A 247,759-nucleotide genomic window follows, 5' to 3' on the forward strand; every position below is an offset into this window, starting at 1 on the left:
CTCGTAGAATAACTCAGCTTTTCATAGAATTCCTCGCGTTTTGCAGTTCAGCCAGCAAATATTTTCGTCTGCAACTCACGCTTTGAGCGAATGGCGAATCGTCGTTAGTTAGACACATATCCCAATAACATCCTGATTAATCTACGAATAATCTAACAGCGCGCGAGTAATCTAATTTCACGCCTTCTGTTCAGCAAATGTTTGCAAACTATAGCCTCAGCGCCAAACTATCACGAGTTCAGCGGGCCTCAAAAAAGTCGCCTGGGAACTTCGTTTGTTATACAACCGAAGACGCTGTACCTGTAAATTAATACGTTTGCATGTTTGTGAGGTGTATAACATGGCATCCAAGAAGTTAACAGTCGCATTATTAGGTGAGATTTGCATTGCGAAATTGATCATTATTAAGATACTTCTGTTATATTCCTACCCTCGCTAGAGTCTCCTGATGACCTGCTACGGTCCCTAGGATATCTATCACCGTGTGCGTTATCCATTGTTATGTTATGTCCTTTGCCTGTCCCTACATTTCATCTTAATCCTATTAACCTCATTTGAGTCCTCAAAACTACTGCTATTAGTACCATTAGACTCTATGGCTGCAGTACTCTTACTCAAAGCCTTACCCTTAACTCCTCATATAACCTCTGAATCTCGAGCAAGTTGCCTAGCTCTAAGAGTAATTGACAACCTTGTCCAATCTAAGTCCCTTTTCTGCACCGATTGCCTACGTAGCTTCGATTCTCTGAGTCCATTAACAGCTATCGCAATTGCAACATCTTTCCTGTTATCATCTCCACCAAAATTCTGTTGGTTCATAGATAAAATTACATCAAAAGCTAACAGGCTAATAGGAATGTTACATAGAGTTCTTAAAACAGCTGACACTAAGACAAGATTAGTGGCATACAAGACTCTGATACGATCAGGCCTTGAATATGCTTGCCAGGTGAGGAACCCACATTTAAAAAAAGATATCAAGAAGATTGAAAAAATCCAAAATAAATGTCTGAAATTTGTTTACTGCACAAGACCACCAGTAAGCTCTTCACAATAAAGGGAAAACACTAACATAAAATCATCATCAAAAACGTAGAAAAGATGCCCGAATAAAACTATATTGCAAAGTGTTGAGTTCTGGTGTTATTCAAAACACTTTTACTCTTCCCAATAACCCGCACGATACAAGACAAAATAGAGAATTGTACATGCCATCTATAAAATCAGGGCAATATTTTCACCCCTTTTGGCCAAAACAACTAGGGATCTTCGAGGGGATGTCGATTGTGCAGATGTTTAGTTTCTTTGATTTAACCGGAGAGATTTTTACATGTATATATGTCAATAAATAAATATATAATAAAGAATAAGAAAAATAAATAAATTAAAGTAAAAAATAAACAAAAAAGGTTCTTGAAACTGAGTTTTTACGTCTTTTTGCCTTTAGAGGCTCTCAGTAAGAACGATCTGATCTGAAAGTTCAAGGTCCTGCTGAGTTTCTCAAGTCTTAACATATAATCACTTTCATTTTCACCACATGCTTGAGAGCAAGTAACGAATTTCATAGTCCTAACATAAACTGTTTCCGCCCCACCATATATTCTATTTAGGTGCTCCATAGCCTGAGCATAAGTAGAATCCTGTGACTCTAAGCTAAACCCTACAGACTGTAAAGCCTCATGGCCAACTTTACCTATAGCCTGTAACAGCGCAAGCAGTTTAATGCGACCGCTAAAGTTAACCTGACTTCCTTCAGTCTTGCCCATTTGCATAGCGGCGCACTCTACACATAGGTTGAACTCTGACAGCCAAGACTTATAAGATATGACTGCATCCTTTGAATCGATATCCAACCTGGGAAAATCCTTTAAGTTTAACCTGTAAGTGGCTATCATTCAAGAATAACGTATGGCGCTTCCACTATTACTGTAGAAAAGTAATCAAACACTTACCCTTGCTCTTTGCAGAGGGGAATACACAAGCACAAACATTTAAAACCTCTCTTGAGCGTCCACTTGACAGTTCGAGCGCTAATCCCTGTTATCACTATCAAACACCACCACCAAAATCGTCGTCCACCGCAAACCAAGTTTGCCTACGACGTCATGTTATATTCCTACCCTCGCTAGAGTCTCCTGATGACCTGCTACGGTCCCTAGGATATGTATCAATAATAATCAAGGCGAATAGCAGACAATGCTGTTTGCACATTGATCAAAAATACAAACCATTTTGCAATGACATGCACATATGACTCAAAGTATTGCACGGTAGTGACGTTGTGGTGTAGCCTAGTGGCAAATTCTTTTTGGAAAAAAGGCGTGACAGTGTTTCTGTAACACTCGTACTCCTCTAATGAGATAGCTGTTAGAACTATGACCTGTGTGAGCTATTTAATGTGGTAAATGCATGTGCATCATACAATGAATCACTCCGAGATCATACCTAGACCCATGGCTTTTGTTTTGTAAAGTTGATGTTCAAATTGATTGTGTTTTCCACATCGGTTGGTAATTTAGGATGTACCTTGCAAGTCTGATGTAGTGACAAGTACACAAGCTCTGTATATCAATATGCATCAGCAAGGCTTGCATATCAATATATAGCCGCTAAAAAGTAAATTGTTTGCATCAGTATAGTAGTTTAAGCAAATAGTAATGTTTAATATTGTTTACGAAGAGCGTGTGCGTAAGTTTATGCCGAATAGCAAGGCCCACTCGAGAATACTACGAACAAAAAATATAAACAGGAACTAGTACATATGAATGGAGTACCATGGGTATAAAGAGAACACGAGTGTACAAATATGTATATGGCTGTCATCAGCAACTAGGTCTTGCAGGTCAAGGACGTAAAGGCATGACATGAAGCAACATTGTCATCAAATAATAATAAAAGTAGTTCTTCGACCATTGCAACTACAGAAAATCTTGAACATTTCAAAATTGTCTAAAGATTAGTCTGTCTATGGAGTAAATATCTATCATGTCAAATATTTTATCAAATATCATCTGTCACCTTCACATAAATGATGCTGATATCATATAGCACCTGTTCAAACAGGAACCCCCAATGGAGCGGACTGAACAACAGCCACAGTTTTAAAACAAGTGGCTGTCACAACAGTGACCAAATGATAGCGATTGTAATAAAAAGGTCATTTTCATTATTGTCATGGACATTACCATATTACTAAGCTTTTTCTTGTTTGACCGCTCACCCAATATTTCAGCCAAAAATCTTTTACCAAATCTCTCTAACAGCTAGCCACAGCTTAAAACACTCACAAAAATCTGTAGTGACTTCCCATTGAAAAAAATTCAAGCAAAAAAAATTAAAAATTACATTTGTTTCTGCACAACAATTACATTTCAGTCAGGTTGTCAATCTTGGTCAAATTCTTTTGTGCCAATTTAGACAACCTAAAGCTCAGTAAAAAGCTTCTAGTCAATAAGTTTAAAAACGATATTTAATCTGGATCAGCTACCTAGCTTGTACGTGATTTAAAAAGTTATAAAACATGATATAGAAGTCGCCTCGTAAGAGTCCTTGTTATAATGTGATTTCTATTCAGACAACAGTCGCTTTGAGATCATCTTTGTGTGGTCACTCCATTGAGAGTCGTCGTGTGAACAGTCGCTATCCAGCCCAATACGGCCAAAAAACATAGCAAGAGTCAGATAAAGTTAATGCATAACTCTTTAATGTTTTTTCGACTAGCTAAACCGTAATGTTTAGCATATTTCAGCTTTTATTTTGCTGTTTTCTAGTTATTGCTCACGAGGAAATTGAAAAGGCTCATTGATAATGCAATTTAATACATGGTGCACCATTATTTAATTCACCAACTTAGAGCTATCATTTATTGTAAATTTTGTAATGACCTCCGCATTAGGTTATAGTGGAAGAAGCATATACCATACTAGGTTAAGCGTTCCACATGCTGTACTTGTCGGGTTGTCATGCTGTGAAGTGATTAAGTCAAAATCTGAAATCAGTCATTGAGAGATTATTCCAGTGTCTTTTAAATGTTGACAAGGTTTTGTAAACTCTGCATTTGCAAAACCTTGATGAACACGTTCTCCTTTTCTAAGCTTCAATACTGGCACCCGCAGTGCTAACAGCATTAATGACATACATGTGCTTTTGAATGCATAAGGAGCAATTTTACTTATTTGTCTGTATGTAGGTGCAACAGGTGAAACCGGCCTGCGTACCTTGGAGCAGCTACTTCACAGAGGGCATTGTGTGCGGGCGCTCGTCCGCTCTCCACACAAAATAAATACAAAGCATGATAACCTCTCGGTATGAATGAATATGTTCAGTAGAATCTAGAAAGTGAATTACTACATCAAATTGAAAAGTTGAACTTGAGGAATATTTTGTGGGTACCAGTTTTTTTAATTATTTTATAAAAGTGAAATAATCTATCAAAGATTATTTTACTATCGAATATCGTTTTTTTGCTCATGATGCTGGACATTTGATATTAGCTCTTACGATTACAGTTTATATCAACTCTTATGATTATAGTTGATATTAACTCTTATGATTATAGTTGATATTAACTCTTATGGTTATAGTTGATATTAACTCTTATGGTTATAGTTAATATTAAGTTTTGTGATAATAGTTGATATTGGCTTTCTTATTATATTTAGTGTTAAATCTTATAGAATGTAAGATAGTTTCTCTAAATATTTAGTTTATAGAAATTTATGTGAACAGTCTAGTACTTTGCTTGTTATCATTTATCAAAGTTACAGTAATACAAATATAACTCGTAACAAATAAATAGATTGTTGAGGTGACCTAATGCCTACGCTAGCCACAGAGTTTTAATAGTGAACAATTTGTTGAAGCTTATTATCAGTCAAGGTAATACCTTTATATTAAACATTGGCTCTTTTTTAGGTATTAAAAACTGATATGTATAGCGATGAGTCAGTGAAGGCCGAACTAGAAGGTATGTCATTGACAATACTCATAATTGGCTGATGAAGAAAGCAAGACATTATTTGTTTCAACTCCTTTTCTTTAATAAATCATCTAAGGCCCAATTTATTTTTGTCTGGTCTGGTTGTTGGGAAATATTATCTAAAGTTGGTATTTTTTCTATTAGTGTCATTTTCTAGTTCTCTTAGCTAGAATACATGTTACTAACAAAACTAATGAAGATTCTGCGTTTAAAAGATCTATGACATTTGTTATGTTCGCAAGCATTGCTATGTGAGTAATAAAAGTTGTTTTTTCTGGTAGATTGTTAATCAGTAGCAATTTACTATCAGGCTTAAGTTCATAGCGGGTTTTTTATCACAGCGAGTAGACAAGTTCTTATTGCGTCCATTTGAATTTAATGGTTCTAATTTACACATTAATTCTATCATTTGCTATAGAGTAATGGTGTATGTTGTGGTATATCATGCACATTAGTTGTAGTGCAAAACTTTAATATACCATAATAGTATATTTCGCTTTGTAGTGCTATGTAATTACATAGTACTGTAATTACATAGCATGTAATTACAGTGCTATTTAACAATCTACTGTTACATAGCACTGTATATACATGTTTGTTGATCTATGAGGATTTAGTGAGGGCTGATTGTGTGTAATTTTATATAGCTCAATATATAATGCATATTAATTTTGGTATGTCATACAAATTATTTGCTCATAAAAAGGTTACACCGTCAAATCTTGACTGTTAGTCGATCACCTCAACATGCAAGTTTTTTAAAACATGATGTATTGCTTTAAAAACTCTTTTGAACTCTTTGCTTAAAGAGTAGCATCTTTAAGCAAATATGCTACTCTACACCTAATGTACTTTCTAACATATTATTTCTAAAGTTTGTTCACAGCTTGCAGTTTTATTAAATCAATACAACGTACTTGATGCTCATTCAGTTAGTTCGGTTCTATGCTGAAGAAATAATATTCAGCAGTGTATCATATCTTCCTCATTTAGTTGTAATTGTGGATTCTTGAAAGACTAGTGCTAGTGATAGTACTGGTTAAAGAAGGAATTAGTTCCTTAAATTTCAGCGAGTGGTTACAAATGAAAATCTAAGCAAACATATCTGGGTTAGTTATTGACATAGTCTATGAAGCTGTTCTGGCATCATTATAATCAAGAGAGTGAAATTTCGAAAAAAAAATGCTTAAAAATATTTCATCTATTTTTAACGCAAAGGTGGTATGATCATATGAAACACTTCTTGTCAATTTACATTTTATTACCTGGTAATTTAGTTTCTTTTACATAATTTTCGATGCTATTTTTATCGTCAAGTTTGTGGGCTCCAAAACAAACTACGTTAGTGAAATACTGTGTGTTCGTATGGAGATATTTACTTTATCCTTCAACTGTTTGAACATACAAAGAAAATATGTCAAGGTTTGACTGCAATGTTGGGTATGTCGCAAGTACATCATGTATGTTAGCTGTAGGTATAAATGTAATATAGGGTAATGGTGTACATGTATTTTAGTATATTATCCAAATTAGTTGCCGGTAAGTTTAATTTACTGTAAAGAGGCATTCCAAAAGTGGTTCTTATATAATATATCTATAAATCTCAGTGTCTAGCTATAGCAATTAATATCTAAATAATAAAAATTAAATGCCGCACGGCACTGGATTGGATCTCGGGACCTCCAGATCCAGAGGTGGCGAGCTTAACCATTAAGCTACACGAAATGCAATGCATTCTTGGCGCAAATAGTCATTATATTGGTTAAGATACTCGCGCTTCAAATGCTTGCTTGGGGCTAATCACTAGCACTGTTGACCGTTACATGTAATGATTGTTAAGCTTGGCCAAAACGCGGGTATTGTTTTGATAAAGATCTAGCTTTCCAGGCAAGTTGCTCAAATTCATTAGGTTATTATTCTATTACCCTTGCAACGCCAGGCATTCACCTAGTACATTATAAGAACCACCTTTGGATAAATGTGTATATAACATATATACATTTTCGCATATTAAAAATAGTATTATTATTTTTAATATGAAAAAATATGTATTTAATAGAATGAATCTGGTTGTGACAAGAACCTGGCCACTTGTATTAGCTGTAATGTAAGCTCTGTGCACCTCTTATCTTGTACTGTACATTACGTTCTCCACCTCCAAACACAAAGAGTTATCATATCATACGTACCAGTATAATTTTTTTGATACTCCAAATGTTACTAGCCATTTAAAACCTTTTTCACTCTATAGGATGTAATGCAGTCATTTCCTGTTTGGGAACAAGGGCGAACAATAAAGAGCCACCCCTGTACCTCAACACAATGCAAGTGATTGTAAAGGCAATGAGAGAGAAGGAGATTAAGAGGATTGTAACGATGACTTCCTGGGGCACTTACAGTGCGTCACTTTCAGTTCAGTTTTACTAATGGTTGTCTTAAAACAGCTTTCGGCTTATATTACAGTACTGTATTCTACTAGAATGACCACCGTTTACTAGACAAAAAATATTTTGGTAGAAAAAAATGTTGATCTACAGACTCTAACTGCAGGATATAAACACCATGCGCTGCTTAAACAAGTGGCCATTTTCAACTTCTGTAATTAAAATAATGCAAAATGTTTTTATAAATTGTAGAAGTTTTGTGGCTGCTTTGTTTTAGTTGACAGGGCTTGGGCATCTTTGACCATCTATGTTCTGTAGTTGTGATTCTACTTTTGTATCATCCCGAATCATTGAATCATTAAACGCTGTTATCAAAAGCACTCGTTTACTTTAGCCAGTTCTATCTTGGTTGGCTTTATACGGCTGCATTTTTACTTACAATTATTTATATCTACTACTGATGGCGGCTGCATGTAGCAAGAAGATACATTCTTTAAATATACTAACACGAGGCCACAAATGCTCTCAAACTAATAATAAGTCGATTGGCGTTTGGTAACCATCCATACCATAATTACATGCATATGTGTTTCCATTCATCGGAACATCCGCCTATGGTAATTCTCGTGCTTGGTTCGCATGTTAAAACTGGATCCAAAATTGCAATAAGAATACATTGTAATTCATTCAAGTTCTGCGGCGGAAAAGCCTACAATAACTATTTAATGAATACCGCAGATACACATAGCTCTAAGACGACTTCACCGTAAAAGGCAAATATAAAAAATCAAACAAATGTAGAACAAAATGAAAAAGTAATCAAAAAGGCTTTACCGATGTTTTTTTAAAGGTTTTATATCATGCTTTAGAGAATTTGTGTGCTGAGGTAATCGAAAGTCAAGGCTCCACTCCATTCTGTTTTGCAGGTGATCCGAGGTCGCCATTTTTTGTTGAGTATTTTATGAGGAAGATAATTGCTTCGATATTATCGAGCATGAGGGAGATGGAACTTTTCCTTGCCGGAGAGTGCAAAGATCTTGACTTCACTGTTGTCAGGCCACCAGGTCTCACTCAAGGCTCACTCACTGGTGAATAACAATAACTTTAAGACCTTTTAGCCTTTCTGTTTGACAAGTACCTACAAGTACCTAACACCGCTTCCTGCTATTCATTATCTGCTATCATGTGTGAGGGCAATAGCTTATGCTGCTAATTGTCTAATAATTTCATTTGGAACCTGTAATTATTGTTTAATTATTGCTTGTGTTCATGACATCATTTGTAGCTTTGTTAACCGGTGTGCATAGTTGTACAGAAAAAAGGTACACCTTTTTTCTTTATTTCACATTTATTTTGTTTATTTCACATTTATTTTTATTTCTTTCACATTGTTTTATTTCACTTTTTTTTCACGTTTATTTTTAGTTCTTCCACATTTTTTTTATTTCAGATTTATTTTGTGTTATACAACCTTCACATTGCGAAAGATAAAGCCTTTCGCGATTTATTGCCAACTTATCGTCAGACGTTAAGCAGTTTTAAATAGGAGGTTGTGCTTTGTCTTAAGAAAAGTTCACTAACATTTAGTCTGTTTCTCCTTTTGGATGATATTTTAGCCGTTTAGAACTTAACGATTAAGAATGCAAATAGCGCTCTCCAAAAGCACCTATTTTGTGTTCTATAGTAATAATGCCAGTCGGAGAACTCTGGTGGTTTTAGCAACTTTAGGGGTTTATGTGACTCCCTTACTGCGCTATTATCACACAACGTTAGACATGCAATATTCAACTGGCTGATAGATAACGCTAAAGTTCGCAGTAAAAAAGGGCAGATGTTGAGAATAGCTTTCTGAGCTGGTCACTATTACAGTCGCAACTTAACATACGAGCTCAATGCGTTCCAGGATTGAGCACGTATGTCAATTATCTTGTGTCTCAAATCAAAATGTTCTATATAAAATAATTAAATGCTAATTGATCCGTTCCTATCCTCTGAAAAACCCCTGAAAACCAAAAGTTACAATGGATAAAACTTGTTAATTGTTTAATTCTAATCTACTTATGTTCATAAAGTAAGAAATACCTATGTAGTGTTTATGATCTACAATAAAATGTGACATTAATATATACAGTCAAACATGGATAACTCGAACTTCAAGGGACCGAGCAAAAGTGTTCGAATTATCAGAGCGTTCAAGTTATCAGAGCACTGTCACAAGTCCATATATTTACTTATTTATTAGTAGATACATGTACATATACAAACTATAATATAAATCAAAAGCACAAATGGCTTGTTTCAAATTAAATGCTTCTAATGTAAAGTTTAAAACGTTTTCATGAAAAAGTATAGAGATTTTTCTATCACTTGAGATTGGTTTGTTGTTTGAGGTGATGTTATTGCCAGGACGTTTTTCAGATTGACATTGGCAAAACTTGATCGTTGTTGAAATGCTCAAAAGAAAAGACATTTTTTTCTTTTGGGGTTTTACCCACGATCAATTTTGCCGTTTTTTCTTGAAGTTTATGCAGATTACCTTACTTTACCTGGGATTCGTTAAGAGCAACACTCCGAGGCAGTTCAATTAGAAGTTTTACGAGGTTTTACGGTACATTCTATATCACTCACGCTTTTTTAATAGATACTTATTGAATGTACACACGTATTCTGTGTTTAGGTCAAACGATGAATAGTTTTTTGTAGCTCAGACAACGTATACGTTTAATCACAACAATTTTTAAGACGTTTTAAACATTCAACATTCCGACGTTGATTCAACACGGAATCAACGTCGGAAAACTATTCATCACGGGCTAGCTGGGTCACGCACTCAAGGATTTTCGCCACGCACATACAAAACAAAAACAACATGCGATTTTTGTTTTGTATGTGCGTGGCGAAAATCCTTGCGCGCGTGACCCGGCTAGCCCGTGCTATTCATCGTATCGCAGTATAAACCAAATTTCACCAAACTTTTAGAAAAGTCGTTGACAAAAATATTTTGCCGATGGTGGTAATAACGACGCTTATGAATTACGAAAAGATGAAGTTTACCTCTATGGCTTTGAATAAAGTGATTTTCTAAAGCGATAACAACCGTTTCGGTAGCCGTTGGGCAAAAAAACAGTTCGAATTAACAGTGTTGAGTTCGAGTTATCTATAGCAATTTATCATTACGTGGGAACGGACCAAAGGAATTGTTCGAATTAACCATGTGTTCGAGCTATCCGTGGACGAGTTATCCATGTTTGACTGTACATATACAGTACTGTATGGAGTTTTTCCCTTTGAGAAAGACGGTACCATCTAATGGCAGGGTGATAGAGACTTGATGGCAACTCGTTTCGTACGCTATACTTTTGTGACGCTTCGTAACATGAACTATAAATTTAACTTAACGAATTCAGCCTACTATACACACACTTGATGGTATGTTTTAATCTTACACTAAACTTAATTCTAATTCTGTCTTCATGTTATCTCATTATGTTCTTCTAGTGTCTCTTTTTGTCTCGCATTTAGAGACACTTTCACCTTCTTTGTTTTCTTTCACCTTCTCTTTAAATCCTTTTTAATTCGATGAGAAAGACTGAGTGATGCTGTTCTCGTAAGCAGTTTCTCGTAAGCAGTTTCTCGTAAGCAGTTTCTCGCATGCATTCATGTCTTGCATACTTATATCTCAAATTTGTTTCGTATCTCAAGGCGAAAATTTGCTCGGAATTTTCCTCATATCTTCAGCTTTCTTCGGTATGGCTGTACTTGGTAATTGCATTTTCATGAAGCGCAAACAGATGTTCATATAAAATTATCTTTTAAAAAAAGTCTGTCCACGATTTTACGTGTTAAATTCAACAAAAAAGTGTAATATTTTACGGAGTCTAAATACGGCAAACCCTTTTAACATATTACCTTAAGCTATTTTTGAGATGGATTCCAAACTACGGTGTTTTTGTGATGGCTGCGATTAATTGTTCATTTTTGAGCTTTTAAGAGCTTGTAATCACATTTCAACATATTTCGCACATACAACACAGCAGAGTAAGACATGGTGAACCTTGCGATACCAAATAACTGTAATGTGAATTTTGTTGCAAGTAAACCTTTAATGAAAAGGAGCTCAAAACTTCATAAAATTTAAATAATTTTTTTAATAATCTGGAAAGCTAGTATAGTTTTCCAGATTAAGCAGTAATTTCTGTACCGTAAGTATTCTGTACCGTAAGTATTCTGTACCGTAAGTGTTCTGTACCATAAGTATTCTGCACCGTAAGTATTCTGTACCATAAGTATTCTGTACCGTAAGTGGTCTGTACCTACCGTAAGTGTTCTGTACCTACCATTAGTATTCTGCACCATAAGTATTCCATACCGTAAGTATTCTTACAGTAAGTATTCCGTAACGTAAGTGTTCCGTACCGTAAGTATTCCATACCGTAAGTATTTTGTGTCAGGGTGGCTTAGTGATATCATCTTTGACTGTCAACCATGGGGTTGGTGGTTCGAGCCCTGCTTAATGCCAATCTGACAAAAAGCTCTCAGCAAGCTTTCAACCCTAAATTGCTGGGTCTTTCGGATCGAGACCTTAACTTGGAGGCCCCGTGTACCACACTGACAACGTGGGCACGTTAAAGCTCCACCTCTGTCCTTCGCACATTGGACAAGTGAAATGGCTACCTGGCTCTGTCAGACTGGACGTGTTGCAAAATGTATCCCTTCAGGTTAATCTGACAGTTCCAGAAGAAGCCCTTGATAGGTGTTAGGACCACCCAAGGTAGCTTATAAAAACCTAGTCCTGGTGGTGAGTTTCTCTACTAGAGAACACTACCAAGCATTGTCACTACATGACAGAAGCATGCCATTATTATAAGTATTTTGTACCGTAAGTATTTTGTACCGTAAGTATTCCGTGCCGTAAGTATTCCGTGCCGTAAGTATTCTGTTCCGTAAGTATTCTGTACCGTAAGTATTCAGTACCGTAAGTATTCCGTACCGTAAGTATTCTGTACCGCAAGTATTTTGTATCGTAAGTATTCTGTACCGTAAGTATTCTGTACCGTAAGTATTCCGTACCGTAAGTATTCCGTGCCGTAAGTATTCTGTATCGTAAGTATTCTGTACCGTAAGTATTCTGTATCGTAAGTATTCCATACCGTAAGCAAAGCAAGAAGGTATAGTTAAATTTCTAGCATATCATGTAACAGCCATTACTTCAAACCTTTCAAGTGCTGATAACTTCTAATAACAGACTAATCTCTGGATATGTGGGGGTTTACTAAATTCCTTTTCGATGCGCGTTTTATAAAGTATTCTTCTTCATTTGGTTTTGCAAAAAAATATCATAATCACTAGAAATTCCCCTGTCATGCAGCCCACGACCAAAGTGATATTGGAAAAAAGAAAGGGTACTGATGGTTGAGAAATGCAATATTAGCAGTCAAATGGCACTGCAGTGCAATAGGATAACTGCAATGGTAGCTGTAATGTACTGGGTGTGGGTGTTATTATGTACAGCAAACCACAATAATGAAAGGAAAAGATTATATGTTTATATCTCTTCCCCTGCAATAGGAGAAATGCAATATTAGAAGTAAAATGCACTGATATTATTAGGATAACCAATATTATTAATATAGTAATACAGTAATAATAGAAAACCAATGCACAATTTTGTTTACATTTCAAAACGTCATAGCAACCAATATCAAGAAGTTGTGATATTTATATAGATTTTTAGAAAATCCATTTAACAAAACTATTTAGAAAAAATAATAACAGTAACACATTGCCCATCATCGATGTTGTTAGTGTGACTATAACACTTCAATAGTCATCCAAACTTGTAATTAAATATTGTAATAATCTCATAAGAATCGTTAGAAAAAATATCATCGTCATTTCCTTTACTTTCACTGCTTTGGACATCAGTTAGAATACCAAAGTACTCAAAAGTGTCCAAAATGTCAGTTACTTTGAAATCGGCAAAAAAAAGCGTTTATATTTCAGTACTTCTACGTTAATTACAGAAACCTTTGGCAATTCGACAATGCTATAGACTGCTGAAATGTGCACGTTTTTTGTCATGAAATGCGCACGACTTAATGGTTCTATCTTCTGTCGCTCGGCGTTTCGTTTTCCGGTCTTAATTTTGATAAAAAATAAGGCTTGGCAAGTTTTAATAACGATTTTCGGCCAAATGAATCTGTCTATTTGTGTATAATCCGATCAGATGGGCAAGTTTTAAGATATTGTCGACAATTTAAAAAGACTTGGTAACATATTTAAATTGGTTTTTATATGTTTTGTATCGTTATTATACTTAAATGACTCCATTGAAAAATGGTTAAATTTGTTGATGAGATTTCGGTACAAGGGTTTGCGACGGTGTTGATGAATAATTTTCGTGAGTTGTGTGCACATGCATTTATCATAAATCTCTCAAACAATCGCACTGCTCGTGTTTGGTCGTGGGATAAAAACTTCATCTTTTTAGCTCGAAGTTTGTCCGAGCCTTAATCCCAATGTTTGTATTCCCATCACATGGGTGAAGGCTATTAGCTTGGCTCTACCACAGTTCTCCAGAACTTCAAATCAAATACATTTACTACCAAAATGATTCAATAATTACATTCGTTTCATAAGCGAAGCTTTCTGTATTATTTGAAACTATGTTCTTTAGGTATAGCTGTATCCGCCAGATTAACCTGTATTCCTCAGGTAAAACTGTATTCCTCAGGTAAAACTGTATACCTCAGGTAAAACTGTATTCCTCAGGTAAAACTGTATTCCTCAGGTAAAACTGTATACCTCAGGTAAAACTGTATTCCTCAGGTAAAACTGCGCGCGTGGAAGAAGAGGCTGCATGCGTTCCACAGGGCTGGTGTGCCACTTCCATGAGTATGCCGAGAGCGGATGTTGCCAAGTTCATGATAGAATGCGCTGAAGATAGTTGCTACCTAAAGAAGGCAGTAGCTATACTCTAGATGTGGAGACTGGTTAACTCTATGACTATATCTCTGCGACTATATCACTTTTTGACGGGTATTAATGGCTGAACACTCAACTCAATGATATTACGCAAGGCACCGAAATAGCCAGATGTTGGTATTGGAAAAATATTTAATAGATAACATGCACTCATTCTATGTTACAATTGTATGTTTGTTTTTTTCAGTTTGAAAGAAAACTACATTTATTCATGTTGATAAATAGCTGCTGTAAGGAACTAAGGAAGCATTACTCCAAATTATAACGTGTGTTTATGTAGGATTTCTGTTACCAACATTTTCAACGATTAAAGCTGAATGCATAAATCTTTGTCCATTATTTGCATAGATAAATTAACATTTATACGACATTCAAGTTGCCATTTCGTAACAAATTTAAATTTAGTAACTATATACCCATCTCAAAAGCTCACGACATCCATGCGATTAAAAGATTATTTGTTTTTGCTATTTTGCATAAAGTGAGTTCTATAATATGTATTAAATACATGTATTTTATGTTTGTGTGTCACGAATGTTTATTCAGTCTGCTTGTTTCATCAGGTCAGTGATTTTTGCCACAACTATAATTATTTTTCCAACAATTAGATGTTTTATGATTTCATGCTATGCTGCTTTGTGGAATCCAGATTGGCTTAGCCAAGTTAGTATAAGATCAAGTTTGCCAGTAATTGATGCTCTTTAGTGAACAAATATTTAATGCATTTTTGTGCAAATTTTTGCAGATTAGAACTACGTGTTTGTTTTGTCTGTTGGGTGCTGCATCATTAAAAAGCATAAGATTTTTAGTATTCAATAATATAATATAGTGTTATTTTTATATGCAGGCAAAATGACATAAATATGGCTCAAAAATACTAGTGATGGAAGTTCATATTTGGAATTAGTCACGTATTGCACAATCATCCTCATCAATGGCACATGGTTGTGTCACAATATCAATCAAAAATAAGTAACATATCATGAGCTGATATTTCCAATAGAACAATAAATTGTAGTAAATAGTCCAACAGGCTACGTGTGTCAAATAAATATGCTTGGCTCATAAATAGCCAATATCTCATCTCAAATAGCCGATGTATAGCGAGTGAGCGTAGCATTTGGTTACTATTGGCCAACCCATGGTAAAAAGCGACGACACTAGGAGGGCTACCATCCTTATAATGCTAAACATTTGAGCAGTTCCCATTCAACATTGTTTCTTTCATATTTAGGTTACAACACATCAGATCCTTGGAAAGCCAACAACCCTACCCTGGCGTCCTGCAGGGTCTAGAATACAAGACGCCAGGAGAGCTGAGGCTATGTTATAGGATTTGACCTTGAATAGTTGACCTTAGCATCAATAAAATACTGTCCTTTTACATTTACATTATGAAGAAATCACCATTTTAGAGAAATTTACGCTAAGCCTTGAACAGTTGGCCATGATAGCAATAAAATGTCAACATGTAACATTTAGCTTATGGTTCATCGCATCCTTAGAAAGCCAACAACTCTCCCCAGCGCCCTGCAGGGTCTAGAATACAAGACGCTAGGAGAGCCGAGACTATCTCATTAGGATACCACATTAAACCATAGATCTTTGACCATAATATCAATTCAGTAATCACCTTTCACATTTAGCTTATGGTCCATCAGATCCTTAAAAAGCCAACGACTCACCCCAGCGCCATGCAGGGTCTAGAATACAAGACGCTAGGAGAGCCGAGGCTATCTTATAAGTTACTGAATTAAACCATAGATCTTTGACCAGAATATCAATTTAGTAATGACCTTTCACATTTAGCTTATGGTCCATCAGATCCTTAGAAGGCCAACAACTCCCCAGTGCCCTGCAGGGTCTAGAATGCTACAAGACGCTAGGAGAGCTGAGGCTATCTTATAGGACACCATATTTGACCTTGAATGGTTGACCATAGTATCATTGCAATATTGACCCTACACAACTAGCTCGGCATTATCTTATCCTTCAATTGCCAACAACTGACCCAACGTCCTGCAGGGTCTAGAATGCAAGACGCTAGGAGAGCGAAGGCTATCTCATTAGGATACTAGGTGAAGCTTTTTACATGGGGTATAGTAATTCAGTGACTAGCTTACTTATTTCACATTGGCCATGATGTAAACGCATCCTTAGAGGGTGAAGAATGCTACGCACATTGTTTGTTCAGTTAAGGACTCGTACGATTTGCCATCATCTGTCGAATCTCTGCACTTGAGCAAGTTTTGAATCATGCTTATGAAAGCACAAGGAATAATATCAGGTCGCAATTACAGTCAGGTGAAACAGTGCGACCAAATATACAGTACTTACGTTGTAAACTCGCTAAATATACGCACAACGTATACGACTTGAGCCGATAGCCTAAAAAAATAATTTTGAGATAGCCATCTGCTACGAGGCAGACTAGCATAGGTTCCTAATAATTTGAGTAACAGAGTGGGATATTTGGTAATAGCAACAGTAAGTTTGCAAGATTCTCAATGCCACCGGATTCATGATTGAAAGCGGCAATGCTAAGAATTGACTGACACTAATTGTCGGCTTTGATAACCTCTGTAACGGTGGTCGGAATGTTGAGGGGCGGAGACGATGGATCACATTTGATCTCTTCAACCACTTCTTTAGCAGCTGGTTCAGGTGTCTGAACAATCGGAAAAATTGGGCTACTGTTTGGCGTGACCTCTGGTGATAGTGATTGCCGGCTTTTCAATTTGTTGATGAGGCCTTCTAATCGGCCAGTTGATAGTCGCCTAACGGGTTCTTTATGTTCAACCGGCATTAAATCTAAGAGCCTTGGCAGTTTTGGTGAAATTGGCTCCTCTTCATCACTCTCTCGAATAATTACTTCTACATCATTGTGAATCCGCTTGTTGATGCTGTCTGCTCTTTCGTTAAGGCCATCCGTCATAACCTTGAGTTCTTGCTTTCTCGCTCGGGCACGTGGTCTACCGCTGACGTCATCGGCAGATCTACTCAATGAGGCAGAGTTGGAATTGTCTAGAGAAACCTTTGTGTCATCTGGAGACTCATTCTGTTTTCTTGTGCGCCCGCTTTTTCGTCTTCCAGCACTGGTTGTGGAATCCTCCTCAGTTGCTGAAATATACAAAACATTCTAAAGATAGATGTTGGTTTGTTTTGTTTGCTGCCTTCTGTGAAGCTAAAACACAAAAATGCAAGTTTGAGTTCCACTAAAAGAGCTGCCGCGATGTCTAATTAAACAAACCAAAATGTTTACTCCTTTGTTGCAAGCTATAATTAATGCTAAAATATAACACTGAGTAAAAGAACTAAAAATATACTTATTACGTTGCAAAGTTGAGATCTGATTAATATGGTGACACAAGAGAGAACCACCACTTCGCAATGAAACAAGGAAAGATTAGTCTGCAAAGAAATAGCCATGCTACTAAACATTTCATACCAAAGCCTAGGCTAAAGACGATTTGCTCAGAGAGTTAACCGAGAAACAATTGCCTTAATCCTAAAGCTAATATCAAAATGTGGGAGTGATTTATTTGAACTTACCATAGCAACCAGGATAAATCGTTTCCAAAATTTTATGTTCATCTAAATACAATGTCAGCAAAAAAATACTCGGCAATATACATGCATCGTCACCAATCTTACCTTGACCATCTGCAGCCACAGGCTCTTTAGAGCGATTTCGCGCTTTACCATTCGGCGGAGTAACTCTACCATTTTCAGAAGTAGTGGGTACGGTGAGATTCAGCTTGCCGCCTCCTTCTTCGCAGCTCTCATCAAGCAGGGCTCCCAAGTCGATGATATATGGACTCAGACCTCCATCCAGAAGGGTAGCCACTTCACTGCTATGGCATTTTCTCAAGTGGCTCTTGCACTCCGACTTGTTGTATGAGGTAAACTTGCAGAGTTTGCATTTGAATCGCCTCCAACCAAGATGCCTGACCGCGTGTCTTCTCAGGTTGGAACTACTGCCGTACTGTCGCTTGCATTTTAAGCAGACTAGTTTACTAATGTCAATCATTCCCGCGATTTTTGCTTCATCATCTTCGTCTAACAAGGGCACGGATTCGCCTTGTATTAATATGCGAATGCCTTTTGAGTCCTTTGCTTTTACAATATCGTCCTCGGAATTCGTCCCCTGCACCGGTGGAGTAGCTTGCGCAGACTTGTCATCAGGTTGAATAAGTGTCTCTGGTTGTAGGATGTTTGCAAGTGGTGGTTGGGCTGCAGCTGGAGCCGTTACTTCAACATCTTGTCGCAACTTATATACTTGAGAACCATCGGCCTGTTGAATGCGCACCACTTCCGGAACCTTCCTCCTGACACTGATAGTCCCATCCGAAAATTGTTTTGGTTTTAAATTACGCTTGGGCCTTCCAAGAGCTAAAGAGGTTGGTGTCACGGGTGGCGTTTGGTTGCGCTCTTCCTCTTTAGCCTCGTCAGATGGAGAAAGCTGCCCCAACATGTCATCCTGAATCAGATTTGAAGGTGCAGCACTTTTTGCATTAGTCCGATCCGAGGTTTCTCCGCTTGCCGTGCTATCATTGGTTGACTGGATGCTGTTATCTGGACTTCCAGTCACCGTCACCGTCGTCGCCTCAGGTTGAGCAGAAGGATCCTGAGAGGAAGTTGAAGCGATGGCTGGAGCACTAGGTCCAGCGGTGGCATCAGGAGTGGAGCTGTTTCCGGCTTCAGCAGGTGAATCCTCTTTGCGCCGCTTTCCACATGCAACGGCATGCATCACCATGTTCTGACGCATGCTAAAAGCCCTGTTACAGGTCTTGCAGACAAAAAGCAGAGGCTTTGAAGCCTTCTCTTCTATTTCCTGCTTCTTGAATGGAGGAGGCTCAAGACCCGATTTCTTGTAGCAAGCTACCATATGCAGGTATAGATACTGTCTCTTTCCAAATGTCTTGGTGCACAGATTACAATGCCTGTAAAGCAAGAACGATTGCAGAGTTGAGAAAACGCTGCCAAAGATAAAAAAGTATAAAAATATTTTCATATATATAGTTCCATCCACAAAATAAAAAAGCTTTTGTCCTTAAATTACAGCTTTTTAACAACGCATCCCCACTTTGATTTTACAAAAACCGTTACAGTAATATTTTAAACGTCACAGTTTTCCAACAAGGTATCTCTTCGACGTGATTAGTCTGACAAGTGTTTCCAAGCGTTCTCTTGAGAGCATGTAAAACGACCATGAAACAAACCAGTTAACTTTTTGATCAACAACCTAGAATACTCAGCAGTAAGCTCAACTGTTACGATTAGTGTGCAGGCGAACTACCGCGGTGTTGCTAGCAAATAACTGCTATAAATTTATACATACAGGCGAACCTCGACATATGAAATTAAATTGTTCCCAAATTTTCTTTCTGTGGCAAAATCATCATGCATTAGAGAAGATATTGCTATTCATAAACCCCCGAATTATTCGTTTAGTTTGATTCATACTAAAAAACTTAATGATAAATACTTCAGATAATTAATTATACATAGCATTAAAATAAATGTGTCACATAAAGCTATATAAAAAGAAATAAAAATGTGAATTATATAAAAGAAACTAAACTAATAAAGTAATAATGGTCCTGTATGTTAAACATTGACGAATATGGGTGTAGCCTTGGCAATACGGGAGACGAAGAGGACATAGGTGAAGGTCATGGTACAAAAACAGAGCGAGTCCAATTTAGATGGCATAAGCATTAAATTAACATAACTTATTTTTATTTTTGCTCTTTATATTTAATATTTTTTATATGTTATCTCAATATTTTACAGCCAGCCTCTTTGTTTTTACACACAGTTCTGTATTTTATGTATCGCTTTCACTTCATTTCCCACCGTAATTACTAAAGAATTCACTCAAGTTATAAAGAATTGCTGTAAAAATTTTGCTCAAAATTTTTGGAATTTATTGCTTATTGCTTTAATAATGTAAAATAATTGGCTTCTTTGACTTCCGTGATTTTAAAACTTAAAAAAGGAGCGTATCAAATGCAGCTTAATATTATTCAAGATCTAAAATCAAACTATGCAAAGGAGAACTGCGTAAATACGCACTGTTTTAAAAAACTTTGACATAACATGTTGGAAATTACTTGAAACACTCTATCAAATGTTTGCCAAAATTTTATATTACTAAAATGATCGTGAGAACGTGAGCCGAGGTTTAGCTGTATTAGTTTTGCAAGCAACGCATACAGAGCAGTACATGAGCTAGTAGAAATCACTGATGCTTTGTAACTATCTAAGCGCATGTAACAATCCTATCAACATTCTCAAGGATAAGCCGGTAGCATCACACATAAAAGAAAAAGATAAATTGGATTGGCTTACAAGCTAGATTTGCTTGCTCGATCCTCAGCGGCTGGTGATGCTTTCTTTTTCGCAGGCGTATTGTTGGGCGAGGCAGCCTTAGATGTCTCTCCCTTGCTCGAGTTCACCGACTCGGAGTAGACCCTTGCCCTGATCGCCTCTCTAGCTTTATCGATAGTGTCTCCGGTGAGACCATGAGCCGTCTTGAGATGTCTTGTTACACCCCAGAACTGTAAACACAATGCAAAAATCCTTCACCACAAGTTCACAACTTACAAATATTCACCTAGAAAACCTACTAAAGGCATTATTGTAAACAAGAAAAATAAATTTTCTGTTTTTCTGTCATCAATAGAATTTAAAACCAGATTCTCAGAGGCAAATTGTAATACATTTTAGAGAGCAAAACACCTGTCCAAGTTTTCTTTGTATGCTAGAATGCATTTATACATGAATGACAGCAGCAGACAGCTAGAGCAACTGGTCTTTTAATCACACTAGTACAGTTGGCAGCCTCGTGCACCATGAGATATCGACATAAGTAATCGGTATGATTATCCCGTCAAGTGGTATGGTGATCAAGTGGTAAAGTGGTAATGCGTTCGCCTTTAACCCTGATGCCTTGGGTTCAACTCCCATGAAAAGCAATTTTTTTCTAATGTTCTTCGCGCTGCTTCGGACAGACGGATAGACAGATGAACGGATGGACACAGCTCTTATTATAGTAAAGATTAGAAACAACTTGTAGTCAAACTGAATGACTTTTGTCAAGTATATCTACATGTAGGCAGCAGGTAAATGATATGAGCTAGTAAGCAGCAGCTCATAGAAAGTTAGAAACATACACGAGGTTTGAACTGGGTGTGCTTAAAAATATGCACATGCTCAAACAAGAGGGCGATGACATCTGTAATGCTAGTGAAATTTGTTACCGAGGGCATGATCTCTAGGCCAAGCCACGTGACTATCAGATTTAGTGCAATGGTGCAATGGTAACAAGATGACCAAAAATATTAGCGGGTAAATAGTTGTACAAAAAATTTGACAGCTAACAACTGCACCAGCAAGCAGAGAATAATATCATAAAAGTCAACAAAACGCATCTGCAATTTGAAACGTTAAGAAATGTTTTCATAAGTTCTATTCCAAAGTTTAACTAATGATTCGAAAAAACTTTGGTCTAGTCTTGATGCCAATTACTCGTTGATCACATGATCAGCTATGGCAAAACTACCCTTTATCACCATGAATTTGTAGCAGATGACTGCCATTATTGGCTCATAAGTATAAAAAAGCTTAGTGAAACTGAACACAATAACATAGCTGGTTTGTAAGTTTAATTGGATTTCAGAAAGTTTTCTTCTAGACATGATTGACAAGCTGATTTCCAACAATCAAATCGATTTGACCAATCAAAATGGTACAAGTATGAGAGAAAGATTATGATTGGCCCAATCCACTTCATTGTTGCATCACCATCCCTAGGCAGGCGTTTCCATTAGCCATAAGCCCATGATGAAAAACCAGCTATCAAGCTGAGCACTATTAGGTAAGAGAGCAGAAGAAGTTGACTCTCAGAAAGGAGGTTGTACTTACCTGGGTAAAGACGTTCTTGCAGAAGATGCAAGGGTAGAGGTTCCTCTTCTTGCCATGTTTGCTGATCATGTGGAAATTGAGTGCCTTGGCTGTACCGAAGCTCGTGTTGCAGGGTAGACACTTCATCTTCGTAAAGTCACAGTCGGTTCTCTTGGAGAGCACTTCAGCCAGGGCCACTGAAAGGTACATGCACGCACTCCATACAAACGTTAATACTGCTATAACGGTATAAAAAACATGGAGACATGGGAGAAAGAAGAGCATACAAAACAGAAAATCTAAGATATGAAGTGTGAGATAGGAGAGATGAGAGATGCAGACGGATCTCGTGTGGCATATGAATATGGAGATGAAAGAAGAGAGGGATGGCTGGTAATGCGCAAGACATGGACTATCAAATCTGAGATTACCTTTGGAAGTGAGATTCTTGGACTTGCCATTTCCCTTCGGCGTATCGAGGGCCTCGATGTCTTCCCATTCTGACTCAAACGTTGCAGCAGGCTTGCTTGGCCTTTGTCGCAGGTTCATGTTAGGATACCCATCTGGGTATGAGAGATTATATAATTAACTAATTAATACAATTAATTAAAATATAATTATAGGTAAACACTAACAAGCAAAATGTTATATTTATAGTTAGTTATTAACAAGCAAAACGTTATACATGTATATAACTATAGTTAGTTATTAACAAGCAAAACTTTATATATAATTATAGTTAGTTATTAACAAGCAAAATGTTATATATAACTATAGTTAGGTATTAACAAACAAAACTTTATATATAATTATAGTTAGTTTTTAATAAGCAAAATGTTATATATAACTATAATTAGGTATTAACAAGCAAAACTTTATATATAATTATAGATAGTTATTAACAAGCAAAATGTTATATATAACTATAGTTAGTTATTAACAAGCAAAACTTTATATATAATTATAGTTAGTTATTAACAAGCAAAATGTTATATATAACTATAGTTATTAACAAGCAAAAATGTTATATATAACTATAGTTAGTTATTAACAAGCAAAACTTTATATATAATTATAGTTAGTTATTAACAAGCAAAATGTTATATATAACTATAGTTATTAACAAGCAAAAATGTTATATATAACTATAGTTAGTTATTAACAAGCAAAAATGTTATATATAACTATAGTTAGTTATTAACAAGCAAAACTTTATATATAACTATAGTTAGTTATTAACAAGCAAAAATGTTATATATAACTATAGTTAATTATTAACAAGCAAAAATGTTATATATAACTATAGTTAGTTATTAACAAGCAAAACTTTATATATAATTATAGTTAGTAATTAATAAGCAAAACTTTATATATAATTATAGTTAGTAACATGTTTTAACAAGTAAACAAGCATCGAAAGCAAGCTGGGTTTAAAAACACTCACCTTTGGGTTGCACAGCGGTAATCATCACCGTTTTATTTTCATCATTCGTATTGGTGAGAGATTGTGCCTCCGTCTCGGCTCCCACCACTGTCTGAGCCACAGCACAAGTCACTCCTAAATTAAGCAACCTTGTCAACCAGAAGCCAACTATATCACGATGAGAGCACATAGTTTGTCGTAAATGATAAACTGTGAACGAGTAGTAAGCGCATGAAGAAACTTCACAAGCCAGTGCGCGCGACTAGTCTATCAATACCATTGTTGAGCGTTGATGCAATGGCAACAATGCTATTCGGCAATGCTGACCTTGCATTTGCACTATTAATCTAAGAGTACACCTGACATATCATAGCTTAGCACGCTAAACCAGAATGTTCTAGAAGGATTACCTTCTAGAATTATATATCGAGAGACATTCACTTTGTCAACCCTTAAAGAAGTGGTTAATTTATGTTGCAAAAACCGATAACATCTCTACACTTTTTGCTTAATAAATACTGTATATGAGCAGTGCAGTTGGTATATGCTAAATATTATTGGCCAAACCAAGCAACAAGAAAAACCTACAAGATATAAATCTATGTTTCTGTAATTAGCGATTTGAACATATGTCCATACCAGCAACTAAAAACCTTGCTGCAGTTCTAGGGGGCAAGTGTGTTAGACGATCAGAACATAATTACAAAAATAATGAGGTGTTAAAATAAAACTGTTAGCCCTCACCTTCCATTGGTTTTATAATTATATCAACAGCCGGCTTTTCTTTTATTTTAGACAAATCAGCAGGGGCAGTTTTTCTGATAGGGCGAGCCTTCCGTTTACCAGTTGTCGTGCGTCTCCTACTAGGACGTGCAACCAGCTTGTCTGTGTCTGGATCAGTTGGCAGTATAGTTGTCACTGCCGGATTAGGATAGAAGCTAGGCGTAGTTCGCTCATCTTTGTGCGAATTCTGAATGTCAAACAATACTAATAAGTCATTTATAACAATTTGGTAATGTTTAAAAATGAGTTATATGTTCAAACATTTTATATTTTTGAACATATAAAATGTTTTATATGTTCAAAAATCTTTTATATGTCAAGTACACATATCATCAAAAATAAAAAAAATATACCTTGCCATAATATATGCATACATACCATACAGTATACTCGTTTATGAGCAATAAAGTTAGCCAAAGATCTGAATAGGCCGCGACAGTAACGGCATTCTAATACAGCGTCGCACTCCTGCTCGAGGTAGTCTAGGACTTCCTTAGTGGCTGTTTTCCTGGCATCCAAAATCTACAGCGAAAAGGAATGCAGAATATTTTATAAGTATTTTTTTAAATTAGATTATGACTAGAAAATAAACACAGCCACACACGACAACAAAACTAACCTGAATGATGGTTGGTAATCCAAGCTCAATAGGTTGAGTAATTTTAGAAGTGTCTAAAGACATCTTGAGCAATCAAGGTGTGAGATAATATCTAAAGTTGAAAATACACACATGATTTACAGCTTGAAAAGCAAAACAAAAAATCCAACCTCATCATACGATATTGACACGAGTGAGCACATGCAGATAAAACGCAACAAGGTAAGCGAAAATATTTTTTGTAGTAAAATAGTGGAGACCCAACAAATATGTACAGCATATGTTAACTAAGATGACCTTACTTGAAATCACGATCGTCATGTCTACATGTGCCTTAAAAACGGCCTAGAGCTATTAGTCAAACTTTGTAATTACAAATAGCTAACAAAAAACCAGTGACCAGTTTAAGTTTGCATAAAAGAGAAGATAACTCACTTGTACGCACTCATAAGTACTGTAAAAATTCATATGTATAATATAATATACTCACACCATATTATTTGATTTTTCAAACACTTCCATACTAGAAAAAATTACTACAAACCATTGATAGTGAATACAAACGAATAACTTTTTTTAGTTCCTCGTATGTTCGCCGATCGCACTTCTAAAATGGTAATTCCGAGGGTTTAGTTTTCGTTTAGTTCAAGTTAAAGACTTTGAAAACAAACACCAAAATAATAAAAAACGTACCTCAACCTGATTACTGAAGCACAGAATTAGTCGTAGACAGCTTCGAGTTGTTTGTAGAAAGAAATCAGCAAGATATCAGCTAACAACAGGTTTGTTAGTAGTTGCTCTCAGAAGCAATCATACTCGTTCCATTCTCTTTGAGGCCACACATTTACAATGCATTATGGTAATGGATCCTGTGTTGTGCGCGACGAAAGTTATGCGACTTGTTAGGAGTTGTCTATTCGCGTTGAAATTTTCACGAAGCCACAACTTACAAGTTGGTGTCCGTAAGTTGGCAATGATTAGACTAATTATTGTCTAATTAATTGCAGAGTAGATTAATCTTACATTATTCTAATAACAATTTCAAAATGACCTGCAGCCTCATGCGATATGCCAATTAAATAAATTTTAATAGCTTTCACACTAGTTAAGAACATCTACAACGACATAGGCAACATACACGATTGTAAGTTGAATGCTATTCTAAACAGATTTACCTTAAATATATTGCTAATGTAATATAGTATTGCAAGTGCACTATATTACATTTATATCAGTTGTTCCTCTTCTCACCATATGTTGTATGCTCCATCTTCTAAAACTTCAGTGCATCATTTATTCATAGGATTATGTGATCCATAACAATTAGAGCTCATTAAACAGTGCAGTAACACATTTTTATCATCACTAGCATCAGTATGCTGTCCTAACACATAAATTTACAAAATTGTTTAATATGTTATTCAAAGGGTTGCGATACAGTAAAACTGCATTAGATCTTTGCCGTGCAGTACACCGTAATTTTAAAATACATGACAAATTTCTTATTCGCAGTAGACATTTACTGCAAGAGGACTCCTACTGCAAATTTCCCATTGTGGTCTGCTACGTATTTACTTCTATGACACATTACTTGAAAGCGAGCAATTTATGAATGGGACCTACTATGAATGCGTATTCTTCAAAACTTGAGAAAGCAGTGTATTACAACTATGCATTAGTACAAAATTGACACTGCTGACTTTCCAAGCGTCTCTGCCGCGTTGTAGCAAATTGGCAGATGCTGTTTAGCAAGCTCATGAACTTGCGCTCTCAACTACATTATCATTTTAGTATAAGGAGTCAGGCATTATCACCATTCAGTAGAAATTGGAGTCTTTATATTGTAGTCCTACTATTATCATATCTTAAAGCATAGTATATTCTCATTTTATGTTGATTGTTATTAATTTGTTTGCTCACTCACTCTAGTTCAATTGGAATTAAACTTTTGCAATTGTATTGTGGTTACATCATAGTCAGCTCAATATTTAATTTGGTCGTGTTTTTAAGAAAAATACAATACTATTTACTGCGCATTAGAAAATGGTTATGCTGTGTATATACCAACGCACCCAACGCAATTATGTAGTATACACACAGTACAATCATTTTCTAATGCACAGTGAATTACATTGGTGCAGTGATGGTATTATCTACTACACAGCGTGCAATGCCAGATGCAGTAGGAGAGTCTCTAGTGCAGGTTCTACAACACTAGATGGAGTATGAACTTTTGTATTACATTCGACATTTACGCACAGCGGTTATTCATAATAAACTGCATAATTTACTGCGACTGTAATGCATCTTACAACTGGACATCAATGAGTACCTAATCAATGCACAAATATGATTTTTCTGAATTAGTCACAAACCTGATTATTTAATTTAAATCTAAACAATGTTACAAATGAACACAAACTTGTCAAAAATGGCTGCACTTTTCTATTTACAAAGTAAACTTGCATATATTCATCAGTATATTTGGAGAAATGTAAAATATATACGGAAAAAGAAAGATTTATTAGTGTTCAGTTTATTGAGACACACGCTAAGCAAAGCAGAACAACTAATAATAAATAATATACACAAATATAAGGTTTATATACAACCATCACAAATGTCGATAGACTCAAAGGTGCTTCACAGAATAATTGCGGCCAGAGTTCCAGGAGCAGACGAATTCAAATGGTGAAAGAGGCTTGCTCTAATTGGCTGATCTCCACAACTTCCATACCCTGCGGATCATCTATCTTTTCAACATCTCCAGAAGATGTCTTTACCTAAAAGAAGGCAGCATGTGTTAAACACTCTCACGCATGAGGTTTACTACCGCTTAAAATATGCGCATTTTAAAAACCTAAAACACAAAAGGACTTGGCTATTGTGAAACCTATTGCTAACCTAAAGATAATGTGGAAACTCTGCAGATGGTTAACAGCTGCAAAAAGCCTAAATATCAGAACTCGTAAAAGACAAGCTTACTTGTCGTGCTACTTACTACATATATGATGTTTCCACCACCAGCCTTAAGCTGTTCTAGCTGCTCGAGAGTTATGGAGAGTGTGTGGAGCGAGTCACCATCGCCACCGCCCATCGATATCATATCAGCTGTTATCGGAACTTCGACAGGCATTTCGCCAGTAGCCCCTACAGCCATCTCTCCGACCACACCTACATCTTCACCCATTCCCACATCTTGGCCAACAGCAACATTCAAGCCATGAGCAGTACTCGACGCTGCAGCGACTGCTGCTTCTGTTGGCAGCTCAACAGAGACAACATCCCCTGCGGCGCTTACAGCGACCTCTGATGCCAAAGCCTTAGGACTTTCAGCTTTCTGCGCTTCTGTTGTAGAAATCATGGCCAGAGTCTCAAGGCCACTCGCATCATGCGTCAGAGGAGTCTCTATGAACTGGAACAGTAACAGGAAGTGCTAGAATTAATGCAATGGCAATCAATTGATATGAGACTTGATCAGCTACCGATACAGAGCATGCATTAATACAAGCGCTGATTTGTACAGTTGCTGTAAACTATGGTCTAAAAGGTGATCGGTACTAAATATCCTCCACTCACTTGACAAGATTCAAGCTCATACACAACAGTTCTTTATGTTTTGCTCTTATATATTCCTCCCTGACTATTACTATGGAAACTTCCTTGAACTCCATAAAAAGTGATAACTTCAAAGCCTTTAGAACAAACACCCGCAAACTAATAAACCTTACATAGGACTAAAAGTTGGTCTACATTATATCGCCGTATGCGGGAGTTGTCCACTCAGTGTTTTTTCATGGACTATGCGAGCAGTAACCCGATGGCAACACGTCAGGGAAGATTTCGGCAGTCAAACTTTCGCGATAGTTCATCGAACATCCACAACAGCCTGTGCATCACTTCAGTGATAGGCCATTGCGGATGGCTTAAACCATAACTTTCACGTACAACTTTTATCGTAATTTCTAGGTAAATCAGACACGCTGATTCTGATTTGGTACTCAAAATAAAGATTGGTTCACTAACTTTCAAAGTCATTAAGGCTTTCTTAAAGTGTTTCAATATCCGTCTCGAAAACAACACAATCGGCATTACAAGCTCCGCTCATAAATATGTGACGAATCCTAGCTTTTTCAGGAATGGAAGTTAGGGATGTTTAGTCCGATTTAGAATAATAAAGATGGGTGTCTTAAAATTCATTAATATCTAAATCCAGCCTGTAAAATAATCTCAGTCTTTTATGGAAGGTATATAAACTATTTAAAATTGCTCGTAGCTTGTTACCTGATGTTTAAATAGGCTCAACGCCGAGAAAAATGAGCTCAAAAAGCGCGGTTTTATCACAAGCTAGCGTTGTTATTGCTCGTTTTTGAGCTCATTTTTAAATATGCGATGTTAAATAGCTTATCGACCTTTCAGAACAGACTGAGATTATTTTGAAGGCTGAATTTAGATAATAATGGATTTTAAAACACCCATCTCTATTATTCTAAATCGGTCTAAACATCCCTACTTAACTTCCGTTCCTAAAAAGCTAGGTTACGTCACGTATTTATGGGCGGAGCTTGTTGTGCCGATCGTGTTGTTTTCGAGACGGATATTGAAACGCTTTGAAAAAGCCTTCATTACTCTGAAAGTTAGTGGACCAATCTTTATTTCGAGTACAAAATCGGAATCAGCGTGTCTGATTTACCTAGTAAATACAATAAAAGTTGTACGTGACAGTTATGGTTTAACTATATTATCCTTCATGACCGTGGCTACGAGACTAGTAGTTCATCATTTCATCGACCTTATTGTATAATGAGAGAGCGCTAAGCCTCAGACTATACGATGACGTAAATGCAGATGGGTTTGAGATAGAGTGAACATTGTTATCTGACAGATCACCAAAGTATTGTGTAACTACCGATATAATGTGTGACATACCGATATAATGTGAACCAGCCTTTAGCGCTCCTAATGATCAGTGTATTTATAAGCTCAAGCCTTGTCAATTGAACAACTGGACAGCTGATCTAATACTGAATTATTAATTTGTTACAGAGTCAAAAAAAGCCTTGACAGTACTTGACCAGTGTACACAATTAGATTATAGAGCGTTTGGCTTCAATTAAAATCGCTGGAAGACTCTTCTAGAAATGGCAAGTGAAAGACAATAACCTTGATGGCTGCTCCTGACTGGTCAACAACCAAAGTGTGCTGGTTGCCATCTGCTGTGACAGAGTCCATGAGCTTCGTCACTGACAGTTCTGGCTGGGCGAGGAGCTGTCCACTATTTGTTTCCTGTGTTGATGTGGTTGGGCCAGAAATTGTCTCGGTTAGCTCGAGGTCCTTTATAGGAGAGCAGGCGTGTCTCATGAGAGAAGCTGTTCCGTTAAACACCTTGGAACAAGTTTGGCACTGCACCAGCTGTAGAACCTGTTGGTGAATGTCAAGTACCAAATACAAAATAGATACATTTGAGTATAAGTATCAGTACTGAACTTGTTCGAGTTGCAAAAGGCATCAGCGAGCTTGTCAGCCAAATCATTTTCTGCTAACTCAATTCCTGCCTTCAATGATCTAATGAGGTGAGTGGCCGTAACATCTGGCTTCGACTAACCACTAGCTAGGTATCAAGCATTATGATGAAAAACTGTAGTTGTTTGAAGTGCATGAAGAACTAGGAATTTGACCAATAAATGACACTCCATTACTCGTTCGTTTACTGAAAATAAAATCTAAGATTTTCCACAACCTCATAAAGAACACTACAAGCCCACATAATGAACACTACATGCCCTCATAATGAACAGTACATGCCCTCATTATGAACACTACATGCCCTCATAATGAACAGTACATGGCCTTACAATGAATAACATATTTGTTTTGAGTAAAGTATGCATGATACTACAATTATAATTCTAGTTTAATCCTACAATCACCTTCCTCTAAGTGCAGCAAGGAACCAGATATTTACTACTATAGTTATAGACGCCCATGTAATGCAAAAGACAAGTGATAATCACAGTGTCTATAACCTAAACCCACGAGGTATCTCTACACAACAACTTACAGGTTCACGGACAACCTTAGGTTGGGGAGGCGGCGTAATCTTCTGAGTTCTAGGTGCGGCTGGAGAAACAACTGGAACATTGAGAATCTTGCTGGCGACGACGCTATGCGAATTCAGGACATTTTTTTTACTAGATGGAGGCTCAGACCTGATGATTGTTGGAGGGCGCCTAAAAAGTCATAAGAAGGACTCTCTCAAACTATGAATGCAGAAGCAAAAACAACTACATATGTGATAGCCTTCAAACCTAGCATCAATTCTGCTAGACTTAATCTTACACGTGGGCTACAAGCCTGGCTTTTGATGATCTCATCGACACCGGTGAGACCATGTAAAAAACATAGGCTAACCCATGCAAGGTGTTACTCAGATAAATAGAAGCATGACTCCACACAAACAATAACAAAATTGTTTCCCATACCTATTTCCAGACCAAAATAACGTAAATGCTATAAAATATTAAGGATTATTTCCTAGCGTCTACACACTTCCATGTAAGCTGAATAGGGTAAAAGATTGAAAAAGGTAAAATATACGTAATCATGCAAATAATACATTGCTAAGTACATGTATGTGTATGAAACATTGATGACCCTAACACAGCTTCAAAGATCTCAGGACACATTACTAATAGCTATACTACTGTGACCTATTTCTAAACTGGACACAATCCCCACAAAAAAGTTCTCTTTAATACTATGACTGTGGAAACCATAAAATTCCCATAACAAAAATGAGAGCACACTAGAAAATTACTAATGACTAGCGCTAAACGTTTCGTTCCCCAATATGCAAGTTCATTTCTAAAATTCAGTCAAACCAGTACATAAGCTTAATGTACTGTTTGAAATATGTCCCAATCTCGCAATATGTAGCAACTGTGGTCTACATTTTTCACTCAGACAATCTGGTGCCAGTGAGCAGCGATTTGGACAAATATGACCAGGTATTATAGCTGTATGCGCGCCACGATGTCTCGCAGCCAAAGTAATGATAAAACGTCTACAATCATCCCTTGCATCACGACAGGATTACACCAGCGCCTGCTCTCCCCTCAACCTGGTGTAATTGCCAAACACAACCAACTGATTCTAATTGCAATTGTTGCCACTATAACACGTATAAATGAATGGTACAGCTTTGTGTGACTCACAGTTTTAATGCAATACTAAAGTTGTCTTTCCTTGTCAAACTGTAATATGTTTTAGCCATTAATAAACATTGCACACAATATCCTTTCAAATTGACTTGTTTATCTGATACATCTAGTGCAGTTGAGGAATGATGCAACCTCCTCATGTGAGTACGGTAGTTGTATCTGTATTTCAGATTACAAAAGGCCAGAAAACAGAGAGAGGGATACGTACGGGGTGATCTTGTTAACAGTTGGGCCATTTGAAACAGGAGGGGGCTTAACAAGGGCTTTCTCCCTCTCTTGTAACGTTACGTCGTTTATCTTCTCAACCATCCTATGCCTCAACCTGTGGATCTTCTTTTGGCTGTATTCATGTACCTCCTTGAAATGTCTGAGCATGTCGCGGTACTAACAACATGAGACAACATGGCTACCAATATTTGTAATATTCATCTCATGGTACTAACAACAGGAAGCAACATGGCTGCTAATATCTATGCTGTTCATCTCATCTCAATAGATCTACTCATACGTAATATGAGAAATAAGCTAGGTAAACGCTTACCGAGTTTATGGTTGTGTAGCAGACTGTACAAGTCAGAGAAACAATGGACGGTCTTGACTTGTTAGGTCTACCCGGTGGCCGACCAATCAGCTGCACTTTCCTGCCGTAGCGCGCAAGGAGGTCCTTATCTGACATGGCACAAAACTTTGTGGGCTTGGTCGGTGGTACGCGCCTTCGCAGGTTCTTTAAGAACGGATCATTTTCCTCTGTCAATCTTTCATTTTCAGTTCCTGATAGGCAAAACTAATACTTATTAAATTCTGTTCAGAATTTCTTGGCACATCCATAGAGGCGCTGGATTCATCACTAAATTAACCTTTCAGTTAACAAGTAATCGGAGTTGTGATGCCATGCATAGACTAGATGCTGTTTGTTGAAATATCTCTAACATTGAAAAGAAATGATCAAATATTTTGTAATATTTAATCTATACATGTGATATATACATGTATCATGTACATGTATCAACAGTGGAGAGACAAAGATAATAGAATGTGAGCAGGTGATGGATAGAATTTCTTATAAGAAAATGTTTCGATAGAGCCATATCCGCCAGTGTATTTACACAACGAGTACATATATTTGTACGTAACTCTATTAGAATGAAAACAACAATCTTAGGACATCTTTTACCATGTATTATCACGCTTCGTAGGCTAATATGTAATTATGAATATCTCAACTTGATGGCTTTTCATCATTGTTTTTAAAGACTTACATATCAAATGCGCAGTGGCCTGTACAGTTTCCAAAAACATTTGACAGATTCATTATGAAACTCATTTGTTTAACATTTTAATTCTTTTTTGGCTAGAACGCTAATATTTAATATGAAGTAATATAAAGAGTCAACCATGAAACAGGAGCTATTTTTATCAATAGCAGTTATCCGATTAAAAAAGAGCATTGATAGAATTGATCTTCAGTAGACCATCATTAAAATCTGTTCTTTTGATAGATCTGTTTTATATTCACTTTGCATTTTCTTACACACAAAAAAAATGCACATTAATACCTCGATATAGAAAAACAATAATAACTATATTATTTCCTATATCGGATGTTATTAGTTGATAGAACAGAATAATAATAACATACGAAAGGTGAACAAACAAAGGTTGATTGTCAACTTTGTACATGTAAATGTAGATTAGCTAAATGTTATCTACAAATAACACGAATGACTGATGCATGAGGAAAGGAGATTTCTGAGTACAATTTAGATAGAAGTGATGAAAAGGAGTGGGCAATAAAACTCTTAGCTCTAATCTATCTCCAGACAGGTTGAAGAAGCGATAGGTAGCAGTGATGGGGAGTTTATTGAATTTGATAGTAACTAGCGAGTGAGGTGAATAGTTACGTAAATATGAGACGAATGTACGAACTTGTAATGTAAATAGTTGTTGCATAACCTTAGTGCTCTCGTGACTCCTAGCATCTTTCTTATTCTAATACTAACACAGATTTCGGGCATTTTCGCATAAAAAACCAAATTTTGAAACTATGTCAACAAAAACCATCAGAGTATGCATATGAGCAGCATATGGATCCATTTCAAACAAAGATAATTCCAAAGGTTTCTGTGAACGAATGAAAAAACCTAATATCTAAACTTTAGCCCACGACCAAACACGAGTGAAGCGATTGGTTTGGGAGATTTATGATAAATGCACATGTGCACACAACTCCCGAAAAATTATCCGTTAACGGCCGTCACCAAACCCTTGTAACGAAATCCTATCAACAAATTTAACTATTTTTCAGTAAAGTCGTTTAAGTATAATAATGATACAAACGCATATAAACCTATTTAAATATGTTACCAAACCTTTGAAAGGTTACTGCAAATTCCTAAAACTAACCCATCTGATCGGATTATACATAAATAGACAGATTTATTTGGCCGAAAATCGTTATTAAAACTTGCTAAGCCTCACTTTTATCAAAGTTAAGACCAGAAATTAAAACGCCGAGCGACAGAGAATAGAACGATTAGGTCGTGCGCATTTCACGAAAAAAATAATGTGCACGTTTCACCAGTCTATAGCATTGTCGAATTCCCGAAGGTTTCTGTAATTAAGTTAGGAGTATTGAAATCGTTTCATTTTTGTCGATTTAAAAGTATTTTAGACATTTTAGACAATTGGAGTACTTTGGTATTCTAACTGATGTCCAACGCAGTGTAAGTAAAGAAAATGACGATGATATTTTTTCTAACGGTTCTTATGAGATTATTACAATAACTAATAAGTTTGGATGACTACAGAACAATGACTACGTAGTACAGAATTTCTAAAAATCTATATAAATATCACAACTTCGTGATATTGTTAGCTATAAGGTTTTGAAATGTAAACAAAATTGTGCATTGGTTTTATATTATTACTATGTTAGTAATATTGGTTATTCTAATAATATCAGTGCATTTTACTTCTAATATTGGCCAATATTGCATTTCTCCTATTGCAGAGGGAGAGATATAAACATATAATCTTTTCCTTTCAGTATTGCTATTTGTTGTATATAATAACACCCACACCTAGTACATTACAGCTCCCATTGCAGTTATCCTATTGCACTGCAGTGCCATTTGACTGCTAATATTGCATTTCTCAACCATCAGTACCCTTTCTTTTTTTCCAATATCACTTTGGTCGTGGGCTGTATGGCAGTGGAATTTCTAGTTTATAATATAAATATATTTTCCTTTCACATGCCAACCAAACTTGAAAAGAAAAGCTTGTTAATAATACTGAAGTATTCTTCTCAACATATTTAAAAATATTCATAAACAGGAAATAGCGAGAAAGTCAAACTATTTAGCTGCCTTTAGGTTTAACTTTCTATTGTAATCTATTACACGAGGGCACCTCACATCTTCAGATCCGTCTTGGAGCAATTGGAAACTCCCAAAAGAATGATATCTTGTTTATTTACTTTGACAGTAAATAATAAAAAAATAAATATACTTTCTCAACCATTTCTTTGCTTAACCCTTTGAATCCTGGCCGTTTTTGTCAATGCCTGTCTGTAACCCTAGGCAATTTGTCCAACGATCCCAAGTTTTTAAACTTTTATTAAATATATCTAAATGTGCTCATAATACAATGATATTTGATAATACAACTAGTAAAAAAGTTGGGCAACCCACAACAAATGTCATCAAACAAAAGAACAGTACTTCACCATTATTCAGGCTAAAACTAAAAAAGTTTGAAAATTTTTATATAACTCGTAAAAACATTTACAGTAGTATCATATCTATCGCACATGTTTATCATCATTTCATGACTTTAAATATACTAGAAAAATATAGTTAATATAATAAAATTCATTATTTGCATCATTTATTACCTACCAACGATTGAGCCGCATCGATTTTTTTCGCGATATCATCCTAATAAACATTTGTTATTATATCGAAGAAAGTCGATAAATATCTTTGAAAACAGTAAAAATGGATGTAAAAATTCCAGAGCTTTCATTTTATGCAAAGATTAAACGAATTGGCTTGCGTTGTTGCTTAGAAACAGCGATTGTAAACAGAGTCGTGCCAAGGCCGGTTTTCCGGCCTCTAGGGTTTCTGACGCACCCTGTGTAAGGCCGCAAAAGCGGCTGTTAGGGTTCAAAGGGTTAAGAATTCTCTTTTTCACTAGGATCTCTAAACAATGTCTCCAACTTCTGTGAAGAGGACTAGTGCAGCTGTATGAAGAGAATAATATGACATACCAAGCTTCTTGAGCTGCCTGATAAATGCCTGGTTTCGTATGAAGGGCCTGAGTCTATCTACAAAGTCCTTAGACTTGTAGTGAGTCTTCTGCAGATGACGGGAAAGGTTCTTTTGCTGTAGAAGTAAATAGTCACTCATCAAATAACATCAGTTTCATTAAAACTTACACATTTGTTAGTGAATGCAGCACATCAGCTCATCGAACAATAAAGCTAAGCTAGTAAACAGAAAAGGAGACCAGATGCAAGTACAGTAATCCTAGTAGTTAACCAGGACTGGTGCACCCTACGAAATGTGAAAATATGTGAAATAGAAACTACTAAACTCATATCTGATGAAGTAACTTTTTTATTAATCCTAAGCATTTTCCACTTTTACTTATGTTTATTAGATAATTTTGAGGGTCGAATGCGCATAAGAGGCCTGATGAAGGGTGTCACAAGTACTTTGCACATTTACACTTCACAAAGCATAACATGAAAACAAAGCATAGCACCAAAGCAGGGAATACTGATGACTGCTACCACAATGACACTATGATGCTCACGGAGGGATCTCCCTAGGCAAGGGTATGAGAGAGATTTATGTATCTTTGCTTCAACATTTTTTGTCACATGTTAATTTTTTTAACATGTCAAAAAATGTTAACATGTCAAAAAAATGTTAACAGGTAAACATTAATCTAAATGTTAATTTTTTTATCACCAAGATTAAAAAAATTAAAATGTAAAAAATCTTTACCAGCAATTTTTTTGCTGAAGCCCCGAAAGCTAAACAGCAAGTAGCGAAAGATTCCCATAGTCAAGAGTCTACATATGTAGTTAAAAGTAAATCCATTCTGAACTATGCTTTGTATGATGAAATCATTGTATATTGAAACAAATATTACCATAACGCTCGCTAAGTACCAATTGTGTAATCTATTTAACTTGTTCAAAAATTCAAAAACTTATAATAATTCATTGATAAATCTTACTGGTAATAATAAATCAACGCGCAAACAAGCAAGATCGTGACAAAAATCTGTCACTAGAACATATGCTCACACGGCCGAGCTGCCATCGGACAGTTTCAACAATCCTTGATGGCATTAAATTTGGACAAGAGGATATATAGGGTGGATCATTGGAGAGGAGAACTCAAACTTGGCAAAGTCACGATATTTCAGCTATAACAAGTTCCTCAATGGCTTGGCGCTCAGTCGGTTTCTGGTTGCTGAGTCTAAATAAGTGGCATCTGTGTGTCGGTCTCTTCGGAGAGTAGTATATACATGTAGTATATACCCGAATAAGGATAATAATGAGTAGAAACTTAATGAACACAAATTAAAGACGTCACACAGTACAATAGTGCCAAGAGAAAAACTATACTTGTATACGGAGAGGACGAAAACTGTAAAAGACTTTCTTACCACATTTATTTGTATTCATCGACGATTTGTCAGCCTGAGAGACGCTGGAATGCGCAATTATTTAATATTTATCTAGTCGCCGATTCGTAATTAATTAATACTCTGTTATTTGGAGACACTGAGAGAGACACACATTTGTTTATAACGTGGTTGGTTCTTAAAACTACATTTTTACATATCTGCTACTGCTACCATTAAATCTTGTAATTCTCGCTCTAAGCTGTATTCCTGTGTATATTATTATTACTAAAATAGAGCCGATATAATTATATCTATTAAAACTATGAATTCTCTCTAAACTGTGGACTGCAACTTACACACAAGAAATTACAAGTAACTACCACAGTTCTGCTTTGCTAGTTTCAAAACAAATACATTATACAAAAACTAAATGTAAAAATTAAACTGTATGATAAAAACTATTGAAACAATAATGCATAAGGAGAGGTTTTCAATATTACTGCAGTACCTTAAAGGAATGCAAAGGAAAGTGTAAGCTCAAAATGCTTAGGCTCGGATGGAGATACCCAGCAAAACCCAACAAGGTGATGTTCAAACTAACCTTAATTATTACAGTAGACACTCCTATAACATAAATAATCCGTTCTAGGACCGGTTACAGTATGGGGATTTTATGTTCTAGACTAAATTTTTTAATTTAATGACTGTACAGCAACTGGAGTATTATTGCTTTGTATCGACAATTTTTACCTTGCATATTAGGCTTGGTGATTACGGTATTTTATCATAAGGGGAGGGCATGACTTAAATGTCAATTTACAGTAATTTTTTTCATTGTTTTAAACAGCAAAGTCTATTCTGCAAAAATAATTTATATTTTACAATAAAGTAAAACAAAAATCTTTACTATAATAAGAGTGGCGTCTGTTCATCCACCTATCTGTTGCCATGGTGAGAGTTTAGGATCAACCAGAGCCATATAGCTTTACAAATTCCCGCGACAAAAACCGGAAACAAAAACACTTATTTCCAAACAAACCCAATCGAAATACTGACCTATAATGGAATATTCTTACCTCGCTCTCAATACCGCTCTTTTTTGCATTTTACGCTTTTACAAAAAAGTAATTAGTAGCTTTTTGTAGGGAATTTTGTTCTCTTTCAAATACAATCTTTCAAATCTTTCTGTATAATACAACAATCAATTTTAAAGTGACCGCCAATGGGAGTAACTTTTGTTGAATAATGTTGTGGCCTCTCCATTATAACTTATATGAAAATAGTGGGCGTGGCTTGTTTGTTTGGAAACGAGTGAGCTCCGATATATGCTTCCAATGGTCACGAGACTCTGTGAAGCTATGCAGCTCTGAGATCAATGATAGCCCTCGACAAGACTCTAACTCGTGACATTCAGCTTGATAGACCGTCACTCTAGCAACTGCCCTAATCGTTCGGATTTATGCGCTATTGAATGATTGTGCGACTACTTATTCTCTGCACTTTATAGGCACACCTGATGATCTCTTTAGGCAAACTAGACTGATGGGGTACTAGTAAACATATAATAGAGATAGCCCCATACATCATTTTTTCTCACAAGTGCGGTAAGAGAGAAAGTGATGTAAAAAGGATAACTACGAGATTCTTGTTATTCAAATCAAATTTGAGAACTTGCACTGACTTGAGTTAGATGGAATATTTTATGTAGTACGAAGCAAAAACTTTACAGATTTTATACATTAAATGGAATTTACATTATAGGAAGTTTACGTTATAGGAGCTATGTATCCATTGATGGCACAGAAAGAGAAGAACTGACAACTTCATATACTTTTTATGTATTGCACAGATAAGAAATGGTAAAACAAGTTTCCACTTAAACATACTTCGAGAGTTCCGAGTAAGAACTAGTGAAGGGGTTCTCAAGCCAGACATGGTTGCCAGCAAGAACAATCTGACCTATGCGCTGGATGCAGACATTTGGTCGAATAGTGTAGATTCAGTTGACCCTAGCCTGTCTTGACAAACTGTTGTTTTTGCAGAGTTGTCCCCCTTTGAACGGGGTGAGCCAAACAACAGCTTGTTACAATACGCACTGCACCTGATGCATCAGCTGCACTGAAAGGGAGTTGTTCTCTTCCGTCTATGCGGCTTGGCTGCGATGTTATGTCGGTCGCTCCATTGGTAATCATAACGGATTTAGCGCAAAAATTTATGTAGAAAAAATAAGATGAAAACATTTAACCAGAGACCAGTCTCTGCGGTAAACGTTAGTAGAACTTAGGCAACAACAGCAACTAAACATGTCGTTATTTGTGCGCTCAGTCAGTTTTATTTGTATTTTTGTATCATTCAGTTTTATTTGTTTTTATTGATTTTATTTTTAATTTATTTTATTCTCAAAATCTACTAAAGTTTACAGCAGAGACTGATCTCTGATTAAACGTGTTTATCTTATTTTTTTCTACATTAACTTTTGCACTAAATCCGTTATGATTACCAATGGAGCGACCGACATAACATCGCAGCCAAGTCGCATAGACGGAAGAAAACAACTCCCTTTCAGTGCAGCTGATGCAACAGGTGCAGTGCGTACTGTGAGAAGCTGTTGTTTTGCTCGCCGGAGGACAGCTCCGCAAAAACAACAGTTTGTCAAGACAGGCTAAGTTGACCCCTATAATGCCAAGGTAAACAAATACGGCGGCACCAAGTTTGTGGCCCGCCAAAAACTTTAAGTAGGAGTTTAACTGGTGCGAACAGCATTTTACCCGGTGCCTGAAATGGGTACCTGGTGGTACTCAACTGGAGAAGGATGATTTGCGCTAAGACCATCGAGTGCGAATGGTCTTTTAACAAACTACAAACAGAACAGAGGAGACCCACCTGGCTGTAGATGTTTCTACAGTAAATGCATGGGAAGAAGGCTTTCCTATCAGAGTGCTGGTAATTCATATGATTGATGAGAGTCTTAAGGCACGAATAGAGGGTGTTACAACGGAAGCATGTCCTCGTTAGCCAGTCACAATCTTTCCTATTTTTAATCTCGAGGTGAGAGAGTCGGTGTCTCTGCTTGGGTCCGAGCACGTAGTGCTCATCATCTCTCAAGTAAGCATACAGGTCAGGGTCGTGCTCGAATTCAGTGTTAGCATTCTCCTCTGAACCTGGTGAGTGGAGAACAACTTGTGATTCTATCAGTCCTAGCATCACTGCGTGATGCAAACTGGTCTTTAGAATGATAGTGATATCGCCGACATCGCACTAACCATTTTTTGATATTATATTAATATAATATCGGTATAATATCAAAATTAATATATTAATATAATAGATGATATTGATATAACCAGCATATCAGCATCTACCTCCCATACACAATAGATCACCCACACTATATAACTCATCTGTAACTTATCACATACCAAATACATGCACAAAAATACTATACATAAATTATCTGCAAATACAACTTGAAATAATATTATGATTTGAAAAAAAATCTGATGCTTAAATAAGTTTGAATAGCAATTTAATTAGCAATCTAAAACTTCTATGGACATCTTTGAGAAAGAATAGAAACTTGAGAAATGACAGAAATCAAAGCAACAAAAACATATAAACCGGCTGATGCCTCAAATTATCAACCTTGAATTTGACCCCAACAGACGCCTTCAATAAACCTGTGAAAGAACTCAGTTTAACAGTTTATCTATAAATATGGCTTATCCTATTTCTACTTAATTCAAAAGTGATGTATGATTGAAAATAATAAAATAAAATTCAATAGATTGTTTAGAACTTATCTAGGAATATGGGTATTTAGAATCTAGATGACTAGTTGATAAAAACAGTTGCTAGAGTTAGCAGAAAGTTTTAACTGAAACCAACTGAATCTATCTGTGTCTGATATCTCCTCAGTCTTTGACAAAGGTATAATCCAGCTGCTATACTCACCTATGCACGAGTCTGATATCTCCTCAGTCTTTGACAAAGGTATAATCCAGCTGCTATACTCACCTATGCACGAGTCTGATATCTCCTCAGTCTTTGACAAAGGTATAATCTAGCTGCTATACTCACCTATGCACGAGTCTGATATCTCCTCAGTCTTTGATAAAGGTATAATCTAGCTGCTATACTCACCTATGTACGAGTCTGATATCTCCTCACTCTTAGTATCGGTAGAATCAGCTGTGAGAGAATCCGGCTCAACATAACCATCTGATTGAGAAGAGCTGTTGTCTGCTGCTTGAGCATGCGAAATTTTCTCAACTTTCACAAGTGAATCGGTTTCATTCTTCAAGCCATCAATGATCTTCACTGAAGTAGCCACAAGTTTAGATGTTGGTGCATGTTTTATGATGCGTCTGAGACCAAGTTTAACACCCTGGTTATCCTTCGTTGTAGCCAACACGGTCTGTTCACCTTCCAGCAATGAGCCATCCACCATATTCTCATAAACAACAAAGTTGCCTGATCGTGATACTGGCAGAGGAGAAAGCAGGTTTAACACTTTAACCTTCTTGAGCTCTTCAAAGGTCATACTAAGACTAGGCTGCGAAGTGACTTTTGTATCATTATTTTGTACGGACACAACATGGTATGGGGTGAGGCCTGTCTTTGGTGGCAAGGGAGCAATAGGAATGACTCCAGACTTTTTAACAGTTTCTGATGGCGCGCTAGAAGCAGAAGTATCTGCAGCCTTAGCCTTGACATCTACCGGCATTTCTTCATCACTCTCTTCCGATTCCTGGTTGACATTTACCGTGACAAGTTTGCGCAAGTCCATTTCCTCCTCATCGCTTTCAGAATTGAATAAGACATCCGCTTTTTCTCGGCTAGTAGAAGGAGCTCCAGTAGATAAGACTTTCACCTAAAATATAAATAAATCATGCATCTCAAACCAATTCTTTGACAACTCTCACTGTGAAATTAATTCAACAGGTTTTCAACCTCACCAAAAAATCTAGCATTTATATGGCGATCTTGCTGGGTTGCACATGTAACAGTTACAATGTGGCCTCTTGGTTGCAGAACTACTGAACAGCACTTATGACAGCGCTAATAGATACAGCATCTCCTGCTAAGCAACCAAACTCTTTTCACTGTGAAATTGCAGAAAGTTGTTTAAGATTGGTAAATGATTGCAGTGTAAAAAAGGTTTTGAATAGCTGGCAATGCAGAAGGAAGCAACATCTCATTTGTTAAGAGGAATGGACTTTACTACATTTTATCAAATTAAAAAGCTTCTTGTCAAGTTTGCAGCAGGAAGTATTGAGCTGAGAGGCAAATTGAGGTCGATAGACGCCTGTATATGCGGAGGTGGAATAATGAAAAAAGGCGTTTCATTATTCACTATACGTTGAACAGCAAAACTTGCAACAGGTTTAGACAAAATATCTTTATGACGTTATTATCCTATTTGCTATCAATGAAGAGGGTATAATATGTAGTTCAAAATAGCAGTGATTAAAATAAGAGAATAATAACAGTGATTAAAATAAGAGAATAATAACAGTGATTGGAATAAGACAAGAATAACAGTGGTTGGAATAAGACAAGAATAACAGTGGTTGGAATAAGACAAGAATAACAGTGATTGGAATAAGACAAGAATAACAGTGGTTGGAATAAGACAAGAATAACAGTGATTGGAATAAGACAAGAATAACAGTGGTTGGAATAAGACAAGAATAACAGTGATTGGAATAAGACAAGAATAACAGTGGTTGGAATAAGACAAGAATAACAGTGATTGGAATAAGACAAGAATAACAGCGGTTGGAATAAGACAAGAATAACAGTGGTTGGAATAAGACAAGAATAACAGTGGTTGGAATAAGACAAGAATAACAGTGATTGGAATAAGATAAGAATAACAGTGGTTGGAATAGGACAAGAATAAGTGATTGGAATAAGACAAGAATAACAGTGATTGGAATAAGACAAGAATAACAGCGGCTGGAATAAGACAAGAATAACAGTGATTGGAATAAGACAAGAAAAACAGTGATTGGAATAAGATAAGAATAACAGTGGTTGGAATAAGACAAGAATAACAGTGATTGGAATAGGACAAGAATAAGTGATTGGAATAAGACAAGAATAACAGTGATTGGAATAAGACAAGAATAACAGTGATTGGAATAAGACAAGAATAACAGTGATTGGAATAAGACAAGAATAACAGTGATTGGAATAAGACAAGAATAACAGTGATTGGAATAAGACAAGAATAACAGTGGTTGGAATAAGAAAAGAATAACAGCGGTTGGAATAAGATGAGAATAACATTGGTTGGAATAAGACAAGAATAACCTGCAATATTCACTTTTCTGATAGCTATAGCCTGTGTATAATGACACCTCACCTCATCTGGAATGGTAGTTGCCTTCCTCCTTTCATTCATATCAATGCTTGAGGTAGATGACTCCGCTGCTGCTACCGCTGCCGGAGGAGAGTCAGAGGAGGCCTTGCTACGCTTAGTTCTTGAGTAGACTTTGGTCATCCGCTTTGTCAACTTTTCTGGTTCTTCTATTTCAAGAAATTCTTGTTCAGGTCGCTTCCTTTTCTCACCAACTTTGCTCTCGTCAGACTCGTCAACTAAAATTGAGCCATTGTAGAGATTGAGGGCCAATCAGAAATAAGGATTTTATAATAATAATGTTATAATATACATGATGTTGGCAGCAACCATGATGCAGTGGGTAACACTCTGGGCTACCAAGCAGCAGGTTAGCAGTCTAAAATCCACTATGGGATGTGAGGAAGGCCATTGGTCTTAAAATGCTCTCGTGTGTCAAGATGACGTGGAGTTGTAACCCACTAAGGAATTGTATTCCTGTAGGACAGGGTTCTTCCGCAGCCGTTGCACCTGGAATTCCCCTCAGATGTACTGGCTGTGCTTCTTCTCTGACTCAAAAGATTTATGGCAAGAGAAGCTAAGACCACCCAAGGCAGCTAAATCAATTCTGGCAAGTTTTTTTCAAATATGTGAAATGATCCAATCATTGTCAATTATGACATTAGTATCCCAAACATACATACTTGTTGGATCTATAGCTAGATAAATAGCCTGTAGGTCACTTTTTTAGAGAAACCATACATGATAGACAGGAAGTGCTAACTTCAATTTTTATTATTTTTTACATAAAGTGAAGTCTTATGAAATGATCATCTGATGTCTTTTTACCTGGTCACAGTTTGAGACTCCTATGTATGAAAAACTGTCATGGTTAATTTTCACCAACAAGGGCACAAGAGGACACAAGCTTATAAAAAAAGCGGTAAGCAGGTAAAAAGGAGGTAGGCAGGTTAAAAAAGACATACATTTTTAGGCTGCCTTCACAGGGTTGTTTTACATCAAAATTCGTTTTATTTCAAATGTTAACAAGGCGAAAAAACATGTTAAAAGTATATTGTGCTTGTGCAAGTAATTAGGGTATCCCTTAGGGCTTAGGCAAAGCAATAGATTTTAGAGCCATGAATTACATCCATTCATGACAAGATTGTAGAGTCGTAAGTTATCATAGATGGGTTTACCCTGGGTCAGTTATTGTTAGTGTGTTTCCAGGGACCTATTACTCGCATGTGTTACTGTGGATGCATAATTTTAGACACGATGAAGCGATATGTGGATATACTATAAATAATTGTCCATTGTTCCAATGATGCCCCACGGAAATCAGACAACTTTCGGCATTAGTAATTTTAGCCAATGTGGCACCAATGGGTCGATCTGAGCGATTAGGTTGCAATAGGCTGCAACATTGACAATGGTAACAGCTTTGATTTTAGTTGTACTGTACTAGTTAAAAATAAGTGAGATAGTAATGAGAAGGCAACTCTACTCAATCTATTCGGCATGGTAATGGACAGGAATGGCAATTATTAGAACTGTTGCTCATGAATGGTGAGAAGGCATTGATTAAAGGGAACTCTACACATTCACCAAATTTATGTGTAGTTCAGTGAACGGGTAGAGGAGATCTCACGAACTAATTCATTTTTAGGTATAAATATAGATTGTGCATTAGCATCGATTTCATTTCAACCAACAGACAACTATCAGACAACTTGTATCGCTGGATTAAAGCTGGATTTTAACGATTTTTGCTGAGCTTACGGGAACATTAGTGTAGCCATCAATAGGTTTGACATGTTGATAAACAAGAGACGAATTTCCCTAATGACCATGGTGCCTAGTAGGAGTTAGTGAAAGTCTTAGTAAATCCAATGAATAACTAGTCGTTGCATTTACTAAGATTAGTAAATACTGAGGTTAAGGAATCCATATCCCTTAAACAAATACACTAGCGTGTCATTACAGATACATCTGCTTCCAACACTACACCAGAATTATACCTGTGCTGCCACTACACTCAAGGGCTGTCTCTTAGATGAAAGCTTGTGGCATTATTTTTCAAGTTAACTTGTTGAGAAATGCCGAGTTTACTGAACTTGCTGTTTGGATAAATCTTATAATCTAAATTAACAAAATTAATTTTAAAATTTACCAAAATATTCCATAGCATCCCGCAATAATGTACATTGTCTGTAGTAACCTTGACGTACGTCATTTAATATTATTTTATTCTGCTGCTATTGTATTAAAATGAGCAAAGAATGGCACATTGAGGATAACTATTCTACTTTGACTGTGCTAACAAAACATTTTGGATTTCTTGCAACTGTGTCAACGATAACAAAATCTTGAGTAGGTGCAACACAAGGTCACCAAGTGCCTGTCAAACATTAGTCTCGAGACACCAAGATACTGCACAGATTAACAAGCATATGTATTACAGTCATCCTCAACATACGAGCTTAATGCGTTCCGAGACCGAACTCGTATGTCAATTCTCTCGCATCTCAAATAAAATTTTCCTATATAAAATAATTAAACACAAAATTTATCCGTCCACAACCACGGAAATAAACGCCTAAAACAGAACATTACAATGGATAAAAATATGTTCTCAAGTGTTCTAATTCACCACCTACGCTCACAAAGTAACAAATACCAACCTAGTGGATATGATCTGCGATAAAATGTAACATTATTATGTACAGTACTGTTTGGCCTTCTTATCTTCAAGACAGACGGTAGTGGCTAACAGCGGTGCACGAGAGACTCGACAACAACCGTTGGGCATACTACACTTTTGTAACGTAAACTTTAAGTCTAACTTAAATGAATTTATATTACTAAACACCAACATAAAAATAAGTTTTAATCTTACACTAAACTTAATTCTAATTTTGTCTTCATGTTTATTTTTATTATCTTCTTCCAGCTTGGCTTTTTGTCTCACATTCAGACTCCTTTCACTTTCACTTTTAGGCAGTCTTTTTAAATCCTATTTTATCCGATGAGAGAAACTGAGTGATGAACAAGAGAAACTCTTGTTGAAAGCGGGCCTCTCACATACTCAGCTACCTAGCAGCCACATCAAAAACCGTCTCGTCTACTCATATCTCAAATTTGTCTCGTATCTCATGGAGGAATTTGCTAGAAAGCTTCCTCATATTTCAAATCTCTTGTATGTCAGGACACTCGTATGTCGAGGAATCATTGCATATACAATTCCTATGTATGTATGACAATAATAACTCATTGCAAATAGGGTGACTGAAAAAAGGCCAACCTGGCATCTATCTGGAGACGTGAGAGGTTATGTTATGATGATATTAATCTCATTTGCGTCTAATTTGAAGCGCACATTAGTCTAGCCTGGGTTTCATGCAAAAAACCAATCTTACAGTCTAAAGACTCAAATATCCAGGGTGTAGATGCTTTCTGAGACTTTTTTGGAGCTGGTTCCACTTTTGCCTGCTCTGCCTGTTCAACATCTGAAGCCTTAGAATCCAACTGACGATTCTACAAAAAGTTCACACTAATTGGCAGCATTGACACGCAACAGCTAGACTGCGCTTTGTTGCTTACTTAAGACATACACAGATATCTGGTGGTGACACTTAGAGAAGTCGATTGCTACCTTTCCTTCAAGATATTATATTCAACATAGCGTATTCAATATGGCCATATATGGATCAACAGTAATGACTAATCTATATTGAAATATTCTAGTTGGGGGAAAAAAGAGATCACAGGAGAGCGAGCGGTGATGTAAGTACACTGTCCCTTGCAGCTCAACTGTGATCTACACTAGCACCATTTACATTTTATTGAAATGTAGATGGCAAGTGTAATAATAAGGTCTTTATTGCTGCTGATCTATTAAAAACGATAGAATTATGGTGCACAAATTGACCAAAGAATTGTAATAGATGTATGCATTTCTTTAAAGTAGCGGCAAGTTTTACTCAGGAAAAAGATAAAATAAGGGCAAACATATGTTACACATATGAGAAAACAAGATGAGTAGGATGCGCCTGATAGGAGTAAAATTGCCAACACACCTTGCAATCAGACTTCTTGTGGAGAATAAACTTCTCAAGAGATTTAAACTCTGTGTTACAAGACTTGCAGGTAACGAGCATGTCACACTCCTTCGACAAGTCATATTCGTCGTAGGTAAGATCGTCTCCCTTAAACCAGGCATGCTTATAGAGTAGGCAGCCCATAAACATTATTTACTACCATAACACAGGTGGAAATTAAAACATACAAACAAAAAAACTAACACACCATGTATTTGTTCAATTGAAAGCTTAAGACAATGCAAAACTGCTGTCTATGAAATTTAAGGGTTATCAAGCGATATTCCAATTTTTTTAGGAAAGGCTTGGCAGCGATAAAACAAAATAATTACAGAATTGATAATTCTGTTTATCTTGAAAAAATATACTCCTAAAATAGGTCTGTAATCACTCAGAGTCCGACACTTCCATAAAGTCTAATTAATTTATAAGAAATATGATGAAATACCAAAACTCATCAAAATGTGAAGCTTTATTTCATGAGAGCCTATTCCCAAGTATAACAATCTCAGAGCATTTTAAAAATCAGCAAAGTCATATAACTGAACTGGATCTTTAATGTTATGTGATTGATTCATTACACTATTAGATTTTATGCACTTTCAGTGCAACTGGCCACAAGCGATAAAAGTAGAACTTTTTTGGTTGACAAACAGGCTTGCAAGTACTGCATCAAGGGCAGGAGCAAATATAGTTTGAATGAAATATACCATCCGAGATAAATTTAGGTTTTTCTATAGAATAATCCAAATGATGAAGCTGTTGCCTCCCGATACTTTACAAAATAGGTGACTTACTAAAAGCATTGAAATTTTAACAGTGGACACGGCCTAAAGGTGCATACTATTTCTAAAGTACTATGCGACAATGCTGCCTGCACCGCGTTAGATACTCAGTACTGTTACCACTAAGTAGATTTGGTTGTTATAGTTGAGTAGATGTCAAACATAAGTATTCTGAAATAGAGCAATTTCTGCTGGAACTGCAATTACTGTAATCATTCTGTAGCCTCTATGAAGTCATTTTTGGGCATGCTGATCCTGTTCGGGGAGATTTTCTATTGAATTACTGCTCAATTGTTATCAATAAAGTTGATTTTGATAATAATGAAGAGAATCTTTTTAATATCAGGCGATCATATCATAGTTTAGCATATCTGCACACTGATGAGAACAGGACGTATTATAGTCATGTACTCTAAAGTCGATATTTTCATTTTCAGTGGAAGTTACATCTGCAAGGTTGATGAACTGCCGTTATTTGGGAAATTGTTTTTCTTTCTTTTGAAGTTAACTTGATTTGTTCAAGGCTGAGTAAAGAGCTAACCATTTTATCATTTTGATTAGCTCCTAATAACATTACAATTGCTACAAACTGTTTACAACAAAACTAATTTCTCTTGGAAGAAGCAGGGAATGCCCAGGCTAATTTTGGAGTTGTCACCCTACACCAACACTGCATTCCATTTTCCAGCAAACTAATAACAGCTATTTGGCTTCTTTCTTAGAATTTGAAAGATTCTCTACCTTCTCAGCAACATCGGCAGCTTTAGAGGCAGCACTCATGGTTGACAACACCAACCTAAAATTAAAAAATGAAAAATTTTACAAAGAACATACCATTTGAAACCTGTGGATAACATCAACAGTAAAAAGCAACTCAAGATTTTTACGATCCGATATAGAAGAAAATGAAATGCAACATACCATAAATTCCAGCGTATAAGTTAAGAATTTGACACCAAATTTCAAGCTTGAAAATCTATCAACTGATACGACAGTCACATTTTCCATGACATGAATTTTAGTGAAATTCAACTTCAAAAAGCCATCGCAAACCAAAATTACATGACATATAGGGATGTATTTATTAAATAGTAAAATACTAGTAATCCTACTCAACATAAGATGGATCAAACACAAAGTTCCATTCTTCACCATTTAAATCATCATCGCTACGATTCTTTTCTAAAATAAACTGGTTTTTTTAATTTAATGCTTTTTTTCGTAGCATCTGCCCACAAGCCCACTCTTCAGTAATCCATTGGACACATCCATTATCGTTCTTCCATCATTTTTCTTGCACACGAATCACAATTTCTGACAGAAATCTGTCTTGTGGGATAGCTTTTCGCTTAAATGCTTATTGGCCAGAGATGGCTTTTTGTTTCATTGGCGAGGCAGACCGATACGATGGCGAAGTATTGTTTTTCATGCCTTATGGTTTTTCCTAAAACTGTCATCTCTTGTTCTTGTGCTAATTGTTACATACCTATTGCCGAAACCATGAAAAAAACATGGACGTTTTGAATGCCATTTTTTCAGCTACGCATCGCCTGCCTCTGATGCCAGACTGAACTATTAGCGATCAGATGATTTGAGCATAAAAAGGATGTCGGCTTATACGATAGGCACATGTCAAATCCAGGATTTTTAAACCAAACTTTAGACCTCGAATTATACATCGGGTCAACTTGTACGCTGAAATTTAGGGTATGCATCAAAACTGTTAGTGAATAGAGAAAAAACTCATGAAAGACAATGGGAATTTGCCTAAAATATGTAGTGAAATTTGTTTGCTATTGCCGCAAAGATCTTTTTCAAAAATTCTGCAAGGCATTTAATATCAAGTTATCTGCGCAGTCACTTCTAAGTAAACAAACACTCAAGTCAGTTGTCCTGTTCACCAGTTTTGTGGCAAAGACCTTTGTTTAGTTAATAAGTAGGTAGCTTATATAACGCATTTGAATTTCGGCCACTCAACGGATTACAACGTTGCTTTGGCTGATTACAAGTAATCAACACAGGTTTTAAAAAAAGTGCTGAGTGTATACAGTAGTAATGTTTCGCACAACACAACAGCTGCACCAACGTAGAAGTATACCCAGCCTGCTGAAATATTGCGTGTTTTATGAACTAACTACATGTAGGATACATGGATTGGATGATACATGGATTGGATGTAAAAGGTTTTTTGTAACAGGCAAATAATTTTCAGCCATTATTAGCTCCGGATCTTGATAAAATCACCTGGCTTGCTATAATGGTGCCAGTACCTCCAATACATACATAGAATAACTGAATTAAAAATGCTTCCTGCACCGAAACTAACTCTGAATACTGGCCTACAAAGACACACTACCATTAGTTTTGAAATTCAACCACTACATAAATATAAAGGTAATTTGAACATATTATTGAGCATCCTACTTAGTGTTCAAACATAGCTAATGAGAATAATGCAAAAAAAAAACAAAGTCATCGGTAATCATGACACTGAATTGCTTCACTATTTTCACAGAATGCAACATACAACTGACATTGATGCTGATGCCCACGGACAAGCCAAATGGAAGTCTTGCTCCTTCGTGGTAGAAAAATCCCACTGAGCTCTTAAGTGCCTCATGTTTGTAATGCGAAAGAATAAATCCCAGATATGCAACTGGATTTGCAAGCAACCAACACCAAGTGTAATAGAAATTAGACTGTTTGTCCAGTCAATCTAACATCTTTCCTCCTTTTGTTGAAGCTATGTATCTTATGCTTAGTAATTATTGGTACAAATGTCAAATGGTACAAATCTGGCTACATATTTGTGAGGCACCGAATGGGTGAACTGTTGGCATAACAATTTTGTGGTTCATCATACTATTTCGCATCTCTGCATTGAGTTTGTTTATCGGCTCAAGTGAAATCAGATCAAGTTACTGGAAATAAGATTAGAGACAGAAAAAAACTGCATAAACCAATGAGTCATCGGAAAGAATTAGCTGAATGCAACTAGCTCAAAAAGTCAATCAATAGAGGTCAGTAGAATCTAAAAAATCATATCATGTCCAAACAACAAACTCATTCAATTAGAAAACAAAGCTTCCAACATTACTCACTAGCCTACTTTTTGGAAGCTTTATGGAAGATACAAATGAGTGCAGATGCCATTCAACATTGAGAGTAGATCTGAAGAGTTTCAGATCCTTTAAGAAGAGTTTAAAAAACCTCTAAAAAGACTTGAGAAATTGCCTATGATTGCAAAACCTGCTATAAAACGCTGCATGTAGTTCATTTGATATCTAGCATGTATTTGGCATCGTGTGGTCTCTAGCAAAACAAGTCAGTTTAAGCTGAACTTGCCCACAAACTGCTACAAAACAAATGTTTGTAGCGGTACAATCAGATATATTTGTTTGTTCAGCCCAAGAACTATTGAATCAAGCAGAAACCTCCAGTATCTCAATTTTTACTGCCTGTTGGTTGTGCAAACAGACGCCTTCACGGCCGTACCCCTAGAAACCAGTTACATAGTTAACTCAAATCACTCATTGAATGCAAAAAATTATGCATATATACAGTAATCCTCAATATCCATATGAGCTTGATGCATTCTGAGACTGAGCTTGTATGTCAATTTGCCCGTATCTCAATGCAAATTTTTTTTACAATATAACTAAATAATACACATTAATCCGTTCTCATACAAAGAAAAAACCTAAAAACAACAATCTACGACGGAAAAACACATCTTTAATTGCTGTAATTCACTACCTACTAATTCACATTGCCACTAATTCACTACCTACGCTCACAAAGTAGGAAATACTTAGCAATAAAATGTAACAGTAGTATGTACAGTACTGTATGGAGTGCTTACCATCGAGACAAACATAGTGGCTAACAGCGGTGTGAGAGAGACTTGAGAGCAACGTATTCGGCACACTAGACTTTTTTTAAGCTATGAAACATAACAAACTTTCAATTTAACTTGAATGAAATTAGCTTACTAAACAAACACATAAAGCAGTTTTAATCGTTTACTCAACCTAAGTGTAATTTTGTCTTCGTTTTTTATTATCTTCTTCTGGCTTGGCACTTCTTGCTGCGCTTTCACCATAACTTGAAGCTGACCTTTTTGACACTTTTTCTAACTGATTCGATGAACTGAACCACACGAAAGTTATCCTTGAAAGTGGCATCTCACATACTTAGTCACTTGGGGCTGCATCAAAAGCTGACTTGTATTTAAGTTTCCTCGTATCTCAAGGCATAAACCTGCTTAAAATTTTGCTCAAATCTAAGTTTTGTCGTATGTTGGGTATGGCTCGTATGTCGAGGTATGGCTGTACAGAATTAAATATCTTGGCTATAATGTATACCGTGTCAGAGTTGAATGTTTTTGGTTGCCATGAGTAACTCATTGACCATGACTACACATTCAGCAAACTGATTTTGTAAGCATCACTTAGACTCCAGTCAATGCAAGTTTGTCTGCCGGGATACTCAGAAGATAAACTAATCTAAAAAATTGTCAACGAGTAAGGCAATGTTGACCTTTCAGCTTGAGATCGTTAAAAAGAAACTTGTAACACAATAAAATTGTGAGACCATAACCGTACCACCAAAGTGCCGACCACAGACCTGCCATTATCACACATCATATTGTAGATGCTGGCTCAAATGATGCAGAACTGACTTGGGATCAGCAAGCTGTGCTACATGGTTGGCCATTAATAAATGGGATAGCCGCTTCCCTTAAAGGTTGACTTGCAACAAAATTCACATTACAGTTATTTGATATGAAAAGATTCACCATGTCTCACTCTGTTGTGTTGTAGGTGTAAAATATGTGGAAAGGTGATTACAAGCTCTTAAAAGCTCAAAAACGAACAGAAAATCGCAGCCACACGAGACCGTCGTAATTTGGATTCTCTTTCCAAAACGGCTCAAATGTGACGTAGTTGTGGGAGATGGTTTCTGTTTACACTTTCATGCAACCTTATTCGTCAAAATATTTTCACAAACATACTTCACGCATTCAATAAAACCCTGTCTATTGTTCTTACGTGTCTGTTTTATTGTCAAGTAAAACCCCAAGTGTTTGTCATAAACTAGCGCTACGATAAGTTTTATATTGAGCTTTTTATTGGCCTTTCAATTCACATGAGAACATTGACAAGACAACAGCCAAATTTCATGGCTACGTCATCAAAATAAAGAGATTCCAATCTACGGCGGCTTTTCGTTTTTGAGCTTTTAAGAGCTTGCAATCACATTTCCACATATGTGGCACCTACAACACAACAGAGTAAGACATGGTGAATCTTTTGATACCAAATAACTGTAATGTGAATTTTATTGCAAGTCCATCTTTAAAAAATATTGTTCCAGTCTGAATAAAAAATTACGTTGGCACTGATTAAGTGACTGTCCAGGTGTTAATAGATAACACATATATATGGTTTTTTTTTGTTCTTTTCAAATTGTATGTTAAATCTCATCACATCTCTGTTTTATTGTAACCAATGGGATGTTGCAGTGCAAATTCTTTCACATATTATTACAAACAACTATGTGTATGTCAGTGCTATAGACAAGGTTGTGACACATTAGAACTGCACTGTATCACTATAGTGCAGTATGTAATGATTTTGCAGTGCATTACAACATTCTAATGCGTAGTAGACATTTACTGCTATTGCACTCCTGCTGCTAATTGTTCACTGTGATCTACTGCCCATTTATCTTCATAACGCAGATCCTAAAACCCAGCACTTCATGCATACAGCAAATGCGCATTCTTCAAAACTTGAAACTGCATGTGTACTGTGTACTTCACCAGCACATTGGTATAAAGTTGTTACTGTGGATCAACTGCATTACTGACTTTCTAAGTGTCTCTATTGCAATTTCATTGTTACTGCACATTGCCCGAAGTTCCCAACACAATTGATTAATGTTTGAAAGTTAAAAACGGAACCAGATTATACATACATCTTCAGCTTTGATTGCCTTCAGTAATTACCAACAACTAATTGAACTTGCAGCCTAATTCCCACATCATTTCAGAATCAGCAGTCTGGCATTATCACCATTCTTATGAAATTTGGGTCATTGTATTGTATGCTTATTAACATTATACACTAAAACCATTATATATTCTCATTTCAAGCATATACAGCATGCTCATTGTGATCAAGTTATTTATCCACACATACTCAAGCTTACGCAGCATTAACATCTGGCAATTGTGTTGGGTCACGGTTACCTCAATAGGTAATTCTGCTGAGTTTCCATGAAAATGTGTTGTGCATGTAGATATAAAAAAATACAAAAGTTTCTACTGCAGCTAGCATTCCGAAATGCGCATTAGCAACACTGCCACTGCATCGAGCATTACATCTTGTGCCATAATCACTACTGCACCAATACTGCTTACTATGTTTTGGAAATTAGGTGTACTGTATGTATACTAGATTGTGTAATAGTAAAAGTATGCAATGTGATTATACTGCACATTGCATTTTTGCACTATGCAATATACTATAGGATTCTACATTTTAGTGTTGCATATTGCTCTACTATTGCAACTGCATTTATATCCAAGAACAAAATTACTGTAAATGTAATGCCCACTAAATCTGGGCATGAATGGGCAGTTATGTCTTTTCCATATTGGCCACAACCCTGGCTATAGACAATAGGCCCAAGCTCAATCAAGTTTCACATGATCATTTTTCTACTATTTAACGATTCTCTGATACATGGTGGGCTTTACTTGTGGGAACAATTTTAACAGATATCCGAGCCGATTCTACATGCGTAGGCTATACTTAGGCCAATGATCAAGCTACACGAGCTTGCGCAAAACTCAATTCAATACGCAACGTTTATCGGCACCTACAGTCTAAACATTATAGGAAAAGCAACTCACAATTACGCCATTTTTTGTTTTCCCAAATGGATTCCCAGTAAAAAACCACGACAAATGGTAATGCATTTTATAATACGACAATTTTTTATAGTTATAAAGGAAATTAATAACATGAAAACTAAAACCGCGATAACAGCTCACTTCTTGTAGCGTGAAGATGCCTGGCTAACGAATTTAGCAGTTAGCTGCTTCCATACTCGTGATTTGGAATCTTCTTGGAAAAGCTTTACGCAAAGAATTGTAGTCCGATATACTATGAAAAGTCAGCTTGTAAACAATTGTCAAGCTGTGAACAATTAATACATGCATACGGCTGTAAATTTCGGACTATGACGTTCGGTGTTACTATTGGTTCAACTTGTAGCGCTGTATTTCATACAAATAGAGGACAACTATTACCGTGACATTCTAACCCACTCGTGAAAGGATTATTATGCTATACAAAAGATAGTTGTCTTCTCCAGTTGAACTCACACATTAGACTCCGAAAATACATGTAATAGTTTGTAGTCCTTGCTTAGATACGATTTTTCACTAAGACTGCTATGAACGTTAACGAACGTGAGAACACAATTCCAACAATTTTTTAATTCTTCACTTTTTTTACTCTTTTAACGTAAACATTTTTCTAAGATCTCAGTTTTCTCATAATTCTCATTCAGAAGGATTGATAAAATTGACATGCATGAATAAAAAGGGTATATGTGCTTTTTTTCTGGCTAGTGTCAAGGGTTTGATTAATACATGTATCTGTAACATATGATGGTTCAAGTTGTTCAGCACACTGAGCACAACAGCATAAGCACAGCACAAATTTTCTTCTTTCTGATGGTAATTGAAAACCTGTGTTTTTTTATTTTTATAAAGCTAACATGACCCACCAATCTGAACATAAAACGCAAGGCCTGATTTTGAACTTTTTTTTAACTTTTAACTTTTTTAATTTGAATTTGTTTTTTAACACGCTTCTTTGATAGGAATCTCATAATTGAGAAGCAAAATCAATACAAAATTTAATAACAGACAAGTATGTTACTTTCCTTGTTTTGGTATCTAAAGTTTTTAAAACTCTGTGAAGCATAGCTAAATATTTGTTGGCTTTATGAACAACAGCATCAATATGAAAGTCCCATTATAAGAGAATTGAGGATCTGCTAAATGTTTACCTTCAACTTTAATAAAAAACACTAAGAGGCATTAAAGTTTTTTGCTATTTATCAACAAAAATCACTAAGCTTTTTAAAATATTGTTGCAACATATTACAATCAGTGTAGTAAACCAAAGCGTCATCTGTTAACAAACAACACATTGAAGAAACTCGTGATAGTAACTTATTTATGTATAAAAAGAACACAGTGGCTTAGGAACATATCTCTGAAGAAACCCTCAGGGATCATTTCTTGGCAAAAATAGAGGATACTGTTTTAGTATGTGTATATTTGTTGTATTTGATTACAGAGGCTGTACCTATAAAAACAACATTTTACAGGTAAAATCTTTACAGGATATATCTCGTTTAATATTAATCTTATTCATATATATAGATATACGTGTATATCTATATATATGAATAGGATTAATATTAAAAGGGATATATCCTGTAAAGATTTTACCTGTAGAAAATCCCGGTTTTACCCAATGATTGATTAGTTTTTAAATGTTGTTCTTATAGAATAAATAAAAATAAAGATTGCTCATATATATATAATATATATTTATAATATATATATGAGCAATATCATATACCTACATCTATGTAATCTATGTCTATATGAAAAATTCTACATCATATGCAGACCTGAAACCGCTACTTTGAACAAAAGGTGTGAGCTTGTGTCAACACGTAGACATGCTGGCAGATTCCTTACGAGTAATTTTAAAACTTAGCTTTTAACACATAAATTGTTAAGCTTTGTCCCATTACTTTGTACATCATCGCATCGCTTGCTAAATATAATCCTGCTTATTAGTAATGCTTTCAGGTATTTTAACAGCTATGCTTTTATTCCACCTATTAATAATATATACACCACAATTTTAGTGTTAGCACTTTTATCTAATGATTATTGCTTTGCAATATGAAATTATTAGTAATAAAATTGTTTTAAACTAAACTTAAACCTTCATCTTACCCAATTTTTTATAAATATATATATAAATATATATATATATATATATAAATATATATATTATAAACTAGCTGTGCCACCTGGCGTTGCCCGTGTAATAGAAGAGTCTTTGGACAGAAACACGATTTGTATTTAACATATAACAACATTTGCCATTCTAACTTTCAAACTACATATCATGAGAGAAGTGTGTCTTGTAGTTGAAATAAATTAAGAGAAAAATAAAAAGAACTGTAAAGGTTTTAAAACTAGCTAGTAGTCTGGCAAATTGCCAATGGAAAACTCCACTAAGCTAGTTAATAAGGTTAGGCTTCCAAGGATGGTAAGCCATGACTTACCATTCTGCATTGTTGTCTGCATTGTTGTCCAGCTCAGCTGTTCTAGTAATAGCTATAGCCGGAAAATCAACAGACAGATATACGACATACAGACGGACTTTGAGAAATATATATATAGAAGATATAAGATATATATATATGAGCGATCTTTATTGTGGTAATAAATAGACATACTTAACAACATGGTTTCCACAAGGTACCACAGCAACTAAACTAACTAAGAAGCAGTGTACAAAAAAAGGAACAAGACAAAAAAAATTATAGTTTAACTTAAACTAATGAATATTCTAACTAATATAATAATGTTGGAACTAAACGCGTAAAATATGTAAAAAGCAAGCTTGAAGATTGATATGAGTGTTTAAACTAAAAGTGGACAAATAAAAGCTCTGTGAAAACAGTTATGCATATCTATGACAACAAAGTTTTAGCTACGAAAACAACATATAATATACTGAAAATTCTCCTGTCATACAGCCCACGACCAAAGTGACATTGGAAAAAAGAAAGGGTACTGATGGTTGAGAAATGCAATATTAGCAGTCAAATGGCACTGCAGTGCAATAGGATAACTGCAATGGTAGCTGTAATGTACTGGGTGTGGGTGTTATTCTATACAACAAACAGCAATAATGAAAGGAAAAGATTATATATTTATATCTCTCCCTCTGCAATAAGAGAATTGCAATATTGGCCAATATTAGAAGTAAAATGCACTGATAATATTAGAATAATCAATATTATTAATATGTTAATAATAGAAAACCAATGCACAATTTTGTTTCCATTTCAAAACGTCATAGCTAACAATATCAAGAAGTTGTGATATTTACATAGATTTTTAGAAAATCTATTTAAAAAAGTGTTTGGTCATGACAAACAGCAATAATGAAAGGAAAAGATGTTTATATCTCTCCCCCTGCAATAGGAGAAATGCAATATTAGAAGTAAAATGCACTGATATTATTAGAATAACCAACATTAATAATATAGTAATACAGTAATAATAGAAAGCCAATGCAATGCAGGGGGAGAGATATAAACATATAATATTTTCCTTTCATTATTGCTGTTTGTTGTATATAATAACACCCACACCCAGTACATTACAGCTATCATTGCAGTTATCCTATTGCACTGCAGTGCCATTTGACTGCTAATATTGCATTTCTCAACCATCAGTACCCTTTCTTTTTTCCAATATCACTTTGGCTTGGCAGGTTTTAATTACGATTTTCGGGCAAATTAATCTGTCTATTTGTGTATAATCCGATCAGATGGGTAAGGTTTTGGAATATGTCGACAATTTTAAAAGACTTGGTAACATATTTAAATATGTTCTTATGTGTTTTGTATCGTTATTTTTTTTAAACGACTCTACACAAAAATGGTTAAATTTGTTGATGAGATTTTGGTAGAAGGGTTTGCGACGTTGTTGATTAATAATTTTCGTGAGTTGTGTGCACATGCATTTATCATAAAACTCTCAAACATTCGCTCTGCTCGTTTGGTCGTGGGAAAAGTGTTAAAATAGGTAAGGCTAGATGGTGCATGCTATTATTGGTCAAAGGATACTAGATGTAGTTTGAGTTTTGTTTTAAAAAATTGCAGAGGAAGAGTTCTTAAATGATTGCAGAGGCTATTAAATGAATTTAGCAGGTTACTGTTGAGTTTGTTGTGGTTTATGGCACTAGGTAATTTAAATCTGGTCCTGGTTTTGTGATCAAGATATGATATATATATATATACATGTATATATATATATATATATATATATATATATATATATATATATATATATATATATATGAGTTGCCTTGTTGGGAGCAAGTGCTCCCAACAAGGCAACTCCAAACGAAAATCTATCACACTAGAGATGATCCTAGATGCAGACTGTGCAAAGATGCACCTGAGACCATCCAACACATCATCAGTGGATGCAAGCAGCTAGCAGGGAACGCATACACTGAGCGGCATAATCATGTCACAGGTGTTGTGTATAGAAGTCTATGTGATGAGTATGGCCTTAATAAATCACAACACTGGTGGGAAGCTCCTGGTAAGGTCAATGAAAATGACCGGGCTAAGATCCTCTGGGACTTCTACATCCAAACTGACAAGCATGTCCTGGCAAACCAACCAGATATAGTGGTGGTAGACAAGGAGAACAAGAGGGCTACTATAATAGATATAGCAGTACCCAATGACTACAATATAGCCAGCAAAGAAAAAGAAAAGGAAGAGAAATATCTCCCTCTTGGAGAAGAAATTGAAAAATGCTGGAATGTAAGAACAACTGTAATCCCAGTAGTCAATGGGGCACTGGGCGCAATAACACCAGCGCATGAAATTTGGCTTGCCCAAATACCAACAGCAATCAACTCAGGTGAGTTGCAGAAAAGTGCGCTATTGGGAACAGCTAAGATCTTGAGGCGAGTGCTCAAACTCCCAGGTCTCTGGTAGGAGACCCGAGTTAGAGCAGAATTTACCACCCAAGCGGGGGTATCCGGGGTGAGGAAACAATTTTTTTTAAATTTATATATATATATATATATATACATACATGATATATGATGCTCAAAATTATCAAACAATTAGGACTCCAACATTTTGCAGATGATTGCATTCATGCTAATGTTGTGGGCAAGTGTTGAATCGCTGCAAAGAAAATGACAGCACAGTTGACCTGAATAAGATGGATGACCAGCGAAGACTGAAAGGATGAAAGCATGAAAGGAACTCATGCTAGTAAAACTATATTCTAACTTTTAACACCAACTGTAATACTGTCAGTATATATTTTTATGTTATATTCCAGCTATCTTCTATAATGAAATTCATTCAAGATACCAAATATTTCCAACAAATTTATATTGTTTAATGATTGTTACAGGTACTCAATAACATTTGAACCATATCTAGAGAATGTACAGATAATAGTACATGGTCCTTCAGTATACACCTATGCAGGAAGTCCAGCTTTTCAGGAAGGAAATAATAGCTTTAAATGTAGGAATGAATTTTACACAGATGCAACTGAAGGAGAATCAGAACTAGTTATCATAACTGATGGTTGTAATGAGGATGGTACAGAACATTTCCTCAAACCAGTTAGGTTTACAGCCTACAGAACTGGCGGTTAGATCTGCAACTAAACTAAATACTTTGTCACTTTATCTTTCGGCCGTCCAAGTGATAAAGTTGTGATATTCAAATGTATTTATACTCTTTATACAAAGTCACCTCCAAAGCTGTAAGCATCTCCTCAACATGTTTGAAGATATATAACTTACTTCATAAACAATTGCAACTGTAGTAGTTATTCAGAATACTTTTTAGAAATTTAGAATAGAATGTTATATAATACTATTTATTCTTATGGTAATTCCCTCTTCACCACAAAAATATTTCTTGTGCATTTATCTTTAGCACCAGTTTTAATAAAAGGCTAATAATACAATATTTTGCTACATTTATTACAATTTTTTAAATTGAGTTATTTATTTTATATTTCTATTAGAGTACTTAGGTATATCTTTGTCGCAAAAATGAAAGCTTTGCAACCTGAAATATTTCATCTGTAGCTGCTTATCAAAAGTCCTGTGTTAACTGTATGGCAGTGAAAGGAGACAAACATATTGAGTGTTCTTTTGAATGAAGCCTGAATGGATTTCTCTGCTTTGCTGAATGGCACAGACCAGCCATCAGATAGAGTAAATCTTCAAATCATTTTACGTTTGAATAAACGAAGAGCTTAACATTTTAGAATATAATAAACAATCCAGAGAATGTATCAAAACCATGACCACAGAGTAGTAGATGCTGTGAAGGCTCTTTTATTCAATTGTTTGCAAGACGACACAATTTAAAACGCAGTTAACATTATGATATGGCCCAGAAGCTCATTGTTGAATGCCAAAGGGAAAATAATCATACAATGGCTCAAATGCTCCTAGAAACACATTTCAACCCTCCTGTAGCTGCCTTTCATTCATTATACCTTTTCCTCGCCGCGCATTGATGAAGTGAAGTCCTTGCAAAGCCGCCACCTGTTCATAATACTCATTCAAACCCCTGCATATTATACACATTTGAAATTCAATTTGTACAATTATTACGATATTATTGAATACAATTCACTAATATCATTAACTGCATGCACCGTTGTACATCACCATATGCATATGTAATTAGGTTTATGCATTACTGTGATTTGTTTGTTTTTCTTATTTGTTGATATTTGGTTGATATTTTGCTGATGTTCATTTTTCTTTTTCTTCCTTTTGCTGCATAAATTACCTGTAAAGAATTACAACTCTATGCAATGATCAATTAGTTTTTAAATGTTGTTTTTTATAGGTGCAGCCTCTGTAACTAATTACAGCAAATCTACACATACTAAAACAGTATCCTCTATTTTCAGCGTCATCCGGCCCTTTGATATCATTTGGTTTAGCTGAATCAGCTCTTTTGTCTTATCTGAACCCATATTCAGTAATAATACATGTAACACCAGTCAACTCTTCAACCTGCTGCAACCTTGACCCTAATACTGGTTTGCCCACATATGAACTAATAGTATTCAGCTATTGTGAGTTGGCTGAAATGTAGACATTTTATCCTTTCTGTCTCAGAAATATAACGAAATTTGTGCTGTTCAAAGGCCAGACTCCTTGGTCAGGTTGAATGGTGTTGAGTGCTAATTTCAAAATTAGTTCTATCTGTTTTATCGTTTAGCATCCTCCGGCGAGTTTCATTGAAATCTCTGCTTTTTAAGCGATCAAGATAGGTGCAGGTCCAATAAATTATTACTACATAATTTGTGGAGTTGTTTTCCCATGCTGTAATTCTATTGTGACGTGTGGTAAGTTTGTCTTCTTTAGCATACAGTATTTTTCAGTTTGAAAGATGTCTGTACAGGAGTTTAGCATCTTAAGAATGTGTATGACCATTTGAAGTTCTTAGGTCAACAATATTTATTTTTGACTGGTTATACAAACATTTTGGCAATTTTTCTAGTGCATAGCATCTGTTCCATTTAGCATCTTTGACTTCCATTTCAGCTGGGAATTTCATGCAAATAACCAAAACTTTCTACCAAGCGAACCACTAATAAATTTCAATTCGTTGCTTCAATATAATGGCAAGGAAGGAATAGTAGCTTGTGTCTGTATGCATTGAGTTTAGTTTAAATTGCAATTATATTTGCTGTTATTTTTTGGCACCATGTTTAACCATAGAAAAACATTGTATTTCACAAAAACCCGTGAATCCTTCAACTGTTGTGTTTGTTAAAATTGGTCTATTGACACATTTTAACAGTCCTCCAGAACATTAGCTATAAAAGTAATATGAAAATCAATCTAGCATCTGGGCAAATAAATATTGAAAGGGCAGCCTTGGCAGACTCTCGTAAGATTTTGTCCCAACACTCAGCAACCCAGGCTTTGATAGACAATGCCACTTCACAAGAGCCCTACAAACCAAGCCTACATAGATTGAAGCAGGTAAACTCACTGTCAGGCGCTATGTTAAAAAATTAAGGCATTGAACACCTTTTGCAGATATATGGTTCAGTAGAACATGATGATCGTGATCAGGAGCAAAGATTTTAAGTACTTACAATGCAGGCTCCGAATTACATTGCAATTAGTTAATTTCATGTTAAATCATTTAATCTTGTGTAGGAGTTGTATGTCATATGATGTGTGACAGCATCCCCTCTCACAATACAAGACTATATAACAGAAAATTAAAACTATTAAGAATAATTGTGTAATATCTGTGATCATCAAATTCTGTCCGTGTGCCGGCACTATCGCAGCGTGATGACTGCAAGCGCACCGATTAACCTAGTTAAGGTCTCATCACTACCTACATTTTAGGTAGTGATGCAATAGTTTTAGAAAGGTAGACAATGATTTGGTTTCATTCAAGCCCTCTTGTAGAGGTTAGCATACTTTCCAAGCTGGTCTGACTATTTACATTTGTGACATTTTTCTCTGCCTAACATAGATAATAAAAGTTATTGTTTACACTCTCCTGGACAAATGACAGAGGTACATTTTAATCAACCATTAATATATTTTGTTTTTGCTAATCCTAGTTATAAACTAACATTGTTGCTATTTTGTTAGTATAAAACGATGTACTATTTTATTAATTAATTTTATTTCTGGCTCTGCATTACTGTACACTTGTCTTTTTAGGTATTGTAATTTCACGGTTTAGTTAACAGGAGGTTCACTACTCCAAACTATCAGTCAATAAATGAGAATATCATTCATTGCAACGTCTTAACATCAGTTGGAACCTTCATTGCATTATTATAGCCGGGAGAGACGTTGCAAATAGGCCAAGGAAAAATATTGTGAGGACTGGTAAATCCTAATGGAACCATTTACCGGTATATTACGATCTCCTAATCTCTAAAATCTTTAGGATGATGATCAGATATCGCTAATCACTATCAAGATTGATCAGCATTTGATCAAATATTTCTGTAAGAAAAAAATGGGGAGGTGAGAGAAAGTGGGTGGAAGCTAGGTGGGAGGACATGAAAAAGGAGAAAAGAAAAAATTAGGGAAGAAGAAGGCAGAAAAAGGAAGGAGCGAAAAAGAAACGCATTTATTTTATAAGCGGTTGTGGCAGTAAAGTATGACCTTTTCTCTATGTTCTCAACAAATGAACTAACTATAATGTTTTCTCATTTGTCTATTAGGTATACACAAAGACGTAGAGATAGTTGAAAAGAAATTATGTAAAGGAGTAGCTACATCAAAGCACTGCGGTGCGGTATAAAATGATATGTACAGAGCGATATTTGCAAAAAAATTAAGCAATGGAATCAGTACACAAATAAATGAAAATCGGTGAGCTAGAAAGACAGCCAATACTAGTAGCAGTTTCAAACATGGCTTCATACAACTAACCAATAGGAAGACATGCTTCGTACAACTAACCAATAGGAAGACATGGCTTCGGTACAACTATCCAATAGGAAGACATAGGTCCAGCAGTTTATACAGTGATATGAGCAGTTGTTAAAAATTATTTTAGGTTAAGCTAATAAAATCGCCAATATACCAACATTTGTTCATGATAGCTATTCTGGAGTTATAATGAAACACCCTAAGGAATGGAATAACAAGCCACACAGACACTCTGAACACATTAAAATCGGTGATAAGAATTATCTAGAATAAGTGTAAAGAAGTGTTGCAGGACAGCCTATAACTCATCGTCAGGTATGTTGTCCAAGTCTTCAAAATCATCAGAGCATCGCTCACACAAGGCCTCATTCCTGCCGTAGTCTATGCACTTGTCTCCTATACACTCACAACAGCCCTACAAATAAGATATCCATAAAAGTTAAATCAATGCCTTTATTTTACTGCATTTTTGTGTAGTATATTTTTATTGTTAATATATGTGCCAGTTCTCTCTAATAACATAGGGCATTTGCAACCAAATCTTTTACCAGAATCCATCCAAATTCAATGGCTAATCTTTACATTTTATGGATAGGTAATAAATCATGGAGGATAGTAATATATCATAGAGGATAGTAATATATCATAGAGGATAGGTAATATATCATAGAGGATAGATAATATATCATAGAGGATAGTAATATATCATAGAGACTAGGTAATATATGACAGAGAGCAGGTAATATATGATAGAGAATAGGCAATATATGACAGAGAGCAGGAAATATATGATAGAGAATAGGTAATATATCATAGAGAATAGGTAATATATCATAGAGCTCTAGCCGAGTAAGACTACCATTGATAGGAGTGAGCTAACAAAAGAAATGAAACTTACCCTGTTGTGAAACCAGCGAAAGCGGGCGGCACCCATCGAACGACAAGTTTCTTTGCACTTTGATAATTGGAGACAACTTTTGACAAAAGCAACTGTGCAGTTTTCCATCTTAACTGTGCTGAGTACCTCTTTGTCCCAAGAGAATCTCACCAGACTGTTTTCTAACAAAGACCAGGTAATAGTGAATTATAGGAGCTATCCATGATTTCGAGTAATACAAGAGCTATAAAGGCTATTAAGCCAGTCAAAACAGTTTTAAAAAACTGGTTATACTTTTAATATGCACGTAATAAGACTTGAAAGGTAGTGCTGCGGTAACTTCACAGATGTTGATCAACACATTCTGTCAATGATTCGAAACAATCTCATATATTTTCATTAGGTCTATGCCCGTTCGGGATATCTTGAGGCTGACCAGTTTTTTAATCACAAACTATAAAGAAAGTAATATTGTGAAATGCAACTCTCTGACAAGGTTTTGTTTACTTGTTATGTCTTATAGAAATTTTGAATGATGAATCTAAACCTCCAAAATAAATTTAAAAGTATTAATGAAATGTAATGGAAAGAAAATTTGAATAATGTTTAAACTCACCCTACGACGAGAGAAATGTTCACACTAAAGGTTATACAAAACGCAATGTTGCGTGGGAATTAGAAACACATTAGCAAATGCATTGAATGCGAATAGGATATAATATTCTGTGCAGAGACATTGGAATTGTTTCTAAACTAAGACAGAAACAAATTGTTAACCAACTCTGGCTTCGGCAAACCATAGATGCAAACATGGCTTCATTACAGCGTTTCCTGAGCAATCGCTAAATGAAGACATCGCTTAAACTGAATGAAAATTTCTGGTGGAAAGCAATTCGGTATCACTACGCGAGGACTACAGGAATGAAGAACGTATGAATGGGACTGTAGCGAATGACTGAAATAATAGAGCGTCGATCGGTTTGGAGTACTACAATTTTTGGAACATCTCCGAGACCCTTGCTCGCAGTTATCCTAGAGGAATGAATAAGGACAGAAAAGATAAATGATAGGACAGTTGGGTTCCCTGTATATATGGAGTAAGTGTATGCCATTGAATTCCTATGGTCTATGTTGAGCATTGAGACTGGGTATGGTAATGCCTCCATGACGCATCTTGGATAAATGTGGCCTGAGATCTTCATCAATATTAAAAATTTATTAATAGGCTATCGGTGTGTTTTCATTGTGAGGATGACGAAGATTGGGAGTTGTGCACACATTGAGTTACTGTGCATTATGTGTTTCCATAGACATTCATGCGTTGCGGTCAAATGCGTTCGGATTTGTTAAGTAAAATAAGGAAGTTTATGCCAAAGGTCATAGCAGCGCACTCCTGTATCACTCAAATCGAAATGACTGACATGTGAAAAATGTTTAAGATGGAATAGCTTACTTGAAATTTTCTGGCTATTATTCGCAATGGCGTTTCTATCTTGTGCGTTGCATAACCGACATGCTCGGTAAATGCTCTGCTCAATAGAGTCACTGTGCCAGTTTATCGAAAGTTCGTATAGAGGACAACCCCTAGTTTATATGTACACCAGCAAGCCTCAATGCATGCGCCTAGATCAAACCCACTCAATAACAGATAGACTTCCCACAGGGATACGCATAATCTGGATGCACCTTTAATGAGAGAAGAATAAAACTAGAAGTAGCTAGTAATAAACTTAAAGATCAAAGTTCATTCCATCCTCTTCCTTCATTCTGATCAGTTCTCAGCTGAATCTATTGATAGATTCAGCTGAGAACCTGAGACAAAACCTGAGAAGCCCTAAAAATATGCACTGCCGTAAACCTGCATCTCCTGCTACTCTGTGAAAATTTAATAAAAACAATTAGTACAAGTCTAAAAAAAGCTAATAAACATGAAGTCTCACAATCAGTACTGCTTCAACGCTAAGGCAAGGAGAGAAAACTCCACAAAAATGTGACACGAGACCTTTATAACAAATACTACCTCACTGCTAAGAATCAAATGAGAACTCTGAATATTCTGATATGAAAGCTGTGTAACGACCGAGAGTCAAGGGTAGTTAACTCCATTAATACTGCAATATGCAAGCTGTGTAAGCAGTATCGCTGTTGCTGAGAGTCAAGGAGAGAGAATGCCATAAATATTGTTGATGGGCATCCTTGCATTCAGTGAACTGTTGATACACTCATAGTTAATATATTACTAAAATACATTACTCATAGAGGGTCTAAGGAAAGAAACCATACTATTTTAGCCATAGTAGCTATGAATCCTCAATAATAGACCACTTTCATTCCATTAACTTTTATTCACCCCACCTAGGCATTCAAAAGAAGTTAGCAAAAGGACCTTAGGCTAGATAGTTAATGTAGAAAGACAACTCAAAGCACCAGTCATTCTGGGTAAGCTTATTACCAGCCAGCGCATTCCCCTACTCCCATGTAGATCTGAATACATGTAAATGTCTAGCAGGAAATGTGATCAATTGTGTCATTCTAGGCACTGACAAGCTGAAGGGAATACCAGGATGAACCAGACCGATAAATATTTTAGGAATGGAGGTAGGAGATTACTCGGGCTATTAAGCAGCAAATGGCACAGCTGAACTATACCCTAGATCCTCTTATGTTACAAGTATATAAAATTCACTGAAGATCCTCATCAGCAATGCTATGTGAGGTATGTGAGACTTTGCCTTAATTACAGATATATGGAAGGATTACGTAAGTGTGGCAGATGAATAGAGCAGCCGGTGTGTAGCAGAGTGGTGGCCAGCCATTTGCAACAATCAATCACAAACGCCTTGTGAATAACAGAGATGTTTGGTATTGCCAGTCTATACCACTTAGCTTGTTCTCTACGTCAATAATGCATAGTCATTAGTTTTTATATTCTTTCGCCTAGCAGAATCCAGTCTATTTTATGATGTTAGAATAAGTGGAATGCGATATGCACAAAACTGTTTGACAAGCGAAAGAGCGAGGGTGCACATCTCTCTTCGTTCCTCACTACTGGATGGCTTATTTGTGGTCCAGCCATTCTGGTGTGTGACCGATGGCCGCCACCAACCAAAAGACTTTCAGAAAAGGTTTTCTCACGGCAAACTTAGAAACACACGCTCATCTCATCTGGAGTAACCAAGTATTCTATCTAACGACGGTTAATTCTTGCGCTGTCACGCTTGAAGAATTGGTCATCTTAAGATCCTTTGATAAAGGAGCCATAAGAAGATATGAGGATGTCAATCAGAGAAAGAAGCTTGTGATCTTTAAATGATCAATTAAGGCATACCTTCGAAGTCTCACAGCTCTTTCCAGTACATTTGCACTTAGCAAGCGATGAGCTAGTATACAAAGTTATTTGACCCGTTTTAAACAATTTATTGCCTAAAAATATTTAAGTTTTGATTTGAAAACAAAATAAGAAGCAAAATTTAAGCAATGAATCAACAACTAAAAGAAATGAAACTTTAAAAGTGATAGTTATTTGCAGTTGGTGCTAAAAACTCCTTAGTGGTTGCAGAAAAACAGAATTCCGAGCGTTTAACCGCGATCAATTTCTGTCGATTTTAACCTTGAAACATCCTGGCAGTCAGATCACCTCAATCAAAAAACAATCGCAAATGATAGAATAATACTGATACTTTCTGATAAAATTTTGTGCCGAGTTCATCTGTAAATATCAAGTGGCCCGGTTCTGAGATTTTGATCATGATGTCAAGCTGTGTTATGTGAATATTTATGTAAGGGTACTGATTCAACCTACTGATTGTTCAACCTTTGCTGGCACTTCTTTATTCCAAGTATTCTAAGGTAGGAACATTTAAGAGATCCAATGTTGCGTCATCGATAGTGGCTAATTGGTGCTTCAACACAAATAAGAAAGGTCGATTGCGACATCAGCTACAGAACCAATAATAATTCGCCTCCATGAATCATAAACCCAATCAAAGCAATCCCGGGTTAATGGAGAATCAGCAGGCCCGTGTGCAGCAAATGTCAAATTCCCTTTGACTCTTTAGAAGATAACGCCTTCAAAGGAAGATTAGTAACTCGGACTAATTTGTGTTAATTATAGATGATGAGCTGTGAGCAATCGCTGCGCCAACCTAGATGATAGTTCGTAAGTGTTTTTTCATTTTCATTTTACTGACAGCACAAAAAGTGACGAAATAGCTGCCCTCTGGGAGCCACAAGTATCTCAGTTAGAAACTTCTTCATTTAACCAATCACTTGCAAGTGTATTTGGGCTCACGTGAAGGAATTTCTATAGCAAACTGGATTTTCATTTGCTCCAATTACTAAAAAACTAGGTTCTGAAGCTCTGAAGTTTACAGCAAAATATAAATGGTCAAGTTAGTTTGCACTATACTGGTACCCTGGCTGTCTGGTGTGCCATAAAACATCATCATGTGTAATAAGTATCAACACCATTATTACAAAATGCAGCAAGATGGTTGAGTGTGCCTGACTGCTAAGCCTGGTGTCCGAGTTTGAATGCTTTGCACGGCAATATTTTTTCCCAACATGCAACTGTGGCTTCGGAAAGACGAACACAGATCTTATTATAGTGAGGTTTTGTAAACTCGGGGTAATATTTTGCTGAAAGATGCAATTAGACTATACGATATATACCTATAACTACTATAGGAGGAGAGTAGAGGTATAAGTTACCTCTAAAAAGCCTCAACGATGAACAACCAGAAAAGATTAACAACTAGAATAGATTAACAATCAGAATAGATTAACAACCAGAGTAGATTAACAACTAGAACAGATTAACAACCAAAATAGATGAACAACCAGAATAGATTAACAACTAGAATAGATTAACAACCAGAAAAGATTAACAACCAGAATAAATTAACAACCAGAATAGATTAACAACCTGAATAGACTAACAACTAGAACAGATTAACAACTAGAATAGATTAACCACCAGAATAGACTAACAACCAGAATAGACTAACAACCAGAATAGACTAACAACCAGAATAGATTAACAACCAAAATAGATTAACAACCAGAATAGATTAACAACTAGAATAGATTAACAACCAGAAAAGATTAACAACCAGAATAAATTAACAACCAGAATAGATTAACAACCTGAATAGACTAACAACTAGAACAGATTAACAACTAGAGTAGATTAACCACCAGAATAGACTAACAACCAGAATAGACTAACAACCAGAATAGACTAACAACCAGAATAGATTAACAACCAAAATAGATTAACAACCAGAATAGATTAACAACCAGAATAGATTAACAACCAGAATAGACTAACAACCAGAATAGATTAACAACCAGAATAGATTAACAACTAGAACAGACTAACAACCAGAATAGATTAACAACCAGAATAGATTAACAACCAGAATAGATTAACAACCAGAATAGACTAACAACCAGAATAGATTAACAACCAGAATAGATTAACAACCAGAATAGATTAACAATCAGAATAGATTAACAACTGTGTAAAATAGACCCGGCAGATTATTAGCCTCTGAACCAACTTTAGTGTTGGAACGACGATCAACTAGAAATTATAAAATTGTCTATCCACATTTTTCTCTAACGGTAAAGAGAAAAGCCTACAATATTTCTCCACTAGATATTACTACTATTGATAGACTATTACTACTGAACAGATATAAATGGCCTCCCTCTGATCTCTCTCTCTCATCACTCCGAGCAGTTTAAGGCTACCTGTTGAATTGATTGCCTAATAAATTATTCCTTCAAGTTATTGACTGACAGATGTTAAAGACCAACACTAGACATCCCAAGCAGCTCACCGCTACCATAAGCTGGGGTTTGAACACAGGCAAGTGATTGAAACCGCAAGTCATTGCTAGACAATCTTTGGTCGACAGACCAATCTCAAATACGAACGAGACACAAGAACACAAAGACCTTGGACATTACAGATGAAATGAGCTCCATCGAAGGGGACTGCATTCTTCCTGGGGCTTGGCAAGGTTCTCTTTGTCACAAGAATGTGATTGGATAAAATTAATAATATATGCATCGAGTGGTAGCGATTGGTAAGGAAAACACATTCACCATATCGGCAAAGGCTACTGCAAACCACATTGCGATGATGAAAAACTTTTTGTCGATCATGCCTGCAATGCCCTAAAATGTCAATTAACAAGAATACCCTTACTTATAATAATGCTTTGCCTTCACATAGTTGGCAGGTGTATGGCAAAATGTATGAAATCATAAGGAGGCGAAAAGGTTTCAAACCGGTGCAATTACGATGTACCACTGCATCACTGTTTCCACGATGTGGTTAATCCGCAGGTTTCCATCATCTGCAAGTCCCGAAAGTCAGCAAGAACGAATACGACCAAAAAGAAAGATGCACAAAAACCTGGAAGTCAAATGAATTTTGTTACTCAAAAATTTTCAGCGAATGTTTCATGCTTGCAGAAGATGGAAATGACACTTACGAATGATGCGCAAGGAAATGCCGCGCAGGCTATTCCATGTTACAGACATTCTAGTTGTTCCTATTTCGAAAGTGTGTTACTAAGTACCTAAGCCACTTTGACCTCTGAAGTAGAACTCCTTATCTCTTTTAACAAAGCACTCGCGTTAATCGGCAGCATGCGAATATCCATTGAAACACTTATCACATGGTCACTCAACGAGCACGCAATTCCAAATCTACATCATCTGCACAACAGAAACATAGTGTATATTACACTACTATTAGACATGAGAATTTGTGGTAGCCCCAGTCTATAATTCGTTGCTAAGCACGGCCCTCACCTGTATCGACGGCCCTAACCTGTATCAACGGCCCTAACCTGTATCGACGTCCCTAACCTGTATCGACGGCCCTAACCTGTATCGATGGCCCTAACCTGTATCGACGGCCCTAACCTGTATCGACGGCCCTAACCTGTATCAACGGATACTCCAAAGTTCTTGTGGTGAAGCAGACTCTCATAGGCTGGATACTTTATCACACTCCACATATCATTTGTTGGCTCCTCTGATTCTGTCAGTGCAGAAAATAGTCCAGGAATAGGATCACGCAGGTCTTCGACAGAACTAGAGTTGAGTGCACCATGTATGACCTCTGGAGGTTCACACATTCCTAAAATAGTCATTTGTGGTTGATAAAAGACAACAAACATCCCATGAATACATGAATGCAAAGGTTGTCGGTGTGTAGGGAGAATGTAGAGCACGACCATTGCTCATGTCATAGATTTCTAATACAGTCAAACCATGGCTTACAATCATATCTACATACAAATTTTTGACACACTATCAAATTCAGGCTAATATTTGTCTCAGAATTCAAAGTAACTGTCAATATATGCCGTACGGAGTTTCTCAAAACAAAAGAGTTTGGTAAGTGCATATGCATGCGGTTCTCCTTCACAATCTTTGGTTCTCTGACGTTCAAATAAACAAGCTTCGAACCTTTCTTAAATTTAAAATTATGAATCACCAGACTAGTGCTAATAGTAGTGAAAAAAAGGAAAGGTTTTTTTAGAATTTAGCAAGAAATTATAAAAAACATGAGCAAAGATCTTTGATATAATTTTCTAAAAACTTTCTAAGCTATTAAGAAGTCAACATGATAAAAAAGGTGGTGCAGAGGAAAACTCGGAATGAGCGAGTACAAAGACTGATAACAATGAAAAAAAGTGAAAAAATATTATTTATAACCAAAATAACAAAATAACCTATAATAATGTTAGGCCAATGTAGTCTAAGATAGGCTAGCTCCGTATCGCGACTGTCGGTCTCTTGTATCATCAAATTTACCCTTTGCCTTTAGAGTAAAGACAATTTAAAAATAAAGCCTCCTATTGATTATTACTTTATATGTTACGTCTTTTAAACATAATTAAGTTTTTAGATTTTTATGTAATGTATTTAATTTAATACAAAAAATATATAGGCCTATATATACTCGGCAGGCTTTAATATTAAAGATACTGATGGCGAATATAACTTAGGGGATCATAAACATGATCATCATTATGTTAGACTAGCTTTACATTTTGTACAAAGTAAGATGAAGGAAGTCTAGAAACAAGACTAATCTATGAGTAGTCTTGCCTGCTCTAATTTTACAAGAAGTTTCCGAGAAATTGAGTGTGATAACTGAGCAAAATATGCTAAACAGGCCAGTACGAGCTGTTAGTAGATATCGCGAGTATGTACTTGCAGATGTTCTAGCGTCAATGTAGCGCTACGGTCTAAATACAACTAGACGATTGTGTGTTTAGTGAACTAAATCCCACCAGTATAAACTGCAATCATACACTATGTTTCCATGATGCGCAGTGCTTCGGAGTTGCGCTATCTCCGAATCATGGAAACGGCGTCTTCGCACTGAAATCACTGCGCACTGATCAGTGCGAAGCCAGTGCAAATTCGCAGCAAGGAAACAGCGACTGCGCAGTGGCTGCGCATAGCTCTCATGCCGTGGAGACGGATTCTTCGAGGGCCATAAACTAGTACAAAGGTTGTCCTGCTAATCTTGTTTTTTTACTATTCTTCCGATCTTCTTTCACCTAAATTTAATTATGATCTGCATTCACGAGGATGATGAGGTGATTACTTTCCTGGACTTTGTTATCGATGCCAACACTTTTCAAAAAATAGGTGGCAAGTCCTAAATTAACGTTTAAATAATATACTTAAAAATACTTATTAAAAATATATTACTATGTAAAAAGTGTGTTAAGGTTTGTAAAACCTTGTGAATGTTTATTGTAAATAAAAGTATGACGACAGAATCATAAAAAACCGTTTATGACGTTCGGTATCTGTGATCGATTCTATTTCTCCATCAGGCGATTCGATTTATACAATTTCTCTTCTCTGGCTAATTTGCGGTATTTGCTGAAAACCACTGCGCAGCATGGAAACGTACAATCCCCTCGACTTCAGAGGGGGCTGCTTCGCAGTACTGCGCACCATGGAAACATAGTGATACAACATTAACTGATAGTTGAGAAATGATATAATTTGACAATACATAGCAGGTGTCTACAGAGTAGTAAAAGCCACTTTATCATGACATCTGGCATGCTTTTGAAGCAGTGGGTGAACACCTGGCAGAGACAACACGCCGTCACTAAGGAAAGTTCAGTGAACAAAGACAGACTCCCCAATTGTTTTTCCACTTGAACTGCTCTAGGGTGCCCGAAACACAACATCTCAGGCGATCTCCAAAGTAGGGTTGGTAAAACTTTATACAAAAGTGTGTCTTGCGAATGACAGTTGTTCATACAATTAGTAATAAAAATATATACATGTATTGTGAATGCCTGGTTGGTACAATTGAGACTGAATTCTGCTAGTTAATACATGGTCAGGTAGCATTGCTGTTTCCAAACTGTGTTACAAGCCGAGTAACTAGTAACTCACTCAGCTGATTAAAACTGTTACCCTTTCATGTCAAGTTTGACAGAATTTGTCAATCCATATTCAAAAAGGGAATATTGAATTTATAGTTGCACAATCATTTTGCTATGTAATGCTTGTTTTTTTTATTGTTATATGTGCATTTCTTTACTCGCCTCTCAAACCGATATTATTAACCTTTTGTCTAGTATAACCTTGCTTAAAGGTTGACTTGCAACAAAATTCACATTACAGTTATTTGGTGTCAAAAGACCACCATGTCTTACTCTGCTGTGTTGAAGGCGCAAAATATGTGGAAATGTGATTACAAGCTCTTCAAAGCTCAAAAGCGAACAGTTAATTGTGGCCATCCCGAAACTCAAAGAAGAATACTCAAATGAAACAAAGATTTTTTTTTCATGTTACAAGATACAAGAGTAGGTTTGTGCTGAGTTACTTGATTTATGTTGCAACCTTATATAAGTAGAAATATGCAAATGCAATAGCCGTCCCGTAACCAAGTTCATAATCACTTTAAATGCATGTTAAAGTGATAGCAAATGTTAAATGTAAATGGCATTAAATGTATAGCATTGCCACTAACTTTCAATACATTGCTTATATAACTAAATAAAACACCATATTGGCAAGAGAAAATCATCCGCAGATGGATTGAAAGTTGGCATTCCAAGCAAAGTTTATTCTTAACGTTGCGCTCCAATCAGAGGTGATGCTGGGAAATTCATGTAGCACTGATGCGAGCTATGATACCAGAGTTTCACACCGTATATATGGCTAATGGTTTTTAAATTAACATGAAGTTTATTTGAAGTTATACAGACTATGTTTAATGCTATAATAGTATAGGAATCTGTGACCTAGTACAAGCGGAGCTTTATGATCTAATTACTTTTGTCACATTTAGATTATCAAAACTAGATTTTGATTTGCTTCTTAATTTTTGCTTCATTAAATTGTTACAGCGGCCAATAGCAAAACTCATGTAAATGTTACCGGTGAAAGATTAAAAAATTGGACTATCTTATTTTTACTGCCGCCAAAAATGGGAATTCCACATTTCTCATATATATATAACATAAAGTCAAGTTTGAGAAAACAAAATTAAAATGCATAATAATAGACTTGCTGAACTATTATAGCAATGACATCATATAGCTTACATTGGCGGGCAGCCATACCTAACAGACTAATACGTAAAGATGGACATGTGGAGTATTCACAATAATAGGCAGTATGATTTGTAACCTGGACTCCTTATTAACTTCAACACAGTGCGCCTTAAGATATAAAATAAAATAACCCAGCATGGCAGCAATAGTTCATCGCATAGTTTTTCTGTAAGTCAAATTGATAGTTGACACATTACAATAATAATTCATGCGTGTGAGCAAACAGGACACATGATTATAAATTATTCTCGTAAGAAATTACTCTGGGTTTGTTCCACAATCACGTTTGACAAATGAAGAAATATTGCATTGTCACACCAGGTTTAGGATTCTGCATACGCTAGCGACTTATGACTTGAAACGTTGACATTGGCTGTTAGCAATAGCAAATTCATGCTAGACATCATGACGTCACAGAAAACATTAATAGATCGATAGATATTAACTTTATTTACACAACTCAATGCCGTTTAAAGCAAATTAGACCAGGAGACAAAAACAAGCAAGAAAAGTAGTAAATTAAATTATGTGTATCGAAAGAAAAAGCTCTTTTTGTAAAACGATGTTCTATGATGTAAATTGGCCAAGTGTTGGTGCCTGGTATAAGGCATATTGCTTTATTTGGGATGTAGGAATGGAACAAATGATCAGGCAGATTGGAGATATGATTTGAGTATTTTAAACAGCAAATATCTAGAAACACATTTGGCTCCTCAGTATATACTATTAATTATAAAAGAGTGAGCAAACAGTAGAGCTGTAGAACAATCAAATGTGACGTGTATGGTGTGTGTAAAATCAAGCGTGATGGACTATCGGTAAATACTGGCTGCAACAAAAGTGGATTGCTTACTGGCGACTACTGCAGGTGCTCTTGATATGAATCACCGATAGTGTAAGATAGTGTAAATGAAACTTTTAGAGAATGCCAATGTCAAGCATAAAAAGTAGGCGTAGTTGAAGAACATACAAATATCAACCGAGGTTCCTCACAAAATTCTTTCAAGTGCATTGTTCTGTAAGTAGTGAACAGCAATAGGTAAGGCTTTTCAGAGACGATGTCAGAAGACCGACAGGTTAAAACTGGAAAGTTTAAGTTGAAATGTTGACAGCTCGGACAAGCGATGGGTTGCCATGTCTCTTTGTTGTGGTCATGCTATAGCAATGAAAGAAAGCTGATACTCAAATAATATGCTAATAGGCTCTTTAAAGGAATGTGAAGCAACGGAACCGAGATTCAAACACGAGGGTGTCAGGTGTCGCATTACAATAAGGCTGAATGCTCAACTCAAGTGATAGTCAACCCGCTTCAGCTCAGTGTGCAGGGAAATATGCTGTAAACTAGCATATAGATGAGACGAGAGGGTCTTATGTCAAACAGTCGAGTATCAGGTGGTTTAAAACAGCCTCGTGTGCTCAAAGGTATTTTTGAAGTTGATGTAGCCAATGATTTACCACAAGACAGGGAGATAGTTCATAGAGGAGCCTCAACAGCTTTGCGAATATCTCAGGGAGAGCTGGGAGACTGTCAAATCTAGACCCTCATTTTGTTATTGATATAGCAAAACATTGTAATAAGGCCTCTAAAGCCATACTAGCCTCAATCATGACAGACATGAAAAAAAGACATTTTCATTGAACAAAATGTTACTTAAATTCACATTGGGTAGACAATGAGAGGCCCCAAAACTTAAGGAATGTGATTTGATTATGGTAGTGTTGCAGTAAACGCAGTGGTACTATTAGGTACTGCTTGACCTATATCGTACATAGTGGCTGTTTGTATTGCTCTGGTAACAGCCGACAACAAGTGTCTACATATTAGCCTGTGTACATGAATGACATTAGGTTGTTCATCTGATTACTGCTAAGACGTACATTTGTGATATTTTACTATCGGCCTTCTTCAATAGCTCCATGATGTCCTATTCCAATCATAGACGAATGTCAAGGTAATATTTAGAGGCGGTGCTAGAGGTAGAGCTCAGTAATGCATGCAGATTGCAAGATTACTAAAATGCGCATTTCACTTTTTGTTTTATTTAGTTTATTATATATACAACTTTTGGTCATTTGAGATATCTAGTTGTTATAACTTTTTGCTCTGCCACAGTTTGCTACGGTACCTTTGATTTATTTTAAACTAATTTTTCAGGACCAACTGTCTACCATGAGCACTATTCTCTTAATAGAGTTGATCGTTAAGCTTGTTTTGCAACAAATGTATTGACCGTGGTAATGCGATTTTCGCCTGGCTTTTTTTGCGTGCAAGTATTACCCACATGCTGAAAATTTAAAAAGCAGTACACATGTATGCCATTTCTATCCCACTTAAGATCAAGCCTTTGGTTAGCTGTCCCATCAAAAACTGCACATCAGTTATTAACAAGCAATAATTTTTTAGGATATCCGCTTGACTACTAAAACAACTAGCCAATGAATAATTAGTTTATCATCTACCTGATAACTAGTTAATGAAGGCATGAGGTGAACATCTACGAATTTTATCCAGTAATTTCTTTGCATGGTTATCAACCTTTGAGAGAAAAGAGAAGTTTTCATGTATTAAAAGCCAATTAATATTGTTTTTTTTGTGTGAAAACCAAATGTGCAACAGCAAAGGCATGTTTAAAAGCTGATCGATTGTTAATAATTAATTGCATAATCATTTTGGCAATAATTACAAGTAAAAAATCACTTATGTGTAAAAATTGTCTCTATAACAAACCTGTGAGGGTAGAATGTTTTTCATCCAGATCGTCAGTGTGCTATTTGACTTTCATGAAGGTAATTTAGAATTCGGCAGGATTTGTAAACATGCTAAAAAGCCGCAACCTAAGTTTTAATTAGTTTAAAGATCCGTTCTTTTTATATTCGGTAAAATAAGCGGATGCTTGCAAAAGAACAGCGGAGCCAAAGGTGCGACTGATTATCTGGCAGGAGTACGAATCAATACTGCAGAGAAATTCACACAGCATTAAATATGCAGCACGTAAAAATGTGCAAATAACTACATAACAAAATCTAAATGATGTGTTAAAGACTAAATTACTAAAGTAATAATCAATATATTATTACTGAAAGAACCCAGGAATGAAAATGCAGGTTTAGTGATGAGAAGATTTAGAGCTGGTGATAGAAACATGTTCGGCTTCAATTAAATAAAGATTCAACTGCTTGTGCACTTTTTATTACTTTTTAAGTTTTATTTTCCATTTGCAACAGCCTTTTACATTTCCTTAAGAAGCTGTTTTGTGTTAGAGAACTGAATACTGTAGGCTGAATATTACTTCAGCAGTAGGGTAAATATTTGTTCAAATTTGAGATGTTACGCTTTAAAATTAGGTGAGATCTTTCTTATGGACTAACAATCAATAAAAAAGGATTTATCGTTATAGTACCTTACGGACACCTTATAGACACATAAAGTTGGTGACGAGTAGGCCCTGATGTAGAAGTGTTGAGAGAGATATACAACATAACTTTTCTTAACTTACACTAAGTAAAGTTAACACTATTTTAGATATTATACTTGACAATACTTGTTTTTTACATTTTCACCAGTAGCTTTAGTTCTACTAATAAAATTCTTCAAGACACTAGGAATGTCATAAGTTGGAAATTACTTCAGATGTCGACTTTAACGTTTGCTGAAACTTTACATCACACATGGAGAAGTTTGTATGCAGAGGCAATTGTAAAAAATAGGTTTTACTGTAAGCATGTTTGATGCTAAGTGACACAACAACAGTCAATTGGCACAAAGAGGGGAAAACCAATTTGATACATCCTGGAGTCTGATACCTTAATTAATGTTTTCAGCACAGCGTTTGGAATGACTGACCGCATTTTTGAGTTGATCGTGAAATCTAATCTTCAACTTACCTACACACGAGCAACAGCTGGGGTATTTGTCCTCCAAACAAGCAGCACATGTAGCGCAACAAGGACAATCTTCCTCTGTTGCTCCTTCAGGAACATCACAGTTGCAAGACTTGAGGAGCTGACATTTAGTAACGATTGGGCCACATACGATGTCATTGCACGATGACACATTTTTCACTATTAGTGATAATAAATAGAAGCAACAGTAGAAGAGAAGCTGTTGATGTTTCATCTGTAAATATATTACAAGACTCAACAAAATACATTCTTCAAAAAGCGAGCACAACATCACATATACAAACATACATAAGAAGTCGCTGAAATGTAAAGACCAAGGTGAAAGTTTATGTGTCATGTGTCCTTCTGCTGCAATCACATCATTATTTCATATCCCGAGTACTCATTTTGACAGGTCTAGTCACAGGTACTCACGTTGTGATTTAGCACCATAATATATCGATGCAGAGCCTTAAAAACTCATAGTTGTTGCTATTTTAAATGCCATATGCAATTGTGATATTATCATCTCCACAGTATTTCAAAGCAATAAAATTTGATGGCCAGAACTTAATGCCAGCTGAGGTAAACCACCATTTACCTTTTTCCCAATGAATCGAAACCTGATAACCCAGTTCAGATTTGTAATGTTTGAACGCGAACACCTATGAACTGGAACACCAGGAAAAACAAATACTTCAATTAATGGTCAATTTGCGGAGTCTAGGATAATGATGCCTAATACATATAGTACAAGCAACTCACCGTGTGGTACAATATTAATCCGTGTTATAATAAATCCGCAAAAGTGATTGATTGTTGAGATGTTTGTCCTTAAAATAATACGAGCTATTATTTAGTTTACAGCATATTGAAAAGAGCCTATTGGTATCAAGCGGTTCAACACATCAGAACAATAGCCGTTGAATGTGCTGTTCCACGTCCAACACTAAAGTCTAATAGTGTATTAAAAATGTAAATAATGACTATCAAAATAAAATTTATTGCTGATAACAATCACTGGTCGTTTACGATAAAATTGCGGCGCGTTTCCACCAGGCATGCAAACCGCGAATGACTTAAGAGCAACAGGTGGTCCGCCTACATGTATTAATAAAATCGTATCAGCCGTAAGAAGTCAAGGTTGACATCGATTCGACATAGCCTTGGTTTTTTTGTGATTCGAAGTTATCTATGTAATTATTGTACCTACATTTGAATGGACTTCGGCAAAAACAACTTAAACGGTGTAGGACAATTCCATAATACTCTTCTATTTGTGTAGGAGCAAAGCACTTAGGTCAGTGGTTCCCAACATTTTTCATTCAGTTTCTCCTTGCCTTTTCATAAATTTGATTCCCTCGCACTTTTGACTCACATGGCTAAAAACAACTGATACAAACTATAATCCCATTTTATTGTACATATCTAAACATATAACAACATATTATTAATTTTTACACAGCACAACAATACATGACCTGCATGGCAGTGTATTGGTTTATGACTAGGTTAACTTACTATCTAATCATATTCTGGATGGACGTATTCACATAAATCTGGGTTCTGACTAGTAGCTCATGATTAGCAACTAATAGTATAAATAAAACCGAAATGTTAAATGATGAAACCTAAACTCACACGGCACTACAGGACATAAATTAAAAATTTAATGAATCAGACACCTTTCTGTTCACCCCTCGTCTATTAAAAATTTCCCTCAAGGTTGAATTCCTCTCTAGTTGGGAACCCCTGATTTAGGTAGTATGTGTGTCAAATAAAAGAATCCCACTTCATACATATTCTAATAGCTGTTTTCATCACCTAACTAAGCCGATTAGAGAAGCTGCTGTAGGTAACAGGTGCAAAGATGATTATATTGAACAGCATAAATATAGCAAACAGCTGCCAGATGCCATAGCATCAAGAATATACAAGAATATAAGGTGCAATTGATATCACAAGAATGTGTGGTTTCAAGAAATGTTCCAGTACTATTTGTAACAAAACTTAGAACCAGATTCTCAAACGGTTCACGGCATACTGCATTTTCAAGACACTAAATTAAGATTTCTCTATGAAAAACTCCACATGCAGGAAAGCTATAATGCTACAAAAGCTATTAGTAAAAATTTGTTCTTGCTAAATAAAATGTCAGCTCTGTTCTCAAAATCATTAAATTTAACAGTTACAGCTCATGCAGCAACTCAACTATGGCATGCCCCAAAATAGTATAACAAAGCACTATGCATGACACTAAGCGAATATAATCCATGAGATATAGCTTTGAAACCATTGTTCAGCTCCATGGGTTATCTTGGCAGACAACGTTAGACACAGAGATCTGAGCTTGATCTCTGTTGCTCAGCATGTCTCCCAATGTAAAAGCTGTAACAGGAAGACTTCGCTTGTCTGTCACCACAATCCTATCCCGCAGCCAACTGTTCGGCGAGTCAGCAGCGCAGTTACAGAGAGAGGAAGACTTGACGCAGCTGTTATCCTTGCCGCACTCACAAAGTCCTAAACAGCAATAATTACAGAAAAGTATGCAAACAGATAAATGGTGAAAGGAATTGTGATACAAGTTAAACAGCAAGCTTGACCGTCAATTTGGAGTTGTTCTATCGGTAAAATGCCAATGTGTATAAAACAGGCAATGAGCTAACTGTATGAATGGACCAGTTAACAGAGAATTGTGTCAGCAGCGCAGCAGCTCAATGCATCTCTAATTGACTCAAAGAATTGATTCCCACTTGATAAAATTTTGATATTATTTCAATCAGTTTTAAATCCAAACGTTTTGATGTTAAATTCACCCTTTAATAATTACATATAAATTGCTGTTGTTTAATAGGCCTGCTTTATTTGTGTAGATAATTCTCACATAGAAACTGATGAATTCGTTAATTTCTCAGGTTTCGTGATAAAGGTTAAACAAGTGGCTATTGAATTTATCGCAAATTTTCGGAAGTGATGAACTGTTCACAAAATCCAGCATTATCTTCATGACCTTCACTCTATCTAATTCAGAGCTCAGCAAAACTGCATGTCTGAGATGCAGCATGTGATGCCAGAAGTACGTCTCAGTGACCCATGAACTACTCATGTGTTGTGTAGAAAGATAGTACTATCGTCTATAATAGATTAAGATTCTTAAAGGTATCAAGAAACCATGAACCATTATGATTTACAGATAAACGCTACTACTCTGCATTTACCTTGTGAAAAGTATTCAAAAGACTCCAATGGCATTCCAAATGCCATAGCTTTAGTTCCAAGAGAATCCAAATAAAGCATGCTGCTTGCATGGCAGTCCCAGTCTACCCTATTACAACAAAATAACCCAAACTATAAACAAACACATTGCCCATGTAAAAGTTAGACCTAATATAATAAGAACAGCGTTTATGAGCAAGTTGACTTAAACTGGTTTCCAACATCTAATAAACTCATGTTGACCTTGGTTGGTGACTGTAGCAATTAATTTATGTAGAAGATCATCAATAGCAAGCAAAATTGTCTCAGCAACAACTCAGTGACTACGAGCTCCAAAGAATAATACAAGTTAAGGAATAAACGCTTCGACAACTTTGGTATAAATCAGTACAATAGCCGATCGATCATCTGTTATTAGCAAGCGCGTACATCAGTTGTCCCAACTGTACAATCGTGCGCAAATTGAACAAATTCAAACTAGAGTATCGCTTGTTAGTGTACCCTGGCTCGTTTTAACAGAGAAAAAGAAATTGACTCGATCTGCTCTGATTGGTTATGCCAACTGAACAATCGGTCGCAAGTCGAACAAATTGAACTTGCATTTTGGCCAATTTTTTTAAACATTTTTAGTCTGGCAAAAAAAAGTTTTGTAATTAATCATCCTATCAAGATTTAGGTAAAATCTGTCTGACTATTGACTAGTGTACACACAGTGATAGCGTATTAACCCGTTGACAACTGTACTATAAACTAGTGTTTGAACCCTTTGACAACTGTACTATAAACTAGTGTTTGAACCCTTTGACAACTGTACAATAAACTAGTGTTTGAACCCTTTGACAACGGTACTATAAACTAGTGTTTGAACCCTTTGACAACTGTACTATAAACTAGTGTTTGAACCCTTTGACAACTGTACTATAAACAGTGTTTGAACCCTTTGACAACTGTACTATAAACTAGTGTTTGAACCCTTTGATAACTGTACTATAAACTAGTGTTTGAACCCTTTGACAACTGTACTATAAATTAGTATTTGAACCCTTTGACAACTGTACTATAAACTAGTGTTTGAACCCTTTGACAACTGTACTATAAACTAGTGTTTAAACCCTTTGACAACTGTACTATAGACTAGTGTTTGAACCCTTTGACAACTGTACTATAAACTAGTGTTTGAACCCTTTGACAATTGATCAGTTGCGTGATGTTCTTCGAATGTCATTGTGTTTTTGCAGCAAAACAATTAGACCAGCGTTTGAAATGGTGATCTGTTCTCAGGATCGTGTAATATGTTTAGATCAGCAGAAAAAGATTTTATTCACTATGTTTCCAATGTGCGGATGATGATGATCTGGAAGTTTTGTGAACATCCAGTTACCATCCAATAAGTGTTTTAATGGACATTTGCATGCTGCGCATTAACACAAGCGCTTTGTGAAAAAATTAGGAATTCTATGTCAAAGGTCAATGCGGTGCATAGCGGTCTCCTGCCTCATCAACTTGAAATGGAAACGATTGAAGTATGGACAATATTTAAAGTGGACTTACTTGCGCAACATTTTCGTGCGCATCATTCACAAGTGGCGTTTCCATCTCCACAAGCATGAAAAAATCTGCGAGTAATAAAATTCTCTTGACTTGCAGGTTTTTCCCATTTTCATCTCGCGGATGATGCAGACTTGCAGATTTACCGCATCAGGGAAACGCAATGATTCAGACAAAAACAAAGACAACTGAGTTGTTCCGGCCATTGTGTCTACTACCAGTGTGAAAATATACATGCATGAACTTATCTTAATGCTATGAGCAAACTTTTCTTCTCAGTATCAACCTGAGAGTTATGCCTAAATACTTTTAGGCATTCTATTAGCTGCCTTTGTCATGAAGCCATGAGTATTTGTACCAAAGGCATGTAACTTAACTCAACTTAAATTTAACATGAAGTTAACCGACGACTTTTGTGACAACGTACACTGCTTCAGACTAATTAACATGCAACAAAATTTATTGCTGATATTTACCGCTGGCTGCAGTTGCCGGAGACATGCACGGCTGCTCTCATCTGGTCGAGGGACAGAGCATAGTCTATCTTAGTCTTGGTTGTTGGACAATAGTCAGCTGCCCCTGGTACACCGAAATCCCTGTGATCAATACAGTCACGCGGACCCCCTATATTCTTCATCCAGTATGAGTTCGAAAACCCAAACTAAAATTACATGTTTCATTTAAGCACTGTTTCTCCAAGTTTAATAGTTGTTCACAAGAATAAAATATATTATTAAAATAAGACCATGATCAAAGCAAGCGGAAGTAGAAATTCAGCTAAGGGTAACATTAACTTGACCTCTACTAAGAGTAGGTCTAGCCATGAACAGCTTTCAAATCACGAATGAAATTACACGTATATCTTTCATCTAGTAAATATAAACAGACAGCAGCGAGCAACATCTACCTTCTTGATGTATGAGCTGAGCGGCTAGTGGCGGACAGAGCTAGCTCATAGTTGCACATGGCTATCTCATCTCATAGTAACACACAGTTAGCTCATAGTAACACACAGTTAGCTCATTGTAACACACATATAGCTCATAGTAACACACTTATAGCTCATAGTAACACACAGATAGCTCATAGTAACACACACATAGCTCATAATAACACACACACATATAGCTCATAGTAACACACATATAGCTCATAGTAACACACATATAGCTCATAGTAACACACACATAGCTCATAGTAACACACATATAGCTCATAGTAACACACATATAGCTCATAGTAACACACAGATAGCTCATAGTAACACACATATAGCTCATAGTAACACACATATAGCTCATAGTATCACACACATACATGTATAGCTCATAGTAACACATTTATAATAGCTCATAGTAACACACTTATAGCTCATAGTAACACACTTATAGCTCATAGTAACACACTTATAGCTCATAGTAACACATGTATAGCTCATAGTAACACACGTATAGCTCATAGTAACACACATATAGCTCATAGTAACACACATATAACTCATAGTAACACACATATAGCTCATAGTAACACACACATACATGTATAGCTCATAGTAACACATTTATAATAGCTCATAGTAACACACTTATAGCTCATAGTAACACACTTATAGCTCATAGTAACACACAGATAGCTCATAGTAACACACAGATAGCTCATAGTGACTCATGTACAATATATAAATTCCAGTGTCCGTCTGTCCAGTTATAGCGACAAAGTTTTACTAATGAAAAACCCGTTTTGAAGAAGATTTGAACTCAGAACCTCCAGTTCTGGAGACATCAAGCTTGTCCATTGGACTACATCGTACAACTAGCAGAGCCGTGAATAATAGTGAAAACATTCAATACATCCGTTAAAATACGCATAACGAAGTTGCCTCACACGTAACGATTACTAGCTGGGATCACTAGCATTATGTTTCCATGACACACATGATGCGCATTTGGAGTTGTGCGCAATTGAGTGTTTTAATGAACATTCGCTGGATGGGCATTTGATGCCAGCGCTTGACCCCATAGGTCAAGTATTAAGCTAAATACCCCATAAAATGCTACACAGTCTTGTCACGCTTAGCTTAGCAGTATTCGTTCAGAACATTGGAGCTGCTCAAATAAAAATAAAAATGGCTGAAGCGTGAAAATTTTTAGAATGGAATAGCCTGTGCGATATATTAATGCGCATCCTTCGCAAGTGCCATTTTCATTATTACCAAGTATGATGGATTTGATAACATGTACGAGTAGCAAAACTTGCTTAGCTTTTAGATTTAGGCCGTTTCTATGATGCGGATTGGCTCAAATTTGCGCATCATGCGCGTCATGGGATACTGTTGTATAAGTGAATCATAGACCTATTAGCTATATTTAAGTATACATGTATTTAAGTTAACTATATTAAGCATAGTTAATTGGTCTATGAAGTGAATGCCCGGCGTTGCACAGATAATAAAACCGCTGATAAACAGTTGCAAGTAATGTAATAAATAGGTAATGTTGTAGGTAAGGTAATGTTTATAAGCTGTTTTTTATTACCATTGCAACGCAGGGCATTCAGCTAATTTCTGTATAACTTCTAAAATTCAGTCGCATCACATCGATAGCATATGCTTATTATTTACCAAGTATGATCATTTGGGACATGGCCAGGCCGAGGTAATAGCTACATGTAGATTATCTAGACTATTGCAGATTGCAAGACGAGTACCTCGGTGGTGACAGCGGCTCCACTCCAACCACATCGAACGGAGAATGGCTTAATTGATCTCATAGGTCCATCTGGATCAATGTATGTCCATCTATCATGTCTAACAATTTTGGAGCTCAGAGCTTCCCGACAGGTTCTTGGGTAGTTACTCCTTTGGTATTGCAGGTTATCAGGCGGAGACGTACTCGGAGGCTCACGTAACCTGATGAGGGCATTATCTACAGATGATAGAATTCATGTAAGGTGATGAGGTGATGGGCATCATTTATCAATATTTGTTTCTAGCCAACATTACTATAAGTAGAAAAAGAGAAGCACAACGCAGGAAGCCAGCAGATTCAGAGTTGTACTGCGCTACATTTTGAGTTAATATTTGCACATATGCATGTATAAATAAGCATATGATATGCATGTCTCAACTGACAGCAACAAACCTAGAATAAAAAGTTTTCATATGATAAGCATAAAACTTTGCAATATGCAATGAAGGAAATTTTCTAAACTCAACCTGATGCTTATTTGTTACTATCAACAACACGGAAACCTATTAGATAGATGCAAGAGCGAATAACTCTTAAACATCATACAAGGTAATTTGTGTCTTTAGCGTTCATTAGGTAGAAAGGAATGGTTTGTCCCTCGGTGTACTTTTTAGTTGTTACAACAAACTGCTTTAAATTTAAAAGTTGTTGAAGTTGATGTGGCAATCATCTACATAAATGTCTGTTGAAAATAGTGTTTAAAATCTGGTATTTGTTCACCAGACTTACCAATCCTAGCCAAGGTAGAGCTCAGTTTCCCTATTTGAGCTTTCATGTCCGATTTTAACGTCTGAAATTCACTTGAAACCTGAATATAAATAAATGAAGAAAGTAAAACTGATGATCAGATGGTTTAGATAGAGCTGCGAGGATTCGCTATGAGAGGCATTCGCTATGAGAGGCATTCGCTATGAGAGGCATTCGCTATGAGAGGCATTCGCTATGAGAGGCATTCCCTATGAGAGGCATTCGCTATGAGAGGCATTCGCTATGAGAGGCATTCCCTATGAGAGGCATTCCCTATGAGAGGCATTCCCTATGAGAGGCATTGGCTATGAGAGGCATTCCCTATGAGAGGCATTCCCTATGAGAGGAATTCGCTATGAGAGGCATTCGCTACGAGAGGCATTCGCTACGAGAGGAATTCCCTATGAGAGGCATTCCCTATGAGAGGCATTCCCTATGAGAGGCATTCCCTATGAGAGGCATTCGCTATGAGAGGCATTCCCTATGAGAGGCATTCCCTATGAGAGGCATTCCCTATGAGAGGCATTCGCTATGAGAGGCATTCGCTATGAGAGGAATTCCCTATGAGAGGCATTCGCTATGAGAGGCATTCGCTATGAGAGGAATTCGCTATGCTCGGGAGTCGCAAAGAGCCCATCTGCCTGGGTTTTGTGAGTACCCAAGAGGTATTAGTAAATTCCCTAAATAACATTCTAATATTGAACAACCATTGGAACTAGTAGCTGCAAAAGCAACAGATCTTTTAAAATAGGTTTATTTTAAAGCAATATTCAGAGCAAACTATGTCAGTAAAATCACAGAGCAAACTATGTCAGTAAAATCACAGAGCAAACTATGTCAGTAAAATCACAGAGCAAACTATGTCAGTAAAATCACAGAGCAAACTATGTCAGTAAAATCACAGAGCAAACTATGTCAGTAAAATCACAGAGCAAACTATGTCAGTAAAATCACGGAGCAAACTATGTCAGTAAAATCACGGAGCAAACTATGTCAGTAAAATCACGGAGCAAACTATGTCAGTAAAATCACGGAGCAAACTATGTCAGTAAAATCACGGAGCAAACTATGTCAGTAAAATCACGGAGCAAACTATGTCAGTAAAATCACGGAGCAAACTATGTCAGTAAAATCACGGAGCAAACTATGTCAGTAAAATCACGGAGCAAACTATGTCAGTAAAATCACGGAGCAAACTATGTCAGTAAAATCACGGAGCAAACTATGTCAGTAAAATCACGGAGCAAACTATGTCAGTAAAATCACGGAGCAAACTATGTCAGTAAAATCACGGAGCAAACTATGTCAGTAAAATCACGGAGCAAACTATGTCAGTAAAATCACGGAGCAAACTATGTCAGTAAAATCACGGAGCAAACTATGTCAGTAAAATCACGGAGCAAACTATGTCAGTAAAATCACAGAGCAAGTATTACTAAAGGACAGGTTTGCATGAATAAAAGAGGATAAACCCATAGTAAAACTATGAAACGTATTATTGGCAGAATTATATTTTGTCAGGATTTAACTTGACTTAAGTTGATATATATATGTATATAGCTTTACTGACGCAACATAAACATTCCTACTCTAGCGTCTAGCTTATGGTGAGCTTAGCCAACAGCAGGTCTCGCAGTCATTGATTATGAGAGAATGTATTGTTTATGTGATTTTATCCAAACTTTTTTCTAAACTAGATTTTGTGAGACAAATTAATCAGGATGAGATTTCGGTTTGCAAGTTCTATGCTTGCAGATTATCGAAAAACAAGCTCATCAGCTTGATAGACCAAGTTTTCTTTCTATCTTGATGAGGTCACTATCCACTATTACAATTACAACAAAAGTTTTTTCTTTAAAAATGTATAAAAGAAAAAAACTCCTGCCTGTAATCGGTCATATTGTTAAAAATAACTGTAAGCACAGCTAAACAACTACAGAACTTTGGGAAAGGAACTATAGCAAGGACTGGAGTGCTCTTGCTCCTAAAAGGGTGCAGCGCTAGAAAATGAAAACATGCAAACAAATACTCTAGAATGATATTAACCACTTACCCATGCCGGCATCGGACTCTGTGCCTGATCACCGAGAGTTACAAGCGAGAGCACGAGGAGTAGAACAGACAGCATGGCGGTAGACAGCATAGCAGCGATCAACCAGCAAGTGTGAAATCTGCTGCCCGAGTTTACCCATATTGTAGGCCGGCAGCGAGCAGATGCTTATCGGTACCATGACTTATCAGAACAGCCAAAATGGTTACATAACAGGAAGTGCTGCCCATGGAGTAGATATCTATCAATGCAACTGTTTATATGTTGCATGTTTGGGCTTTCTTGTCAAGTGTTGTGCAGTTTTCATTAGATGTATGTAATTTGTATACATGTTATATACTCTTCTACACGTTCATTTTTAAAATGTTGCTTTTGTTACAAAATCATATGTACAGTACAAAGGGAAAAATCAAACCTGTTACAATATAACATGTTTAGGAATACTTGAGATTGACATTGGAGAATAGGCTCTGGTGTAAAATCTAATATGACTACTATTTCTATGGATAAAGAGGTGTATATCATCTAGGATATGGCATGAATTAGAGTGAGCTAGGATACATGTACATATATACATATTACACACTTTCCTGCCGGCAAAGAACAGATATTACTACACAATACCCGATCAAAGCACAAACAGCGAGTAGATATGAATACCACAAGGATGTACAATACAGTACAAACGCTTGAGCAAGTGAACAAAGTGACATATCGCTGTGCTCAGACTGTACGAGAAAAGATGCCTATAGAACCTGTCTTACTGCCTATAGAACCTGTATTACTGTCTATAGAACCTGTCTTACTGTCTATAAAAACTGTCTTACTATCTATAGAACCTGTCTTACTGTCTATAGAACCTGTCTTACTGTCTATAGAACCTGTATTACTGTCTATAGAACCTGTCTTACTGTCTATAAAAACTGTCTTACTATCTATAGAACCTGTCTTACTGTCTATAGAACCTGTCTTACTGTCTATAGAACCTGTCTTACTGTCTATAGAACCTGTCTTACTGTCTATAAAACCTGTCTTATTATCTATAGAACCTGTCTTACATAGATCAGCTTCTCAGTTAAACCTCACTCTCTTACCTTGTTTGCTGACTTCTAGCCACTGGCCATAGTATTATCAACTACATGTATTTTAGTTCAAATTCTGGCAACTCAGATGTTTATATGCAGACATTGGATAAGCATTGAATCCAATTTTAACACAAACTTTGTTAAAATGTTGAAATAATTTGAACATGGTCTGTTAAGAATTGCACAAACTATATTGAGCAGCATACATAACCCTGCCGAGGCTGAGGAGATGAAACACATGAGGTTTAATAAATAAATTGATTAAACTGTGGAAACTACTAAAAGCCTCCCACCACGAGGAGACAAACACCTAATTAGCGACCAGACTGTTCAGTCTTTGAACAATGTTTAGAAATAGGAGATACTGATGTGTAGTCACAAGAGAACTTTGGCTTCGTGAAAACAGTTGCAGCAGCCAGTCGCTGCCTTGAAACCCACAAACAGATTTCAAGTCGAAACTAGCAATTTAAAAAGGCGTCGCGAGACTAAACAGCAATGTGCAATCTGTGATGAGTCGGCTCGTATGTAAATAGATCAGGTGTGTAAATCAGTATTAAAAACAAAAATTGTCTCTGTATTGGAACTAAGCAATCAGCTAACAGCAGTGTATAGCTCAGCCTAAATTCAGCCTAACCTCTGTCAAACCTTAGTATAGCTTTTGGCTCCAGCCAGACATACGCGGACCTAAGAAGACATATTGGCAGCATAAAACATGCGGCATCATACTGGCTGAGTCGTATGCGTATCATCACCATCATCATCGATTTTACTCATCTCTGGACTTTCTTTAGACCTGCAAGAAAATATTATATAGTCTGTACTCTATGTTTAAGGCTCATGACAGGTAGACTGGTCAAGTGTCACCAAGGCATACCCGTCAGATATCTCTTTATTGGTTATATGGTCATTCTCCAATGATGATATGTACATACAGGTATGTAAAATACAAGCTTTCAACTTCTATGGCCCACGCAAGTTGATACCTATTCTTATGACTGTAAGATACAGGGCTGGAATCTTGACTGCAATCTTTACTATAACTAAAACCGTGCTTGGCTGTCTGCCTGTCCGAAGCAACAGCTAGATGTTAGAAAAAAGATTGCATTATACGGGAATTGAACATACAACATTTAGCTGGGCAGACGGACACTAACACCTGAACCAATAAACCGTCTTACCACACTTTGCAATAATTGTATGTCTAGTTATTAGACCCAATGATCTCTTACGGCATATCAAATTGCCAGGGTACTAGTTTCTTAGGGGCATATTGGCAGCCCAAGCATTACGATAGACTTTCTGACAAAAAGGACAAGGTTCTCTCTCTATTCAGTGTTACTGTGCCCACTCACTTTTCTTTAGACTTTTGTAGAAGTCGAGGACCAGAGAGGCTGATGAGTGCTGCACCGGCTGGTGCTGTGAGGATGATACAAAGAACAGCAATGGTTAGAATATGCAGACCCCAGCGTAGCGTGTCTTCATCAGCACCTCTGTACAGAGCTGTGTCGTAGGCCCGAGAGCCTATAAGAGCCTGTGGATAATAGGCCTGATGATTAACAAGAACAGGCTGAGAGAAGCATGATGTACAGTCAGTCAGAGCCTTTTCTTTAGCCTTTTCGGGGAGAGCATAAAAATAGCAACTATACCGGTACAAAAGTGTAATACACTGTTACACAACTGTTGTATACTAGTACATAGGTGTTATACACTGGTATACAAGTGTTTAATACTAGTACATTAGTGTTATAAGCTGATATACAACTATTATACACTAATAGATAAGTGCTAGACACTGGTATAAGTGTTATACAGTAGTACCAAAGTGTTATACCCTGCTACACCGTGTTATACAGTAGTACACACAAGTTTATCTACATCGCTTCATGAGCAGTAACAATTTGAACATAGAGTTCACATTAGCGATTTGAAATAGTAGTAGGCCTATTGCTTTTATAGTCTGCACGCTATTACATAAATGATTCCAAAAATGAATTGATTAATGATTTGCTCACAAAATGTAGAAATCACACTAGTTATAGATGAAAGTAAAGAATATTCACAAAAGTCCGCATTAAATATAGATGTATGTAAGGCAAACTGATTGCATGAATAAAAAACATAACTGTGAGTTGAAGCATGAGTGAGTCTTGAACTGTAACTCGCGCTATTTTAGTAACCAACTGGCAAGTTATCAACAATAGACATAATTTTAATGCATTACAGATTACTACTAAATTTCTGATAAGCCAGGAGGGATAGGATTTTATAACCCTATCATCCGAGGCCGGAGACAGTCTTCCACATCTGAACACCTTTCCTACCTTCCGCCAACACATTAGAGTTTATTTTTCTTTTCGGTGCAAGTCTTAGATTCCCCAAATAAAGGTGTAAGTCTTAGATTCCCCATATGAAGGTGTAAGTCTTAGATGCCCCAAATGAAGGTATAAGTCTTAGATTCCCCAAATGAAGGTGTAAGTCTTAGATTCCCCAAATGAAGATGTAAGTCTTAGATTCCCCAAATGAAAGTGTAAGTCTTCGGTTCCCCAAATGAAGGTGTGAGTCTTAGATTTCCCAAATGAAGGCGTAAGTCTTAGATTCCCCAAATGAAAATGTAAGTCTTAGATTTCCCAAATAAAAATGGAAGTCTTAGATTCCCCAAATGAAGGTGTAAGTCTTAGATTCCCAAATGAAGGTGTAAGTCTTAGATTCCCCAAATGAAGGTGTAAGTCTTAGATTCCCCAAATGAAGGTGTAAGTCTTAGATTCCCCAAATGAAGGTGTAAGTCTTAGATTCCCCAAATGAAGGTGTATAGTTTATGTATCAGCCGGTGCTCATGAGCAGCTCCCTAGGAATAATAATTTAATAATAATGATGATATAATTATGAAATATTAATAATTCGCAGCTAAGGCGTAATCTATATGCAAGTATATATAAATCTAAGTGTTTGTTGGTCTGTTGTATGTCCATTTGTAGAGATAAAATAAGCGCGCTAAGAACGAAACAATCGCCTCGAACTGGAATTGATCTCGGAAACACCGGTTTTGCAGACAGGCGCGCTAAAGGTGGCTACGCGGCCACCTTACCATACTATGAAATAATTGTGGAAACGCTTATTAAACCCGTCAATCTTTAATGGCGCACGGGACGGTCAGTGTACTAAAAAAATACGTGCTCAGACTTCCCCAAAATGCTATAAAGATAAGCATATATAATAAAAACTTAATTATAGCGCACACAGAAATAAACAAGCTCCTCTGCACCATTCAAGATAACTTTATGATAAATTATAACAGCTGGAGGTCTATTAAAATTTATCATAAAGCTGAAGGTCTGGCTGGAGTATATAGGAGGTATAGCATAATCTGTGCTGAGAGATGGAGTTAGTGGTAGAATCGCTTCAGATCATTACTCTAGCCCTAATTCAGACATCATCAACATATTGTGGGGTAACATGGTTATCAGCTCGAGGCATACACGATTATTATAGGCCTATAATTGTATGTTTCTCAGGATACAAGCAGCATTGTCAGAGGCAGTCATTCAAACAGCCGGTACTGCGTAATACACTGATCTTCATCAAGGATGCAGGAAGTCTCTACACCCATCCTATCCTGATGATCAACCGTATGAAAGTACATGAGCCTGGGAGTCTTCATTAACCGGACATGCAAAAAGATTGCACGCCTTGCATGACATGCAACTTGCTGTAACCCCAATGATAACTATTTCATACTTGGCCGTACAAAGGAATGATTATAATGAGCTCAGCTTTGACAAACCTATTCTCTATCTTTCTTACTAATTTAACCGCTTTAGGTAGACCAAGGCTGAACCAAGAATGAATACAATAAAATTAAGGCTACACATACAATGAAACTAAGGTTACACATACAATGAAATTAAGGCTACGCATACAATGAAACTAAGGCTACACAACACACAATGAAACTAAAGTAAGGCTACACATACAATGAAATTAAGGCTACACATAAAATGAAACTAAGGGTACACATACAATGAAACTAAGGCTACACATACAATGAAACTAAGACTAAACATACAATGAAACTAAGGTTACACATAAAATGAAACTAAGGCTACACAACACACAATGAAACTACAGTAAGGCTACACATACAATGAAATTAAGGCTACACATAAAATGAAACTAAGGGTACACATACAATGAAACTAAGACTACGCATACAATGAAACTAAGGCTACACATAAAATGAAACTAAGGTTACACATAAAATGAAACTAAGGCTACACATACAATGAAACTAAGGCTATGCTCACATTAAAACCATGACTATGCACACATTGAAACTAAGGCTATGCACACATTGAAACCAGGGCATTATTATTAATATTGTTTCATTTGTTTATGCTTTTTTGCTTTTGTCGGCATTGGTCGGCGAAATAACTTTGAGATCAAATTCAAATCAAAAGGCTCTTCATACAACGGAACCAAGGCTAAGCATACAACAGATTCAGGGCTAAATTAAAATATTAACAATTAAAATGCTGTTCTTAATATCTTCAAGCGTATAAAGAGTATGAACAAATTGCACAACAATGTCTCATCGTTGATGTGACTATTAAAACTACAAATGTTAAAAAACAAATAAGAGAACTTATTATAAAAAACCATCACACTATCACCTCATTTCACAAGCTCCCAGCAAATAGGCAAGGATGCCAAAACATTAGGAGGCATTAAAATGATGCGAATTAAGAGATACCAAATGTAAGAGGCAATATTTGATTTGAATACTGATCTAGTCTATTTAACCATATTTAAAAGCTAACCCAATCTAGATCTTGGATATTGAGTAGTTGATCATTTCTTATCACAAAAAATGCAAATAAAGCATATGTCTATTTACTTATTAGTATTTAAGAAAGAAAAAAATATTCATATTTAATTTCATAAGATTTGTTAGAGAAATACTACAATGCATTCCTATTGAGTGACAGATTGTAACAATTGCCAACATTGCAGATGGTAATAGTGAGAAATATTATTTATGTATGGACCAAAACAAGGAGATTGTCCATCATACATATATTTATCAGCTGCATTAATAAGTTATGAATATAAGTAATTCTTCAGTATCAGAATTTATCTGTAATTTATATCAGAATGATAAATAACTTACAGTTTATGATATATATTACACTAGCGGAATGCCCGGCGTTGCACGGGTAATACAAAGGTTTTTGTAGAGAAAATTTACTTTTAATCAACATTCAACATTAACATTTACCAGTCTAACTTTTAAATAAAGGTGTTTGTTGATTTCTGTGTAATGTGCTATTATTGTTTACTGTGTTTATTTCTGTGTACTGTGCTATTATTGTTTACTGTGTTTATTTCTGTGTACTGTGCTATTATTGTTTACTGTGTTTATTTCTGTGTACTGTGCTATTATTGTTTACTGTGTTTATTTCTGTGTAATTCATACCATACCGGCTGCAGTGCCTACTACAGATCTATACTGATTTCAATAGGATTATTATCTATTATATGAGTTTAAGCGTTTTTCTTCACTTATGAGCATGCATTTTTCTTCTAGAATCACTATGTTTCCATGGTGTGCAGTACTCCGAAGTCGAGGGGATTGTACATTTCCATGTTGCGCAGTGGTTTTCAGCAAATTAGCAAAGGAGAGAAATTGTATTAATCGAATCACCTGATGGAGAAATTGAATCAATCAAGGATACCGAACGTCAGAAACGGTCTTTTTATGCTACTGTCATCATTATACTTTTATTTACAATACACATTCACAAGGTTTTACAAACCTTAACACAATTTTTTATAAAGTAATATATTTTTAATAAGTATTTTTTAAGTAATATATTATTTAAACGTTAATTTAGGACTTGCCACCTATTTTTCGAAAAGTGTTGGCATCGATAACAAAGTCTAGGAAAGTAATCACCTCATCATCCTCGTGGGTGTAGACCATAATTAAATATAGGTGAAAGAAGATCGGAAGAATAGAAAAAAACAAGATTAGCGGAATAACATTTGTACTAGTTCACGGCCCTCGAAGAATCCGTCTCCACGGCATGAGAGCTATGCGCAGCCACTGCGCAGCAGCTGTTTCCTTGCTGCGAATTTGCACTGGCTTCGCACTGATCAGTGCGCAGTGATTTCAGTGCAAAGCCGCCGTTTCCATGATTCGGAGAGGGCGCCACTCCGAAGCACTGCGCATCATGGAAACATAGTGTATGGCTTTACCATACCAACGCTAGCTGCAGTGTTTAACGTGAAGCCATAAAAGATTGGCATGTATTCCATGTGCTAAATTTATTCCATGGTATAGCCAGTTGGACAGCATAGTGTATTGGATAAATGGATGTTCGCGGAACTGGGGGTTGTGATTTCAAATCCAGTTCACAGCAGATATATCATTCTTAAAACTTAATCGCTATAGCTGGACAGAAAAAGGTAAAGACAGACAAACATCAATATTTAAATATAGAGATTTGTTTGAAACTAATAGTGTGACCTTTTATAATGATGATGTCTCAATGCTGAATACAAGTAAATATTTATTAAATTTGTAAAACTCATATTTGTAAAATATTAATTTCATCCAGTGTTGTTTCCAACTTGAGCTGGTTAAGGCTCCAGTATTATTAGCATAAATGTTAAAAACATTTTTCTTCTAGTGAGGCTTCACAGATTTTTCTTTTGGTATGGCTTTACACATCAAGCTAGCTGTAGTGTTTAACGTGAAGTCATGAAAGATTGGCATGTATTCCATGTACCAAATTTATTCCATGGTGTAGCAAGCGTATCGTATAAATAGTGTATCGGATAAATGAATGTGCAGCAAAACTGGAGGTTGTGAGTTCAAATTCAGTTTGCAGCGTATTTGTCACTCTTAAAACTTTATTGCTGGGCAGACAATAATACAGACGGACAGGAGATATATATATATATATATATAGAGTAGCTGTACTACCTAGCATTGCCTGGTATTAAAAATCAGCTTATGAGTTGCCTGCCACTTGCTATTAGCCTGGCACATTGCCAATGGATGATTTGAGTAAGCTTACTAATAAGAGCTACCCTTCTCTGTGACGTTAAGTCATATAGCAACATATATCGCCTAGCGAATCTATCAAGCTCGTGTGGGTGAATTGGTAAGGTGTTGGACTAACAAACGGGAGGTTCCAAGATCAAATCTTCTGCATTAAGGATTCTTTATTCCAAGATTTTAATAGCAATAACCGGACATGTACAACAAACTTTGAGAAAGATAGATATGTCAAACACTCCTATATGGTAGTATCAGCAACAACGCCTGCGATATCACCCTTAAAGAATTCACGCGATATTTCTGCAGGATATTTTAGCTTTCACACTGCCTAAACGTATAAAAATATCCAAGAGAAGATAACTTTAAAAAATTAAAGTAGCAACTATCATTCCAAAAAAAATTCTAATTCCTTATGACAACTGTGCTGATGGACAATATTTCAACAAAGCTGCACACCCTTGACCTCCTAATTAGACTAAAATTATTGCTCCCAGCAGCCTATACTCCTAACTAACATCTAGCGCACGCAAAAATATATTGCGTGTATTTATTAGTAGAAGCAAGGATTTGAATACTAACTGCTTGTAATGAAAAACATCTTAAATCTAATAGCAGTTTTTCAGCAGGTCCTACCTAGCCTAAAGGCAGGTTTACACCATATAGCAGTATGTCGGCGTTAAGCTCACAATTTATAATAATAAGTGATAGTGATAACAATGTTCATACTACCACAAACCCATCGGCGTTTACATCAGCAAATAGTATGTAACAGAGTATTCTCATTTTACAATGTGGTCGATGAAACGATCATATACTAGTCCCGCAGCAACAGTCAGAATAGGAAGTATAGATTAAGCACTCCGCGACAGCCAATCACCATCGCCAAAGGGGTGCGGAATTACACAGACATGGCGAAATATCAAAAAAGTTTGACAGCTGCAATATTTCTCAACATATCCTCGGTTGGTGCCTCGGGTTGTCATCGATTTTCGATGCGCATTGTTGATGAATAATCGCGGAGGAGACAACCCTGACATACGAAGATTTAGTGTGAACCAGCCACATGATAACTAGACCGCTCTGAATGGCTAGTCCTATACATAAAAAATCCAAGTAGAGAGACAGACCTGGACAGTGGCCTTAGGAAGCCAGGCAAGAGGAATGAAAAGTTTTTCCTTGAGAGTGAAACCAGAGCCTAGAACTGCCAGAAAGGATACAATTACCCTGCCGACCAATCCAATGAGGAGAACTGCCAAACCCAGACCTAAAACAAGTTTACGGTTTATTACCAAAACTGACCCATTATTGTGCTGACAAAACGCAGCCTCCTTGGTAAAGATCAGCATACACAAATCTGGACCAGGTTGATTTCCTATAATGATTAGGTAAATTCAACTAGTAGATTATTCTCCAGCTAGCTCAAAATAACAAAGATTTTGGTCACACAAAAATCCTAACTTTTTTATTAAATGTCAGCCCATGCGCGTATTTATTCTTTGCAAGACATTTTGAAGTATTTTACACTGACATAAGCGATAGTTATCTAATGCTTGCAGTGAATACACAAGAACCAATACGTACAGAGAACATAATGAGAACAGAATGACATTACTACAGGGCTAACTGCCATAACGGATACGCCAGCCACTCGGCATGACTATACAGTAAGACGTAAGATCTACCCACCCACGACTCTGGCATTTATCTGTTGGAAGTCCACAGCTGCTCCGATGAGTCCAAACAGTAGGGGCTGAAAGAGAGTCCACAGATACCCCATGTGCCTCTCAGATGGCAGCTGCAACACAATTCAAAAGACTCTGTAACTGATAATGGAGTCTGCTGCGAACTAAGAGAGAGAGAAAAGATATGACAGCATTCAGAGTATACAGAAGAGGTCTTACGATAAAAATAAAGTTGATGCAGTCCACTAGATAGGGAAGGTTTTCCAACCTTGCAAGTGATTTTATAAACAAAAAAGAACAAATTTTGTTGATTGTCAAAATATTATCAGCATTGTCAACTATTAATATTATCCGATCGTTAACAACTATCCCATAAAAATAACAAAATGTCACAAAATGGTAAAAGAAAATCACACCTTGGCAAAACAACAGTTTGAAAATAAACTTTGCCATTAAAAAGAGTAACATCCTAAAGGAGACCCTTAAAAGATCCACAACTGTAATGATAACAGCACTGAACAAATTTCAATTAAATTAACACCGATTGAGATATAATATCTCTATAATAGAGATATTATATCTCTATAATAGAGATATTATATCTCTATAATAGAGAGATTATATCTCAATTATAGAGATATTATATCTCTATTATAGAGAAACAGCGTCAAGTGCATTAACTACTCAGCTAGTTTGACAAGGAGTAGATTGAAACAGCTGATGGACAGGAAAAGATTACAAAGGGGTACCCACTTTGTAAGGTGATGATTGAATTGCAGAGAAAGGAGCCACACAATAATAAGTTATTCTACAAACTACATGATGTTAATTAAAAAAAAAAATAGATGACACTTTCAAATCATGGCACAGAATCATCCCTTTTTATTTGTATTTGAGGTTGACAATTGTTACTATCTCAGCAATTAAAAAAGATCAATAAAGGCCGGTTATAGGAACGCATGAGGTCTGGTTGTAAAGATGGCTTGCAAGTACAAACCAACTAGCAATGACGTAGCAGCAAGTTCTCATGTTGAGGCTTGAAAACTAAATTAATCAAGTTCAATTATGATGGGGAGACACACACACGCACGCACACACATACACCAGCCATTACAGAAAAAACTCGGCTGAATTGATACATATTTTCATCTTAAAATTGCAATTGGTAGCCATGAAGTCATATATGTATCCCACAATGCATTGTATTCTCTACATCACTAAATGGAAAAGGTGTGATAACTACTATATTTGCCAGCTTCCTAACTGGCTAATGATTACTGACGACAGCTGACTGGCTTCACAGTATATACTCAAATGTAGTTAATACCTTCGATTGATAAATAAACAGGATGAGATCAACATGAGGTCAACATGAAGTCAATGTTGACCAGCTCATTTCACAAGTTATCTAAGGAATAACGAACACCAATACACACCCCCAACTTAATGATATCACATAAACGGAGTATATTGAAAAACTGTGCAAGCTAAGGAAGCTTATCCTTTAAATCTCAAATAGACTGTGATTTCTAATGTCAGTTGCTAGGTTCAGACTTGCTCAAGCTACAAGTTTTACGATGACTGTAGAGGCTTTTCTAGTGTCCAACAAAATGATAGATGAGTCCATAGATATAGTAAACCCTACTATAGTTTAGGGTTTACTATATCTATGGATGAGTCACTCAAGATGAGGGCCTTTTTGATAATAAACAACTCCTTATAGGAAATACATGAAGGAGATGATTGCTTGCTATTCTTCCAAGCTACAATGTATGTATGAGACAAAATTGTTGTATAACAAAGATCAGGGTATACATATGGACGTGTACTTGTTGATACGCATGTACTCATTGATATATACATGTATATACTTATTGATACACGTGTGCCTATCGGTACAAATGTACTTATTGGTACACATGTACTTATTGGTACACATGTACTTATTGATATACATGTACTTATTGATACACATATACTTATTGATATACATGTACTTATTGATACACATGTACTTATTGATACACATGTACTTATTGGTACACATGTACTTATTGGTACACATGTACTTATTGATACACATGTACTTATTGGTACACATGTACTTATTGATATACATGTACTTATTGATACACATGTACTTATTGGTACACATGTACTTATTGATATACATGTACTTACTGGTATACATGTACTTATTGATATACATGTACTTATTGGTACACATGTACTTATTGATATACATGTACTTATTGATACACATGTACCTATTGATATACATGTAGTTATTGGTACACATGTACTTATTGATATACATGTACTTATTGATACACATATACTTATTGATATACATGTACTTATTGATACACGTGTACTTATTGATACACATATACTTATTGATATACATGTACTTATTGGTACACATGTACTTATTGATATACATGTACTTATTGATACACATGTACTTATTGATACACATGTACTTATTGGTACACATGTACTTATTGATATACGTGTACTTATTGATACACATGTACTTATTGATATACATGTACTTATTGATACACATGTACTTATTGATATACATGTACTTATTGGTATACATGTACTTATTGGTACACATGTACTTATTGATATACATGTACTTATTGGTATACATGTACTTATTGATATACATGTACTTATTGAATCACATGTACTTATTGATATACATGGACTTATTGGTACACATGTACCTATTGATATACATGTACTTATTAATATACATGTACTTATTGATATACATGTACTTATTGGTACACATGTACTTATTGATATACATGTACTTATTGATACACATGTACTTATTGGTATACATGTACTTATTGGTACACATGTACTTATTGATATACATGTACTTATTGATACACATGTACTTATTGGTACACATGTACTTATTGATATACATGTACTTATTGAATCACATGTACTTATTGATATACATGGACTTATTGGTACACATGTACTTATTGATATACATGTACTTATTAATATACATGTACTTATTGATATACATGTACTTATTGGTACACATGTACTTATTGATATACATGTACTTATTGATACACATGTACTTATTGATATACATGTACTTATTGATACACATGTACTTATTGATCCACATGTACTTATTGGTACACATGTAGTTATTGGTACACATGTACTTATTGATATACATGTACTTATTGATACACATGTACTTATTGATACACATGTACTTATTGGTACACATGTACTTATTGATATACATGTACTTATTAATACACATGTACTTATTGATATACATGTACTTATTGATACACATGTACTTATTGATATACATGTACTTATTGATACACATGTACTTATTGATATACATGTACTTATTGGTATACATGTACTTATTGATATACATGTACTTATTGGTACACATGTACTTATTGATACACATGTACTTATTGATACACATCTTGTACTTATTGATCCACATGTACTTATTGATACACATGTACTTATTGATACACATCATGTACTTATTGATACACATTTACTTATTAATGCACATGTACTTATTGATATACATTTGCTTATTGATACACATGGACTTATTGATACACATGTACTTATTGATGCAAAAAAGAAAACCTAAACAAAGCTAGAGCACTAATAAAATACTAACAATTTTATTACTTCGAGTGGCTGATGGAGCCTGATCTATTAAGGATAACGTAATGGTTCAAATTGATTAAATATTTTTGATTAAGAAAAATTTTACAGCGAACACCTACAACAAAATCAGACTCACATGAACTAAATAGCTTTACCTCAGTGACTCCCTGAGGCAGCTGCTGCCTCCATTTGATTGCTGCTACAAATGGTAGGGTGAGACAACCAAGTGCTCCAGATCCTTCAATGCCGGCAGCTGTGCTTCCAAACAGTGCAAATAGACCTCCACAAAGAAGCAGAAATGATCTCGTCACATCGAGATTTTTCTACAAGGAGAAATACTCTCATCACTAATTTCCGATGATAGTAAAAAATAAAGCAACAGCTAATGCCTAAGTATAAGTCCTGATTTAGGTATTCTATAGCTACACACTGAACAGCTTACCTTAAACATTGAATGATGTTTGGTATTTTAGCTGGCAAATACTCAAACTCAAAATACTGATAAACTGCCTACTTCAACTCAAAATACTGATAAACTGTCTATTATAACTCAAAATACTGATAAACTGTCTTCTATAACTCAAAATACTTATGAGCTGTCTATTATAACTCAAAATACTGATAAACTGTCTATTATAACTCAAAATACTGATAAAATGTCAATTATAACTCAAAATACTGATAAACTGTCCATTAAAACTCAAAATACTGATAAACTGTCTATTATAACTCAAAATACTGATAAACTGTCTATTATAACTCAAAATACTGATAAACTGTCTATTACAACTCAAAATACTGATAAACTGTCAATTATAACTCAAAATACTGATAAACTGTCTTCTATAACTCAAAATACTTATGAACTGTCTATTATAACTCAAAATACTGATAAACTGTCTATTATAACTCAAAATACTGATAAACTGTCTATTATAACTCAAAATACTGATAAACTGTCTATTATAACTCAAAATACTGATAAACTGTCAATTATAACTCAAAATACTGATAAACTGTCTATTATAACTCAAAATACTGATAAACTGTCAATTATAACTCAAAATACTGATAAACTGTCTACTATAACTCAAAATACTGATAAACTGTCTATTATAACTCAAAATACTGATAAACTGTCTATTATAACTCAAAATACTGATAAACTGTCTATTATAACTCAAAATACTGATAAACTGTCTATTATAACTCAAAATACTGATGAACTGTCTACTATAACTCAAAATACTGATAAACTGTCTACTATAACTCAAAATACTGATAAACTGTCTACTATAACTCAAAATACTGATCAACTGTCTACTATAACTCAAACTACTGATAAACTGTCTACTATAACTCAAAATACTGATGAACTGTCTATTATAACTCAAAATACTGATAAACTGCCTACTTCAACTCAAAATACTAATAAATTGTCTATTATAACTCAAAATACTGATAAACTGTCTATTATAACTCAAAATACTGATAAACTGTCTACTATAACTCAAAATACTGATGAACTGTCTATTATAACTCAAAATACTGATAAACTGTCTACTATAACTCAAAATACTGATAAACTGCCTACTTCAACTCAAAATACTGACAAACTATCTATTACAACTCAAAATCCTGATAAACTGTCCATTAAAACTCAAAATACTGATAAACTGTCTATTATAACTCAAAATGCTGATAAACTTTCTATTGTAATTTATAATAGACAGTTAATCAACAGATGCCCAGCCAGGGCCATACGACACAACTCTCTATGGAAGCCAAGCCATAAATTCTACTGCTTTCAGATTCCCTGAATAGGGGCATCCTATAAGGGGGGGGGGGGTCCTCATGGAGTGTTCAGATTTCAACTGCATATCCCTTAAAATTTCAAGTGAATCATGGTAACTATGCCTTTACCGGAGTACAGAATAACTGTGTCAGGAAGGATCCCTTGACGGGAAATAAGTGAATGCCTGACGATGCATAAGTAAAAACTGTAACTGGAGATATCTATAAACATTTTATTGTTTCTTGTCTATGTTAACCAAACTCATGCTGTATAACCTATGCATTTGGTAATGCTAAAATGCCTTATTAGATATCGATAGAGAATTTAATTGAATTGCGACTGTTATAGTTACTATGACAGAGATAATCTCACAATATAATCCACATCCTATTGTGGGGTTATAACAGCCAATTGCTTGATATAGCACAATCTACTACGTTCTCATCAACTGTTTTTAAAAGCTCAATAATATATAATAGCTGAATATGCCTTTGGTATATTTGCTACTGTTACGACCTCAGTAGGATTCTAGAAGGTACAGGTTTGCCTGCGAGTGCTTTTGGTATTGCTAAATATACAGCAAAATGACAATCTTGTAACTATAGGTTGATTCACATTATATCGCCGTATCTCGCTGTTGATGCCACAATGCTTCGGTGATCATCGGTGATCATCGGTGATAACGATGTCCACACTACCGCAAACTCATCCGTGTTTACATCAATGATTAGTCCGTGACGTAGTGTTCTCTGTTTTCATTTCAATTTTTTGCGAAGGAACATCTTTCTTGCCGCGTGCTCAAATAAAAAACTAGTCCCTAAATAACTATCATAAACGGAAATAGACAGATCACGCTATCCACAGCAGCGAATTACCATCGCCGAAATGGGGCACCATTATACAGGCTGTCGTTGATGCTCAGCGAACTATCAAGAAAGCTTGACAGCTGCAAACTTTCCCAACATATCCGGCTTGCTTCATCGATACCATCGGTTTATGATGGACATAGTTGACGATGAAGGCCAAAAGGACAACTCCAACATATGGCGATATAGTGTGAACCAGCCTTAAACCATAACTGTCACGAACAACTTTTATCGTATTTACTAGGTAAATCAGACACGCTGATTCCGATTTTGTACTCAAAATAAAGATTAGTCCACTCACTTTCAGAGTAATGAAGGATTTTTTATAGCGTTTTAATATCGGTCTTGAAAACAACACGATCGGCATAACAAGCTCCGCCCATAAATACGTGACGTAACCTAGCTTTTTAGGAACAGAAGTTACGTAGGGATGTTTAGACCGATTTAGAATAATAGAGATGGGTGTTTTAAAATCCATTAATATCTAAATTCAGCCGTAAAAGTAATATCAGTCTTTTCTGAAAGGTAGATAAGCTATTTAGCATTGCATATTTAAAAAGCGCGATAACAACGCTAGCTTGTGATAAAACCGTGCTTTTTGAGCTCATTTTCCTTGGCGTTTAGCCCATTTAAACGTCAAGTAACAAGCTACGAGCAATTTTAAATAGTTTATATACCTTTCATAAAAACTGAAATTATTTTACAGGCTAGATTTAGATAATAATGGGTTTTAAGACACCCATCTCTATTATTCTAAATCGGACTAAACATTTCTAACTTCTGTTCTTGAAAAAGCTAAGTTTCGTCACATATTTATGGGTGGAGCTTGTAATGCCGATTGTGTTGTTTTTGAAATGGATATTGAAACGCTTTAAAAAAGCCGAAATGACTTTGAAGGTTAGGGGACTAATCTTTATTTTGAATACAAAATCGGAATCAGCGTGTCTGATTTACCTAGTAAATACAATAAAAGTTGTTCGTGGCAATTATGGTTTAAATGGATCTCATAGATATGCTAATGAGGTGCCAAATCAAACATTAGCTTGTAAAAGCTCAAAAATCAACCTGTACCTCATGAATGGAGAGAATAACTACATGCATTAGAAGAAGTTGAGAGATACAAGGTGCAGGTTAATATCAGCAATGGAGAGACCTACATACATGGGTAGAAGGTGGAAGGTACCAGGTGATGACTCCTACGATAACTCCGTAAATGACTCCTCCGAGAGCCTCAAGTGGGCCCTTCACAATAGTTACTCCAATGTTTGTGGTATCTAAAAAATAAGTATAGACCAATAACGTAGAAGATCCTAAACCAATAAGGGAGGAGCTAATAAATGTACAGACAAATAGGGGTGTAGACCAATAAGACAGAGACTGATATGAATATAGACCAATAAGGGAGGAGCTGATAAATGCGTACAAACCAACAAGGGAGAAGCTGATAAATGAGTATAGACCAATAAGGATAGAGCTGATAAATGAGTATAGACCAATAAGAAAGAGACTGATTATTACAAACAACAACGGCTACTAATACAAATGAGCGTAACCTATGCCATCAGAACCAATCATATTTTATGAGTACATACAAACCATAGTAGGCCATTGTAGATTATCAACATTAACCCAAGCAATTCAGGTATCACACCGTAATACTTGTTGGTAAGGAGGTTTCTCAAACTACTACGTACTAACTAAGCGAAAGTTTTAGAGAGCTGAGATCAACATAATTCATGTTTCAAAATTTGCGTCATATGTCGAAAGTGTCAAATTTTGGAGTATATAAATTTTACAAGAATACTCAATATTTTGGCTAATTCATTCCAGAACCCAAACAGCAATGATAAATATTACAAGTAATAACAGCGTTCATCATTTAAAAATATGTATTTATAGGACTATGTAAAAACTGGTTGCAAATCCTAAATTATATACATAACTAATGGCAGTAATAATCAGAAGAAAGGTTTTTATTGTTGCTCTACCCTAGAGACATGAGAACAGAGTGTAGGTTTGGCAATACATGTAGGTCTGCTGGTTGAATAAGTGATAAAAAACCTAAGAGTAACTTTCTCTAACTTACACTATGTACTTTAAATTACCCTAATTTATATATTTTGTATTATGCTAAGTTTATGTTTTTCATCAAGTTTTGGAATTTATCACTAGTTGAACCCTTATTAGAAAATTTAGATGTCATATGTCATAATTAACACTTCATAGGTTGCGACAAGTACTGTAACGTGTATGTGCTCTAATTTTATATGGCCGTATTGAAATATTCATAAGCAGAAGTGATTGTAAGTTGAGGCTCGACTACACAAAAAATTACTTCCTGAAGATTCTCCATTACAGAGTATTACAGAGAAAGTTGATGAGAGAAAGTACTAAAGGAAAGGATGACAGTTGCACCGAATAAAAATATTTTGTTGGAATCTCTCAAGGTAGATTTATCCTTCACCTTAGCTTGACTCTGAAACTTTCTTTTGAACTAGCTTGAAGTGTCGCTGCACTGTAACGCATACTCTCTCTAATCCAGTTATGACCACAAATAAAACTTACCTGAAAATGCAACACTGAGGAGTATAGTGAACGCACTGATGGCAAGCACATCATCTAATGAGGCGGCAGCAATCACCAGAGTTGGCACCCCCTGGTCAACTCCGTAACCTTTGTCAGAAAGTTCCAGAAGTGATGGTACTACCACCGCTGGAGATACGGCTGCTAACACAAACCTGCAACAGAAAACAACACTTTACGTTCCTAATGTTTCGTCTATTTTGGTAAACTTTATTTAAAAACCAGCATGAAGGTGGACTCAACAGGAATGAGTGACCGCATAGTTCACATTCACTATGTTTCCATGATGCGCAGTGCTTCGGAGTTGCGCTATCTCCGAATCATGGAAACGTCGTCTTCGCACTGAAATCACTGCGCACTGATCAGTGCGAAGCCAGTGCAAATTCGCAGCAAGGAAACAGCGACTGCGCAGTGGCTGCGCATAGCTCTCATGCTGGGGAGACAGATTTTTCGATGGCCATAAACTAGTACAAAGGTTGTCCTGCTAATCTTGTTTTTTTCACTATTCTTCCGATCTTCTTTCACATAAATTTAATTATAGTCTGCATTCACGAGGATGATGAGGTGATTACTTTCCTGGACTTTGTTATCGATGCCAACATTTCGAAAAATAGGTGGCAAGTCCTAAATTAACGTTTAAAAAATATATTACTTAAAAATACTTATTAAAAATATATTACTATGTAAAAAGTATGTTAAGGTTTGTAAAACCTTGTGAATGTGTATTGTAAATAAAAGTATAATGACGACAGAATAATAAAAAAGACTGTTTATGACGTTCGGTATCCGTGATCGATTTTATTTCTCCGTCAGGCGATTCGATTTATACAATTTCTCTTCTCTGGCTAATTTGCGGTATTTGCTGAAAACCACTGCGCAGCATGGAAACGTACAATCCCCTCGAGTTCGGAGGGGGCTGCTTCGCAGTACTGCGCACCATGGAAACATAAATAATAATACCGCAATTGTAGAGAACATGATGAAAAAGTACCTAAAGATTTATTTTGGCAATACTCATATCCATATTATGAGAATGCCATCTTCTCATTTCATTGCAGGAGAGTCTATAGATACCACTAGCACACCCTTATAACAGTACCAATGCAAAGGTCATGGGGTTCATCAACCACACTCTTACTCAGTTGCAGGCGAGCACGAGGTGCCTGCAACAGCATTAAGCCACTTTTTTTAAACTCCCCTTACCAGACAGAAGCACTTGACACATCTCCAACAGCTATATATCTTTACCGTATTATTTGACACACAAGATGTCTCGCAGTAATTCTCAGACAAACGATAATCTCAATTTGAATACATGGAAAGCTCAAGAGATTAAATAGCCAATCAAAAGCATTAAACCAATGAATGTACTGCCACAGACGTCCTCTGGTCATCACTAACCTAGCTTGTTATACTGGGAAATGTGAGACCGTTGATGTCACTACTTGGAGTCGTCACAGCTTAGCTAATGGAGAATAGGATAAAAAACAAAAAGTGAACTTTGAAACAGTATTAGACACCGTGAGAAAGAACAATAACTGACGGTTCCCGGAGAAGATGCGCGTATGCCTCATAATAATTCAAGTGAATGCCTCTTAGCATGAAACTTCGGGTTTGTAGCCGTTCCGGAGCGTCACTCTTATAATACTAGAGATTAATCTACAATTTAGGAATGTGGTTGAGTGGTGCAAGTGATAGAGTGTTGTGCTATGAATCATGATGTCACGAGTTCGAGGCCCACAAAAAACAACATTTTATTTCACACTAATTATCACATATATCATTTCTTCAGCGCGTCAGTTTCAAAATTGGATTTTCGTAATATGGAAAAAGAAGAAAATAGAGAAATTAACTTAAGATGGAGCACACTTAAGTGTCCAAGTGCCTTAAAACTGGCTAGCTAAAAATACGAATGTAGTAAGAGAAACACACCCCAACATAAGACCCCAGATTAGAGGAAATCCCAAAAGAAAGTGTGCTGTCACCATGCAGATAAGAGCCTCAGCAGTGCAAGGACAAAAGGCAAGTCTGATTACCACACATGACATGCGTTTGAGAGCCTTCGGGTCGAGTCCTAGCCCAGCCCGTGTTAGAATAACCGCCAGTGCAACACTTCTACAAAGTATAAAAAAATTCGATGACTCGTACAGTCATTATGCTAACAGAATTTGTGGAACTATCTCTGCTTTTACGTATGAATTAGTAATGTCCCTGCATTTCATGTTCTATTTAATAAGGTACCTGTATTTTATGTTCCATTCAGTAAAGTATCTGAATTTCATGGTCTATTTGGTAAGGTTCACGTATTTTATGTTCCATTTAGTGAGATACTTGTATTTCATGCTCCATTCAGTAAGATACCTGTATTTCATGTTCTATTTAGTAAAATACCTGTATTTTACGTTTCATTTAGTAAGATACCCGTATTTCATGTTCTATTTAGTGAGGTGCCTATATTTCATGTTCCATTTAGTAAGATACCTGTATTTCATGTTCCATTTAGTGAGGTACCTGTATTTCATGTTCTATTTAGTGAGGTACCTATATTTCATGTTCCATTTAGTAAGATACCTATATTTCATGTTCTATTTCGTGAGGTACCTATATTTCATGTTCTATTTAGTGAGGTACCTATATTTCATGTTCTATTTAGTGAGGTACCTATATTTCATGTTCTACTTAGTGAGGTACCTATATTTCATGTTCCATTTAGTGAGGTACCTATATTTCATGTTTCATTTAGTAAGATACCTATATTTCATGTTCTATTTAGTGAGGTACCTATATTTCATGTTCTATTTAGTGAGGTACCTATATTTCATGTTCCATTTAGTGAGGTACCTATATTTCATGTTTCATTTAGTAAGATACCTATATTTCATGTTCTATTTAGTGAGGTACCTATATTTCATGTTCTATTTAGTGAGGTACCTGTATTTCATGTTCCATTTAGTGAGGTACCTATATTTCATGCTCTATTTCGTGAGGTACCTATATTTCATGTTCTATTTAGTGAGGTACCTATATTTCATGTTCCATTTAGTAAGATACCTATATTTCATGTTCTATTTAGTGAGGTACCTATATTTCATGTTCTATTTAGTGAGGTACCTATATTTCATGTTCCATTTAGTGAGGTACCTATATTTCATGTTACATTTAGTAAGATACCTATATTTCATGTTCTATTTAGTTAGATACTTGTATTTCATGCTCCATTCAGTAAGACACCTGTATTTCATGTTCTATTTAGTAAAATACCTGTATTTTATGTATCATTTAGTAAGATACCTGTATTTCATGTTCTATTTAGTGAAGTGCCTATATTTCATGTTCCATTTAGTAAGATACCTGTATTTCATGTTCCATTTAGTGAGGTACCTGTATTTCATGTTCTATTTAGTGAGGTACCTATATTTCATGTTCCATTTAGTAAGATACCTATATTTCATGTTCTATTTCGTGAGGTACCTATATTTCATGTTCTATTTCGTGAGGTACCTATATTTCATGTTCTATTTAGTGAGGTACCTATATTTCATGTTCCATTTAGTAAGATACCTGTATTTCATGTTCTATTTCGTGAGGTACCTATATTTCATGTTCTATTTAGTGAGGTACCTATATTTCATGTTCCATTTAGTAAGATACCTATATTTCATGTTCTATTTAGTGAGGTACCTATATTTCATGTTCTATTTAGTGAGGTACCTATATTTCATGTTCTATTTAGTGAGGTACCTATATTTCATGTTCCATTTAGTGAGGTACCTATATTTCATGTTCCATTTAGTAAGATACCTATATTTCATGTTCTATTTAGTGAGGTACCTGTATTTCATGTTCCATTTAGTGAGGTGCCTATATTTCATGTTCTATTTCGTGAGGTACCTATATTTCATGTTCTATTTCGTGAGGTACCTATATTTCATGTTCTATTTAGTGAGGTACCTATATTTCATGTTCCATTTAGTAAGGTACCTATATTTCATGTTCTATTTAGTCAGATACCTATATTTCATGTTCTATTTAGTGAGGTACCTATATTTCATGTTCCATTTAGTGAGGTGCCTATATTTCATGTTCTATTTCGTGAGGTACCTATATTTCATGTTCTATTTAGTGAGGTACCTATATTTCATGTTCCATTTAGTAAGATACCTATATTTCATGTTCTATTTCGTGAGGTACCTATATTTCATGTTCTATTTAGTGAGGTACCTATATTTCATGTTCCATTTAGTAAGATACCTATATTTCATGTTCTATTTAGTGAGGTACCTATATTTCATGTTCTATTTAGTGAGGTACCTATATTTCATGTTCTATTTCGTGAGGTACCTATATTTCATGTTCTATTTAGTGAGGTACCTATATTTCATGTTCTATTTAGTAAGATACCTATATTTCATGTTCTATTTAGTGAGGTACCTATATGTCATGTTCCATTTAGTAAGATACCTATATTTCATGTTCTATTTCGTGAGGTACCTATATTTCATGTTCTATTTAGTGAGGTACCTATATTTCATGTTCCATTTAGTAAGATACCTATATTTCATGTTCTATTTAGTGAGAAACCTATATTTCATGTTCCATTTAGCAAAGCATTTGTCTTGTCAAATTACCTTTGTAAAAAAGCAATGTAAAAAGCTAATTACAAGTTACTTACATTGTAATAAATTAATTTAATCCAATACCAAAAGAGACACTCATTTGTCCACAAAGGCTCTGTACGAGTTCTAATAGCTAATACTCCTGCCCCGATTGAAAACTTGAAACGACAAACTAACAGCTAAAATGACAATGTGAGAAGTTGTCTTTTCCGAGCAGAATGTTAGAAAGTAAGTATGATGCAACAGCGTTTGTAGAGGCACTCTATTTAATCAGTTATACAAAAGAAAGCTTGGCAGTAGCAAACCAGTAATGAATTGTAATCAATATCAAAAAGTCTGAAAAAGTAAAATTTTGTTCATGTGAATATTACAAAAACATGTGATGCTATTTGAATACCACACATTAATTGCTTTTACAAACTAGGTGTCGGCTAAAATCACAAATATTTCGAAAGCTATACAATAAACAGCAACATATAGTTTAACAGAAAACATCTCAGGTTCAGATATTTGATAGAAATTTTAATATTATACGTATTTGCATGAACACAAAAATTTGAAAATTTATAAAAAGAAAGACGGAAATTACCCGTTACTAATATAGAGCTCCCACGACTTTTATAATCATAATTCAAGGCAATATTTGGTTGAACTGTTCCCGGTAACTTGACAGAGTGAAACAGTTTGTAAATATACAGACATCAACAGAATCAGACTTACTGCAATGTTTCCACAAAAGCATATTTACAAGCAATAGCATACAATGAATTGGGTTTCATCAAGATATTGCAATTATAAAAAGAATAAAATGCCCGCCTTTGGCTTACCTGATGGCTGCAGACCAGCCTGAATCGATGTATTTCGCAACATTGATGTAGGGAACATTACCCAGAATGCATCCCATGATTAGCATACCTGAAGGAAAGGAAAGATAATATGGCAGAAGTGTATCCGCCACAGAATCAGCTTATCACACAACTGCCAATAAAATGGTGCACATCATTGAAGCCTGAATTATTGCCGAGGACTGAATGACTACTGAATGAGGACTGGGGTATAACATTTTCAATGAGTAAAAATGGTTTTGAGATATATATTATATTATATATTTGTGACATATAACTCCATCATGCCCATTTTGTCCTAGAATTATTTTGGCGCACAGATGTTTTACCAAATGTTGCAAAGTAGCTTAGATTTTAAGTACAACTATCGAAGCTGCAGAATAAATGTTTGTCAATTTTTCAATGGATATTAGTTCCGGTATGTCATCACAAAAAAGTAATGATGTAAAATTTTTTTTTAGCTCATTCTGTTGTCAGTGTTAGAGATTAAAAAAGGAAGTGAGAAAAATTACTGATTACATAATGCTTAGGGAGACACAAGAAGAGACACAAGAGGTGACAAATGTAGCTTACCTAGTAATGGTGGAAGACGAATGTAGGGCATGAGCAGACCAGCGAGAGAGCAGAGAAGGAACAACACGTAGATTCCAAAGAATGTGCCTCCAGGTAATCCCTCCTCTCCAGTCATGCTCCATACAAGCCCAAACCCTATAAATGATGAAATAATCTGTCTTATTTTATGTTGACCTCCTTTCTACATATAAATACAATAGTTATAGTTCCCACACAATCTTCTAAACACCACTAGCCTGTGTTTCTGTTCTAATGCAAGTGTGGTGCCTAGGTGGAGATATTACTGGCAATCTATAACATTCACACGCCTTAAAAAAGTGCCTTAAGCTAACCACAAGGCTTGAATAACAAACATGTGAAAAATGCTCTGTCAGACAGCAGGCTCAATGCACTGTCAGACAGCGAGCTCAATGCACTATCAGACAGCGGGCTCAATGATCTGTCAGACAGCAGGCTCAATGCACTGTCAGACAGCGGGCTCAATGTACTGTCAGACAGGGGGACTCAATGTACTATCAGACAGCGAGCTCAATGCACTATCAGACAGCAGGCTCAATGCACTGTCAGACAGCGGGCTCAATGTACTGTCAGACAGGGGGGCTCAATGCGCTGTCAGACAGCGGGCTCAATGCACTATCAGACAGCAGGCTCAATGATCTGTCAGACAGCAGGCTCAATGCACTGTCAGACAGCGGGTTCAATGCACTATCAGACAGCGGGCTCAATGCTCTGTCAGACAGTGGGCTCAATGTACTGTCAGACAGCAGGCTCAATGCACTGTCAGACAGCAGGCTCAATGCACTGTCAGACAGCGGGCTCAATGCTCTGTCAGACAGCGGGCTCAATGCACTGTTAGACAGCGAGCTCAATGCTCTGTCAGACAGCAGGCTCAATGCTCTGTCAGACAGCGGGCTCAATGCTCTGTCAGACAGCAGGCTCAATGCTCTGTCAGACAGCGGGCTCAATGCACTGTCAGACAGCGGGCTCAATGCTCTGTCAGACAGCGGGCTCAATGTACTGTCAGACAGCGGGCTCAATGTACTGTCAGACAGCGGGCTCAATGCACTATCAGACAGCGGGCTCAATGCTCTGTCAGACAGGGGGACTCAATGCTCTGTCAGACAGCGGGCTCAATGCACTATCAGACAGCGGGCTCAATGCTCTGTCAGACAGCAGGCTCAATGTACTGTCAGACAGCAGGCTCAATGCACTATCAGACAGCGGGCTCAATGCTCTGTCAGACAGGGGGACTCAATGCTCTGTCAGACAGCGGGCTCAATGCACTATCAGACAGCAGGCTCAATGATCTGTCAGACAGCAGGCTCAATGTACTGTCAGACAGCGGGCTCAATGCACTGTCAGACAGCAGGCTCAATGCACTATCAGACAGCAGGCTCAATGCTCTGTCAGACAGCGGGCTCAATGCACTGTCAGACAGCGGGCTCAATGCACTATCAGACAGCAGGCTCAATGCACTGTCAGACAGGGGGACTCAATGCTCTGTCAGACAGCAGGCTCAATACTCTGTCAGACAGCGAGCTCAATGCACTGTCAGACAGCAGGCTCAATGCACTGTCAGACAGCGGGCTCAATGCACTGTTAGACAGCGGGCTCAATGATCTGTCAGACAGGGGGACTCAATGCACTATCAGACAGCGGGCTCAATGCTCTTTCAAACAGCGGGCTCAATACACTGTCAGACAGGGGGCTCAATGCACTGTTCAGATAAATTTAATTTCTGTCAGTATTCAGTACAGGAGTTTGTGACTTCTCTATTATACAGATATAGTAAACACTTCATCCTACCGATCTAGGTAGAACCGCAATAACATATATTTCAGTTATACTTGATAGTTGTGAAGAAATGTGGAGCTGTGATTGCATCACGTTGGCCTCTAATAACACTGAGCATTTAAAAATATCCTTGACACAAGCGAGGTCAGTTTCTGGGTTTCACAGAAATAATCTTTATTTCCAGGTTGTCGCTAACAAGCAGGACCATTTCCAGTTACTTCATTATAGTTACAGAAATATAGGTAGTGGCTAATTGCAGTATGCACAACTCCAGCTTATTGGTTATACTCAGTTTCTGTTTAAGAGAAATGAAGTGGGAATGAGTAATACTCATTCCTAAAACGTACAAACATGAACAAATAGATAGGATGCTTGACTGGTGATAGTTGAAATTAATTTGAGCTAGAAACACCTCGAGGAGCATGCATGATGCAGAATACAGGATTCAAACTTCTAAAGATAACGATAATACTTATATGTAAAAGATGGGAAGGCATAAGAGAGGATTAACAAGAGAAGACAATTCATAAATAGTACACGACAATGTACATAACAAATGGCTTCTCATTGGATAACAAATGGCTTCCAATTGGATAACAAATGGCTTCCAATTGGATAACAAATGGCTTCCAATTGGATAACAAATGGCTTCTAATTGGATAACAAATGGCTTCCAATTGGATAACAAATGGCTTCCAATTGGATAACAAATGACTTCCAATTGGATAACAAATGGCTTGCTATAGCCTTGTCTTTGTTTATTCTTTACTTTTAATAGAAAACTAAAAGCTAATGAATGACTGTCTTAGAAACTTCAACTTTCATTTTGTTGAATGATACAACAAAATTAGTGCTACAAGAAATACGCGCTGTTTTTTCTTCGTTAATTGATTTTTTTGTCAACTGATCAACACAAAAATGGCAAAGGACAAAATATCATGATAGAACAAGAATAGGTGATCACAATATTTTTTTACAAAGACATGCCACAATTAAAAATGTCATAACAATTAAAGCAAATTGTAGAAATTGAGTAGAAAATAACTCCGAATAACTCAGATTATGGTCTGACTTGACTGTTGATGCCTAAGTAAATATGACAAACTTACCTAGAAGGACAGCAAAGAGAGTGACGAGTATGCGAGCTACTATCCCATGTGGTGGGCACATGATGGAGTACTTGAGTTTCTCTCTCCAGCTAGAGTCACTGGTAGGTGCGCTTTTATACTGCCACATGAATGGCTTGCATCGGCTCTGACATCTCTATCAACAACTGAGCAATTAAGCAAACAATGATAAGAAATTTGAAGCCAGATCGGAATCACTAAATTCACTAAAAGAAGCTGTAACATAGCACTCAGGTAAAGAGGTAAAAATTCTGAGAAAAAGACACAAGTTAATGCATCAGCAAGCTTGCTGATTCGACATTGCACATAGTGTATACTAAAAAGACACCAAGTTCCATCAGCAAAGGTAAATCCGTCAAGGACAGGAAGTGTAGTATATCATATTTGGTCTCTTTCCCAGCGCAGATGAACTAAAGAAATAACTTAGTGTCAAGACAACCCGTAGGCTAGCATTTCTCAGGGCAGGCTTACAAAAAAACAATCATCTACTGCCCAAGATGTTACTAGAAACACTGAAACTATGTGAGTTATAAAAACCTACGATAAATCTTTATCCACGAAAAGGAGGTAAGAAAACAAATAACGTGAATGAAAATTAAAATTTTGTATGCAAAGGCAGTTGGCACAGACGAAAGAATGACTAATTATTAAATGATTCTACAATTTTGCCAACTGTACCAAATAAAAAGTTACCACAGGAAATAGTATTCCTATATCCCTTTACACAATTAAAAAAGGTTGTATTGTAACAGAGCTGAACTAAAAAACAGTGACTTGTGTTTATAACCTTTCCATGTTGCTCACTGATATCTTAGCAGAAAAAGATAACATTCGTAATCAACCTTGCGGCAAGCAGTGCATGAAAATCTGGAGTGGTCCTGGTCAGGCTCTATAGGAGCAGTAGTGGGCCTATACACAGCCTCTCCAGAGAAAAGGTTGTCATCTGCTCGCATCTCTTCATTTCCTGGAAAAAGAATTTCCATATACAACACTTTGCTTCCCATATTCCCAACTATCATATGGTGTATGAATTTCCTTGTCCTAGTTGCTCCAGATGTGGTATACAACAGGGTGAAGTCTTCACATAATAGAACTACCATGTCTTATATATACAACAGGGTAAAGTCTTCACATAGTAGAACTACCATGTTTTATATATAAAACAGGGTTAAGACTTCACATAATAGAAACACCATGTCTTATATATACAACAGGGTAAAGTATTCACATAATAGAACTACCATGTCTTATATATATAACAGGGTAAAGTCTTCACATAATAGAACTACCATGTCTTATATATACAACAGGGTTAAGTCTTCACATAATAGAACTACCATGTCTTATATAAACAACAGGGTAAAGTCTTCACATAATAGAACTACCATGTCTTATATATAAAACAGGGTTAAGACTTCACATAATAGAAACACCATGTCTTATATAAACAACAGGGTAACGTCTTCACATAATAGAACTACCATGTCTTATATATACAACAGGGTAAAATCTTCACATAATAGAACTACCATGTCTTATATATATAACAGGGTGAAGTCTTCACATAATAGAACTACCATGTCTTATATATAAAACAGGGTTAAGACTTCACATAATAGAACTACCATGTCTCATATATACAACAGGGTAAAGTCTTCACATAATAGAACTACCATGTCTTATATATAAAACAGGGTTAAGACTTCACATAATAGAACTACCATGTCTTATATATACAACAGGGTAAAGTCTTCACATAATAGAACTACCATGTCTTATATATACAACAGGGTAAAGACTTCACATAATAGAACTACCATGTCTTATATATACAACAGGGTAAAGTCTTCACATAATAGAACTACCATGTCTTATATATACAACAGGGTAAAGTCTTCACATAATAGAACTACCATGTCTTATATATAAAACAGGGTTAAGACTTCACATAATAGAACTACCATGTCTTATATATACAACAGGGTAAAGTCTTCACATAATAGAACTACCATGTCTTATATATACAACAGGGTAAAGACTTCACATAATAGAACTACCATGTCTTATATATAAAACAGGGTTAAGGCTTCACATAATAGAACTACCATGTCTTATATATACAATAGGGTGAAGTCTTCACATAATAGAACTACCATGTCTTATATATACAACAGGGTTAAGACTTCACATAATAGAACTACCATGTCTTATATATACAACAGGGTTAAGACTTCACATAATAGAACTACCATGTCCTATATATACAACAGGGTTAAGACTTCACATAATAGAACTACCATGTCTTATATATACAACAGGGTTAAGACTTCACATAATAGAACTACCATGTCTTATATATACAACAGGGTTAAGACTTCACATAATAGAACTACCATGTCCTATATATACAACAGGGTGAAGACTTCACATAATAGAACTACCATGTCTTATATATACAACAGGATAAAGTCTTCACATAATAGAACTACCATGTCTTATATATAAAACAGGGTGAAGACTTCACATAATAGAACTACCATGTCTTATATATACAACAGGATAAAGTCTTCACATAATAGAACTACCATGTCTTATATATACAACAGGGTTAAGACTTCACATAATAGAACTACCATGTCTTATATATAAAACAGGGTTAAGACTTCACATAATAGAACTACCATGTCTTATATATAAAACAGGGTAAAGACTTCACATAATAGAACTACCATGTCTTATATATAAAACAGGATAAAGTCTTCACATAATAGAACTACCATGTCTTATATATAAAACAGGGTTAAGACTTCACATAATAGAACTACCATGTCTTATATATAAAACAGGGTAAAGACTTCACATAATAGAACTACCATGTCTTATATATACAACAGGGTAAAGACTTCACATAATAGAACTACCATGTCTTATATATAAAACAGGGTAAAGTCTTCACATAATAGAACTACCATGTCTTATATATACAACAGGGTTAAGACTTCACATAATAGAACTACCATGTCTTATATATACAACAGGGTTAAGACTTCACATAATAGAACTACCATGTCTTATATATAAAACAGGGTTAAGACTTCACATAATAGAACTACCATGTCTTATATATACAACAGGGTAAAGTCTTCACAAAATAGAACTACCATGTCTTATATATAAAACAGGGTTAAGACTTCACATAATAGAACTACCATGTCTTATATATACAACAGGGTGAAGACTTCACATAATAGAACTACCATGTCTTATATATACAACAGGGTTAAGACTTCACATAATAGAACTACCATGTCTTATATATACAACAGGGTGAAGTCTTCACATAATAGAACTACCATGTCTTATATATAAAACAGGGTAAAGACTTCACATAATAGAACTACCATGTCTTATATATACAACAGGGTAAAGACTTCACATAATAGAACTACCATGTCTTATATATACAACAGGGTGAAGTCTTCACATAATAGAACTACCATGTCTTATATATACAACAGGGTAAAGTCTTCACAAAATAGAACTACCATGTCTTATATATAAAACAGGGTTAAGACTTCACATAATAGAACTACCATGTCTTATATATACAACAGGGTAAAGACTTCACATAATAGAACTACCATGTCTTATATATAAAACAGGGTTAAGACTTCACATAATAGAACTACCTTGTCTTATATATAAAACAGGATAAAGTCTTCACATAATAGAACTACCATGTCTTATATATAAAACAGGGTTAAGACTTCACATAATAGAACTACCATGTCTTATATATAAAACAGGGTAAAGACTTCACATAATAGAACTACCATGTCTTATATATAAAACAGGGTAAAGTCTTCACATAATAGAACTACCATGTCTTATATATAAAACAGGGTTAAGTCTTCACATAATAGAACTACCATGTCTTATATATAAAACAGGGTTAAGACTTCACATAATAGAACTACCATGTCTTATATATACAACAGGGTAAAGTCTTCACATAATAGAACTACCATGTCTTATATATAAAACAGGGTTAAGACTTCACATAATAGAACTACCATGTCTTATATATAAAACAGGGTTAAGACTTCACATAATAGAACTACCATGTCTTATATATAAAACAGGGTAAAGTATTCACATAATAGAACTACCATGTCTTATATATACAACAGGGTTAAGACTTCACATAATAGAACTACCATGTCTTATATATACAACAGGGTAAAGTATTCACATAATAGAACTACCATGTCTTATATATACAATAGGGTAAAATCTTCACATAATAGAACTACCATGTCTTATATATAAAACAGGGTAAAGTATTCACATAATAGAACTACCATGTCTTATATATACAATAGGGTAAAGTCTTCACATAATAGAACTACCATGTCTTATATATAAAACAGGGTTAAGACTTCACATAATAGAACTACCATGTCTTATATATAAAACAGGGTAAAGTCTTCACATAATAGAACTACCATGTCTTATATATACAATAGGGTGAAGTCTTCACATAATAGAACTACCATGTCTTATATATACAATAGGGTAAAATCTTCACATAATGGAACTACCATGTCTTATATATAAAACAGGGTTAAGACTTCACATAATAGAACTACCTTGTCTTATATATAAAACAGGGTTAAGACTTCACATAATAGAACTACCATGTCTTATATATACAACAGGGTAAAATCTTCACATAATAGAACTACCATGTCTTATATATAAAACAGGGTTAAGACTTCACATAATAGAACTACCATGTCTTATATATAAAACAGGGTAAAGTATTCACATAATAGAACTACCATGTCTTATATATACAATAGGGTAAAATCTTCACATAATAGAACTACCATGTCTTATATATAAAACAGGGTTAAGACTTCACATAATAGAACTACCATGTCTTATATATAAAACAGGGTTAAGGCTTCACATAATAGAACTACCATGTCTTATATATACAACAGGGTAAAGTCTTCACATAATAGAACTACCATGTCTTATATATACAATAGGGTAAAATCTTCACATAATAGAACTACCATGTCTTATATATAAAACAGGGTGAAAACGTCACATAATAGAACTACCATGTCTTATATATAAAACAGGGTGAAGACTTCACATAATAGAACTACCATGTCTTATATATAAAACAGGGTTAAGACTTCACATAATAGAACTACCATGTCTTATATATAAAACAGGGTTAAGGCTTCACATAATAGAACTACCATGTCTTATATATACAACAGGGTAAAGTCTTCACATAATAGAACTACCATGTCTTATATATACAATAGGGTAAAATCTTCACATAATAGAACTACCATGTCTTATATATAAAACAGGGTGAAAACGTCACATAATAGAACTACCATGTCTTATATATAAAACAGGGTTAAGACTTCACATAATAGAACTACCATGTCTTATATATACAACAGGGTAAAGTCTTCACATAATAGAACTACCATGTCTTATATATACAACAGGGTTAAGACTTCACATAATAGAACTACCATGTCTTATATATACAACAGGGTGAAGACTTCACATAATAGAACTACCATGTCTTATATATACAACAGGGTGAAGTCTTCACATAATAGAACTACCATGTCTCATATATAAAACAGGGTTAAGACTTCACATAATAGAACTACCATGTCTTATATATAAAACAGGGTAAAGTATTCACATAATAGAACTACCATGTCTTATATATACAACAGGGTTAAGACTTCACATAATAGAACTACCTTGTCTTATATATAAAACAGGGTAAAGTATTCACATAATAGAACTACCATGTCTTATATATACAATAGGGTAAAATCTTCACATAATAGAACTACCATGTCTTATATATACAACAGGGTTAAGACTTCACATAATAGAACTACCATGTCTTATATATAAAACAGGGTAAAGTCTTCACATAATAGAACTACCATGTCTTATATATAAAACAGGGTAAAGACTTAACATAATAGAACTACCATGTCTTATATATACAATAGGGTAAAATCTTCACATAATAGAACTACCATGTCTTATATATAAAACAGGGTTAAGACTTCACATAATAGAACTACCATGTCTTATATATAAAACAGGGTTAAGGCTTCACATAATAGAACTACCATGTCTTATATATACAACAGGGTAAAGTCTTCACATAATAGAACTACCATGTCTTATATATACAATAGGGTAAAATCTTCACATAATAGAACTACCATGTCTTATATATAAAACAGGGTGAAAACGTCACATAATAGAACTACCATGTCTTATATATAAAACAGGGTTAAGACTTCACATAATAGAACTACCATGTCTTATATATACAACAGGGTAAAGTCTTCACATAATAGAACTACCATGTCTTATATATACAACAGGGTTAAGACTTCACATAATAGAACTACCATGTCTTATATATACAACAGGGTGAAGACTTCACATAATAGAACTACCATGTCTTATATATACAACAGGGTGAAGTCTTCACATAATAGAACTACCATGTCTCATATATAAAACAGGGTTAAGACTTCACATAATAGAACTACCATGTCTTATATATAAAACAGGGTAAAGTATTCACATAATAGAACTACCATGTCTTATATATACAACAGGGTTAAGACTTCACATAATAGAACTACCATGTCTTATATATAAAACAGGGTTAAGACTTCACATAATAGAACTACCATGTCTTATATATACAATAGGGTAAAATCTTCACATAATAGAACTACCATGTCTTATATATACAACAGGGTTAAGACTTCACATAATAGAACTACCATGTCTTATATATACAACAGGGTAAAGTCTTCACATAATAGAACTACCTTGTCTTATATATAAAACAGGATAAAGTATTCACATAATAGAACTACCATGTCTTATATATACAATAGGGTAAAATCTTCACATAATAGAACTACCATGTCTTATATATAAAACAGGGTGAAAACGTCACATAATAGAACTACCATGTCTTATATATAAAACAGGGTTAAGGCTTCACATAATAGAACTACCATGTCTTATATATACAATAGGGTAAAATCTTCACATAATAGAACTACCATGTCTTATATATACAACAGGGTTAAGACTTCACATAATAGAACTACCATGTCTTATATATACAACAGGGTAAAGTCTTCACATAATAGAACTACCTTGTCTTATATATAAAACAGGATAAAGTATTCACATAATAGAACTACCATGTCTTATATATACAATAGGGTAAAGTCTTCACATAATAGAACTACCTTGTCTTATATATAAAACAGGATAAAGTCTTCACATAATAGAACTACCATGTCTTATATATAAAACAGGGTGAAAACGTCACATAATAGAACTACCATGTCTTATATATAAAACAGGGTAAAGTCTTCACATAATAGAACTACCATGTCTTATATATACAACAGGGTAAAGTCTTCACATAATAGAACTACCTTGTCTTATATATAAAACAGGATAAAGTATTCACATAATAGAACTACCATGTCTTACATATATAATAGGGTAAAATCTTCACATAATAGAACTACCATGTCTTATATATAAAACAGGGTGAAAACGTCACATAATAGAACTACCATGTCTTATATATACAACAGGGTTAAGACTTCACATAATAGAACTACCATGTCTTATATATAAAACAGGGTTAAGACTTCACATAATAGAACTACCATGTCTTATATATAAAACAGGGTAAAGTATTCACATAATAGAACTACCATGTCTTATATATACAATAGGGTAAAGACTTCACATAATAGAACTACCATGTCTTATATATACAACAGGGTTAAGACTTCACATAATAGAACTACCATGTCTTATATATAAAACAGGGTAAAGTATTCACATAATAGAACTACCATGTCTTATATATACAACAGGGTAAAGTCTTCACATAATAGAACTACCTTGTCTTATATATAAAACAGGATAAAGTCTTCACATAATAGAACTACCATGTCTTATATATACAATAGGGTAAAATCTTCACATAATAGAACTACCATGTCTTATATATAAAACAGGGTGAAAACGTCACATAATAGAACTACCATGTCTTATATATAAAACAGGGTAAAGTATTCACATAATAGAACTACCATGTCTTATATATACAATAGGGTAAAATCTTCACATAATAGAACTACCATGTCTTATATATAAAACAGGGTGAAAACGTCACATAATAGAACTACCATGTCTTATATATAAAACAGGGTAAAGTATTCACATAATAGAACTACCATGTCTTATATATACAACAGGGTAAAGTCTTCACATAATAGAACTACCATGTCTTATATATAAAACAGGGTTAAGTCTTCACATAATAGAACTACCATGTCTTATATATAAAACAGGGTAAAGTATTCACATAATAGAACTACCATGTCTTATATATACAATAGGGTAAAATCTTCACATAATAGAACTACCATGTCTTATATATAAAACAGGGTGAAAACGTCACATAATAGAACTACCATGTCTTATATATAAAACAGGGTAAAGTATTCACATAATAGAACTACCTTGTCTTATATATACAATAGGGTAAAATCTTCACATAATAGAACTACCATGTCTTATATATACAACAGGGTAAAGTCTTCACATAATAGAACTACCATGTCTTATATATAAAACAGGGTTAAGACTTCACATAATAGAACTACCATGTCTTATATATAAAACAGGGTAAAGTATTCACATAATAGAACTACCATGTCTTATATATACAACAGGGTAAAATCTTCACATAATAGAACTACCATGTCTTATATATAAAACAGGGTAAAGTATTCACATAATAGAACTACCATGTCTTATATATACAATAGGGTAAAATCTTCACATAATAGAACTACCATGTCTTATATATAAAACAGGGTTAAGACTTCACATAATAGAACTACCTTGTCTTATATATAAAACAGGGTTAAGACTTCACATAATAGAACTACCATGTCTTATATATACAACAGGGTAAAATCTTCACATAATAGAACTACCATGTCTTATATATACAACAGGGTTAAGACTTCACATAATAGAACTACCTTGTCTTATATATACAACAGGGTAAAGACTTCACATAATAGAACTACCATGTCTTATATATACAACAGGGTTAAGACTTCACATAATAGAACTACCTTGTCTTATATATAAAACACGGTTAAGACTTCACATAATAGAACTACCATGTCTTATATATACAACAGGGTAAAATCTTCACATAATAGAACTACCATGTCTTATATATAAAACAGGGTTAAGACTTCACATAATAGAACTACCATGTCTTATATATACAACAGGGTAAAGTCTTCACATAATAGAACTACCATGTCTTATATATAAAACAGGGTAAAGTATTCACATAATAGAACTACCATGTCTTATATATACAATAGGGTTAAGACTTCACATAATAGAACTACCTTGTCTTATATATACAACAGGGTAAAGACTTCACATAATAGAACTACCATGTCTTATATATACAACAGGGTTAAGACTTCACATAATAGAACTACCTTGTCTTATATATACAACAGGGTAAAGACTTCACATAATAGAACTACCATGTCTTATATATACAACAGGGTTAAGACTTCACATAATAGAACTACCATGTCTTATATATACAATAGGGTAAAGTCTTCACATAATAGAACTACCATGTCTTATATATAAAACAGGGTAAAGACTTCACATAATAGAACTACCATGTCTTATATATAAAACAGGGTAAAGTATTCACATAATAGAACTACCATGTCTTATATATAAAACAGGGTTAAGACTTCACATAATAGAACTACCATGTCTTATATATAAAACAGGGTTAAGACTTCACATAATAGAACTACCATGTCTTATATATACAACAGGGTAAAGTATTCACATAATAGAACTACCATGTCTTATATATACAATAGGGTAAAATCTTCACATAATAGAACTACCATGTCTTATATATACAACAGGGTTAAGACTTCACATAATAGAACTACCATGTCTTATATATAAAACAGGGTTAAGACTTCACATAATAGAACTACCATGTCTTATATATACAACAGGGTTAAGACTTCACATAATAGAACTACCATGTCTTATATATACAACAGGGTAAAGTCTTCACATAATAGAACTACCATGTCTTATATATACAATAGGGTAAAGTCTTCACATAATAGAACTACCATGTCTTATATATAAAACAGGGTAAAGTATTCACATAATAGAACTACCATGTCTTATATATACAATAGGGTAAAATCTTCACATAATAGAACTACCATGTCTTATATATACAACAGGGTTAAGACTTCACATAATAGAACTACCATGTCTTATATATAAAACAGGGTTAAGACTTCACATAATAGAACTACCATGTCTTATATATAAAACAGGGTTAAGACTTCACATAATAGAACTACCTTGTCTTATATATACAATAAGGCAAAATCTTCACATAATAGAACTACCATGTCTTATATATACAACAGGGTTAAGACTTCACATAATAGAACTACCATGTCTTATATATACAACAGGGTAAAGTCTTCACATAATAGAACTACCTTGTCTTATATATAAAACAGGATAAAGTCTTCACATAATAGAACTACCATGTCTTATATATAAAACAGGGTAAAGTATTCACATAATAGAACTACCATGTCTTATATATACAACAGGGTAAAGACTTCACATAATAGAACTACCATGTCTTATATATAAAACAGGGTTAAGACTTCACATAATAGAACTACCATGTCTTATATATACAACAGGGTTAAGACTTCACATAATAGAACTACCATGTCTTATATATACAACAGGGTTAAGACTTCACATAATAGAACTACCATGTCTTATATATACAACAGGGTTAAGTCTTCACATAATAGAACTACCATGTCTTATATATAAAACAGGGTTAAGACTTCACATAATAGAACTACCATGTCTTATATATACAACAGGGTAAAGTATTCACATAATAGAACTACCATGTCTTATATATACAACAGGGTAAAGACTTCACATAATAGAACTACCATGTCTTATATATAAAACAGGGTTAAGACTTCACATAATAGAACTACCATGTCTTATATATACAACAGGGTTAAGACTTCACATAATAGAACTACCATGTCTTATATATACAACAGGGTAAAGTCTTCACATAATAGAACTACCATGTCTTATATATAAAACAGGGTTAAGACTTCACATAATAGAACTACCATGTCTTATATATAAAACAGGGTAAAGTATTCACATAATAGAACTACCATGTCTTATATATACAATAGGGTAAAATCTTCACATAATAGAACTACCATGTCTTATATATACAACAGGGTTAAGACTTCACATAATAGAACTACCATGTCTTATATATAAAACAGGGTGAAGTCTTCACATAATAGAACTACCATGTCTTATATATAAAACAGAGTGAAGTCTTCACATAATAGAACTACCATGTCTTATATATAAAACAGGGTAAAGTATTCACATAATAGAACTACCATGTCTTATATATACAATAGGGCAAAATCTTCACATAATAGAACTACCATGTCTTATATATACAACAGGGTTAAGACTTCACATAATAGAACTACCATGTCTTATATATACAACAGGGTAAAGTCTTCACATAATAGAACTACCTTGTCTTATATATAAAACAGGATAAAGTCTTCACATAATAGAACTACCATGTCTTATATATACAACAGGGTAAAATCTTCACATAATAGAACTACCATGTCTTATATATACAACAGGGTTAAGACTTCACATAATAGAACTACCTTGTCTTATATATAAAACAGGGTGAAAACGTCACATAGTAGAACTACCATGTCTTATATATAAAACAGGGTAAAGTATTCACATAATAGAACTACCATGTCTTATATATACAACAGGGTAAAGACTTCACATAATAGAACTACCATGTCTTATATATACAATAGGGTAAAATCTTCACATAATAGAACTACCATGTCTTATATATACAATAGGGTGAAGTCTTCACAAAATAGAACTACCATGTCTTATATATACAACAGGGTTAAGACTTCACATAATAGAACTACCATGTCTTATATATACAACAGGGTAAAGACTTCACATAATAGAACTACCATGTCTTATATATACAACAGGGTTAAGACTTCACATAATAGAACTACCATGTCTTACATATACAACAGGGTGAAGTCTTCACATAATAGAACTACCATGTCTTATATATAAAACAGGGTGAAGTCTTCACATAATAGAACTACCATGTCTTATATATAAAACAAGGTAAAGTATTCACATAATAGAACTACCATGTCTTATATATACAATAGGGTAAAATCTTCACATAATAGAACTACCATGTCTTATATATAAAACAGGGTTAAGACTTCACATAATAGAACTACCTTGTCTTATATATAAAACAGGGTTAAGACTTCACATAATAGAACTACCATGTCTTATATATACAACAGGGTAAAGTCTTCACATAATAGAACTACCATGTCTTATATATAAAACAGGGTTAAGACTTCACATAATAGAACTACCATGTCTTATATATAAAACAGGGTAAAATCTTCACATAATAGAACTACCATGTCTTATATATACAACAGGGTTAAGACTTCACATAATAGAACTACCATGTCTTATATATAAAACAGGGTTAAGGCTTCACATAATAGAACTACCATGTCTTATATATACAACAGGGTGAAGTCTTCACATAATAGAACTACCATGTCTTATATATACAATAGGGTAAAATCTTCACATAATAGAACTACCATGTCTTATATATACAACAGGGTTAAGACTTCACATAATAGAACTACCATGTCTTATATATACAACAGGGTAAAGTCTTCACATAATAGAACTACCTTGTCTTATATATAAAACAGGATAAAGTCTTCACATAATAGAACTACCATGTCTTATATATAAAACAGGGTGAAAACGTCACATAATAGAACTACCATGTCTTATATATAAAACAGGGTAAAGTCTTCACATAATAGAACTACCATGTCTTATATATACAATAGGGCAAAATCTTCACATAATAGAACTACCATGTCTTATATATACAACAGGGTAAAGTCTTCACATAATAGAACTACCATGTCTTATATATAAAACAGAGTGAAGTCTTCACATAATAGAACTACCATGTCTTATATATACAACAGGGTTAAGACTTCACATAATAGAACTACCATGTCTTATATATAAAACAGGGTTAAGACTTCACATAATAGAACTACCATGTCTTATATATACAATAGGGCAAAATCTTCACATAATAGAACTACCATGTCTTATATATAAAACAGGATAAAGTATTCACATAATAGAACTACCATGTCTTATATATACAATAGGGCAAAATCTTCACATAATAGAACTACCATGTCTTATATATACAACAGGGTTAAGACTTCACATAATAGAACTACCATGTCTTATATATAAAACAGGGTTAAGACTTCACATAATAGAACTACCATGTCTTATATATACAACAGGGTAAAGTCTTCACATAATAGAACTACCTTGTCTTATATATAAAACAGGATAAAGTCTTCACATAATAGAACTACCATGTCTTATATATAAAACAGGGTGAAGTCTTCACATAATAGAACTACCATGTCTTATATATAAAACAGGGTTAAGACTTCACATAATAGAACTACCATGTCTTATATATAAAACAGGGTTAAGGCTTCACATAATAGAACTACCATGTCTTATATATACAACAGGGTAAAGTCTTCACATAATAGAACTACCATGTCTTATATATAAAACAGGGTAAAGTCTTCACATAATAGAACTACCTTGTCTTATATATAAAACAGGGTTAAGACTTCACATAATAGAACTACCATGTCTTATATATACAACAGGGTGAAGTCTTCACATAATAGAACTACCATGTCTTATATATAAAACAGGGTTAAGACTTCACATAATAGAACTACCATGTCTTATATATAAAACAGGGTTAAGGCTTCACATAATAGAACTACCATGTCTTATATATACAACAGGGTAAAGTCTTCACATAATAGAACTACCATGTCTTACATATACAACAGGGTGAAGTCTTCACATAATAGAACTACCATGTCTTATATATAAAACAGGGTTAAGACTTCACATAATAGAACTACCATGTCTTATATATACAACAGGGTAAAGTCTTCACATAATAGAATTACCATGTCTTACATATACAACAGGGTGAAGTCTTCACATAATAGAACTACCATGTCTTATATATACAACAGGGTGAAGTCTTCACATAATAGAACTACCATGTCTTACATATACAACAGGGTGAAGGCTTCACATAATAGAACTACCATGTCTTATATATACAACAGGGTTAAGTCTTCACATAATAGAACTACCATGTCTTATATATACAACAGGGTGAAGACTTCACATAATAGAACTACCATGTCTTATATATACAACAGGGTTAAGGCTTCACATAATAGAACTACCATGTCTTATATATAAAACAGGGTGAAGTCTTCACATAATAGAACTACCATGTCTTATATATAAAACAGGGTAAAGTCTTCACATAATAGAACTACCATGTCTTATATATAAAACAGGGTTAAGGCTTCACATAATAGAACTACCATGTCTTATATATACAACAGGGTAAAGACTTCACATAATAGAACTACCATGTCTTATATATACAACAGGGTTAAGTCTTCACATAATAGAACTACCATGTCTTATATATACAACAGGGTGAAGACTTCACATAATAGAACTACCATGTCTTATATATACAACAGGGTTAAGGCTTCACATAATAGAACTACCATGTCTTATATATAAAACAGGGTGAAGTCTTCACATAATAGAACTACCATGTCTTATATATAAAACAGGGTAAAGTCTTCACATAATAGAACTACCATGTCTTATATATACAACAGGGTAAAGACTTCACATAATAGAACTACCATGTCTTATATATAAAACAGGGTAAAGTCTTCACATAATAGAACTACCATGTCTTATATATACAACAGGGTAAAGACTTCACATAATAGAACTACCATGTCTTATATATAAAACAGGGTGAAGTCTTCACATAATAGAACTACCATGTCTTATATATACAACAGGGTAAAATCTTCACATAATAGAACTACCATGTCTTATATATAAAACAGGGTGAAGTCTTCACATAATAGAACTACCATGTCTTATATATACAACAGGGTAAAGACTTCACATAATAGAACTACCATGTCTTATATATAAAACAGGGTGAAGTCTTCACATAATAGAACTACCATGTCTTATATATACAACAGGGTTAAGACTTCACATAATAGAACTACCATGTCTTATATATAAAACAGGGTTAAGACTTCACATAATAGAACTACCATGTCTTATATATAAAACAGGGTGAAGTCTTCACATAATAGAACTACCATGTCTTATATATACAACAGGGTAAAGTCTTCACATAATAGAACTACCTTGTCTTATATATAAAACAGGATAAAGTCTTCACATAATAGAACTACCATGTCTTATATATAAAACAGGGTAAAGTATTCACATAATAGAACTACCATGTCTTATATATACAACAGGGTAAAGACTTCACATAATAGAACTACCATGTCTTATATATAAAACAGGGTTAAGACTTCACATAATAGAACTACCATGTCTTATATATACAACAGGGTTAAGACTTCACATAATAGAACTACCATGTCTTATATATACAACAGGGTTAAGACTTCACATAATAGAACTACCATGTCTTATATATACAACAGGGTTAAGTCTTCACATAATAGAACTACCATGTCTTATATATAAAACAGGGTTAAGACTTCACATAATAGAACTACCATGTCTTATATATACAACAGGGTAAAGTATTCACATAATAGAACTACCATGTCTTATATATACAACAGGGTAAAGACTTCACATAATAGAACTACCATGTCTTATATATAAAACAGGGTTAAGACTTCACATAATAGAACTACCATGTCTTATATATACAACAGGGTTAAGACTTCACATAATAGAACTACCATGTCTTATATATACAACAGGGTAAAGTCTTCACATAATAGAACTACCATGTCTTATATATAAAACAGGGTTAAGACTTCACATAATAGAACTACCATGTCTTATATATAAAACAGGGTAAAGTATTCACATAATAGAACTACCATGTCTTATATATACAATAGGGTAAAATCTTCACATAATAGAACTACCATGTCTTATATATACAACAGGGTTAAGACTTCACATAATAGAACTACCATGTCTTATATATAAAACAGGGTGAAGTCTTCACATAATAGAACTACCATGTCTTATATATAAAACAGAGTGAAGTCTTCACATAATAGAACTACCATGTCTTATATATAAAACAGGGTAAAGTATTCACATAATAGAACTACCATGTCTTATATATACAATAGGGCAAAATCTTCACATAATAGAACTACCATGTCTTATATATACAACAGGGTTAAGACTTCACATAATAGAACTACCATGTCTTATATATACAACAGGGTAAAGTCTTCACATAATAGAACTACCTTGTCTTATATATAAAACAGGATAAAGTCTTCACATAATAGAACTACCATGTCTTATATATACAACAGGGTAAAATCTTCACATAATAGAACTACCATGTCTTATATATACAACAGGGTTAAGACTTCACATAATAGAACTACCTTGTCTTATATATAAAACAGGGTGAAAACGTCACATAGTAGAACTACCATGTCTTATATATAAAACAGGGTAAAGTATTCACATAATAGAACTACCATGTCTTATATATACAACAGGGTAAAGACTTCACATAATAGAACTACCATGTCTTATATATACAATAGGGTAAAATCTTCACATAATAGAACTACCATGTCTTATATATACAATAGGGTGAAGTCTTCACAAAATAGAACTACCATGTCTTATATATACAACAGGGTTAAGACTTCACATAATAGAACTACCATGTCTTATATATACAACAGGGTAAAGACTTCACATAATAGAACTACCATGTCTTATATATACAACAGGGTTAAGACTTCACATAATAGAACTACCATGTCTTACATATACAACAGGGTGAAGTCTTCACATAATAGAACTACCATGTCTTATATATAAAACAGGGTGAAGTCTTCACATAATAGAACTACCATGTCTTATATATAAAACAAGGTAAAGTATTCACATAATAGAACTACCATGTCTTATATATACAATAGGGTAAAATCTTCACATAATAGAACTACCATGTCTTATATATAAAACAGGGTTAAGACTTCACATAATAGAACTACCTTGTCTTATATATAAAACAGGGTTAAGACTTCACATAATAGAACTACCATGTCTTATATATACAACAGGGTAAAGTCTTCACATAATAGAACTACCATGTCTTATATATAAAACAGGGTTAAGACTTCACATAATAGAACTACCATGTCTTATATATAAAACAGGGTAAAATCTTCACATAATAGAACTACCATGTCTTATATATACAACAGGGTTAAGACTTCACATAATAGAACTACCATGTCTTATATATAAAACAGGGTTAAGGCTTCACATAATAGAACTACCATGTCTTATATATACAACAGGGTGAAGTCTTCACATAATAGAACTACCATGTCTTATATATACAATAGGGTAAAATCTTCACATAATAGAACTACCATGTCTTATATATACAACAGGGTTAAGACTTCACATAATAGAACTACCATGTCTTATATATACAACAGGGTAAAGTCTTCACATAATAGAACTACCTTGTCTTATATATAAAACAGGATAAAGTCTTCACATAATAGAACTACCATGTCTTATATATAAAACAGGGTGAAAACGTCACATAATAGAACTACCATGTCTTATATATAAAACAGGGTAAAGTCTTCACATAATAGAACTACCATGTCTTATATATACAATAGGGCAAAATCTTCACATAATAGAACTACCATGTCTTATATATACAACAGGGTAAAGTCTTCACATAATAGAACTACCATGTCTTATATATAAAACAGAGTGAAGTCTTCACATAATAGAACTACCATGTCTTATATATACAACAGGGTTAAGACTTCACATAATAGAACTACCATGTCTTATATATAAAACAGGGTTAAGACTTCACATAATAGAACTACCATGTCTTATATATACAATAGGGCAAAATCTTCACATAATAGAACTACCATGTCTTATATATAAAACAGGATAAAGTATTCACATAATAGAACTACCATGTCTTATATATACAATAGGGCAAAATCTTCACATAATAGAACTACCATGTCTTATATATACAACAGGGTTAAGACTTCACATAATAGAACTACCATGTCTTATATATAAAACAGGGTTAAGACTTCACATAATAGAACTACCATGTCTTATATATACAACAGGGTAAAGTCTTCACATAATAGAACTACCTTGTCTTATATATAAAACAGGATAAAGTCTTCACATAATAGAACTACCATGTCTTATATATAAAACAGGGTGAAGTCTTCACATAATAGAACTACCATGTCTTATATATAAAACAGGGTTAAGACTTCACATAATAGAACTACCATGTCTTATATATAAAACAGGGTTAAGGCTTCACATAATAGAACTACCATGTCTTATATATACAACAGGGTAAAGTCTTCACATAATAGAACTACCATGTCTTATATATAAAACAGGGTAAAGTCTTCACATAATAGAACTACCTTGTCTTATATATAAAACAGGGTTAAGACTTCACATAATAGAACTACCATGTCTTATATATACAACAGGGTGAAGTCTTCACATAATAGAACTACCATGTCTTATATATAAAACAGGGTTAAGACTTCACATAATAGAACTACCATGTCTTATATATAAAACAGGGTTAAGGCTTCACATAATAGAACTACCATGTCTTATATATACAACAGGGTAAAGTCTTCACATAATAGAACTACCATGTCTTACATATACAACAGGGTGAAGTCTTCACATAATAGAACTACCATGTCTTATATATAAAACAGGGTTAAGACTTCACATAATAGAACTACCATGTCTTATATATACAACAGGGTAAAGTCTTCACATAATAGAATTACCATGTCTTACATATACAACAGGGTGAAGTCTTCACATAATAGAACTACCATGTCTTATATATACAACAGGGTGAAGTCTTCACATAATAGAACTACCATGTCTTACATATACAACAGGGTGAAGGCTTCACATAATAGAACTACCATGTCTTATATATACAACAGGGTTAAGTCTTCACATAATAGAACTACCATGTCTTATATATACAACAGGGTGAAGACTTCACATAATAGAACTACCATGTCTTATATATACAACAGGGTTAAGGCTTCACATAATAGAACTACCATGTCTTATATATAAAACAGGGTGAAGTCTTCACATAATAGAACTACCATGTCTTATATATAAAACAGGGTAAAGTCTTCACATAATAGAACTACCATGTCTTATATATAAAACAGGGTTAAGGCTTCACATAATAGAACTACCATGTCTTATATATACAACAGGGTAAAGACTTCACATAATAGAACTACCATGTCTTATATATACAACAGGGTTAAGTCTTCACATAATAGAACTACCATGTCTTATATATACAACAGGGTGAAGACTTCACATAATAGAACTACCATGTCTTATATATACAACAGGGTTAAGGCTTCACATAATAGAACTACCATGTCTTATATATAAAACAGGGTGAAGTCTTCACATAATAGAACTACCATGTCTTATATATAAAACAGGGTAAAGTCTTCACATAATAGAACTACCATGTCTTATATATACAACAGGGTAAAGACTTCACATAATAGAACTACCATGTCTTATATATAAAACAGGGTAAAGTCTTCACATAATAGAACTACCATGTCTTATATATACAACAGGGTAAAGACTTCACATAATAGAACTACCATGTCTTATATATAAAACAGGGTGAAGTCTTCACATAATAGAACTACCATGTCTTATATATACAACAGGGTAAAATCTTCACATAATAGAACTACCATGTCTTATATATAAAACAGGGTGAAGTCTTCACATAATAGAACTACCATGTCTTATATATACAACAGGGTAAAGACTTCACATAATAGAACTACCATGTCTTATATATAAAACAGGGTGAAGTCTTCACATAATAGAACTACCATGTCTTATATATACAACAGGGTTAAGACTTCACATAATAGAACTACCATGTCTTATATATAAAACAGGGTTAAGACTTCACATAATAGAACTACCATGTCTTATATATAAAACAGGGTTCAGACTTCACATAATAGAACTACCATGTCTTATATATAAAACAGGGTTAAGGCTTCACATAATAGAACTACCATGTCTTATATATACAATAGGGTGAAGTCTTCACATAATAGAACTACCATGTCTTATATATACAACAGGGTTAAGACTTCACATAATAGAACTACCATGTCTTATATATAAAACAGGGTAAAGACTTCACATAATAGAACTACCATGTCTTATATATAAAACAGGGTGAAGTCTTCACATAATAGAACTACCATGTCTTATATATACAACAGGGTTAAGACTTCACATAATAGAACTACCATGTCTTATATATACAACAGGGTTAAGACTTCACATAATAGAACTACCATGTCTTATATATACAACAGGGTAAAGTCTTCACATAATAGAACTACCATGTCTTATATATAAAACAGGGTTAAGACTTCACATAATAGAACTACCATGTCTTATATATAAAACAGGGTAAAGTATTCACATAATAGAACTACCATGTCTTATATATACAATAGGGTAAAATCTTCACATAATAGAACTACCATGTCTTATATATACAACAGGGTTAAGACTTCACATAATAGAACTACCATGTCTTATATATAAAACAGGGTGAAGTCTTCACATAATAGAACTACCATGTCTTATATATAAAACAGAGTGAAGTCTTCACATAATAGAACTACCATGTCTTATATATAAAACAGGGTAAAGTATTCACATAATAGAACTACCATGTCTTATATATACAATAGGGCAAAATCTTCACATAATAGAACTACCATGTCTTATATATACAACAGGGTTAAGACTTCACATAATAGAACTACCATGTCTTATATATACAACAGGGTAAAGTCTTCACATAATAGAACTACCTTGTCTTATATATAAAACAGGATAAAGTCTTCACATAATAGAACTACCATGTCTTATATATACAACAGGGTAAAATCTTCACATAATAGAACTACCATGTCTTATATATACAACAGGGTTAAGACTTCACATAATAGAACTACCTTGTCTTATATATAAAACAGGGTGAAAACGTCACATAGTAGAACTACCATGTCTTATATATAAAACAGGGTAAAGTATTCACATAATAGAACTACCATGTCTTATATATACAACAGGGTAAAGACTTCACATAATAGAACTACCATGTCTTATATATACAATAGGGTAAAATCTTCACATAATAGAACTACCATGTCTTATATATACAATAGGGTGAAGTCTTCACAAAATAGAACTACCATGTCTTATATATACAACAGGGTTAAGACTTCACATAATAGAACTACCATGTCTTATATATACAACAGGGTAAAGACTTCACATAATAGAACTACCATGTCTTATATATACAACAGGGTTAAGACTTCACATAATAGAACTACCATGTCTTACATATACAACAGGGTGAAGTCTTCACATAATAGAACTACCATGTCTTATATATAAAACAGGGTGAAGTCTTCACATAATAGAACTACCATGTCTTATATATAAAACAAGGTAAAGTATTCACATAATAGAACTACCATGTCTTATATATACAATAGGGTAAAATCTTCACATAATAGAACTACCATGTCTTATATATAAAACAGGGTTAAGACTTCACATAATAGAACTACCTTGTCTTATATATAAAACAGGGTTAAGACTTCACATAATAGAACTACCATGTCTTATATATACAACAGGGTAAAGTCTTCACATAATAGAACTACCATGTCGTATATATAAAACAGGGTTAAGACTTCACATAATAGAACTACCATGTCTTATATATAAAACAGGGTAAAATCTTCACATAATAGAACTACCATGTCTTATATATACAACAGGGTTAAGACTTCACATAATAGAACTACCATGTCTTATATATAAAACAGGGTTAAGGCTTCACATAATAGAACTACCATGTCTTATATATACAACAGGGTGAAGTCTTCACATAATAGAACTACCATGTCTTATATATACAATAGGGTAAAATCTTCACATAATAGAACTACCATGTCTTATATATACAACAGGGTTAAGACTTCACATAATAGAACTACCATGTCTTATATATACAACAGGGTAAAGTCTTCACATAATAGAACTACCTTGTCTTATATATAAAACAGGATAAAGTCTTCACATAATAGAACTACCATGTCTTATATATAAAACAGGGTGAAAACGTCACATAATAGAACTACCATGTCTTATATATAAAACAGGGTAAAGTCTTCACATAATAGAACTACCATGTCTTATATATACAATAGGGCAAAATCTTCACATAATAGAACTACCATGTCTTATATATACAACAGGGTAAAGTCTTCACATAATAGAACTACCATGTCTTATATATAAAACAGAGTGAAGTCTTCACATAATAGAACTACCATGTCTTATATATACAACAGGGTTAAGACTTCACATAATAGAACTACCATGTCTTATATATAAAACAGGGTTAAGACTTCACATAATAGAACTACCATGTCTTATATATACAATAGGGCAAAATCTTCACATAATAGAACTACCATGTCTTATATATAAAACAGGATAAAGTATTCACATAATAGAACTACCATGTCTTATATATACAATAGGGCAAAATCTTCACATAATAGAACTACCATGTCTTATATATACAACAGGGTTAAGACTTCACATAATAGAACTACCATGTCTTATATATAAAACAGGGTTAAGACTTCACATAATAGAACTACCATGTCTTATATATACAACAGGGTAAAGTCTTCACATAATAGAACTACCTTGTCTTATATATAAAACAGGATAAAGTCTTCACATAATAGAACTACCATGTCTTATATATAAAACAGGGTGAAGTCTTCACATAATAGAACTACCATGTCTTATATATAAAACAGGGTTAAGACTTCACATAATAGAACTACCATGTCTTATATATAAAACAGGGTTAAGGCTTCACATAATAGAACTACCATGTCTTATATATACAACAGGGTAAAGTCTTCACATAATAGAACTACCATGTCTTATATATAAAACAGGGTAAAGTCTTCACATAATAGAACTACCTTGTCTTATATATAAAACAGGGTTAAGACTTCACATAATAGAACTACCATGTCTTATATATACAACAGGGTGAAGTCTTCACATAATAGAACTACCATGTCTTATATATAAAACAGGGTTAAGACTTCACATAATAGAACTACCATGTCTTATATGTAAAACAGGGTTAAGGCTTCACATAATAGAACTACCATGTCTTATATATACAACAGGGTAAAGTCTTCACATAATAGAACTACCATGTCTTACATATACAAAAGGGTGAAGTCTTCACATAATAGAACTACCATGTCTTATATATAAAACAGGGTTAAGACTTCACATAATAGAACTACCATGTCTTATATATACAACAGGGTAAAGTCTTCACATAATAGAATTACCATGTCTTACATATACAACAGGGTGAAGTCTTCACATAATAGAACTACCATGTCTTATATATACAACAGGGTGAAGTCTTCACATAATAGAACTACCATGTCTTACATATACAACAGGGTGAAGGCTTCACATAATAGAACTACCATGTCTTATATATACAACAGGGTTAAGTCTTCACATAATAGAACTACCATGTCTTATATATACAACAGGGTGAAGACTTCACATAATAGAACTACCATGTCTTATATATACAACAGGGTTAAGGCTTCACATAATAGAACTACCATGTCTTATATATAAAACAGGGTGAAGTCTTCACATAATAGAACTACCATGTCTTATATATAAAACAGGGTAAAGTCTTCACATAATAGAACTACCATGTCTTATATATAAAACAGGGTTAAGGCTTCACATAATAGAACTACCATGTCTTATATATACAACAGGGTAAAGACTTCACATAATAGAACTACCATGTCTTATATATACAACAGGGTTAAGTCTTCACATAATAGAACTACCATGTCTTATATATACAACAGGGTGAAGACTTCACATAATAGAACTACCATGTCTTATATATACAACAGGGTTAAGGCTTCACATAATAGAACTACCATGTCTTATATATAAAACAGGGTGAAGTCTTCACATAATAGAACTACCATGTCTTATATATAAAACAGGGTAAAGTCTTCACATAATAGAACTACCATGTCTTATATATACAACAGGGTAAAGACTTCACATAATAGAACTACCATGTCTTATATATAAAACAGGGTAAAGTCTTCACATAATAGAACTACCATGTCTTATATATACAACAGGGTAAAGACTTCACATAATAGAACTACCATGTCTTATATATAAAACAGGGTGAAGTCTTCACATAATAGAACTACCATGTCTTATATATACAACAGGGTAAAATCTTCACATAATAGAACTACCATGTCTTATATATAAAACAGGGTGAAGTCTTCACATAATAGAACTACCATGTCTTATATATACAACAGGGTAAAGACTTCACATAATAGAACTACCATGTCTTATATATAAAACAGGGTGAAGTCTTCACATAATAGAACTACCATGTCTTATATATACAACAGGGTTAAGACTTCACATAATAGAACTACCATGTCTTATATATAAAACAGGGTTAAGACTTCACATAATAGAACTACCATGTCTTATATATAAAACAGGGTTCAGACTTCACATAATAGAACTACCATGTCTTATATATAAAACAGGGTTAAGGCTTCACATAATAGAACTACCATGTCTTATATATACAATAGGGTGAAGTCTTCACATAATAGAACTACCATGTCTTATATATACAACAGGGTTAAGACTTCACATAATAGAACTACCATGTCTTATATATAAAACAGGGTAAAGACTTCACATAATAGAACTACCATGTCTTATATATAAAACAGGGTGAAGTCTTCACATAATAGAACTACCATGTCTTATATATACAACAGGGTTAAGACTTCACATAATAGAACTACCATGTCTTATATATACAACAGGGTTAAGACTTCACATAATAGAACTACCATGTCTTATATATACAACAGGGTAAAGTCTTCACATAATAGAACTACCATGTCTTATATATAAAACAGGGTTAAGACTTCACATAATAGAACTACCATGTCTTATATATAAAACAGGGTTAAGACTTCACATAATAGAACTACCATGTCTTATATATAAAACAGGGTTAAGGCTTCACATAATAGAACTACCATGTCTTATATATACAATAGGGTGAAGTCTTCACATAATAGAACTACCATGTCTTATATATACAACAGGGTTAAGACTTCACATAATAGAACTACCATGTCTTATATATACAACAGGGTAAAGACTTCACATAATAGAACTACCATGTCTTATATATAAAACAGGGTTAAGGCTTCACATAATAGAACTACCATGTCTTATATATACAATAGGGTGAAGTCTTCACATAATAGAACTACCATGTCTTATATATACAACAGGGTTAAGACTTCACATAATAGAACCACCATGTCTTATATATAAAACAGGGTAAAGACTTCACATAATAGAACTACCATGTCTTATATATAAAACAGGGTAAAGACTTCACATAATAGAACTACCATGTCTTATATATAAAACAGGGTTAAGACTTCACATAATAGAACTACCATGTCTTATATATAAAACAGGGTTAAGACTTCACATAATAGAACTACCATGTCTTATATATAAAACAGGGTGAAGTCTTCACATAATAGAACTACCATGTCTTATATATAAAACAGGGTAAAGACTTCACATAATAGAACTACCATGTCTTATATATAAAACAGGGTTAAGACTTCACATAATAGAACTACCATGTCTTATATATAAAACAGGGTTAAGACTTCACAAAATAGAACTACCATGTCTTATATATACAACAGGGTTAAGACTTCACATAATAGAACTACCATGTCTTATATATAAAACAGGGTTAAGACTTCACAAAATAGAACTACCATGTCTTATATATACAACAGGGTTAAGACTTCACATAATAGAACTACCATGTCTTATATATACAACAGGGTGAAGTCTTCACATAATAGAACTACCATGTCTTATATATAAAACAGGGTTAAGACTTCACATAATAGAACTACCTTGTCTTATATATAAAACAGGATAAAGTATTCACATAATAGAACTACCATGTCTTATATATACAATAGGGTAAAATCTTCACATAATAGAACTACCATGTCTTATATATAAAACAGGGTGAAAACGTCACATAATAGAACTACCATGACTTATATATAAAACAGGGTTAAGGCTTCACATAATAGAACTACCATGTCTTATATATACAATAGGGTAAAATCTTCACATAATAGAACTACCATGTCTTATATATACAACAGGGTTAAGACTTCACATAATAGAACTACCATGTCTTATATATACAACAGGGTAAAGTCTTCACATAATAGAACTACCTTGTCTTATATATAAAACAGGATAAAGTATTCACATAATAGAACTACCATGTCTTATATATACAATAGGGTAAAGTCTTCACATAATAGAACTACCTTGTCTTATATATAAAACAGGATAAAGTCTTCACATAATAGAACTACCATGTCTTATATATAAAACAGGGTGAAAACGTCACATAATAGAACTACCATGTCTTATATATAAAACAGGGTAAAGTCTTCACATAATAGAACTACCATGTCTTATATATACAACAGGGTAAAGTCTTCACATAATAGAACTACCTTGTCTTATATATAAAACAGGATAAAGTATTCACATAATAGAACTACCATGTCTTACATATATAATAGGGTAAAATCTTCACATAATAGAACTACCATGTCTTATATATAAAACAGGGTGAAAACGTCACATAATAGAACTACCATGTCTTATATATAAAACAGGGTTAAGGCTTCACATAATAGAACTACCATGTCTTATATATACAATAGGGTAAAATCTTCACATAATAGAACTACCATGTCTTATATATACAACAGGGTTAAGACTTCACAAAATAGAACTACCATGTCTTATATATACAATAGGGTAAAATCTTCACATAATAGAACTACCATGTCTTATATATACAACAGGGTTAAGACTTCACATAATAGAACTACCATGTCTTATATATACAACAGGGTAAAGTCTTCACATAATAGAACTACCTTGTCTTATATATAAAACAGGATAAAGTATTCACATAATAGAACTACCATGTCTTATATATACAATAGGGTAAAATCTTCACATAATAGAACTACCATGTCTTATATATAAAACAGGGTGAAAACGTCACATAATAGAACTACCATGTCTTATATATAAAACAGGGTTAAGGCTTCACATAATAGAACTACCATGTCTTATATATACAATAGGGTAAAATCTTCACATAATAGAACTACCATGTCTTATATATACAACAGGGTTAAGACTTCACATAATAGAACTACCATGTCTTATATATACAACAGGGTAAAGTCTTCACATAATAGAACTACCTTGTCTTATATATAAAACAGGATAAAGTATTCACATAATAGAACTACCATGTCTTATATATACAATAGGGTAAAGTCTTCACATAATAGAACTACCTTGTCTTATATATAAAACAGGATAAAGTCTTCACATAATAGAACTACCATGTCTTATATATAAAACAGGGTGAAAACGTCACATAATAGAACTACCATGTCTTATATATAAAACAGGGTAAAGTCTTCACATAATAGAACTACCATGTCTTATATATACAACAGGGTAAAGTCTTCACATAATAGAACTACCTTGTCTTATATATAAAACAGGATAAAGTATTCACATAATAGAACTACCATGTCTTACATATATAATAGGGTAAAATCTTCACATAATAGAACTACCATGTCTTATATATAAAACAGGGTGAAAACGTCACATAATAGAACTACCATGTCTTATATATACAACAGGGTTAAGACTTCACATAATAGAACTACCATGTCTTATATATAAAACAGGGTTAAGACTTCACATAATAGAACTACCATGTCTTATATATAAAACAGGGTAAAGTATTCACATAATAGAACTACCATGTCTTATATATACAATAGGGTAAAGACTTCACATAATAGAACTACCATGTCTTATATATACAACAGGGTTAAGACTTCACATAATAGAACTACCATGTCTTATATATAAAACAGGGTAAAGTATTCACATAATAGAACTACCATGTCTTATATATACAACAGGGTAAAGTCTTCACATAATAGAACTACCTTGTCTTATATATAAAACAGGATAAAGTCTTCACATAATAGAACTACCATGTCTTATATATACAATAGGGTAAAATCTTCACATAATAGAACTACCATGTCTTATATATAAAACAGGGTGAAAACGTCACATAATAGAACTACCATGTCTTATATATAAAACAGGGTAAAGTATTCACATAATAGAACTACCATGTCTTATATATACAATAGGGTAAAATCTTCACATAATAGAACTACCATGTCTTATATATAAAACAGGGTGAAAACGTCACATAATAGAACTACCATGTCTTATATATAAAACAGGGTAAAGTATTCACATAATAGAACTACCATGTCTTATATATACAACAGGGTAAAGTCTTCACATAATAGAACTACCATGTCTTATATATAAAACAGGGTTAAGTCTTCACATAATAGAACTACCATGTCTTATATATAAAACAGGGTAAAGTATTCACATAATAGAACTACCATGTCTTATATATACAATAGGGTAAAATCTTCACATAATAGAACTACCATGTCTTATATATAAAACAGGGTGAAAACGTCACATAATAGAACTACCATGTCTTATATATAAAACAGGGTAAAGTATTCACATAATAGAACTACCTTGTCTTATATATACAATAGGGTAAAATCTTCACATAATAGAACTACCATGTCTTATATATACAACAGGGTAAAGTCTTCACATAATAGAACTACCATGTCTTATATATAAAACAGGGTTAAGACTTCACATAATAGAACTACCATGTCTTATATATAAAACAGGGTAAAGTATTCACATAATAGAACTACCATGTCTTATATATACAACAGGGTAAAATCTTCACATAATAGAACTACCATGTCTTATATATAAAACAGGGTAAAGTATTCACATAATAGAACTACCATGTCTTATATATACAATAGGGTAAAATCTTCACATAATAGAACTACCATGTCTTATATATAAAACAGGGTTAAGACTTCACATAATAGAACTACCTTGTCTTATATATAAAACAGGGTTAAGACTTCACATAATAGAACTACCATGTCTTATATATACAACAGGGTAAAATCTTCACATAATAGAACTACCATGTCTTATATATACAACAGGGTTAAGACTTCACATAATAGAACTACCTTGTCTTATATATACAACAGGGTAAAGACTTCACATAATAGAACTACCATGTCTTATATATACAACAGGGTTAAGACTTCACATAATAGAACTACCTTGTCTTATATATAAAACACGGTTAAGACTTCACATAATAGAACTACCATGTCTTATATATACAACAGGGTAAAATCTTCACATAATAGAACTACCATGTCTTATATATAAAACAGGGTTAAGACTTCACATAATAGAACTACCATGTCTTATATATACAACAGGGTAAAGTCTTCACATAATAGAACTACCATGTCTTATATATAAAACAGGGTAAAGTATTCACATAATAGAACTACCATGTCTTATATATACAATAGGGTTAAGACTTCACATAATAGAACTACCTTGTCTTATATATACAACAGGGTAAAGACTTCACATAATAGAACTACCATGTCTTATATATACAACAGGGTTAAGACTTCACATAATAGAACTACCTTGTCTTATATATACAACAGGGTAAAGACTTCACATAATAGAACTACCATGTCTTATATATACAACAGGGTTAAGACTTCACATAATAGAACTACCATGTCTTATATATACAATAGGGTAAAGTCTTCACATAATAGAACTACCATGTCTTATATATAAAACAGGGTAAAGACTTCACATAATAGAACTACCATGTCTTATATATAAAACAGGGTAAAGTATTCACATAATAGAACTACCATGTCTTATATATAAAACAGGGTTAAGACTTCACATAATAGAACTACCATGTCTTATATATAAAACAGGGTTAAGACTTCACATAATAGAACTACCATGTCTTATATATACAACAGGGTAAAGTATTCACATAATAGAACTACCATGTCTTATATATACAATAGGGTAAAATCTTCACATAATAGAACTACCATGTCTTATATATACAACAGGGTTAAGACTTCACATAATAGAACTACCATGTCTTATATATAAAACAGGGTTAAGACTTCACATAATAGAACTACCATGTCTTATATATACAACAGGGTTAAGACTTCACATAATAGAACTACCATGTCTTATATATACAACAGGGTAAAGTCTTCACATAATAGAACTACCATGTCTTATATATACAATAGGGTAAAGTCTTCACATAATAGAACTACCATGTCTTATATATAAAACAGGGTAAAGTATTCACATAATAGAACTACCATGTCTTATATATACAATAGGGTAAAATCTTCACATAATAGAACTACCATGTCTTATATATACAACAGGGTTAAGACTTCACATAATAGAACTACCATGTCTTATATATAAAACAGGGTTAAGACTTCACATAATAGAACTACCATGTCTTATATATAAAACAGGGTTAAGACTTCACATAATAGAACTACCTTGTCTTATATATACAATAGGGCAAAATCTTCACATAATAGAACTACCATGTCTTATATATAAAACAGGGTTAAGACTTCACATAATAGAACTACCATGTCTTATATATAAAACAGGGTAAAGTATTCACATAATAGAACTACCATGTCTTATATATACAATAGGGTAAAATCTTCACATAATAGAACTACCATGTCTTATATATACAACAGGGTTAAGACTTCACATAATAGAACTACCATGTCTTATATATAAAACAGGGTGAAGTCTTCACATAATAGAACTACCATGTCTTATATATAAAACAGAGTGAAGTCTTCACATAATAGAACTACCATGTCTTATATATAAAACAGGGTAAAGTATTCACATAATAGAACTACCATGTCTTATATATACAATAGGGCAAAATCTTCACATAATAGAACTACCATGTCTTATATATACAACAGGGTTAAGACTTCACATAATAGAACTACCATGTCTTATATATACAACAGGGTAAAGTCTTCACATAATAGAACTACCTTGTCTTATATATAAAACAGGATAAAGTCTTCACATAATAGAACTACCATGTCTTATATATACAACAGGGTAAAATCTTCACATAATAGAACTACCATGTCTTATATATACAACAGGGTTAAGACTTCACATAATAGAACTACCTTGTCTTATATATAAAACAGGGTGAAAACGTCACATAGTAGAACTACCATGTCTTATATATAAAACAGGGTAAAGTATTCACATAATAGAACTACCATGTCTTATATATACAACAGGGTAAAGACTTCACATAATAGAACTACCATGTCTTATATATACAATAGGGTAAAATCTTCACATAATAGAACTACCATGTCTTATATATACAATAGGGTGAAGTCTTCACAAAATAGAACTACCATGTCTTATATATACAACAGGGTTAAGACTTCACATAATAGAACTACCATGTCTTATATATACAACAGGGTAAAGACTTCACATAATAGAACTACCATGTCTTATATATACAACAGGGTTAAGACTTCACATAATAGAACTACCATGTCTTACATATACAACAGGGTGAAGTCTTCACATAATAGAACTACCATGTCTTATATATAAAACAGGGTGAAGTCTTCACATAATAGAACTACCATGTCTTATATATAAAACAAGGTAAAGTATTCACATAATAGAACTACCATGTCTTATATATACAATAGGGTAAAATCTTCACATAATAGAACTACCATGTCTTATATATAAAACAGGGTTAAGACTTCACATAATAGAACTACCTTGTCTTATATATAAAACAGGGTTAAGACTTCACATAATAGAACTACCATGTCTTATATATACAACAGGGTAAAGTCTTCACATAATAGAACTACCATGTCTTATATATAAAACAGGGTTAAGACTTCACATAATAGAACTACCATGTCTTATATATAAAACAGGGTAAAATCTTCACATAATAGAACTACCATGTCTTATATATACAACAGGGTTAAGACTTCACATAATAGAACTACCATGTCTTATATATAAAACAGGGTTAAGGCTTCACATAATAGAACTACCATGTCTTATATATACAACAGGGTAAAGTCTTCACATAATAGAACTACCATGTCTTATATATACAATAGGGTAAAATCTTCACATAATAGAACTACCATGTCTTATATATACAACAGGGTTAAGACTTCACATAATAGAACTACCATGTCTTATATATACAACAGGGTAAAGTCTTCACATAATAGAACTACCTTGTCTTATATATAAAACAGGATAAAGTCTTCACATAATAGAACTACCATGTCTTATATATAAAACAGGGTGAAAACGTCACATAATAGAACTACCATGTCTTATATATAAAACAGGGTAAAGTCTTCACATAATAGAACTACCATGTCTTATATATACAATAGGGCAAAATCTTCACATAATAGAACTACCATGTCTTATATATACAACAGGGTTAAGACTTCACATAATAGAACTACCATGTCTTATATATAAAACAGGGTTAAGACTTCACATAATAGAACTACCATGTCTTATATATAAAACAGGGTTAAGACTTCACATAATAGAACTACCTTGTCTTATATATACAATAGGGCAAAATCTTCACATAATAGAACTACCATGTCTTATATATACAACAGGGTTAAGACTTCACATAATAGAACTACCATGTCTTATATATACAACAGGGTAAAGTCTTCACATAATAGAACTACCTTGTCTTATATATAAAACAGGATAAAGTCTTCACATAATAGAACTACCATGTCTTATATATAAAACAGGGTAAAGTATTCACATAATAGAACTACCATGTCTTATATATACAACAGGGTAAAGACTTCACATAATAGAACTACCATGTCTTATATATAAAACAGGGTTAAGACTTCACATAATAGAACTACCATGTCTTATATATACAACAGGGTTAAGACTTCACATAATAGAACTACCATGTCTTATATATACAACAGGGTTAAGACTTCACATAATAGAACTACCATGTCTTATATATACAACAGGGTTAAGTCTTCACATAATAGAACTACCATGTCTTATATATAAAACAGGGTTAAGACTTCACATAATAGAACTACCATGTCTTATATATACAACAGGGTAAAGTATTCACATAATAGAACTACCATGTCTTATATATACAACAGGGTAAAGACTTCACATAATAGAACTACCATGTCTTATATATAAAACAGGGTTAAGACTTCACATAATAGAACTACCATGTCTTATATATACAACAGGGTTAAGACTTCACATAATAGAACTACCATGTCTTATATATACAACAGGGTAAAGTCTTCACATAATAGAACTACCATGTCTTATATATAAAACAGGGTTAAGACTTCACATAATAGAACTACCATGTCTTATATATAAAACAGGGTAAAGTATTCACATAATAGAACTACCATGTCTTATATATACAATAGGGTAAAATCTTCACATAATAGAACTACCATGTCTTATATATACAACAGGGTTAAGACTTCACATAATAGAACTACCATGTCTTATATATAAAACAGGGTGAAGTCTTCACATAATAGAACTACCATGTCTTATATATAAAACAGAGTGAAGTCTTCACATAATAGAACTACCATGTCTTATATATAAAACAGGGTAAAGTATTCACATAATAGAACTACCATGTCTTATATATACAATAGGGCAAAATCTTCACATAATAGAACTACCATGTCTTATATATACAACAGGGTTAAGACTTCACATAATAGAACTACCATGTCTTATATATACAACAGGGTAAAGTCTTCACATAATAGAACTACCTTGTCTTATATATAAAACAGGATAAAGTCTTCACATAATAGAACTACCATGTCTTATATATACAACAGGGTAAAATCTTCACATAATAGAACTACCATGTCTTATATATACAACAGGGTTAAGACTTCACATAATAGAACTACCTTGTCTTATATATAAAACAGGGTGAAAACGTCACATAGTAGAACTACCATGTCTTATATATAAAACAGGGTAAAGTATTCACATAATAGAACTACCATGTCTTATATATACAACAGGGTAAAGACTTCACATAATAGAACAACCATGTCTTATATATACAATAGGGTAAAATCTTCACATAATAGAACTACCATGTCTTATATATACAATAGGGTGAAGTCTTCACAAAATAGAACTACCATGTCTTATATATACAACAGGGTTAAGACTTCACATAATAGAACTACCATGTCTTATATATACAACAGGGTAAAGTCTTCACATAATAGAACTACCATGTCTTATATATACAACAGGGTAAAGACTTCACATAATAGAACTACCATGTCTTATATATAAAACAGGGTTAAGGCTTCACATAATAGAACTACCATGTCTTATATATACAACAGGGTAAAGACTTCACATAATAGAACTACCATGTCTTATATATAAAACAGGGTGAAAACGTCACATAATAGAACTACCTTGTCTTATATATACAACAGGGTAAAGACTTCACATAATAGAACTACCATGTCTTATATATAAAACAGGGTGAAGTCTTCACATAATAGAACTACCATGTCTTATATATACAACAGGGTAAAGACTTCACATAATAGAACTACCATGTCTTATATATACAACAGGGTAAAGTCTTCACATAATAGAACTACCATGTCTTATATATAAAACAGGGTTAAGACTTCACATAATAGAACTACCATGTCTTATATATAAAACAGGGTAAAGTCTTCACATAATAGAACTACCATGTCTTATATATACAACAGGGTTAAGACTTCACATAATAGAACTACCATGTCTTATATATAAAACAGGGTAAAGTCTTCACATAATAGAACTACCATGTCTTATATATACAACAGGGTTAAGACTTCACATAATAGAACTACCATGTCTTATATATAAAACACGGTTAAGACTTCACATAATAGAACTACCATGTCTTATATATACAACAGGGTAAAGTCTTCACAAAATAGAACTACCATGTCTTATATATAAAACAGGGTTAAGACTTCACATAATAGAACTACCATGTCTTATATATACAACAGGGTGAAGACTTCACATAATAGAACTACCATGTCTTATATATACAACAGGGTTAAGACTTCACATAATAGAACTACCATGTCTTATATATACAACAGGGTGAAGTCTTCACATAATAGAACTACCATGTCTTATATATACAACAGGGTAAAGTCTTCACAAAATAGAACTACCATGTCTTATATATAAAACAGGGTTAAGACTTCACATAATAGAACTACCATGTCTTATATATACAACAGGGTAAAGACTTCACATAATAGAACAACCATGTCTTATATATAAAACAGGGTTAAGACTTCACATAATAGAACTACCTTGTCTTATATATAAAACAGGGTGAAGTCTTCACATAATAGAACTACCATGTCTTATATATAAAACAGGGTTAAGACTTCACATAATAGAACTACCATGTCTCATATATACAACAGGGTAAAGTCTTCACATAATAGAACTACCATGTCTTATATATACAATAGGGTGAAGTCTTCACATAATAGAACTACCATGTCTTATATATAAAACAGGGTTAAGACTTCACATAATAGAACTACCATGTCTTATATATACAACAGGGTAAAGTCTTCACATAATAGAACTACCATGTCTTATATATACAACAGGGTAAAGACTTCACATAATAGAACTACCATGTCTTATATATACAACAGGGTTAAGACTTCACATAATAGAACTACCATGTCTTATATATACAACAGGGTAAAGACTTCACATAATAGAACTACCATGTCTTATATATAAAACAGGGTTAAGGCTTCACATAATAGAACTACCATGTCTTATATATAAAACAGGGTTAAGACTTCACATAATAGAACTACCATGTCTTATATATAAAACAGGGTTAAGACTTCACAAAATAGAACTACCATGTCTTATATATACAACAGGGTTAAGACTTCACATAATAGAACTACCATGTCTTATATATAAAACAGGGTTAAGACTTCACAAAATAGAACTACCATGTCTTATATATACAACAGGGTTAAGACTTCACATAATAGAACTACCATGTCTTATATATACAACAGGGTGAAGTCTTCACATAATAGAACTACCATGTCTTATATATAAAACAGGGTAAAGACTTAACATAATAGAACTACCATGTCTTATATATACAATAGGGTAAAATCTTCACATAATAGAACTACCATGTCTTATATATAAAACAGGGTTAAGACTTCACATAATAGAACTACCATGTCTTATATATAAAACAGGGTTAAGGCTTCACATAATAGAACTACCATGTCTTATATATACAACAGGGTAAAGTCTTCACATAATAGAACTACCATGTCTTATATATACAATAGGGTAAAATCTTCACATAATAGAACTACCATGTCTTATATATAAAACAGGGTGAAAACGTCACATAATAGAACTACCATGTCTTATATATAAAACAGGGTTAAGACTTCACATAATAGAACTACCATGTCTTATATATACAACAGAATAAAGTCTTCACATAATAGAACTACCATGTCTTATATATACAACAGGGTTAAGACTTCACATAATAGAACTACCATGTCTTATATATACAACAGGGTGAAGACTTCACATAATAGAACTACCATGTCTTATATATACAACAGGGTGAAGTCTTCACATAATAGAACTACCATGTCTCATATATAAAACAGGGTTAAGACTTCACATAATAGAACTACCATGTCTTATATATAAAACAGGGTAAAGTATTCACATAATAGAACTACCATGTCTTATATATACAACAGGGTTAAGACTTCACATAATAGAACTACCATGTCTTATATATAAAACAGGGTTAAGACTTCACATAATAGAACTACCATGTCTTATATATACAATAGGGTAAAATCTTCACATAATAGAACTACCATGTCTTATATATACAACAGGGTTAAGACTTCACATAATAGAACTACCATGTCTTATATATACAACAGGGTAAAGTCTTCACATAATAGAACTACCTTGTCTTATATATAAAACAGGATAAAGTATTCACATAATAGAACTACCATGTCTTATATATACAATAGGGTAAAATCTTCACATAATAGAACTACCATGTCTTATATATAAAACAGGGTGAAAACGTCACATAATAGAACTACCATGTCTTATATATAAAACAGGATAAAGTATTCACATAATAGAACTACCATGTCTTATATATACAATAGGGTAAAGTCTTCACATAATAGAACTACCTTGTCTTATATATAAAACAGGATAAAGTCTTCACATAATAGAACTACCATGTCTTATATATAAAACAGGGTGAAAACGTCACATAATAGAACTACCATGTCTTATATATAAAACAGGGTAAAGTCTTCACATAATAGAACTACCATGTCTTATATATACAACAGGGTAAAGTCTTCACATAATAGAACTACCTTGTCTTATATATAAAACAGGATAAAGTATTCACATAATAGAACTACCATGTCTTATATATACAATAGGGTAAAATCTTCACATAATAGAACTACCATGTCTTATATATAAAACAGGGTGAAAACGTCACATAATAGAACTACCATGTCTTATATATACAACAGGGTTAAGACTTCACATAATAGAACTACCATGTCTTATATATAAAACAGGGTTAAGACTTCACATAATAGAACTACCATGTCTTATATATAAAACAGGGTAAAGTATTCACATAATAGAACTACCATGTCTTATATATACAATAGGGTAAAGACTTCACATAATAGAACTACCATGTCTTATATATACAACAGGGTTAAGACTTCACATAATAGAACTACCATGTCTTATATATAAAACAGGGTAAAGTATTCACATAATAGAACTACCATGTCTTATATATACAACAGGGTAAAGTCTTCACATAATAGAACTACCTTGTCTTATATATAAAACAGGATAAAGTCTTCACATAATAGAACTACCATGTCTTATATATACAATAGGGTAAAATCTTCACATAATAGAACTACCATGTCTTATATATAAAACAGGGTGAAAACGTCACATAATAGAACTACCATGTCTTATATATAAAACAGGGTAAAGTATTCACATAATAGAACTACCATGTCTTATATATACAATAGGGTAAAATCTTCACATAATAGAACTACCATGTCTTATATATAAAACAGGGTGAAAACGTCACATAATAGAACTACCATGTCTTATATATAAAACAGGGTAAAGTATTCACATAATAGAACTACCATGTCTTATATATACAACAGGGTAAAGTCTTCACATAATAGAACTACCATGTCTTATATATAAAACAGGGTTAAGTCTTCACATAATAGAACTACCATGTCTTATATATAAAACAGGGTAAAGTATTCACATAATAGAACTACCATGTCTTATATATACAATAGGGTAAAATCTTCACATAATAGAACTACCATGTCTTATATATAAAACAGGGTGAAAACGTCACATAATAGAACTACCATGTCTTATATATAAAACAGGGTAAAGTATTCACATAATAGAACTACCTTGTCTTATATATACAATAGGGTAAAATCTTCACATAATAGAACTACCATGTCTTATATATACAACAGGGTAAAGTCTTCACATAATAGAACTACCATGTCTTATATATAAAACAGGGTTAAGACTTCACATAATAGAACTACCATGTCTTATATATAAAACAGGGTAAAGTATTCACATAATAGAACTACCATGTCTTATATATACAACAGGGTAAAATCTTCACATAATAGAACTACCATGTCTTATATATAAAACAGGGTAAAGTATTCACATAATAGAACTACCATGTCTTATATATACAATAGGGTAAAATCTTCACATAATAGAACTACCATGTCTTATATATAAAACAGGGTTAAGACTTCACATAATAGAACTACCTTGTCTTATATATAAAACAGGGTTAAGACTTCACATAATAGAACTACCATGTCTTATATATACAACAGGGTAAAATCTTCACATAATAGAACTACCATGTCTTATATATACAACAGGGTTAAGACTTCACATAATAGAACTACCTTGTCTTATATATACAACAGGGTAAAGACTTCACATAATAGAACTACCATGTCTTATATATACAACAGGGTTAAGACTTCACATAATAGAACTACCTTGTCTTATATATAAAACACGGTTAAGACTTCACATAATAGAACTACCATGTCTTATATATACAACAGGGTAAAATCTTCACATAATAGAACTACCATGTCTTATATATAAAACAGGGTTAAGACTTCACATAATAGAACTACCATGTCTTATATATACAACAGGGTAAAGTCTTCACATAATAGAACTACCATGTCTTATATATAAAACAGGGTAAAGTATTCACATAATAGAACTACCATGTCTTATATATACAATAGGGTTAAGACTTCACATAATAGAACTACCTTGTCTTATATATACAACAGGGTAAAGACTTCACATAATAGAACTACCATGTCTTATATATACAACAGGGTTAAGACTTCACATAATAGAACTACCTTGTCTTATATATACAACAGGGTAAAGACTTCACATAATAGAACTACCATGTCTTATATATACAACAGGGTTAAGACTTCACATAATAGAACTACCATGTCTTATATATACAATAGGGTAAAGTCTTCACATAATAGAACTACCATGTCTTATATATAAAACAGGGTAAAGACTTCACATAATAGAACTACCATGTCTTATATATAAAACAGGGTAAAGTATTCACATAATAGAACTACCATGTCTTATATATAAAACAGGGTTAAGACTTCACATAATAGAACTACCATGTCTTATATATAAAACAGGGTTAAGACTTCACATAATAGAACTACCATGTCTTATATATACAACAGGGTAAAGTATTCACATAATAGAACTACCATGTCTTATATATACAATAGGGTAAAATCTTCACATAATAGAACTACCATGTCTTATATATACAACAGGGTTAAGACTTCACATAATAGAACTACCATGTCTTATATATAAAACAGGGTTAAGACTTCACATAATAGAACTACCATGTCTTATATATACAACAGGGTTAAGACTTCACATAATAGAACTACCATGTCTTATATATACAACAGGGTAAAGTCTTCACATAATAGAACTACCATGTCTTATATATACAATAGGGTAAAGTCTTCACATAATAGAACTACCATGTCTTATATATAAAACAGGGTAAAGTATTCACATAATAGAACTACCATGTCTTATATATACAATAGGGTAAAATCTTCACATAATAGAACTACCATGTCTTATATATACAACAGGGTTAAGACTTCACATAATAGAACTACCATGTCTTATATATAAAACAGGGTTAAGACTTCACATAATAGAACTACCATGTCTTATATATAAAACAGGGTTAAGACTTCACATAATAGAACTACCTTGTCTTATATATACAATAGGGCAAAATCTTCACATAATAGAACTACCATGTCTTATATATACAACAGGGTTAAGACTTCACATAATAGAACTACCATGTCTTATATATACAACAGGGTAAAGTCTTCACATAATAGAACTACCTTGTCTTATATATAAAACAGGATAAAGTCTTCACATAATAGAACTACCATGTCTTATATATAAAACAGGGTAAAGTATTCACATAATAGAACTACCATGTCTTATATATACAACAGGGTAAAGACTTCACATAATAGAACTACCATGTCTTATATATAAAACAGGGTTAAGACTTCACATAATAGAACTACCATGTCTTATATATACAACAGGGTTAAGACTTCACATAATAGAACTACCATGTCTTATATATACAACAGGGTTAAGACTTCACATAATAGAACTACCATGTCTTATATATACAACAGGGTTAAGTCTTCACATAATAGAACTACCATGTCTTATATATAAAACAGGGTTAAGACTTCACATAATAGAACTACCATGTCTTATATATACAACAGGGTAAAGTATTCACATAATAGAACTACCATGTCTTATATATACAACAGGGTAAAGACTTCACATAATAGAACTACCATGTCTTATATATAAAACAGGGTTAAGACTTCACATAATAGAACTACCATGTCTTATATATACAACAGGGTTAAGACTTCACATAATAGAACTACCATGTCTTATATATACAACAGGGTAAAGTCTTCACATAATAGAACTACCATGTCTTATATATAAAACAGGGTTAAGACTTCACATAATAGAACTACCATGTCTTATATATAAAACAGGGTAAAGTATTCACATAATAGAACTACCATGTCTTATATATACAATAGGGTAAAATCTTCACATAATAGAACTACCATGTCTTATATATACAACAGGGTTAAGACTTCACATAATAGAACTACCATGTCTTATATATAAAACAGGGTGAAGTCTTCACATAATAAAACTACCATGTCTTATATATAAAACAGAGTGAAGTCTTCACATAATAGAACTACCATGTCTTATATATAAAACAGGGTAAAGTATTCACATAATAGAACTACCATGTCTTATATATACAATAGGGCAAAATCTTCACATAATAGAACTACCATGTCTTATATATACAACAGGGTTAAGACTTCACATAATAGAACTACCATGTCTTATATATACAACAGGGTAAAGTCTTCACATAATAGAACTACCTTGTCTTATATATAAAACAGGATAAAGTCTTCACATAATAGAACTACCATGTCTTATATATACAACAGGGTAAAATCTTCACATAATAGAACTACCATGTCTTATATATACAACAGGGTTAAGACTTCACATAATAGAACTACCTTGTCTTATATATAAAACAGGGTGAAAACGTCACATAGTAGAACTACCATGTCTTATATATAAAACAGGGTAAAGTATTCACATAATAGAACTACCATGTCTTATATATACAACAGGGTAAAGACTTCACATAATAGAACTACCATGTCTTATATATACAATAGGGTAAAATCTTCACATAATAGAACTACCATGTCTTATATATACAATAGGGTGAAGTCTTCACAAAATAGAACTACCATGTCTTATATATACAACAGGGTTAAGACTTCACATAATAGAACTACCATGTCTTATATATACAACAGGGTAAAGACTTCACATAATAGAACTACCATGTCTTATATATACAACAGGGTTAAGACTTCACATAATAGAACTACCATGTCTTATATATAAAACAAGGTAAAGTATTCACATAATAGAACTACCATGTCTTATATATAAAACAAGGTAAAGTATTCACATAATAGAACTACCATGTCTTATATATACAATAGGGTAAAATCTTCACATAATAGAACTACCATGTCTTATATATAAAACAGGGTTAAGACTTCACATAATAGAACTACCTTGTCTTATATATAAAACAGGGTTAAGACTTCACATAATAGAACTACCATGTCTTATATATACAACAGGGTAAAGTCTTCACATAATAGAACTACCATGTCTTATATATAAAACAGGGTTAAGACTTCACATAATAGAACTACCACGTCTTATATATAAAACAGGGCAAAATCTTCACATAATAGAACTACCATGTCTTATATATACAACAGGGTTAAGACTTCACATAATAGAACTACCATGTCTTATATATAAAACAGGGTTAAGGCTTCACATAATAGAACTACCATGTCTTATATATACAACAGGGTAAAGTCTTCACATAATAGAACTACCATGTCTTATATATACAATAGGGTAAAATCTTCACATAATAGAACTACCATGTCTTATATATACAACAGGGTTAAGACTTCACATAATAGAACTACCATGTCTTATATATACAACAGGGTAAAGTCTTCACATAATAGAACTACCTTGTCTTATATATAAAACAGGATAAAGTCTTCACATAATAGAACTACCATGTCTTATATATAAAACAGGGTGAAAACGTCACATAATAGAACTACCATGTCTTATATATAAAACAGGGTAAAGTCTTCACATAATAGAACTACCATGTCTTATATATACAATAGGGCAAAATCTTCACATAATAGAACTACCATGTCTTATATATACAACAGGGTAAAGTCTTCACATAATAGAACTACCATGTCTTATATATAAAACAGAGTGAAGTCTTCACATAATAGAACTACCATGTCTTATATATACAACAGGGTTAAGACTTCACATAATAGAACTACCATGTCTTATATATAAAACAGGGTTAAGACTTCACATAATAGAACTACCATGTCTTATATATACAATAGGGCAAAATCTTCACATAATAGAACTACCATGTCTTATATATAAAACAGGATAAAGTATTCACATAATAGAACTACCATGTCTTATATATACAATAGGGCAAAATCTTCACATAATAGAACTACCATGTCTTATATATACAACAGGGTTAAGACTTCACATAATAGAACTACCATGTCTTATATATAAAACAGGGTTAAGACTTCACATAATAGAACTACCATGTCTTATATATACAACAGGGTAAAGTCTTCACATAATAGAACTACCTTGTCTTATATATAAAACAGGATAAAGTCTTCACATAATAGAACTACCATGTCTTATATATAAAACAGGGTGAAGTCTTCACATAATAGAACTACCATGTCTTATATATAAAACAGGGTTAAGACTTCACATAATAGAACTACCATGTCTTATATATAAAACAGGGTTAAGGCTTCACATAATAGAACTACCATGTCTTATATATACAACAGGGTAAAGTCTTCACATAATAGAACTACCATGTCTTATATATAAAACAGGGTAAAGTCTTCACATAATAGAACTACCTTGTCTTATATATAAAACAGGGTTAAGACTTCACATAATAGAACTACCATGTCTTATATATACAACAGGGTGAAGTCTTCACATAATAGAACTACCATGTCTTATATATAAAACAGGGTTAAGACTTCACATAATAGAACTACCATGTCTTATATATAAAACAGGGTTAAGGCTTCACATAATAGAACTACCATGTCTTATATATACAACAGGGTAAAGTCTTCACATAATAGAACTACCATGTCTTACATATACAACAGGGTGAAGTCTTCACATAATAGAACTACCATGTCTTATATATAAAACAGGGTTAAGACTTCACATAATAGAACTACCATGTCTTATATATACAACAGGGTAAAGTCTTCACATAATAGAACTACCATGTCTTACATATACAACAGGGTGAAGTCTTCACATAATAGAACTACCATGTCTTATATATACAACAGGGTGAAGTCTTCACATAATAGAACTACCATGTCTTACATATACAACAGGGTGAAGGCTTCACATAATAGAACTACCATGTCTTATATATACAACAGGGTTAAGTCTTCACATAATAGAACTACCATGTCTTATATATACAACAGGGTGAAGACTTCACATAATAGAACTACCATGTCTTATATATACAACAGGGTTAAGGCTTCACATAATAGAACTACCATGTCTTATATATAAAACAGGGTGAAGTCTTCACATAATAGAACTACCATGTCTTATATATAAAACAGGGTAAAGTCTTCACATAATAGAACTACCATGTCTTATATATAAAACAGGGTTAAGGCTTCACATAATAGAACTACCATGTCTTATATATACAACAGGGTAAAGACTTCACATAATAGAACTACCATGTCTTATATATACAACAGGGTTAAGTCTTCACATAATAGAACTACCATGTCTTATATATACAACAGGGTGAAGACTTCACATAATAGAACTACCATGTCTTATATATACAACAGGGTTAAGGCTTCACATAATAGAACTACCATGTCTTATATATAAAACAGGGTGAAGTCTTCACATAATAGAACTACCATGTCTTATATATAAAACAGGGTAAAGTCTTCACATAATAGAACTACCATGTCTTATATATACAACAGGGTAAAGACTTCACATAATAGAACTACCATGTCTTATATATAAAACAGGGTAAAGTCTTCACATAATAGAACTACCATGTCTTATATATACAACAGGGTAAAGACTTCACATAATAGAACTACCATGTCTTATATATAAAACAGGGTGAAGTCTTCACATAATAGAACTACCATGTCTTATATATACAACAGGGTAAAATCTTCACATAATAGAACTACCATGTCTTATATATAAAACAGGGTGAAGTCTTCACATAATAGAACTACCATGTCTTATATATACAACAGGGTAAAGACTTCACATAATAGAACTACCATGTCTTATATATAAAACAGGGTGAAGTCTTCACATAATAGAACTACCATGTCTTATATATACAACAGGGTTAAGACTTCACATAATAGAACTACCATGTCTTATATATAAAACAGGGTTAAGACTTCACATAATAGAACTACCATGTCTTATATATAAAACAGGGTTCAGACTTCACATAATAGAACTACCATGTCTTATATATAAAACAGGGTTAAGGCTTCACATAATAGAACTACCATGTCTTATATATACAATAGGGTGAAGTCTTCACATAATAGAACTACCATGTCTTATATATACAACAGGGTTAAGACTTCACATAATAGAACTACCATGTCTTATATATAAAACAGGGTAAAGACTTCACATAATAGAACTACCATGTCTTATATATAAAACAGGGTGAAGTCTTCACATAATAGAACTACCATGTCTTATATATACAACAGGGTTAAGACTTCACATAATAGAACTACCATGTCTTATATATACAACAGGGTTAAGACTTCACATAATAGAACTACCATGTCTTATATATACAACAGGGTAAAGTCTTCACATAATAGAACTACCATGTCTTATATATAAAACAGGGTTAAGACTTCACATAATAGAACTACCATGTCTTATATATAAAACAGGGTTAAGACTTCACATAATAGAACTACCATGTCTTATATATAAAACAGGGTTAAGGCTTCACATAATAGAACTACCATGTCTTATATATACAATAGGGTGAAGTCTTCACATAATAGAACTACCATGTCTTATATATACAACAGGGTTAAGACTTCACATAATAGAACTACCATGTCTTATATATACAACAGGGTAAAGACTTCACATAATAGAACTACCATGTCTTATATATAAAACAGGGTTAAGGCTTCACATAATAGAACTACCATGTCTTATATATACAATAGGGTGAAGTCTTCACATAATAGAACTACCATGTCTTATATATACAACAGGGTTAAGACTTCACATAATAGAACTACCATGTCTTATATATAAAACAGGGTAAAGACTTCACATAATAGAACTACCATGTCTTATATATAAAACAGGGTAAAGACTTCACATAATAGAACTACCATGTCTTATATATAAAACAGGGTTAAGACTTCACATAATAGAACTACCATGTCTTATATATAAAACAGGGTTAAGACTTCACATAATAGAACTACCATGTCTTATATATAAAACAGGGTGAAGTCTTCACATAATAGAACTACCATGTCTTATATATAAAACAGGGTAAAGACTTCACATAATAGAACTACCATGTCTTATATATAAAACAGGGTTAAGACTTCACATAATAGAACTACCATGTCTTATATATAAAACAGGGTTAAGACTTCACAAAATAGAACTACCATGTCTTATATATACAACAGGGTTAAGACTTCACATAATAGAACTACCATGTCTTATATATAAAACAGGGTTAAGACTTCACAAAATAGAACTACCATGTCTTATATATACAACAGGGTTAAGACTTCACATAATAGAACTACCATGTCTTATATATACAACAGGGTGAAGTCTTCACATAATAGAACTACCATGTCTTATATATAAAACAGGGTTAAGACTTCACATAATAGAACTACCATGTCTTATATATACAACAGGGTAAAGTCTTCACATAATAGAACTACCATGTCTTATATATAAAACAGGGTTAAGACTTCACATAATAGAACTACCATGTCTTATATATAAAACAGGGTTAAGACTTCACATAATAGAACTACCATGTCTTATATATAAAACAGGGTGAAGTCTTCACATAATAGAACTACCATGTCTTATATATAAAACAGGGTTAAGACTTCACATAATAGAACTACCATGTCTCATATATACAACAGGGTAAAGTCTTCACATAATAGAACTACCATGTCTTATATATAAAACAGGGTGAAGTCTTCACATAATAGAACTACCATGTCTTATATATACAACAGGGTAAAGTCTTCACATAATAGAACTACCATGTCTTATATATAAAACAGGGTAAAGACTTCACATAATAGAACTACCATGTCTTATATATAAAACAGGGTAAAGTATTCACATAATAGAACTACCATGTCTTATATATAAAACAGGGTTAAGACTTCACATAATAGAACTACCATGTCTTATATATAAAACAGGGTTAAGACTTCACATAATAGAACTACCATGTCTTATATATACAACAGGGTAAAGTATTCACATAATAGAACTACCATGTCTTATATATACAATAGGGTAAAATCTTCACATAATAGAACTACCATGTCTTATATATACAACAGGGTTAAGACTTCACATAATAGAACTACCATGTCTTATATATAAAACAGGGTTAAGACTTCACATAATAGAACTACCATGTCTTATATATACAACAGGGTTAAGACTTCACATAATAGAACTACCATGTCTTATATATACAACAGGGTAAAGTCTTCACATAATAGAACTACCATGTCTTATATATACAATAGGGTAAAGTCTTCACATAATAGAACTACCATGTCTTATATATAAAACAGGGTAAAGTATTCACATAATAGAACTACCATGTCTTATATATACAATAGGGTAAAATCTTCACATAATAGAACTACCATGTCTTATATATACAACAGGGTTAAGACTTCACATAATAGAACTACCATGTCTTATATATAAAACAGGGTTAAGACTTCACATAATAGAACTACCATGTCTTATATATAAAACAGGGTTAAGACTTCACATAATAGAACTACCTTGTCTTATATATACAATAGGGCAAAATCTTCACATAATAGAACTACCATGTCTTATATATACAACAGGGTTAAGACTTCACATAATAGAACTACCATGTCTTATATATACAACAGGGTAAAGACTTCACATAATAGAACTACCTTGTCTTATATATAAAACAGGATAAAGTCTTCACATAATAGAACTACCATGTCTTATATATAAAACAGGGTAAAGTATTCACATAATAGAACTACCATGTCTTATATATACAACAGGGTAAAGACTTCACATAATAGAACTACCATGTCTTATATATAAAACAGGGTTAAGACTTCACATAATAGAACTACCATGTCTTATATATACAACAGGGTTAAGACTTCACATAATAGAACTACCATGTCTTATATATACAACAGGGTTAAGACTTCACATAATAGAACTACCATGTCTTATATATACAACAGGGTTAAGTCTTCACATAATAGAACTACCATGTCTTATATATAAAACAGGGTTAAGACTTCACATAATAGAACTACCATGTCTTATATATACAACAGGGTAAAGTATTCACATAATAGAACTACCATGTCTTATATATACAACAGGGTAAAGACTTCACATAATAGAACTACCATGTCTTATATATAAAACAGGGTTAAGACTTCACATAATAGAACTACCATGTCTTATATATACAACAGGGTTAAGACTTCACATAATAGAACTACCATGTCTTATATATACAACAGGGTAAAGTCTTCACATAATAGAACTACCATGTCTTATATATAAAACAGGGTTAAGACTTCACATAATAGAACTACCATGTCTTATATATAAAACAGGGTAAAGTATTCACATAATAGAACTACCATGTCTTATATATACAATAGGGTAAAATCTTCACATAATAGAACTACCATGTCTTATATATACAACAGGGTTAAGACGTCACATAATAGAACTACCATGTCTTATATATAAAACAGGGTGAAGTCTTCACATAATAAAACTACCATGTCTTATATATAAAACAGAGTGAAGTCTTCACATAATAGAACTACCATGTCTTATATATAAAACAGGGTAAAGTATTCACATAATAGAACTACCATGTCTTATATATACAATAGGGCAAAATCTTCACATAATAGAACTACCATGTCTTATATATACAACAGGGTTAAGACTTCACATAATAGAACTACCATGTCTTATATATACAACAGGGTAAAGTCTTCACATAATAGAACTACCTTGTCTTATATATAAAACAGGATAAAGTCTTCACATAATAGAACTACCATGTCTTATATATACAACAGGGTAAAATCTTCACATAATAGAACTACCATGTCTTATATATACAACAGGGTTAAGACTTCACATAATAGAACTACCTTGTCTTATATATAAAACAGGGTGAAAACGTCACATAGTAGAACTACCATGTCTTATATATAAAACAGGGTAAAGTATTCACATAATAGAACTACCATGTCTTATATATACAACAGGGTAAAGACTTCACATAATAGAACTACCATGCCTTATATATACAATAGGGTAAAATCTTCACATAATAGAACTACCATGTCTTATATATACAATAGGGTGAAGTCTTCACAAAATAGAACTACCATGTCTTATATATACAACAGGGTTAAGACTTCACATAATAGAACTACCATGTCTTATATATACAACAGGGTAAAGACTTCACATAATAGAACTACCATGTCTTATATATACAACAGGGTTAAGACTTCACATAATAGAACTACCATGTCTTATATATAAAACAAGGTAAAGTATTCACATAATAGAACTACCATGTCTTATATATAAAACAAGGTAAAGTATTCACATAATAGAACTACCATGTCTTATATATACAATAGGGTAAAATCTTCACATAATAGAACTACCATGTCTTATATATAAAACAGGGTTAAGACTTCACATAATAGAACTACCTTGTCTTATATATAAAACAGGGTTAAGACTTCACATAATAGAACTACCATGTCTTATATATACAACAGGGTAAAGTCTTCACATAATAGAACTACCATGTCTTATATATAAAACAGGGTTAAGACTTCACATAATAGAACTACCACGTCTTATATATAAAACAGGGCAAAATCTTCACATAATAGAACTACCATGTCTTATATATACAACAGGGTTAAGACTTCACATAATAGAACTACCATGTCTTATATATAAAACAGGGTTAAGGCTTCACATAATAGAACTACCATGTCTTATATATACAACAGGGTAAAGTCTTCACATAATAGAACTACCATGTCTTATATATACAATAGGGTAAAATCTTCACATAATAGAACTACCATGTCTTATATATACAACAGGGTTAAGACTTCACATAATAGAACTACCATGTCTTATATATACAACAGGGTAAAGTCTTCACATAATAGAACTACCTTGTCTTATATATAAAACAGGATAAAGTCTTCACATAATAGAACTACCATGTCTTATATATAAAACAGGGTGAAAACGTCACATAATAGAACTACCATGTCTTATATATAAAACAGGGTAAAGTCTTCACATAATAGAACTACCATGTCTTATATATACAATAGGGCAAAATCTTCACATAATAGAACTACCATGTCTTATATATACAACAGGGTAAAGTCTTCACATAATAGAACTACCATGTCTTATATATAAAACAGAGTGAAGTCTTCACATAATAGAACTACCATGTCTTATATATACAACAGGGTTAAGACTTCACATAATAGAACTACCATGTCTTATATATAAAACAGGGTTAAGACTTCACATAATAGAACTACCATGTCTTATATATACAATAGGGCAAAATCTTCACATAATAGAACTACCATGTCTTATATATAAAACAGGATAAAGTATTCACATAATAGAACTACCATGTCTTATATATACAATAGGGCAAAATCTTCACATAATAGAACTACCATGTCTTATATATACAACAGGGTTAAGACTTCACATAATAGAACTACCATGTCTTATATATAAAACAGGGTTAAGACTTCACATAATAGAACTACCATGTCTTATATATACAACAGGGTAAAGTCTTCACATAATAGAACTACCTTGTCTTATATATAAAACAGGATAAAGTCTTCACATAATAGAACTACCATGTCTTATATATAAAACAGGGTGAAGTCTTCACATAATAGAACTACCATGTCTTATATATAAAACAGGGTTAAGACTTCACATAATAGAACTACCATGTCTTATATATAAAACAGGGTTAAGGCTTCACATAATAGAACTACCATGTCTTATATATACAACAGGGTAAAGTCTTCACATAATAAAACTACCATGTCTTATATATAAAACAGGGTAAAGTCTTCACATAATAGAACTACCTTGTCTTATATATAAAACAGGGTTAAGACTTCACATAATAGAACTACCATGTCTTATATATACAACAGGGTGAAGTCTTCACATAATAGAACTACCATGTCTTATATATAAAACAGGGTTAAGACTTCACATAATAGAACTACCATGTCTTATATATAAAACAGGGTTAAGGCTTCACATAATAGAACTACCATGTCTTATATATACAACAGGGTAAAGTCTTCACATAATAGAACTACCATGTCTTACATATACAACAGGGTGAAGTCTTCACATAATAGAACTACCATGTCTTATATATAAAACAGGGTTAAGACTTCACATAATAGAACTACCATGTCTTATATATACAACAGGGTAAAGTCTTCACATAATAGAACTACCATGTCTTACATATACAACAGGGTGAAGTCTTCACATAATAGAACTACCATGTCTTATATATACAACAGGGTGAAGTCTTCACATAATAGAACTACCATGTCTTACATATACAACAGGGTGAAGGCTTCACATAATAGAACTACCATGTCTTATATATACAACAGGGTTAAGTCTTCACATAATAGAACTACCATGTCTTATATATACAACAGGGTGAAGACTTCACATAATAGAACTACCATGTCTTATATATACAACAGGGTTAAGGCTTCACATAATAGAACTACCATGTCTTATATATAAAACAGGGTGAAGTCTTCACATAATAGAACTACCATGTCTTATATATAAAACAGGGTAAAGTCTTCACATAATAGAACTACCATGTCTTATATATAAAACAGGGTTAAGGCTTCACATAATAGAACTACCATGTCTTATATATACAACAGGGTAAAGACTTCACATAATAGAACTACCATGTCTTATATATACAACAGGGTTAAGTCTTCACATAATAGAACTACCATGTCTTATATATACAACAGGGTGAAGACTTCACATAATAGAACTACCATGTCTTATATATACAACAGGGTTAAGGCTTCACATAATAGAACTACCATGTCTTATATATAAAACAGGGTGAAGTCTTCACATAATAGAACTACCATGTCTTATATATAAAACAGGGTAAAGTCTTCACATAATAGAACTACCATGTCTTATATATACAACAGGGTAAAGACTTCACATAATAGAACTACCATGTCTTATATATAAAACAGGGTAAAGTCTTCACATAATAGAACTACCATGTCTTATATATACAACAGGGTAAAGACTTCACATAATAGAACTACCATGTCTTATATATAAAACAGGGTGAAGTCTTCACATAATAGAACTACCATGTCTTATATATACAACAGGGTAAAATCTTCACATAATAGAACTACCATGTCTTATATATAAAACAGGGTGAAGTCTTCACATAATAGAACTACCATGTCTTATATATACAACAGGGTAAAGACTTCACATAATAGAACTACCATGTCTTATATATAAAACAGGGTGAAGTCTTCACATAATAGAACTACCATGTCTTATATATACAACAGGGTTAAGACTTCACATAATAGAACTACCATGTCTTATATATAAAACAGGGTTAAGACTTCACATAATAGAACTACCATGTCTTATATATAAAACAGGGTTCAGACTTCACATAATAGAACTACCATGTCTTATATATAAAACAGGGTTAAGGCTTCACATAATAGAACTACCATGTCTTATATATACAATAGGGTGAAGTCTTCACATAATAGAACTACCATGTCTTATATATACAACAGGGTTAAGACTTCACATAATAGAACTACCATGTCTTATATATAAAACAGGGTAAAGACTTCACATAATAGAACTACCATGTCTTATATATAAAACAGGGTGAAGTCTTCACATAATAGAACTACCATGTCTTATATATACAACAGGGTTAAGACTTCACATAATAGAACTACCATGTCTTATATATACAACAGGGTTAAGACTTCACATAATAGAACTACCATGTCTTATATATACAACAGGGTAAAGTCTTCACATAATAGAACTACCATGTCTTATATATAAAACAGGGTTAAGACTTCACATAATAGAACTACCATGTCTTATATATAAAACAGGGTTAAGACTTCACATAATAGAACTACCATGTCTTATATATAAAACAGGGTTAAGGCTTCACATAATAGAACTACCATGTCTTATATATACAATAGGGTGAAGTCTTCACATAATAGAACTACCATGTCTTATATATACAACAGGGTTAAGACTTCACATAATAGAACTACCATGTCTTATATATACAACAGGGTAAAGACTTCACATAATAGAACTACCATGTCTTATATATAAAACAGGGTTAAGGCTTCACATAATAGAACTACCATGTCTTATATATACAATAGGGTGAAGTCTTCACATAATAGAACTACCATGTCTTATATATACAACAGGGTTAAGACTTCACATAATAGAACTACCATGTCTTATATATAAAACAGGGTAAAGACTTCACATAATAGAACTACCATGTCTTATATATAAAACAGGGTAAAGACTTCACATAATAGAACTACCATGTCTTATATATAAAACAGGGTTAAGACTTCACATAATAGAACTACCATGTCTTATATATAAAACAGGGTTAAGACTTCACATAATAGAACTACCATGTCTTATATATAAAACAGGGTGAAGTCTTCACATAATAGAACTACCATGTCTTATATATAAAACAGGGTAAAGACTTCACATAATAGAACTACCATGTCTTATATATAAAACAGGGTTAAGACTTCACATAATAGAACTACCATGTCTTATATATAAAACAGGGTTAAGACTTCACAAAATAGAACTACCATGTCTTATATATACAACAGGGTTAAGACTTCACATAATAGAACTACCATGTCTTATATATAAAACAGGGTTAAGACTTCACAAAATAGAACTACCATGTCTTATATATACAACAGGGTTAAGACTTCACATAATAGAACTACCATGTCTTATATATACAACAGGGTGAAGTCTTCACATAATAGAACTACCATGTCTTATATATAAAACAGGGTTAAGACTTCACATAATAGAACTACCATGTCTTATATATACAACAGGGTAAAGTCTTCACATAATAGAACTACCATGTCTTATATATAAAACAGGGTTAAGACTTCACATAATAGAACTACCATGTCTTATATATAAAACAGGGTTAAGACTTCACATAATAGAACTACCATGTCTTATATATAAAACAGGGTGAAGTCTTCACATAATAGAACTACCATGTCTTATATATAAAACAGGGTTAAGACTTCACATAATAGAACTACCATGTCTCATATATACAACAGGGTAAAGTCTTCACATAATAGAACTACCATGTCTTATATATAAAACAGGGTTAAGACTTCACATAATAGAACTACCATGTCTTATATATACAACAGGGTAAAGACTTCACATAATAGAACTACCATGTCTTATATATACAACAGGGTTAAGACTTCACATAATAGAACTACCATGTCTTATATATACAACAGGGTAAAGTCTTCACATAATAGAACTACCATGTCTTATATATACAACAGGGTAAAGACTTCACATAATAGAACTACCATGTCTTATATATAAAACAGGGTGAAGTCTTCACATAATAGAACTACCATGTCTTATATATACAACAGGGTAAAGACTTCACATAATAGAACTACCATGTCTTATATATACAACAGGGAAAAGTCTTCACATAATAGAACTACCATGTCTTATATATAAAACAGGGTTAAGACTTCACATAATAGAACTACCATGTCTTATATATAAAACAGGGTAAAGTCTTCACATAATAGAACTACCATGTCTTATATATACAACAGGGTTAAGACTTCACATAATAGAACTACCATGTCTTATATATAAAACAGGGTTAAGACTTCACATAATAGAACTACCATGTCTTATATATACAACAGGGTAAAGTCTTCACAAAATAGAACTACCATGTCTTATATATAAAACAGGGTTAAGACTTCACATAATAGAACTACCATGTCTTATATATACAACAGGGTGAAGACTTCACATAATAGAACTACCATGTCTTATATATACAACAGGGTTGAGACTTCACATAATAGAACTACCATGTCTTATATATACAACAGGGTGAAGTCTTCACATAATAGAACTACCATGTCTTATATATACAACAGGGTAAAGTCTTCACAAAATAGAACTACCATGTCTTATATATAAAACAGGGTTAAGACTTCACATAATAGAACTACCATGTCTTATATATACAACAGGGTAAAGACTTCACATAATAGAACTACCATGTCTTATATATAAAACAGGGTTAAGACTTCACATAATAGAACTACCTTGTCTTATATATAAAACAGGGTGAAGTCTTCACATAATAGAACTACCATGTCTTATATATAAAACAGGGTTAAGACTTCACATAATAGAACTACCATGTCTCATATATACAACAGGGTAAAGTCTTCACATAATAGAACTACCATGTCTTATATATACAATAGGGTGAAGTCTTCACATAATAGAACTACCATGTCTTATATATAAAACAGGGTTAAGACTTCACATAATAGAACTACCATGTCTTATATATACAACAGGGTAAAGTCTTCACATAATAGAACTACCATGTCTTATATATACAACAGGGTAAAGACTTCACATAATAGAACTACCATGTCTTATATATACAACAGGGTTAAGACTTCACATAATAGAACTACCATGTCTTATATATACAACAGGGTAAAGACTTCACATATTGAACTACCATGTCTTATATATAAAACAGGGTTAAGGCTTCACATAATAGAACTACCATGTCTTATATATAAAACAGGGTTAAGACTTCACATAATAGAACTACCATGTCTTATATATAAAACAGGGTTAAGACTTCACAAAATAGAACTACCATGTCTTATATATACAACAGGGTTAAGACTTCACATAATAGAACTACCATGTCTTATATATAAAACAGGGTTAAGACTTCACAAAATAGAACTACCATGTCTTATATATACAACAGGGTTAAGACTTCACATAATAGAACTACCATGTCTTATATATACAACAGGGTGAAGTCTTCACATAATAGAACTACCATGTCTTATATATAAAACAGGGTAAAGACTTAACATAATAGAACTACCATGTCTTATATATACAATAGGGTAAAATCTTCACATAATAGAACTACCATGTCTTATATATAAAACAGGGTTAAGACTTCACATAATAGAACTACCATGTCTTATATATAAAACAGGGTTAAGGCTTCACATAATAGAACTACCATGTCTTATATATACAACAGGGTAAAGTCTTCACATAATAGAACTACCATGTCTTATATATACAATAGGGTAAAATCTTCACATAATAGAACTACCATGTCTTATATATAAAACAGGGTGAAAACGTCACATAATAGAACTACCATGTCTTATATATAAAACAGGGTTAAGACTTCACATAATAGAACTACCATGTCTTATATATACAACAGAATAAAGTCTTCACATAATAGAACTACCATGTCTTATATATACAACAGGGTTAAGACTTCACATAATAGAACTACCATGTCTTATATATACAACAGGGTGAAGACTTCACATAATAGAACTACCATGTCTTATATATACAACAGGGTGAAGTCTTCACATAATAGAACTACCATGTCTCATATATAAAACAGGGTTAAGACTTCACATAATAGAACTACCATGTCTTATATATAAAACAGGGTAAAGTATTCACATAATAGAACTACCATGTCTTATATATACAACAGGGTTAAGACTTCACATAATAGAACTACCATGTCTTATATATAAAACAGGGTTAAGACTTCACATAATAGAACTACCATGTCTTATATATACAATAGGGTAAAATCTTCACATAATAGAACTACCATGTCTTATATATACAACAGGGTTAAGACTTCACATAATAGAACTACCATGTCTTATATATACAACAGGGTAAAGTCTTCACATAATAGAACTACCTTGTCTTATATATAAAACAGGATAAAGTATTCACATAATAGAACTACCATGTCTTATATATACAATAGGGTAAAATCTTCACATAATAGAACTACCATGTCTTATATATAAAACAGGGTGAAAACGTCACATAATAGAACTACCATGTCTTATATATAAAACAGGATAAAGTATTCACATAATAGAACTACCATGTCTTATATATACAATAGGGTAAAGTCTTCACATAATAGAACTACCTTGTCTTATATATAAAACAGGATAAAGTCTTCACATAATAGAACTACCATGTCTTATATATAAAACAGGGTGAAAACGTCACATAATAGAACTACCATGTCTTATATATAAAACAGGGTAAAGTCTTCACATAATAGAACTACCATGTCTTATATATACAACAGGGTAAAGTCTTCACATAATAGAACTACCTTGTCTTATATATAAAACAGGATAAAGTATTCACATAATAGAACTACCATGTCTTATATATACAATAGGGTAAAATCTTCACATAATAGAACTACCATGTCTTATATATAAAACAGGGTGAAAACGTCACATAATAGAACTACCATGTCTTATATATACAACAGGGTTAAGACTTCACATAATAGAACTACCATGTCTTATATATAAAACAGGGTTAAGACTTCACATAATAGAACTACCATGTCTTATATATAAAACAGGGTAAAGTATTCACATAATAGAACTACCATGTCTTATATATACAATAGGGTAAAGACTTCACATAATAGAACTACCATGTCTTATATATACAACAGGGTTAAGACTTCACATAATAGAACTACCATGTCTTATATATAAAACAGGGTAAAGTATTCACATAATAGAACTACCATGTCTTATATATACAACAGGGTAAAGTCTTCACATAATAGAACTACCTTGTCTTATATATAAAACAGGATAAAGTCTTCACATAATAGAACTACCATGTCTTATATATACAATAGGGTAAAATCTTCACATAATAGAACTACCATGTCTTATATATAAAACAGGGTGAAAACGTCACATAATAGAACTACCATGTCTTATATATAAAACAGGGTAAAGTATTCACATAATAGAACTACCATGTCTTATATATACAATAGGGTAAAATCTTCACATAATAGAACTACCATGTCTTATATATAAAACAGGGTGAAAACGTCACATAATAGAACTACCATGTCTTATATATAAAACAGGGTAAAGTATTCACATAATAGAACTACCATGTCTTATATATACAACAGGGTAAAGTCTTCACATAATAGAACTACCATGTCTTATATATAAAACAGGGTTAAGTCTTCACATAATAGAACTACCATGTCTTATATATAAAACAGGGTAAAGTATTCACATAATAGAACTACCATGTCTTATATATACAATAGGGTAAAATCTTCACATAATAGAACTACCATGTCTTATATATAAAACAGGGTGAAAACGTCACATAATAGAACTACCATGTCTTATATATAAAACAGGGTAAAGTATTCACATAATAGAACTACCTTGTCTTATATATACAATAGGGTAAAATCTTCACATAATAGAACTACCATGTCTTATATATACAACAGGGTAAAGTCTTCACATAATAGAACTACCATGTCTTATATATAAAACAGGGTTAAGACTTCACATAATAGAACTACCATGTCTTATATATAAAACAGGGTAAAGTATTCACATAATAGAACTACCATGTCTTATATATACAACAGGGTAAAATCTTCACATAATAGAACTACCATGTCTTATATATAAAACAGGGTAAAGTATTCACATAATAGAACTACCATGTCTTATATATACAATAGGGTAAAATCTTCACATAATAGAACTACCATGTCTTATATATAAAACAGGGTTAAGACTTCACATAATAGAACTACCTTGTCTTATATATAAAACAGGGTTAAGACTTCACATAATAGAACTACCATGTCTTATATATACAACAGGGTAAAATCTTCACATAATAGAACTACCATGTCTTATATATACAACAGGGTTAAGACTTCACATAATAGAACTACCTTGTCTTATATATACAACAGGGTAAAGACTTCACATAATAGAACTACCATGTCTTATATATACAACAGGGTTAAGACTTCACATAATAGAACTACCTTGTCTTATATATAAAACACGGTTAAGACTTCACATAATAGAACTACCATGTCTTATATATACAACAGGGTAAAATCTTCACATAATAGAACTACCATGTCTTATATATAAAACAGGGTTAAGACTTCACATAATAGAACTACCATGTCTTATATATACAACAGGGTAAAGTCTTCACATAATAGAACTACCATGTCTTATATATAAAACAGGGTAAAGTATTCACATAATAGAACTACCATGTCTTATATATACAATAGGGTTAAGACTTCACATAATAGAACTACCTTGTCTTATATATACAACAGGGTAAAGACTTCACATAATAGAACTACCATGTCTTATATATACAACAGGGTTAAGACTTCACATAATAGAACTACCTTGTCTTATATATACAACAGGGTAAAGACTTCACATAATAGAACTACCATGTCTTATATATACAACAGGGTTAAGACTTCACATAATAGAACTACCATGTCTTATATATACAATAGGGTAAAGTCTTCACATAATAGAACTACCATGTCTTATATATAAAACAGGGTAAAGACTTCACATAATAGAACTACCATGTCTTATATATAAAACAGGGTAAAGTATTCACATAATAGAACTACCATGTCTTATATATAAAACAGGGTTAAGACTTCACATAATAGAACTACCATGTCTTATATATAAAACAGGGTTAAGACTTCACATAATAGAACTACCATGTCTTATATATACAACAGGGTAAAGTATTCACATAACAGAACTACCATGTCTTATATATACAATAGGGTAAAATCTTCACATAATAGAACTACCATGTCTTATATATACAACAGGGTTAAGACTTCACATAATAGAACTACCATGTCTTATATATAAAACAGGGTTAAGACTTCACATAATAGAACTACCATGTCTTATATATACAACAGGGTTAAGACTTCACATAATAGAACTACCATGTCTTATATATACAACAGGGTAAAGTCTTCACATAATAGAACTACCATGTCTTATATATACAATAGGGTAAAGTCTTCACATAATAGAACTACCATGTCTTATATATAAAACAGGGTAAAGTATTCACATAATAGAACTACCATGTCTTATATATACAATAGGGTAAAATCTTCACATAATAGAACTACCATGTCTTATATATACAACAGGGTTAAGACTTCACATAATAGAACTACCATGTCTTATATATAAAACAGGGTTAAGACTTCACATAATAGAACTACCATGTCTTATATATACAACAGGGTTAAGACTTCACATAATAGAACTACCATGTCTTATATATACAACAGGGTAAAGTCTTCACATAATAGAACTACCTTGTCTTATATATAAAACAGGATAAAGTCTTCACATAATAGAACTACCATGTCTTATATATAAAACAGGGTAAAGTATTCACATAATAGAACTACCATGTCTTATATATACAACAGGGTAAAGACTTCACATAATAGAACTACCATGTCTTATATATAAAACAGGGTTAAGACTTCACATAATAGAACTACCATGTCTTATATATACAACAGGGTTAAGACTTCACATAATAGAACTACCATGTCTTATATATACAACAGGGTTAAGACTTCACATAATAGAACTACCATGTCTTATATATACAACAGGGTTAAGTCTTCACATAATAGAACTACCATGTCTTATATATAAAACAGGGTTAAGACTTCACATAATAGAACTACCATGTCTTATATATACAACAGGGTAAAGTATTCACATAATAGAACTACCATGTCTTATATATACAACAGGGTAAAGACTTCACATAATAGAACTACCATGTCTTATATATAAAACAGGGTTAAGACTTCACATAATAGAACTACCATGTCTTATATATACAACAGGGTTAAGACTTCACATAATAGAACTACCATGTCTTATATATACAACAGGGTAAAGTCTTCACATAATAGAACTACCATGTCTTATATATAAAACAGGGTTAAGACTTCACATAATAGAACTACCATGTCTTATATATAAAACAGGGTAAAGTATTCACATAATAGAACTACCATGTCTTATATATACAATAGGGTAAAATCTTCACATAATAGAACTACCATGTCTTATATATACAACAGGGTTAAGACTTCACATAATAGAACTACCATGTCTTATATATAAAACAGGGTGAAGTCTTCACATAATAAAACTACCATGTCTTATATATAAAACAGAGTGAAGTCTTCACATAATAGAACTACCATGTCTTATATATAAAACAGGGTAAAGTATTCACATAATAGAACTACCATGTCTTATATATACAATAGGGCAAAATCTTCACATAATAGAACTACCATGTCTTATATATACAACAGGGTTAAGACTTCACATAATAGAACTACCATGTCTTATATATACAACAGGGTAAAGTCTTCACATAATAGAACTACCTTGTCTTATATATAAAACAGGATAAAGTCTTCACATAATAGAACTACCATGTCTTATATATACAACAGGGTAAAATCTTCACATAATAGAACTACCATGTCTTATATATACAACAGGGTTAAGACTTCACATAATAGAACTACCTTGTCTTATATATAAAACAGGGTGAAAACGTCACATAGTAGAACTACCATGTCTTATATATAAAACAGGGTAAAGTATTCACATAATAGAACTACCATGTCTTATATATACAACAGGGTAAAGACTTCACATAATAGAACTACCATGTCTTATATATACAATAGGGTAAAATCTTCACATAATAGAACTACCATGTCTTATATATACAATAGGGTGAAGTCTTCACAAAATAGAACTACCATGTCTTATATATACAACAGGGTTAAGACTTCACATAATAGAACTACCATGTCTTATATATACAACAGGGTAAAGACTTCACATAATAGAACTACCATGTCTTATATATACAACAGGGTTAAGACTTCACATAATAGAACTACCATGTCTTACATATACAACAGGGTGAAGTCTTCACATAATAGAACTACCATGTCTTATATATAAAACAGGGTGAAGTCTTCACATAATAGAACTACCATGTCTTATATATAAAACAAGGTAAAGTATTCACATAATAGAACTACCATGTCTTATATATACAATAGGGTAAAATCTTCACATAATAGAACTACCATGTCTTATATATAAAACAGGGTTAAGACTTCACATAATAGAACTACCTTGTCTTATATATAAAACAGGGTTAAGACTTCACATAATAGAACTACCATGTCTTATATATACAACAGGGTAAAGTCTTCACATAATAGAACTACCATGTCTTATATATAAAACAGGGTTAAGACTTCACATAATAGAACTACCACGTCTTATATATAAAACAGGGCAAAATCTTCACATAATAGAACTACCATGTCTTATATATACAACAGGGTTAAGACTTCACATAATAGAACTACCATGTCTTATATATAAAACAGGGTTAAGGCTTCACATAATAGAACTACCATGTCTTATATATACAACAGGGTAAAGTCTTCACATAATAGAACTACCATGTCTTATATATACAATAGGGTAAAATCTTCACATAATAGAACTACCATGTCTTATATATACAACAGGGTTAAGACTTCACATAATAGAACTACCATGTCTTATATATACAACAGGGTAAAGTCTTCACATAATAGAACTACCTTGTCTTATATATAAAACAGGATAAAGTCTTCACATAATAGAACTACCATGTCTTATATATAAAACAGGGTGAAAACGTCACATAATAGAACTACCATGTCTTATATATAAAACAGGGTAAAGTCTTCACATAATAGAACTACCATGTCTTATATATACAATAGGGCAAAATCTTCACATAATAGAACTACCATGTCTTATATATACAACAGGGTAAAGTCTTCACATAATAGAACTACCATGTCTTATATATAAAACAGAGTGAAGTCTTCACATAATAGAACTACCATGTCTTATATATACAACAGGGTTAAGACTTCACATAATAGAACTACCATGTCTTATATATAAAACAGGGTTAAGACTTCACATAATAGAACTACCATGTCTTATATATACAATAGGGCAAAATCTTCACATAATAGAACTACCATGTCTTATATATAAAACAGGATAAAGTATTCACATAATAGAACTACCATGTCTTATATATACAATAGGGCAAAATCTTCACATAATAGAACTACCATGTCTTATATATACAACAGGGTTAAGACTTCACATAATAGAACTACCATGTCTTATATATAAAACAGGGTTAAGACTTCACATAATAGAACTACCATGTCTTATATATACAACAGGGTAAAGTCTTCACATAATAGAACTACCTTGTCTTATATATAAAACAGGATAAAGTCTTCACATAATAGAACTACCATGTCTTATATATAAAACAGGGTGAAGTCTTCACATAATAGAACTACCATGTCTTATATATAAAACAGGGTTAAGACTTCACATAATAGAACTACCATGTCTTATATATAAAACAGGGTTAAGGCTTCACATAATAGAACTACCATGTCTTATATATACAACAGGGTAAAGTCTTCACATAATAGAACTACCATGTCTTATATATAAAACAGGGTAAAGTCTTCACATAATAGAACTACCTTGTCTTATATATAAAACAGGGTTAAGACTTCACATAATAGAACTACCATGTCTTATATATACAACAGGGTGAAGTCTTCACATAATAGAACTACCATGTCTTATATATAAAACAGGGTTAAGACTTCACATAATAGAACTACCATGTCTTATATATAAAACAGGGTTAAGGCTTCACATAATAGAACTACCATGTCTTATATATACAACAGGGTAAAGTCTTCACATAATAGAACTACCATGTCTTACATATACAACAGGGTGAAGTCTTCACATAATAGAACTACCATGTCTTATATATAAAACAGGGTTAAGACTTCACATAATAGAACTACCATGTCTTATATATACAACAGGGTAAAGTCTTCACATAATAGAACTACCATGTCTTACATATACAACAGGGTGAAGTCTTCACATAATAGAACTACCATGTCTTATATATACAACAGGGTGAAGTCTTCACATAATAGAACTACCATGTCTTACATATACAACAGGGTGAAGGCTTCACATAATAGAACTACCATGTCTTATATATACAACAGGGTTAAGTCTTCACATAATAGAACTACCATGTCTTATATATACAACAGGGTGAAGACTTCACATAATAGAACTACCATGTCTTATATATACAACAGGGTTAAGGCTTCACATAATAGAACTACCATGTCTTATATATAAAACAGGGTGAAGTCTTCACATAATAGAACTACCATGTCTTATATATAAAACAGGGTAAAGTCTTCACATAATAGAACTACCATGTCTTATATATAAAACAGGGTTAAGGCTTCACATAATAGAACTACCATGTCTTATATATACAACAGGGTAAAGACTTCACATAATAGAACTACCATGTCTTATATATACAACAGGGTTAAGTCTTCACATAATAGAACTACCATGTCTTATATATACAACAGGGTGAAGACTTCACATAATAGAACTACCATGTCTTATATATACAACAGGGTTAAGGCTTCACATAATAGAACTACCATGTCTTATATATAAAACAGGGTGAAGTCTTCACATAATAGAACTACCATGTCTTATATATAAAACAGGGTAAAGTCTTCACATAATAGAACTACCATGTCTTATATATACAACAGGGTAAAGACTTCACATAATAGAACTACCATGTCTTATATATAAAACAGGGTAAAGTCTTCACATAATAGAACTACCATGTCTTATATATACAACAGGGTAAAGACTTCACATAATAGAACTACCATGTCTTATATATAAAACAGGGTGAAGTCTTCACATAATAGAACTACCATGTCTTATATATACAACAGGGTAAAATCTTCACATAATAGAACTACCATGTCTTATATATAAAACAGGGTGAAGTCTTCACATAATAGAACTACCATGTCTTATATATACAACAGGGTAAAGACTTCACATAATAGAACTACCATGTCTTATATATAAAACAGGGTGAAGTCTTCACATAATAGAACTACCATGTCTTATATATACAACAGGGTTAAGACTTCACATAATAGAACTACCATGTCTTATATATAAAACAGGGTTAAGACTTCACATAATAGAACTACCATGTCTTATATATAAAACAGGGTTCAGACTTCACATAATAGAACTACCATGTCTTATATATAAAACAGGGTTAAGGCTTCACATAATAGAACTACCATGTCTTATATATACAATAGGGTGAAGTCTTCACATAATAGAACTACCATGTCTTATATATACAACAGGGTTAAGACTTCACATAATAGAACTACCATGTCTTATATATAAAACAGGGTAAAGACTTCACATAATAGAACTACCATGTCTTATATATAAAACAGGGTGAAGTCTTCACATAATAGAACTACCATGTCTTATATATACAACAGGGTTAAGACTTCACATAATAGAACTACCATGTCTTATATATACAACAGGGTTAAGACTTCACATAATAGAACTACCATGTCTTATATATACAACAGGGTAAAGTCTTCACATAATAGAACTACCATGTCTTATATATAAAACAGGGTTAAGACTTCACATAATAGAACTACCATGTCTTATATATAAAACAGGGTTAAGACTTCACATAATAGAACTACCATGTCTTATATATAAAACAGGGTTAAGGCTTCACATAATAGAACTACCATGTCTTATATATACAATAGGGTGAAGTCTTCACATAATAGAACTACCATGTCTTATATATACAACAGGGTTAAGACTTCACATAATAGAACTACCATGTCTTATATATACAACAGGGTAAAGACTTCACATAATAGAACTACCATGTCTTATATATAAAACAGGGTTAAGGCTTCACATAATAGAACTACCATGTCTTATATATACAATAGGGTGAAGTCTTCACATAATAGAACTACCATGTCTTATATATACAACAGGGTTAAGACTTCACATAATAGAACTACCATGTCTTATATATAAAACAGGGTAAAGACTTCACATAATAGAACTACCATGTCTTATATATAAAACAGGGTAAAGACTTCACATAATAGAACTACCATGTCTTATATATAAAACAGGGTTAAGACTTCACATAATAGAACTACCATGTCTTATATATAAAACAGGGTTAAGACTTCACATAATAGAACTACCATGTCTTATATATAAAACAGGGTGAAGTCTTCACATAATAGAACTACCATGTCTTATATATAAAACAGGGTAAAGACTTCACATAATAGAACTACCATGTCTTATATATAAAACAGGGTTAAGACTTCACATAATAGAACTACCATGTCTTATATATAAAACAGGGTTAAGACTTCACAAAATAGAACTACCATGTCTTATATATACAACAGGGTTAAGACTTCACATAATAGAACTACCATGTCTTATATATAAAACAGGGTTAAGACTTCACAAAATAGAACTACCATGTCTTATATATACAACAGGGTTAAGACTTCACATAATAGAACTACCATGTCTTATATATACAACAGGGTGAAGTCTTCACATAATAGAACTACCATGTCTTATATATAAAACAGGGTTAAGACTTCACATAATAGAACTACCATGTCTTATATATACAACAGGGTAAAGTCTTCACATAATAGAACTACCATGTCTTATATATAAAACAGGGTTAAGACTTCACATAATAGAACTACCATGTCTTATATATAAAACAGGGTTAAGACTTCACATAATAGAACTACCATGTCTTATATATAAAACAGGGTGAAGTCTTCACATAATAGAACTACCATGTCTTATATATAAAACAGGGTTAAGACTTCACATAATAGAACTACCATGTCTCATATATACAACAGGGTAAAGTCTTCACATAATAGAACTACCATGTCTTATATATAAAACAGGGTTAAGACTTCACATAATAGAACTACCATGTCTTATATATACAACAGGGTAAAGACTTCACATAATAGAACTACCATGTCTTATATATACAACAGGGTTAAGACTTCACATAATAGAACTACCATGTCTTATATATACAACAGGGTAAAGTCTTCACATAATAGAACTACCATGTCTTATATATACAACAGGGTAAAGACTTCACATAATAGAACTACCATGTCTTATATATAAAACAGGGTTAAGGCTTCACATAATAGAACTACCATGTCTTATATATACAACAGGGTAAAGACTTCACATAATAGAACTACCATGTCTTATATATAAAACAGGGTGAAAACGTCACATAATAGAACTACTTTGTCTTATATATACAACAGGGTAAAGACTTCACATAATAGAACTACCATGTCTTATATATAAAACAGGGTGAAGTCTTCACATAATAGAACTACCATGTCTTATATATACAACAGGGTAAAGACTTCACATAATAGAACTACCATGTCTTATATATACAACAGGGTAAAGTCTTCACATAATAGAACTACCATGTCTTATATATAAAACAGGGTTAAGACTTCACATAATAGAACTACCATGTCTTATATATAAAACAGGGTAAAGTCTTCACATAATAGAACTACCATGTCTTATATATACAACAGGGTTAAGACTTCACATAATAGAACTACCATGTCTTATATATAAAACAGGGTAAAGTCTTCACATAATAGAACTACCATGTCTTATATATACAACAGGGTTAAGACTTCACATAATAGAACTACCATGTCTTATATATAAAACAGGGTTAAGACTTCACATAATAGAACTACCATGTCTTATATATACAACAGGGTAAAGTCTTCACAAAATAGAACTACCATGTCTTATATATAAAACAGGGTTAAGACTTCACATAATAGAACTACCATGTCTTATATATACAACAGGGTGAAGACTTCACATAATAGAACTACCATGTCTTATATATACAACAGGGTTAAGACTTCACATAATAGAACTACCATGTCTTATATATACAACAGGGTGAAGTCTTCACATAATAGAACTACCATGTCTTATATATACAACAGGGTAAAGTCTTCACAAAATAGAACTACCATGTCTTATATATAAAACAGGGTTAAGACTTCACATAATAGAACTACCATGTCTTATATATACAACAGGGTAAAGACTTCACATAATAGAACTACCATGTCTTATATATAAAACAGGGTTAAGACTTCACATAATAGAACTACCTTGTCTTATATATAAAACAGGGTGAAGTCTTCACATAATAGAACTACCATGTCTTATATATAAAACAGGGTTAAGACTTCACATAATAGAACTACCATGTCTCATATATACAACAGGGTAAAGTCTTCACATAATAGAACTACCATGTCTTATATATACAATAGGGTGAAGTCTTCACATAATAGAACTACCATGTCTTATATATAAAACAGGGTTAAGACTTCACATAATAGAACTACCATGTCTTATATATACAACAGGGTAAAGTCTTCACATAATAGAACTACCATGTCTTATATATACAACAGGGTAAAGACTTCACATAATAGAACTACCATGTCTTATATATAAAACAGGGTTAAGGCTTCACATAATAGAACTACCATGTCTTATATATACAATAGGGTGAAGTCTTCACATAATAGAACTACCATGTCTTATATATACAACAGGGTTAAGACTTCACATAATAGAACTACCATGTCTTATATATACAACAGGGTTAAGACTTCACATAATAGAACTACCATGTCCTATATATACAACAGGGTTAAGACTTCACATAATAGAACTACCATGTCTTATATATAAAACAGGGTGAAGACTTCACATAATAGAACTACCATGTCTTATATATACAACAGGATAAAGTCTTCACATAATAGAACTACCATGTCTTATATATAAAACAGGGTTAAGACTTCACATAATAGAACTACCTTGTCTTATATATAAAACAGGGTTAAGACTTCACATAATAGAACTACCATGTCTTATATATACAACAGGGTAAAGTCTTCACATAATAGAACTACCATGTCTTATATATAAAACAGGGTTAAGACTTCACATAATAGAACTACCATGTCTTATATATAAAACAGGGCAAAATCTTCACATAATAGAACTACCATGTCTTATATATACAACAGGGTTAAGACTTCACATAATAGAACTACCATGTCTTATATATAAAACAGGGTTAAGGCTTCACATAATAGAACTACCATGTCTTATATATACAACAGGGTAAAGTCTTCACATAATAGAACTACCATGTCTTATATATACAATAGGGTAAAATCTTCACATAATAGAACTACCATGTCTTATATATACAACAGGGTTAAGACTTCACATAATAGAACTACCATGTCTTATATATACAACAGGGTAAAGTCTTCACATAATAGAACTACCTTGTCTTACATATAAAACAGGATAAAGTCTTCACATAATAGAACTACCATGTCTTATATATAAAACAGGGTGAAAACGTCACATAATAGAACTACCATGTCTTATATATAAAACAGGGTAAAGTCTTCACATAATAGAACTACCATGTCTTATATATACAATAGGGCAAAATCTTCACATAATAGAACTACCATGTCTTATATATACAACAGGGTAAAGTCTTCACATAATAGAACTACCATGTCTTATATATAAAACAGAGTGAAGTCTTCACATAATAGAACTACCATGTCTTATATATACAACAGGGTTAAGACTTCACATAATAGAACTACCATGTCTTATATATAAAACAGGGTTAAGACTTCACATAATAGAACTACCATGTCTTATATATACAATAGGGCAAAATCTTCACATAATAGAACTACCATGTCTTATATATAAAACAGGATAAAGTATTCACATAATAGAACTACCATGTCTTATATATACAATAGGGCAAAATCTTCACATAATAGAACTACCATGTCTTATATATACAACAGGGTTAAGACTTCACATAATAGAACTACCATGTCTTATATATAAAACAGGGTTAAGACTTCACATAATAGAACTACCATGTCTTATATATACAACAGGGTAAAGTCTTCACATAATAGAACTACCTTGTCTTATATATAAAACAGGATAAAGTCTTCACATAATAGAACTACCATGTCTTATATATAAAACAGGGTGAAGTCTTCACATAATAGAACTACCATGTCTTATATATAAAACAGGGTTAAGACTTCACATAATAGAACTACCATGTCTTATATATAAAACAGGGTTAAGGCTTCACATAATAGAACTACCATGTCTTATATATACAACAGGGTAAAGTCTTCACATAATAGAACTACCATGTCTTATATATAAAACAGGGTAAAGTCTTCACATAATAGAACTACCTTGTCTTATATATAAAACAGGGTTAAGACTTCACATAATAGAACTACCATGTCTTATATATACAACAGGGTGAAGTCTTCACATAATAGAACTACCATGTCTTATATATAAAACAGGGTTAAGACTTCACATAATAGAACTACCATGTCTTATATATAAAACAGGGTTAAGGCTTCACATAATAGAACTACCATGTCTTATATATACAACAGGGTAAAGTCTTCACATAATAGAACTACCATGTCGTACATATACAACAGGGTGAAGTCTTCACATAATAGAACTACCATGTCTTATATATAAAACAGGGTTAAGACTTCACATAATAGAACTACCATGTCTTATATATACAACAGGGTAAAGTCTTCACATAATAGAACTACCATGTCTTACATATACAACAGGGTGAAGTCTTCACATAATAGAACTACCATGTCTTATATATACAACAGGGTGAAGTCTTCACATAATAGAACTACCATGTCTTACATATACAACAGGGTGAAGGCTTCACATAATAGAACTACCATGTCTTATATATACAACAGGGTTAAGTCTTCACATAATAGAACTACCATGTCTTATATATACAACAGGGTGAAGACTTCACATAATAGAACTACCATGTCTTATATATACAACAGGGTTAAGGCTTCACATAATAGAACTACCATGTCTTATATATAAAACAGGGTGAAGTCTTCACATAATAGAACTACCATGTCTTATATATAAAACAGGGTAAAGTCTTCACATAATAGAACTACCATGTCTTATATATAAAACAGGGTTAAGGCTTCACATAATAGAACTACCATGTCTTATATATACAACAGGGTAAAGACTTCACATAATAGAACTACCATGTCTTATATATACAACAGGGTTAAGTCTTCACATAATAGAACTACCATGTCTTATATATACAACAGGGTGAAGACTTCACATAATAGAACTACCATGTCTTATATATACAACAGGGTTAAGGCTTCACATAATAGAACTACCATGTCTTATATATAAAACAGGGTGAAGTCTTCACATAATAGAACTACCATGTCTTATATATAAAACAGGGTAAAGTCTTCACATAATAGAACTACCATGTCTTATATATACAACAGGGTAAAGACTTCACATAATAGAACTACCATGTCTTATATATAAAACAGGGTAAAGTCTTCACATAATAGAACTACCATGTCTTATATATACAACAGGGTAAAGACTTCACATAATAGAACTACCATGTCTTATATATAAAACAGGGTGAAGTCTTCACATAATAGAACTACCATGTCTTATATATACAACAGGGTAAAATCTTCACATAATAGAACTACCATGTCTTATATATAAAACAGGGTGAAGTCTTCACATAATAGAACTACCATGTCTTATATATACAACAGGGTAAAGACTTCACATAATAGAACTACCATGTCTTATATATAAAACAGGGTGAAGTCTTCACATAATAGAACTACCATGTCTTATATATACAACAGGGTTAAGACTTCACATAATAGAACTACCATGTCTTATATATAAAACAGGGTTAAGACTTCACATAATAGAACTACCATGTCTTATATATAAAACAGGGTTCAGACTTCACATAATAGAACTACCATGTCTTATATATAAAACAGGGTTAAGGCTTCACATAATAGAACTACCATGTCTTATATATACAATAGGGTGAAGTCTTCACATAATAGAACTACCATGTCTTATATATACAACAGGGTTAAGACTTCACATAATAGAACTACCATGTCTTATATATAAAACAGGGTAAAGACTTCACATAATAGAACTACCATGTCTTATATATAAAACAGGGTGAAGTCTTCACATAATAGAACTACCATGTCTTATATATACAACAGGGTTAAGACTTCACATAATAGAACTACCATGTCTTATATATACAACAGGGTTAAGACTTCACATAATAGAACTACCATGTCTTATATATACAACAGGGTAAAGTCTTCACATAATAGAACTACCATGTCTTATATATAAAACAGGGTTAAGACTTCACATAATAGAACTACCATGTCTTATATATAAAACAGGGTTAAGACTTCACATAATAGAACTACCATGTCTTATATATAAAACAGGGTTAAGGCTTCACATAATAGAACTACCATGTCTTATATATACAATAGGGTGAAGTCTTCACATAATAGAACTACCATGTCTTATATATACAACAGGGTTAAGACTTCACATAATAGAACTACCATGTCTTATATATACAACAGGGTAAAGACTTCACATAATAGAACTACCATGTCTTATATATAAAACAGGGTTAAGGCTTCACATAATAGAACTACCATGTCTTATATATACAATAGGGTGAAGTCTTCACATAATAGAACTACCATGTCTTATATATACAACAGGGTTAAGACTTCACATAATAGAACTACCATGTCTTATATATAAAACAGGGTAAAGACTTCACATAATAGAACTACCATGTCTTATATATAAAACAGGGTAAAGACTTCACATAATAGAACTACCATGTCTTATATATAAAACAGGGTTAAGACTTCACATAATAGAACTACCATGTCTTATATATAAAACAGGGTTAAGACTTCACATAATAGAACTACCATGTCTTATATATAAAACAGGGTGAAGTCTTCACATAATAGAACTACCATGTCTTATATATAAAACAGGGTAAAGACTTCACATAATAGAACTACCATGTCTTATATATAAAACAGGGTTAAGACTTCACATAATAGAACTACCATGTCTTATATATAAAACAGGGTTAAGACTTCACAAAATAGAACTACCATGTCTTATATATACAACAGGGTTAAGACTTCACATAATAGAACTACCATGTCTTATATATAAAACAGGGTTAAGACTTCACAAAATAGAACTACCATGTCTTATATATACAACAGGGTTAAGACTTCACATAATAGAACTACCATGTCTTATATATACAACAGGGTGAAGTCTTCACATAATAGAACTACCATGTCTTATATATAAAACAGGGTTAAGACTTCACATAATAGAACTACCATGTCTTATATATACAACAGGGTAAAGTCTTCACATAATAGAACTACCATGTCTTATATATAAAACAGGGTTAAGACTTCACATAATAGAACTACCATGTCTTATATATAAAACAGGGTTAAGACTTCACATAATAGAACTACCATGTCTTATATATAAAACAGGGTGAAGTCTTCACATAATAGAACTACCATGTCTTATATATAAAACAGGGTTAAGACTTCACATAATAGAACTACCATGTCTCATATATACAACAGGGTAAAGTCTTCACATAATAGAACTACCATGTCTTATATATAAAACAGGGTTAAGACTTCACATAATAGAACTACCATGTCTTATATATACAACAGGGTAAAGACTTCACATAATAGAACTACCATGTCTTATATATACAACAGGGTTAAGACTTCACATAATAGAACTACCATGTCTTATATATACAACAGGGTAAAGTCTTCACATAATAGAACTACCATGTCTTATATATACAACAGGGTAAAGACTTCACATAATAGAACTACCATGTCTTATATATAAAACAGGGTTAAGGCTTCACATAATAGAACTACCATGTCTTATATATACAACAGGGTAAAGACTTCACATAATAGAACTACCATGTCTTATATATAAAACAGGGTGAAAACGTCACATAATAGAACTACCTTGTCTTATATATACAACAGGGTAAAGACTTCACATAATAGAACTACCATGTCTTATATATAAAACAGGGTGAAGTCTTCACATAATAGAACTACCATGTCTTATATATACAACAGGGTAAAGACTTCACATAATAGAACTACCATGTCTTATATATACAACAGGGTAAAGTCTTCACATAATAGAACTACCATGTCTTATATATAAAACAGGGTTAAGACTTCACATAATAGAACTACCATGTCTTATATATAAAACAGGGTAAAGTCTTCACATAATAGAACTACCATGTCTTATATATACAACAGGGTTAAGACTTCACATAATAGAACTACCATGTCTTATATATAAAACAGGGTAAAGTCTTCACATAATAGAACTACCATGTCTTATATATACAACAGGGTTAAGACTTCACATAATAGAACTACCATGTCTTATATATAAAACAGGGTTAAGACTTCACATAATAGAACTACCATGTCTTATATATACAACAGGGTAAAGTCTTCACAAAATAGAACTACCATGTCTTATATATAAAACAGGGTTAAGACTTCACATAATAGAACTACCATGTCTTATATATACAACAGGGTGAAGACTTCACATAATAGAACTACCATGTCTTATATATACAACAGGGTTAAGACTTCACATAATAGAACTACCATGTCTTATATATACAACAGGGTGAAGTCTTCACATAATAGAACTACCATGTCTTATATATACAACAGGGTAAAGTCTTCACAAAATAGAACTACCATGTCTTATATATAAAACAGGGTTAAGACTTCACATAATAGAACTACCATGTCTTATATATACAACAGGGTAAAGACTTCACATAATAGAACTACCATGTCTTATATATAAAACAGGGTTAAGACTTCACATAATAGAACTACCTTGTCTTATATATAAAACAGGGTGAAGTCTTCACATAATAGAACTACCATGTCTTATATATAAAACAGGGTTAAGACTTCACATAATAGAACTACCATGTCTCATATATACAACAGGGTAAAGTCTTCACATAATAGAACTACCATGTCTTATATATACAATAGGGTGAAGTCTTCACATAATAGAACTACCATGTCTTATATATAAAACAGGGTTAAGACTTCACATAATAGAACTACCATGTCTTATATATACAACAGGGTAAAGTCTTCACATAATAGAACTACCATGTCTTATATATACAACAGGGTAAAGACTTCACATAATAGAACTACCATGTCTTATATATAAAACAGGGTTAAGGCTTCACATAATAGAACTACCATGTCTTATATATACAATAGGGTGAAGTCTTCACATAATAGAACTACCATGTCTTATATATACAACAGGGTTAAGACTTCACATAATAGAACTACCATGTCTTATATATACAACAGGGTTAAGACTTCACATAATAGAACTACCATGTCCTATATATACAACAGGGTTAAGACTTCACATAATAGAACTACCATGTCTTATATATAAAACAGGGTGAAGACTTCACATAATAGAACTACCATGTCTTATATATACAACAGGATAAAGTCTTCACATAATAGAACTACCATGTCTTATATATAAAACAGGGTTAAGACTTCACATAATAGAACTACCATGTCTTATATATAAAACAGGGTAAAGACTTCACATAATAGAACTACCATGTCTTATATATACAACAGGGTAAAGACTTCACATAATAGAACTACCATGTCTTATATATAAAACAGGGTAAAGTCTTCACATAATAGAACTACCATGTCTTATATATACAACAGGGTTAAGACTTCACATAATAGAACTACCATGTCTTATATATACAACAGGGTTAAGACTTCACATAATAGAACTACCATGTCTTATATATAAAACAGGGTTAAGACTTCACATAATAGAACTACCATGTCTTATATATACAACAGGGTAAAGTCTTCACAAAATAGAACTACCATGTCTTATATATAAAACAGGGTTAAGACTTCACATAATAGAACTACCATGTCTTATATATACAACAGGGTGAAGACTTCACATAATAGAACTACCATGTCTTATATATACAACAGGGTAAAGACTTCACATAATAGAACTACCATGTCTTATATATACAATAGGGTGAAGTCTTCACATAATAGAACTACCATGTCTTATATATACAACAGGGTTAAGACTTCACATAATAGAACTACCATGTCTTATATATACAACAGGGTTAAGACTTCACATAATAGAACTACCATGTCTTATATATAAAACAGGGTTAAGGCTTCACATAATAGAACTACCATGTCTTATATATACAATAGGGTGAAGTCTTCACATAATAGAACTACCATGTCTTATATATACAACAGGGTTAAGACTTCACATAATAGAACTACCATGTCTTATATATACAACAGGGTTAAGACTTCACATAATAGAACTACCATGTCTTATATATAAAACAGGGTGAAGACTTCACATAATAGAACTACCATGTCTTATATATACAACAGGATAAAGTCTTCACATAATAGAACTACCATGTCTTATATATAAAACAGGGTTAAGACTTCACATAATAGAACTACCATGTCTTATATATAAAACAGGGTAAAGACTTCACATAATAGAACTACCATGTCTTATATATACAACAGGGTAAAGACTTCACATAATAGAACTACCATGTCTTATATATAAAACAGGGTAAAGTCTTCACATAATAGAACTACCATGTCTTATATATACAACAGGGTTAAGACTTCACATAATAGAACTACCATGTCTTATATATAAAACAGGGTAAAGTCTTCACATAATAGAACTACCATGTCTTATATATACAACAGGGTTAAGACTTCACATAATAGAACTACCATGTCTTATATATAAAACAGGGTTAAGACTTCACATAATAGAACTACCATGTCTTATATATACAACAGGGTAAAGTCTTCACAAAATAGAACTACCATGTCTTATATATAAAACAGGGTTAAGACTTCACATAATAGAACTACCATGTCTTATATATACAACAGGGTGAAGACTTCACATAATAGAACTACCATGTCTTATATATACAACAGGGTAAAGACTTCACATAATAGAACTACCATGTCTTATATATACAATAGGGTGAAGTCTTCACATAATAGAACTACCATGTCTTATATATACAACAGGGTTAAGACTTCACATAATAGAACTACCATGTCTTATATATACAACAGGGTGAAGTCTTCACATAATAGAACTACCATGTCTTATATATAAAACAGGGTTAAGACTTCACATAATAGAACTACCATGTCTTATATATACAACAGGGTAAAGTCTTCACATAATAGAACTACCATGTCTTATATATAAAACAGGGTTAAGACTTCACATAATAGAACTACCATGTCTTATATATAAAACAGGGTGAAGTCTTCACATAATAGAACTACCATGTCTTATATATAAAACAGGGTTAAGACTTCACATAATAGAACTACCATGTCTCATATATACAACAGGGTAAAGTCTTCACATAATAGAACTACCATGTCTTATATATAAAACAGGGTTAAGACTTCACATAATAGAACTACCATGTCTTATATATACAATAGGGTGAAGTCTTCACATAATAGAACTACCATGTCTTATATATACAACAGGGTTAAGACTTCACATAATAGAACTACCATGTCTTATATATACAACAGGGTGAAGTCTTCACATAATAGAACTACCATGTCTTATATATAAAACAGGGTTAAGACTTCACATAATAGAACTACCATGTCTTATATATACAACAGGGTAAAGTCTTCACATAATAGAACTACCATGTCTTATATATAAAACAGGGTTAAGACTTCACATAATAGAACTACCATGTCTTATATATAAAACAGGGTTAAGACTTCACATAATAGAACTACCATGTCTTATATATAAAACAGGGTGAAGTCTTCACATAATAGAACTACCATGTCTTATATATAAAACAGGGTTAAGACTTCACATAATAGAACTACCATGTCTCATATATACAACAGGGTAAAGTCTTCACATAATAGAACTACCATGTCTTATATATAAAACAGGGTTAAGACTTCACATAATAGAACTACCATGTCTTATATATACAACAGGGTAAAGTCTTCACATAATAGAACTACCATGTCTTATATATACAACAGGGTAAAGACTTCACATAATAGAACTACCATGTCTTATATATACAACAGGGTAAAGTCTTCACATAATAGAACTACCATGTCTTATATATACAACAGGGTAAAGTCTTCACATAATAGAACTACCATGTCTTATATATAAAACAGGGTTAAGACTTCACATAATAGAACTACCATGTCTTATATATACAACAGGGTAAAGTCTTCACATAATAGAACTACCATGTCTTATATATACAACAGGGTAAAGACTTCACATAATAGAACTACCATGTCTTATATATAAAACAGGGTTAAGGCTTCACATAATAGAACTACCATGTCTTATATATACAATAGGGTGAAGTCTTCACATAATAGAACTACCATGTCTTATATATACAACAGGGTTAAGACTTCACATAATAGAACTACCATGTCTTATATATACAACAGGGTTAAGACTTCACATAATAGAACTACCATGTCCTATATATACAACAGGGTTAAGACTTCACATAATAGAACTACCATGTCTTATATATACAACAGGGTTAAGACTTCACATAATAGAACTACCATGTCTTATATATACAACAGGGTTAAGACTTCACATAATAGAACTACCATGTCCTATATATACAACAGGGTGAAGACTTCACATAATAGAACTACCATGTCTTATATATACAACAGGATAAAGTCTTCACATAATAGAACTACCATGTCTTATATATAAAACAGGGTGAAGACTTCACATAATAGAACTACCATGTCTTATATATACAACAGGATAAAGTCTTCACATAATAGAACTACCATGTCTTATATATACAACAGGGTTAAGACTTCACATAATAGAACTACCATGTCTTATATATAAAACAGGGTTAAGACTTCACATAATAGAACTACCATGTCTTATATATAAAACAGGGTAAAGACTTCACATAATAGAACTACCATGTCTTATATATAAAACAGGATAAAGTCTTCACATAATAGAACTACCATGTCTTATATATAAAACAGGGTTAAGACTTCACATAATAGAACTACCATGTCTTATATATAAAACAGGGTAAAGACTTCACATAATAGAACTACCATGTCTTATATATACAACAGGGTAAAGACTTCACATAATAGAACTACCATGTCTTATATATAAAACAGGGTAAAGTCTTCACATAATAGAACTACCATGTCTTATATATACAACAGGGTTAAGACTTCACATAATAGAACTACCATGTCTTATATATACAACAGGGTTAAGACTTCACATAATAGAACTACCATGTCTTATATATAAAACAGGGTTAAGACTTCACATAATAGAACTACCATGTCTTATATATACAACAGGGTAAAGTCTTCACAAAATAGAACTACCATGTCTTATATATAAAACAGGGTTAAGACTTCACATAATAGAACTACCATGTCTTATATATACAACAGGGTGAAGACTTCACATAATAGAACTACCATGTCTTATATATACAACAGGGTAAAGACTTCACATAATAGAACTACCATGTCTTATATATACAACAGGGTGAAGTCTTCACATAATAGAACTACCATGTCTTATATATACAACAGGGTAAAGTCTTCACAAAATAGAACTACCATGTCTTATATATAAAACAGGGTTAAGACTTCACATAATAGAACTACCATGTCTTATATATACAACAGGGTAAAGACTTCACATAATAGAACTACCATGTCTTATATATAAAACAGGGTTAAGACTTCACATAATAGAACTACCTTGTCTTATATATAAAACAGGATAAAGTCTTCACATAATAGAACTACCATGTCTTATATATAAAACAGGGTGAAAACGTCACATAATAGAACTACCTTGTCTTATATATACAACAGGGTAAAGACTTCACATAATAGAACTACCATGTCTTATATATACAACAGGGTGAAGTCTTCACATAATAGAACTACCATGTCTTATATATACAACAGGGTAAAGTCTTCACAAAATAGAACTACCATGTCTTATATATAAAACAGGGTTAAGACTTCACATAATAGAACTACCATGTCTTATATATACAACAGGGTAAAGACTTCACATAATAGAACTACCATGTCTTATATATACAACAGGGTAAAGACTTCACATAATAGAACTACCATGTCTTATATATAAAACAGGGTGAAGTCTTCACATAATAGAACTACCATGTCTTATATATAAAACAGGGTGAAAACGTCACATAATAGAACTACCTTGTCTTATATATACAACAGGGTAAAGACTTCACATAATAGAACTACCATGTCTTATATATAAAACAGGGTGAAGTCTTCACATAATAGAACTACCATGTCTTATATATACAACAGGGTAAAGACTTCACATAATAGAACTACCATGTCTTATATATAAAACAGGGTGAAGTCTTCACATAATAGAACTACCATGTCTTATATATACAACAGGGTAAAGACTTCACATAATAGAACTACCATGTCTTATATATAAAACAGGGTTAAAACTTCACATAATAGAACTACCATGTCTTATATATAAAACAGGGTTAAGACTTCACATAATAGAACTACCATGTCTTATATATACAACAGGGTAAAGTCTTCACATAATAGAACTACCATGTTTTATATATGCAACAGGGTGAAGTCTTCACATAATAGAACTACCATGTCTTATATAAACAACAAGGTAAAGTCTTCACATAATAGAACTACCATGTCTTATATATACAACAGGGTTAAGACATCACATAATAGAACTACCATGTCTTATATATACAACAAGATAAAAAGCCCACATACTCCCAGCTATCAGGAGTTGCATTTACCTTCTTCGCTTGCTACTAAAGGATGCAATTCAGCAGCAGAATTGTCCAACACTGGTTGATCTTTATCGCTTTCCAACTCATCTACTTCTCTGGAATCCTTGTGGAGGTTTATATCAACTTCCTCAGTATCCATTGTTACGTACCCTAAAGAAGGTCACAAGATCACATGGAATGAAAATAATACAGTTTGGAACACAATTTATTTCACAATTGTAGCTGGACCACAACTACTTTTAGGTAGCAATAAATACTGTTTAGAAGACAGTATTTATAAGCTAATGGCAGCAATCAGAAGTCATTTTATGACCTACAGGTTAACACTAACTACAGGTTAACATTGAATATGGGTTAACACTGACTGCAGGTTAATACAGAGAACAGGTTAACACTGTATACAGGTTAACACTGTATACAGGTTAACACTGTCTACAGGTTAACAATGACTACAGGTTAACACTGACTACAGGTTAACACTGACTACAGGTTAACACAGACTACAGGTTAATACAGACTATAGATTAACACAGACTACTGGTTAACACAGATGACAGATTAACACTGTCTACAGGTAAACAATGACTACAGGTTAACACTGACTGCAGGTTAACACAGACTATGGATTAACACTGACTACTGGTTAACACAGTCGACAGATGAACACTGTCTACAGGTTAACAATGACTGCAGGTTAATACAGACGTTTGGCTTAAACTCTGGACATATTTTATTTTCGTAGATCATATAAATTACTAAGCAAGGCTCTACAATATTGAAAATATGAAAGTATACATTTATTTCTTATCAAGTAGGAAAAGAGGCAATAACAAGAATACATCTCCAACTAGCGTACCATCAGTTATTATTTTTAAAACAAAGATTTGAATGAATTATAACCTCATGCGTACAAGGCAAACAAAAACATAAATTTTGAAATCTCTTCTCTAGAGCAAACGTACGACATGCATACAGTAAAACCTCTAATTGAACGCCACCTCTATTTGAACGCCACCTCTATTTGACAGCAACTATGAAAAAAAGGTTGAAAAATAGAACGCAACCCTCTATTTGAACGCCCCTTTGACAATATTTGATCTTTATGAACCCATAATATCAAGTGATCAGTAGAAAAGTGCCCACAAAATCATATTAATAATGAATCGTTTACATCAATAACAATCAATTCTCTCGTTGTCCAACTCCAAAGCTTTGCGCTTTTTTCGTTAAAAATTGGAAAGCAACACCCTAAAAATAATTAATAACTGCATCAAGCTAGTAATAGTTCCTTGTTTGATACTTCGAAGTACATGTACATGTTTAAAAACGGTTTAAATTTACAATGAAAGATGAATGATTAGCTGTAGGCCAAAGGCTACGATTGGCGAGCAAAACCTTTACGCATTGAATTTGTGCTAAATGCAACGCGTAAAAGCTTTGAGCTGCCAAAAAATTGTTCAGCAGTGCAAAAGAAGAGTTGAGGCCAGAAGACACTGTGGAAAGTATTAGACAACCAGAAGATGTTCGTTCCATCGAAAGCAACAATCAGAATGCTGTTTTCCGAGCAAACAATGCAAATATTTTTGTTTTAAAAACTTTAATTTTTGTTTCTGCATGTAATGTAAGTATTGTTCGTTTATGTCACTTGTTCATGAATATATATTTGTAGCATTTGATAGATTATCGTTATATAATTTATAAATTTGCAGATTTATACCATTTCCTTCGTTTTTTTGTGACGTCATTCCATCGTTGTCTGCCATCTTTATGGACAACTTTTATCGTTAAAAACACGAAGCTTTTGCAATTAATTATTGCAAACAATGCTTTTGTTTGCAAATTTTTTATTTTAGTATCAAAACACCACCGAAAAATACTATTAATCAAGAGAATGACGATCGTTTTCTACAAAGATGGCGGCTTTTTCATGGACGAGCGCATTTGCAAACAGGGTGATGACGTCAAAAAAAGATGGATTATTTGATAGCATCATGGCGGTAATCTGACCTTACAATTGTTCGACGCTCGTAACTTCTCTTCTATTGCACATAAAAAGTTAGTTATGGCTGCAAACTGTAGCAAACATATCAATGAACGCAATGACCTTCTATGCAACATTGGTAAATATAGATACAACCTAAAATATGTCTTCAAATTTAGAATAAAATAAACATTGAAAGTGCCAACAAATCGCAGAGCAGGACACAAGTTATAATATCGTCGCTGGTTAATTGTAAGCAATAGGTATCTACTGGTAGATATATTTCTCGGGTCCTCAATGCATATTTATTAAACGATCTTTGACAAGTTGGAGGTAAGTTAGCAAATTTATTGCATCCAAAAGGTTCAATATCGCTTCACTGGAAAGAGAGGGCAAAATATAGGCAACATTCGCTTCGCCCGTAAAAGGGATAAATTTATCTTCCTAAAGTTTTAACGAGCCATTTGAAAAATACAATGCCAGCCTCTATTTAAACACTACCTCCAATCGACCGCCATGATAGAGGAAGGGTTGAAAAATAAAGCGTGTAATAAAATAAATATTTTATCAGACAGCGTTGCTTGAGCTTCAGAGTTGGTGATGTTGAAGTATGTGCTGGTTCTGTACTTCAAATAACATTTATGGCTAAGTGAGATTTAAAACTGATAGCCGAAGCTTAAAAAACTAGCCAAACATATGAATGTACAGCAATAATTGTTTTCCATTCCCAAATCCCTTTTACGAAAAAAAGACATAGGTTTAAAATTATGTGCTTGAAATTACTTCATGAGTAAAAGCTCATATCTGTTCAATTCAAAAATATGATATGTAGATGAAAGATTAGAATATACATGTACATGATGGCCTATAACGCAACAGACTCCTCAATTTTCCAAAATAACTTGCAAAGTGTACTGCAAATATGACCAAGACAAGCTTCAATTTGACAGAGTGCCAAATTTAGTCTTAGAAAAATATATTGATGGTATAAAGAGAACTGAGTCAACCGGTTAATCAGGTTTCATTTATGAGATATAATGAACTTTTCAATACTGTATACAAGACTAATTTATCTCTCAACCTGTGCTCAAATGCTTCCCTCACTCTCCAATAATTAAATAACCTTCATTTCCTCTACTTAATATTAATAACGCTTGATATTATTAGGCTAAAAACTCATTGAAAATAATGATTTTAGATTTGTCAATAAATAGCAATCAACTATCTGCCATAATAAAAATCAATGGCAAGAGCTCCACAGTTAAAGCAAAATTACATGTATATTGTGTTGTTATACTATGTAGTTCTATTATCCTGTCCATGTCAGACGGGCTTGAGGGCTTCTATTAGACAAATTGTCATATATCAGTCTACCTGAACCTATCTTGCTTATTTGCTGCTCTGTGGTTAGCTTTTTTATAGCACTTATTAGCTGACTTTGTATGACATCAGTAGCTAGCCTTAGCATGAGAATTGATGTTTGATGCTTCACAACCACTTGAGACTATTAATTTTAGAATCCTTGCAATTGAGTGTTACTGCACTAAATGCTGGCATCCTCATATGTCATGATGAACTTAAATGGGAACACGCATCTATTTCCCAATTGCAAAAAATATATATATATGAGCAATCTTTATTGTGGTAATCAATAGTCATCTTTTATGTTTTGTATCTCTTGAACTATCTATTGTCTCTAGTGATAAGTTTTTCTTAACGCCACTCTCAATTCTCGACAACTTGAACAGTCAATGCCTTTACTGAGCTTTTGAGATAATACTGTTAACTACTGAGAGTAAGTAATAAACCATATTGCTCTATTTGAATATGTTGTTGGCAGCTGAATCATTGTGTGGATAAGTATTCTGCAAATAAACTATGTACCTGGTAAGTGCATCATTATGACTGTCAGACAACTACATCATTCACCTTTGACTGAAACATGCGTAACATTGTCCCAAACAATCACTTTTTTTTTCAGTAGCTCGTTGTATGGAAATACTACGAAAACAATATACCAATAGGGAATGCAGCCAGACCACAGGATAAGCATATAATGCGTACAAGCAGCAAGACGCCTAAAAGATGTCAAAAGATCCGATAATTGAAAAGATCAAAAGAAAACTAGAAACTTCCAAATTGGAAGAAATCAGTCATGGAAACTGCATCAGCACCGCCTGTGGAAACCACCAAAGGGAAGTGGAAGCAATTAAACCTACCAACCACCTTCACCAGAAAACCACCAGAGAAACATTAGAGACGAATCAAATGAGTGCACACATATAGATCTGCCACCCCTGTCAAACATGACCTAGATCCCAGGAGTAAGTCACGAGCTCCACCCTACACGCCGACATCACGTGCCCCAGCTGAAGACTTACGCAAACAAGATATCTTCACAAGCCTGACAGAAAGCATTGAACCTTAATACTCAACCTACACCCACAGGCTAACCATCCCACATGCCGGAAATCTATAAAAGAGAACAGCTCGAATGACTCAATATCTCTATCCCCATCTCTATCTCCGGTTCTAACTTGAGCTCTGCCTCTGGCTCTCTCTCTTTCCAAGGGCCTCCTTGGACGCTTTTCCATCTGCCTGCTGAGGAGCTGCTCTCTCGCTTCTCTACCGATGGAGCCACCTTCTCCTTCATCGGCTGAGCCTGTTCTACACCACTATCTCAACTGCTGACACTCTCTACATATGGCCTCTCACGACTCTCGTTCGACTGACGAAACTCACAGCTGTACAGGACTTATCAACAAGCGTAGACGACCGTTCGAGTCAGGATGTAATTTTTATTAGCTCTTCTGATTGTTTGTCATTAATATTATTGTTTTAGAATTTTGTTAGTTGTGTATTTCATTGTTTTATTTGTTTTTATGTTTTATTTGTAGAATAAAAAAGTAAGTTTGACTGGTAGATATTAGTATTGCTTACAATAGCTTAACACCTTCACTATACCTGAACCAGTAATAATTAAATTAGTTCCCACAAGCTAAGCAAAAGTACACAAACTAAACATAGTCAAAATAGAATAATATGACAAGCAAATTCAACAATGATGTTGCATGTGAATTCGGATGAGTTATGCATAACATAATTTCTCCACAACCACACATAACAATCTAACATGTGGTGTTTGCACCCGACTTGACTATAGGTTTGCATTAACTCTGTCAGTTGCATGTTCAGCGCATTTAATTACCTATTTCTAATTGATGGTATTTGACCTCAAAATTAATAGTTATAAAAAATACAGTAAAGCTCTTAAAAATGAAACAAAGAAGTTGTAACAAATATAACGCTATTACCGTGAATTTCGTTAAATGTATATTTACATTCGGCATTCTCATCGGTAGATAATTGAATTAGCTGTAAGTATTGAACATATTTGTAGACAATACACTAAAACTAAATTAGGCTACAGAAAATACATTAAAATTTCAATGCTGTAAAATGTCAAAAATTATTTTTGCAAAGGGGTACAAAAGCCTGCAAACGTCCGGCCAGCCGAGAGAACAGGCAGCGGCAGCACAGGAGCTACAAAGCGTTAAAATGGAAACTACAAGTGTTTGGGTATTTATAGCCTATAAACCTCATTACCATCGTTCGTAGCGGTCGGTCGCGCGACAATAACTTATTTTTGTAAAACCCTACGTCCCAAAATCCGAGCATCCGACACCGGCCTGCTTTAGATATCTACCGTATATGATTTTTGCCAACTTTTATCCATTTGTTACAGTTCATGTTTACCCTTTTTCGTTCTTCTGATTGTGTTTATGAATTTAACTTATTTTTCCTTTGATTGAATTTTTTAACTGAGACTACAAAAATGCTGGGACAGGTGATCGTGATCTATTATCTGAAATGTTCGAAGTATCTCAAATTCAATAGAAAAATAATGACTGTTTTAACTTATAACAATGCGTTATACATGTACAGTATGTGTATTTTGCATTACAGGTCAAATGGTCAACAACTAATCTGACCACTAAGCTGCTAAGGTGAGGGGTCAGATCACCTTGACAGCTAAGTAATTACAAACTTCTCAGTGTAATAACAGCGTTACCCTTTGGGGAGTAAAACTGGACGTTCCTGTTACCACAAATCTATAGGGGAAATGCAAAATAATATTACACAACATGTGCTAGAGACCACCAGAACTAATGTAAGTGATAGAAAGACAACCGGTGCTGATGTACGTGCGAGAGACCATCAGAGCTGCTACATGTGCTAGAGACCTCAGAGCTGATGGATGTACTAAAGACCACCAGAACTTATGAATGTGGTAGAGACTACCAGAACTAATGTAAGTGATAGAAAGAAAACCGGTGCTGATGTACGTGCGAGAGACTACCAGAGCTGCTACATGTGCTAGAGACTACCAGAGCTGATGTATATGCTAGAGACCACCAGAACTGATGTATGAGCTAGAGACTACCAGAGCTGATACATGTGCTAGTGACCATTAACTACTCAGAATTCCATTGATCTTTGACCTGAAGCATTTTTAAAGTTAAGAGTTTTTAACCAGTTTTCAAGAATCCACTCATATAGTTTCTATATGCTTTCTAATACAGTTTAAACTATAGAGTTTGTATAGTGTGCAACTCAGATAAGTTTCAGTTAATGAAGTTTTTTACCGTGCCAAACTGAAAACTGAACAAAAATATTAGGTACAGGGTGGTTTTGACAAATTATATTTAGTATTTGTTCTTGTGACAATAATTCATGAATTCAGTTTTGAGTAAAAACTATGTATTATATAATACATAGTTTTGATGGTCAAAACATATCTAGGCAAAAAGCATCTTACAACTAAGCTTGACATGGATCATATCTGTCTGTTAACTGCATATTTGGTTTATCTATGTTTATAGTTGACTTGTCTCTATGAATTATAGTTCAATGCCATCAATAATTTCATTAATTTTGTATGGTTCATAAAACAATTTACTATTATCAGCTATCAGCATACACAATTGATGATAGCTTTCTTGCAAGTTGTACCAGATCATTAGTATATACTAAATATAGGTAGGTCTAAAAATAGAAGCTTGAAGCTTTGTATCTTAAACCAACATAACTTGTTTTATATATTCTAAATAGTCTTTCTTCTAGTTCATTGATGAAATAAGTTGTTTTATTGTTAGTTTGAGAAATAATATATGTTGGTATCAAAAAGCTTCACTAAAATCAAGATATATTCCTAAAATTATTTTGCTTTGATTCATAAAAATTATCTTATTAGCAAGTTCGAATAAGGCAGGACAAGTATTTCTGTTTTAACTGTTGCCAAATTTTCTAGGTGTGAGAATAATGACGTGTTTTAAATTAAGTAAAAATGTATTGATCCACAGCTTGCTCAAAAATTTTGCTAAAAACAGGTATTATGGAAATAGGTTGATAATTTGAAATAAGCCCTAGTAAGCCCTTTTTATACAATGTTTTTACAATGTTTTTACATTGGCTATCTTCAAACTATAAGGAAAAATACTGTTTCTTAAACTGAAGCTTGTCGCTCAGCAATATTTGCTAGTCTAGAAAGGAGGAAATCTAAACCACTAGCTTTAACAATGACTCTGTAAAAGAACTATCAATGTCATGCAATAACAATCTTGTGCTTTTAAGGAGTTATAAAACTATCCCGTTTCTCAGGTAAAACTAAAATTGAAAAACTTTGGTGAGAAAGGCCATTATTGATGTAAAATATTTATGTATGGAATGGGCTAAATGTGGAGTCACCTCAACATTATTTTATAGAAGAATATTTGAAGCACTACTCGAAGTCAATCATTTGTACAACTGCCACTTCATAATTCCCGTTAAGGCTTATGGCATTCTTAAGATGCACAAGTTCTTATTAACCGGATTGCGTATACATTTAAGACTGCGTTTGATCCAAGTGTTCAACGGGAAATTCAAACTTTGCCGAAACAGATAATCCCCTTTTTATCATGTTGAAATTTTTTTGGTTAATCCCTGGTTGTTTGCATTATTATTTTTTTAATGTTGCCATAGATTTTTTAACAAGCACACTTTACACCAATTTCCAAAATTATTTTGATAAAGCTAACTGTGCAATTGCAAACTTAATTCTGTCAACCTGGGCTTAGGCAATCTGCTTAAAAGTCTACTTCCCTAAAACGCTCAAATCTTATTTGTACCTAATGAACTTTTCAAATTGTTCAGTGAATTTTTCAAGTTTTATATTCAAAATTAGTTTATGTTATATAAAAATTTGGGATTATTAAATGTATGACTGATATGGTATAACGAAAATCCATAATAGCACAGGTTAGAACAAAATATTGAAAAAAAATGTATGAAGCATGTCTTACACAAATCCTATATCTGCTCAATAAGGTCTTTGTGAGTGCCTTCTGATTGAATCAAAATTGAAGGACAACCATTGCGCTTTGTAAAATAGTTTTTTGGTTGATACTCAAAACACATTTGTTTAAGTGCATCTTTTGAAATCTTTAGGCAATTTTAAGAGCTAAGCTTGCTGCTTGCTAAGCATCTCATAAAAATCTGGTGAATATTTCACCTCTACATCTAACTGGGGGACCTGGAGAGAAATTTATTGCCAACAGAAGAGCTCCTCCGAAATTACCGCATTTATGTGCTTCTATAACTTTCTGATAATAAATAAAAACAGGCATTTGTGAGCTTGTACAACTTTCTGTATTTACAAACACGTGAGGGAAAATTCTCTGATTATCTTATGGAACCAGTGATCATAAGGCCCGTCGGATCTAGTCACATGGGAATAGATGAAACACATCAGGAGGCTTGTATAGGATCTCTACGGTATTTCTCAACTGGTATCCTTTGAAACCGTCTCCCAGCCGTGAATAAACAAGTCCCACATAGACTCTATAACATGATAACTCTGAGGCGTGCCTCTGTGATGAATTCATTTACATGTCAATAGAAGACTCAGTTTGCATTGTGTAATGAACTCCCTGTAACACAATGGGTTGCAAAGAAGGTATTGCATTCGGGCGCTGGTGCGAGAGACAAGAGCGATAATATGATAGAAGCAGTAGTGCTTGTGGAATAGTTCAATTATTAATCCTTGAGCTTCCATCCACTCACCAGCAAGCAGTGAGCATAAGAAGACATTAACGTGGCTCGAACAAATGGTGGTTCAATGGATATTTGAAAAGGTAAGCCATACCTCTGAGTAAAGGAAGGATTCTCTGGTTTACAAAGATACGCAGCAATAAACTCTGCGGTAGTCAATTTGGTTTCTTATGTGTACCGTAGTAACAAAGGGTGAGTGCTGTCTAGTTGCAAATATCTTTTTCTCTGCATAACAGCTAAAAGTATTTGGCATCCTATATGTGTAACTTTTTATTGGCATTAGTGAATCATCAACAAAAATGAAGTTATTACACGCTAAAAAAGAACGAAAAGACAGAAATCAGGAATTATTGAGTTGAACATAAGTGCATCAGAAGTTGGTAATAGAACTGTTTTGTGGAGGAGTCGAGATAGTGTATTGTAGGCAATAGTAACAGAAAGTTGATAAACTCATAAACTGAAATATACGGTAGTGGATGTAGTATGTTGGTGTCGCGGAACAGAAAACAATGTTTGTTGTATGTGTGGACGGAGAAATACAAATATTCTTGGCACACTTTACGCAGGATTTTGATACCTGTTATACAAATGCAGAAATTGTTGGAATACTGTGTTTAAAGAGTTTGTAATGTGATTTGTAGAAGTGGGGTAAGCTGGAATACGTGAACGATAATACATGTCTTATTATAAATTGCTATAAGAGATATATGTATGCATTCTGGTGATGTCTACAGGGCACTAGTAAGTAAAGACTATATTCTGTAGTATTGCGTGGTATCACTCTGCCTTGCCCACTTTCTTACTAGTATTAACCAAAAGCAGTTCAAGTACTGTTTGATTAGGCTTGCAGATAAGAGGTGGCAAATGGTACGTGCACTAGAGACGGTTTTACTTATAGAAAGTTTAGATTTTAGCTGCATAAGCAGCTGTGAGGCACTGAATTTGCCAAAAAACCAATCATTTTGAAAATTTTATTAGAACTAAGAATAATGTGACCATATCTGATGTTTTTGATTCATAAACAGTTTTAATACAAAGTAATTGCATTGTCTCATTTACTAGTTTTGTTAAACCATCAACATTCCTTTTAGGCTAAACACAGTCATAGTCTCCTGAGATAACTGCAGCGCTATTAACATATTATTGCCTTATCCCAAACATCTTCATTTCGGCAATTGTGTTACAGGTTTCAAAATCTTGCATAAACTATGCCTAGAATATTTGTATTTATCCTTCCACACTTATGACAAACATTGTTTTCTATTCCGTGATACCAACTTACTACATCCACCATCATATGTTTTAGTTTATGAACTTTCTGTTACTACAACCTTCAATTCACTATCCCAACTCCTCTGCAATACTATTAGATTACCAACTTTTAAAACACTCATGTTCAACTCACTCAATAATTCCTGATTTTTGACTTTTCTTATTTGTTTTGGCGTGTAACGAAATACATTTTGTTGATGATTACTAAAGCCAATAAAAAGTTGGCCAATATACCACACTTGACATCTGCATTGCTGTGTAAGACCAGTAAGATTGCAGATTCAGATGTCAATAAGGGAGCTCATCTTTCAATCATACTATCAGGTGAACAAGTTATTAAATTTCTAGCCAGCGCCCGTGGTAAATACCGAGTTTGATAGCTGCTACAGCCAAGTTTAAAATGCTCTGATCTATTATAAAAATAAATAGTGAAATGCTTTGTTAAAATGGCATTAGAGTCAACATATAGGTTAGATACGTGGAGATATGGCACTAGCAAAATTAATCTCTGATCTGAAGGCTGCTTATAACTAACTATCCTGTTTGGGAAGGCAAAAGTAAGACAAGTCACTGAAAATATGAGCTTACAATTAGAGGCCAGCGTCTTTCATTAGCGCGTCATTTTATTGCAGGTGCTCTTATAGTAGCATCTGACCGCTGGACTACTTGCTTGGCCAACTGACTTCCGATGATGACTATCATCTGATCTGAATAAACTCTCAATATTCTTGATTCAGGTAAGAAATGCTGTCTAAATGAAGTCCACATAGCTTTGGGACGCTAAGCTCTGTTATATTAAAACATGGCTACACGTTTGCACGCTAGCTCTGCTGCTGTATCTCTATCTCATCTGCTTCAATGCTGCTATGGTATATTTACTATTTTATCTCTACTGTGTTCGTAAAGAACTTTTAAGCGCCTGGTTGTGCTAGCAGTCAGATCATATCACAAATTAAAAGCACGATTATACACAAAAGAAAAAAATGAAACCTTAGAATGTTACATACAAAACATTCTTTGGGATCTGATTTTGTGCCTAATTGATTTTAAATATATTGGTGCACATGAAAGATTTTATGTAGTTATTGGGGATATATGTCCTTGCACAGACCTATAACATCATTACTTGTGTGTGATAGGTAAAAAGGAAGTTGGAATATATTATCAGAACATTCTAGCAAAGCATTGACAGGCGAGAAGGGATTTTGTTGAAAGATCTGCGTTTAGCGATATGGCTTATTAATACTATTGGTCATTGTCTCTCGTTGTTATTTTCTGGGGTACAGCTTCATTTTCTGTATACGTTTTTCTCCGTGTTGCCACCTTTGGCTTTAGTCTCAGTATTGTGGAAATATTCACTCATAATGAATCCTCTTTTGCTCACTTGATTCTGTCCAATCAGTGGCCAAAGTACAGATACTAAATTTCAAAGAGCAGCGGGTACATTACCAAGTGGCTAGTATCAGTTGGTAATGTAATTTTAGTCAGGCTGGGACAATTAACAGACACTCTTTCAAAGTCTATTAGCCTTAGAGACACGTACATGCACACCCATATTGCAGAGCTTTCTGAGTAGGCATTTAGGCCAGTGTAGTAATTTGTTACTTTTGATTGATGGCAGCACAGACGCAGAGCTAGTTCATTCTTAGTTTTAAAAATTTATTACACCTAATCGATTGGGAGCTGCCAATAAAACTTTTCAGCTGTGGTTAAAAAAAACGAAATGACAAGCAGTGGCAGAGCCATGATCTTGACTGTCTTCAGGGAACACGTGCCATCACAACCATTATAAAGGGCAGCAGGTTAACTGTAATTACAGGGTCGAAAGATACAGATAAGATTCTGTGCCTTGAACTTCACTGAGGATGCCCATCATTGCTATTGAATATAGAACACTGATGCAGCATTTCTTGTCAAACTGAGCCCTACATCGGTGCATGTGTAGATGAGAAGGGGCTTGTCTTGGCTAAATTACAGTTGTTAGAAACCAAAGCAAGTATATTTAGCCTGACTAAACCATGCATTAGCACTAAAAAAGTAAGCTCCTCTTCCAATCATTAGGAGACTGAAATCTGCTAACAAGTGTAGTAGCTATTAAACAAAAAGATGGTGCAGCCTGGTGATAAAGGATTGGAGCTAAATGGTGGTCTAGAAGTAAGACAACTCCAAAAGGTTGTACTTTGGCTATTGGCCCATCAACCCAATCACAAAACATGACACCTGCCTTTTGCAAAGGATAGATGACAGACTGGATGCACTGCTGGGAGTGTCTGGTTCAGCACTTGATATTCTTTGGGGCTAACAGCAAGCTTTCCATAACCAAAACCTAAACCAAAAACGACACTGTTCTCACTAAAGGAGGATTCTTGTAAGGGACGGTGCACCCACTAAGCTCGAGTTTTAACCTTTGAACATTTCATGGCAAGGTTTTTCTGTAGACTATATTGGAGTTATCCGATAATACATCTATATGACATAGACTTCCAAGGAATTTTACCAATCACTGTTCTCACTCCCGTTCTCGCATTCTCTTATAATAAATTCTTCTATTGTGTTTGTTTAGTTGAATATTGTTGTAAAAATTGGCTTTTGGTAGCTTAAAACAAAAATACAAACAGGAAAGTTGGTTGCTGAGGCCTTGTTTCTACAAATGATTATAACTGGTCATGCGGTAGGCTGTAAGCTGACCTGCTGTATAAATAGTTCCTGCCAGTCATTTTCATGCAATCGTGTACTTTTAGTCGGTGTTTCCTCTGTATACTGAAGACTGCTGCTAAGTTAACCAATCTACTGATGGTTGGTTAATATGGTCAGTTATTAAGTTGTGTCGAGTGTACTGGTTGGTTAATATTATCAGTTGTCAAGTTGTGTTGAGTGTAATGATTGGTTAACATTTTCAGCTGTCAAGTTGTTGCAAGTGTACTGGTTAGTTAACATTGTCAGGTATTTAGCCGAGTCAAGTTGTTTACCACATGAAGTAATAAAACTTGTTTGCATATGTTCATGGGGCTCTGGCAGAATTATGTGTCTTCCTGACATTCTATGTCCAATTTGTCAGACCATCAGGGTACAATCCTCTGTTGCCATCATATCAACTTGACCACTTTGAAGTCTGATAGCTATATAGCTACGATCAGCGCATTGTTAAAAGATTAGCAAATACATTGTATTCTGGCTACTTGATAGAACTGCAAATATTGGCACCAGCTTTGAGGTTTGTTATAGCATGAATAATTAATTTTATATTGTATAAAGCCAAAGAACCTTTTGACTGCGCGAGCTTTTGTAATATGTCCTGGCTGTCTTATGACATGCAAAATCCTAATATAATATTTATTCTAGTTGCCATAAACACACCTTCCAGATTCTCTCAATGAGTGCAAAATGTGCTTTGAGCTGAGCTTTAAATTTCTGAGAATTCTCACAAATTGCTTGCGTCTTGAGCATGTGGAAAGACATACAAGCATCTGTCAAAATCTTAGCTGTGCGATTGTATGAGCACACTTGCTGACCGACTGGGCATTTCCTTGGCTAGTTCACATTGTATCGCCGTATGTTGGAGTTGTCCTTTCGGCGTTCATCGTCAACTATGCTCACCGTAACTGATAGTATCGATGAAGCGATGTTGATACATCAGGAAAGTTTGCAGCTGTCAAACTTTCCCTATATTTCACATTTACATTGTGCACCATTTTGGCGATGGTAATTTGCTGACGAGCCCGTGATTTATTTCCGTCTATGGTGGTTACTATGAGACTAGTATTTGTTTCGAGCACACGAAAACAAAAATGTTCTTTCGCGAAAAATTAAAAAGATAAATGGGAACAATCTCATGGAGTATTTAAAAATGCAACCGTGGATGGGTTTGTGGTATTGTGAACGTTGTTATTATTGACGATCACCGAAGTATTGTGGCAGCAACGCTGACATATGGCGATATAGTGTGAACCAGCCTGTGACGCCTTGTATTGCAAGACCTATGTGCGTGCACAAGTGCGATTCTATTGGTCCATGCAGCCGTTTATAATGCACAAATATAGTGCATCACACAGTTGTTTGATTTCCAAACGGAAATTTAATCACAATAGAATGAGAGCATCACTGCTGCTTTCTTGTGATGGCATTGCAGTGCCATATTCTATGCTGTATGAAAACTTAGTATACATTAGTAATGGTAACTGTTATAATTGGCATTGCTTAAGATCGTTTCAAGTACTTGTAACAAACATTAAGTTTATTCTTGCCTTGGGTGGTCTTGGCGCTGACCAATGGCTTCTCTCGCCTCGATCTTCTGAGTTAAAGGAAAGGCACAGCCAGTTGGTCTAACAGGAACTCCAGGTGTCAGAGCTAGCTGCTGATAAAACCTGCCATGCAGGAGTATCTAACTCCATCCTTGAAACAGTAATGCCAACACAATAATAATACGAAGTTTTTGCATGTGGGGAACTCTATGGTGTAGCATAAAAATATTCAACTGCCCATGTTCCTTGTAACAAAGAAAGTTTATATTAAACATTACATTATTTTATAGAAAATAAAATTATGATATAAAAAGAATTGTGGCATAGGTTTGACATCAACTGCTAGAGTTCCCAATAACTTGGAATAACTAGAGAAATTACTAAAAATGTCTGTAATTTAAACTAACATAAACCAAAATTAACACAATGAGAGTGTGCTAAGACCAGTAACTGTTTCTTATGTTTAAAAAGAAAAATAAATGATTTTTTTAAGAGAGGTAGATGGGAGGTACATGTAGATTAGACAAGATACAAGATTAGACACGGTAACCTAGATCAGACATTACAACTAGGTAGATAGCTACTTTATGTTAGATAACTAGAGTACGTATCAGCCGAAACACGTCATAAAATGAGTTCTTTGAGATGAGTGCTACCACAGCCTTTTGTTGCCTACTGATTGATCATTCCAATCTATAGTAAACAATTGGAGAATTGAATAGAACTATCAGAATGCGTCAAACTGCAGATGATTTAGGAATGAAATTTCAAACTGAATCCGAGCTAAACTATTTGATGCGCATTCTTGAGACATGAAACCTATGCGGCTGTTGAAGATTTGACAATTCTACCCGTGCTCTACATAAAATACACTGTACAGTAAACAGGTGTGTAACCGACGAATAATGATCGCTAAACCGCTTCTGTAATAAGTACATGTAGTACATGTTTAAAGTTAGAGCTCAAGAAGTTTCATTACTGTTAGAAAAGTGACACGTTCATCACTCCATCAACCACTCGTTTCTATGTCGACTTATATCGTAAATTGTGTTTGTTTTTGGATGAGAGATACTGCGAATTGTTCAGTAGGCTATATGTACACGCCTGATTAGGGTTGAGAGTCTTGCAAATACAGAAGATGCTCCAACAAAGTAAATAATCCGTTACAAGAACGGTTAGGTTATAGGGTTTTACTTTATAAAAACAATAAAATGCTTGTAAATTGCCTCCGTTCCAAGATCATTCCTAACTCATTCCTTTGTTTTTATCCAAATAGAAAAAGCTAGGGCGTAGGATCTGGTAGAGTTCATATTTTCGAGTTATTTCAGGCCCAGACTTCCAAAAAGTTAAAATACTCTTTAGAAACGTCATACCGTAGACACTCCTACAACATAAATAATCCATGCCAGGAATGTCTACGTTGTAGGGATTTTATGTTATAGGAACTTTAAAATACATTTAAACTGCCTAATCTGTTCCAAGATCTTTCCTAACTCATTCCTTCCTTATCCACAAGGAAAAAAACTAAACCTAACTTTTTATTTATTGGCTGTATCATAAGTGCAGTATTATTGGTTTGTATCGACAGCGTTTCTCCTTTTTCTTATCAATCTTTTTTTTATACAAACGGTAATATACATGTAAATTGCCTCCATTCCAAGATCATTCCTAAACTCCTAAAGGCCCTTCAAATAGAAAAATAACTAAACTTAACTTTTTGATCAGATGGCTGTACTGCAACTGAAGTATTACTGGTTTGCTTTGACAATCTTTCTCTTTTTTATCACGTTCACTTGGTTTAGGATGCATGTTTATGGTAGTTCTACGTTGAGTTAAGGAGAGTACACACATTCAATGTCAATATAAATCGATGTTTTCTGTATCTTTCTAAACATCAGTCTATTCTGAAAAGAAACTTGAATTTCACTAGATGCTTAGTTGCTGCAAGTTCTAAACCTACTGTTACAGCTTATACAATATTAACTTTTATGCTAATAACACTGGAGCGTTAACCAGCTAAAGTTTAAAACCGCCCTGGATAAAATTAATATTTTACAATTACAAATTTTACAAATTTATTAAATATTTTACTTGTTTTAATATTTTAGTATTCAGCATTGAGACATCATCATTATAAAAGGTCACACTATTAGTTTCAAACAAATCTCTATATTTAAATACTAATGTTTGTCCGTCTTTACCTTTTTCTGTCTAGCTATAGCGATTAGGTTTTAAGAATGATATACCTGCTGTGAGCTGGATTTGAACTCACAACCCCCAGTTCCGCGAACATGCATTTATCCAATACACTATGCTGTCTAACTGGCTATACCATGGAATAAATTTGGCACATGGAATACATGCCAATCTTTTATGGCTTCATGTTAAACACTGCAGCTAGCGTTATGCGCAAAGCCATACCAGAAAAAATGCATGCTCATAAGTGAAGAAACATGCGTAAACTCGTATAGCCAACAAAACTATTGAAATCATTATAGATCTGTAGTAGGCAATGCAGCCGGTATGGTAGGAATTACACAGAAATAAACACAGTAAGCATAAATAGCACAGTACACATAAATAAACAAACACCTTTATTTAAAAGTTAGAATGATAAATGTTGATGTTGTATATGTTGATCAAAAGTAAATTTTCTGTACAAAAACCTTTTTATTACCCGTGCAACGCCGGGTAGCCTGTCTTGACAAACTGTTGCTTTTGCGGAATTGTCCACCGTTGAGCGGAGCGAGCAAAACAACAGCTTGTCACAAGACGCACTGCATCTGTTGCATCAGCTGCACTGAAAGGGAGTTGTTCTCTTCCGTCTATGCGGTTTGGCTGCGATGTTATGTCATTTGCTCCATTGGTAATCATTACAGATTTCACGCAAAAATTTATGTAAAAAATTGAGATATAAACATTTAACCAGAGACCAGTCCCTGCGGTAAACTTTAGTAGAACTTGAGGATAAAATAAGTTTACAATAAAATCAGTAAGAACAAATGAAACTGACTGATACAAAAATACAAACACAACTGACTGAGCGCACAAATAACAACATGTTTAGTTGCTGTTGTTGCTTAAATTCTCAAGTTCTACTAGAGCTTACTGCAGAAACAGGTGTCTGGTTAAACGTTGTGTTCTTATTTTTTTCTACATAACTTTTTGTGCGAAATCCGTTATGATTACCAACGGAGCGAATGACATAACATCGCAGCTAAACCGCATAGACGGAAGAGAACAACTCTCTTTCAGTGCAGCTGATGCATCAGGTGCAGTGCGTCTTGTGACAAGCTGTTGTTTTGTTCGTCCCGCTCGCCGGGGGACAACTCCCCAAAACAACAGTTTGTCAAGACAGGCTAAACGCTGGGCACCCAGCTAGCATTTTATATAATTGCATGAAGAAATTGACATGCTCATATATACATGTGATACTATGCATCAAAACCTGTCTTGTTATGTTTTAGCTACAGAAAAATGGGTAACAGTCGAAGCTCTCACAATTTCTCTTCCTCTCGCAGTGCCTCTCTGAGTGATCTTCCTTACAAACTAGCTTCAACAAGCTATAATTCCAAAAAAAGCATGTTGCCCGGTTTGAACGCTTCTTCCCAGCCACGAGAAAATAAGCTATCAACTCGTTCATCAAGTGTAAGCTCCTTAAATGATAAAACTAAGCTAGACTCATCTAGCGTTACTGAAAAACCTGCGGCTGTAAAAAGAACATCAACCATTGCGGTGACAAGACAGCGACCACCATCTAGTCAACCCACGCCCCGACAATATCCTGACTCTAAACCTTTGGGGCCTCGGCAATTCAATAATGACTATTTGCAGTCGGACGTTAAGAAGCTTTTTAAATCTACTGACAAAAGATATTCTCAAGCACTGATACAGAATGCAGATGATGCAGATGACACGCTTGAAGGTTTAGATGCAAAGTTGGCAATCCTTAAAAAGCAGCGGTCCCAAGAAGATGTTGTTGATGCTGTTCAAGTTAAGAAAAGCAGAAAATCTAAAAAAGCTCCATTACTACCACTTCAAGTCACTAACCCAGATCCAAAGAATAAAATCTCTAGCAGCGAGAATGGAGCAGATGCTAATCATAATACAGGCAGCGAGAACTTCAACAACAATAAAAACAGTAGTAGTCCAAAAAAGGGTTCGATGAATGAAATAAAAAAACCTGCGGGAATGGCAAGAAAAAGGTCAGCTGCTCCAGCTCCTCCAAAATCAACTTTGAAGTCAGCAGTATCTCCACCAACAAAATCACCAAGCAACGCAAATGGCAACTTTGAACATCCAAACGATTTCCCAAATGGGATACGAGCAAGCCAACCAGTTTCTATCACTGTGGAAGAAACTGTAGAAAAAAACGACAAAGAGAAAACGGTTAGAGAAACCCCTTTGAGCAGTGATCCTGGAAAACAGTCAGACCCGCTCTCAGATGAGTTTACTGCGGTAGAGAATGCACTAACTCACAAACAAGAAGTATCACCCAGTCTTTTGATAGTAACCATAAAAGATGAAACTACTACCCAAAGTTTTCCTAATAATACAGAAAGTATAGAACCAAGTGTACAAAAGACGATAATAGAGCGTGAAATGTTCAGCTCAACAAAGGTCAGCAGCAACAGAAAGCAGAGCCGAGCTCCTCCAGCTCCAACTACAACTTTGTCAGAATTGGGCAGCCATAAAGCAACCAAAAACTCGGACCAAGTTCTAGGAATCCGTCTGGCAGATGAGGATACGTTCACAAAAGCTCTGATAGCAGAAAGTACTACAGCAGTAGAAATAAAAACAGAAGATGGTGGCATCTCACCTGTTGACATTGCAGTCCAGTGTGACCAATCATTGTTAGCTGAAGAACAACAGAACGGCGATCAAACAGGAAACATTCAAAAGCCTTCAATTAAGGAGAATGCTAAGAAAGATTGTGCAGCAAAATCAGATGAATCTTTGCCAGATAACAGTACAACTAGCGATGAAATTAAGACGATTTGCATAACAAAACCCATAGAAATTGCTAAAGGCAAAACTGATGATGCTTTACCACCACTTACAGACAAGGAACAGGAAACTACGGACCTGTTGGAAGCAGAACGTGTTTACTCACATTCCACTGTTGATGATAAATGGGGTGATAAGGAAAAACTAGTGGATGAAACTGCACCACTTCCAGAAGTTGTACAGCCAAAAGTTGAAAATAATACACAAAATGGTGCTGATATAACTCAACAAAGTGTTGACAGTGCAGAAACTGAACAGGATACCATCATTAATGTTAAAACCGATGCTGAAGAGATGCTGGTAGATACCGTTCACCACAGCACAACTGATGTTGAAATAACTGACCAACCCAACTGCCCAACACCTCAGTCCTACCTAAATGAGCAAAAGAGAACGACTGAAGCAGACGTCTCTAATGAAATACTAAAAACTGACCGTTCACTTCTCACAAAGCAGCCAACAGAAGCTTCTGATGGTGTAAACATTCCTAAATTACAAAGCAAAGTTGAGGCAACGACAGTTGAGGTCTCAAAGCATCTGCCAAGTCCTACTAGCATAGATTGCCATGAGTTCAACCTAATACCAGCTGTACCATCTCAAGACCCTGTACCAGATACCCATGAGAGCAGTCCGAAACATGTAGAAAACTCTCCACACCTTAAAACAGAAAATTTTCACCTAAACTCATCTGCGCAATTGCAACATCTTGCACCAGACTCCCATGATCTCAGCCTCAAATCTTTTGAACAATCTCAAGATCTTGTAGGAGACCCTACTAAGAGTGCCTCACCGTCTGTGACTCTACACTCAAGTTCAAACATATTTGTTCCAGATGTAACAGATCACAGTAAAGAAACCAAGAAACATAAAAGCAAATACACTGGCATATTTCGTATTACTAAAACCATGAGAAGGTTTATGTCATCAGTTGGTAAGCCATCTAAGACCCACAATGAACCAGAAGATGTGCCTGTAGATGAAGAAGTGAAATTTTCGACTGATAATTGGGTGCTCGCAGATGGGAACAGGAAACCAACGCCGCGAAAAGAATACAAGCCAACATGGTGTGATGAAGATGCACAAAATAAAATTGATCTTCAAGAACAGCCCACCACAGAAGCCGATCAAAAAACAACTGAAAAAGCTGAATTGACTGTACAACCAATAGATACTGAGTTGCCTAAAAATAATGATCAGCCATACCCAAATGAAAACTGGACACTTGGCAACAAGGAGGCAGTTCATACTTCACCAGACGATCGGAAACCTGAACCAAATCAGCAACAAGAATTCTTACAAGTAATAAGCTCAGCACCAGTAGTGCAACAAATGAATGAGTTCGGGAATTTACAAGAATGTGCTAAGGATACTAGAGTGGAGTTGAGCCACGCAGAACCAGATGTAAGGGTCAAGCAAATAGAATTTACCGAGACCAAATTGAGTCTTCTCGATGTGCCGAGTAGCATCAACAAGGATCAGTTAGTAAGTGACGAAGATGATCAACCCGAGGTTGTTAGAGATGACATAAAACCTGATTCAAATATTGATGGTGCTAACATGGAAACTCCTGGCAAAACAAAACTTGAGCCAAAATCTGACAATAATTCAGTGCTAAACCCAGATGAAACGGCGAAAGCTATTACAGAACAATTGCAACCTGGTGCACTCTCGCCAAGGAAAGAGGTAATAACTCTTTCGAAGGCTGAAGTCGGTATATATGCACAACCACGAAACATTGCTGATAAGTCCTCTATGGTAATAGAAAAGGCAGAAATGTACACATTTGAAGGAAATAAACCTGTACGGGTGGATGAACTTGCTACAACTGCTGAAACAGTGACATTACGCAGCAAGCATAAATCTTCCATCACAGACAGACAAGAAGCTGAGGATGCTAAACACAAAAATGCGGAAAGTACCCCACAGAGGTTAGTAGAGACTATGGGTCTTAACCTTTTTTCAGTTGACAATTTTCCCATTGATCGTGTATTACAGGCCACAGTATGTTACCGCATAAGCACATAGATGCTATGAAAAGTAAACAGTGTTTAGAAGCTAAATTTTGTGTGATAATAAGAAGTAAAATGACATCACTAATCGTATTCCGTTGCATGGGTTCATCTAAAGAGTAGTAGCATATGTGCACAACCAGTTCTATCCACAAAATGCTTACCTTCTCCAATGCCATTGCTTGCAGGTTGTCATTGCTTTACAGTCGCACATATATGTAAATACATTTACTGGCCGCTTACCAAAACTGATGACTGTAGATTCGGGTGCCTACCCAAAAAGTCGAGAACAATTATGCTACATAACCAATGCTTCCTAGAAAACACCTTGATAATATTGTTTTCTTACTGGAACTGCGCATTTGTGGGACTGTTAGTATTTTATGTTCATAATGTGTCATTAGACCCATTCACGAGGATTTACATTACTTGTGGCATTCGGTCATTGCAAGTATTCACTCATCGGTGTATCTTTTGAGAAACTTGAATAAGTCATGACAGATTGGTTAGAGTTAGTATTTGGAAAGTTAGTTAGTAAAGGTGCCACTAACTAGATGCAAACGAACAAATAAATTCAAAGGTGTTTCCATACAAGGCTGGATTGGTAATCATTCTGTCAGTTGCGAGCTGGTGATAACATGAAATGACGAAAGAGAGCCAGTCTAAGATTTAAGGTTAATACGCTAAATCTACCTCTGCATAACTGGTATTGCTTTTGTTACTAGCGATGTACAACAGATCAAAAGAAGCTCTTCATCTTTAGCATTTATGACACCCAAAGCCTATGGTTCCTCATCGTCGGTCTACCGGCCCGTGTCACAGATTATGTCTGCCGTCGCTCCAACATAGCGATACAAGGAAGCTTGCTATGCAACATGTTTGAATTGTAAGTCGAGTCAGGTAGGCAATTATTCTACCTTGTGTTGATCTTATCAGGTTTCATTTAAAGACATTGAATACGTCTGCACTCATTGAATTTCAGATCACAAGTCATTCTGCTAACCTAATAGAAAGTCATGCAACAATTCCTTCCTAACAGCCCTTTTAACAACAACATCTCTTTGAATGAAGTCACATCTGAAAAATGGCAACTAATCACAGACTATGACTAGCTTGGAAAACATTTAACAGGATTTTATAAATACTTTTATTTTATAATATTTTGAATTGTGTAGTTGTGCTCAAAACTGAGTACTTGAAACGATTTTGATATAATTCAAACATTAGCACTCTATGAAAGATTGCCGTCGTATGTCCTATACTAGAGCTTGCGTTATTTTCGCTGGTTGCGTATAGACTATTCAACTGCTAACAAAGTAAATTACTAGATGTAATCTGTATTTTAATATCTAAATGATTGGGTTAGCTTCACACTGCTTTGAGATTGTCCCTGGATTAAAGTTTTCATAGCAGTCCAAATACTTTATAAGATTGAAAGTGTGAATAACTCTATGTATATAGTTGAAACATTATTTTTTAATTCTCTCAATAGTGTCACCATTGTAGTTGTCTGCTCAGATCATTTTTCTTATCAAGGACAGATAACACCAAATCACTTATTGATATTCAATTTCATATAAACTGGATTGTATCAAAATGCACTAGTCTTTAGACAAGTGCATGTTGCTGTTTCTAAATTTACACCTGAGTCGGTAAAATGCAACTATTCTACCTTTGAAATAGAACAATCAGTAATGAAACAATTAAAATGGCCTCATCAGAATGAAGCTGCCACATGACATCATTTGCTAGCAAGTTAACCGCTTCAGACTACCTTAGGCCCCACACTTGTGGTGACTCACCAAACCAAACAGCTCTGCCAGGACATCATACAAATTGACTACCCATTTAAATGAATTTATTAAAGGTTCAAAGTGGAAGCGTATCATGTAGCAGCGTTAAAAATAATAAATTTGGACCTGCTGATTCACTCCACACTTTAGATGGGGAGGCTATGGCAAAGCAGGTGCTATGTACCATTTACGCTCGTAGTTTCCTCAAGAGAAAATTTAGAGTGTAACGAATGTGCTAACAGTATTGAAAATGTTTTGCTATCTATTGTGACGTAGACTCGTGTTTTGTAGACACGAACAAGCACATGCCTCCAGTTCCGACAGATACCAGTCTAGACATTACCTAACACAAAGACTAACCAGAAACCATCAACGAGAATGAAGTTTATTTTTTACTTGCTGTTCCCCCGGCTCTATTATTGTTATTCGTACTTTTTTATCGCAAACATTATTTTCATACAAATTGAATTTCAAATAAATATATTACATGAAATGTCAGCACACATGAACAACCTGTCCAACAATGGAGCACTATATGATAGATTGAAGATTGAGCAGCACAAGTTTCTCTAAATGAACATCTCCAAACCTTTTTAGATATCTCTAGATACTGAACAAGTCAAGTTAAGGTGTCAAAAAGGATGTTGGAATGCATCTGGTTGTGAGTCTCTATATAAAAATAGAAAGATTTAGGAAAGATTTATAAAAAGGCAGTAAGATGGAGTATGCGCAGTGTAATAGCAGTGAGGGCAGGCTTTTCGTTGAGTTGTCATGACTCGCATTTCGTCATGACTCGCATTTCTAATTATCAGCTTGCCTCCAACTTGACCTCCTTTTTCATGTGATTTCGCCGCAGCATCTCTAACAGAAAAGGACAGTATTAGTCAAATTTACAACAAAACAATGCATGCAAGATGTTGGATCTGTAGATTTATCTCCTTGTTATTCTTGATTATTAATAGTAATTATTTTGCCTTTATGATTGCTCTTGTAGCATAACATACCCCAACTACTGACCAGGTAGGTGTGGCCTAAGCATGAGGGTACTAACTGTGCTTTGGCTGCATATAATTTTATACATAACCAAGAGGCTTTAACTAAACATGCAAACAGAAGTAAAATTGAGACACCTCACATCTTCAACTACTTGCAAGTAGTTGCACACATACAACGGACTAGCGAATACGGGGTCTGCTATTATACTGGATAGCCATTCTAGAAAGAAAGCATATGTAACTTCTATTGTGACCAACATTAAACTATAACTGTCACGAACAACTTTTATCGTATTTATTAGGTAAATCAGACACGCTGATTCCGATTTTGTACTCAAAATAAAGATTAGTCCACTAACCTTCAGTCATTTAGGCTTTTTTAAAGCGTTTCAATGTCCGTTTCGAAAACAACACAATCGGCATTACAAGCTCCGCCCATAAATATGTGACGAAACCTAGCTTTTTCAGGAACGGAAGTTAGCAATGTTTAGTCGATTTAGAATAATAGAGATGGGTGTCTTAAAACCCATTGTTATCTAAATCCAGCCTGAAAAATAATTTCAGTTTTTTATGAATGGTATATAAACTATTTAAAATTGCTCGTAGCTTGTTACATGACATTTAAATGGGCTGAACGCCGAGAAAAATGAGCTCAAAAAGCGCTGTTTTATCACAAGCTAGCGTTGTTATCACGCTTTTTTCAATATGCAATGCTAAATAGCTTATCTACCTTTCAGAAAAGACTGATATTATTTTCAAGGCTGAATTTAGATATTAATGGATTTTAAAACACCCATCTCTATTATTCTAAACCGGTCTAAACATTCCTACGTAACTTCATTTCCTAAAAAGCTAGTTTACGTCACGTATTTATGGGCGAAGCTTGTTATGCCGATCGTGTTGTTTTCGAGACCAATATTAAAACGCTGTAAAAAAGCCTTCATTACTCTGAAAGTTAGTGGACTAATCTTTATTTTGAGTACAAAATTGGAATCAGCGTGTCTGATTTACCTAGTAAATATGATAAAAGTTGTTCGTGACAGTTATGGTTTAATGCGAGCAGCCTCGACTATGGGTATCTTAAGCTCTACCCATGTTATAACAGGGAAGGTACTGAAAGTGCTTAGCAGCAAACCAGTACTGAATGGTTTTAGCAGTTGACAATGTTGCTCAAATTGACGCAGCAAAAAGAAGTAATCAATTAAACTGGCCTACCTGCGGTGGCTATTCTCCCTTCAGCTACAAGTACGTCGCACAACACACCATGTCGTGCTCTATATGTATTTTCAAGCCTCCAATAGAAAAGCATCTCATATATCTGAGCTCGGATATCGCGAGGTGACCTGTACTCTATTTCATTCAGCTTGTCTATCAACAAAACATGCTAAAAGGTTAGTTGGAAGATAGGATAACTTAAACTTATGCTGGTCACTTCCGGTAACTTGGAGATTCTTATCACCATTGTTAAGTTTTTATAAACAACAGAAAGTATTATTTTCAGACCAAAGCTGATAAGGTATTCAGGCCGCGATCTCGGAAAGTGGAGTCGAGTCACATTTATGAAAATAGCGATAGCAAGTTAGTAAAGCTAGAAAATTTACTCTTATCTAGGCCAATCAAATATGCTCTTTCAAAATCTGAATTGGCTTTAGCCAATATAAGCTTGAAACATTACAAAGTTGCCCCACAAAGCCATTGCTATGAAAACAGGAGAGAATTAAAATGGTGTCACACGAGTCAAACAATAGTTTTTTCTCACTGGTTCAATTGATAATAAAGACAAACAATACTTTTAAAGAATACTTTGGGACTGTAACAGATACAGAAAGTTGAATAAGAAAGTTTAGATGCCGGTAATTTACCGCGTTCAATTGGATAATTGATGCTGAAGTTGACTATGACAAAATAATTACAAGGCTAGACGAGCAGGAAGCCATTAGAGTTGAGACTGCAACAGTTAACTTTATTCATGAAAGTGAGCTTCAACTTTATAACCAAGAAGTCGACCTTCCAAGTTACACTCTTCATTGTAAATGTTCTTGCAAATTGGGCCCAGAAAAGTCTAAGTGTATCACTTAATTTGAAAATGATGAAATAAGTCTCTCGAGATGTGCTTGCTCTGAACTATCCAGCAGTGAGTTGGATATAAGTACCTCAGCTAAGACCAAGTGTAGGTTTCCTGCTAGTAAAAACACTGTTTCTACTAAAGGGGCTAGTAATACACTTAGGCAGAAAGCTAGAACTGTGTATAAACATCGTAGTAAGCCCGTACACAGACTTATGTTTGCATATACGTACCGTAAATTCCGGCGCATAAATCGAAAATTCGACACAAATTTCAAGCTTAAAAATTCCTCCTTGACTTATATGGCGGGCACGATTTTATGACATGAATTCTCGTGAATTTCAACTTCAAAACCATTGCAAATCAAAAGTATATGATATGAAATATAGGGATTTATTTACAAGATAGTAAAATACTAGTAATCCTACTCAACATACACGTAAGATGGATCAAACACAAAGTCCTATTCTTCACCATTCAAATTGTCATCACTAGGATTCTCTTTAGGAATAACGTGTTTTTGTTAAATTTAATGCTTTCTCTGTAGTACCTGCCTACAAGCCCAAACTTCGGTAACCCATTTGACAACTCACTATTGTCCAACTATCCTTGTTCTTGTACAAAATAATTATTTTGCAATCAAGATTCAAGATTCCAAGAATCAAGATTCCTAACAAAGACCCATCTTGAGGCATGACTTTTCTGTTAAAAATGTACATATTATCAAAACTGGCATTATTGGAGAGGCGGGCCAATACGATGGCGAAGTATTGATTTTCGGGCCATGTGGTCTTCACTAGAACTGTCGTCTCTCGTTCTTTTGTTAATTGTTTTACATATTGCCAACAGCATGAAAAAAATATGGGTGTTTTTGCTGATGGCGTTTTGGAATGCCATTTCTTTAGCTCCGCATCGCCCGCCTCTGATGCCGACTAAACTATTAGCGATCAAACGATTTGAGCCAGAGAAGGGGGTCGACTTACAGAATTTACGCTATATGCATACTATCTGTGTTAAATCACTACAAGTCAGTCCAGTCAATCATTCCAAAAAAGTTAAATAAAATATCACATATGAACAGTCCATATGCTTTCAAATATTCAAGAATATAACAATAACAAATCCAATTTTCAGCAATCAACAAATTTGGTTGTCAAGCTGATATTATACATGAAAATATAAAAATGAGAACTTTTTAATTTAAATATATTTAGATTCAGTGAAAAATTCTGTCCTAGAACCAATATTTTGTTAGCAACAAGGGCTGAATTTAGTGGTGGTTGCTATGGTGATTCTAACTAAACCAAAATTTCAGCACAAATCTTTTGGTTTAGTGTTTCACACAATTTTTAAAAATATGTGTAGACTTTTGACTATAAAATCAGTTCATAAAAACAATTTTTTGCTGTGAAATTTGTAGAATTGCCTGTTTAGCTGAGCAACTATTAAAATTTTAATAACTTCCGACTTAACCCCACTTTCGGAGATCATGAGCCATTTTGCAAAGCGAGAATTTGTTATTCATATTTCTAAGACCAACACATGCAACTCAAAACCAAACTAAAGAGCTTAACTTACCCCTAAAGGACTAGTTCATGAGCTTTAAAATATCACTATATCTAGATACCGGGAATATTTATCAACACAAAATAGTACCATGAAATTTCTTCACATAAAGAGATAAGCGGACAGACAAATCATCAGTCCACCGATGCCATAGTTGAAACAATACGAATATGAAATGTTAAATGGTTGAGAACCTTCAATATATGTACCTGCAATTATTCGCAAACTAATAACATTTTCCCAGGTTATATTACGCAATAATTTATTGCAGTCAAACCTTTGCTTACAATTGTCTTAACATACAAATTTTTCAGCATACGACATAAAATTATGTTTAATTATTTATGAGCAATGGGCACACATCAACCAAATGTGAAATCTTAATCACTTATCAACTGAGAACATTTCGCATTTAAAATTCATCACACAGCCACAGAAGCATCAATAGTAGAGACTTCCTGATACAAAATAACTGTCAGGAAATTTTACACACATTTGACATACGTGACCTGCTTGCTGTACATTTATGTAATAAATTTAGAGGAAGTTGGGTGAATAATTGAATCATTAAACAAGTAGATTACTGCCCATCACTCATATGACAGGAGAACTTAAACAGTGCATTCGTTATGATTTTAACTCACAATAAAAAGAACAGACAACTCCCTGCATTGCTCAGTCATTTCTACCACTGCTTACTAAACTTGACGAAATGCTTGTCAGAAAAAGTATATGATTGTGAGTCACTCTTGATGTGCTCAAGACTAATGAAAACTGTCCCATTAGAAAGATTAGGCCTTGCTCGCTGTCTGTGGAAAGTTTTAGCTTGAAGGAATCCTGACATGTTGGGTAAATTACCAAAATAAAACGCTATATGTGATAATCATGAGAAAAATGGCCTTACTAATATCCACCCCCAAATCAAGTAGTGGTTAATGAGTTCTGCTGAATGCAACTTTACCTTCTTTAAATCCAAGTTTTCTAGCTACAAATTTCCATGACATAAGACTTCCACTTGTTAGCAAACTTTGTACAACCACATCTATGTCCTCATCGGTAACATCACCTGCAAGCAACATGTACTCAATACCACTTAAGGTCAGCTGCAGATATCATGCACTACAACAGCGTTCTGCCCAAGACACGGTGTGCAGGCTTACCGAGCAAGCGATAGATATCACATGTGAATTTGTTTCCTTCTTAGCATCAGTACATGTATTAAACTTTTTATCAATGTTTCAGTACATCTGGTGGCTAGTCAGAGCACTTCTGAATCTATCAAACCTGATTACCTTAAGCTTTCGATGAGCACAGTTAGTGCGCATAATACTTAGTGCATGCAATTTTTAGTGTATGCAATACTTAGTGCATGCAATACTTAGTGCGTATAATACTTAGTGTGTATAATACTTAGTGTGTATAATACTTAGTTCGTATAATACTTAGTGTGTATAATACTTAGTGCTTATAATACTTAGTGCGTATAATACTTAGTTCGTATAATACTTAGTGTATATAATACTTAGTGTGTATAATGCTTAGTGTGTATAATACTTAGTGCTTATAATACTTAGTGCGTATAATACTTAGTTCGTATAATACTTGGTGTGTATAATACTTAGTGTGTATAATACTTAGTTCGTATAATACTTAGTGTGTATAATACTTAGTGCTTATGATACTTCGTGCGTATAATACTTAATGCGTATAATACTTAGTGTGTATAATACTTAGTGCGTATAATACTTAGTGTGTTTAATACTTAGTGTGTATAATACTTAGTGTGTATAATACTTAGTGTGTATAATACTTAGTGCTTATAATACTTCGTGCGTATAATACTTAGAGCGTATAATACTTAGTGTGTATAATACTTAGTGCGTATAATACTTAGTGTGTATAATACCTAGCGCGTATAATACTTAGTGCGTATAATACTTAGTGCGTAAACATTATAGCCAATAAAAACATCTACAGTCAAACCACGTAAAGTTAAATTATTCCATTTTAACATTTGCTCCACAAGTAGAAACCATCTCTTGTTGGAGCAAATATTCTTATAGAAAAACATTGCACTTTGGTTAATTTGTTTTACAACTTGAAAGTTCAACAGTAACAACTTCAGCTAATTATATATTGTTTCACAACAAATGTATTATATAAAATAGTAAAAAACTAAAACAAAATGTAAAAAACTGAATCAATGATGGGATGATTAATTGAATGATGCTCTCATAGTTACCTTGCTTTTATGTTAAAGGCAGGCTAATTGAGGTGCTGCCTTAGTAATACAGGAGATGGATGGTTTGTGGGTAGAGGTTATGAAGCAGAGCTAGTCTAAACATGTGAACTTAAAATCAACATAACAAATGTGTATTAATTTTTCTTTTTGTAGTTGATAGCTTTACAAGATCCATCTTAAAATACCAGCCTCTGCATATTCTATTGTTTCCCCACTCTCTTCTCACATTACTTTCTTCCTAATGCTAACTACGAGAAGACTGAGTTGTTTTTAAATAGTTGATCTGAAGATGTTTGCCCATGATTTTTCATTAGTTTTGATTTTACTTTTTAAAGAGAAATTGCTTTTTTCTTTTATTCATTCACTTCTACCACTCGTACCCTCCTTGAGTTCTAACATCTTTAAACTCAAAAAGGAGGGTATGATGGTATATTAAATATTATTCTAGTACAAGAGAACTAAACTACACGAAGAAGAACTGCATACATAGATATTGATTTACAATGATTGAAAAGGCTACAGATGTCTATTTTAGATGTAAGCCTATTATATTGGAAATCCACTTTGAATGTTGAAGAAAAAAACAACAAAACTAAAAACGCTCTATCTACTAGTAGTCTACTAGTAGTCTACTAGTAGTCTTTGCTTTAAAATTATGATATAAAATTTGTCCCTTTGGTGACATTTTAAAGATAAACTTACACAAAACTTTAGTAGATTTTGTCACAAAGTATTGGTATTTTTCTATCATTTGTGATTGTTTTTAATGTTTGAGGTGATCTGACTGACAGAATGTTTCAAGATTAAAATCGACAAAACTCAATCGCGGTTAAAATGCTCAACAGAAAAAGACGTGCAAAATTGTGTCACTAAATGTTATCGTTGGAATAGTTTATATTTGATATTGCGTTCAAATTGCAGCGTTATGTGCCTCTATTTTGTTGGTCTCTTTGCAACTAGAGGCGTCATCATCACACTTTCACTTGATCTGAGCATTTTAACCGCGATCAAATTTTGTTGATTTTAATCTATAAACATGCTGTTAGTCAGATCCCATCAAACACCAAAAACAATCACAAACGATAGAAAAATACTGATACTTTGTGACAAAATCTACTAAAGTTTTGTGTAAGTTCCTCTGTAGGGCACAAGGTTTGATGATGATGTGACAACTCCCTCTGCTGATGTTTACTTTGACAGCTTAATCCATTCAACTATTACACCGCTGACCCTAGCCTACGAGCTACATGTACGCATGACCTACATGTTGGCACACCTAACATCACCACCTACTTGTTTGAGGAGTGATAGTACTTTTTGTCTGAGATTCAACTGGAAGAGGTTTTGAGGGTGGTGGTGGTGTGGAGTCCAATGCATCCACCAACCATTTGAAATCAGCTAACAGAGCTGTTCTGAACTCATTGAACCCATTTGGCCCCTTCGTTGCCAAAATATCGAGAAGCTTCCTGTTCCGGCCGGCAGTTGTCTGGTTGCAGTAGAGAATTTGTTCATATTCTTCCTAATAACAATAGAGTACGTACCACAATGCCGATCTGCCGTTCATGACCACTAGTTAACACGCACGTATAACTGTATGACTTACTGATCTACATAACACAATATACATACATGTAGTATACAACCTAAGGTTACACATCTGCACAAATGTATAAGCTTACGATGTGCTTGCAATGCGATGTGTGATGCTATGAGATTTCATAATAATGTAGCCTCGCAGGCTACTGAAATAATACAGTTATCCACCCTTGTATCACAGTTGAAACTCAGTGCTGCCCTTTCTACTCAGACTTTAGAATCAGTAGAGTAGAAACCACCAGTTAGGAAAAGACATGACTGAGATTAATGTCTAGTGAAATAACCTTATTTATGAAACTCGCTAATCTATGGGCGTTTCATTTTCTATCAAATTTTATTTATTTTTATAGGAAAAGTTACACGTATATGCATTACCTGTGAGATGACATATTCCGCGAGAAGGTAATCACACACAGGATCTGGAAGAAGATCTCGGACAAGTTCAACTCGATTCTTTTTTAACTTGTGAATGTGAACAGAATCTAGCCAGTCTTCCTTCAAGTCCATTGCATCTCACTAGATATTAGCATAGCTGCTCATTATATCTCACGAGATATTTAAAAAACAGTTAATGTTTAAATATACTACCCAACAGACCACCATATACTACCTAACAGACCACCATATACTACTCAACAGACCACCATATACTACCTAAGAGATCACCATATACTACCTAAGTGACCACCATATACTACCTAACAGACCACCATATACTACCTAAGAGACCACCATATACTACCTAACAAACCACCATATACTACCTAACAGACTACCATATACTACCTAACAGACCACCATATACTACCTAAGAGACCACCATAGTCTACCGAACAGACCACCATATACTACCTAACAGACCACCATATACTACCTAACAGACCACCATATACTACCTAAGAGACCACCATATACTACCTAAGAGACCACCATATACTACCTAACAGACCATCATATACTACCTAAGAGACCACCATATACTACCTAAGAGACCACCATATACTACCTAACAGACCACCATATACTACCTAACAGACCACCATATACTACCTAACAGACCACCATATACTACCTAAGAGACCACCATATACTACCTAACAGACCACCATATACTACCTAACAGACCACCATATACTACCTAACAGACCACCATATACTACCTAAGAGACCACCATATACTACCTAACAGACCACCATATACTACCTAAGAGACCACCATATACTACCTAACAGACCACCATATACTACCTAAGAGACCACCATATACTACCTAAGAGATCACCATATACTACCTAAGTGACCACCATATACTACCTAACAGACCACCATATACTACCTAAGAGACCACCATATACTACCTAACAGACCACCATATACTACCTAACAGACCACCATATACTACCTAAGAGACCACCATATACTACCTAAGAGACCACCATATACTACCTAACAGACCACCATATACTACCTAAGAGACCACCATATACTACCTAAGAGACCACCATATACTACCTAAGAGACCACCATATACTACCTAACAGACCACCATATACTACCTAAGAGACCACCATATACTACCTAAGAGACCACCATATACTACCTAAGAGACCACCATATACTACCTAAGAGACCACCATATACTACCTAACAGACCACCATATACTACCTAAGAGACCACCATAGTCTACCTAACAGACCACCATATACTACCTAACAGACCATCATATACTACCTAAGTGACCACCATATACTACCTAAGTGACCACCATAGTCTACCTAACAGACCATCATATACTACCTAAGTGACCACCATATACTACCTAAGAGACCACCATATACTACCTAACAGACCACCATATACTACCTAAGTGACCACCATAGTCTACCTAACAGACCATCATATACTACCTAAGTGACCACCATATACTACCTGAGAGATCATCATATACTACCTAACAGACCATCATATACTACCTAAGTGACCACCATATACTACCTAAGTGACCACCATAGTCTACCTAACAGACCATCATATACTACCTAAGTGACCACCATATACTACCTAAGAGATCACCATATACTACCTAACAGACCACCATATACTACCTAAGAGATCACCATATACTACCTAACAGACCATCATGTACTACCTAAGTGACCACCATATACTACCTAAGTGACCACCATAGTCTACCTAACAGACCATCATATACTACCTAAGTGACCACCATATACTACCTAAGAGATCACCATATACTACCTAACAGACCACCATATACTACCTAAGTGACCACCATATACTACCTAACAGACCATCATATACTACCTAAGTGACCACCATATACTACCTAAGTGACCACCATAGTCTACCTAACAGACCATCATATACTACCTAAGAGATCACCATATACTACCTAACAGACCACCATAGTCTACCTAACAGACCACCATATACTACCTAACAGACCGCTGTAAAGACATCAGCTAGCATACAACAATATTAGACGTACTTGCTAATTGATGAATAGTTGGAGCAGTGTAATAAAAATACTCACTGGGTCAATTAAGTGGAAGGCTGTGAGAAGTAGTTACAATCTTGACAGCCTCGTCTTAATCGAGCATGAAATATTTGATAAATTAATATGTGATGGAGATTTGTGGCACCTGGTATATGTTATTCTATGTCAGAAAGTATACGACCTGGTAAGGGGTGATGAAGCACTGCAGTCTACAAAACCTAGGTTTTAGCTGTGATACCAAGCATAAACGTGAAACAAATACATTTACCCCACACACTCTTTCTATGGTCACCAACACACCTTTAGATAAAAAGTTTATTAGGTGTACGTATAACACACATATTATTGTATAACAAATAGGAATAGTTTAAACATCAAGTGCACTACAATGAGCCGATTACTAGATGGAAAGATAAAAACACTCTTTGCAGAGAAAAAATTAATTGTTTTAGTGACATTCACCAGAGATTGTATGTAAGTCACCATGTAGATACAATTCAGTAGTATGTACCTTGGTGAATGCTCAGCATTGCATGGGTAACAACAATGTTTTTGCACAAAAAAATTATTTCTAATCAACATATACAACATTAACCATACTAACTTGTAAGTAAAGGTCTTCGGTTATTTTTGTGTGCGCTATAAGTTTAATTAAGGTAAGCTTGCGCTATATATAAATGTAGTTATAGCATTTTGGGGCAGTCTGGGTATTTTTTTCTAGTCAATTTTTTTTAGTAAATTAGTTTGAGGTTGCTAGCTAAAAGCTTGCTTGCTTGCTAAAGCGTGGGTATTTTAAATATTGTCAAGTGTAATAAGTATGTGCCCAATTATTTCATAGTATGGCAAACATGTCATGTGCCAAAGTGGATAGCACGACTGGTTTTTCATTCCTAGATTTAATCGCTCAAACTGGACACACAATCGACAGACACACACATTTATATACGAAGACCTCAACGGAAGAACGATCAATGTAACATTTTCTCAAAATTCTAGATTTATCTTCTCTTAATAGTCCTGGCCACAAAGTTTAGTCTCTGTGACAAAGTTTCAGCAAAAATAATCAAGATCCAAAGATATTCCTGCTTAAAATAAACTAGCTCTTTGCAAAAACGATCAATGTCCAACGGCTACCTAGCAACAACAACCATTTTCCAGTCATGTGATTACTTTCAGCCAATAGTAATGCATACATGTTTGGGAATTTCCAACTTATATCGATCGTTTTTTTTCAGATGTTCGAAATATTTAGTGTTATTTTGGCTTTCGTAAGTACCTCTCAAGTTAGAAAACAGAGAATTACTTATGCTGAATATGTTAGCTTTCTCTATAAAATTACCCTAAAATAATGAAGCAATTTCAAATTTTTTTTTTGAGAATTTCCAAACTGAAAACGAACACTTTTTTGTAAGTGCCGCCCGTGTTAGAAAACAGATAATTACGTATGTTGATGACATTATTGTTAATTCAGATTCAGATTTTCGTGATTACACCGACAATTCAAGTAGCAGCATTGACTTCAATGGTGGTGAAATTAATAGTTGTGTAGGAATAAAGAACATTGTTGAGTATCGCTTTAGCTTCGTAGTGATCGTAGCTTCACATAGCTTTAACAATGCACAAAGTGTAGATACATTGAATTTTTTTATAGCACTAATTGTTAACAAGTGCGCAAAAATAAAATATATAATAAAAATGTTGTAGATATAGGTTCAAGTTGAAAAAATTTGTATACACATCATGAAGCAAAATCCACAATTTTTGGCAAAATGGCTGGCAGTAGGACGATAACTAAATTTGTACATGGATGGCAGTGAAAAGATTAATAACTTGATACAACCGACAAAGGCAGTGGGAGTGAAGGGAAATATCCGAATAGTACCAAGAAGCAAAAAAAGAAGTGTGTGCAAAAACGTGTAGTGTAATGCAAAACAAAATATTGCAGTTTTTCTAGGACAAAGTAAAAAAGTTATTGTTGTAGTATTGTGACCTGTTCATTTTTGTTTGGTTGAAATTTGGATGGTTGGAACCCCTTATTTTACTGCAATACAGCGTTTAAAATAAAAATATTATAATATTGTAGCATTATCACCTAATAAAACATCATACGTAGAGATTTGTCAATGATTTCCAAAGTAAATAGATCAATGTCCGTGTAGTGGTGTTAACTTAGGCCATGTTGTGCCACCCCAAATTATGTCTACCGCTTCTTTGTTGATCACATTCCAAGGTAACATCCTTATTAACCAATAGCTAAGTTTCTATGATATAATTGTGACATTGATCAATCTTCCGTTGAGGCCTTCATATATATATAGATGACGATATTAAGTATTTGTACAACCATAAGTATTTTTCCTTTGCGGCAATTTAAAAAATCATTGTAATTGCAAAAAAAGCTTGATAATTACAGCACCAGTGCACCATATGCTTTTTATGAAAATACATTGGGTTGATTTTTATAGATGACTACGAAAAAATGTTGCAGTCTGGTTGTCAATTTTTAGCACCTGTAATGCGCAAGTTTTTCACCCACAGATGCGTCTATACTGAGCAATTTCAGTAAAATCCCTTGAACCCATCAAGTTAGTTTAGCAGCTGGAATGTTGAGTGTAATTGATTCAAATTACATCTAGTACTGAACTTATATGAGCAGTGAAAAAACAGCCATTCAGATAGCGAGGTTATGTGACAATTAGGGCCTGTGTTTCAAGTTGCATTATATGAAAAGCTAAAAAAATGACAAACGTGGTGACCGATCGCTGAAACCAGAGAGAGAAACTGACCCCGAGGCGACAGATGCCACAACCAAGCTGAGTCTCGACTCAGTCGAATCAGACAATGGGGTTTGGCGCTTGGGAACCCCAAACACCTTATTCAGAAATCTCACAGTTTTAGGGGGTTTCTGGAGATAGCCAGCAACCACCTAAAACTGCGAGATTCACAATTGACGAGCTGAGACATATAGTTTCACTCCTAGACACTAAAGCTAATACTTAGTCAGTACAAAAAAAGGAATATTTACTCATACTCTTCACTCTTTCAGCACAGCCTTATCATGGCAAGCAGACGTTTCAGCCGAGCAAGCCGAATAGTCGCTTCTCGAGAGAACAAGAGGGTGACTATATTTTAGGTTTCAGACTCTACTTTTTTATTCTTATAATTTGTTTTAAAGGTATAACTACAGTGCTGGAGAAAAGTCGGACACACTTGGATTTCAACGAAACAAAATTGGTGGTATTTTTCGCGTGTTTCCTAAAGTCACTTATATTTATCAATAAGTGCCAAAGGTGGTATCAATAGAAAGCTTACAATGTTATCTACCAACTTATTCATGTTGCATTATGATGAGATTAATGTAATGGCATTAATGACAGTTATTGTTTAAGCTTGGTTAATCCAAAGATAAAGCAAAATTAGGCTATAATTCAATCAGCTGTACAACATGTTTGAAGCACGATAGAGCAATTATGTGAAATGTTACATAAAGTTCATCAGTGTCAACAATCGGTGACTGGATTTGAGAACCATCAGGCACTGTGTTATGGTATAAAACTGTGAAGTTATGGTATAAATGTGAAGTTGAGCTTGTCATCAGTCATGTCACAAGAAAAATGGGCAAACCAATTCCTGAACACAAGTAAGGAGTGATTGTGCACCTTCACCAAAAGGGCAAATTTGTCACCGAGATCGCAAGAGACAGGGTGTAAAGCCGGACTGGAATTTATTCAGTAGTGAGTAGGTAGCAGGAGACTGGTGGATTTAAGGCCAGGCCTAAGAGATTGCGAAAACCATCTGTTGGTGCTGATTGGACCCTGGTTAGAATCTCACTCACCAATAGGCATTCAACCAGTCTATAACTCACCAAAGAGTGGAAAGAAAGCACTCAAACTGATGTGCATACAAAGACAACTAAAAATATACTGCTAGAAAATGGGCTGCAAGGGTCAAAGTCCACAAGGAGAAAAGATTGAAGTGAGTCAGGAAATACCAGTTCTGTGCCTTTGCACAATAAAGAAGAGTTCTTTTCTCGGATGAGTCGACCTTCGCGACCCACAATCACTCTGGTGACTCTACGTCAGAAGACGGATAGAAATTCAAACCGGAATGCCTGCAGCTGACGACCAATCACAACACCTCCAAAATTTCATGGGACTGCATGACTGCATATGGTGTTAGGCGGCTAGAAGTTTGCCAAGGAATGATGAACGGAATGAAGTACGTAAGAATGATGCTGCGGAGTGCTAGAGACCTGTTTCAAGATCAGCGATGATGGTTTTCTCAGGATGATAACGCTTCACGCCACCGGGCAAAGATTGTAAAAGATTGGTATAAAACAAAGTTGAGCGACTGGACTAGCCAGGTCAAAGCCCAGACCTCAATCCGATTGAGAACCTTTGGCAACAAATCAGTGAGCATCTAGTCAAGGACTAGCCGGACACAAATACCCAACTCAAAGGGAGAACCATCAAAGTCGGAACCACACTGTGATGAATGAACAACTGGAAAAGCTGATGTGAACCATGCCAAGACCATATGAACTGGTGATCAAGGCAAAAAGGAGGCTTCATCAGATACTAACACTTTAAACAGCCCTTTTACAGGGGCCCTTTTTATGTCCACTAAACCATACCAAAAGTCGATGTTCACAAACTTTAAGATTAGCAAACTTTGGTGTAGCCTACTATTCCGTTTATGCCTTTCATTCACCCTATGCAGATATTCTAGCCTAAGGTTTTTTACCTTAAGTTTTCTGTGTGATTGAAGAATGCAAGTAATATATATATAAATATATATGTATTGTGTATATGTAGTAAGTATGTATTTATATATACACATACATGTATAATATATATGAATATATTATACATACAAGTATGTATATATATATTTATATATACATACAACACATGTATATATATATATATATTAGTGGAAGGCCAATAAAATTCTGGTTCGGATGATACATTATATAGTTTTGACAACATCAAGAAAATATTGTAGTCACAATTCAAACTTGAAGTCAAAATCATTCAATTTTTCTGTGTCTTAGACTTTTGTCTAGTACTGTATTATATCGGTTTCCTGTTCTTAAAATAAATATAAGGTCTTGGGAAAACCCCTTGACATTCTTCACCTTAAAGGTTGACTTGCAACAAAATTCACATTACAGTTATTTGATATGAAAAGATTCACCATGTCTTACTCTGTTGTGTTGTAGGTGCAAAATAAGTGGAAAGGTGATTACAAGCTCTTAAAAGCTAAAAAACGAACAAAAAATTGCAGCCACACAAGACCGCCGTAGTTTAGATTCTCTTTCCAAAATGGCTCAAATGTGACGTAGTTGTGAGAGATGGTTTCTGTTTACACTTTCATGCAACCTTATTCGTCGAAATATTTTCACAACATTTTCACACATCGTCATTGTAATGCTGTCACTTTTAGCAGTGACATCCTGTAACTTACCATAAAAAGTCGTTTAATTTTTTAGCCTTAGCTTGAAAGAGTACATATCATTGTCTGATAATTAGAGATGCCCCGATTCTAATTTCACCAGCCGATTCAGATACCGATTCGATATACCGATTCTTATTGAAAAATAATCCGATTCAGATCTTTTGTGTTGCATAGATAATTGTTAATTTTATTATGCAAATATAAATATAATTCAAAGAAAATGTAAATATTGATGTATTTATTTGTTTGTATTTATGGAAAAAAGATATACATGTATATATATTCACATATTGCCATACTGTGCATCTAGTAACAAAACAGTCCATGTTTCTTGAAATCTGTTACCTATTAATAATGGTAATTACTGTTAGTGGTACAACTTTCTCTGTGATAATGAAGTCTCTCTTCTACTATTGAACGAACTGCTGCACCTGTACAAGTTTAGTTCAAATAAATGTTTCTTTTAATTACCGTTAGTGATTCAATTACTTCAGTGAGACGCCTTTATCTTCTATCACTATCGATGTAGCCAGTCGTACTGAAGAACGACTCACTAGTCACAGATGATGGAAGAAAAGCTAAATACCGATAAGCCAATGAAATTATTTTATGCGATACAAACGATACATCATATCGTCAGGATCAAGAGAGAGAGATGGATAACTTTATGCATCCACTACTCAAATTACTTTCATAATGCTAGCAAATAGAAACCTTACACCGCATTCTTGTTGCTCATCATTATTCTTGATTGGCTGCAATAAATCATACCACTGTAATTGGGAAATACCGCACGTTGTGATTACGTCCAGACTAAAGCCAAAAGATTCCTCAGCTGTGTAAATGTTTATTAGGCTATAGACATGAAATAGTTTGTGTGACAGGCCCGGAATTTATTAGGTAAAAGTAAGGAACTTGCAGCGGATAATTTTTTATTAGTGTAGCAGGCTAAAATACGGTTTTCTGCTAAATACTTGATATGTAAAACAGTATCTGAACTATCCGATTTTTAAGAAAAGATCGGCCGATACCGATTCAGATACTTAACACTCATATCGGCACCGATACCGATTTCAATATTAAAATCGGGGCAACTCTACTGATAATCATGACAAGCCTGTTGGTCACTTGTGATAATCGAAAAGTGCTGCAGAAATTATTTGCGAAGTATTGGGTCTCATGATCAGATTACAACTTGCCGATTAGACCAAATTGAAACAAAACTGTAAAGTAGCGAGCATCTATATTTGATATGGGTCTTTGGTAAAACCCGAAGTGTTTCTCATAAACTAGTGCTACGATAAGTTTTATATTGAGCTTTTTATTGGCCTTTCAATTCACGTGAGAACATCACGTGACAAGACAATAACCAAATTTCATGGCTACGTCATCGAAATAAAGAGATTCCAATCTACGGCGGCTTTTCGTTTTTGAGCTTTTAAGAGCTTTTAATCACAGTTCCACATATTTGGCACCTACAACACAACAGAGTAAGACATGGTGAATCTTTTGATACCAAATAACTGTAATGTGAATTTTATTGCAAGTCAACCTTTAAGAATTTTCTTTGGAATTGAAATTCTAAATTGCCCTCACCTGAAAAGGTCAACTGTAAGATCTTGGTTACATGGATTGACAGGATAGGTTGCTTAAAACAGTAATTAATCGAGATCAGACCTTATCCAGAAACTCCTAGCAATAACTAGTTAAAGCAACCCATCTGCATTCGATAATAAACTGTTGAGCCGTCCCCAATACGCTGTGGAATAATAGGTAAGACAAGCTAGTTCTATTAATTACAAATGCAACAATGCAACCACACAAAATAATTTGTAAGCTTGTCCCCGACATGAGCCGTTGTATCCATAGACAGAAAACACAACTGTTTGCATATGTAAAAGCCATCACTGAGCATTGCATCATTGACATATAGGGCTAGTCACGTGAATAATGGTCACAAACAACTAGCTAGGGTAACGAAAGTTGACGCAAGTTGTTTAAATTCGGCCATATAAGATAAACCCTAATGCTCAATGGATACAGCAAAAAACTTGAAAAACGCTTTTCGTACTAATCAACGGAGACGTTAAGAAATGAGTGGTCCACATGTACGTGAACGATTGGTAACCACCTTAGTCATCGACTCCTCCATACTGTTGATCTACTGCAAAAGGCATAAAACGACGCAATCACAGACTTAAAAACAGAGCGCTTGGGCAAAACAGTTTATAGGTATCAACCAAACATGTAACATTTGCAAAAATGGTCCGTTCCTAATACTAGAATGACAACAACGACAAACGTTAGTAATTAGATAAATCTGAACTTAGAAATGTATCTCTGTATGAACTAGCAAACCAATGTTAATTAAAATCTGGCTTAAACTACCATACTACTAAAGTCTAGGCATGACGGTTTAGTTGCGTAGAAGGGTTACAATTATAGCCTTATTCTTCTGCATAAAGCCCGGACTATGTCATACACGATCATCCTGGACGATAGATCGCAAAGCTATATCAAACTAGCCCTAAAATTGTCGACAATTGCAATACAAGGCTGATCATCATAATAAGGTAACTACGAAATACATTAAAAGCCCTAGAGACTCCGAATTTACAAAAGTCTAACCAGCTTATTGAAAGCCGACACGCAATTCGCCTAATCTTTTTCTAATTCAGTTAAGGTGAAGGACAAGTCAAGTCAACCGATAGGATTTTTCTATCGAAAGGCAAGTTCGCTGAGCTCTTCATTGGTTTATTTGTCGCAACGATTTGATTGGGTTTCTGTGTTTGGCGAGTTCAGCTAAAACCATTCTACATGTTGGCGAGGTTGGCGAGCTTACCGAATTTTAGTGGTTGTTGAAATGCCTGTGTTTTATTTGAACTCCCTGCCTGAGGCACTGAAACTAGTAGAGCAACACGAAACTGAACATAGAATAAAATATGTGAGATATGATGGGAAGCTTAACTCGTTAGAGAAAAAGATATCCTCAGCAACCATATCTGTGGAAGGTAAGCAGGCCTACCTAAAGTAAAATAAGATAAGAAGCCTGTTTTTATTCTTGTTTTTGGTTAATTTTGCTGTATTGTTGTTTTTGTTACAGTTATTTTAGCTAATTGTCTTGTCACTGAGTCCGGTTTTGCTAACTTACTTTTATTAATCAATCAAACATTTCAATTCTGGCCAATTCTTCTGCATGATGAATTTACAAGAGAAACTGTTGTTGGTAGTAGTAGTAGTAGGCCTAGTAGTAGTAGGCTTAGCTTATTTAAATACAAACAAAAATTTTTGTGTGAATGGAAGTCAATCCCATTCATTTATTAACAGTAACAATATCAATATATGCATTCAAGGCTTAGTTCCAGTTTAATATTTTGTTTCAGAACTGAGTAAACTTAGGGTTTGCAACTTTGACGGCATAGCTGGTATAAGGTATGGCTCTGCTTAGCTAAATTGTCAGCATGGACCTGACCACAATGCTTCTAAGAAGATAAAGGAGGCAAAACAGTCTAAAGTAAGTAGACCTAGTGATAGCGATATTGATTAAGGATGCCTTCGAGCACGGCATCACCAATGAGATCCCCTAAATAAAATAAAAATAATCTCAAATAAAAATTCTGAGAAAGTCCTTTTTAGGGACCAGTCAATAGTCATGGTTGAAACAACGCCATATTATACTGTATAATTGCTTGACATTGTAATTGTAGACTACAACTTAATTACAATATGTTTTCTTCAATATTTTGTAATTACAGGCAGCAGAGTCTGATCATTCCTCTCATAAAGGTAAAAGGAAGTTTATTCAGGACAGCTGGAAATTAGAATGCCCAGCGAAAGTGGCGATATTGTGCCAAATAATTATCAATGAATATAGGGTAGGTCTTTGCATTATGATGAATTAAGTTTTCAATGTATAATTGTATACATGCATAATGTATAAAAACAACTTTGCAAACATTTTAAATGGACTGCTTACATTGCAACTATCGATGATAACCTTAGTTGCCAAATGAAGTGTTGCTATGCAATCTTACTTTTTTTCTAGGCTGAAGATTTTAAAGGTAATGCGCAAACTAGAAAAAGTAACATGGTAAAAGCTGCTGCTCATGCCCTAAAATATCCAGAAGAATACAAGCCAACCACTAGATTTAGATTTGTTATGATATTGCCAGAATTACATGAACATAACTCCCATCCAGTTGGTGAGGTAAGTATGAAATGTTAATAGGAAGTCCAACTCAAATGTCGAGTTATTATGTAGTTAGACTAAACTTTGTCAAATTTTGTTAGACTTACTATTGGAGTAGGCCTACTCATGTCACGAATACTAATTATTTCACGCCCATTACTTAAAGGGATCTATACTATGCTAGTGCCTGATCCAGAGTTGAAAGTTTAACAATACTCACATTACATTTTTAAATAGATTATATGTAAGCATATTTAGTACTTGAAAAAGATAAAAATATAAAATTAATATCTTTATTAAACAAGTGACACACTGATAGCTACAAGGGATGAGGAAATTATATATTGTAGCACTTTGGATATCTGCCAATGGATGAAAGAGTTCGGGATCGGGTTTCCTATATTGTAAACAGTTTGCATGTCACAAACACTAAACTGGTTGCGAGACATTTGGAAGATTTTGTGGTAACAAATATATTCAAAGGAGATCCTCCTCATAAGTCAGACAGACGTTTCTTTCCTTCCATGAAGGATCTGAAGAACTGTGTTGACGGTGTCACCGCTGCCAACCAGTGAGTTGATTTTAGTTATTATTTTAGATGGTTTTTAGATGGTTGACTAGCTAAAAATGATTGCATTGTATAAAGCTTACTAACTCTGGTTGATCACAATTGGCAATGGTACCGTCATATGTAATTAAACATATTAGTTTAGCCTTATTTCAGTTATTTGCTTTCTCAAATCTTACACGTGCATGTTTAATGTTTTTACAATGCTTTAACAACAGACTTTTTACCTAAATTCTTATTAATATTGTTCTTGATGCATTTTAAATGTTGGACCATGTCTTGTCTATTAGCTTTTATCACTGAAAATCATGCTTGCATAGTGGTTTTTAACAAATCTAATCGGAGTATATGTAAGGGATTGTTGTGTACTGTCGAACTTGAAACTTTTGACATTGTAGTTCTAGGTGTGTGATTCTTTTCTTAGTATTTTTGTTAACTGTTAACAGTCATACAGGCTTGCTTCCCTTGCAATGTTGTCATTATACAGATAACATATGATCAACGTAAGCTAAGGAGCCATCTGTATCAATGTCTAACCTATGGAGAGTTTTCTCCATTTCCACGAAGTGTTGAAGGGAAAAGAAGAATTAAATCTAGGTATATTACTTTGAAGGTAAGCAAATTTCATTATTAATAATATCAAATTGGTCATTTTATGTATTTGTAGCAGGAGCATCTCTAGCAATACATGTCATACATAGAGTATACATAGAGTTATACATAGAGCGTATTGCTTAGGTATTTTATTTTTGCACCATATTGTCTATTTCGAATACACACTCATTTTTGCAGAATATATGGATAGCTTCATAAAACTAATTATGTGTAAATGTTCATCTAGGTGTACTGTCACTGTTGACTTAATTGGAGGAATGAAGGAGAAGAAGGCATAGAATGTGATGCGTGTAAGGAATACTATCATTTGGCTTGCATTGGCTTGCCAAAGGGACATTATGCAGGCAAGAAAACAGCCAAGTATTTGTGTGATGATTGTAATCATTGAGTTAAATTTCTTCATCTTATCAAAGTTTTGGTTTGTCCAATTGTTTGCATTTTTAACTTTTATATGGTCTATTTTATTTGAAAATATATTTAGTTGTATAAACTGTGCATAAATCTGTACATATACCTGTATATAAATATATAATCAATTTCTTGTAATAATTAAAGTGGTTCCTTCCTTGTCAAATTATTTAGCTTGTTATCATATATACATAACAAAGTGACTCCTTCAGCTGTTGAGCCTTTAGAGATAGTTATACC

The 247,759-nt window shown here is 34.2% G+C and overlaps 8 protein-coding genes and 1 long non-coding RNA gene across 10 annotated transcripts; 3 read left to right on the forward strand and 6 right to left on the reverse strand.

The window, feature by feature from the left end:
• Nucleotides 1-247: 247 nt before the first annotated feature.
• On the forward strand, nt 248-14,874 carry LOC137393475 (flavin reductase (NADPH)-like). 2 transcript variants are annotated; one of them, XM_068080045.1, is made up of 6 exons: nt 248-374; nt 4,190-4,305; nt 4,915-4,966; nt 7,230-7,376; nt 8,289-8,450; nt 14,191-14,874. In XM_068080045.1, the coding sequence occupies exons 1-6, from the start codon at nt 341-343 to the stop codon at nt 14,340-14,342; spliced, it is 663 nt and encodes a 220-aa protein (XP_067936146.1). In that variant the 5' UTR covers nt 248-340; the 3' UTR covers nt 14,343-14,874. The 2 variants fall into 2 exon arrangements, with proteins under 2 accessions (XP_067936146.1, XP_067936147.1); XM_068080046.1 differs by lacking the exon at nt 7,230-7,376.
• Nucleotides 14,875-16,903: 2,029 nt separating this feature from the next.
• Nucleotides 16,904-25,888, reverse strand: LOC137394203 (uncharacterized). The gene is made up of 10 exons (XM_068080924.1): nt 25,752-25,888; nt 25,080-25,170; nt 24,839-24,982; nt 24,422-24,647; nt 23,699-23,812; nt 22,686-22,817; nt 22,276-22,451; nt 20,701-20,909; nt 18,001-19,289; nt 16,904-17,466 (listed from the first exon to the last, which is right to left on the reverse strand). The coding sequence occupies exons 2-10, from the start codon at nt 25,140-25,142 to the stop codon at nt 16,904-16,906; spliced, it is 2,916 nt and encodes a 971-aa protein (XP_067937025.1). The 5' UTR covers nt 25,143-25,170; nt 25,752-25,888.
• Nucleotides 25,889-27,520: 1,632 nt separating this feature from the next.
• On the reverse strand, nt 27,521-56,277 carry LOC137393547 (uncharacterized). The gene is made up of 14 exons (XM_068080143.1): nt 56,207-56,277; nt 49,888-49,942; nt 48,341-48,469; nt 47,681-47,798; nt 44,289-44,521; nt 42,062-42,791; nt 40,805-41,082; nt 36,549-36,663; nt 32,820-33,049; nt 32,487-32,662; nt 31,120-31,288; nt 30,222-30,479; nt 28,060-28,473; nt 27,521-27,841 (listed from the first exon to the last, which is right to left on the reverse strand). The coding sequence occupies exons 2-14, from the start codon at nt 49,924-49,926 to the stop codon at nt 27,743-27,745; spliced, it is 2,988 nt and encodes a 995-aa protein (XP_067936244.1). The 5' UTR covers nt 49,927-49,942; nt 56,207-56,277; the 3' UTR covers nt 27,521-27,742.
• An 8,860-nt stretch (nt 56,278-65,137) lies between these two features.
• LOC137393305 (twisted gastrulation protein homolog 1-A-like) lies at nt 65,138-81,955 on the reverse strand. The gene is made up of 5 exons (XM_068079794.1): nt 81,606-81,955; nt 80,844-81,075; nt 73,301-73,498; nt 66,364-66,524; nt 65,138-65,880 (listed from the first exon to the last, which is right to left on the reverse strand). The coding sequence occupies exons 2-5, from the start codon at nt 81,073-81,075 to the stop codon at nt 65,764-65,766; spliced, it is 708 nt and encodes a 235-aa protein (XP_067935895.1). The 5' UTR covers nt 81,606-81,955; the 3' UTR covers nt 65,138-65,763.
• A 741-nt stretch (nt 81,956-82,696) lies between these two features.
• LOC137394635 (contactin-associated protein-like 3B) lies at nt 82,697-91,300 on the reverse strand. Its single transcript, XM_068081387.1, has 6 exons — nt 91,152-91,300; nt 89,081-89,159; nt 88,311-88,528; nt 86,081-86,265; nt 84,059-84,165; nt 82,697-83,360 (listed from the first exon to the last, which is right to left on the reverse strand). Exons 1-6 carry the CDS (start codon nt 91,239-91,241, stop codon nt 83,140-83,142), a joined length of 900 nt encoding a protein of 299 aa, XP_067937488.1. The 5' UTR covers nt 91,242-91,300; the 3' UTR covers nt 82,697-83,139.
• Nucleotides 91,301-92,411: 1,111 nt separating this feature from the next.
• Nucleotides 92,412-206,538, reverse strand: LOC137394204 (sodium/hydrogen exchanger 9B2-like). Its single transcript, XM_068080925.1, has 14 exons — nt 206,373-206,538; nt 201,911-202,054; nt 119,704-119,825; nt 118,844-118,997; nt 115,941-116,075; nt 115,350-115,437; nt 111,839-112,021; nt 109,889-110,061; nt 108,485-108,597; nt 104,818-104,985; nt 100,980-101,088; nt 100,421-100,557; nt 93,586-93,764; nt 92,412-93,026 (listed from the first exon to the last, which is right to left on the reverse strand). Exons 1-14 carry the CDS (start codon nt 206,536-206,538, stop codon nt 92,954-92,956), a joined length of 1,944 nt encoding a protein of 647 aa, XP_067937026.1. The 3' UTR covers nt 92,412-92,953.
• Nucleotides 206,539-219,967: 13,429 nt separating this feature from the next.
• LOC137394205 (enolase-phosphatase E1-like) lies at nt 219,968-223,184 on the forward strand. Its single transcript, XM_068080926.1, has 2 exons — nt 219,968-223,067; nt 223,174-223,184. The coding sequence occupies exons 1-2, from the start codon at nt 219,968-219,970 to the stop codon at nt 223,182-223,184; spliced, it is 3,111 nt and encodes a 1,036-aa protein (XP_067937027.1).
• Nucleotides 223,185-223,225: 41 nt separating this feature from the next.
• Nucleotides 223,226-225,711, forward strand: LOC137394754 (uncharacterized). Its single transcript, XR_010978367.1, has 3 exons — nt 223,226-223,425; nt 224,232-224,406; nt 225,591-225,711. It is a non-coding gene; the product is annotated as an uncharacterized lncRNA (long non-coding RNA).
• Nucleotides 225,712-225,723: 12 nt separating this feature from the next.
• Nucleotides 225,724-236,491, reverse strand: LOC137394753 (death domain-containing protein CRADD-like). Its single transcript, XM_068081516.1, has 6 exons — nt 236,319-236,491; nt 234,139-234,279; nt 233,461-233,686; nt 230,887-230,991; nt 227,510-227,662; nt 225,724-226,160 (listed from the first exon to the last, which is right to left on the reverse strand). Exons 2-6 carry the CDS (start codon nt 234,268-234,270, stop codon nt 226,108-226,110), a joined length of 669 nt encoding a protein of 222 aa, XP_067937617.1. The 5' UTR covers nt 234,271-234,279; nt 236,319-236,491; the 3' UTR covers nt 225,724-226,107.
• Between the last annotated feature and the right edge of the window lie 11,268 nt (nt 236,492-247,759).

Source organism: Watersipora subatra, chromosome 4 (assembly GCF_963576615.1).
Source record: "Watersipora subatra chromosome 4, tzWatSuba1.1, whole genome shotgun sequence".
NCBI lineage: Eukaryota > Metazoa > Bryozoa > Gymnolaemata > Cheilostomatida > Watersiporidae > Watersipora > Watersipora subatra.

Bases quoted from the DNA above. Each gene is read 5' to 3' on its own strand.
- LOC137393475 (XM_068080045.1), top strand. From the start codon at position 341: ATGGCATCCAAGAAGTTAACAGTCGCATTATTAG. The intron at 375-4,189 runs GTGAGATTTGCA...GTCTGTATGTAG, and splicing joins GTTAACAGTCGCATTATTAG to GTGCAACAGGTGAAACCGGC. The intron at 8,451-14,190 runs GTGAATAACAAT...TGTATTCCTCAG, and splicing joins CACTCAAGGCTCACTCACTG to GTAAAACTGCGCGCGTGGAA.
- LOC137394203 (XM_068080924.1), bottom strand. From the start codon at position 25,142: ATGTCTTTAGACACTTCTAAAATTACTCAACCTATTGAGCTTGGATTA. The intron at 23,813-24,421 runs GTGAGGGCTAAC...TGCTTAATTTAG, and splicing joins AATTATAAAACCAATGGAAG to GAGTGACTTGTGCTGTGGCT. The intron at 20,910-22,275 runs GTAAGTACAACC...TTGTGTTTACAG, and splicing joins GCAAGAACGTCTTTACCCAG to TTCTGGGGTGTAACAAGACA.
- LOC137393547 (XM_068080143.1), bottom strand. From the start codon at position 49,926: ATGAGTGCTGCCTCTAAAGCTGCCGATGTTGCTGAGAAG. The intron at 47,799-48,340 runs GTGTGTTGGCAA...AACTTTTTGTAG, and splicing joins ACAAGAAGTCTGATTGCAAG to AATCGTCAGTTGGATTCTAA. The intron at 28,474-30,221 runs GTTATTGTCTTT...TTACTGTTCCAG, and splicing joins AGTCAGGAGCAGCCATCAAG to TTCATAGAGACTCCTCTGAC.
- LOC137393305 (XM_068079794.1), bottom strand. From the start codon at position 81,075: ATGAAACATCAACAGCTTCTCTTCTACTGTTGCTTCTATTTATTATCA. The intron at 73,499-80,843 runs GTAAGTTGAAGA...TGACTATTTTAG, and splicing joins CAGCTGTTGCTCGTGTGTAG to GAATGTGTGAACCTCCAGAG. The intron at 65,881-66,363 runs GTAAGTTTCATT...TCTTATTTGTAG, and splicing joins TTCGCTGGTTTCACAACAGG to GGCTGTTGTGAGTGTATAGG.
- LOC137394635 (XM_068081387.1), bottom strand. From the start codon at position 91,241: ATGCTGTCTACCGCCATGCTGTCTGTTCTACTCCTCGTGCTCTCGCTT. The intron at 88,529-89,080 runs GTAAGTCTGGTG...TATCATCTGTAG, and splicing joins CTCTACCTTGGCTAGGATTG to ATAATGCCCTCATCAGGTTA. The intron at 84,166-86,080 runs GTAAATATCAGC...TTGTTGTAATAG, and splicing joins TCCGGCAACTGCAGCCAGCG to GGTAGACTGGGACTGCCATG.
- LOC137394204 (XM_068080925.1), bottom strand. From the start codon at position 206,538: ATGAAGGAGAAGGTGGCTCCATCGGTAGAGAAGCGAGAGAGCAGCTCC. The intron at 118,998-119,703 runs GTTGATTACGAA...AGTTGTTGATAG, and splicing joins CATGCACTGCTTGCCGCAAG to AGATGTCAGAGCCGATGCAA. The intron at 115,438-115,940 runs GTAAGCTACATT...CCTTTCCTTCAG, and splicing joins TCGTCTTCCACCATTACTAG to GTATGCTAATCATGGGATGC.
- LOC137394205 (XM_068080926.1), top strand. From the start codon at position 219,968: ATGGGTAACAGTCGAAGCTCTCACAATTTCTCTTCCTCTCGCAGTGCC.
- LOC137394753 (XM_068081516.1), bottom strand. From the start codon at position 234,270: ATGGACTTGAAGGAAGACTGGCTAGATTCTGTTCACATTCACAAGTTA. The intron at 227,663-230,886 runs GTAAAGTTGCAT...TTTTGTTGATAG, and splicing joins AAAACTTGGATTTAAAGAAG to ACAAGCTGAATGAAATAGAG. The intron at 226,161-227,509 runs GTAGGCCAGTTT...CTTTTCTGTTAG, and splicing joins AGGGAGAATAGCCACCGCAG to AGATGCTGCGGCGAAATCAC.